Source organism: Lucilia sericata, unplaced genomic scaffold (assembly GCF_015586225.1).
Source record: "Lucilia sericata isolate MDLA Ls3-8-SP2 unplaced genomic scaffold, ASM1558622v1 Contig000332F_arrow, whole genome shotgun sequence".
Lineage (NCBI taxonomy): Eukaryota > Metazoa > Arthropoda > Insecta > Diptera > Calliphoridae > Lucilia > Lucilia sericata.
In genome coordinates this window covers 133,992-399,474 of record NW_023994353.1, presented here as the reverse complement: position 1 = coordinate 399,474, position 265,483 = coordinate 133,992, and the positions used below count along the sequence as shown (strand labels likewise).

The following is a 265,483-nucleotide window of genomic DNA, read 5'->3' as shown; positions in this document are numbered from 1 at the left end:
GGAAAAATATTGCAAAAGAAATCTTGTTTTTCTAAAAAATAAGAGGATTATAGCTTTAGTTTCGCAACCGACATTTTTTTATAACATAATTTAGAATAAAATATTACATTTATTAAGAAAACCAGACAATGTTTTTTTTAAATGATATTCTACACCGATCAGCTGATATAAAATGTGCGTAACTAAAACCCGATTAAAGCATACTGCAAAAAAAATGATTTCATTTAATTTGTAATCAAAATAAATAAATTCAAAATTGTTTTCAATAAAATTTCAAAATGCACATGTTCACATAAAGATCAGACATGTACAAACAAACCAATGATCAAGCAAGTAAATGTAAAATAAAACCAAACATATTTATTACACATGATACTTTAAACTGGATACATGCACGCTACAGCTGAACCTCGATAGACGCCTTTTCTACATAAAATCCATGAGGAGGCATCAAAAGAAAACCCCATTCGTCTAGAGTGTATTAGGACCTAGTTAAGAGTGAAATCTAATGTTTAGAGTCTAGTACCTATCTATAGTTTGGTCTATAGTCTAGTCTATAGTCTAGTCTATAGTCTAGTCTATAATCTAGTCTATAGTCTAGTCTATAGTCTAGTCTAGTCTAGTCTATAGTCTAGTCTATAGTCTAGTCTATAGTCTAGTCTATAGTCTAGTCTATAGTCTAGTCTATAGTCTAGTCTATAGTCTAGTCTATAGTCTAGTCTATAGTCTAGTCTATAGTCTAGTCTATAGTCTAGTCTATAGTCTAGTCTATATAGTCTATAGTCTAGTCTATAGTCTAGTCTATAGTCTAGTCTATAGTCTAGTCTATAGTCTAGTCTATAGTCTAGTCTATAGTCTAGTCTATAGTCTAGTCTATAGTCTAGTCTATAGTCTAGTCTATAGTCTAGTCTATAGTCTAGTCTATAGTCTAGTCTATAGTCTAGTCTATAGTCTAGTCTATAGTCTAGTCTATAGTCTAGTCTATAGTCTAGTCTATAGTCTAGTCTATAGTCTAGTCTATAGTCTAGTCTATAGTCTAGTCTATAGTCTAGTCTATAGTCTAGTCTATAGTCTAGTCTATAGTCTAGTCTATAGTCTAGTCTATAGTCTAGTCTATAGTCTAGTCTATAGTCTAGTCTATAGTCTAGTCTATAGTCTAGTCTATAGTCTAGTCTATAGTCTAGTCTATAGTCTAGTCTATAGTCTAGTCTATAGTCTAGTCTATAGTCTAGTCTATAGTCTAGTCTATAGTCTAGTCTATAGTCTAGTCTATAGTCTAGTCTATAGTCTAGTCTATAGTCTAGTCTATAGTCTAGTCTATAGTCTAGTCTATAGTCTAGTCTATAGTCTAGTCTATAGTCTAGTCTATAGTCTAGTCTATAGTCTAGTCTATAGTCTAGTCTATAGTCTAGTCTATAGTCTAGTCTATAGTCTAGTCTATAGTCTAGTCTATAGTCTAGTCTATAGTCTAGTCTATAGTCTAGTCTATAGTCTAGTCTATAGTCTAGTCTATAGTCTAGTCTATAGTCTAGTCTATAGTCTAGTCTATAGTCTAGTCTATAGTCTAGTCTATAGTCTAATCTATAGTCTAGTCTATAGTCTAGTCTATAGTCTAGTCTATAGTCTAATCTATAGTCTAGTCTATAGTCTAATCTATAGTCTAGTCTATAGTCTAGTCTATAGTCTAGTCTATAGTCTAGTCTATAGTCTAGTCTATAGTCTAGTCTATAGTCTAGTCTATAGTCTAGTCTATAGTCTAGTCTATAGTCTAGTCTATAGTCTAGTCTATAGTCTAGTCTATAGTCTAGTCTATAGTCTAGTCTATAGTCTAGTCTATAGTCTAGTCTATAGTAGTCTATAGTCTAGTCTATAGTCTAGTCTATAGTCTAGTCTATAGTCTAGTCTATAGTCTAGTCTATAGTCTAGTCTATAGTCTAGTCTATAGTCTAGTCTATAGTCTAGTCTATAGTCTAGTCTATAGTCTAGTCTATAGTCTAGTCTATAGTCTAGTCTATAGTCTAGTCTATAGTCTAGTCTATAGTCTAGTCTATAGTCTAGTCTATAGTCTAGTCTATAGTCTAGTCTATAGTCTAGTCTATAGTCTAGTCATAGTCTAGTCTATAGTCTATAGTCTAGTCTATAGTCTAGTCTATAGTCTAGTCTATAGTCTAGTCTATAGTCTAGTCTATAGTCTAGTCTATAGTCTAGTCTATAGTCTAGTCTATAGTCTAGTCTATAGTCTAGTCTATAGTCTAGTCTATAGTCTAGTCTATAGTCTAGTCTATAGTCTAGTCTAGTCTATAGTCTAGTCTAGTCTAGTCTATAGTCTAGTCTAGTCTATAGTCTAGTCTATAGTCTAGTCTAGTCTATAGTCTAGTCCAGTCTATAGTCTAGTCTATAGTCTAGTCTATAGTCTAGTCTATAGTCTAGTCTATAGTCTAGTCTATAGTGTAGTCTATAGTCTAGTCTATAGTCTAGTCTATAGTCTAGTCTATAGTCTAGTCTATAGCCTAGTCTATAGTCTAGTCTATAGTCTAGTCTATAGTCTAGTCTATAGTCTAGTCTATAGTCTAGTCTATAGTCTAGTCTATAGTGTAGTCTATAGTCTAGTCTATAGTCTAGTCTATAGTCTAGTCTATAGTCTAGTCTATAGTCTAGTCTATAGTCTAGTCTATAGTCTAGTCTAAAGTCTAGTCTATAGTCTAGTCTATAGTCTAGTCTATAGTCTAGTCTATAGTCTAGTCTAGTCTATAGTCTAGTCTATAGTCTAGTCTATAGTCTAGTCTATAGTCTAGTCTATAGTCTAGTCTATAGTCTAGTCTATAGTCTAGTCTATAGTCTAGTCTATAGTCTAGTCTATAGTCTAGTCTATAGTCTAGTCTATAGTCTAGTCTATAGTCTAGTCTATAGTCTAGTCTAGTCTATAGTCCAGTCTATAGTCTAGTCTAGTCTATAGTCTAGTCTATAGTCTAGTCTATAGTCTAGTCTATAGTCTAGTCTATAGTCTAGTCTATAGTCTAGTCTATAGTCTACTCTATAGTCTAGTCCATAGTCTATTCTATAGTCTAGTCAATAGTCTAGTCCATAGTCTAGTCTATAGTCTAGTCTATAGTCTAGTCTATAGTCTAGTCTATAGTCTAGTCTATAGTCTAGTCTATAGTCTAGTCTATAGTCTAGTCTATAGTCTAGTCTATAGTCTAGTCTATAGTCTAGTCTATAGTCTAGTCTATAGTCTAGTCTATAGTCTAGTCTATAGTCTAGTCTATAGTCTAGTCTATAGTCTAGTCTATAGTCTAGTCTATAGTCTAGTCTATAGTCTAGTCTATAGTCTAGTCTATAGTCTAGTCTATAGTCTAGTCTATAGTCTAGTCTATAGTCTAGTCTATAGTCTAGTCTATAGTCTAGTCTATAGTCTAGTCTATAGTCTAGACAATTGTCCTAAAACCCGTACAACTTTTCCTTAGTGTAAAAATTGGAAAAGTATAAATAATTTATAAATTTTTTTTGTCCATTTTGTAACAGACAATTGTTTACTGATACCCAGAGTGGTCTAGCGGTGAACTGTTGTACTACGTATGACGACTGTCAATACAACAACATATGGGCCGGCAAAATTATGTTACGCATTGCTAAGCGATTGATGACAGACAACTACTAACTACTACGAGTAAAAATATATAGGGAAATAAAAAAAAAGAAAAAAACAACAACAATCATAATAGAAATTGAAATAAAATAAAACTGAAAGTCGTTGAACTTTTTACAATTAAAAGAGACAACTTTAACATCAAATACGAGCAAAAGTCATGAAAACAGCAACAACATTGTTGTAAGTGGACAATAAACATGGCAAACTTTCAATATTTATGTTGTATTTTGTCTGATTTTTTACATCTATTGAATTTATGAAATTTTATTGAAAAAAAAAAAATAAACAATATTAAACATAAAAGTAATTAGGCGCCATGTTTTGATATCGTAAATAATTTAGCAAAAAAATAAAAAAGATAAAACAAACAAATGAAAAATTTAATCAAAACTATTTGAATATTAAATCCATATAATCGATTATTTATTATTCTGGGCATATTGTTTATATTTTTATTGATATTTTTTTGTTATTGTTCTAAAGAGAAAATGTGTATGCAAAATAATTTTGGCAAATGTGTATCAATTTTTTTCTTTTGAATTTATTATTACAAAAAATAAAGAATGAATAATATAAAAACGCCCCCAAAAAAGTGTTCAATATTTTAGTTTCTTATATATTTTATGTGTTGTTTTTTAGGTTATATAAATAAAATAATACATGTACAAGGTCTCCCAGCATATTTGGCATTATTTTGTACTTGTAGATGTCAAAATTTAAATTGTCACTTTTGGTCAAAGAGTTCGACTTATGATGGAGAAATAATAACAAATATGGACTAACCTATAGATTAGACTATAAACTACGTAACGTATAGACTAGACTATAGATTAGACTATAGACTAGACTATAGACTAGACTATAGACTAGACTATAGACTAGACTATAGACTAGACTATAGACTAGACTATAGACTAGACTATAGACTAGACTATAGACTAGACTATAGACTAGACTATAGACTAGACTATAGACTAGACTATAGACTAGACTATAGACTAGACTATAGACTAACTATAGACTAGACTATAGACTAGACTATACACTAGACTATAGACTAGACTATAGACTAGACTATAGACTAGACTATAGACTAGACTATAGACTAGACTATAGACTAGACTATAGACTAGATAGACTAGACTATAGACTAGACTATAGACTAGACTATAGACTAGACTATAGACTAGACTATAGACTAGACTATAGACTAGAATATAGACTAGACTATAGACTAGACTATAGACTAGACTATAGACTAGACTATAGACTAGACTATAGATTAGACTATAGACTAGACTATAGACTAGACTATAGACTAGACCACAGATTAGACCATAAACTAGGCTATAGACTATAGACTAGACTATAGACTAGACTATAGACTAGACTATAGACTAGACTATAGACTAGACTATAGACTAGACTATAGACTAGACTATAGACTAGACTATAGACTAGACTATAGACTAGACTATAGACTAGACTATAGACTAGACTATAGACTAGACTATAGACTAGACTATAGACTAGACTATAGACTAGACTATAGACTAGACTATAGACTAGACTATAGACTAGACTAGACTAGACTATAGACTAGACTATAGACTAGACTATAGACTAGACTATAGACTAGACTATAGACTAGACTATAGACTAGACTATAGACTAGACTATAGACTAGACTATAGACTAGACTATAGACTAGACTATAGACTAGACTATAGACTAGACTATAGACTAGACTATAGACTAGACTATAGACTAGACTATAGACTAGACTATAGACTAGACTATAGACTAGACTATAGACTAGACTATAGACTAGACTATAGACTAGACTATAGACTAGACTATAGACTAGACTATAGACTAGACTATAGACTAGACTATAGACTAGACTATAGACTAGACTATAGACTAGACTATAGACTAGACTATAGACTAGACTATAGACTAGACTATAGACTAGACTATAGACTAGACTATAGACTAGACTATAGACTAGACTATAGACTAGACTATAGACTAAACTATAGACTAGACTATAGACTAGACTATAGACTAGACTATAGACTAGACTATAGACTAGACTATAGACTAGACTATAGACTAGACTATAGACTAGACTATAGACTAGACTATAGACTAGACTATAGACTAGACTATAGACTAGACTATAGACTAGACTATAGACTAGACTATAGACTAGACTATAGACTAGACTATAGACTAGACTATAGACTAGACTATAGACTAGACTATAGACTAGACTATAGACTAGACTATAGACTAGACTATAGACTAGACTATAGACTAGACTATAGACTAGACTATAGACTAGACTATAGACTAGACTATAGACTAGACTATAGACTAGACTATAGACTAGACTATAGACTAGACTATAGACCAGACTATAGACTAGACTTTAGATTAGACTTTAGATTAGACTATAGATTAGACTATAGACTAGACTATAAACTAGACTATGGACTAGATTACAGACTAGATATAGACTAGACTACGGACTGGACCATCGATTAGATCACAAACTTGATTAGATACTACACTGAACTGTGGACAAGACAGGGCTATAGACTAGACTGGACTATATACTTATAGTATTAGATTATAAACTCGACTATAGACTATACTATATAATATAATATATATACTATTTTATCAGTTCAAAAACTTTAGAAAATTAATATATAGTTAGATAACTCAGGTTATTAATGGGTTCTCACATACAATTCCCTGATTTATCGATTAATTATTCATTATAATTTCAGCTTTAGAAAATAGTTAAAAAATACTCATAATAATGACTCACCAATATTTTCTCATACAAATATTATTTTGAAATTCTAATAAATTTTACGATAATTACCTGCAAATAGAGAGAGAGAACAACAAAAATTTAGTAAAATATAAATTAATTGTTTATTTATTATTTTTGTTAAATAATAGTTGAAGTGACATTGAAAATATTAATTAGAAAATTTTGAAAAATTTAAATTTTCCACCCCTTTTTACAATCGTAATTGTTACATAAAACTATTTAAATCTATGTTCTGATTTACAGACCCAAAGAATGAATTAAATATTAAATTGGAATAAGGTTTTATTAAATTTTTCTAATTTGTATGGCAAAACAAAAAAAAAAGAAAACAGAAAGTAGATGCAATAGTTATTTAGTTGATGATAATCATGATGGTTGTTGGTGATAATGATGTACTCGTACCGAGTTTTGAATTTTATTTAACACTTGATTGTAATAATTTACAAGTTTACAACGACATCATAACTAGAAACAATATGTTCATATACAAAATACATGTACTAAAATATTTAAATTATAGAGTTGGAAAAGAATGAAAAGAAGGTGTTGCATTTCATAGATTAGCTAATATTTTAAACATTAGAGTTGTTTGAGTTATTCCAGATCGAGGGCTACATAATAGGCTATATATATAGACACGATTATGGACTAGACTATAGACTAGACTATAGACTAGACTATAGACTAGACTATAGACTAGACTATAGACTAGACTATAGACTAGACTATAGACTAGACTATAGACTAGACTATAGACTAGACTATAGACTAGACTATAGACTAGACTATAGACTAGACTATAGACTAGACTATAGACTAGACTATAGACTAGACTATAGACTAGACTATAGACTAGACTATAGACTAGACTATAGACTAGACTATAGACTAGACTATAGACTAGACTATAGACTAGACTATAGACTAGACTATAGACTAGACTATAGACTAGACTATAGACTAGACTATAGACTAGACTATGACTAGACTATAGACTAGACTATAGACTAGACTATAGACTAGACTATAGACTAGACTATAGACTAGACTATAGACTAGACTAGACTAGACTATAGACTAGACTATAGACTAGACTATAGACTAGACTATAGACTAGACTATAGACTAGACTATAGACTAGACTATAGACTAGACTATAGACTAGACTATAGACTAGACTATAGACTAGACTATAGACTAGACTATAGACTAGACTATAGACTAGACTATAGACTAGACTATAGACTAGACTATAGACTAGACTATAGACTAGACTATAGACTAGACTATAGACTAGACTATAGACTAGACTATAGACTAGATTATATACTAGACTATAAACTAGACTATAAACTTGACTATAAACTTGACTATAGACTAGACTATAGACTAGGCTATAGACTAGGCTATAGACTAGACTATAAACTAGACTATAAACTAGACTATAAGCTAGACTATAAACTAGACTATAAACTAGACTATAATCTAGACTATAATCTAGACTATAAACTAGACTATAAACTAGACTGTAAACTAGACTATAAACTAGAGTATAAACTAGACTATAATCTAGACTATATACTAGACTATATACTAGACTATAAACTAGACTATAAACTAGACTATAAACAAGACTATATACTAGACTATAAACTAGACTATTAACAAGACTATAAACTAGACTATAGACTAGATTATAGACTAGATTATAGACTAGACTATAGACTATACTATAAACTACTCTATAGACTATACTATAGACTAGACTATAAACTACACTATAGTCTATACTATAGACTAGCTATAGAATAGACTATAGTTTAGTATAGTCTATAAACTAAACTATAAAAGACTATTTATTAGTTATTTTTAAACAGCAGAAGTTTACATACTTTCAAATCCCTACCTGTAACAATTTTCCACTTTTTTTCTCGTAACAGTTTTTACAAAAAAAAATATTCAAAAAATGAAACAAATATGAAAGAGATGAATCGAGGAGGTAACAATAAATACAGCAAAAAATCACATATTAAGCAATAAAACTGCATACGAATTTACAAGTACGAGTTTAGTTCAAACTAAAGAGGTTACAACGAGTATATCAAGTGGATTTGGATTTGCAAAAAAAAAAAAAAAAAAAAAAGAATATGTACTAGAAAAAAAATCAACCAGTGATTAGATGTTGAATGTTGAACTGAACGTTGTAAGTTGTGTAACACACATGATGTGGATGATGATCATGATGATGGGGGCAATTTTTACAAACAATTTCGGAAATTCACAGGGAAATTGAAAAAGCTTACTCACACACAGCTAAAAAGTAAATATGTACTTCTATTAACAAGACTATATGAGGCAATGATGGAGAATAAAACGATAAAACGTGATGGTGGTTTGTAGAGAAAAAGAGGAAAATATAAATAAATGTTTGTTTTGTTTAAAAGTAAAGGTCATACTTTTTAATAAAAAAAAAACAGAATAATTAAAAAAATATAAAAAATAGTATTATAAAGTGCCGCCAAGTTATTGATTATCATAACTTGGCCCAAAACATGGCAGAGAGAAATGACGTCCAAGCAATTGAGCAATAATATGTAAACAAAGTTTTCTATAGTTTAGGATGAAACAATACCCCAAACCGGAAATTGTTTTTATTTTAAACGAAATATCTAAATTCTTATGTATCTCCCTCTCTTTCTAAAAAAAAATTGCATATTAAAACATTATATTCAAAAAGTGTTAACTCTAAAAATTTTAGTTTTCAGGAATATTTTTATCCCAAATTTATACCAGACGTGGATAATGCAATAAGGAAACATTTACCCTCAAAACCTTACTTTAGCCCCAGATTGAGTTAGCTCTTTTGATTATACAGTGTCGTTATACATCTTTAAAATTTTAACAAATTTCCACAAGTTCATTTTCAATTTTATTGAACAATTCTTAAGCGTTTTCAAAAACAATATTAAATTCAATGAATGAATGAATATTTCTATGCCCAGACTACTATCACACTATAAACGTGCACAGTGGGTGTTACACAAACAACTTTTCAGTGATGAACAATAAAATATATTGAAAAACAAAATTATATTGTTTGTAAATAAATACATTTATTCAGTATGGATGTACTTTCGTTTTAAGAAAAGTGTTTTTTTTTCATTTTTCAGGTTTTCTAAATTATTTTGTTTTGCTTCTCTCTCAATTGATGAAAATTGCATGTGTTAATTGAAAATATGCAAATTAGGTTTTTTTTTTTTTTGTAGTAGTTTTTTCGTCTTCCATCATCATCATCTTATATTTAGTTAAAAACTATTTGCGTTGTTTTGTAGATACATTTTATTTTATATCTTTAGTTTAGCTGCCTGTGTATTGGATTTTTGTTAAACTATTTACGATGTAACCAAGCGTTAAATATATTTTCATTTCTCAATTACATTTTTTTTGTTACATGTATCTCTAACATATCTATCTTTGTGCGTAAAAGTATATTTAAGTATTTGCTTATATGTGTGCAATTTTACTCTTAAAATTATTTTTTTAATGCTATTTTTTTCTGTCTATGTTACTAACAAAATTAAGTTTTTTTTATTTCTGGGGAACATTTATGTTTTCTGAAGGCAAAAATTGGGTCGTTAAGAGTAAAATTTAATTTAAAATGTAAATCAAATTTGAAATAAGAAATTACGAAATTTCAAAATTATAATAAGGAAAGTTTAAAAAATGAAAAGCATATTTTAAACTTTGCAACAATAGTCGGGGCTATAGTGTAGTCTATAATCTAGACTATAGTCCTAGTCTATAGTTCAATCTACTGTCCTGACTACAGTCTGGTATATAATCAAAACTGTTGGCTGGTTTATAATATAATCTAGTCTATAGTCTAGTCTATAGTCTAGTCTATAGTCTAGTCTATAGTCTAGTCTATAGTCTAGTCTATAGTCTAGTCTATAGTCTAGTCTATAGTCTAGTCTATAGTCTAGTCTATAATAAGTCTACAGCCTAATCTATAGTCTAGTCTGTAATCGTCTAGTCTAGTCTATAATCTAGTCTATAGTCTAGTCTGTAATCGTCTAGTCTAGTCTATAATCTAGTCTATAGTCTTAGTCTATAGTCTAGTCTATAATCTAGTCTATAGTCTAGTCTATAGTCTAGTCTATAGTCTAGTCTATAGTCTAGTCTATAGTCTAGTTTATAGTCTAGTCTATAGGTCTAGTCTATAGTCTAGTCATAGTCTAGTCCTAGTCTATAGTCTAGTCTATAGTCTAGTCTATAGTCTAGTCTATAGTCTAGTCTATAGTATAGTCCTAGAGTCTAGTCATAGTCCTAGCATTAGTCTAGTCTATAGTCTAGTCTTACTAGTCCTATGTCAGTCTATAGTCTAGGTCTATAGTCTCGTCTAGAGCCTAGTCCATATAGTCTATCTTAGTCCTAGTCTTAGCCTAGTTCCTATAGGCTATCCTAGAGTCTAGTCTATAGTCCTAGTCTAGTCTAGTCTAGTCTAGGCTTATAGTCTAGTCTATAGTCCTAGTCTATAGTCTAGTCCTATGTCTAGGTCTATAGTCCTAGTCTATAGTCTAGTCATAGTCTAGTCATATCTAGGCTATAGTCTATCTAGTCTATAGTCGATCTATATCCCCTAGTCTAGTCTAGCTATAGTCTAGTCTATTAGTCTAGTCATAGTCTGTCTATATCCTAGTATATAGTCTAGTCTATGTCTGAGTCGATATCTAGTCTATAGCTCTAGCTCTATAGTCTAGTCTATCTAGTCTAGTCTATAGTCTAGTCTATAGTCTAGTCTATAGTCTAGTCTATAGTCTAGTCTATAGTCTAGTCTATAGTCTAGTCTATAGTCTAGTCTATAGTCTAGTCTATAGTCTAGTCTATAGTCTAGTCTATAGTCTAGTCTATAGTCTAGTCTATAGTCTAGTCTATAGTCTAGTCTATAGTCTAGTCTATAGTCTAGTCTATAGTCTAGTCTATAGTCTAGTCTATAGTCTAGTCTATAGTCTAGTCTATAGTCTAGTCTATAGTCTAGTCTATAGTCTAGTCTATAGTCTAGTCTATAGTCTAGTCTATAGTCTAGTCTATAGTCTAGTCTATAGTCTAGTCTATAGTCTAGTCTATAGTCTAGTCTATAGTCTAGTCTATAGTCTAGTCTATAGTCTAGTCTATAGTCTAGTCTATAGTCTAGTCTATAGTCTAGTCTATAGTCTAGTCTATAGTCTAGTCTATAGTCTAGTCTATAGTCTAGTCTATAGTCTAGTCTATAGTCTAGTCTATAGTCTAGTCTATAGTCTAGTCTATAGTCTAGTCTATAGTCTAGTCTACAGTCTAGTCTATAGTCTAGTCTATAGTCTAGTCTATAGTCTAGTCTATAGTCTAGTCTATAGTCTAGTCTATAGTCTAGTCTATAGTCTAGTCTATAGTCTAGTCTATAGTCTAGTCTATAGTCTAGTCTATAGTCTAGTCTATAGTCTAGTCTATAGTCTAGTCTATAGTCTAGTCTATAGTCTAGTCTATAGTCTAGTCTATAGTCTAGTCTATAGTCTAGTCTATAGTCTAGTCTATAGTCTAGTCTATAGTCTAGTCTATAGTCTAGTCTATAGTCTAGTCTATAGTCTAGTCTATAGTCTAGTCTATAGTCTAATCTATAGTCTAGTCTATAGTCTAGTCTATAGTCTAGTCTATAGTCTAGTCTATAGTCTAGTCTATAGTCTAGTCTATAGTCTAGTCTATAGTCTAGTCTATAGTCTAGTCTATAGTCTTGTCTATAGTCTAGTCTATAGTCTAGTCTATAGTCTAGTCTATAGTCTAGTCTATAGTCTAGTATATAGTCTAGTCTATAGTCTAGTCTATAGTATAGTCTATAGTCTAGTCTATAGTCTAGTCTATAGTCTAGTCTATAGTCTAGTCTATAGTCTAGTCTATAGTCTAGTCTATAGTCTAGTCTATAGTCTAGTCTATAGTCTAGTCTATAGTCTAGTCTATAGTCTAGTCTATAGTCTAGTCTATAGTCTAGTCTATAGTCTAGTCTATAGTCTAGTCTATAGTCTAGTCTATAGTCTAGTCTATAGTCTAGTCTATAGTCTAGTCTATAGTCTAGTCTATAGTCTAGTCTATAGTCTAGTCTATAGTCTAGTCTATAGTCTAGTCTATAGTCTAGTCTATAGTCTAGTCTATAGTCTTGTCTATAGTCTAGTCTATAGTCTGTTCTATATTCTGATGTAGCACTCTTTCAAGGATCAAGAATCTGAAGAAATTTTCAAAAATTTCTTTCTAATATAAATACGCAGTTATCTTTAATTTTAAAATAACACAGACATTTACATATTTACGCGACAATTATATATGTATGTACATTTCTAGTTTTAATCGTGCATTTGCAGGTAAATGACATCTGTAATAGTTTTTGTAACATTTTTACGATTTCTAACATTATTATACGAATAATAAAACACATCTGAACTCAACCAAGTTTGTTGCAGTTTTTTATTTTCTGTTTCTGAAAGATTTTTTTTTGCGATACCGTCATAGAGACGACATCATCAATCACTATTATTGGTGTCGTCGTCATCGCCAACAACATTTTTTAAATTTGTATCGAATATTTTTAACGCTTGATAAATCATACAATTGTTTTACAATAATTTGATTGTACTTTTGAATGTTTTTTCGAGTTTTTTTGTTTTATCTATTCGTAAAACAATTATTAGTAGAAGTAGTCGACAAGTAGTAGTGATTGAATGAATTTGAAAAAAAAACTTGGAACGGGTGCATGAAAAACGAAAAAAACCAACAATAAGTTAACGAACTTTTTCAATTGTTAAATAACAATGAGAAAAGAAGTGTTAGAGTATCATTCAAAAGTATAAAAAGAAATAACTAAATAAACGGCCGTTTAACATTAGGTCAAAGACTACTTAAAGTTCAAACGTATGGAGTTTTCAAAAAATAATATAGGCGACCTTGAGAGATGTTGCTTATTGCCCCTTCCTAGGATAGCGCAGGTCGTTTCATGTAACCTGACCCCAAAGACCCAGTCACGTAACTAGTTTGGTTAAAACGCTTAAAGGAGAATTGAATGGATTTCTAAGTTGAAATTTTTTTTAGTACCGTATAATGAGTTCTAGATGTAAACGAAAAAAAAAATAGACAATAAAAATTATTTCCTCAGAAGCAAAAAATTTGTAATGATTGCAAATGTGTCTGTCTGTCTGCCTCACCTACAATTTTTACAAGAATGAAACATTTTACACAAAACAACTTGTTCTGCTTTGTAAATTTTTAATAAAACAATTGTTTCTTGTTTTTCTTTGTTGTAAAGAAAAAGATGTGTTTAATCAAACGTTAAAGAAAAATTACTATTGATTTTCATTAGGAAAGTTAAATGATAAAACAATGATTCATAAAGATATAGTAAAACTGATAATATTGAAAAGTATTTACTTGCATCACATAATCATTACATTAACAGACAACTGATGACTGTAGTCTAATCTATAGTCTTGGCTATAGTCTAGTGTAGACTATAAACTAGACTATAGTTAAGACTATTAACTAGACTTTAGGCAAGGACTATGGAATAAACCATTGGTAAAACCATTGACTAGTCTGTAGGCGCAATCACAGACTAGACTAAAAGCAAGATTACAGGCTAGACTAAAGTCAAGACTTACGACTAGTCTATAGACTACAGTCACGACTACTGACTAACCAAACTAGATTATTGACTGTACTGTATTCAAGACTTTAGACTAAAGTACAGTAGAATAGACTATAGCTAGACTATAGTCAATACTAGCTATAGTCCGACTATAGACTAGACTATATTTAAGACTTTATACAAGAGTACAGTACACTAGACTATAGCTAGACTATACTATTGTCAATACTATAGTTAGTACTAGACAACACACTTGACTATAGTCAACATTAGACTTGTCTATACAAGACTAAAATCAAGACTAACTGTAGTCAATAGTATATTATAATCAATACTAGACTATAGACTTGACTGTTGTCAATACTAGGCTATTGACTTGATTATAGCCATTACTAGAGCGTACCATAGACAAGACAATAGTCAAGACTATAGACAAGGCTATAATCAAGACTATTGTCTATAGTATAGTATAGCCAATACTATACCTTAGTCAGTACTAGACTATAGACTTGAATGAAATCAATACAAGACCATATACTTGACTATAATCATGACTACGGACATAACTGTAATCAAAACTTTAGAATATATTCAAAACTATCGACTACAGTATAATTAAAACTATAGTCTAGACTATAGACTTGAGTTTAAGTTTAAGTCAAGACTATAGGCGAAGCTAGACTACATTATAGACTAGAATATAGTCAAGGACTATAGATATAATCGACCCGATTGTCATAGACTTGTCTATAGTCTAGTCTATAGACTTGTCTACAGTCTAGTCAATAGATTTGTCTATAGTTTTCTCTTTAGTCTAATTTATAGACCTGTCTATAGTCTAGTCAATAGACTTGTCTATAGTCTAGTCTATAGACTTGTCTATAGACTTGTCCATAGTCTAGCCTGTAGTCTAGTCCATAGACTTGTCTATAGTCTAGTAGATAGACGTGTCTATAGTTTAGTAAACAGACATGTAGTCTAGTCTATTCTATAGCCTAGTCTATAGTCTAGTCTGTCTACTAGGCTATAGACTTGTCTAGCCTAGTCTATAGTCTAGTCTATAGTCTAGTCTATAGTCTAGTCCAAAGTCTAGTCTATAGTCTATTCAATAGTCTAGTATATAGTCTAGTCTATAGTCTAGTCTAAAGTCTAGTCTATAGTCTAGTCCAAAGTCTAGTCTATAGTCTATTCAATAGCCTAGTCTATAGTCTAGTCTATAGTCTAGTCTATAGTCTAGTCTATAGTCTAGTCTATAGTCTAGTCTATAGTCTAGTCTATAGTCTAGTCTATAGTCTAGTCTATAGTCTAGTCTATAGTCTAGTCTATAGTCTAGTCTATAGTCTAGTCTATAGTCTAGTCTATAGTCTAGTCTATAGTCTAGTCTATAGTCTAGTCTATAGTCTAGTCTATAGTCTAGTCTATAGTCTAGTCTATAGTCTAGTCTATAGTCTAGTCTATAGTCTAGTCTATAGTCTAGTCTATAGTCTAGTCTATAGTCTAGTCTATAGTCTAGTCTATAGTCTAGTCTATAGTCTAGTCTATAGTCTAGTCTATAGTCTAGTCTATAGTCTAGTCTATAGTCTAGTCTATAGTCTAGTCTATAGTCTAGTCTATAGTCTAGTCTATAGTCTAGTCTATAGTCTAGTCTATAGTCTAGTCTAAGTCTAGTCTATAGTCTAGTCTATAGTCTAGTCTATAGTCTAGTCTATAGTCTAGTCTATAGTCTAGTCTATAGTCTAGTCTATAGTCTAGTCTATAGTCTAGTCTATAGTCTAGTCTATAGTCTAGTCTATAGTCTAGTCTATAGTCTAGTCTATAGTCTAGTCTATAGTCTAGTCTATAGTCTAGTCTATAGTCTAGTCTATAGTCTAGTCTATAGTCTAGTCTATAGTCTAGTCTATAGTCTAGTCTATAGTCTAGTCTATAGTCTAGTCTATAGTCTAGTCTATAGTCTAGTCTATAGTCTAGTCTATAGTCTAGTCTATAGTCTAGTCTATAGTCTAGTCTATAGTCTAGTCTATAGTCTAGTCTATAGTCTAGTCTATAGTCTAGTCTATAGTCTAGTCTATAGTCTAGTCTATAGTCTAGTCTATAGTCTAGTCTATAGTCTAGTCTATAGTCTAGTCTATAGTCTAGTCTATAGTCTAGTCTATAGTCTAGTCTATAGTCTAGTCTATAGTCTAGTCTATAGTCTAGTCTATAGTCTAGTCTATAGTCTAGTCTATAGTCTAGTCTATAGTCTAGTCTATAGTCTAGTCTATAGTCTAGTCTATAGTCTAGTCTATAGTCTAGTCTATAGTCTAGTCTATAGTCTAGTCTATAGTCTAGTCTATAGTCTAGTCTATAGTCTAGTCTATAGTCTATAGTCTAGTCTATAGTCTAGTCTATAGTCTAGTCTATAGTCTAGTCTATAGTCTAGTCTATAGTCTAGTCTATAGTCTAGTCTTAGTGTAGTCTAGTCTAGTCTATAGTCTAGTCTATAGTCTAGTCTATAGTCTAGTCTATAGTCTAGTCTATAGTCTAGTCTATAGTCTAGTCTATAGTCTAGTCTATAGTCTAGTCTATAGTGTAGTCTATAGTCTAGTCTATAGTCTAGTCTATAGTCTAGTCTATAGTCTAGTCTATAGTCTAGTCTATAGTCTAGTCTATAGTCTAGTCTATAGTCTAGTCTATAGTCTAGTCTATAGTCTAGTCTATAGTCTAGTCTATAGTCTAGTCTATAGTCTAGTCTATAGTCTAGTCTATAGTCTAGTCTATAGTCTAGTCTATAGTGTAGTCTATAGTCTAGTCTATAGTCTAGTCTATAGTCTAGTCTATAGTCTAGTCTATAGTCTAGTCTATAGTCTAGTCTATAGTCTAGTCTATAGTCTAGTCTATAGTCTAGTCTATAGTCTAGTCTATAGTCTAGTCTATAGTCTAGTCTATAGTCTAGTCTATAGTCTAGTCTATAGTCTAGTCTATAGTCTAGTCTATAGTCTAGTCTACAGTCTAGTTTATATTCTAGTCTATAGTCTAGTCTACAGTCTAGTTTATATTCTAGTCTATAGTCTAGTCCATAGTCTATAATCTAGTCTAGTCCAAAGTCTAGTGTATCATCAAATACACCTAAAGTTCTGACTTATAATCTAGTCCATAGTCCCTGATTGTAGACTTTAGTCCAATTTATAGTAATATTTAAGAAAAATTTCAATAATTTCATAATTTCGGAAAAGTTGAATGATTAATTATATAAAACAGATAAACTATTGACGTAATTTGTTAACATATTTATTATTTTATTATAAAAAGAAAATAAAAACATTTTTTTTTATTTATTGCATAAGAATAAATTTAAAAATTTTCACACAAATAGACAAGCAAGTCAGACAATCCAGACAGACGTTTTTGTGTTTGCTATCTTATTATTAATCAATTTATTTCTTTACACTTTATTATTTACTTTTTTTTTCTATAAAATTTATAGCAATAGTGCATAATTATCTTCAATAGTGGTTTTTTTTCTCTATTTAAGACGACGATAATGATAGTTTTTAATTCATATTTTAATTCTTACATAATAAGTAACAATTGTTCATTCATCTACAAGTTGCTCATAAATTTTAACGCAGACTTGCATTAAAAAAAAAAAAAAAACTATAATAATAGAACAAAAAAATATTTTATAACAACTGATATTTTGTGTAATAAAAATAAAACTGAAATGCACTTGAAAATTATAAAAAAACTAATATTCAGATGCTAAACAATTCATTGTAGCAAGTTATGGAAAAACACAAATCTAAATTGTTTAATGGTTTAAAGAAAATCTGTTATATTTCAATTAAGTTGTTGAAAAGAAGAAATTTTTAGAGAAAATAATCATCACATCTTCATATAGAAAAGAGACACATTTATTATTCATTGTATAAAGAAGTTCATTGACAATTAATAATTTCAAACTTTAATTGAATTATAAAAAAGCAATTATTTATTAGAGTGCGCGTGTGTGTGTGTGCATTGAGAAACCTAGGTCAATATTTTAATTCAATTAAATACAATTCTAAATGAATTAAATGTTGTCCATTTGATTTTTTCTTCTTATTGCAAATAAATCTTATTTATTTTATTTAAACAATTTGAATATTCATTTCTTTTTCAATAATTGTTTAATGAAAGCATAAATTAACACACACTTGAAATTGTACATATAACGGAACTGAATTATGTTCAAATTCTCAAATTCATTAGTCATCGGAGGAATTGATTTGTTTTAAATATATTTTAATGTTTTACAGAAAACATTTGATTAAAACAAATAGTATGAACATCAAAAAGTTTTTTTTTTATATAAAAGTGGGTGTGAAAAATGATTACAAGGTCAAATGTTTAATTAATTTTTGAAGTATTTTGGATTCTAAATAAATTTTCTTAAAGGGTTTTATTTTTAGTTTAAAGAAAATTGTGTAAATGTTTTTAAGAGAATAATGGAGGCAATAAAAGATTTTCAATGATAAATTTGAATGTATAACTTCTACTATACTAATCAAGACAATAGACTAGACTAAAGGCCTGACTATAGACTATACTATAAACTAGACTATAGACTAGACTCTAGACTAGACTATAGACTTGACTATAGACTAGACTATAGACTAGACTATAGACTAGACTATAGACTAGACTATAGACTAGACTATAGACTAGACTATAGACTAGACTATAGACTAGACTATAGACTAGACTATAGACTAGACTATAGACTAGACTATAGACTAGACTATAGACTAGACTATAGACTAGACTATAGACTAGACTATAGACTAGACTATAGACTAGACTATAGACTAGACTAGACTAGACTATAGACTAGACTATAGACTAGACTATAGACTAGACTATAGACTAGACTATAGACTAGACTATAGACTAGACTATAGACTAGACTATAGACTAGACTATAGACTAGACTATAGACTAGACTATAGACTAGACTATAGACTAGACTATAGACTAGACTATAGACTAGACTATAGACTAGACTATAGACTAGACTATAGACTAGACTATAGACTAGACTATAGACTAGACTATAGACTAGACTATAGACTAGACTATAGACTAGACTATAGACTAGACTATAGACTAGACTATAGACTAGACTATAGACTAGACTATAGACTAGACTATAGACTAGACTATAGACTAGACTATAGACTAGACTATAGACTAGACTATAGACTAGACTATAGACTAGACTATAGACTAGACTATAGACTAGACTATAGACTAGACTATAGACTAGACTATAGACTAGACTATAGACTAGACTATAGACTAGACTATAGACTAGACTATAGACTAGACTATAGACTAGACTATAGACTAGACTATAGACTAGACTATAGACTAGACTATAGACTAGACTATAGACTAGACTATAGACTAGACTATAGACTAGACTATAGACTAGACTATAGACTAGACTATAGACTAGACTATAGACTAGACTATAGACTAGACTATAGACTAGACTATAGACTAGACTATAGACTAGACTATAGACTAGACTATAGACTAGACTATAGACTAGACTATAGACTAGACTATAGACTAGACTATAGACTAGACTATAGACTAGACTATAGACTAGACTATAGACTAGACTATAGACTAGACTATAGACTAGACTATAGACTAGACTATAGACTAGACTATAGACTAGACTATAGACTAGACTATAGACTAGACTATAGACTAGACTATAGACTAGACTATAGACTAGACTATAGACTAGACTATAGACTAGACTATAGACTAGACTATAGACTAGACTATAGACTAGACTATAGACTAGACTATAGACTAGACTATAGACTAGAATAGACTAGACTATAGACTAGACTATAGACTAGACTATAGACTAGACTATAGACTAGACTATAGACTAGACTATAGACTAGACTATAGACTAGACTATAGACTAGACTATAGACTAGACTATAGACTAGACTATAGACTAGACTATAGACTAGACTAGACTATAGACTAGACTATAGACTAGACTATAGACTAGACTATAGACTAGACTATAGACTAGACTATAGACTAGACTAGACTATAGACCTAGACTATAGACTAGGACTATAGACTAGGACTATAGACTAGACTATAGACTAGGACTATAGACTAGACTTATAGAACAGGACTATAGACAGGACTATAGACTAGGACTATAGACTAGACTATAGACTAGACTATAGACTAGACTATAGACTAGACTCTAGACTAGACTATTAGACTAGACTATAGACTTAGACTATAGACTAGGACTATAGGACTAGACTATAGGACTAGACTTATAGACTAGACTATAGACTAGACTATAGACTAGACTATAGGACTAGACTATGAGACTAGACTATAGACTAGACTCTAGGACTCGGACTATAGACTAGGACTCTAGGACTAGACTATAGACTAGACTATAGACTAGACTATGATAGACTATAGACTAGGACTATTTAGACTAGACTATAGACTATTAGACTATAGACTATAGGACTAGGCCTATAGACTAGACTATAGACTAGGACTATAGACTAGGACTATAGACTAGGACTATAGACTAGACTATAGACTAGACTATCGACTAGACTAATGACTAGGACTATAGACTCGACTATAGACTAGACTATAGACTAGACTATAGACAGACTATAGACTAGACTATAGACTAGATAGACTAGACTATAGACGAGGACTATAGACTAGACTTAGACTAGAATATAGAATAGACTATAGACTAGACTAGACTATAGACTAGACTATAGACTAGACTATAGACTAGACTCGACTAGACTATAGACTAGACCTATAGACTAGACTATAGACTAGACTATAGACTAGACTATAGACTAGACTATAGACTAGACTATAGACTAGACTATAGACTAGACTATAGACTAGACTAATAGATAGACTAGACTAGACTATAGACTAGACTATAGACTAGATATAGACTAGACTATAGACTAGACTATAGACTAGACTATAGACTAGACTATAGACTAGACTATAGACAGACTATAGAACCTAGACTATAGACTAGACTATAGACTAGACTATAGACTAGACTAGAGACTAGACTATAGACTAGACCTATAGACTAGACTATAGACCTAGACTATAGACTAGACTATAGACTAGACTATAGACTAGACTATAGACTAAGACGATAGACTAAACTAGACTATAGACTAAACTAGACTATAGACTAAACTAGACTATAGACTAAACTATAGACTAAACTAGACTATAGACTAAACTAGACTATAGACTAGATTAGACTAGACTATATACTATAGACTACAGACTAGACTGTAGACTAGAATATAGACTAGAGATTAGACTATAGGCTATACTATAGACTAAACTACGTTCTAGTAAACAGTATAGTTTATAGTTAAGTCTAGCCTATAGTCTAGTTTATAGTCTAGCCTATAGTCTAGTCTATAGTCTATTCTATAGTATAGTCTTTAGTCTATTCTATAGTCTAGTCTATAGTCTATTTTATAGTCTAGTCTACAGTCTATTCTATAGTCTAGTCTACAGTCTATTCTATAGTCTAGTCTATAGCCTATTCTATAGTCTATTTTATAGTCTATTCTATAGTCTATTCTAAAGTCTATTCTATAGTATATTCTATAGTCTATTCTATAGTCTATTCTATAGTCTATTCTATAGTCTAGTCTATAGTCTATTCTATAGTCTAGTCTATAGTCTATTCTATAGTCTAGTCTATAGTCTTGTCTATAGTCTAGTCTAGTCTAGTCTATAGTCTAGTCTATAGTCTAGTCTATAGTCTAGTCTATAGTCTAGTCTATAGTCTAGTCTATAGTCTAGTCTATAGTCTAGTCTATAGTCTAGTCTAAAGTCTAGTCTATAGTCTAGTCTATAGTCTAGTCTATAGTCTAGTCTATAGTCTAGTCTATAGTATAGTCTATAGTCTAGTCTATAGTCTAGTCTATAGTCTAGTCTATAGTCTAGTCTATAGTCTAGTCTATAGTCTAGTCTATAGTCTAGTCTATAGTCTTGTCTATAGTCTAGTCTATAGTCTAGTCTATAGTCTAGTCTATAGTCTAGTCTATAGTCTAGTCTATAGTCTAGTCTATAGTTTAGTCTATAGTCTAGTCTATAGTCTTGTCTATAGTCTAGTCTATAGTTTAGTCTTTAGTCTAATCTATAGTCTAGTCTTTTTTGAACTCTTTGGTAATTTACAAAAATTCGTTGACCTGTATTTAATTGACATGATAATTTGTTTAGTTTTCTCTTTCAAGCAAATACAATTTACCGATTAATGTTCCGACATAAAAAAGAAAAATGCTATAATAAAAATAAAATTTTAAGTCACATGCATATTAGGCTGGTCCCTAGTGGCTATAAAATATATTTCAAGCAAAACATTTGAATATTATTGAAAATGTATTTTCTTTAGTTCCTTTCCCTCGATAAGGGTACTTATATATTTTTAACGGACCCTCCTTGTAAGTATCATGTTGACCTAATTATGTTTCTGTCTTAACGAAAAATCTTGTTGCCAACAACCTGACAACTAACATGGCTTGCTAAACAACAAAATAATATGACAGTTGCCGAACTAATTCTCAATTAATTAATTAATAAAGTGTTATTTAATTAAGCTTAAGTGTAACGAAAATATATGACGTGCTAATGTGTGGAATTAATTAGTTTTTTTTTTTTTTTGCTTTTGTTAACAGTACTTTAAACATTTAGTAAGTCTACCATAAATCATTTACTATGAAGACTAAAAAACAAAAAGTTAGAACTTTTTGTTTCTCATGCAAAATTTATTCGGTTCTACACCTGCAATTTTTTACTTGTTCCCTTATCGTTTTCTGTTTCTTATTGAAATATTTAATGTTTGAGAAAGTTTTTCTTTAGGTTTATTTTTTCTTTTTTGTGAGAATAATTCGTGTCTAAAGTTTTGCACTTTATTGAGAATTGTGTCACTTGCATTAATTTCAATTATTATTATGCATAAACATGCAAACTGTTATAAGTTTTTGTAAAAAAAAAATCTTAGATATCTTTTACATAATTCATAAGTTTAATAAAAGTTTCTATGACTTCTAAACTTTTGTGCAGAGAAAATTCTCAAAGTCTAAAAAATACTGGGTTTGTAAATGTTGTCACATATGTGGACGTATATATTCTATAACATAGGAAAAATAGTATGTCTAAGTATTTCCTTAGACATACTCCCCCATATTTGAATCCATAAAAACCCTAAAGCAATTTAATATACTTACTATAGAATTAGAAATAATACTTAACCTAGGAACCTGGATAAAGGAAACACAAAACGGAAACTTTAAAAACTATACACATGTTCAAACACGTCGCATTTGAAATGAAAATTAACAAAAATCGTTACAAAAAAAACGGAAAGAATTTTTGTTAAGATTTCAATGGGAAAAGTAAATACATGGAAATGAAAGTCATAAAATTAAGTTGTTGTAAATTAGTGATGAAAGAAAAGGGTTTTTTAGGGGGAATGAAGACGGCCTTAATTAGATTTTCTTTCGACAAAACAAAATATATGCAAAAAAAAAAAGTTTAAGATTTAAGATAAACACGCAATTTGTAATAGATATACATCAGATATTTTTAAAAACAGGGTCATGAATTTGATATATAATTCAAGATTAGTTTTTTAAAGAAAATTTTCTTTTTATAGCAAATAAAAGATCAATTTTCTTTTTATAGAAAATTTTGTTCTTATAGAAAATTCAAGATCAATTTTGTTCTTATAGAAAATTCAAGATCAATTTTGTTCTTATAGAAAATTCAAGATCAATTTTCTTTCTATAGAATATTGAAGATCAATTTTCTTTTTTTTTAGAAAATTGAAGATCAATTTTCTTTTTATAGCAAATTGAAGATCAATTCTCATTTTATAAAAATTTTTGAACAATTTTCTTTTTATAGAATATTGTCGATCAATTTTCTTTTTGTAGAAAATTGAAGATCAATTTTCTTTTCACAGAAAATTGTTGATCAATTTTCATTTTCTAGAAATTTGAAGATCAATTTTCTTTTTGTAGAAAATTAAAGATCAATTTTCTTTTTATAGAAAATTGTAGATCAATTTCATTTTGTAGACAATTGAAGATCAATTTTCTTTTTATAGAAAATTGTAGATCAATTTTCTTTTTGTAGACAATTGAAGATAAATTTTCTTTTTGTAGAAAATTAAAGATCAATTTTCTTTTTGTAGAAAATTAAAGATCAATTTTGTTTTTATGAAAAATTAACGATCAATTTTCTTTTTATAGGAAATTGAAGGTCAATTTTCTTTTTATAGAAAATTGAAGATCAATTTTCTTTTTATAGAAAATTTAAGATAAATTTTCTTTTTATAGAAAATTAACGATCAATTTTCTTTTTATAGAAAATTGTTGATCAATTTTCTTTTTATAGAAAATTGTTGATCAATTTTCTTTTTATAGAAAATTGTTGATCAATTTTCTTTTTATAGAAAATTGTTGGTCAATTTTCTTTTTATAGAAAATTGTTGGTCAATTTTCTTTTTATAGAAAATTGAAAATCAATTTTCTTTTTATAGAAAATTTTCGAAAAATTTTCTTTTTTTTTGAAAATCAATTTTTTTTTTTTGAAAATTGTCGATCAATTTTCTTTTTATAGAAAATTGTTGATCAATTTTGTTTTTATAGATTATTGAAGATCAATTTTGTTTTTATAGAAAATTTAAGATCAATTATCTTTTTATAGAAAAATGAAGATCAATTTTCTTTTTATAGAAAATTTCGATCAATTTTCTTTTTATAGAAAATTTTCGATCGATTTTCTTTTTGAAAAAAATTAAAGATCAATTTTCTTTTTATAAAAAATTAATGATCAAGTTTCTTTTTATAGAAAATTGAAGATCAAAATTGACGATTATTTTTTCGATCAATTTTCTTTTTATAGAAAATTTTCAATAATTTTTCTTTTTATAGGAAATTTAAGATCAATTTTCTTTTTAAAGAAAATTTAAGATCAATTTTCTTTTTATAGAAAATTGTTGATCATTGATCTTTTTATAAAAAATTGTTGAACCATTCTGTTTTTATAGAAAATTCGATAAAAAAAACTTTCGATCAATTTTCTTTTTATAAAAAATTGTCGATCAATTTTCTTTTTATAGAAGATTGTTGATTAATTCTCCTTTTGATCACTTGTCTTTATAAAGAATTTCCAACCTTAACTAACCTCAACTTTTTTTCAATTGTTTCCCTTTAATAAAAAACAAATCAAAATTTTCCCCTAAAGTTAACAAATCAATTTTACAGATTTTTATAAATTAAATTGCAATTTAACACCCAGTTTTTTTTTTATATCTAAATATATACTTATACTACAAGTATTTATATATGAAACAATATGCAAAAGTTTTTATTTCAATTGGAAGTAAAACTACGTTGCAGTAATTAGAAACTTGTTTTATGACGTTATTTTTTTTCATTATTTTATTAACAAAATTATAAATGAAATAAAAAAATACTTAATAAATACTTGTAGAATAAAATAAATTATAAGAAACTGGTGTAAAATGTCTGGAGAACAGAGTCTCTAATTGAAACTGAGTTGCTAACGGCAGAGTTGCCAAGTTACTTGTACGCAAAAAAAAAAAATTAATTCAAATACAGCAATAACATTACATATAAAAAAGTGTGATGCTGTTTAATTAAAAAATATAACTTTTTTGTTGATCTTTAACCCTTTATTTTTTTGCTTAAACATTTATATTAAAAGTGCTTGTGAGTGAGATGCTAATTAAGGAAATAAATATCTATTATATGGAGAACTAACTTAGATACTTGTGTATTTATAAGTACATGAGATACAAAATATAGTTAATTTGATAAAATTGTTGTAACTAACAGTTAAAGCTATTTTATATAAAAAAGTTGTAAAAATGCATTAGTAAAGTTTAAAAATTGTGTAACCTGTAGCAAGATTTTTTAAATATTGTTTATAATTAAATGACTCACCAAAATTTAATAAATATTTTATTCATCATTATTATTTTTTTTTTTTTTTTTTTTGTAATTTAATGTTTTTTTTTGGAATGTATTTACCTGTAAAGAAAAAAAATAAATTTTAATTATTATAATGTTAAGAATTTAAAATATGTACAATTTGTTAAATTTAATTTTTTGTTTTATTCTTTAACAGAGAAAATTTAAAATTTATTTTCGTTACATTTTCTATTAAAGAAAATTGTCGATTAATTTTCTTTTATAGAAAATTATCAAAAAATTTTTACTTTTATTTTTATTGAAAATTGTCGATAAATTTTTTTTATCAAAAATGTCTTTTAATTTTTAAAAATGTCGATCAATTTTCTCTTATAGGAATATGTCGATAATTTTTCTTTTGTATAGAAAATTTTCTCTAATTTTTTTTATAAAAATTGTTGATATAGTTGTTGATATACTCATATATAGTCTAGTCTATAGTCTAGTCTATAGTCTAGTCTATAGTCTAGTCTATAGTCTAGTCTATAGTCTAGTCTATAGTCTAGTCTATAGTCTAGTCTATAGTCTAGTCTATAGTCTAGTCTATAGTCTAGTCTATAGTCTAGTCTATAGTCTAGTCTATAGTCTAGTCTATAGTCTAGTCTATAGTCTAGTCTATAGTCTAGTCTATAGTCTAGTCTATAGTCTAGTCTATAGTCTAGTCTATAGTCTAGTCTAGTCTATAGTCTAGTCTATAGTCTAGTCTATAGTCTAGTCTAGTCTATAGTCTAGTCTATAGTCTAGTCTATAGTCTAGTCTATAGTCTAGTCTAGTCTATCTATAGTCTAGTCTATAGTCTAGTCTAGTCTATAGTCTAGTCTATAGTCTAGTCTAGTCTATAGTCTAGTCTAGTCTATAGTCTAGTCTAGTCTATAGTCTAGTCTAGTCTATAGTCTAGTCTATAGTCTAGTCTATAGTCTAGTCTATAGTCTAGTCTATAGTCTAGTCTATAGTCTAGTCTATAGTCTAGTCTATAGTCTAGTCTATAGTCTAGTCTATAGTCTAGTCTATAGTCTAGTCTATAGTCTAGTCTATAGTCTAGTCTATAGTCTAGTCTATAGTCTAGTCTATAGTCTAGTCTATAGTCTAGTCTATAGTCTAGTCTATAGTCTAGTCTATAGTCTAGTCTATAGTCTAGTCTATAGTCTAGTCTATAGTCTAGTAGTCTAGTCTATAGTCTAGTCTATAGTCTAGTCTATAGTCTAGTCTATAGTCTAGGTCTATAGTCTAGTCTATAGTCTAGTCTATAGTCTAGTCTATAGTCTAGTCTATAGTCTAGTCTATAGTCTAGTCTATAGTCTAGTCTATAGTCTAGTCTATAGTCTAGTCTATAGTCTAGTCTATAGTCTAGTCTATAGTCTAGTCTAGTCTAGTCTATAGTCTAGTCTATAGTCTAGGCTATAGTCTAGTCTATAGTCTAGTCTATAGTCTAGTCTATAGTCTAGTCTATAGTCTAGTCTATAGTCTAGTCTATAGTCTAGTCTAGTAGTCTAGTCTATAGTCTAGTCTATAGTCTAGTCTATAGTCTAGTCTATAGTCTAGTCTATAGTCTAGTCTATAGTCTAGTCTATAGTCTAGTCTATAGTCTAGTCTATAGTCTAGTCTATAGTCTAGTCTATAGTCTAGTCTATAGTCTAGTCTATAGTCTAGTCTATAGTCTAGTCTATAGTCTAGTCTATAGTCTAGTCTATAGTCTAGTCTATAGTCTAGTCTATAGTCTAGTCTATAGTCTAGTCTATTAGTCTATAGTCTAGTCTAGTCTAGTCTATAGTCTAGTCTATGATTTTCAAAGAAAGTTATGCAATTTTTTCTCTTTATTAACTGGAAAAACAAAATCATGGTTAATTTTACAACTCAAAAAACAAAAATCTAAACCCCTGGAGGTCATAACTAGAAAACCAGTTAATTACGTATTTAAAATTTTGTCAAAAGAACACTCAGCTAAATATAACCAGAAAAATAAATAAATTCCTTTTAGCCAAAAGACAAAAATACTTAAGCAAAAAAACATTTTTTTGGCATTTAAATTATAGAAGACAATAGATAGAAGTGCTTTTTTGTTGTTTTTTAATTTATTTTATTTGTTTTTTTTTTCTAAATAAAAGTTCAATAATCAACAGGCAAGTTGAGAGTGGTGGCATTACAAAACAACACATTGCCAATGAAATGTCAATCGAATAAAAATAATTTTTTTTTTTTTGGTTAAGATTAAAATTAAATAAAAAAAGAAATTAACAAAACATTTGGCAAATAAAGTTTACAAGATAATTACACGTTTCTTATTTTATTTAAACAAATGCGTTATAACAAATGTTTAATATTGTCTTTTGACAAAATATTTAAAAAAAAATCTTCATAAAAATACAAAGTTTTAAAAAATAAACTTTCTTTGAAAAATTTCAAATCAAAAGAGAATAAGAGAGAAAATTCATCTAATTTAGCTGGTAAATAAATATTTTATTTTTATAGGTTTAAAATGAGATAAAATTTTCTTTAAAACAAGAATGAAAAAAGAGTTTTTTTTCCTTGCACTCATCTCGTATGGAACCAATTAAAATGTAGAAGAAAATCATATAAAAAAAAATTGAAAATGGCAAAAATCTATTTTAAGATTGACTGTCGCCATCATCGTCATCACCATCATCATTATTTTCTTAAAGAAAAGAAATAGAAAAACCAAACGAATTTTTCATTCTTCTGTTTTCCTACATTTTAGAACAATTTTTCAAAATAAATACCAACAATTTAAACAAAAAGAACTTTTAAAACATTTTGTTGCGTTAACGTACACACTTTTTTAAATTCGAATTTTTGTTGTTTCTTTTGTAGTGACATTTATCATTTGTTTTATATATTTTTGATTCTATTATCTTTGGCTTTTTGTTGTCTCTTTGTGAAAAAATGGCGTTCGGGTTTGCAACAATTTTTAAGTGTTAATTTTTTTTACTAAATGTATAGAAAAATCGGAACAGATGTAATGATATGAGTGATACTCTCTTTTTCGACATTACATCATCATCTGCTACAGTTTGAAATACTACCAACTAGACGATACTATAGAATTGACTAGACTATAGACTAAGACTAGACTATAGACTAGACTATAGACTAGACTATAGACTAGACTATAGACTAGACTATAGACTAGACTATAGACTAGACTAAAGACAGGACTAAAGACTAGACTATAGACTAGACTATAGACTAGACTATAGACTATTGACTAGACTATTGACTAGACTATTGACTAGACTATAGACTAGACTATAGACTAGACTATAGACTAGACTATAGACTACACTAAAGACTAGACTATAGACTAGACTATAGACTAGACTATAGACTAGACTATAGACTAGACTATAGACTAGACTATAGACTAGACTATAGACTAGACTATAGACTAGACTATAGACTAGACTATAGACTAGACTATAGACTAGACTATAGACTAGACTATAGACTAGACTATAGACTAGACTATAGACTAGACTATAGACTAGACTATAGACTAGACTATAGACTAGACTATAGACTAGACTATAGACTAGACTATAGACTAGACTATAGACTAGACTATAGACTAGACTATAGACTAGACTATAGACTAGACTATAGACTAGACTATAGACTAGACTATAGACTAGACTATAGACTAGACTATAGACTAGACTATAGACTAGACTAAAGACTAGACTATAGACTAGACTATAGACTAGACTATAGACTAGACTATAGACTAGACTATAGACTAGACTATAGACTAGACTATAGACTAGACTATAGAGTAGACTATAGACTAGACTATAGACTAGACTATAGACTAGACTATAGACTAGACTATAGACTAGACTATAGACTAGACTATAGACTAGACTATAGACTAGACTATAGACTAGACTATAGACTAGACTATAGACTAGACTATAGACTAGACTATAGACTAGACTATAGACTAGACTATAGACTAGACTATAGACTAGACTATAGACTAGACTATAGACTAGACTATAGACTAGACTATAGACTAGACTATAGACTAGACTATAGACTAGACTATAGACTAGACTATAGACTAGACTATAGACTAGACTATAGACTAGACTATAGACTAGACTATAGACTAGACTATAGACTAGACTATAGACTAGACTATAGACTAGACTATAGACTAGACTATAGACTAGACTATAGCTAGACTAAGACTATAGACTAGACTATAGACTAGACTATAGACTAGACTATAGACTAGACTATAGACTAGACTATAGACTAGACTATAGACTAGACTATAGACTAGACTATAGACTAGACTATAGACTAGACTATAGACTATACTATAGACTAGACTATAGACTAGACTATAGACTAGACTATAGACTAGACTATAGACTAGACTATAGACTAGACTATAGACTAGACTATAGACTAGATTATAGACTAGACTATAGACTAGACTATAGACTAGACTATAGACTAGACTATAGACTAGACTATAGACTAGACTATAGACTAGACTATAGACTAGACTATAGACTAGACTATAGACTAGACTATAGACTAGACTATAGACTAGACTATAGACTAGACTATAGACTAGACTATAGACTAGACTATAGACTAGACTATAGACTAGACTATAGACTAGACTATAGACTAGACTATAGACTAGACTATAGACTGGACTATGGACTACACTATAGACTACACTATAGACTAGACTGTAGACTAGACTAGAATATAGACTAGATTGTAAGCTAGTATGGACTATAGTCTAGACTATAGTCTTGTCTATAGTCTAGACTATAGTCTTGTCTATAGTCTAGACTATAGTCTTGTCTATAGTCTGGACTATAGTCTTGTCTATAGTCTGGACTATAGTCTTGTCTATAGTCTGGACTATAGTCTTGTCTATATCCTGGACTACAGTCTTGCCTATAAGCTTGTCTATTGTGTGGACTATAACCTTATCTATAATCTGGACTATATTTCTTGTCTATAGTCTGGACTATAATCTTATCTATAGTTGAACAATAGTCTTGTCTATAGTCTGGACTATAGTCTGGTTTATAATCTGGACTATTATCTTGTCTATATTTTGGACTACAGTCTCGTCTATAGTCTAGACTATATTTTCGTCAATAGACTGAACTAAATATAGTCTGCACTATAGTCTCATCTATAATTTGCACTATAGTTTCGTGTATAGTCGTGACTATAGTTTTGTCTGTGGTGTCGATTGACTTTTCTAGGGACTACTTATCAAACTTTAGCGCAAGTAAGATTCTTTAGTTGAGCTATTTATGTAACGAACTCTTTCATCGTGAATACATTTTGTTGTATTTGGGCTTTACACAAATTTGCCAAAAACTACTTTATATCTCAAAAATCTTAAATGATAAAAAAATAACGAAATCATATGAACAAAGTTCAAGTCAATCAAAATGTGTAGACAATTTTAATGGCACTTTCTACTTACAAATCAATCATCAACAATTTTGTATGCATAAATTTAAAATTATATTTTCACACATTTTATTTAATAAGAGAAAATAAAAAAAAAAGAAATCGTTTTTAGAACAAATATCATCGCCCTTAAATGAAACCAGAAAAAAAAATTTGTATGTTTCTTCAAATTTTTCAAACAACATTTCATAATTTCCGCACAAAATCATCATTATAAGAGAATAAAAAGAAAATCGACAATAAAATGAACAGAAGAAAAAAATGAAACGAAACTTATTTTTATTCATGAGCTTCCTAAAAAATATATTCAAAAAATACATACCGAAAGCGAAAAAAAAAACACTCAAAATATATAAATATTGGTGTTACGACTTGACTATATACAAGAACAAGAATATATCTATGAATTTATTTATATTTTTATAAATCTTTCCCGATGATGTTTTCATGCCATGAGACACATTACTTTTTTTTTTTTTGAACAAAGAAAATGTAAAGAAAAATTGTTTTTAGAACACATTTTCGCAATTTTCTACAGATACAGATTTTGTATTTTAATTTACTTATAGAAATTTTCAATATTTTGAAACTCATTTTCTTGAATTTTTTTTTTTAGCCGGTCCAGTCTTTAGCATTTTAGAGAAAAAAAATCAAAAACTAAAATTGTGACATAAAAGTATAAAATATTAAAATATGAATTGCGAATATTTCATGAACTATAAGCAATTTCAAAAAAATTTTATTTGAGTTATAAATATAATATTTATTATATTTGTATGTATTTCTTAAAAGAAAATTTATGCGTCTGACCACAGAGAAATTTTTTTTTAGTCACCGGCTAAAATTTTGATCAAAAATAAAGTAAAAACCGTGCAAATGTTGTGTTAGAGGAAAGAGAAATTGATGAAAAAGTACATATGGTTCTCAAAACAAATACAAAATGGCCCAACATTTGTCGAATATACATCTAGTATATAGTATATATTTTAAGAATTCTTACATTTTATTTTATATTGTTTATACTTTAGTGGTTTTTTTATTATTTGTACAATTAAATAGAAATCTGTGTACTTAGTAACATTTTCTAAATTGTAAACCATAAATCATGGCGTCATTTATTGGGAATTTTTGATTTTGTATAAGAAATTTACTTAAATTCACGATACGTTTATAGATTGTAGAGTGCTCGAACTGAAATCGTTTTTTACATAAGTTTGGTCCCATTTTGGCAATAATCTCTTTCTAAATTTTTATGGTTTCTTCGATAGACTGAACTATAGTCGGGGTTAGTCTACAATTTGGAGTCTAGACTCAGATTTAGTCTGAACTATAGCCTAGTCAATAGTTTTAACTACAGTCTAGTCTATAGTTAGGCCTACAGTTTAGTCTGTAGCCTGGACTATAGTATCGTCTATAGTTTGGAATATAGTTTCGTCTATTTTCTAGACTATAGCCTTGCTTATAGTCTGGACTATAGCCTTGTTTATTGTCTGGACTATACCCTTGTGTATAGTCTGGACTATAGCCTTGTGTATAGTCTGGACTATAGCCTTGTGTATAGTCTGGACTATAGTATTGTCTATAGTCTAGAGTGTAGTCTTGTATATTATCTGAAGTATAGTCTTGTCTATAGTCTGCAGTATAGTCTGGAGTATAATCTTGACTATAGTCTGGACTATAGTCTTGTCTATAGTCTGGACTATAGTCTTGTCTATAGTCTGGACTATAGTCTTGTCTATAGTCCGGACTATAGTCTTGTCTGTAGTCTGGACTATAGTCTTGTCTATAGTCTGGACTATAGTCTTGTCTATAGTCTGGACTATAGTCTTGACTATAGTCTGGACTATAGTCTTGTCTATAGTCTGGACTATAGTCTTGTCTATAGTCTGGACTATAGTCTTGTCTATAGTCTGGACTATAGTCTTGTCTATAGTCTGGCCTATAGTCTTGTCTATAGTCTGGCCTATAGTCTTGTCTGTAGTCTGGCCTATAGTCTTGTCTATAATCTTGTCAATAGTCTGGACTATAGTCTTGTCTAAATCTGGACTATAGACTTGTTTTTAACCTTGTCAATAGTCTGTACTATAGTCTTGTCTATAATCTGGAGTATAGTCTTGTCTATAGTCTGGAGTATAGACTTGTCTATAGTCTAGAGTATAATGTGGACTATAGTCTAGAGTATAATCTGGACTATAGTCTAGAGTATAATCTTGACTATAGTCTTGTCTATAGTCTGGACTATAGTCTTATCTACAGTCTGGACTATAGTCTTGTCTATAGTCTTGACTATAGTCTTGTCTATAGTCTGGACTATAGTCTTGTCTATAGTCTGGACTATAGTCTTGTCTATAGTCTGGACTATAATCTTGTCTATAGCCATGTCTATAGTCTGGGCTAAGTATAGTCTGCACTATAGTCTCACCTAGAGCTTGGACTATAGTTTCGTCTGTAGTCTTGTCTATAGCATGGACCATAGTTTCGTGTATAGTAAGGACTTTTTAGACTATATTCTCGCCAATATCCTAGACTAAGAATAGTCTGCACTATAGTCTCATCTTCGTCTAAAGACTAGTTTGAACCATAGTTTCGACCACACTGAACTATAGCCTAGACTGTATTATGATCTTTAGTTTTATCCGGATATCCTAGCAGATTATAAAAACGAAAGTGGCACAAAAAACTCAATAACTCAAATTTACTAATTTAATTATCAAGCGATGAAATGTGCGAGAATTTTTAAAAAATTAATAGAAAAATATGTAAAACCTCTTGATGATGTTGACCCATCCCATGTTTTTTTTTTTATTTAACATCAAAATACATCAATTAGAAATATACAAGACAAAAACCATAAATATTAAACAACCACAAATTAAATATTTACAACTCCAAACACTTGTTAATAATTTCACTCAATTTCTTTTATTTTTTTTTAAATTTTCACTTAAAACTAATTTTTATAACTTATTAACAATAAAAAAATTGTTTAACTCAATAAATATTCATACAGTTCTCTAAAATAAAAGTTTTTAATCTTAAATGTCTCCTCTTTCTACTTCATCTTCTGCTACATTAAAGAGGGCCATCACTTGAGGCCAGTTAATATTTTAATCATTCTCCATGTTTCTAAGTCAAATTAACACCAAACAAACTTAAAAACTAAGCTGCTGACCAACATGTGGATGGATAGATATGTTGTGGCTGTTTTAAGTGAAAGTTTTTCTTTGGGCTTTGGTTTTTCAAGAGAGTGTCTGTGATTTGATGCGTTTGTTTGTGTTGTTATTGTTTTTGTTGTGATATACCAATATTCATTCAATACATTCATAAAAAATGAAAACAATAACAAGCAACTAAGAAATCTGGTCAAACCTGGTCCAAACAACAATAGCTGCAAGCATCGTTTTTTATTCAATACGTGCATAAAACTTTATTTAAGGTGTTTTTAGCTACTTGCATCAAAAACCACCATCATACGAACGACATACGTAATTTGACAACAACTGCTATACTATATATAAATGTATACTTTAGATAGTTTTTTTGTGTTGCAGCTTAAAACTAGTTTAAACTTTACATACCTTTTGAAAGATTAAATTTTAATAGGACTTAACTAAGAAATTCTAGTAAAAATTTAAATTAATTTTGAAGCAATAATGCAACATAGTCTATTCAATGATTTAGACCAGTCTATAGTCTAGTCTATAGTCTAGTCTATAGTCTAGTCTATAGTCTAGTCTATAGTCCAGTCTATAGTCTAGTCTATAGTCTAGTCTATAGTCTAGTCTATAGTCTAGTCTATAGTCTAGTCTATAGTCTCGTCTATAGTCTAGTCTATAGTCTAGTCTATAGTCTAGTCTTATAGTCTAGTCTATAGTCTAGTCTATAGTCTAGTCTAGTCTAGTCTATAGTCTAGTCTATAGTCTAGTCTATAGTCTAGTCTATAGTCTAGTCTATAGTCTAGTCTATAGTCTAGTCTATAGTCTAGTCTATAGTCTAGTCTATAGTCTAGTCTATAGTCTAGTCTATAGTCTAGTCTATAGTCTAGTCTATAGTCTAGTCTATAGTCTAGTCTATAGTCTAGTCTATAGTCTAGTCTATAGTCTAGTCTATAGTCTAGTCTATAGTCTAGTCTATAGTCTAGTCTATAGTCTAGTCTATAGTCTAGTCTATAGTCTAGTCTATAGTCTAGTCTATAGTCTAGTCTATAGTCTAGTCTATAGTCTAGTCTATAGTCTAGTCTATAGTCTAGTCTATAGTCTAGTCTATAGTCTAGTCTATAGTCTAGTCTATAGTCTAGTCTATAGTCTAGTCTATAGTCTAGTCTATAGTCTAGTCTATAGTCTAGTCTATAGTCTAGTCTATAGTCTAGTCTATAGTCTAGTCTATAGTCTAGTCTATAGTCTAGTCTATAGTCTAGTCTATAGTCTAGTCTATAGTCTAGTCTATAGTCTAGTCTATAGTCTAGTCTATAGTCTAGTCTATAGTCTAGTCTATAGTCTAGTCTATAGTCTAGTCTATAGTCTAGTCTATAGTCTAGTCTATAGTCTAGTCTATAGTCTAGTCTATAGTCTAGTCTATAGTCTAGTCTATAGTCCTGTCTATAGTCCTGTCTATAATCTATTCAATAGTCTAGTCTTTAGTCTAGTATTTAGTCTAGTATTTAGTCTAGTATTTAGTCTAGTATTTAGTCTAGTATTTAGTCTAGTATTTAGTCTAGTCTTTAGTCTAGTCTTTAGTCTAGTCTTTAGTGTAGTCTTTAGTCTATTCTTTAGTCTAGGCTTTAGTCTAGTATTTAGTCTTGTATTTAGTCTAGTCTTTAGTATAGTCTTTAGTCTAGTCTTTAGTCTAGTCTTTAGTCTAGTCTTTAGTCTAGTCTTAGTCTAGTCTTTAGTCTAGTCTTTAGTCTAGTCTTTAGTCTAGTCTTTAGTCTAGTCTTTAGTCTAGTCTTTATTCTAGTCTTTAGTCTAGCCTATGGTCTAATCTGTAGTCCACTCTATAGCCTAGTATATAGTCCAATCTATAGTCTAGTCTATAGTATAGTCTAGTCTAGAGTATAGTCTTTAGTCTGGTCTAAGCATTTCGAGTTAGCTGATATTTTTATTTACATATGTATGTCATGAGAACTAGGCTCATTATCATTCTCGAGAAAAATACTTTTTTCTCTCATCTTCAAGTAAATAATAAAATGTCAGTTAATTATAAAAAAAAATTATACCGAAATAAAAAATTATTTAGTTTGCTGCTGAATGGATTATGACAATGATGATATGGCAGTTAATGCGGCTTTTTTACATTTAACTTTTATTTTTGTTACCAACAACGGTTTGTTGGGTTTTCGTTTTTTTTTGTTTGTTTTGCTAAATAATACTTTCATTTCATACGCATAGCAACTCGTTAAATATTTCTTACTACTCATCTCTTTTTTTAAAGCCGCTTCTTTCTCTTTTTTTTAGATACCCTATAACACTTAAGTGGTGGAATTATGATTTTGTGTCTATATTTGAACAGCTTCTAATAAAGCAACCGGTTTTTATTCACCCGACTAGTTGTCGATATAATATTTATCCATAATTGCTACAATATATGTCTATAGTCAATAGTATAGTCTAAACTATAATCATACTATTGTCATAACTAATGTCCAGACTATAGTCGAACAATCAAAAAAACTATAGTCAAGGCAATAGTCATGACTATAGTCAAGACAACAATCTGTCCTATAGTTAAATCTAAAGTTCAGACAAAGCTATAGCCTTGCTTTAAAAACTGCTCTCCAAATTAAACTTTCCGCTTAGGTTATGATATGGTCGGTCATGCCTCGGTCTACAATGTGTTACTTGTTTGATTTTAGAGTAGTTGGGTTTTATTTTTGTTTGTTTGTCTTTTGTAAATAAGTTTTGGCGCCTACAATTTTGTTACTGGAACATGCGCTCAACATTTTCATTCAGTTTTACATTCTCAGTTCCATTTTCTACCTTTTTTACACTCAAACTTTTTCCCACCCATTTCTTCTTATCAGACATTAAGTCAGTCCGTCCGGCAGTCAGTCAGACTGTTGAAAAATCTTGTTGTTGTTGTTGATTTTGTGTTATTGCTTTTTTATTAAGATTTTTTTTTAATTCTTTTTTTAACATTCTTTTTAATATAAAATTAAAGCGAGAAAAAAATCAAATAAATAATAAAAATTGTATATAATGTGGGTCAAGTACATAAATACACTCACTATATACTTATATGTATATGTATGTATATAATATTGCATAATTATGCAGCAAATAAGATGAAGAAGTACATGGAAATGACTTATTATTTGCACTTTTTTATATGGCAGCATTTAAGTGGAATGTCTTAAACGATTTAAGGAGGTTCTATTCCCCATATTGCTACCAGCTTGCCGTTTTAATAGGTCCTTTATAGTGTAAAATATAGTTTTTTTTTTAATTTCTATGTTTTGTTTTTATAATTCAAACGATTTTTCTCTTAATTTTTAAAGTTCTTGCTTTTCTTAATGTCTTTGATCTTATTTCTTAAACTATTAATCTTCTTAAAAATTTTGCTTGATTTCCTGTAAATACTATTTAGAATTTGGTCGTTCAACTGTGATATTTTGTAAGTTTAAAATCTAAATTTATATTAGTACTCGTACTTTGTATTACAATTAACATTTACTATAGCAAATACGGAAATGAATTGGGTAATATTTAAAATAGATTATTTTATCGAGCCCACAGGCTACGTATGGCACACAAGGCAAATGTCAAATTGCAAATATCAGAATGTTTAAACACGAAATTTATGTCAATGTTCAGAAAACTAAAAAACTACTGCTGTAGACAGAACTACAATAGAACTATTGCCAGACTATAGTCAATCCTTTAGTGCAGACTATTGCGTCTGTAATCAAGACTATAGTTCAAACTGTAGACAACCCTATAGTCCAGATTATTGTCCAGTATATAATAATGAATGTAATCCAGGACTATAGTGAAGACTTGACTATAGTTACTTCTATAGTCCAGACTATAGACCAGACTAAAGTCAGGACTATATACCAGACTAAAGTACAGACTATGCTCAAGATCACTTGGAAAGTAAGACAATAATTTAAACTATAGTCACTGGACTATAATCTGTTGTCCAGATTATAATCCGGAATATAGTTTAGACCATAGTCCAGATTGGACTATAGTCAAGAGTATAGTCCAGACTATAGTCCAAGAATAAAGTCCCGCCAACTGTTCGGACTATAGTCCAAACAATAGTCCAAGGTGTAGCCCAGACTGTACTCCAAACTGTAGTTAAAACTATAGTCTAGGCTAGACTAAAGACGAGAGTATACTTCAGACTATAGTCAAGAGTATAATATACACTATAGTCCCGACAATAGTCCAAACTACAGCCCCTACTATAATCCAAACTGGAGTTAAGACTATAATACAAACTATATACTATAGTCAAGACTATGGTCTATAGTCAGGACTTTGGTGCAGACTACATTCTAGACTATGGACCACACTATATTCCAGCCCATAGTCAGGAATATAGTCTTAACTGTAGTCTTGACTCAAGACTATGGTCCAGACTATATGCAAGACATAAGTATTGTGCAGACTATGGACTAGACATAGTCCAGAGCACAGTCAATACTATGTACCAGACCATAGTCAAGATTATAGTCCAGAATATAGTCAAGACCAGATTATAATCCAGACCATAGTCCAGACCGTATAGTAAGTAGCATAGTACAGACTATAGCCCGGACTACAGCCTAGACAATAGTCCACACTATTGTCCAGGATATAGTCAAGACTATAGTCGAGATAATAGTCAAGGCTAAAGTCCAGACTTTAGTGAAGATTAGTGAAAACAGTAGTCAAGACTATAGTCCAGACTATAATCAATACTATAATCCATCAGGACTATAGTTAAAACTATAGTCCAGGCTATAAACAAGACTAAAGTCCAGACTATAGACTAGACTATAGTCAACACTAAGGTTCAGACCATAGTCAAGACTATAGTCCAGAATATAGTCAAGACTATAGGCCAGAATATACTCAAGACTATAGTCAAGACTATGGTCCAGACTATGATTCATACTATAGACCCGACTATAGTCCAAACTGTAGTCAAAACTATTTTGAAAATGTAAAACTATTAAAATATTCTTTAAATCAAAGCAAGACCAATAACTGCTACTTCACACATTGGAATATGCACAACTATCTACATACATACCTACAGATCTATGGGTAGGAATGTTAGTTGTCTCAAAAAGAAGCAACAACAACAACATTAAATATTATAAACATATTTAACCATATGGTCAATGAAGCTTAACAAAACTGTGTTTCATAGATAAAAACTATGATATGTATTTCTATGTTATTGGCAGTTTGTTTGGTCGTTTACAAAAAGGTAGAGAACAGAGACAGCCTAATAAACAGCAACTTAAATAAACACTATATAAAAGAATCAAGTTGAAAAACAGGTGCTGAGATGAACTTGCGTCAGCACTAAATAAAAATGCAAACTGAGAAAAACATCTAAAGAAAGCTGCATTCATATATGAATATCACAACAACAGCAACCGGATTCACAGTATCCAATGAAACCACAACAAAACCAAGAAAACCACCAAAACCAACCCACACACATATTTTTTTTTTGCTACACAGCAGCATGCTGTGGCAGCAGCTTTTGCTACGATTACACACAGTAAAATTAATATTAACAGGTATTTTTATACTCATTATTAAAGAGCAGAATAAACTAAAGGAGTAAAAGAGAGTTGTAATTTCAAAACAACAAATACAAATTGAAGTACATAGGACAAAAACAAAATAAGTTTTTGCATTTACGGCTAAAGGAATTCAAAAGAAAAGTGTAATGAAATGCAATAGAATGCCACAAATAAGAATAAGAGTTACATATACATAAATAGCTTTTAAAGCAGGGATGGCAATATGTTAATATTTGTAATTAAAGAGAACCGATTCTTTAGATTCCGATTAAATTTCTCTTTTAAAGAAAAATTAAGTTTTTAGCAAAAATTTTTATTAAAACTTTAAGAAAACACAATTGGATCAAAAGCCAATGTTTTAGACTGTAGTCCAGACTTTATCCAGATTTCAGTCAAGACTTTTGATCAAACTTCAGCTAATACTTTTATCTAGATTTCAAGCAAGACTTTTGTTCAAACTTCAGTCAAAACTATTGTCTAGACTGTAATCAAAACTTTAATCAAGAAAAGTCGAAACTACAACACTAAGACAAAGCTTCCAGCATTTTCTTTACAAGTGAAAGTCATATCTGTTCATTTATCGGACTAATAGTAGAGTGGTCCTAACTACCAGAAGATAATCTACATGGGAAAATATCCTTCAATCTTTCAGGCGGATATCTACGCTATCTTCATCTGTGCTAGGGAGTGCGTGAGGAAAATGATAATGGATCTGATAATTTACATAATGTCAGGCAGCAAAGCAGAGCTCAAGGCCTTACTTTGGTATGAAGTTAAGTCGGTTGTTATAATAGACTGTGTGACATCATTGAACGAACTGGGTAAACATAACAATTTAACACTTTTTTGCGGTTGTATTCTGTTCTCAGAATACTAACGGGACTACTCACTGGACACTGTGGTCTCAGATATCATCAATTCATCCTAGAAAACCTGTTATGGTGAACCCACGGGTTGCACAAAAAATCCAAACTGGGTCGCAGTGCTTAGGGCCCTGTTTAATCTAATCTAATTCTAGAACAATCGTAACATGACATCAGGATGTTTGGAATCTTAATTACTTTTCATAAACTGTCTTGAGAGCGTTTGGTTTAAAGGAAATTCTGCTAGTATATAGTTATAGAGTATTCTGCCAGAATATAAACGTTTCGAGTATTTAATGGTCCTCACCAGGGTTGTAAACAGTTGATTTTTAATGGTCTTCGCATTTGGTCTCCACTAGTCAAAATGAAAGCTCGAGTTTGATATAGACTTTGCATAACAGGACAGTTATATCATACAAGTACGAGCGAGAAGCTATTCCGACAAAAGTCAAATAACAGGCAAAAACCTTTTTAAAAAATAATGACGATGGCGAGAGAGTGTATTAAAGATTAGATAAATCGACTTTCAGACAATTGACATTGAAATTGACTATTTTGTCCTATCATTGTCGAAAAGTGGACTATTATAGAAAAAAGTAGAATAAACAATTTTGTCGTTAAAGAAAATGCTGATATGTGAAAAAAGCGGTGAAAAACTATATTAAAAAACAAAGTTATTTTTTGTTGCGGACGGACATCAAAAATAGAATTATGTCGAAAATGGTCAATAAATTTTGAAAAGTCGAATATTTCTAAATTGTACAATAAAAATTCTTTTCTGATTGTATTTCAGAAATTTACATTTGTATTTCAGAATATTCAATTCTTATTTCAGAATTTCCATTTGTATTTCAGAATTTTCGAATTGTATTGCAAAATCTTTCATTTGTTCTGAAATTTCCATTTGTAATAAGAATTTTAAATTGGTATTTCAGAATATTTCGTTATATTTCAGAAATTTTTAATAGAATTTTCATAACAAAATTTCTGAAATAGAAAATTCTGAAATAAATAATGACTAATCTATGGAGTAGAAAAGTCTATGGACTAGTATTTTGCCAATTCTATTGACTATTCTTTTGAATTGTCTAGGAGTAGTGTATTAATGTCTATGGACTTGTCTATGTCTAGTCTCTGCTCTAGTCTATGGTCTAACATCTGCACTATGCTACTGAAAAGTCTCTTCACTACTCTATTTTATAGTCTCTGCATTAGTTTACTGACTAATCTATAGTATTGACTAGTCTATTGATGAACTAGTCGATTGACAAATCTATTAACCCTATGATCTAACCTTTTGAATAGTCTAGGACTAGGCTGTTGGTTTAGTCCATTGACTAGTTTATTATAGACTACTCTATACTCTAGTCCATGGACTAGTCTATAAACTATTCTGTGGGCTACTTTATTGGCTAGTCTATTGACAAGTGTCGACACTAATCGATTGATAAGTTTATTGACTAATCTATTGAATGTTTTATTGACTAGTTTGTTGATTATCAGAAGGAATAGTCGATTGTCTAGTCTATTTAACAATCTATGAACTAAGTAGTCTTTTGAATAGTATAGGACTAGACTATTGGCAATTATATTGACTAGTCTGTGCTATAGGCCAGTCTATTGACAAGTCTCTGTACTAGTTTATTTACTAGTTTATGAACAAATCTATTGTTTTATTGATTACTCGAATATCATTCAAAAGTTAGTTAAGTTTTAACCAATACTGTAACTTAGAAGACTTTTTTTTGTAAATCGATTACAAATAACTTCAAAAGCCAAAATATGCAACAATTAACAAAACAACAATAGATAATAACTACTACCCAACCCTGTTATCTAACTGACAAACTGAAAAAAGAGCACAATAAACAAAACAGAGAGTAACTTAAACAACTAAAGAGACTTTAATATAAAAGAGGAGTAAAATAATAAAACTTAACAAACAGCAAGGAAAATGTGAGAAAAAAAATAAAACAAAAATAAAAAAACGCATTGCAATTGAAATTGCAAGGTGACACCCTTTTCAAAGTGGAAAACTTCAAAACAAACATTTTTTCTATCCCTGACAATTAATTAAACAATAATTAACTTGAAGTGAGAATAATAATAATAATAAAAAACTTACCTTTTCTTTGGCACGTCCAGCGTGTTTTTGTACAGATTTCGCCCAACATGATTCCTTTATTTTCAGCCATTAACAATTTGACACAATTTTCTTGTTTTTCTTTAATAAATTAAAAGGTTTTAGTTATTACGGTTTATTTTTAGCACTTTTCGTTTTATTACTTTTTAATTTTAAATACCTTTTTGTTAGAAAATTTTAATACAAAAAATTTTCTTTGTATTTTTTTTATAATTTATTTAGTTAAATGCACAATAATTCTTTAATTTTTTTATATTTTTGTAAATTTTTTAAAATTTTTGTAAATTTCGCACTTGTTTTTTTTTTTAAAATATATTTTCGTTAAAAAAAAAATTATAAACTTTTATTCTGGCACTTAAAATAGCAACAATAAAAACAAAATTTCGTCTAGTGAAGTGATACTTGAGACACTATTTGCTTGCTCGTACGCTTTGCTCGCTATAGGCCCCCAAAAAACACTGAAACTTGCTGCTGAAACTGAAATGAACTGAACTGGTCGGTCGTTGGGTTCGTTTGACTCTGTGTGTAGTACGAAAAGTTGTACGTTAAAGAAGAAATATTTATTGTTGAAATAACAAAAAAAAAAACAACAAAAACAACAACAAAAAAGCAATAACAAAATACTTTGACAAGAAAAGCAAGAGAATAAAATTAGCAGCAGCAGCGTTGTTGTGTACTGACTAACTAACTAACTGACTGACTGTATGACTGGCTAGATGGCTGGCTGAATGACAAACACGCGAACAGAACTTTACGATGCAATTGAATACAAAATAGCAGTACAATAGCGAACAACGAGATGTGTTACGTTTAACGGCTCCAACTCAACTCAGCATGCTACACTACGCGTTATAATCAAATAGCCCCCCACCAAAAACAATTTCAAAATGTACACACACTCACAAATACCATACCAAAGCTATACCAGTGTGAGAAAATAAAAGCTCTCTACTACTCTCTGTTATTTGTTTAATAAAAATCTCATTTTGAAAATTTGTCATACATCTCCTTACCGTTATACTAAATACCTGCTCTCTGCTTACAAACCGCTCACTAATTAAAAAATTAAAAGTTTATTTAAATAAAATTATATGTTTTTTACCTTTAACAAAAAAATCATCGATCACTTTTGCTCTTTCTTTTTTGTTAACTCTCTCTTTCTCAATTTTATCTCTATTCCTATCCCCCCTTTTCTAAAGCTTAGTAAAAAAGCTTTATTTTTATTATTTCCCCCAGAAATTCTCCACAATTTACTACCACTCTGCTTAGTGTAAACTTTCTTTACATTCGAAATTAAGTTCGAATTTAAATTCGATTTTTTGAACATAAATTAAAAAAAGTTTTGAAAATAGTTAACAATTTTCGAAATTTTTTAAGAAATTGACCTCAATGACAACAAAAATGTTCTTATTGATTCCCTTGATTAAGAGCTTTCAAAATGTTTCGATCATAACTTCGAATTTTCGAAAATATCATTAACTGATGAAAATATTGAAATTTAAAAAAAAGTTTCGAAATAAACTTAAAATTTTTGAACTTAACTTCAAATTTCCGAACTTGATATATTCTTAGTCTATAGTCTAGTCTATATTCTAGTCTATAGTCTAGTCTATAGTCTAGTCTATAGTCTAGTCTATAGTCTAGTCTATAGACTAGTCTATAGTCTAGTCTATAGTCTAGTCTATAGTCTAGTCTATAGTCTAGTCTATAGTCTAGTCTATAGTCTAGTCTATAGTCTAGTCTATAGTCTAGTCTATAGTCTAGTCTATAGTCTAGTCTATAGTCTAGTCTATAGTCTAGTCTATAGTCTAGTCTATAGTCTAGTCTATAGTCTAGTCTATAGTCTAGTCTATAGTCTAGTCTATAGTCTAGTCTATAGTCTAGTCTATAGTCTAGTCCAGCGGTTCCCACCATTTTTTACTTCGCGGACCCCTTGAGGAATTTATTTAATTTCACGGACCCCCATACATATTTTGATATCTTATTGTTATAAATAACACTGTGATACAAAAGTGAAGAAAAATAAAATGCAGGCGTTCTCATATACCAATTCTATTTCGTTATAGTCCATAGAGTACGAATATATTTTTAGTTTTCCCCTATCACTTCGTTAACTTACTTTTTAAGAGCAAAAGATGCGAAAAAGAGCCATTTTTGAAGTTTTAAATTTGAAAAATCATAAGTTTAGTAGTTTTCATCCGATTTTCAAATCCGATTTTTTTTTTAATGATACAAGTGTCTTTTAATCCAAAAAAAGAAATCCAAAATTTATGGTCAAATGTCTGAGTTACGGTCGTTTAAGTAAAAAAACTCACACTTTTTTAAAAAATTTTCATTTTCATCATGCTCTACTTTGACCATGAGGCAGTGAGTTCATCTTTTATTACTTTCCTGAAGAATCACATAAAGGAAGGTTTCTAAAACTTGTTATTTCATAAAAATCTATGAAAAACTGGATAATTTATGCCAATTTTTCTAATAGCATGTTTCTCGAATTTTTGGTTTTCTCCATACAAATTAATTTTTGTATAAAAATGTTTATAAACATTTTTTAAACTTGTTACAAAGAAAACCAGAAACATGAACGTTTTTGTATGGAAGAAATATGCTATATTTTTATAAAACTTAGCACAACTCATAACCTTTTTCATCGATTATCATAAATTGACCATCATTGGAAACCCAACTTAATGTGGCTTTTTCAAATGTAATAAAAGCTAAAGTTATTGCTTCATGGCCAACGTAGAGCAGTATGAAAATTAAAAATTGTGAAAAAAGTGTGAGTTTTTTTACTTAAATGGCCGTAACCAAGACATTAATCATAAATTTTGGATTTATTTTTTTGGGTTGAAAGACAACACTTGTATCTTTAAAACAAAATATCCAATTTGAAAATCGGTTGCAAACTACCAGACATATATTTTTTAAAGTTAAAACTTCAGAAATAGCTCTTTTTCACAACTTTTGCTCTTAAAAAGGAACTAAACGAAGTGATCGAGAAAAATTAAAAATAAATTCCTACTCTATGGACTATAACGAAATGGAATTGGTATATGAGAACCCCTGCATTTTTTTGCTGTATCACTGTGTAATTGTTCGAAAATTGTCTTAGTCCTGGTCCATAAACCCTATAAAATATTCCCGTACATTGAGAACATTTAGTATTTCGGAGATGTTTTCAATTTCATGGTTTTAAATATAGAATGACTTCTAACATGATGTTTAATTTTATGATCGTGAGAGCTTTCATGTTCATTTCTCGTCAAGGTAGAGAAAAGGTTTCTTTAACAAGTATTGTCGACATGTGCTTAAAGAGTCATGTTTCTAAATTTTTTTGCGATTGCATAGGAGTGAGCTGAGTATGTAAGCTAAATTTTCGGGAAAATATGTGAAAGTTAGACTTCTTCGATGTTGTTGCGGAATGCGTTACCCACATAAAATATGACTTGAACTCTTTGCGAATGTACTGTGAATTTGGATCTTAAATTTGAATTTTAAAATACCTACGAATTATTTTACTGCGTGGTTTTGACTATTTACGCAAAACGCTATGAATTTTCTGATGTTGATTTAATAATATTGGACAACAAAATGAAGTTAAAATCTGTGTATCACGTTGGAATGGAATATTTATATTTAAAATTAACTAGATTAACACTTTTGCTTACAATTTAAAAAAATATTATGAAATGTGACCTAACTTCATATTCCGGGATACTAGTATCAGTATTTAATTCTAAGGCAAATCATTATCCGTCTGCTATGAAAACATTATATTATAAAAATTACAAATCACGTACTTTACTTTATAAAAGTGAAACAATAAATTTGTAGCGCCTAGCTTCATCCTGATAAACGACCGAAACAATAAAAGTCAAAGAGTCACCAACAAATCTGGGGATTTGTGTATTTTAGTATTTATGAAAATTTGGAGATATTTTTAATATTTTGTAACATATAGAGAATATTTTTTATTCATGATTTTTTTCGTTCGTCTTCACGGACCCCCTAGGATTTTGCTACGGACCACTAGGGGTCCGCGGACCCCCTTTTGGGAACCGTTGGTCTAGTCTATAGTCTAGTCTATAGTCTAGTCTATAGTCTAGTCTATAGTCTAGTCTATAGTCTAGTCTATAGTCTAGTCTATAGTCTAGTCTATAGTCTAGTCTATAGTCTAGTCTATAGTCTAGTCTATAGTCTAGTCTATAGTCTAGTCTATAGTCTAGTCTATATAGTCTAGTCTATAGTCTAGTCTATAGTCTAGTCTATAGTCTAGTCTATAGTCTAGTCTATAGTCTAGTCTTAGTCTAGTCTATAGTCTAGTCTATAGTCTAGTCTATAGTCTAGTCTATAGTCTAGTCTATAGTCTAGTCTATAGTCTAGTCTATAGTCTAGTCTATAGTCTAGTCTATAGTCTAGTCTATAGTCTAGTCTATAGTCTAGTCTATAGTCTAGTCTATAGTCTAGTCTATAGTCTAGTCTATAGTCTAGTCTATAGTCTAGTCTATAGTCTAGTCTATAGTCTAGTCTATAGTCTAGTCTATAGTCTAGTCTATAGTCTAGTCTATAGTCTAGTCTATAGTCTAGTCTATAGTCTAGTCTATAGTCTAGTCTATAGTCTAGTCTATAGTCTAGTCTATAGTCTAGTCTATAGTCTAGTCTATAGTCTAGTCTATAGTCTAGTCTATAGTCTAGTCTATAGTCTAGTCTATAGTCTAGTCTATAGTCTAGTCTATAGTCTAGTCTATAGTCTAGTCTATAGTCTAGTCTATAGTCTAGTCTATAGTCTAGTCTATAGTCTAGTCTATAGTCTAGTCTATAGTCTAGTCTATAGTCTAGTCTATAGTCTAGTCTATAGTCTAGTCTATAGTCTAGTCTATAGTCTAGTCTATAGTCTAGTCTATAGTCTAGTCTATAGTCTAGTCTATAGTCTAGTCTATAGTCTAGTCTATAGTCTAGTCTATAGTCTAGTCTATAGTCTAGTCTATAGTCTAGTCTATAGTCTAGTCTATAGTCTAGTCTATAGTCTAGTCTATAGTCTAGTCTATAGTCTAGTCTATAGTCTAGTCTATAGTCTAGTCTATAGTCTAGTCTATAGTCTAGTCTATAGTCTAGTCTATAGTCTAGTCTATAGACTAGACTATAGACTATAGACTAGTCTATAGTCTAGTCTATAGTCTAGTCTATAGTCTAGTCTATAGTCTAGTCTATAGTCTAGTCTATAGTCTAGTCTATAGTCTAGTCTATAGTCTAGTCTATAGTCTAGTCTATAGTCTAGTCTATAGTCTAGTCTATAGTCTAGTCTATAGTCTAGTCTATAGTCTAGTCTATAGTCTAGTCTATAGTCTAGTCTATAGTCTAGTCTATAGTCTAGTCTATAGTCTAGTTTATAGTCTAGTCTATAGTCTAGTCTATAGTCTAGTCTATAGTCTAGTCTATAGTCTAGTCTATAGTCTAGTCTATAGTCTAGTCTATAGTCTAGTCTATAGTCTAGTTTATAGTCTAGTCTATAGTCTAGTCTATATTCTAGTCTATATTCTAGTCTATAGTCTAGTCTATAACCTAGTCTATAGTCTAGTCTATAGTCTAGTCTATAGTCTAGTCTATAGTCTAGTCTATAGTCTAGTCTATAGTCTAGTCTATAGTCTAGTCTATAGTCAAGTCTATAGTCTAGTCTATAGTCAAGTCTATAGTCTAGTCCTACACATTTCGAGCTATAGTCCAGTCTATTGTCAAGGCTGTTCGTATAGTTTATAATCTCGAGTACATGACCACTTGGGTATTTCCAAAACTACTCCCGTGCAAACATTATTGGAGTACATGATCAGTTTTGTAGTCCTATGTAATAAAGGCATGGATCATGTTTATTTTTTTGATAACAACATCGTAACCATCATTACTCTTGCGGATTACGTACAAGCATAATTTTAGCAGGGGAGTATTTTTGAAATTACAATGATGTTATGTTATCCACGCCTAGGACACCACAATGTTAAATGGAGTATGTATTTTCAATATTCAATTTGGATTAGTTTTGGACCAGTCCTAGTCATTTGAGGAGTACTCTTTACACGAGTGTGCGGAGATGTCTCAATTTTTGCAGCGTTATATCACTTTTATAATTAATAATTTTAATCAATTTTAAATACCTTTTAAGTTATAAATAATAATTTGTCAATAAAATTAATATGATTATTAATTAGATTCCAATAAGAATTTCGCACTCCCTAAATAAACCACCCAAAACTGGGGAAAAAAAAGAGTCTCAAACAACCGGCAACAATAATGCAGTTGGAAAATGATTTTTTTTACTTTAATAAATTACAATTGCACTTTTTTGTTTTTGCGACATAATTATTAAGTTATATAAACACTAAACTACATTTTGATTAAAATTTTGCACTTTTTATATATTTAATATTAATATTTTCTTTCTGTATAGGAATTTAATTTGCCGAAATTATTTTGTTTATTTTGTTGCACTTTCCGTTTGTTACTGAAAATATCTTCATAGCAGAGTAGTTAAAGCCGGAAGAAACAGTGTGAAATTGAAACATCATTAAGTGAGTTGTGTTAATTCAAAGTGGATGTACATTTAGGGTTTTTTTGGGAAATACAGTTACATTTAAATGCAGATTTTGTTAAAGGTAATTTCATTTCTCTTAGGTTTTTTATTAAAAATGGAATTTTGAAGAAAATCACATAAAGTATGGATGAGATTTTTCGATTCGATTTTCTAAGTATGAAAAGCTGTAGGCATCCGCACTTCCCCGCGAGATGATAGACCAGGGTTTCATCAGGTTAGAGAACAGCAAAACATCTTAACCAAAAAATTACTCTGAATCTAAGGAACTTTCTTACCTAAAAGTTGTTCTGAACCTGCAAAACTTTCTTACTCAAATTGGCTCCGAAACTGGTCAATGCTTTTAAAGGAAAGTTGCTCTTTCTTAAAAAAGTTGGTCTAAATCTTTTCAAATTTTTTTTTTTGCAAATTGCAGCCTCCATCCAGAACCCCCGATTAAAATTGTATAGTTTGAACTGTTACAACAACAACAAAAACATTTCCATTTAAACGAATTTTAAGAAAACTACAAACCCAAAATATACGCTTAGTCTGGACTATAAAATAAACTACGACTATAGACTAGACTGTAGACTAGACTATAGACTAAACTATAGACAAGACTAAATTATAGAATAGACTATAGACTAGATTGTAGACTTGACTATAGATTATACTTAAGACAAGACAAGACTATAGACTAGACTATAGAATAGATTATAAAATACACTATAGACTAGACTATAGACTAGACTATAGACTAGACTATAGACTAGACTGTAGACTAGACTGTAGACTAGACTATAGACTAGACTATAGACTAGATTATAGACTAGACTGTAGACTAGACTATAGACTAGACTATAGACTAGACTATAGACTAGACTATAGACTAGACTATAGACTAGACTATAGACTAGACTATAGACTAGACTATAGATTAGACTATAGACTAGACTATAGACTAGACTATAGACTAGACTATAGACTAGACTATAGACTAGATTATAGACTAGACTATAGACGAGACTATAGACTAGACTATAGACTAGACTATAGACTAGACTATAGACTAGACTATAGACTAGACTATAGACTAGACTATAGACTAGACTATAGACTAGACTATAGACTAGACTATAGACTAGACTATAGACTAGACTATAGACTAGACTGTAGACTAGACTATAGACTAGACTATAGACTAGACTATAGACTAGACTACAGACTAGACTATAGACTAGACTATAGACTAGATTATAGACTAGACTATAGGCTAGACTATAGACTAGACTATAGACTAGACTATAGACTAGACTATAGACTAGACTATAGACTAAACTATAGACTAGACTATAGACTAGACTATAGACTAGCCTATAGACTAGACTATAGACTAGACTATAGACTAGACTATAGACTAGACTATAGACTAGCCTATAGACTAGACTATAGACTAGACTATAGACTAGACTATAGACTATAGACTAGCCTATAGACTAGACTATAGACTAGACTATAGACTAGACTATAGACTAGACTATAGACTAGACTATAGACTAGACTATAGACTAGACTATAGACTAGAATATAGACTACACTATAGACTAGACTATAGACTAGACTATAGACTAGACTATAGACTAGAATATAGACTACACTATAGTCTAGACTATAGACTAGACTATAGACTAGACTATAGACTAGACTATAGACTAGACTATAGACTAGACTATAGACTAGACTATAGACTAGACTATAGACTAGACTATAGACTAGACTATAGACTAGACTATAGACTAGACTATAGACTAGACTATAGACTAGACTATAGACTAGACTATAGACTAGATTATAGACTTGACTATAGACTAGACTATAGACTAGACTATAGACTAGACTATAGACTAGACTATAGACTAGACTATAGACTAGACTATAGACTACACTATAGACTAGACTATAGACTAGACTATAGACTAGACTATAGACTAGACTATAGACTAGACTATAGACTAGACTATAGACTAGACTATAGACTAGACTATAGACTAGACTATAGACTAGACTATAGACTAGACTATAGACTAGACTATAGACTAGACTATAGACTAGACTATAGACTAGACTATAGACTAGACTATAGACTAGACTATAGACTAGACTATAGACTAGACTATAGACTAGACTATAGACTAGACTATATAGACTAGACTATAGACTAGACTATAGACTAGACTATAGACTAGACTATAGACTAGACTATAGACTAGACTATAGACTAGACTATAGACTAGACTATAGACTAGACTATAGACTAGACTATAGACTAGACTATAGACTAGACTATAGACTAGACAATAGACTAGACTATAGACTAGACTATAGACTAGACTATAGACTAGACTATAGACTAGACTATAGACTAGACTATAGACTAGACTATAGACTAGACTATAGACTAGACTATAGACTAGACTATAGACTAGACTATAGACTAGACTAGATTATAGACAAGATTACAGACTAAACTATAGACTATACTAGTTTAGAGACTATAGAGTAGACCATAGACTAGACTATAGAATATACTATAGACTAGACTTAACTATAGACTATACTTTAGACAAGACTATAGATTAGATTATAAACTAGAATATAGACTACACTATAGACGCGACTATTCACTATATTATAGACTGCACTATGGGCTAGACTATAGACTATACATAGACTAGACTATTGACTAGATTATAGACTACACTATAGACTAGATTATAGACTAGACAAAAGATTAAACTATAAGACTATAGAATAGATTAGACTTCAAACTTGACTAGACTATAGAGTAATGAATTACTAGAGTATAGACTACAATAAATTGCACAATTTTATGTTTTTTGTTGTTTTTATTATTTTTTTGTTTCTTCTTAAAACAGAAAGTTTTCATTAAAATAACGTTTTATTTTATTTTTTTTTTTGTAATTTTTTTTAGTATAATTTGGGTTTTTTATAAATTAAGAGGAAAAAAATCCTAAGAAATATATTTTTGGGGGGTAGAAATAAAATAAAGTTGTAAATTAGTTTTAAATAATAAAATAATCATTTATTTTAATTTATATAGAAGAATAAACTAAAAACTATATAAAGGGCTTGTTGTTGGTTTTTTTTAATTTGTTACAGTTTTCTAATTTTAATTTTGTATAATTAAGAAATTTTGTTTTATAATATTTTACAACAATAATATAGAGTTTATAATTTATTATATATATGTATTTTGTTAGTTTTATTTTAATTAGTTTAATGTATATCATAATTAAGTTTGTTTAAGAATTTAATAACTATACAATAAAATAATTAAATTTCAAAAATAAAATTACAATTTCCTTTTGAAAAGAAAAAAAATATTTAGGAAATGTTTTAATTTAAAATTAAATTAAATTAAATTAAATAAGATATATTAATAGCTAATAGGGAAAGGTTTTGTGGATTTTGGAAAGATAATGTTGGGGTTTTAAATAAAATTATTATTATTTATTCCTTTTTTTGGTATAAAAATGGAAAGATTGCTATTTGTTTAAATGGTTTTTTTTATTTAAATGTTTTAACAAAAAACATAACTATTAAATAAAGTTTATTTTTTTTACTTAAATCTTTTACATATATGTATACGTTTATCCTAAGCAAGTAATAACAATTTTCCTATATAAAAAAGTTTGACTTAATTTTTATGGATACAATTTTTGTTTTTTTTTTATTGTTTTTTTTTTTTGTTGTTTTTTCATAATTTTCTTTTCATATTTAAAATTAATTTAACAAAAAATAGCTAAAAACACCTTTGAACTTAATAGTAAAATTATTATAATTAAAAATAGCAATAAATTTATAAGCAAACTCTAAGAGTTCTAATTAAGTATATAATTAAGTATATAAAGTAGTTATAAGTAGGACCTGGTTTATAATAAACTTAAACTTAAAGTTCCAAAAACAAAAAGTTATATTTTTCTGCTGGATGGATTTTCTTTTTTATGTTTAGCTTTAGTTAGCTTTTCATATTATCCTTAAAGCAGTTTAAGTATTTGTTTATTGTTTTTTTTTTCTTAATAAGTACAAAATATTCCTTTCAAACTATATATACATACATACTTTAAATTGTAATTTACAAAATTATAAAAAAAAAAAAGATTAAATAAAAATTAAAATAAAAAAATTTAACTAACATGCACAAGTTTTTTTTTTTGTATTCTTCATTCCTAACGATTTTTTGTTTTCTTTCTAAGAGTGAAAGTAAGTAGGAGTGTTTAAATAAGTGTCTAGAGATAAGAGTGTTTTTATTTGAAAAAAGTTTGGAAAAAGTTTGGAAAAAATCATAACTTTTATATAAAAAAGTTCTAAAAGTTATATACAGAAAAGTTGCCGATAATATTAATCTACTTTTGACAGAGAAGATAGAGTCTAAGAAGGTCTAATACTTTCTTAAGCTTTTTCACTAAAAAGTTGCCCAGATTCTGATCAACTTCTTCGCTGAAAAGTTGCTCTAAGTCTGATAAACATTTTTACTAAAAATTGGCTCTGAATCTGGTCAATGTTTTTACAGGAGTGTTGCTCTTAATCTGATCAATGTTTTACAAGAATGTTGCTCTTAATCTGATCAATATTTTCACTGAAAAGTTGCTCTAAAACTAATCAAGTTTTTCTCTGAAAAGTTGTTCAGATTCTAATCAAAGTTGGACCAGATTATAATTAACTTTCCCCTAAATCTGATCAACTTTATATTACAGAGTTGCTCTGAATCTGACCAAAATTTTTAGTAAAAAGTTGTTCAGATTACGGCCAACTTTTCTTTATTAAAAAGTTGCTTTTACTCTGAATCTGATGAACTTGTTGCTAAAAAGTTGCTTTGAATTTGATCAACTTTTTTACCATAAAGTTGGTTTGAATTTGATCATTTTTTTCACTAAAAACTTGTTTTAAATTTGATCAACTTTTTTATTAAAAAGTATCTCCGATTCCGACCAACTTTTTTACTAAAAAGTTGCTCTGAGTATGAGCAATATGTTCACTTAGAACTTGCTCTAAGCTTTTTTGCCAAAAAGTTGCTCAGAATTTGATCTACTTTTTTACTAAAAAGTTGCTCTGAATCTGATCAACTTTTTTTTTACTAAAATCTTGCTTTGAATTTGATCACTTTTTTCTGAAAAGTTGCTCTGAATTTGATCAACCTTTTCACTGAAAAGTTTCTCTGAATCTGATCAAGTTTTTTACTGAAAAGTTGCTCTGAATCTGATCAAATTTTTTACTAAAAAATTGCTCTGAATCTGAGCAACCTCTTAGTAAATCTGACAACTTTTTCACTGAAAAGTTGCTCTGAATCTGATCAACTTTTTCACCAAAAAGTTTCTCTGAATTTGATCAACTTTTTCATCAAAAAGTTGCTTTGAATCTGACCATCTTTTTTACCAAAAAGTTGCTTCGAATTTCATCACTTTTTCACTGAAAAAGTTGCTCTGAATTTGATCAACTTTTTTTCCAAAAAGTTGCTTTGAATTTGATCAACTTTTTCACAGAAAAGTTGCTTTGAATTTGATAACTTTTTCACTGAAAAGTTGCTATAATTTTGAGCAACTTTTTTGCCAAAAAGTTGCTTTGAATCTGATGAACTTTTTGACCAAAAAGTTGCTCTGAATTTGATTAACTTTTTTACTAAAAAGTTGCTTAAAATTTGATCCACATGTTCACTGAAATGTTGCCTTAAATTCAACTTTTTCACAGAAAAGTTGCTTTGAATTTGATAACTTTTTCACTGAAAAGTGGCTATAATTTTGAGCAACTTTTTTGCCAAAAAGTTGCTTGAATCTGATCAACTTTTTCACCAAAAAGTTGCTTTGAATTTGATCAACTTTTCAGCAAAAAGTTGCTTTGAACTTGATCAACTTTTTCACCCAAAAGTTGCTTTGAATTTCATCACTTTTTCACTGAAAAATTTGCTCTGAAATTGATCAACTTTTTCACTGAAAAGTTGCTATAATTTTAAGCAACTTTTTTGCCAAAAAGTTGCTTTGAATCTGATGAACTTTTGACCAAAAAGTTGCTCTGAATTTGATTAACTTTTTTTACTAAAAAGTTGCTTAAAATCTGATCCACATGTTCACTGAAAAGTTGTCTTAAGTTTAATCGCTTTTTTACCACAAGGTTGCTGTGAATCTTATCAACTCTTTTAATGTAAATGTAATCAGTTTCCGATCATCTTATATACAAAAAGTTGTTCAGATTCTGATGAACTTTAAAAAAAAACTTGCTCTGAATCCAATCAACGTTTTCACAGAAAGATTGCTCTGAATATGTTCAATTCGTTAATAAAAAGTTATCTACATTTTAATCAGTGAAAAGTTGTTCAAATTCTGAACAACTCCTTTTTAATAAAAACATCGGATTTTCCAAAAATAAACAAAATATTTCGCAAAAATAAAGTTTAACAGTTTATACCTTAATAAAGGTACTACCTGCTTCTTTAAGCTGCTAAAGCTTAAAGAAAAAGTAAAACTTTAAGCCTAAATATAATCAAAAACACTCCTTAGCTCCTACCTAGAAAAAACTAACATCTTAAATAAAGACCCTAGATCATTTTAAAACGAACTATAACTTTCTTTTCATTAAACTAAAACTCTCAACAATCTATATTTTTATTAGTATACGCTAAGTTTAAAGATTGTGGTGGTGCAGGAGTAGGATGCTGTATGGCAGCTGCTGCTGTTGATCCCGCTAGAGTGGGTGTTGAAGTAGCTGGCGGTGTTTGTAGTTGTGGTGTGGGTGCATGTGATGGCAAATGAAAATGTTGATCTGGGGATGATGGTGTATTCGGCTCAAAATCAAAGAAATTATTTAGAGGATTATCATCGGAAGCGGGTGTATCGAAATTTTGTTCAGCACTTATTTCATAATAAGCCGGTTTAGCTTTAGCATGATCTATTTCCATGGTATGTAAAGGTTCTTCGGTGATTTGTGGCCAATTTTGATAGAATTTCAAATCGTATTCAATTTGCATGTATTTACGTTTAGAGGTGCGTAAATCACGATCACGTCTAGCTTGGAATTTCTTAAAGAGTAAATATTCCACAACCAAAGTTTCGACCACTACATGGGCAATGAAATTCAAAACACCATAAATCAACATCCAATAGCGGAAATTCATTTGGGGCGGTAAGATGAGTTGGAAAAATTCTGACAACCATTCGGGTGGTATTAAAATGAGGTAGATAACAATACAGAGATTAGCGATCAGCGTTAGACAGAAGGGTAAATTCGACCAGATGGGACGACGATAGGGTGCACCCTTGGAGAAGACAAACGCCAAGATGATGTATTGAAAACTAGATATGGCAAACATGGTGTAGTTTTCCCAACAGCCCAAATGATCTTCACTGCTGTGCACAAAGGGCTCAAACCATTCCTGTTGATGTAGATGATACCAGCCGGTTACCTGGAATGCTATAACCACCAGCAAATGCAAAACAATCGAGGCTAAAGGCGTTAGTGATATTAATGAAGACAAAGGCACCTGTTTCACTAGTGGCCCCTGGAACGATTCCGTTTTACCAAAGAAAATGCAAAAATCGATATTAAACCCAAATCTATGTATAAATATTGTTTATCAGTCAAATTCGAATCGATGGAATATAAAATCATGACAGAAATAAATTGCACCATGGAATAGGCAGCCATATACTTGAAAATACCAAATGAGGTGACAAGAGCAGCACGACCTTCCTTAATGACATTGGGTACGGCCGCTATGGTGGGATTACGTGAGGTAAACGGCGAGGCTATAGATGATTCAGTTTCACTTAAGGAAATACCTGTGTGCGCCACTTTTAAGGCACCACAATCGTTAGCACCATCACCACACATGGCCACACAGTAGTCTAGATTTTGTAATTCCACTATGAGTGCTTGTTTCTGTTCGGGTGACATGCGTGCATAAATAACGCCGCGAGTCAAAAAGTTTTGCAATAAATCGGGAAAATGATCTTTAACAATTTGCCAAGTTTTGCCTACCATGGCAAAACGATAATTGTCACGCCATTTTTTGTCCTGTAAAGATTGAGCATTATTGGCAGACATTAATGGCGGCGGTTCCCCATCCATGGGTGTGGAAATGCCTAATTCTATATCATTATGAGTCCAAGTATCCATAGTTTCAACACTGCCACAACTTTTACTATTGGGCATGGTTAAAGAAGCAGCACTGGATAGTGAGGCCACATCTCCATTGAGTCTGTGATAGTTATTGTCGCCAGCATATGAGAGTGTATCAGTGGTATTGGAATTGGTTAAAGTGCCATTAGTTTTACCATTTGTTATTGAGGTAGAGGCACACGAAGCACTTCCCAAATCTAAAGTATAATACAATTCATAATTATGATGTTCCTGATCATGGCCATGACCATGACCATGATGGTGATGATGATGTTCATGACCATGATGATGATGATGTCCATGACCATGAGCATGTGTGTGCTCATGACCTTCGTCATTAGCTTCTGGCTTTAGTCTTACATTAACCGTTACCACTGGCTGGGTGGAGCTAACAATACCACAATCTCTGGCCACACTTAAGGCTGTCAATATATTATCTCCTGTTACCATTATAGTTCTAATTTCAGCTTTAGTCAAGGCTCCTATTACTTCTGTCGTATCGGGTTTCAAACGATTCTCCAAGACCACAAAACCCAAAAATTCTAAATCACATTCTACATTTTCACGTGCCAAACGTTGTACTTTAGTGAAATTGATTTTAGGACTCAACTGCTTATAAGCCATGGCTATGACACGATAACCCTGTTTAGCATAAATGGCCAACTGTTGGGAGAAGTTATCGGGTAAACTTTTTGGCACACACAATTGTTGCAACATCTCCGGCGAACCCTTACAGTAGACATTAAAATTCTTCTCACACAAGCGCCTGGTTATCACCGACATTCTTTGTAGATTAGAGGTAAAGGGAAATTCTCTTACCACACCATGATCATTATTCGATTCACCATTGAGTAAACCCACATCAGAGAGTAAATCATCAACAGATGATTGTCTCTCCCTGATATGACTTAAATTCTTTTCACTATCACTATCATCTCCTGTTACTTCTTCGATTTTACGATTTTTCTTTGGTTGTCTTACCACCGTCGATTGCAATAGACCTTCTGGTTGATTTTGTGGATCTTCCAAAATCCATCCAGTAGATTCGAACATTTTCAAATCCAAAGGATCACCCATCATTTTACCATTCATAATGGTAATCGAATGACATGTTACCATACCAAAGAGGAAATTATCACAAGGTAAACGATCAATTTGTTTGATGGGTATTTGAAATTGATTGGTAGCCGATTTGGGTACCACACCCCACATATCTAAACCGTCTTCGGTTAAGGTGCCGGTCTAGAAAAAGAAAATATATAGAATTATTACATAAGGAGACATATTACTGTAAATCTACTTAATAGACTAGTCCATAGACAAGACCACAGACTGGAGAATAGACTAGACCATAGACTAATCAATAGACTAGAGCATAGACTTGTCACTAGGTTAGTCCATTGACTAGCTAATACACTAGTACATAGACTATTCCATAGAATAAACCATAGACTAGACCATAGACTAGACCATAGACTAGATCATAGACTACACCCTAGACTAGTCCATTGAATAGATCATAGACTAGTCAATAGGCAAGTCAATAGACTAGAACATGGACTAGTCCATAGACTAGATCTTAGACCAGTCTATAGACATGATCATAGATTAGGCCATATGCTAGTCAATAGACTAGACAATAGTCTAGTCAACAGACTAGATCATAGACTAGACTATAGATTATTCAATAGACTATTCAAAAGAGTAGACCATAGGGTAGTCAATAGTTTAGTCCGTAGACTAGTCAGTAGTCTAGTCCATAGACTAGCCAATAGTATAGTCCATAGACTTGATCATAGACTAGTCCAAAGACTAATCCATAATCTAGACCATAGAATAGTACGTAGACTAGACCAAAGGCTAGTCAATAGGCTAGGCCATAGACTAGACAATAGACTAGACCATAGATTAGATAATAGACTATTCCAAAGACTAGATCAAATACTAGTCCAAAGACTAGTTCATATACTAGATCGTAGACTAGTCCATAGACTAGTCAACAGACTAGACCATAGGCTAGTTAATAGACTAGTCAATAACCTTGTTAATATACTAGTCTATTGACACCATAGTCTACACAATAGACTAATCCATAGACTATACCAAAGACTAGTTCATACACTAGTCGATAGACTAGACCATAGGCTACTTAATAGACTAGTCAGTAACCTAGTCCATAGACGAGACAGTAGACTAAACTGTCCAAGGACTAGTCAAGATACTAGACTAGAGTAAAAGTTAGACCAACCTTATCGAAACAGCAACAGTCAATGCTGCCGGCCACATTAATGGAACGCGGTGATATACAATAGATGCTATTACGTTCCAAACGTTTTTGGGCATAAAAGCGACCCACAGTCATGGCAGCGGGCAAGGCAGGAGGCACCACAATGGTTATCAAATCCAAAGATTCAACGGCAATCTTAACAGGATCCACATGACGTAAAATCTAAAAGGATTTAAACAAAATTTTACTATCCATACAAAATTTCTCTACAATATTACAAATTCAATAACTTACCTTACTCACTAACGTATAGATGAAACCGATTAAGGCAATAAGACCCAAAAATTCAATAAATTTATAGGAATCTTGTTCAAATTTATAATCAACTGGTGGTGGATATAATATAGAACGTATTAAACCACCTTTGGCAGTTATGTTACCAGTATTAATGACTATAGCCAAAACCTTTTCCGAACCAATTAAACGTGTTTGTATCACTTTAGTGCCGCAGAAAAGTGTGTGGCGTGCATGTTCTTTCTTATCGAATATAACATCACGTTTCATGGGCAGGGGAGTTTTGGTAACAGGTACACTTTCACCTTAACAGAAGAGAGATTGAGAAACACAATATTTAAAGTCATGAAACAATTATAAATATGTTCACTAATTACCCGTCAACATAGATTCATCTAGAATACAATTGCCCGCCAATAAAACAGCATCACATTGCATAGTACAACCACTAGAGGGTATTTCTATTATATCGCCCGGTACCAGGCATTGGGTGGGTAATTCTTGTACATCTCCCTTTTCGCTAACAATCAAAGCTGTTCCCGTATTATGAACCGTTTCACGTAAAGCATCTTGATTCTATAAACATCATTACATTAATAAAAAACCTATTAAATATTTTGTTAAATTCTTTAAAATTACCTTTTTAGTTTGAACTATCGACATGGTTATGCCAAATACTGACATCAATACAATAACACAGGCATAGTAGTAATAGTCATAGGCAAACCATAATGCCACCGAAAATATTTGAAAAACATAAAATGGATTAAGTACTTCTAAGAACAATAGTGTCTTAACATCTTTATAAGGAACTGTTATTTCATTCGGTCCATAAACCAAGCGTCTAGCAATCTGTTCTTGTGCATTTAAACCTTTCTGTTGATGGAAATATGTATTCAAAACATCGACATCTAGACCCTGTAGTTTATCGAAGGTTTGCGTTTGTGAATTCCAGGCATAACGCAATTGTTTACAATTGAAAATACGGGCACTGGAACAATCTGTTAAAAAAAGAAAAAAGAAATTAAATTAAATTAAATTAAATTGTATTAATGACGTCAACTACATAATTTTTCTGAATTTGTGATAGCCACTTATTTTTTTCGTTATCGTTAATAATCTTGTTATAATTTAAGACGAAATAACGAAATCAATTGTTATATTTTTATATTGATAAAAACGTTTTAATTAGAACAGTGGCATTTTTAGGGCCATTTTAAAAACGTTTTATTGCGGACAAATTAATCACGGGATTTGAAAAAAAAATCAATTCGTTTAAATTGTATTCGATAAAGTGATAAGACGGCTCATGAATCAGAGTAAATGTTAGCAATAAGGTAACAGAATCTGACCAACTTTTTGGGAACAATTTTAATTGAATCTCAGCAACTTTCAAATTAACAAGTTGAACAGATTCCAAGCAACTTTTAAGTATTAAAGACTATAGTCTAGTCTATAGTCTAGTCTATAGTCTAGTCTAGTAGTCTATAGTCTAGTCTATAGTCTAGTCTATAGTCTAGTCTCTATAGTCTAGTCTAGTATAGTCTATAGTCTAGTCTATAGTCTAGTCTATAGTCTAGTCTATAGTCTAGTCTATAGTCTAGTCTATAGTCTAGTCTATAGTCTAGTCTATAGTCTAGTCTATAGTCTAGTCTATAGTCTAGTCTATAGTCTCTAGTCTAGTAGTCTAGTCTATAGTCTAGTCTATAGTCTAGTCTATAGTCTAGTCTATAGTCTAGTCTATAGTCTATATAGTCTAGTCTATAGTCTAGTCTATAGTCTAGTCTATAGTCTAGTCTATAGTCTAGTCTATAGTCTAGTCTAGTCTATAGTCTAGTCTATAGTCTAGTCTATAGTCTAGTCTATAGTCTAGTCTATAGTCTAGTCTATAGTCTAGTCTATAGTCTAGTCTATAGTCTAGTCTATAGTCTAGTCTATAGTCTAGTCTATAGTCTAGTCTATAGTCTAGTCTATAGTCTAGTCTATAGTCTAGTCTATAGTCTAGTCTATAGTCTAGTCTATAGTCTAGTCTATAGTCTAGTCTATAGTCTAGTCTATAGTCTAGTCTATAGTCTAGTCTATAGTCTAGTCTATAGTCTAGTCTATAGTCTAGTCTATAGTCTAGTCTATAGTCTAGTCTATAGTCTAGTCTATAGTCTAGTCTATAGTCTAGTCTATAGTCTAGTCTATAGTCTAGTCTATAGTCTAGTCTATAGTCTAGTCTATAGTCTAGTCTATAGTCTAGTCTATAGTCTAGTCTATAGTCTAGTCTATAGTCTAGTCTATAGAGTCTATAGTCTAGTCTATAGTCTAGTCTATAGTCTAGTCTATAGTCTAGTCTATAGTCTAGTCTATAGTCTAGTCTATAGTCTAGTCTATAGTCTAGTCTATAGTCTAGTCTATAGTCTAGTCTATAGTCTAGTCTATAGTCTAGTCTATAGTCTAGTCTATAGTCTAGTCTATAGTCTAGTCTATAGTCTAGTCTATAGTCTAGTCTATAGTCTAGTCTATAGTAGTCTATAGTCTAGTCTATAGTATAGTCTATAGTCTAGTCAATAGTCTAGTCTATAGTCTAGTCTATAGTCTAGTCTATAGTCTAGTCTATAGTCTAGTCTATAGTCTAGTCTATAGTCTAGTCTATAGTCTAGTCTATAGTCTAGTCTATAGTCTAGTCTATAGTCTAGTCTATAGTCTAGTCTATAGTCTAGTCTATAGTCTAGTCTATAGTCTAGTCTATAGTCTAGTCTATAGTCTAGTCTATAGTCTAGTCTATAGTCTAGTCTATAGTCTAGTCTATAGTCTAGTCTATAGTCTAGTCTATAGTCTAGTCTATAGTCTAGTCTATAGTCTAGTCTATAGTCTAGTCTATAGTCTAGTCTATAGTCTAGTCTATAGTCTAGTCTATAGTCTAGTCTATAGTCTAGTCTATAGTCTAGTCTATAGTCTAGTCTATAGTCTAGTCTATAGTCTAGTCTATAGTCTAGGTATAGTCTAGTCTATAGTCTAGTCTATAGTCTAGTCTATAGTCTAGTCTATAGTCTAGTCTATAGTCTAGTCTATAGTCTAGTCTATAGTCTAGTCTATAGTCTAGTCTATAGTCTAGTCTATAGTCTAGTCTATAGTCTAGTCTATAGTCTAGTCTATAGTCTAGTCTATAGTCTAGTCTATAGTCTAGTCTATAGTCTAGTCTATAGTCTAGTCTATAGTCTAGTCTATAGTCTAGTCTATAGTCTAGTCTATAGTCTAGTCTATAGTCTAGTCTATAGTCTAGTCTATAGTCTAGTCTATAGTCTAGTCTATAGTCTAGTCTATAGTCTAGTCTATAGTCTAGTCTATAGTCTAGTCTATAGTCTAGTCTATAGTCTAGTCTATAGTCTAGTCTATAGTCTAGTCTATAGTCTAGTCTATAGTCTAGTCTAGTCTAGTCTATAGTCTAGTCTATAGTCTAGTCTATAGTCTAGTCTATAGTCTAGTCTATAGTCTAGTCTATAAGTCTAGTCTATAGTCTAGTCTATAGTCTAGTCTATAGTCTAGTCTATAGTCTAGTCTATAGTCTAGTCTATAGTCTAGTCTATAGTCTAGTCTATAGTCTAGTCTATAGTCTAGTCTATAGTCTAGTCTATAGTCTAGTCTATAGTCTAGTCTATATAGTCTAGTCTATAGTAGTCTATAGTCTAGTCTAGTAGTCTATAGTCTAGTCTATAGTCTAGTCTATAGTCTAGTCTATAGTCTAGTCTATAGTCTAGTCTATAGTCTAGTCTATAGTCTAGTCTATAGTCTAGTCTATAGTCTAGTCTATAGTCTAGTCTATAGTCTAGTCTATAGTCTAGTCTATAGTCTAGTCTATAGTCTAGTCTATAGTCTAGTCTATAGTCTAGTCTATAGTCTAGTCTATAGTCTAGTCTATAGTCTAGTCTAGTCTAAGTCTAGTCTATAGTCTAGTCTATAGTCTAGTCTATAGTCTAGTCTATAGTCTAGTCTATAGTCTAGTCATAGTCTAGTCTATAGTCTAGTCTATAGTCTAGTCTAGTCTAGTCTAGTCTATAGTCTAGTCTATAGTCTAGTCTATAGTCTAGTCTATAGTCTAGTCTATAGTCTAGTCTATAGTCTAGTCTATAGTCTGTCTATAGTCTAGTCTATAGTCTAGTCTATAGTCTAGTCTATAGTCTAGTCTATAGTCTAGTTATAGTCTAGTCTATGTCTAGTCTATAGTCTAGTCTATAGTCTAGTCTATAGGTCTAGTCTATAGTCTAGTCTATGTCTAGTCTATAGTCTAGTCTATAGTCTAGTCTATAGTCTAGTCTATAGTCTAGTCTATAGTCTAGTCTATAGTCTAGTCTATAGTCTAGTCTATAGTCTAGTCTATAGTCTAGTCTATAGTCTAGTCTATAGTCTAGTCTATAGTCTAGTCTATAGTCTAGTCTATAGTCTAGTCTATAGTCTAGTCTATAGTCTAGTCTATAGTCTAGTCTATGTCTAGTCTATAGTCTAGTCTAGTCTAGTCTATAGGTCTAGTCTATAGTCTAGTCTATAGTCTAGTCTATAGTCTAGTCTATAGTCTAGTCTATAGTCTAGTCTATAGTCTAGTCTATAGTCTAGTCTATAGTCTAGTCTATAGTCTAGTCTATAGTCTAGTCTATAGTCTAGTCTATAGTCTAGTCTATAGTCTAGTCTATAGTCTAGTCTATAGTCTAGTCTATAGTCTAGTCTATAGTCTAGTCTATAGTCTATCTATAGTCTAGTCTAGTCTAGTCTATAGTCTAGTCTATAGTCTAGTCTAGTCTAGTCTAGTCTATAGTCTAGTCTAGTCTATAGTCTAGTCTATAGTCTAGTCTATAGTCTAGTCTAGTCTAGTCTAGTCTAGTCTATAGTCTAGTCTATAGTCTAGTCTAGTCTAGTCTAGTCTAGTCTAGTCTATAGTCTAGTCTAGTCTAGTCTAGTCTAGTCTAGTCTAGTCTATAGTCTAGTCTAGTCTAGTCTAGTCTAGTCTAGTCTAGTCTAGTCTAGTCTAGTCTAGTCTAGTCTAGTCTAGTCTAGTCTAGTCTAGTCTAGTCTAGTCTAGTCTAGTCTATAGTCTAGTCTAGTCTATAGTCTAGTCTAGTCTAGTCTATAGTCTAGTTTATAGTCTAGTCTATAGTCTAGTCTATAGTCTAGTTTATAGTCTAGTCTATAGTCTAGTCTATAGTCTAGTCTATAGTCTAGTCTATAGTCTAGTCTATAGTCTAGTCTATAGTCTAGTCTATAGTCTAGTCTATAGTCTAGTCTATAGTCTAGTCTATAGTCTAGTCTATAGTCTAGTCTATAGTCTAGTCTATAGTCTAGTCTATAGTCTAGTCTATAGTCTAGTCTATAGTCTAGTCTATAGTCTAGTCTATAGTCTAGTCTATAGTCTAGTCTATAGTCTAGTCTATAGTCTAGTCTATAGTCTAGTCTATAGTCTAGTCTATAGTCTAGTCTATAGTCTAGTCTATAGTCTAGTCTATAGTCTAGTCTATAGTCTAGTCTATAGTCTAGTCTATAGTCTAGTCTATAGTCTAGTCTATAGTCTAGTCTATAGTCTAGTCTATAGTCTAGTCTATAGTCTAGTCTATAGTCTAGTCTATAGTCTAGTCTATAGTCTAGTCTATAGTCTAGTCTATAGTCTAGTCTATAGTCTAGTCTATAGTCTAGTCTATAGTCTAGTCTATAGTCTAGTCTATAGTCTAGTCTATAGTCTAGTATAGTCTAGTCATAGTCTAGTCTATAGTCTAGTCTATAGTCTAGTCTGTAGTCTAGTCTGTAGGCTAGTCTATAGTCTAGTCTATAGTCTCGTCTATAGTCTAGTCTATAGTCTAGTCTATAGTCTAGTCTATAGTCTAGTCTATAGTCTAGTCTATTGTCTAGTCTATAGTCTAGTCTATAGTCTAGTCTATAGTTTACACTTGACGTTCAGAATATAAAATTTTTTTATCTTACTTACACTTAAATTGTCCCGTTTCAAAATGCATCGATAAATGAAATTCTTTTCATCAATATTAGCTACTGCATCTATACTATTACAACCATTTGCTAAATTTTCATTATTCGATGATTTTTTCTTTAATTGTTTCGCCCGTTTCAATTGGTCCTGTCTGGAATATAAAAAGAAAAAAATTATTATAAATTTCAATTAGAAACTGATTGTTAAACCTACCTTAAGGTATTAAAATCTAATGTTTGTATTTGTTTAACATAATAGATTTTATGTTTTCCCTTATAGTCTTCTTGGACTAAAACTTTTTCAGCTTCTTCCAGAGGACATATTTCATGGGTGGCCATTAAATACCAATGACGCCACCAATGTAATATTAAACGTAAAAGGCCACCAGTCAAACATATGCAAAGCCAACATAAAAATGTTCTTAGATTTGACCGGCGATAGCCGGTTATATTCATTTCATCATCTTCGTTGGGATTTAATAAACCAAAACATGGTTTTTTATCTGTAAAAGAGAAAGATAAATGGAAAATGTGTTTAAATATTTCTGTTTTATCATTGCGTTAATAAAGTTTATTATTTTTTGTTTCTTTTTTTATAATCTTAGTGCAATAAATCTATTATTTTAAATGTTAACTGCCTTCTAATATTGTAGCGTAGAAACCTTTGAGATTAGGGTTTTTATAATTGTTTAAATACGTTGAAATATTTGTGTAATTAAGTTAGTTAGAAATAATTTTAATTTTATTTTATTTTCATTTACGTACTTCCACGTCTATATATAGGCCAAAATAATTAAAATGCAAACAATGTTTTCAGTCTAAAACTTATTTCGTAATATGAAATTTATGATTTTTTTTATTCTCAAGACATAAAGCAGACAATAAAGTGGTCAGGGTGGAGGAAATACAATATTTAATATTTAAAACTCTTTATTGGCGAACATGAAATTTTAGTGGCCTGATCTGTATGGCTGTCAGTTTAGAGAGGTTGGATTCTATATGGGGAGCTTATCATAGAATTGAGTGTGTCTGCCTGCTGATTAGACAGCTACTCTATATAGAGCTAAATATTGAGATTAATATCAGATCAGTTGAAAAGATCATATTTTAATAAACATTTGTTAGATATAGATATGGTTTGATATTAATATATTATACTAGTCTATTTTATAGCGCAGTTCAGTCTGTATAGTCTAGTCTAACTTATAGTGTGCTATTTATTCTAGTCTACAGTCTAGTGTGTTGCTAAAATATATGTATTTGAGTCAAATTTGAAGTCTAATTTACTCTACAGTCTAGTCTATAGTCTAGTCTATACTCTAGTATATAGTCTAGTCTATAGTCTAGTCTATAGTCTAGTCTATAGTCTAGTCTATAGTCTAGTCTATAGTCTAGTCTATAGTCTAGTCTATAGTCTAGTCTATAGTCTAGTCTATAGTCTAGTCTATAGTCTAGTCTATAGTCTAGTCTATAGTCTAGTCTATAGTCTAGTCTATAGTCTAGTCTATAGTCTAGTCTATAGTCTAGTCTATAGTCTAGTCTATAGTCTAGTCTATAGTCTAGTCTATAGTCTAGTCTATAGTCTAGTCTATAGTCTAGTCTATAGTCTAGTCTATAGTCTAGTCTAAGTATAGTCTATAGTCTAGTCTAAGTATAGTCTATAATCTAGTCTACTATCTAGTCTATTATCTAGTTTACAATCTAGTCTATATCCTACTTTTCAGTATAGTCTGTAGAGAAGTATATAGCCTAGTCTATAGCTTGGTCTTTAGTTCAGTTTATAGTTTAGTCTAGCCTATAGTTTAGTTTTTAGTCTAGTCTTTAGTTAAGTCTTTAGTCCAGTCTGTAGTTAGTCTACAGTCAAGTCTATAATCTAGTCTGTAGTCTAGTCTATAGTCTAGTCTAGTCTATAGTCTAGTCTAGTCTATAGTCTAGTCTATAGTCTAGTCCATAGTCTAGTCTATAGTCTAGTCTATAGTCTAGTCCATAGTCTAGTCTATAGTCTAGTCTATAGTCTAGTCTATAGTCTAGTCTGTAGTCTAGTCTATAGTCTGGTCTATAGCCTAGTCTATAGTCTAGTCTATAGTCTAGTCTATAGTCTAGTCTACGGTCTAGTCTATAGTCTAGTCTATAGTCTAGTCTATAGTCTAGTCTATAGTCTAGTCCATAGTCTAGTCTATAGTCTAGTCTATAGTCTAGTCTATAGTCTAGTCTATAGTCTAGTCTAGTCTATAGTCTAGTCTATAGTCTAGTCTATAGTCTAGTCTATAGTCTAGTCTATAGTCTAGTCTATAGTCTAGTCTATAGTCTAGTCTATAGTCTAGTCTATAGTCTAGTCTATAGTCTAGTCTATAGTCTAGTCTATAGTCTAGTCTATAGTCTAGTCTATAGTCTAGTCTATAGTCTAGTCTATAGTCTAGTCTATAGTCTAGTCTATAGTCTAGTCTATAGTCTAGTCTATAGTCCTATAGTCTAGTCTATAGTCTAGTCTATAGTCTAGTCTATAGTCTAGTCTATAGTCTAGTCTATAGTCTAGTCTATAGTCTAGTCTATAGTCTAGTCTATAGTCTAGTCTATAGTCTAGTCTATAGTCTAGTCTATAGTCTAGTCTATAGTCTAGTCTATAGTCTAGTCTATAGTCTAGTCTATAGTCTAGTCTATAGTCTAGTCTATAGTAGTCTATAGTCTAGTCTAAGTCTAGTCTATAGTCTAGTCTATAGTCTAGTCTATAGTCTAGTCTATAGTCTAGTCTATAGTCTAGTCTATAGTCTAGTCTATAGTCTAGTCTATAGTCTAGTCTATAGTCTAGTCTATAGTCTAGTCTATAGTCTAGTCTATAGTCTAGTCTATAGTCTAGTCTATAGTCTAGTCTATAATCTAGTCTATAGTCTAGTCTATAGTCTAGTCTATAGTCTAGTTTTTGGCTAGTCTATAGTCTAGTCTATAGTCTAGTTTATAGTCTAGTCTATAGTCTAGTCTATAGTCTAGTCTATAGTCTAGTGTATAGTCTAGTCTATAGTCTAGTCTATAGTCTAGTCTATAGTCGAGTCTATAGTCTAGTCTATAGTCTAGTCTATAGTCTAGTCTAGTCTATAGTCTAGTCTATAGTCTAGTCTATAGTCTAGTCTATAGTCTAGTCTATAGTCTAGTCTATAGTCTAGTCTATAGTATAGTCTAGTCTATAGTCTAGTCTATCGTCTAGTCTATAGTCTAGTATTATAGTCTATAGTCTAGTCTATAGTCTAGTCTATAGTCTAGTCTATAGTCTAGTCTATAGTCTAGTCTATAGTCTAGTCTATAGTCTAGTCTATAGTCTAGTCTAGTCTATAGTCTAGTCTATAGTCTAGTCTATAGTCTAGTCTATAGTCTAGTCTATAGTCTAGTCTATAGTCTAGTCTATAGTCTAGTCTATAGTCTAGTCTATAGTCTAGTCTATAGTCTAGTCTATAGTCTAGTCTAGTCTAGTCTATAGTCTAGTCTATAGTCTAGTCTATAGTCTAGTCTATAGTCTAGTCTATAGTCTAGTCTATCTATAGTCTAGTCTAGTCTATAGACTAGTCTATAGTCTAATCTATAGTCTAGTCTATAGTCTAGTCTATAGTCTAGTCTATAGTCTAGTCTATAGTCTAGTCTATAGTCTAGTCTATAGTCTAGTCTATAGTCTAGTCTAGTCTAGTCTATAGTCTAGTCTATAGTCTAGTCTATAGTCTAGTCTATAGTCTAGTCTATAGTCTAGTCTATAGTCTAGTCTATAGTCTAGTGTATAGTCTAGTCTATAGTCTAGTCTAAAGTATATAAGCGTATATTGATATGATATACTTAGTCTTAATAAATACACACCTTTTGACGCGATTAAAAATGAGTCTGGCATGGAAGTTAATAACTTTAGGAATCTTTAAAACCTGAATGTGTAACTAACCGTTTCAAAATAATTATTAAATGTTCAAGAAAAAAACTTTGTGCTAAAATCAGTTTTATTATAAAATTATTAAATCAAATAATTATGTATAATTTAAAAAAAGTACAAAATAACAAAATAACAGACATTAATAAACAAATACAATAAAATACAAACAACTATTCCCCATAAAGATCATTCTGATACAAAAATTCATAATAAAACATTTTAAAAATGTTGAAAAATTTCAATTGTTGACACTTTAATTAACAGACAAGTGAAAAAAGATTTACTTCTATTATAATAAAACAAATACTAATAAATAATAACAACATTTAATTGTAACGTTTAAATGAATTTTCATAGAAAAGAAATTAAATATTTTTTTTATTAAATTGCCATGATTTGTTAAGTTTTTATGTCAATATTTAAGTTGTTGATTTCATTTTAGGAGTCACATCAATTTAATGCCCAATTTAACATTTCATGTCAAAAACTATTGTCGGGAATTTAAAATTATATGGTTTTTAGACATATTTTTGATTTAAAGTTTGTGTAATTTAACAAAATGCTAATCAATAGTTTTTTCCATTAAGATTTTTTGCTAGTCTAGTTAACGACAGGTTAGAAGATTTAATGTTGGCCTTAATATTCTAATTAGAGCTTTATTAATTTTATGTTTAAAAAAAGTACGATCGATGGCGCTTGTCTTGCAAATTAACAAAGTTATTAAATATAGAATAATAATTTTGAACTTAGTAAAGTTTTTAATTTACTTTTAAGTAATCATTCAGAGAACTCGTGAGTAAAAATAAAAGCAAATATATACAAACTTATCTAATTGAAATTTTCGAGAACTAACTTAAAACATGACTGAACATGAAATGCATGGTTTTATTTTAGCTAGAGGTGCGAAAAAGTTAATACAGTTGTAACTCGTAATCACCATATAACTTCGTCCCAAAAGTTAGAATATGTTCTAAAGATACAACAACAAATAAACAATTAAACGCATTTTCATTGAAAATAAAAAAAACAACCGAAATTGTATTGTTTTTTTTTTTTTGGTATTCAGATAAGCCGCATAAAAATTTTCCATTGCAAATTCAGAAAGAAACAATTGATAACGAAATCTTACATTTTAAAAGATCGGAAATTAATAATTAAAAAAAAGATGTCCACCTATCAATGCCCTAAAGTAAGAAATCAGGTAATGGAATAGCCTAGACCATAGACTAGACTAAACTATATACTAAACTGTAGTCTTGACTATAGACTAGACTAAAAACTACAGAACAGACTAGACTATAGATTATAGAGTAGACTACAGAAAAGATTAGACTATATAATAGATTATAGAGTAGACTACAGACTATATTATAGACTAGACCATAAAATACAGAACATACTAGACTATATAATAGACTATGTACTAGACAATAGACTAGATTATAGACTAGACTATAGACTAGACTAATAGACTAGACTATAGACTAGACTAATAGACTAGACTATAGACTAGACTATAGACTAGAGTATAGACTAGACTATAGACTAGACTGTAGACTATACTATAGACCAGACTATAGACTAGAATATAGACTAGACTATAGACTAGACTATAGACCAGACTATAGACTAGAGTATAGACTAGACTATAGACTAGACTATAGACTATACTATAGACCAGACTATAGACTAGAATATAGACGAGACTATAGACTAGACTATAGACCAGACTATAGACCAGACTATAGACTAGACTATAGACTAGACTACAGACTATACTATAGACTAGAATATAGACTAAACTATAGGCTAGACTAGACTATAGACTAGACTATAGCATAGACTATAGACTAGACTATTGACTAGACTATAGACTAGACTATAGACTAGACTATTGACTAGACTATAGACTAGACTATAGGTTAGACTTGACTATAGACTAGACTATAGACTAGACTATAGACTAGACTATAGACTAGACTAGAAACTAGACTAGAAACTAGACTATAGTCTAGACTATAGACTAGATTATAGACTAGACTATAGACTAGACTATAGATTAGATTATAGACGAGACTATAGACTAGACTATAGACTAGACTAGACTAGACTATAGACTAGACTATAGACTAGACTATAGACTAGACTATAGACTAGACTATAGACTAGACTATAGACTAGACTATAGACTAGACTATAGACTAGACTATAGACTAGACTATAGACTAGACTATAGACTAGACTATAGACTAGACTATAGACTAGACTATAGACTAGACTATAGACTAGACTATAGACTAGACTATAGACTAGACTAGACTATAGACTAGACTATAGACTAGACTATAGACTAGACTATAGACTAGACTATAGACTAGACTATAGACTAGACTATAGACTAGACTATAGACTAGACTAGACTATAGACTAGACTATAGACTAGACTATAGACTAGACTATAGACTAGACTATAGACTAGACTATAGACTAGACTATAGACTAGACTATAGACTAGACTATAGACTAGACTATAGACTAGACTATAGACTAGACTATAGACTAGACTATAGACTAGACTATAGACTAGACTATAGACTAGACTATAGACTAGACTATAGACTAGACTATAGACTAGACTATAGACTAGACTATAGACTAGACTATAGACTAGACTATAGACTAGACTATAGACTAGACTATAGACTAGACTATAGACAAGACTATAGACTAGACTATAGACTAGACTATAGACTAGACTATAAGCTAGACTATAGTCTAGTCTATAGTTTAGTTTAGTTTTCTGAATAATGACGTCTATCATTATTCAGAATTTTAAAATTTGTTTTCTGGCGCGTGTTAATTTTTACCGAATCACTCGATCACTATCTATTTCATTACAAAAACTAGACAAATTATAATCTGTAGTTTAGAAAAAATGTTGTTTTTCTTATTTATGTATGTATATGGTGAAATCAACAATCTAAAAATTGCGATTTCTAGCTTATCTTTAAAAACTTTAACAACATTTATAGATAATTTCGCAAAATTAAAAAAAAGAAACATTGATTAATTGTCTTAAAGAATGAGTTGATGAAAAAAATCTCCTCTAGCGAAAGAGAAGACTTAAATAAAACAAATGTTTTATATAAAAAAACTTTAATTTAATTTTATTAATTAAAAATAAAACCCAAGAAAAGAAGAAAAAGAACACATACCTGAAACTGGAGTCTGTTTATCGTTCATTGGTTTGGGGTAAGGCAACAGAATGTGCGGCAGATTTTTCAAATTTATTTAACAACATTAAACAATAAAACACTTGGGTTTCAGTTTCATTAAGACAGAATAATAATGTTTTTATTTCTTTGTTCAGAGAGGTAATTTTGGGGATTTCAAAGGGGATTTTTACTTGAAATCCAGAATATATGGGAATCACTTGTTTTTTATTAAATAAATATTATCATTTCATTCGTCTGATTAATACTTTTAATTGTTTTATTTGGTTTTGTTTTATATCATTTTTTTATAATTTTTTTACAATTGTTTAAAAAAAATTGTCTAGATAAGTTATGGCAGTAGATTATTTAAAATTATTCACACATAATTACAATTGATTGCTGTTGTCGTTTTTTTGTTTTTGTTTTACTCCTTTTTTTACACTAAAATAATTAATAAATTATTTATTACTTGTAAATTAAACATAAACTATTTTTATATTCATAAACAATACCATTTATAAATAAAAATAAAATCCACATTTATTCTGTTTATTAATTAATTTGTCGTTTAATTTTTGTTTTAATATTCTCACAACCTTCACTGTTCATTAATAAATAGCAAAAGAATTATTCTATCAAAAAGTATAAAGTAATAATTTACAATAAATAAACACCATGTGAATCATTTATATAATAATTATTATTTTATTTATTCTTTCTTCCAAGAGTTTCTTTAAACAATATCCTCTCTTATATGTTTCAAAGAGAGTCTTATTCATTTCATATTTTTGATTACAAATCGTAACTTATCAGTTGTTGGAAGAAAAAAAAAACTAGATTTTATAAATATTTATTTATAAAAACAAAACACATGTTTAAATGTTTTTATTTTAATGAACGTTATTTAATGTTGACTTTTTGCAAAAAAACTAAAAATAAAATTTACATAATTTTACAATTTGAATAATGTTATAAAAAGTGTGCAAAATTGTTTTAGTGAAGGGTTTCCATATTAGATTAGTCACGCTCAGCTATAGCAACAAAATGATCAAAATCAAAGCAGAAAAGCTCGTTCAAAATATAAAAACATTTTAGTAAAAAAATTGATCAGAAACTTAAAGCAAAAAAGTTGAAAAGAATCTAAGCAACTTTTTGTATAACAGTCAATCGGAAACTGAGCAACTTTATAGTAAAAAAGTTGATAACAATATCAGCAACTTTATAATGAAACTTGGAGACTTTCTAGTTATCCGACTTTTTGGTACAAAAAATATTCATAAATCTGAGCAACATTTTGGTAAAAAGATTGAACAGAATCTGAGCAATTTTTATAAAAAAAAAGTGAATCAGAATGTGAGCAACTTTATAGTTAAAGTTGATAAGAATCTCAGGAACTTTTTAATAAAAAAATATATCAGAATCCGAGCAAATTTAAAGTAAAAAGAGTTGATCGGAATTTGAGCAACTTTTCAGTAAAAAAAGTAGATCAGAATCTGAGCAACTTTCGAGTAATAACGTTCATCTAAAGCTGGGCAACTTCTTAGTAAGAAATTTGACTAGAAACTGAACAACCTTTTAGTCAGAAAGTTGATCAGAATCCGAGCAACTTTAAGTTAAAAGAGTTGATCGGAATCTGAACAGCCTTTGAGTAAAATAGTTGAGCAGAATCTGAGCAACTTTTAAGTAATAACTTTAATCAGAATCTGAGCAACTTTTTAGTAAAAAAGTAGATCAGAACCTAAGCAACTTCTTTGTACAAAATTTGACTAAAATCTGAGAAACTTTCAGGTAAAAACGAATATTAAAAACTGAGGAACTTCTTAGTTAAACAGTTGACTAGAATCTGAGCAACTTTATAGTGAAAAAGTTGATAAGAATCTGAGAATGTTTTATGTAATGAAGTTGTTTAAAATCTGAGCAACTTTTTGGTAAAAGGATTGAACAGAATCTGAGCATTTTTTATTAAAAAAGTGAATCAGATTCTAAGCAACTTTATAGTTAAAAAGTTGATAAGAATCTCAGAAACTTTTTAATAAAAAAGTTGATCAGAAGCCGAGCAACTTTAAGTTAAAAGAGTTGACCGGAATCTGAACAACTTTTGAGTAAAATAGTTGAGCAGAATCTGAGCAACTTTTGAGTAATAACTATAATCAGGAGCTGAGCAACTTCATAATAAAAATGTTGACTAGAATCTGAACAACTTTTTCGTATAAAAGTTGATCAGAAACTGAGCAACTTCTTTGTAAAATTTTTAATAAAACCTGAGCAACTTTCTGGTAAAAACGAATATTAAAAACTGAGCAACTTCTTAGTTAAACAGTTGACTAGAATCTGAGCAACTTTATAGTGAAAAAGTTGATAAGAATCTGAGAATGTTTTAAGTAATGAAGTTGTTTAAAATCTGAGCAACTTTTTGGTAAAAAGATTGAACAGATTCTGAGCAATTTTTATTATTATCTGAGCAAATTTATAGTTAAAAAGTTTATAAGAATGTCAGGAAATTTTAAATGAAAAAGTTGATCGGAATATGAACAAATTCTTAGTAAAAAAATTGACTAGAATCTGAGCAACCATTTTGTAAAAACGTTGATGTGATTCTAAGCAACTTTTAAGTAAAAAGAGTTGATCGGTATCTGAGCAACTTTTAAGTAAAAAGAGTTAATCGGAATCTGAGCAACTTCTTAGTAAGAAAGTTGACTAAAATCTGAGTAACTTTTTAGCAAAAATAGTTGATTGATTTAGTAAAAACTTTAATCAGAATCAGAGCAACGTTTTAATAAATAAGTTGTTCGGAAACTGACCAATTTTATATTAAAAATATTGTTCATAACCTGAGCTACAATTTATTAAAAAAAATTATCGGAATCTGGCCAACTTTTAAGTGAAAAAGTTAATCGGAATCTTTGCAACTTCTTATTAAAAGTGTTGATCGGAAAGTGAGCAACTCTTTAGAAAAATGTTGGCTAGAATCTAGGCAACTTTCTAGTAAAAAAATTAACTTGAAACATGTGTAACGTTTTAGTTAAACATTTGATCAGAATCTGAGCAACTTTTTGTAAAAAGAGTTGATCGGAATCTAAGCAATTTTTAGGTAAAAAAGTTTATCAGAATCTCAGCAACTTTTTATTAATAACATTGATCAGAAGCTCAGCAACTTCTTTTTACTAAAAAAAGTTGATCAGAATCTGCTCAATTTATATGTAAAAAAGTTGTTCTGAATCTGAGCAACTTTTTATTAAAAATGTGTATCGGAATCTGGGCAACTTTTAACTGATAAAGTTAAAGCAACTTCGTATTAAAAAAGTTGATTGGAATCCGAACAAATTTTAACCGAAAAAGTGAATAGGAACTTTTTAGTAAAAATGTTTATCGCAACCTGAGCAATAATGAAAATAAAGAAAATATTGAATCTAAGCAACTTTTGGATTCAATACTGAGCAACTTTTGAGTAAATAATTAAATTATATAAAATTACATAGAAAAATTTTGAAAAGTGTATTAATAAATTAGAAACTAACAATCATCAGATGAACATATACTGCTGTTAGAGCAAAGTTTAAAATTCTTTATCAAAACAATGACCAAAAAAAAATGCTGATAATTGTAAAATGTTTAGCTTGTCTATGAAAATAAAGCTTAGAATTGAAAATAAAATTTGAAATAATTTTTTTGTAATTTAAGACACATTTAACACACTAGAGAGACATTTAAATAAATTAAACAGTTTTAGCAGCACGATTTTAAAAGCAAAAGTTGTTTAAATATTTTTGTTAATTTTCATTGTTATTATTGCTTTTTGTTAAACTTAATTGTTCACTAATTTAACAACAAAATTATTTTAACAAAATTTGCCTCTGAAATTTAAACAAAAAAAAATTTATTAACCCATGAAATTTGATAAATACGTCATCTTTCTTTTTTTTTGCGAGAACATTCTAAATTAAGAATGTAAAAAATTTAGAAAAATTACTAAGAAACATGCAAGAGAGACACTTGAGAAAATTATTTCTTATCTTATCACCCAATTGAACCATAAACACTTCACTACAAATGGGATTCGTTCCTTGAATTGTAACAAATATTATAGTTTTTATAAATCCCCCTCAGACACCTTAACTGAATAATCAAAAGATTACACTTTGGAGTTTCGAAGCGTTATAATTGATTTAACATTTAAAGTGCAGAACGTATGAATAACAAACGATTTGACACTTGAGATGACATGAGTGTTTGACAACAATTTTGAATTTTTTTTTAAACAATTTAATAGATAAATGCTTTTATAATTATACTACACTTTTTAAACATTCTAAAAAATTACTTTGTGAGAAATAAAAATTTTGCATTAATTATTGCTAAGATCAATTGTTATATATAATTTAAAAAATTATATTCTTATTGCTTTCAATAAAAAACTTGTTTTATTTAGCTAAAATGCTTTTAAAAATTTAATTAAAAATTACTTAAGTAGTAAATTCGTTGTCTGGATTAAGTAATTAACATTGCAAATTATTAGGTTAAATGTAGTTTATTTTACAGAAATTATAAAACTGTTATATTTATGAATTTCGACTTATTGACTTCGTAAATTTTTTCCGCTTAAATCAATGAGCACTAAACTCAGCAACAAGGAACGAATGTTAATCGGCTTTCAACACAAACATAACACCTTTAACTATTAAACAACATAATGTTTGAGTCGCAAATCTGAGAACTTTTTGGTATAAAAATTATCAACTTTTTAGTACAGAAGTTGATCAGATTATGTGTAAATTTTTAGCATAAAAGTTCATCAGGTTCTGAGCAATTTTTTAGTATATAAGTTGTTGAAATTCGGAGCAACTTTTTAGTATAAAAGTTGATCCCATTATGAGCAACTTTTTAGTATAAAGTTGATCACATTCTGAGAAACTTTTTAGTATAAAAGTTGTTGAAATTCGGAACAACTTTTTAGTATAAAAATTAATCAGATTCTGCGCAACTTTTTAGTATATAAGTTGTTGAAATTTAGAGCAACTTTTTAGTATAAAAATTAATCAGGTTCTGAGGAATTTTTAAGTATAAAAGTTGATCAGATTCTGAGCAACTTTTTAGTATAATAGTTGATCTGATTATGAGCAACTTTTTAGTATACAAGTTGATCTCATTTTGAGCAACTTTTTAGTATAAAAGTTGATCTCATTATGAACAACTTTTTAGTATAAAAGTTGATCCCATTATGAGCAACTTTTTAGTATAAAAGTTGATCACATTCTGAGAAACTTTTTAGTATAAATGTTGATCAGATTCTGAACAACTTTTTAGTATAAAAGTGCTTGTCATTCTGAACAACTTTTTAGTATAAAAGTTGATCTGATTATATCAGATTCTGAGCAACTTTTCAGTATAAAAGTTGATCTGACTATGAGCAACATTTTAGTATAAAAGTTCATCAGATTCTGAGCAACTTTTTAGTATAAAAGTTGATCTGACTATGAGCAACTTTTTAGTATAAAAGTTGATCAGATTATAAGCAACTTTTTAGTATAAAAGTTGATCTGACTATGAGCAACATTTAAGTACAAAAGTTAATCAGATTCTGAGCAACTTTTTATTGTAAAAGATGATCAGAATATGGTCAACTTTTTAGTATAAAAGTTGATCAGAGTCTGAGCTACTTTTAAGTAAAAATGTAGATATAAATCTGAGAAACTTTTTTAGTAAAAAAAATGATATTAAACTAAGCTACTTTTTAGCAAAAAGGTTGATCCGAAACGGAGCAACATTTAGTAAAAAATTCTTCGGAATCTGAGCAAATTTTTATTAAAAAATTCATCAGAAACTTAGCAATATTTTAATTTAAAAGTTAAAATGAATCAGAGTGAAGTAAAAAAGTTGATCAGAATATGAGCAACTTTTAAGTAAAAAAGATGATCAGAATATGAGCAACTTTTAAGTAAAAAAGTTGATCAGAATATGAGCAACTTTTAAGTAAAAAAGTTGATCAGAATATGAGCAACTTTTAAGTAATATGAACATCAAAGCAACATTTTAGCAAAAAAAAAGTAGGTCAAAGTCAGAGCAACTTTTTGATAAAAGGGATGAACATAATCTGAGCAACTTTTCAGTAAAAAAAAATAATCAGTAACTGAGCAACATAATAGTTAAAAAGTTGATATGAATCAGAGCAACTTTGAAGTAAAAAATGTTGATCTTAATCTGAACAACTTTTCAGTAAACTAGTTGATAGAAAACTAAACAAATTTTAGTCAAAAAGATGATAAAAAACTGAGTTGTAAAAAAGAGTAATAAAAAAGTTCATTGGAATCTAAACAACTTTTTAGAATTAAAAAATATTGATCGGAATCTGAGCAACTTTTTAGAAATAAAAATATGAATAGGAATCTGAGCAACTTTCAAGTAAATATATTGATTGGATAAGAATCTGAGCAACTTTTATGTAAAAATATTGATCTGAATGTGAGCCACTTTTTAGCAAAAATGTAGATAGGAAACTGAGCAACTTTTTATTATGTTGATAAGAATCTGATCAAATTATGTGAAGTAAAGTTTTTTAAATAACTTTCTTTTGCACTTCACTGTAAGCTTTTTATTCAATTCATTATGTTTTTCAATTCCTTGTCTCAATTCCTAAAATCTATGTCTCTCATAAATAAAAAACAATGACTATCACTAACAAATATGTTACACGTTTGGCGGTATCACATTTACGTAATTCGGTACGAGTCTACCGCTGAACTGACTTATAAAAGTGTGAGCGAAAATAAAAATATTTGATGCCGCTTTGTAAACAATTGCTGACACAGCGATTACTTTATGTATTCTAAATAGAGACAAAAACTGCTTTGTTTTTTGTATATAAATATATAACCGAAGTCTGGAAGTACAATTTATAGCCGCTTAATATATCAGAGAATTTGTATACGAGTGCGAGTAGTATTTTTAAAAGTGGCAATGAATTAAAATAAAATTTTGATAAGAATTAACAAAATGATAACACCAGTGGTCGGTCAACAACCAATAAATACAAATTTAACATGACAATTCGTTTTATAATTTTGGGAACCTATTATTCCCAATAGCGGGGTATACAAATCAGAGTATTAGTTAAATCGTTTATGAGAAAATTAAATAAAAATATAATTTCTTAAATGAAATTTAGAGAATTTTTTTTTGGTTATAATCTTAAAAACTTAATTTTGGGTTAATTGTTGTATAAGGTTAATGACGCACAGTGGTATAGGAAAAAAAAAAGAGGGAAATAATTCGGTAACTTCTAAACGGTTAATCCGATTTTAATGAAATTTGGTGTGCACAAAGAGGAGGTGTTGTCGAGTTTAGGTTTTGAATTTGGACCTTATAGGCCAACCAGGGGCCCGGCGGGGGGTCCTCAAATTAGGACACCTCGGCTATGTTAAATTTTTAAAACGATCCTATTTCTTCATTTGAGTTCCGATTTAAAAAAAATTTCGTATATAGAATCTCCTCATCGAGCACTATAAAAAAAGGTTAACTCTTAAATTTGTTACATATATGGATGAAAATAATAGTGCTAGGTAAATTTTCTAAAAGATGTTGAGTTTTCCCTAATTAATTTGTCACTTAAAAAACATTAGGTAGGCATGTTATATATCAATGGAAAGATAATTTTGTCTATTTTTCAAAACTGTATATAATTTTTGAAAATTAAAAAATTCGCGGAATACTTTTTTTAAAAAAAATTAAAAAATGTTTTTTATTCAGTTTTTGCGAAGATACAAATTTTTCAAATTGCAATAAAAATTTTATTTATGAATATTTTTTGATGAAATTTTACAGTTAGGTAGATTTTTTTACTCAAAATCCAAAATTAAATAAAAATTTCGAATTTTCTTATTAGAAATCCCGGAATTCCCAAAAAAGTTTTAAAAAATCCCAAAAATGGGATTTTTTGGTTTTTTGCCTATTATATCCATACCAGGGGCGGGGTTATCGAAACCCGTTACAAAATGATTAAGAACTTATTGGGTCATATAAAACAGGTCACTATAATTTGATATCGACTATGCGATTTGAGAATTTTTGCTCAAAATTTAATTTTCCATAAAAAATAGGGTTTTTTTGGATGGACCTGGTCCCCTCGGTATCAAAAATTTTTAGGTTTTGTTTCATTTATCGTATTTTATGTAAAGTCAGCTTTCCAAAAAGTATAAATTCTATATACATCTTCTTAGAAACTTTTTAGATAACTTAAAAAGAAAAAGATACTTTTTTCCCAAAAAAATGTCAAAAAATCGCCTTTTTTTAATTTTTTAAATTTAAATGCCTATAACTTTGGACTCAGTCATGATTTTTACATAATTCTTTCACTGCTTGGTATATAAACTTGTTGTTAAGCAAATAAAAAAAAATGGCGAAAATCGGAAATATTTGGACCTGCTATTATCAAAAAAACTAAAGTAAGGACGGTAAAAATTTTAAAATTTTAATATTCAAATGCGAATATCTCCTAAACTATAAGAGATAATTTACTGCTACGACGACATTTTTTATAGTGCTCGATGAGGAGATTCTATATACGAAATTTTTTTTAAATCGGAACTCAAATGAAGAAATAGGATCGTTTTAAAAATTTAACATAGCCGAGGTGTCCTAATTTGAGGACCCCCCGCCGGGCCCCTGGTTGGCCTATAAGGTCCAAATTCAAAACCTAAACTCGACAACACCTCCTCTTTGTGCACACCAAATTTCATTAAAATCGGATTAACCGTTTAGAAGTTACCGAATTATTTCCCTCTTTTTTTTTTCCTATACCACTGTGTGACGTTTCAATGAAACCTTGACCAGCCAAAATTTATAGATTATACCTTAAAATTGGGAAACAGCAAATAAATAATGAAATTTTTTATAAATTTTAAAATTTATTTATAGCTTTAACGGCGGTAATAAATTTGTCCGTTAATTTAAAATTTCAATCTTTAATATAACTTTATGATTTATGAATAAAATCTTAGTTGTAAGATCATTAAGAGATCTTTAGTTTTTGTTGTAATTTTCTTTTCTAGTTTGTTTTGAGTGAAAGTGTTTCGTATGAATATTGTTTTCCTGGACCGCTTCAGAGTAAAAAACTGGTATTACTTAATATATAAGTATGAGGAAATTATTGTATAGAATTTTTTCATATACTTTCAATATCCCAGCAAACAAATTTTGTAAGAATGCAATTTCGGACAACGACGACCGTGAAATAGCCGTGATTGCGTACTTATTAATAGCTGAAATTGAAGATATAAATTTGGATAATCTCTCGATCCATCGATCTTTAGCGCTTTAAGTTCGACAATCGTGTTATCAGCTATATTGACCGTAGTAGCGATTAGACGAAGTTTTCTTGTCGAAAACTTTTTTTTGAAGATTGATGTTTTGTATATAATCCAGAAATTATTCATAATCTACAGACCGAGCCATTCGTGAAATCAATCAATAAAGTCTTAGATTAGACTCACAAGGTAAGCAATTGCGAGAGGTCACACGCATGAAATCGTGTTCCATACTCTTCGGACCATGTAATCTTGGGGAAGCGCCCTTACCTTGATGTTACTACAATCCTGGGGTAAAGATGTGTAGTCTAGTCTTCGGTCTGAGTACCTAACATATTTGGTATCACATAAATCGGAAAACCGCAAGTCAGAGTTTCGGAGTCGGAAAGAGAATGTTGGATTAAAGTCTGATGCAAGTGAAATCAATCTTTCGGTATAAGTTCGGTACCTGTTGCCATAAGGACAACAGAGACAACTCAGAGAAGTGACCGTCAATCGAATGAGATATGTGTCAGGATACATATGTTCAGTGTTTAATGCGTTCATACCAGAGGTACCACTGTGTGATCCAGCTGCCCATATGAATTGATCTTTTCTGATTATTGGTGGGGAGCCTTCGGATTTGTTGTTGGATTTGGTTGAAAAATAAATCACCGTGGAAAAATTTTAGTTAAAAGCCAGATGCATGGGCTATTTTTATACTTCGGGCTATATGTGTTGTTGCTTTACAGCAGATGTCATCTCTGGCTGCTGAAGGAATATAATAGCATCTTGGTTCCAAAACGTACAGGTCCCACCTTTGAGTGTTCTTCTCTGCAACAACCCCAATCATACTCGACCCAACATAGCAACAGCAGTATCAACCGAAAGTTTTCTTCCAGGAAAGAACTATCGGTAAACTTTTTGAACAACATCTGAAAGATCGACTTCGGTAAAGGGAGGATCTTGCAGTTGCTAAACAACAGATCTTACCTTTGGTTGTTCTACGACACTTGTCAACCTAGCGACAGTTGTATCAACCGAAAGGTTTTCCCATGAAAGAAATCTCAGCAGCAGTTACTGCGATCTCTGGCTGTTCGGCTTCGATAAAAGAACGTGCTTGCAAAGGAACGTGTTCCTACTAGCAACCAATTTTAAACATACTAGAAACTAGAAGCTGTTGCTAACTAAGACTCCAAAACGATTTCAGTCATTCACGGCGTAAGATTGTCAACCTAGCGACAACTGTATCAATCGAAAGTTTTCTTTCCCTAGGAAAGAACTTTCGGCAACCTTTTTGAACAACATCTGGAAGTTCGACTTCGGTTGGATATTCGCTCTGAAAGACCCGAAAAGAACTTTTTACAACAGTGTAACAGTTACAACAAACTCGGAGCAACATTTAGTAGTTGGATTTCAGTAAAGACCAGGAAAGAACTGTCGCTGCCTTTTTGAACAATATCTGGAAGTTCGACTTCGATAAAGGCCAGAAAACAACTATATCAAACTCTGAACAGCAGTATCGCTGTGGAACTGATAACTTAGGCTTCGGTAGAAGAACGTGCTTGCAAAGTTGTGGTTCCTACTTGTACCAAGTTTAACATAATAGAAACTTCGAAAGTTTTTGCCCCAGGAATGAACCTTTTTGAACAACATCTGGAAATTGGACTTCATTAAAAGCCAAGAAAGAACTGTCGCTGCCTATTTGAACAACGTCTGGAAGTTCGACTTCGGTAAAGGTCAGAATAGATTTGTATAATAGTTACAACAAACTTTGCCTGTTTCGCTACGGAATGTTCATGTGTAGGTCGTGTTTCTAGCAGTGTAATTGGCTGAACAGCAGTAGTTCGATCTTTCGAATGGGTTCTTTCGAAATTTTATTCATATCCTTGTTATTAATGGGTCGATTTTGCTGATTGTAAATGAGAAACTTCTCGAATGCATGTTTGATAGAATTGATTAAGAATTGGACCATGGAGTTATCTAAGGTCTTCAAAAAGGCGAAAGGTATAAAATTATAGCTTTTTTGGATACAATTTTGAAATAACGGCTTAATTAGTAAAATACAAATTACAAATAGGTATGTAACAGGCTTTCAAGTCTTTATGAATTTTAAATTGTAAATAATTTTACCAATTTTCATCAGCTGTTTAAATACTCTTAACGAACCAGTGGACAGCTACCGTTACAATACAAATTCTAACGGGTTTTATGCCTTTCATAAAAAAACTATAAACAAAGACACAAGAAAAACCGGTCAATTGCTAAACAATTTTCTGATAAATTGTGGTTAAATGAAAGAAAAACCAAAAAAAAAACACAATTTTGAAATAGTAGTTTTGAAAAGTAATTTGAATATTTTTTTTTAATGAACAGATAAATTAAAGAATTGTAAAAATACCAGTTAAAACAACAAATAACTATTTGACATATTTTTTTCAATATTTTTAAACAAATACAATTATTTACACTTGTTTTCTGCAAGATATTTCATAATAATCTTGTATAGGAGAGGCACAAAAAAAGGAAAAACTCGTGGTATGATTTTTAAATGATCTTGCTCTCTCTCTTTATTTTCTTTGCACTACAAATGAACATGGAATTTTTCTTTTCTTTTCTTTTTTGTTTTTGCTCACAACAAACTACACGTTGATTGAATTTTCTTAAGAATTTCTCTTTTTGTTTTATTTAATGATCTTTCATTTATTGATCTTTCATTTATTGATCTCTCATTTATTACTTTTAATTTACATTTAATTTGTTTTGATCACTTTGTTGTTTCTTTTTCGTTTTTTTTATTAATATTAAGTGTTTTTATTAAACGCGCTGCGCTGCTGGCAAAAATTAACGATCGATCGATCGATCAATAACCCAAAAATTTAAGAAATAACTACAAGAATATTTAAGAATAAAAAAACGACAAACGGCGACAACAGCAAACGATCAGATCACGACTTTAACTGATCGACGTTCGCAACAAGTATAAAGTAAAAAAATATAAAACATACACTCACACCACAAAAACAATTATAAAATATAAATGAGAAAATAAAAAAAAATAAAAAAACAAAAGACAAATATAAAAAAATATATATTAAATTAGTTAGTTATTTAAATTGTTGTTATTGCTTTAATAAAATTTAATTATACATAATAGCATAAAAATAAAATAATAAACTCTTTTAAGCAAATTTCCATTGCTCTTTCTTATATTTAATATTTTATAAGAGACAATAATAATTATTAAAGAAAGGAGTACAAAAATAACAAATAAAAAACAATAAAATCATAAAGAAAATATTGTAAACAGTGTTGCCAATTTAATGTTCATATTTATAAAAGAAAAACTCTCCTTTAATTTAAGGAGAGTAAAAAATATTAAGAAACAATAACGATCGTTCCTTAGAATTACATTATATCGTTCTATATATATTTTTCGAGAGAATACTAACTCAATTTTTCAGTTCATTTAAACCTTGAGATAAGATTATTATTATGCATTAGAATAATTTTGCTTTTTAGATTATAAACAATTGTCGATAAGCTTAGTATTCAACAAAAAAAAAAACATAGAACGATTGCACTATGACGACGTGATATGGTTGCAAATTTTCAAATATCTCTCTCCTATTAATCAAATATTTTTAACACATATTTTTAGGCTTATTTTAGAATATTAGCAGTTAAATACAGTTAAACCTAGTTATAAAGAACACTATAAGTTAATAAGAAACTAGTTGACATAAATAAATAGGACTAGTATAGCAGAAGATAGCAAAGGATGTTGGATCTATATTTTACCGGGACTGATCAATGTCGAAACTGACGCAATGACAAGTAATCACTGCTATTACATTGCTAGGATGATATCCCGAAACATAAAGGAGAGCAAAATTTCTGATTCCTTAATATTCCCAACACATGATCTTTCACATTATACAAATGATCTCAGTTGATCAATTAAGCATATATAGAGACGCCAGTTACCACTGCTATTACGTTGCTAGGCTGATATCCCGAAACATAAAGTAGAGAAGACTATCTGATCCTTAATATTCCGATCACATGTTCTTTCACATTATACAAATGGTCTCAGTTGATTAATTAAACATATTAGTCTCGCTGTATCGACAATATAGGGACACAATGGTCAGTATCCACTGCTATTACGTTGTTAGGCTGATATCCCGAAACATAAAGGAGAGAAGACTATCTGATTCCTTAATATTCCGATCACATGTTCTTTCACATTATACAAATGGTCTCAATTGATTAATTAAACATATTAGCCTCGCTGTATCGACAATATAGGGACACAATGGCCAGTAACCACTGCTATTACGTTGCTAGGATGATATCCCGAAACATAAAGGAGGGAAGACTATCTGATTCCTAATATTCTGATCACATGTTATTTCACATTATACAAGCGGTCTCAGTTGATCAATTAAAGATTGACTATATAGAGACTATAACGATAGTGCAAACTCCGATAAATTTTCCAACCGAAGTCGCATATTATCACTTCAGTAACAACTCATACAGAGACCTGAAGGGAACCCCACGACTACGTGAAAATTTTTTCAATGGTACCAACTAAAACCAATTGTGAATTATAAAACTTTGCCAGTTTTAGACTCTGATAGCTAAAATCGAACATTTTCCTAATGAAAATGGTTTTGCAACAGACTAAGATTCCGGAATATAAAAGTGATTGAAACTCATTTCTAGCAAAAAACTGTTATGAGTTACAAAACTCTGCCAGTTTTAGGCTTTGATAGCTAAATCGATCGTTTTCGTAATGAAAGCGTTATTGCAACAGACTGATATTCCGAAATCTAAAAGTGCATGAAACTTGTTTCCACCAATTAGAAACTGTCGTCAATCATGATTTACATAACTCTGCCAGTTTTAGGATCGTATTGCTAAATCGAATATTTCCCCAATGAAAGTGATTTTGCAACAGACTGAGCTTTCGTAACATAAAAGTGCATGAGACTTGTTTCCATGGTACCAGTTAGAAGTATTAAACTAAAAAGCTGAGATCCCAGAATATAAAAGAAGACATAACAACTAAGTGGGGAATATTTCCACCAAATGATCTTTGACATTAAACAAGGGACTTCAGTAGATCAAGTAACCACAGTAAAAACCTTAATTACCGAGTCCAGTCTCTGCAAATTCATTCGTTAATTGTACAATAATACATTACCGCAAAATAATTGGCCTATCAAATAATATTCTCTTCCAGTGATTTACTTTTAAAATACCGGATAAGTGCGTATAAATGTTTCCCGTGGCTTTAAATATCTGTAGCGCGACTGAATGCAGTATCTGAAAATAGGTGGAGTAGGATTGCCAACATAATGTGTCCAACTTTTGATGAAAAACGCATTATGCAACAACCCATAATAGCTGAGTACATTGGGTGCAGTTGGATGAATACTGTTGCATTTGCAATGACTGGAAAAAGGAAGAGAGGCTCTTCCAATTTATGCACTTTCAACTTTGATGACTTATCAGAGTCTAGACATAATGACCTACTGAGATATCTATATGTTAAATCTAATAATACGCATCTGACTGGAGGTTTGGTCTTATCAGACGGATTTCCTCTGACTCTACTTAACTGTTTGCTCGTAGTGAACTACTACGATAACCAATCAAATAGAAACTATGATCGGCCTAGAGTTGTAACTTTTATCAAGTTTAGGCACCATAAAACTTAAGACACTACTGAATCGACTATTTATCCTCAGAAAGCGGTATTCCAAAAAGCCAATTAGACTCTACTACTAGTAAAGATATGAAGTTCAAAATTCTTAATATTCGTGAATCAGAGTTCAACTGTGCAAACTAATGGAGTGGTTACGAGTATTAATTTAGTTATGAAAATATTATGATGAGCAAGCTTAGTAAAGGAACCAATTTTCCATGACTCGAGCAGGGAAATCGGACAAAATCTCAGGAATCTCGAATTAAAAGTTGGCAAAATTTTCAGAGTTTAAGTCGCTCTTTCGGTAGTCCGACTTGTTGGGCGGTTTCGTCTACCGAAAGTTGGAAGCAATTATCTTTCCAGATAGAAAAGCATAGACTGACGTTTCAAACTGTAAAAGAATTGATATGTCAACTTCTACACGTGAAATGTCAAAATATAGCGCTCGTAATAAAAAACCGGTATCAAGAGAGATCGTCACGGAGAGTTTTTTTGAAGAAGTCTATGTCATCTACAGAGAAGATTTCTCTTGGAGGGAAGCAAAAGGAGAAAGAGAAAGAGAAATATGCTTTTGATTTCTGAATCTGTTTCAGGTCCTCCATTAGATTTGTTGTTCCGATTGTTTAAGTGAAAAACTTCCCGCATGATCTATCGCAAATCAACGTATTGAATTCCGAAATTAAATTCCTACGAAAAGAGGATCAAAATATTGCCGATCATTACCAATAACCTTTTTCCAACATATAGAAACGTTAAAAAAGAACTGATTACATTTTAAAGTGAAGAAAGAATCAAGCCAATATTTGGACTCTAAGGAAGCAGAAACAAAAGTTCCCAACCATCTATTTAAAAAAAAAATCTTGCATTATATGGCCGAGCGTTATCATCATATTCTGAACGTCTTTCAGTCAGAGCTCGCTACAAACGAATCAATTATGATCGGTACAGGTCCCTTGTTACTGACGCGATTTAAGAAGTTCATAATGAATGGCGCCCTTTTGCTCTCACTTAATAACAAGCGAGAATGTTTTCTTTTTAAGAACTTTTATACATTTTCCCGACTTTTTTGCTCTTGCGACAGTTGTTACACAGTGTTATTATTAATTATTGATCATTTTTTTCTTTTTCTCTTTCTTAACCCGTATGCTGTGTTTATACTTCTTTTAATTATTATTAGAGAGACATTTCAATTAATAATAATACCACCATCAGACATACAAGTTAAGAAATATATAAAGTAATAAATTACTACAACAATAACATATAATTTTTTTGATTAAAATAAATAGCACAAAACGATTAAGGTTTTGTATGAGTCTTATCGTTTCATTTGACTTTTCTTGAATAAAATGTGTAGAGAGTACATGAGAGTGATCGTAACAGTACTATATGAATTGTTTGTAAAGAAGAAAAAAAATTCAACCGATTGCCTGGCTGATTGACTCGTTTGGAAACCAAATACAGAAAACGTGTACAATACAAAAACAAAACAAAAAATACAAATACAATAAAAGAGCGAAAATGATACAATCTTCATTAATGGTTAATGGTGGTAATTTCAGTTGTTAACTCTCGTTATTTTTTATTTTATTTTGAAATTGATAAGTGAGTGGTGATATATACCCAATAGGAAATTCTATTGATACGCATCATAAGCATTATGGTCAATATGAAGGTTTTCTGTACATGAAATATAATTCCATAAAAAAATCAATGACATTGATAGTTTTAATATATTTGATTACACAATGCAACAAGATTTAGAAAAGAATTGTGTGAGATAATGTTAGAAATGTTGTTATTTAGGCGATATCTTGTTTCGGACTAAAGATAATGGGCGTGGAAATAGATGTAAATGGCCAATAGTGGTGAAGTTGTTGTTGTAACATTTCGACTGTGGCCGATAGTTCTTTCCTTTCGGTTGATTCAGGGTTGACAATTTTTGGCCGAGTATGACTCGGGTCGTTCCGGAGCAAAGATCAAATTTTGGTGCAGTTTGTGAGCCACGCTTGCTGAAAGTGCTTGTTAGCACTATTTGATGAGCAAGCTTGCCTAAGTTTGTCAAGTTTGTCTAATAGACCCTTCAAATAGAGAGTTAAAATTTGCCGAGAATTGACGGTTGGGAACTAAAATTAGCTAAGAATGCTAAGTGCTTCAGTACATTTCATTGATGGTAATCTACATTCAGTTTTTACCCATTAATTGAAAGGCCAACCTTAACTTATGGTTACACTTTCTTGTGGGAAGTCGTGAGAACATTATAGCTTTATGTTCAAGATACCCAACGAAACTCACTCACGCCATTAGAAATACATCAGAAGCGAAAATGGTTATATTTCTATTTCCTACGACATTTGAATCTCTGCTCTTGGGTTTTAATCGACTAAAGATTGTCAACCCAGCAACAACTGTATCAACCGAATGTTTTTTCCCCTGGACAGAAAAGAACAGTCGAACTGTTACAACAACAACAATGAATGGAACTTCATACAAAAATCGTATATGAAGTAGGTCTAGTATATCTACTGGTGCTACACTCTCAATAGATTTGGCGAATCGGGATGAATGACTTTAATATAAAAGAAACTAACTACCAAAGATGAAATTTTACACTGAACCAATGTTTCTTTAATGGATGCGCTTTAGTAAAAGTTCTTCAGATGTCCAGATGCATGCAGAGTTTGTAATGTTTAGAAAGCTCCAGACATAACATCCCAAAAAGGTCAATAGATAATGTAGAGGCAGGGTTGCAATATAGTATAAGACAGTAAAAGATTTCTAGGGCAGTTGACAACACCAACCAATTCTGGAACATTAGATCGGATGGCAAGGTATCCAAGATTACATTAGTGCTTTAAACGTGACATAACCAACCAATACTGGATATATAGACCAGGTTTTCTTTTATTCAAGTTCATATGGCCAAAGTTTGAAGCAATTGGCTTGGAACTTGTATCGGAACTTGACCCACCGCTCAATTAACTGTTGAGCAACTAATATTGGATCATTAGATCGGATTACAAGTTCTTAATGTGTACATTAGAGATTTAAATGTGACGGAAGAAGAAGTTCGGATTGCAATTTATCAAGAGCTTGATGCCAAAGCAATCACATTACTAATTGGTTTAGACATTACAGGGTAAGGACAATAAGAGTGGGTACTGCTCTTTAAGAACGTTCTTCCCACATTAGTGTAGATCGTTTTACTGTTATTCACAAACTATCGATATTCAACAGCAATCCACAAGAACAACTCTGATGTGACCAATTGACTTCATGAAAAATGCTCAAAAGATCAAACGTTTAAAGAGATGTTTGCTGATATCTCGAAAAAGAGCTATTAAATATCAGGACACGATATCTTGAATCCCAAATGTGATGAAGAAATTCTAAGACCAGTTTCAAATTCAGCTCAATCCTTTAGAAAAATATACTTTGGTATCTAGGTTAAAAATTTGTCGGTTATATCTCCTATTTCAGTCCATAAAATGTGCGTAATCAGGACTTTGTAGCGTTCGTCCTTGACCAAAATAGTGTTTCCTGCAGTTTGGAACTTTCGTGCATGACAATGCCAACACATTCTAGAACGATATATCGGTATTTAAGGCTACATTTGAGCTTTAACTATGACAGCACCAACCAATCCAGAAGAAGTAATTCCGATTGCAATCTTTCGAAGTACATTTTACCAAAGCTTAATGCCAAAGCAATCAGATTACTAATCGGATTGTATAATATCACATCTTAGTTACTCTCAGTTAGAGCCACAATGTGTCAGCAGTAAGTAAAAACAAAGTCTTCGGTCTACCAAATCCTTCTCTAGGTGCTTTTGACGAGTCAACAGATACCATTCCATCAGTGTGATTGTGAAACTGTTGTCAAAGAATGCTTCAGATATGATATGAATATTGCTAGACAAGAAGCAATGGGACAGCGATGGTCAGAGATTAGATAGCTCAAGTTCTTGAGCAAAGTGCTTATACATGGACCGGTAAGAGCCATGTATAAAAGTTGTTCTTTTCGCAAGTCTCTCGGTGGTGATTCGTCTCTAGTTCACCATGTACTCATGTAAAGCAGTGAAAATGTGCACACTAGCATTATAGGAGGCGTGTCAACAGCCCATAAATGTTTATATCAATTTAGAAATTATATTGATATTTAAATATTAACGTTTTAATCTGATTTAAAGTGGTCAATATGAATGAAGTCCATTGTATTATAAATATGAACAAACTTTCAGTTGAAATGCTGAAATTAAGTTTTTTTATAATTTTTATTACAAATGAAATTGTTATTGTAATTTATATTAAACACAATTTTTACACTAATCAATTTGTATATTAAAAATTAAGAAATATTAATTTGTAAGTATTACAATTGGAGGTTATTTTGTTAATCACTTCGCTTTAAACATTATTTCACATAATTATCTTTTTAAAAAATTTGTATTGGAGTTTTTCAAAAAGTCTGATGAAAAGTTTTACTTTGTGTATTATTCACAAACACCTTTAGTTAGAAAAAAGTAACACCATTAATTACTTAAAGATTTATTTTAATTAATAAAAATCACATATGTTGCTGTTCGCACGTAATGCCGAGTACACTGTTCAAATAAATCAAAATCATTGAAGTTATTGAACTATACCTAATGCTATTTGTCGTTTAGATACGATATTAACATTAATTGATTTTACCATGAAATAAAAAATCGAACATAAAACATTTGTTAATAGACGAGACATGTAATTGTGAAATAAATGTAATAATTGTAATTTTTCTATACGATTTCAAAGAGTTATGTATAAAGAGTGACGATATGCAAATCACGTGTAAATATTGTTTTGTAATTAGGGTTTCGTTAGGGGGATTAAATGGGGACTTAATTCCCAGTTGTTGTGTTCACTTATTTTGATGGACATATTTTAACATTATGTCCATTATAGCATTGTCGATTAGAAACATACGAAAGTCTAGGTTTATCCAGAAGTGCAGTTGGACTTAACAAAGCTTAATTGTTCGCAAGTATCTCTCTTCCGATTTCTTGATATTTAAACGCTTTAGGGAACCTTTGATGCGCCGACGCTAGCTTGTCCATTAGATAACACAGACCGACAATATTTGAAAAAAAAGCAAAGTAATACTTTTTTTAAAGTTGAAGATTCCTCGAAGAAGGAAGAAGTTATGACAGATGTTACGCATTTATTTTAAGGCTGGCAGAATGGACTTCCAGATGGCTTACACCTTGGCGCTGTCATTAAATCTCAAAAACTTCAAAAATGGTGTTTTATCAAAATTCAAGACACGATATTTCGAATCCAAGATCTGATGGAGAAATTCTGAAGGCAGATTCGTATTTTGTAACTGGGTTTCATATCGTACCGGCCAACTGTAGCAACACTAACAACTATCGCACAATAGCAATTTGCTTTTCACTTTCCACAGTTATGAAAAGTATAGTAAACTTACATCTTAAGTATTTGGAGTCCCAAAATTCACTTAACGTCCGCTAGTATGGCTTCGTTGCGGCCGTTTTACGGAAACCTATTAGTCTTAATTTCTGAAAAATGGTACCGTTTTATTAACCATTTTGGCATAAGTAAAGTAGAAGCTCTGGATATTTACCAGACGTTTGATAGGGTGTGGCAAAACTAACTGCTTTTGGTGTCGATAATTAATTATCTCGATTTATATAGATCTTTCTTTGCGATCGCTCTATTCGAGTTATTACTTAAAGTATGAGATTGAAAGGAAGCCCCTCTCTACATAGCCTTTTTATGTATGCAAATGGCTCAAAAAGGAGGAGATCGATTACAGGGCATTATAATCCCTGAATTTTGGACCAATATAAAGTTCGGAATTCGCGATGATTGTAGTACTTATTCAACTGAAATATCGGCTATAAGAATAGCGGTAAACTGGCTATAATATCACAGAATATCAAATCGCTGGCAGATGTATACACCACATCAAGATTGATCCAGAAATGCCGGACATTCTTAAACAGTTATATTTTGGTTATGGAGACCATAGTCTAATTATAGATAATGTATTGCTAATGAACTGACAGCGGCCAAAACTATAAGAAGCTATGACCAAAATGGATGGATAACGAACCACATATCGTCTGAAATTAACTGGATCTCAATTAAGCAGTATAATTGCTAACATTACAGAATACATTAAGTTCGATATCAATGTTAGAAGACTTGGATTGCCGCATAATGAAAAAAATAAGAAGAGGATATTAGTCATTTCTGCTAAAAGAACCTTTTTCGCTATTTCAAACAAGAAGGAGTAATGAACTAACTATCTTTTACTATAACCACGAAGCTTTGGCCAAAATTGAATGGAGAACAGTCTTATTGCAAGTTTGGTATTCATTATAGAATCCAAGTATACCATAAAAACTTCTGACGAAGTTGTCATGATGAGGAAGATGAAAAATCATTTTAAACCACATCAACACCTCTGTACATCAGGCACTATTTGCTTAGGAAGTTGTAAGCCTTGATTGTACCGACATGAAGTCTCTATTAGGGACCCGCTATTATCAAAAAAACTAAAGTAAGGACGGTAAAAATTTTAAAATTTTAATTTTCAAATGCGAATATCTCCTAAACTATAAGAGATAATTTACTGCTACGACATTTTTTATAGTGCTCGATGAGGAGATTCTAAATACGAAATTTTTTTTAAATCGGAACTCAAATGAAGAAATAGGATCGTTTTAAAAATTTAACATAGCCGAGGTGTCCTAATTTGAGGACCCCCCGCCGGGCCCCTGGTTTTTATAGTGCTCGATGAGGAGATTCTATATACGAAATTTTTTTTAAATCGGAACTCAAATGAAGAAATAGGATCGTTTTAAAAATTTAACATAGCCGAGGTGTCCTAATTTGAGGACCCCCGCCGGGCCCCTGGTTGGCCTATAAGGTCCAAATTCAAAACCTAAACTCGACAACACCTCCTCTTTGTGCATACCAAATTTCATTAAAATCGGATTAACCGTTTAGAAGTTACCGAATTATTTCCCTCTTTTTTTTCCTATACCACTGTGAGGCGTCGTAAGAAGTTCAGCAAATAATGCTTTGAATATCTTCCTCTATTGATGCCTTTAGAACTTTATGTAGGGAGTGTAGCATGCCAGGAACCAACCAACATAGGCTCTTGGAGTCTACATTGGTAAAACCTTCACACGAAAATCAGGATAACATTGCCAAAAGTCTTTCAGATCATTTCAAATTTCTATAGAGCTTCCGAATAGGGAAGAATGGTTTGAGAGGTTTGAGATGGACACTGACACAGGTGCCGGTGTCTACATTGCTTACATGTATATAAAAAGATCTTTCAGATTCCATAACAAATGCAGTGTCTTCCAAGCATAGCGATTCTAGCGATGTGGAATGCGAAAAAACTGATACGTGAGCATACATTTTTGGGGTCTGCAGTTACAATTTATGTCGATAATCATGCTGCACTTAGAGCATTTGTATGTCATGCTCTTTGATATTGATATCTTGAGACTGTTTACAATAATGCTGTGTTGGGTCTGGTACTGTAATGTACAAGGTAATGAGGTAGCTTACGAACTAACAAATTTTGAACCTTGACCTAAATTGAAGTGACAGACCCATTTGTAACTATTAAAGGATGATAAGTTACGGAGTAGTTAACAGAGTACATTTTGTGTTGGATAGGGGTAGTCTAAGGACTCTGATAGGATATTTAGCTGGGTATTGTTCTGTTAGGTTCATTAATAGCAACTGGGACATGACTAAACCGGATTTCTGCAGTGAAGATATGGAGAAGCTAGAGACGATTAAGAATACATAATTTGTAAGCTATTGACCTAGTGTACAGGGTCTCGGGGAGAAAGGAAGTAGATTTCATGAAGAATTGTGTAACATAAATGGATGTAATCCATGCATTTTATTAGGGTTTATCTGGAGAATTATTAGGATTTATCTGGAGAATTAGTCGTTATTTCTTTTAGAGGCAACAGTGAAGTTTCAGATCTTTCAGATCTATCTTGTTATCGAAGGGATTTACAATGGACAATAAAAGTGGTGTTGAACCTTAGGGTGCATAAACCTTTCTTAACTAACCCAACGATCAATCACATGAAAGTTAATTAATGATTGTTAAATCTTTTTCATAAATAAGTAATAATAAATTAACTTACCATTTAATAATAATTGAGAGTCCTGTTTAGTTAGATCATGATCTTCTTCAATGCTGAATTGATTGGTTAATGGTAACTTATTCGATGATATACGATCATTACTAGTTGCGGCCAAATGATGCAGTTTATGTTGTGAACTGCTAGCACTTTTCGACAATGGTGAATTACCACCCTCACTAACACTATGATGATGATGATGCGCATTGTGATTGTGGTGATGATGATGATGATGATTGTGTTGTTGCTGCTGCTGATTAGCATTGTAAAGATCATCATGTAATTGATTATTTGGTAACACATTTGTAGAGAAAACATTATCGCTATAATCTTCTCTAACTTCCTGAGTTGGTGCCTGATTAAGAGCCTCATTTTCTTCGGGATTGAAAGATGCTGTTGTTTTATCTAAGGTGATACGTGTAGTGGGTGCATTCCACCACTGCAATTTGGCCATATTAGTTTTATTAGTATAATGTTTGGCAGCAGCTGTTGTAGCAGCTATTGCTGAGGCTTTATCTGTTGTATCCATGTCGGAGTCTAAAGTATTATCCGTTAAATAACCATTTGTTATAGTAGTTGATACGGGTGGGTCTAGGGGTGTCAAGGGTTCAGTGACACCTTCTTTAAGAGGGGTATATTTTTGCATTTTGAATTTTATTTTTTGTTTTTTTTTTTTATATTTCTTGTGCGTTTTTCACTAAGATAATCTCAAGAAAAAATTTGGTAGTTTTTTTATGGGTTTCTTTTGGATTTTGTTATTTAATTTAACTTTTGTAATGATTTTGTAATATAAAAGTTTTTTTTTTCTTGTTTTTGTTTTAATTAAGTTTTTTTAATGTTTTTTTTTAATATATAACGTTTTTTTCAAAAATTTAAATGTTCTTGATTTTTCGTTTTATTTTATTTAGTTTTTTTTTTTTTAATTTATTTATTTAGTTGATCCTATATAATGGCATCATCTTCATCGTATAGTAGTAGATAATGTCAGCTTCGCAGTTTCTTAGCTCCTGTAACATCCCGTACATGAGCAATGTGGCAAACTCGGCTCATATTGTATTCACAACTGTTATTACTTTCATATTCTATTTGCTTAATAGAAATTAACAATATTCTTGGTTGACTGAGTTCCATTTTGATTAAACAAATAAAAAAAAAGTAGATCACAACGACGTTTGAAATAAAAACCTAAACAATAAGCAAAACGTTTTATATGTATGTTGGTTTTCTAACTAAATATAAACCCCATCAATAGTAATAATAATACAATATTTGATTATATCTTAGCAGATATTTGATATAACTACTTCCGTCTAGAGCCAGGTTTTCTAATGTAACAATTACATATAGATTTTCAACACCTTAGGGTTAGTTGGTTGTTTTTGTGGGGGGGGGCGGGGCAGGGGGTGATGATGTATATTAACGTTTGCGAGTATGAGTTTTTAAACGTCTTCTTTTAAATTGAGGCTGCTGCTGTTGTTTTAAAGGAGCAATATACCATATCTTCTCCGCTGTTGGGAGACCACCTTGAGCGTAAGTTTTATAAATTTTATTATAATTGACTTTTTTCAGAGAATTTAATTTGCAATAATATTCCTGTCATTTAACACATATTAAGCTTGATTTTATCAATCATCCAAAACGTAGCAATGGTAAATGTTGATATTCAGCTATAGTCTTTGCCGTGCAGTGAATTTGTTTTGTAGTTTTCAAATGCCGATAAAGATCGGCATTCGCATCTGGATCTGGTCCTCCTCCGCCGCTACGTTTTTCAAAATAGAATTGTTCTATATATTCTTTTTGTAGCAATACCAATGATAGATTGGATACTACAATGCCGTGTACTATAGGAACTGTATATCGGTAGGCTTTTGCAACTTTATAACCACTAATGTGTGGCTTTGAAGCGTATGCTGATGATGATGAAGATGATGCTGTAGCGGCTGCTGCTGTGGTGTACGCTTTACAATAACGTTGACGTCTTCGTTGTCTTCTACTAAGCTTTGATTGTTTAGTAACACTTTGAACTGAATGCATTACGTTTAGCAACACGTTGATGACAATTTTTATTTAAAGGGCGTTTTATTTAGCGCTCTTTTAATTTAAGACAATTTATGTTTTTTTTTTTTTTTTTTAATTTAAAAGTTTTTAAAGCTTTTTAGGGTTTTCTTGTATTAAAAATGTTTTTTTTTTTCTTTCTTTAGGGAAATTTTCACTTGTTTTCTTTTAAGTTTTTAAGTTTTCGTTTTATTTTCCGTTCGCTTGTATTTGTTTTTTAAGTTTTTCTTTTGTTTTTATATATTTTGCTTTTTTTTTTTGGTTCTTAACAAAATTTTATTAAATTTTTACCATTACTTAAAGATAATTGTTCTATAATTTGTTGAATATAATATAAATTTTTTGTTGAATTTTTATTTAAACTATTAATTAATAAGGGCTTGTTACATTTACTAATAATATTGGCTGTTGTACAATTATTATGCATTAATATAGAATTAATTAATTTAATTTTTTGTTTCCCATGCACACTTTGAAAAATCTTCATATTCATTTCGCACAATTTTCTTTTTTATTTTTGCTTAACACATACAAATTTTCAATTTATTTATTCATTTGTCTTGGCCTAATCATTCACTATAACCAGCTGAAACTTTTAGCACTTTACTCTATTTCATAAGTTTCTTTAACGCATATTATACCAGAATTTATTTAAATTTTGTGAAATAATTTATTTTTCAAAAAGAAATTATAAAAAAAATCTGCTTGCACTTTTTTGATATCGACGTTTAGTTGAGGAGGAGACAATATGTGGAGCTCTTGTATATCGAATGGTTGTAGAAAATCTGTAAGCAAAAGAAATAAAATTTGAGAATTTAATAAGAACAAGCATTAGACATAAAACAATGTGATTGAGTTTGTAGAAAGAAGAAGAAGAAGAAGAAAGAAAGAAAAAAAAAATCAATAAAAACTATTTAATCAACGTTTGGATGAAACGACACAACGACGACGATGTTGATGGTGTACGCAATTTTATTAAACATACAATACAAATTTTCTGTGTAGAGTATGCGCAATACATCACATGATGCAAATTGACATTTGAACAGGGTGTATGTACAATTGACAAACATATTGAAACTCTAAATGATATCAAGGAAATTTTAATGAAAAGTTCAAAGTTCCATAAATATATAGAAATTTAAATTTAAGTTCTTATTTCCCCATATATCTTAGGATTTTTGTTTTCCATTTCTTAACTTTAATAAAATTCTTTTTTTTTTCTAATAAATTACTGTACTTTATTTCCTTATTTTTATTTAACTGATCTTGTAATAGTATATTTTCATTTATAAAACTTATAAAATTTTATTAAACGTATCAAACAATAATCTCAAATGTTTCTATAAATGTACGTATTTAGATTAGTTTTGTAATTTAGTTTATATTATCGTTTATAATGATTAATACGTATACCGTCTGAGTGTTTTTGCTGATAACAAAATTGTTTAGAATTTTCCTTCATATACCGGAAATAGTTCACATAATTTGTTGTGCAAATGAATCATATGATTTTTCGCTTCAAAATATTTATGAAAATTTTTTACATTATTGTAGAATTCTAAGTACCTTTAATGGTATGGTCTACATATATTAATTGTATTGAATTATTTATAAAAGAAAATAACCATTTTTTGACAGGGTAACAGAAAATATTTCATACAAGTAATTAAGACTATAATATAGTCCAGACTTCGTACTGCAATCCGGCCTACAGTCAAGTCTTTAATCTGGTAATCTATCGTCTGGACTATAGTGTCCCAGCAATAACTGGGTAATGGCTTTCAATTGTAATTACTTACCTTACAACATACTTTTAAATGACAACTTCATATGGTCTGGATTACGTAGAAGTAGTCTAATAAGGCCTTAATAATAATGTGTTATATAAATACTTTCTAATTCATTAGTCATCTTGCCAGTGAGGATACGAATACGTATTTATACGTTTTTTCATGTGATTTATAATGACTAGTTTTTCTAATCGTTTGCGGTAAGTACTTGCCTCCAATGACATAAATGTTTTGATAGACTAGTATATAGTCCAGTCTATAGTCTAGTCTATAGTCTAGTCTATAGTCTAGTCTATAGTCTAGTCTATAGTCTAGTCTATAGTCTAGTCTATAGTCTAGTCTATAGTCTAGTCTATAGTCTAGTCTATAGTCTAGTCTATAGTCTAGTCTATAGTCTAGTCTATAGTCTAGTCTATAGTCTAGTCTATAGTCTAGTCTATAGTCTAGTCTATAGTCTAGTCTATAGTCTAGTCTATAGTCTAGTCTATAGTCTAGTCTATAGTCTAGTCTATAGTCTAGTCTACAGTCTAGTCTAGTCTAGTCTATAGTCTAGTCTATAGTCCAGTCTATAGTCTAGTCTATAGTCTAGTCTATAGTCTAGTCTATAGTCTAGTCTATAGTTAGTCTATAGTCTAGTCTATAGTCTAGTCTAGTCTATAGTCTAGTCTATAGTCTAGTCTATAGTCTAGTCTATAGTCTAGTCTATAGTCTAGTCTATAGTCTAGTCTATAGTCTAGTCTATAGTCTAGTCTATAGTCTAGTCTATAGTCTAGTCTATAGTCTAGTCTATAGTCGAGTCTATAGTCGAGTCTATAGTCTAGTCTATAGTCTAGTCTATAGTCTAGTCTATAGTCTAGTCTATAGTCTAGTCTATAGTCTAGTCTATAGTCTAGTCTATAGTCAAGTCTATAGTCTAGTCTATAGTCTAGTCTATAGTCTAGTCTATAGTCTACTCTATAGTCTAGTCTATAGTCTAGTCTATAGTCTAGTCTATAGTCTAGTCTATAGTCTAGTCTATAGTCTAGTCTATAGTCTAGTCTATAGTCTAGTCTATATTCTAGTCTATATTCTAGTCTATAGTCTAGTCTATAGTCTAGTCTATAGTCCAGTCTATAGTCTAGTCTATAGTCTAGTCTATAGTCTAGTCTATAGTCTAGTCTATTGTCTAGTCTATAGTCTAGTCTATTGTCTAGTCTATAGTCTAGTCTATAGTCTAGTCTATAGTCTAGTCTATAGTCTAGTCTATAGTCTAGTCTATAGTCTAGTCTATAGTCTAGTCTATAGTCTAGTCTATAGTCTAGTCTATAGTCTAGTCTATAGTCTAGTCTATAGTCTAGTCTATAGTCTAGTCTATAGTCTAGTCTATAGTCTAGTCTATAGTCTAGTCTATACTCTAGTCTATAGTCTAGTCTATACTCTAGTCTATAGTCTAGTCTATAGTCTAGTCTATAGTCTAGTCTGTAGTCTAGTCTATAGTCTAGTCTATAGTCTAGTCGATAGTCTACTCTATAGTCTAGTCTATAGTCTAGTCTATAGTCTACTCTATAGTCTAGTCTATAGTCTAGTCTATAGTCTAGTCTATAGTCTAATAGTCTAGTCTAGTCAATAGTCTAGTCTAGTCAATAGTCTAGTCAATAGTCTAGTCTAGTCAATAGTCTAGTCAATAGTCTAGTCAATAGTCTAGTCTATAGTCTAGTCAATAGTCTAGTCAATAGTCTAGTCAATAGTCTAGTCTAGTCAATAGTCTAGTCTATAGTCTAGTCTATAGTCTAGTCTATAGTCTAGTCTATAGTCTAGTCTATAGTCTAGTCTATAGTCTAGTCTATAGTCTAATCTATAGTCTAGTCTATAGTCTAGTCTATAGTCTAGTCTATAGTCTAGTCTATAGTCTAGTCTATAGTCTAGTCTATAGTCTAGTCTATAGTCTAGTCTATAGTCTAGTCTATAGTCTAGTCTATAGTCTAGTCTATAGTCTAGTCTATAGTCTAGTCTATAGTCTAGTCTATAGTCTAGTCTATAGTCTAGTCTATAGTCTAGTCATAGTCTAGTCCTATAGTCTAGTCTATAGTCTAGTCTATAGTCTAGTCTATAGTCTAGTCTATAGTCTAGTCTATAGTCTAGTCTATAGTCTAGTCTATAGTCTAGTCTATAGTCTAGTCTATAGTCTAGTCTATAGTCTAGTCTATAGTCTAGTCTATAGTCTAGTCTATAGTCTAGTCTATAGTCTAGTCTATAGTCTAGTCTATAGTCTAGTCTATAGTCTAGTCTATAGTCTAGTCTATAGTCTAGTCTATAGTCTAGTCTATAGTCTAGTCTATAGTCTAGTCTATAGTCTAGTCTATAGTCTAGTCTATAGTCTAGTCTATAGTCTAGTCTATAGTCTAGTCTATAGTCTAGTCTATAGTCTAGTCTATAGTCTAGTCTATAGTCTAGTCTATAGTCTAGTCTATAGTCTAGTCTATAGTCTAGTCTAGTCAATAGTCTAGTCTATAGTTTAGTCTATAGTCTAGTCTATAGTCTAGTCTATAGTCTAGTCTATAGTCTAGTCTATAGCCCAGTCTATAGTCTAGTCTATAGTCTAGTCTATAGTCTAGTCTATAGTCTAGTCTATAGTCTAGTCTATAGTCTAGTCTATAGTCTAGTCTATAGTCTAGTCTATAGTCTAGTCTATAGTCTAGTCTATAGTCTAGTCTATAGTCTAGTCTATAGTCTAGTCTATAGTCTAGTCTATAGTCTAGTCTATAGTCTAGTCTATAGTCTAGTCTATAGTCTAGTCTATAGTCTAGTCTATAGTCTAGTCTAGTCTAGTCTAGTCAATAGTCTATAGTCTAGTCTATAGTCTAGTCTATAGTCTAGTCTATAGTCTAGTCTATAGTCTAGTCTATAGTCCAGTCTATAGTCTAGTCTATAGTCTAGTCTATAGTCTAGTCTATAGTCTAGTCTATAGTCTAGTCTATAGTCTAGTCTATAGTTTAGTCTATAATCTAGTCTATAGTGTAATCTATAGTGTAGTCTGTAGTGCATTTCAGTCAAATATTTAAACTACAGTCTAGTCCATATTTTTCTAAAATTTAAAAATATTTGTAGTTCGTATTTTTAGTTCCTTGTTAGGTCTATATTATTTTTTTCTATCATCTAGACTACAGTTTTATCTACACCCAAAGTATACTTATATTTACCTATCTCGCACTATAATATTTTACGATTTCATGGCTAAAATAAACATGTCAACACACTCAGATTTCCGAGACGTATGCCATATTAAATAAAAAATACTATATACATACAGTACTTTTCTTAATACAATTCAAACAACATACATACGTAATTGAAATGAACACCAATCTCTACACCGTCATACCCGTTTCCTAAGTATTTTTATCATTTCATATTTTTTTGTGATTAACCGCCTAGCTACAGAAATAATGACTTGACGTATAATTCGTACTGTTTTTAGTCTTCATCATCAGTCAGTGTTGAAGGTATTTTAATGTTTGCCATTCATTTGCAATTGATGATTTCGGGTCAATTATAAACTGATCATCAAGAAATATGATAGAGAGAATGATATATATATATATCATTCTCTATCATATCATATTATAGTCTAGTCTATAGTCTAGTCTATAGTCTAGTCTATAGTTTAGTCTATAGTCTAGTCTATAGTCTAGTCTATAGTCTAGTCTATAGTCTAGTCTATAGTCTAGTCTATAGTCTAGTCTATAGTCTAGTCTATAGTCTATTCTATAGTCTAGTCTATAGTCTATGCTACAGTCTATAGTCTAGTCTATAGTATAGCCTATAGTCCAGTCTATAGTATAGCCTATAGTCTAGTCTATAAGTCTATAGTCTAGTCTGTAGTTTAGTCTATAGTCTAGTCTTTAGTTTAGTCTATAGTCTAGTCTATAGTTTAGTCTATAGTCTTGTATGTAGTATAGTCTATAGTCTATAGTGTAGTCTATAGTCTAGTCTATAGTCTATGGTCTAGTCTATAGTCTAGTCTATAGTTTAGTCTATAGTCTAGTCTATAGTCTATTCTATAGTCTAGTCTATAGTCTAGTCTATAGTCAAGTCTATAGTCTAGTCTGCAGTCTATTCTATAGTCTAGTCTATAGTCTAGTCTATAGTCTAGTCTATAGTCTAGTCTATAGTCTAGTCTATAGTCTAGTCTATAGACTAGTCTATAGACTAGTCTATAGTCTAGTCTATAGTCTAGTCTATAGTCTAGTCTATAGTCTAGTCTATAGTCTAGTCTATAGTCTAGTCTATAGTCTAGTCTATAGTCTAGTCTATAGTCTAGTCTATAGTCTAGTCTATAGTCTAGTCTATAGTCTAGTCTATAGTCTAGTCTATAGTCTAGTCTATAGTCTAGTCTATAGTCTAGTCTATAGTCTAGTCTATAGTCTAGTCTATAGTCTAGTCTATAGTCTAGTCTATAGTCTAGTCTATAGTCTAGTCTATAGTCTAGTCTATAGTCTAGTCTATAGTCTAGTCTATAGTCTAGTCTATAGTCTAGTCTATAGTCTAGTCTATAGTCTAGTCTATAGTCTAGTCTATAGTCTAGTCTATAGTCTAGTCTATAGTCTAGTCTATAGTCTAGTCTATAGTCTAGTCTATAGTCTAGTCTATAGTCTAGTCTATAGTCTAGTCTATAGTCTAGTCTAAGTCTAGTCTAGTCTATAGTCTAGTCTATAGTCTAGTCTATAGTCTAGTCTATAGTCTAGTCTATAGTCTAGTCTATAGTCTAGTCTATAGTCTAGTCTATAGTATAGTCTATAGTCTAGTCTATAGTCTAGTCTATAGTCTAGTCTATAGTCTAGTCTATAGTCTAGTCTATAGTCTAGTCTATAGTCTAGTCTATAGTCTAGTCTATAGTCTAGTCTATAGTCTAGTCTATAGTCTAGTCTATAGTCTAGTCTATAGTCTAGTCTATAGTCTAGTCTATAGTGTAGTCTATAGTGTAGTCTATAGTGTAGTCTATAGTGTAGTCTATAGTCTAGTCTATAGTCTAGTCTATAGTCTAGTCTATAGTCTAGTCTATAGTCTAGTCTATAGTCTAGTCTATAGTCTAGTCTATAGTCTAGTCTATAGTCTAGTCTATAGTCTAGTGTCTATAGTCTAGTCTATAGTCTAGTCTATAGTCTAGTCTATAGTCTAGTCTATAGTCTAGTCTATAGTCTAGTCTATAGTCTAGTCTAGTCTAGTCTATAGTCTAGTCTATAGTCTAGTCTATAGTTCCTAGTCTATAGTCTAGACTATATTAAAGTACTTTTCCTTGCTTTTTGCTAAAAAATTGTTAAAATTTGCAAAGAAATTGAGAAAACGAACGCCACGCCAGTTGTCACGTCAAATGTTATAAACATGAGTAGACTAGACTATAGACTAGACTATAGATTAGACCAAAGATTGGCTATAGTCTAGTCTATAGTCTAGTCTATAGTCTAGTCTATAGTCTAGTCTATAGTCTAGTCTATAGTCTAGTCTATAGTCTAGTCTATAGTCTAGTCTATAGTCTAGTCTATAGTCTAGTCTATAGTATAGTCTATAGTATAGTCTATAGTCTAGTCTATATTCTAGTCTATATTCTAGTCTATAGTCTAGTCTATAGTCTAGTCTATAGTCTAGTCTATAGTCTAGTCTATAGCCAATCTTTGGTCTAATCTATAGTCTAGTCTATAGTCTAGTCTACTCATGTTTATAACATAGTCTATAGCCATAGACTAACCTATAATATAGAAGATCAAAATGTTTTGTTAAAAGCTAAGTTAGTTTTAACGCCGCCGAGTATAGAGCTCATAATTGATTTATTAACTACTTATATATGGCAAAGAAAACCTATCGTATATAGACGATGAAGGAGCTTATGATGCCATAGAACTGACGGTAAATAGGTGAAAATTTAGTTGTAATGTAAAATGTACATTTTAATTTTAATATTAAAACAATGTTAATCTGATTTTAGAATTTTTAGAAGCGTAAATAAGAACAAAAACTTATGATTTATAATCCATATTTTGCCTAATAATACATTATTAGCCACTGGAGACTTTTTACTTTATTTCTTTAAACTGCACAGAAAAAAATCAATTTTTAACAAAATTCTTTCTATATTATGCAAAATAAATGATCATTAACATTTGTGTTTTGGGTTTATTCCTATACAAATACATATATTTATACACTTTTCATGAACATAAAAATGTTTGAAAAAACATTGAATGATTATTTGCTTTAGCTTATATACTTTTTGGAGTGTGTGGGCATATCAAAAAATCTATTTTTAACTTTTGCTTGACGCCAAACTAAAAATTATTAGTATATAAAACTTACGTAGAACAATTTGAAAATACCTTATGCAATTGCAATTATGTTTTAGGTAGATTATAAAAAGTGGCAGTAAAATTCCATATACCAACTAAATTTAAAGGACTTCTACTTGATAGTAGATAGAATCTATAATAAACTATTTTTCAATGACTTTTAGAAAGTTGGCACTTAATAAAACGAAAGTAAAGTGGTTTTGTTTGGAAGAAAAACCTTAATAGGGTGGGGATTTTTTTAAATATTACTTTAAATGAGATAAGACTTAATTCCTAGAAAATCTTTACTAAATATCTAACAACTTTTTTTTGAATTATGTTAAATACTTGAAGTGCTAATTTGTAGTGTTTTTTACTTATAAATGGTTATTAAAAAGATTCACGTGGCAGATTTATAATCGTCTGAATAAGCAATTCATATTTTTATTGGCAAAATTGTTTTAATTATTTTGAAAAGTTGAAATAATTTTGGAATTTTTATAAGTGCAAATTCCACTTAAAAAACTTAATCTAATATTTTCCGTCACCGAAAAGTACTTTTAGACTGATTTGATCTCAGAATTGTTTTTAACATAAACTTTTTAAGTTTCTCTATACAAATGACACAATCTTGATTTTATATTTTTACTCAAAAAATTAATGTTTGATTTGGAAAATACATAAATGGACTTTCATGATTGCAAAGATTTTTACGGTTTTTGCTCTATTTCTTCTAGTCCAGATATAGTTCAGTTCTAGTTCAGTTCTAGTTCAGTTCTAGTTCAGTTCTAGTTCAGTTCTGGTTCAGTTCTGGTTCAGTTCTAGTTCAGTTCTAGTTCAGTTCTAGTTCAGTTCTAGTTCAGTTCTAGTTCAGTTCTAGTTCAGTTCTAGTTCAGTTCTAGTTCAGTTCTAGTTCAGTTCTAGTTCAGTTCTAGTTCAGTTCTAGTTCAGTTCTAGTTCAGTTCTAGTTCAGTTCTAGTTCAGTTCTAGTTCAGTTCTAGTTCAGTTCTAGTTCAGTTCTAGTTCAGTTCTAGTTCAGTTCTAGTTCAGTTCTAGTTCAGTTCTAGTTCAGTTCTAGTTCAGTTCTAGTTCAGTTCTAGTTCAGTTCTAGTTCAGTTCTAGTTCAGTTCTAGTTCAGTTCTAGTTCAGTTCTAGTTCAGTTCTAGTTCAGTTCTAGTTCAGTTCTAGTTCAGTTCTAGTTCAGTTCTAGTTCAGTTCTAGTTCAGTTCTAGTTCAGTTCTAGTTCAGTTCTAGTTCAGTTCTAGTTCAGTTCAGTTCAGTTCAGTTCTAGTTCAGTTCTAGTTCAGTTCTAGTTCAGTTCTAGTTCAGTTCTAGTTCAGTTCTAGTTCAGTTCTAGTTCAGTTCTAGTTCAGTTCTAGTTCAGTTCTAGTTCAGTTCTAGTTCAGTTCTAGTTCAGTTCTAGTTCAGTTCTAGTTCAGTTCTAGTTCAGTTCTAGTTCAGTTCTAGTTCAGTTCTAGTTCAGTTCTAGTTCAGTTCTAGTTCAGTTCTAGTTCAGTTCCAGTTCAGATCTAGTTCAGTTCTAGTTCAGTTCTAGTTCAGTTCTAGTTCAGTTCTAGTTCAGTTCTAGTTCAGTTCTAGTTCAGTTCTAGTTCAGTTCTAGTTCAGTTCTAGTTCAGTTCTAGTTCAGTTCTAGTTCAGTTCTAGTTCAGTTCTAGTTCAGTTCTAGTTCAGTTCTAGTTCAGTTCTAGTTCAGTTCTAGTTCAGTTCTAGTTCAGTTCTAGTTCAGTTCTAGTTCAGTTCTATTTCAGTTCTAGTTCACTTCTAGTTCAGTTCTAGTTCAGTTCTAGTTCAGTTCTACTTCAGTTCTACTTCAGTTCTACTTCAGTTCTAGTTCAGTTCTAGAGACAACCAAAAGATTTTATACGCAAACTTCGAACCCTGATATTGAGTATAACAAAAATACCCGGAAAATTCTCACATGATCTTGCCACCAAATACAAAAAGACTCATTAAAAGAAAACGAAAATAAAGAATAGAATAAAACAAGTGAATTTTGAAAAAATAAATTGCATATTTGTTAATAAATGTCATGAAAATCAAATAAATTTTAGAAAAGAAACAAAAGAGGCCATTGTTAAATATGTATCTTTCTATAGCTCATCTCTCACACTCCGCACACAGCGCAACAACTGGGAAACAAACAAAAACGATGACTACAAAAACAACAAGGCAAAATAACTAATAATGATGGGAATAACTCTGCTGGCCTTTAAACGTATTGAACTTGATGTATTTGTTGTGTCTTTTTTTAATTTTTGTAAATTTTTGTTTTCGTTGGCAATTACACCATGATTTGCAAACAACCCATTAAACGGTATTGCGGGCGGCGAGCACAGACACATTAACTGGAACTGGGAATGATTCATGGTGTCTAATATTAAAAAAATATTATACAAAGTAGAACAACAATATGCTTGGCATGCATATACTAACAACAACAACATACTAAATAAGCAATGAATGAGTATGTCGCTTTCAAACAATGTATCCATGCGGATAAAGATATTATTTATGGTCTAGCCAGCCGTTTGCTCAAATATCTCAAAAATAAAATTTCTTTATCTTTCACAATCACTTAAAAATTTATTTCATACTTTTTTGTGTGTAACTTTTTTTTTAGATGTGTATGCGGTTTTACCTTATTTCTTGGTTTTCTGCAAAATCAGCATATTTTGTGAGCGAAGAATGTAAAAAACGTACTTTTTTAATATATTTCAAACTTATGATTACGTATTTTTATCATCATTTTTTGTCGACTTTTCTTTGAAAACTCTTTCAGTGGAAGCACATGAATACCAACACCAACAACAACAAGCACATCAGTCAAAAAAAATTATTTTTGCTATACTTATAAAATTTTGTATCTTTTCATTGGCTTTTTCTAGCCGATTTTTTTAATAATCAATGATTTTTTTCGTTTTAGAACACACTTGATTAGTTGCACTTTTTATTTGTTAAACAATTAAATGGATTTATTCATTAAATTCATTTATTATTTTAAATTTTACAGATAATTCTTAACCTTAGCGACAAAGTTTTGCTAATAAATTTTTTGTAAAGTGAAAAAATTCTCTTTTCGAAAATGTGAGTTTGCAGAAAACTCACACATACACACACATGGATAGAGACAACTGTGGCGAGGAAAAATTGACAACGGCGTCAGCTGACAATTTTAGAAATGTTTGCGACTGTTTTTATATACTTATAGCCAGCTAAATAAATAAAAATTACAAATCTGGACCCAGCATTCATACAACTATGTTTTGAAGATTGTTTAAACGTATATATTTTTTTTTTTTTTTTTTTTTTTTTTTTTTTTTATTGAATTCATTAGTAATCAAAAAAAAGCCTTGTTTGGCCTATAAATTACATAGATGTCTTATAGAGTAGGTGTAAATAAATTTTATAAATATATATTATTTTTTTTTTATTTAAACTTATAACTAATTCTAATTGCACGAATATGTATATAAAGATTTAAAATAATAATATGTAAAGTCCATAGTAGCCAAATTTATGATGTTTATTATACATGATTCTTAAATAGTTCTTGAAAGTTGTGTAAGTTTTGTGAAAAATTGCGAGCATCATAAGGAATAATATTATTCCATAGCCTACATATTCTGGCAGAAAATGACCGGTGCATATAAAGAGTATTGATTCTGGGACATATTATTGCAGATGTTCGTGTTGAATGAGAAAAAGAAACAAGATCTTGTAGATATTGAGGACTTCCATTTTTTTTTATTTTGTAAAACAGAGTAATTAATCTAAAATCTATAAAGTCCCTAAAATCTAACCCAAGAAAGTCTCTAGTTTCAGCTGACACATGTGCTCTAAAATCTAACTTATAGACAAATCGTATAACTCTGTTAAATTTTAAATTTTCATAAAAAATAGCTGTTTTACAAAAAACTTTTCAACGGCGAAAGCAGTTAAAATTTAACACGGCGGATTCTGGTTCAACGGCATAGAAATATGAATTGTCACAATAAAGAGGAAAAACAGAGTTGTTAAAAAAATAACCGCCTGGGTAATTAATATAAAGCATTTGTTTCTTTAAATTTAATAAATTTATCGTTTAATACATAATTAAATAAAATGTCTGTTCAAGAACAAAAAATTGTTACAAATTATCACAAATTGTTTGGAATTATTAAATACTTTTATGAAAGTTAGTAACAAAGTTAGTTATTGAACAGACCTAAAATAATTAAAAGTTTTTGCAAAGTAAACAACCATGCCAGATGATTTTCAAAAATAAAACGTTACTTTTGATGACTGTTGGAACCCAAATAACAAAAGGCTTAACTAGTGAAACCTTCTAACGACAATTGGATCTCCGCTCCGGAACGACCCGATTCCTAAGGGAAGAACATCAAGTTACAGCAGACTTCCTTTTGTGTTCTAATATTAAAGACACATTCTATATATTGTTGCAGCATTCTAAAATCTAGATAATAGAAATCCATTTATATTATTGTATGTTGGTGAAAATGTATTTAATCAAAATATATTTAAATAAAAAGTAACTACAGAGAAAAGAATACAAAAATTAAAGTTAGAAAAAAAAATAAAACTTAAATAACTTGCAATAATAGTTTTGCATAAATTATTCGAAAAAAAAAACAATTTCCATAAATAATTGTAAAGTATGTATTAAACTATTTTTTTCTGTCGTCTTCTAGTAACACTTGCTGTAGTTGTGCATTCTGCAGGTTCTGGTTCTGGTTTTTCAGTTTTATCTAAAACAAGTCTACGTTGTCTACGGGGACGACTTTCAGCGACTGTAATTACATCGACAGTATCTTCATTGCTAGAAGTTTTATCTCTGGAGGTGGCTCGATTCCTAGTTGTAGATTTAGTTTTTTCTTTGGTAGCTTCCTTAGGGGCTGGTTTTAATGTACAAGGAGAATCTTCTAAAACGATAATAACCGGTGCCACAGCTTCCTTGACTAGATTAGGTTTACGCCCACGACTTCTAGTGGTTTTCGTTTGTGTTTCATTTTCCGTAGGAGCTTTTGTCCTTTTAGTGCTTTTAATTTCTAGATTTTGCATTTGTGCTATTAGATCATTTGTATTGAGATTTTCTTTGGTATCTAAAGATTCGAATGATGAAGCAGAAGAGGAAGATATTTGTGGCGAAGTTTTGGGTGTATCGGTTGAATCAATATCAATATGATATTGTGGCGGCACAAGTTCTGGTTTTTTGATTTTCGCCTCTCTTTTGCTAGCCGTAGTAGTTTTTGTTGTTTTCGTAGTAGTTTTTGTAACTTTGGGGGTCTTATGTAGCTGTTCTGGTTCATCTGGGGTTTTAGTTCGTTTTATAGTTTTAGCTGCTTCTTCGCTAACAATTACATCGGCTATAGTGTCCGTGACTTCCACAATTTCAATGGAATCTTCACAAATTTCAAATTTAGGTTTTGGTTTAAGTTTTGTTGTTTTGCTATCTAAACTAGTAGTGCTACCGGAACTACTACTGCTGCTGCTGGCGCCTGTTTGAGTTTTGGGTTTCTTTGAGGAGGAGCAACCACTGCCCATTATAATGCTGGGTAAAGGTCTCATTATTGCTGTTGGCTTTTTTCCTGAAGCCATTACATTTTGTAACAGTTTCTCTTTTAGTTCTTTTTTAGCTTGTTCTTTAAGTTGTACATTTTCCGGAGATATATTGAATTGTAAAGCTCTTCTTATTTTACTATATGTGGGCAGTGGGACTTTTACATTACTGCAGTCACCCATTTGCTTTTGCGTGGCCACGAGTTGCAATTGAAAATTAACATAGTAAACAGCATCTATATAGAATTTCATGTTTTCACACAATTCCATTCCATACTGCAGACATTGCACGGCTTTATCGTACTTTTTTCGGGCTCTAAGAAAATTCGCATAATGTTGCATGGCCATAAGTTGTATGTTTTTATAGTATTTCTTATTGAAACTATTATTGCGCATTTGCAGCCACTTGCTGCCTCTTTCGTAGAATATCTCCAATTGATCATAGTCCTCTACTAGAAAATAGAGTCTAGCATTTAAGCATCCCACCATGAATAATGTCCATTCGATTTGTTCGTTTTGTGGCATAAGTTTGGCATCAACATTACATTTAAAATAACGTTTCAAATCGGTATTACGATGTGAGGGGCTCAACTGTAATTTGCCCTAAACATAAAAATAAAACATTAATATTTAATAGAATTTAATTTGGAAGCAATTTAAACTAACCGTTTTAATAGGCGATAATTGTACTTGTGCCAGACGGCGTATTGCCTCCATGCCAGGATTATACTGGATTTGTGTAAATAACTCTGCACATTGTGTGGGTAATAATGTACTAGACTGTATGTCACTTATGGTTTTTGTACTCTTTTCCATTATCTCATTAAGACTTTTAATGCCCATAACATATTCAATTATTTTTAATTTTGTCTGAAAGAAAAATATTTAATTTAAATTCTGTATCATTTCCCAACATATTTCTGAAATTTCCACTGAACTAGAACAGATCCACAACTGAAATAGAACTGAACTAGAACTGAACTAGAACTGAACTAGAACTGAACTAGAACTGAACTAGAACTGAACTAGAACTGAACTAGAACTGAACTGGAACTGAACTAGAACTGAACTAGAACTGAACTAGAACTGAACTAGAACTGAACTAGAAGTGAACTAGAACTGAACTAGAACTGAACTAGAACTGAACTAGAACTGAACTAGAACTGAACTAGAACTGAACTAGAACTGAACTAGAACTGAACTAGACTGAACTGAACTGAACTAGAACAGAACTAGAACAGAACTAGAACAGAACTAGAACAGAACTAGAACTGAACTAGAACTGAACTAGAACTGAACTAGAACTGAACTAGAACTGAACTAGAACTGAACTAGAACTGAACTAGAACTGAACTAGAACTGAACTAGAACTGAACTAGAACTGAACTAGAACTGAACTAGAACTGAACTAGAACTGAACTAGAACTGAACTAGAACTGAACTAGAACTGAACTAGAACTGAACTAGAACTGAACTAGAACTGAACTAGAACTGAACTAGAACTGAACTAGAACTGAACTAGAACTGAACTAGAACTGAACTAGAACTGAACTAGAACTGAACTAGAATTGAACTAGAACTGAACTAGAACTGAACTAGAACTGAACTAGAACTGAACTAGAACTGAACTAGAACAGAACTAGAACAGAACTAGAACAGAACTAGAACTGAACTAGAACTGAACTGGAACTGAACTAGAACTGAACTAGAACTGAACTAGAACTGAACTAGAACTGACTAGAATTGAACTAGAACTGAACTAGAACTGAACTAGAACTGAACTAGAACTGAACTAGAACTGAACTAGAACTGAACTAGAACAGAACTAGAACAGAACTAGAACTGAACTAGAACTGAACTAGAACTGAACTAGAACTGAACTAGAACTGAACTAGAACTGAACTGGAACTGAACTAGAACTGAACTAGAACTAAACTAGAACTGAACTAGAACTGAACTAGAACTGAACTAGAACTGAACTAGAACTGAACTAGAACTGAACTAGAACTGAAACTAGAACTGAACTAGAACTGAACTAGAACTGAACTAGAACTGACTAGAACTGAACTAGAACTGAACTAGAACTGAACTAGAACTGAACTAGAACTGAACTAGAACTGAACTAGAACTGAACTAGAACTGAACTAGAACTGAACTAGAACTGAACTAGAACTGAACTAGAACTGAACTAGAACTAAACTAGAACTGAACTAGAACTGAACTAGAACTGAACTAGAACTGAACTAGAACTGAACTAGAACTGAACTAGAACTGAACTAGAACTGAACTAGAACTGAACTAGAACTGAACTAGAACTGAACTAGAACTGAACTAGAACTGAACTAGAACTGAACTAGAACAGAACTAGAACTGAACTAGAACTGAACTAGAACTGAACTAGAACTGAACTAGAACTGAACTAGAACTGAACTAGAACTGAACTAGAACTGAACTAGAACTGAACTAGAACTGAACTAGAACTGAACTACAACTGAACTAGAACTAGAACTGAACTAGAACTGAACTAGAACTGAACTAGAACTGAACTAGAACTGAACTAGAACTGAACTAGAACTGAACTAGAACTGAACTAGAACTGAACTAGAACTGAACTAGAACTAGAACTGAACTAGAACTGAACTAGAACTGAACTAGAACTGAACTAGAACTGAACTAGAACTGAACTAGAACTGAACTAGAACTGAACTAGAACTGAACTAGAACGAACTAGAACTGAACTAGAACTGAACTAGAACTGAACTAGAACTGAACTAGAACTGAACTAGAACTGAACTAGAACTGAACTAGAACTGAACTAGAACTGACTGAACTAGAACTGAACTAGAACTGAACTAGAACTGAACTAGAACTGAACTAGAACTGAACTAGAACTGAACTAGAACTGAACTAGAACTGAACTAGAACTGAACTAGAACTGAACTAGAACTAGAACTGAACTAGAACTGAACTAGAACTGAACTAGAACTGAACTAGAACTGAACTAGAACTGAACTAGAACTGAACTAGAACTGAACTAGAACTGAACTAGAACTGAACTAGAACTGAACTAGAACTGAACTAAAACTGAACTACAACTGTACTAGACCTAAAAGAAAACTGAACCAGATCTGAACGATAACTGATATAGAAATTTCTAGAAAAAATGGTGTACTCGTATTGTATCTTACCTGTGCCTTATCAACATATTCCATTTGCAAATTAACCCACATCCACATGCCCATCACTTGCACGAAACGTAAGGCCAGACCCATTAGCAATGTACACTTAGTGGTAGCTATAAAAAGTGCATTTATAAAATTATCACATAAACGATTGACTGTACATTCCGCCAGCTCTTGGACTAAACCAATAATCATAATCGAATACAATAGACCATCACATGAACTAATGTACGAGAAATCATAGAGACGATCCAAAGTCTCTTGCACCTCATGCAAGAGACAGCGATGTAAGAGCAAATTTTCAGCGCTGGTACGTGCAGCCTTTTCTTCTGCAGTTGATTTTGTATCATCAAAATGTTTCCACATCAAACGAAATTTAATGACATCCATGGTAGCAAGAATAATATCATAACGTCCCTGACGTTCGACCAACTCAACATGTTTTTCTTCAACATACTGTATCAACATTTGAGCAAATGTTAGTCGCGATGTTCGAGCATAATAGTAAGCTATTTGTAGTACAGCTAATAAAATGTAATTTTGATATGTCTGTCTTTGAAGATTCGTTAAATTTTCAAGTCCTTGCATTATGCTGGGGAAATGATATTGAATTTCATCCTCCAGTTCAAAGGGTTTGTTACTATTATTTTTTCCATAATGTTCGGAATATTCACAGAAAAAGGTTAAACCACGTAGGGCAGAAAAGTCATCTTGTATTAGGCGTGAACATTTATAGTGTAGTAACCAAATTTGTGAACAGTGTTCCATGTAACCGGACAATTGTAAACAAAGTGCCAAACTGGCTAGATCATCTAAAATTGATTCCCAATCGATGATGGCATCATTCATAGATATTGGTTCGCTGTCAAACTATAATTGAAAGGAGAATTAGAACTACTACAGATCAATAATAAAACTAGAACTATAACTGAACTAGAACTGAACTAGAACTGAACTAGAACTGAACTAGAACTGACTGAACTAGAACTGAACTAGAACTGAACTAGAACTGACTAGAACTGAACTAGAACTGAACTAGACTGACTAGAACTGAACTAGAACTGAACTAGAACTGAACTGAACTAGAACTGAACTAGAACTGAACTTGAACTAGAACTGAACTAGAACTGAACTAGAACTGAACTAGAACTGACTAGAACTGAACTAGAACTGAACTAGAACTGAACTAGAACTGAACTAGAACTGAACTTGAACTAGAACTGAACTAGAACTGAACTAGAACTGAACTAGAACTGACTAGAACTGAACTAGAACTGAACTAGAACTGAACTAAACTGACTAGAACTGAACTAGAACTGAACTAGAACTGAACTAGAACTGAACTAGAATGGTACTAAGAACTGAATTAGAACTGAAGTAGAACTGAAGTAGAACTGAACTAAACTGAACTAGGACTGAACTAGAACTGAACTAGAATTGAACTAGAAATGAACTGAACTAGAACTGAACTAGAACTGAACTAGAACTGAACTAGAACTGAACTAGAACTGAACTAGAACTGAACTAGAACTGACTAGAACTGAACTAGAACTGAACTAGAACTGAACTAGAACTGAACTAGAACTGAACTAGAACTGAACTAGAACTGAACTAGAACTGACTAGAACTGAACTAGACTGAACTAGAACTGAACTAGAACTGAACTAGAACTGAACTAGAACTGAACTAGAACTGAACTAGAACTGAACTAGAACTGAACTAGAACTGAACTAGAACTGAACTAGAACTGAACTAGAACTGAACTAGAACTGAACTAGAACTGAACTAGAACTGAACTAGAACTGAACTAGAACTGAACTAGAACTGAACTAGAACTGAACTAGAACTAAACTAAGAACTGAACTAGAACTGAACTAGAATGAAAAGAACTAAACTAGACTGAACTAGAACTGAACTAGAACTGAACTAGAACTGAAGTAGAACTGAACTAGAACTGAACTAGAACTGAACTAGAACTGAACTAGAACTGAACTAGAACTGAACTAGAACTGAACTAGAACTGAACTAGAACTGAACTAGAACTGAACTAGAACTGAACTAGAACTGAACTAGAACTGAACTAGAACTGAACTAGAACTAAACTAGAACTGAACTAGAACTGAACTAGAACTGAACTAGAACTGAACTAGAACTGAACTAGAACTGAACTAGAACTGAACTAGAACTGAACTAGAACTGAACTAGAACTGAACTAGAACTAGAACTAGAACTAGAACTGAACTAGAACTGAACTAGAACTGAACTAGAACTGAACTAGAACTGAACTAGAACTGAACTAGAACTGAACTAGAACTAGAACTGAACTAGAACTGAACTAGAACTGAACTAGAACTGAACTAGAACTGAACTAGAACTGAACTAGAACTGAACTAGAACTGAACTAGAACTGAACTAGAACTGAACTAGAACTGAACTAGAACTGAACTAGAACTGAACTAGAACTGAACTAGACTAGAACTGAACTAGAACTGAACTAGAACTGAACTAGAACTGAACTAGAACTGAACTAGAACTGAACTAGGACTGAACTAGAACTGAACTAGAACTGAACTAGAACTGAACTAGAACTGAACTAGAACTGAACTAGAACTGAACTAGAACTGAACTAGAACTGAACTAGGACTGAACTAGAACTGAACTAGAACTGAACTGAACTAAACTAGAACTGAACAAAAACTAAACAAGAACTGAACTAGAACTAAACTAGAATTGAAATAGAACTGAACTAGAACTGAACTAGAACTGAACTAGAACTGAACTAGAACTGAACTAGAACTGAACTAGAACTGAACTAGAACTGAACTGAAACTCAACAAGAATTTAACAAGAACTATACTTACTTACCTTTTCATAAAAATGTTCGAATGCCTTAAACGCCTCCCAAGCTAATTTGAAGCGTTTCAAATCGTTGTTTAACGTAAACGTTGACATTTCTTCGCGCCTTAACAAACTTTCCAATTGTTCCTCATTTAAATCCTTTGAGTCTACCTGAAATTTTTGATTTGAATTCATATCGTTTAGTAACATGACACAGACATGACCGAATGTCAAGTGCTCCACTCGGCTAAGCTCAACCAACTCTTTCGCTTTTGATTTAAAAGATTTATATAATGAAGAGATTTTTGCCATGGCATAGGTTTGTAGTTTACCCAATTTTGTTATTACAACAAAATCATAATGGGTTTGAGAAGATTTTAGAATGGAATGTAAGAGAGCAGTATTTGCTTTATAGTATTTTAAAACGTGTTGACTCTCCAACCAATGTAATAACTTTTTACGTGACTGTTCCAAATGCGGCCTAAGCAGACTTGTGGTATTTTGATACAAATTCGTTAAACAATTTTCATGTGCTAATGATTCATTTGAGTCGGCAGCATAAAATATATTTATTTGTGTACGTATTTGACCAATATCTATTTCGCTTATCGTCTCATGTAACAAAGAAGCTATATAGCACATTTGTATATCACGTCCTATGTGTGGAGCCTCGTTTATATTCTGTGATACGGTTTTATAGAGCCGCCTTAACAGCAGCGGCCATTCTTTCCCTGGTATTTTTGTTTTGATCTTTAAAAATAATTCACATATCGATACGCAGGTACCAGCTTGTTTGTAGGATTTACAACTCAGTGTTGCCTGCTTAAAACGTGTCAATATTATTTCTATTTCTTGTGATTTGTCTGTAATACAATCCATTTTGTCAATAATTTTAAAGGCATGATTTATTATCAGTATTAGATTATTTTGTATTGTCTCTTTGTAGTAATCTGTGAGCTGTAAATAAATGAAATAAAGACAATAGTTTAGAAAAACAAACAAATAAATTAGCAGTGAAAAATAAATAGCAACAAGTTGTTTTTAGATGTTTTTATGTTATTTGCTAAATGATAAAATATTATATCTGCAAAATATTCATCAACAAAAAATTCCATAGTAATGAAATCGTGGAAAAAATTATTTGGGGAAATTTTTTAGTTTTCGACGTTTAAGTTTGTTTATAAAACTGAACTAGAACTAAACTAGAACTAAACTAGAACTAAACTAGAACTAAACTAGAACTAAACTAGAAATGAACTAGAACTGAACTAGAACTGAACTAGAACTGAACTAGAACTGAACTAGAACTGAACTAGAACTGAACTAGAACTGAACTAGAACTGAACTAGAACTGAACTAGAACTGAACTAGAACTGAACTAGAACTGAACTAGAACTGAACTAGAACTGAACTAGAACTGAACTAGAACTGAACTAGAACTGAACTAGAACTGAACTAGAACTGAACTAGAACTGAACTAGAACTGAACTAGAACTGAACTAGAACTGAACTAGAACTGAACTAGAACTGAACTAGAACTGAACTAGAACTGAACTAGAACTGAACTAGAACTGAACTAGAACTGAACTAGAACTGAACTAGAACTGAACTGAACTATAACTGAACTAGAACTGAACTAGAACTGAACTAGAACTGAACTAGAACTGAACTAGAACTGAACTAGAACTGAACTCGAACTAAACTAGAACTGTACTAGAACTGAACTAGAACTAAACTAGAACTAAACTAGAACTGAACTAGAACTGAACTAGAACTGAACTAGAACTGAACTAGAACTGAACTAGAACTGAACTAGAACTGAACTAGAACTGAACTAGAACTGAACTAGAACTGAACTAGAACTGAACTAGAACTGAACTAGAACTGAACTAGAACTGAACTAGAACTGAACTAGAACTGAACTAGAACTGAACTAGAACTGAACTAGAACTGAACTAGAACTGAACTAGAACTGAACTAGAACTGAACTAGAACTGAACTAGAACTGAACTAGAACTGAACTAGAACTGAACTAGAACTGAACTAGAACTGAACTAGAACTGAACTAGAACTGAACTAGAACTGAACTAGAACTGAACTAGAACTGAACTAGAACTGAACTAGAACTAGAACTGAACTAGAACTGAACTAGAACTGAACTAGAACTGTTATTGAACTAGAACTGAAAATTTACCTTTTGGTCAGTTTACCAAAAGGTAAATTTTGACAATTTTCAATTAATAGAACAAAATTATTTCATTAACCGCACCACGGTTAATCGATTGAAAGCCCTAGTTTTAGGTCTATGTACTTACATTACTATCACGATTTGCCAATTCCTCTTGTTTTTTATCATCTTCACTAACATTCTGGCAATAGAATACAAAAGCGGCCAAAGCAATTTGAGCAAATGATAGAATAACATGTTTCCTGGTACTGCTGCAGCAATTTGTTGTAAATAATTTTGTTTCCGCCGATATGCATGGAGCCAATTTCATCAATTCCATAAAAAGCTTAAATATAGAAGTATAACAATACGGTTTAGACATTTGCTTCCAAAATGTAGCAAATATAGTGATATTTTGTAGTTGTGAATGTAAATAGAATAACAAGACGAGGAAATCACCAAACCAAGGTTGATGTATAACATTTTTGGAATATTTATCGAATAGTTCCTTAAAACGTTCACAACGTATGCTGTAGATTTGTTGAAAATCTAAAATAGACTTTTGACTGCACAATAACTTTAAGTAATCGTAAAGTAAAAGAAAGGAATCAGCTATAGGTTTATAAGATTGTAAGCGTGGTTCTGTACGACATTGGCCCATAAGTTGTACGGCTAATTGTAGTTGCATTTTATCCATTATATCCAGCTGTAGTAAAGAGTAAATTGTTTCAATTATAAATTTAGCTTGTTCTTGAATTTCGTTTTCTTCAAAGGATTTGTCAAATGTTTGACGCCCATATAGCGAGAATAAGGCACAAAACATTTCCTTAACTTTATTTTGTGGTAAATATTTTATAAATTGATAAAATGCACCAATTTTATTTTGTAAAAACAACCATGATATGGCTTTCTTTAATAGATCGGGATATTGGAAATTATGCGTTTTATTAGTTTCTAAAACATCGTTAAATAATTTTGTTAGATTTTCAAGAACGTTGGTTGCTTCGCTCATAGCTAAATCTTGGTTTTGTAAACGTAGTGAATTTTGCAGGAACAATTGATAGCAATTGATGTGGATGTAGGTTAAACTATTTTCGCTGCTTTGTAATTTATTGTCATAGGCTGAGATGTGTCGATATATAAGAGAGGCTTTTTCGAAATCTTTCTGTGAGGATTAGAATAAATATGAAATATTAAGAGAACTCTTTCTTTTGATAAACGTTTTATAACATTTTTTGGAATTTAAGAAGAGTCATCTTACATACCTTGTCCGCCAGTAAATAATGAAAATATCGTATGCAATTAACATACAAAGTCCAATACTTCACACTAGCCTGCGGACACAAATGATCCGCAAACGTCTCTATAATAATGTTGCAATACAAATCCATATGTTTATTCTCACATTTAGCAATTGTACACATAATTTTACTGGCAAACATTAGTTGATGTTTTCTCGCTTCCTGGTGGCCAGAATCACCATAGCGTTTGAAATATTTTTCGATTTTTTGTTTGGCCGCGGAGGCTTCAGCCGGAGTACCCTTTAAATCAGACTCAAAATCATTTTCCATTTTGGATAGGCAGCAAACATGCGGTTTTATTGATAATTTAAAGAATTATTTATTTATATTTTTAGCAGTATTCCAGCTTATTATTGCTTATTTTTTGCTTTTAAGCGCGCTTAACAAAAAAAATTCAATTTGAAAACAAAATTAAAAAAGCATTTGTTGGAGGGCAAACAGAGCCCTGCGCCGACAAATATTAACGGCGGCGGCGACTGACACTAAATATGTCGGCGGCGGCTTAAAATCGACTGTAAGCCGGCTAAGTTTTCAACTACGTTTAGTTTTTAATTTTTCAACGATTTTAAATAAAAACGGAATACGAGAGATCAGAAAGTAGGATTTTAGAAGCAAATATATTGTTTATAACAGTGTTGCCCATACACACACTGTTACACATTCATTTGTATTGGTAAAGCAGCAGAGAACAAAATGTAACCCAAAATAAAACTGTACTAATAAAATGACTGCTTACTAAAAAGTATATTCTAACTGTCAAATTGATATTATGGATTTTGACAGACAGCGTACATTAAAGTTCATATATAAAAAACTATCAGCTGTGCTCTCTCATTCACCTACATAAATTCGGCTTTCTCAAAATTTTGTTGTTGTATTTCTGTGTGGATTTTAAAAAAGTTGCGTAGAGATCTTACTTCGACAAATGCTGATCAGCAACTGAGTTGATTTTGTTTTGAAAGTTGAGAGATAATCAACTAGCACATGCTCAAATAAGAAAATACACAAGTAAGATTATAGTGTAGGTGAGTCAACGCAACGTCAGCAGAATATTCTTGCCCTATCTCGCGTGATAGGGAATAGTGATTTTGGGCACCATTGGTTTATAACAGTGGTGCTCAAACACATACTACCATAGTTTTATTTGTGTTGGTAAAGCAGCAGAGAACAGAATTTAATTCAAAATAAAAGTATACTAATAAAATGACTACAAACTATAAAGTATATGCTAACTGTCAAATATTTATTATGGATTTTGACAGCCAGCGTATAGCAACGTCTATATATAAAAAACTATCAACTGTTCTCCCATGTTCTCCTACATTAATTCGGCTTTCTCAAAATTTTGTTGTTGTATTTCTGTGCGTATTTTAAAAACGTCGCGCACAGACCTTGCTTTGGCAAGTGCTGATCAGCAACTGATTTGATTTTGTTTTTCAAGTTGAGAGCAAACCAACTGATATTGCTCATTATAAAAAGAAGAAGAATTAAACCTATAGTGTATGTGTATCAACTTAGCGTCAGCAGAATTTTCTTACCCTATCACGCGTGCTATGACACGGCCATATTGAGCTTCTCTGGTTTATAACAACAAAACAGAGCAAACTCAAAAGTTGTATGAGAAATTATGCAGGGATAAATAAAAAATTCTTAAAAATTAAAAACAAATCCTTTCTCCAAGTTTTACTAGGATCTGCAGAAAATCAGTTTCTAAAAAATTTTGCATTAAGAAAATGATAACTTAAATAACAAAGATATTTTATTTGTTTATTTACTAGCTATACCCAGTGTGCTGTGCTACCCTAAAAGCAATATAAATAAGAAACCTACTTAACAATTTTGATGATTCTAACTACAATGGTTTTCCAGATATACAATTTGTTACATATGGGAGATTCCACGCAAATTATTGCAATTTCGCCAATTATTCCGAACGTTAATTATACCCTACACCACTTTAGTGGGGAGGGTATATTGGGTTTGTGCTGATGTTTGTAACGCACAATAATATTGGTCCTATACCCACCTTAAAGTATACCAATCGGCTTAGAATCATTTTCCGAGTCGATTTAGCTATGTCCGTCCGTCTGTCCGTCCATGTAAACCTTGTAATCAAACTACAGGTCGCAATTTTGAAGATAATTCAATGAAATTTGGTACATGATCTTCTATTGTTCCAGGGACGAAGCCTATTGAAAATGGTTAAGATCGGTCCATTATTTCACCTAGCCCCCATACAACTGAACCCCTGAATAGGGCTTGTAAACCTTGTAATCAAACTACAGGTCGCAATTTTGATGATAATTCAATGAAATTTGGCACATGATCTTCTATGGCACCGGAGACAAAGCCTATTGAAAATGGATAACATCGGTCCATTATTTCACCTAGCCACCATACAACTGAACACCTGAATAGGGCTTGTAAACCTTGTAATCAAACTACAGGTTGCAATTTTGAAGATAATTCAATTAAATTTGGCACATGATCTTCTATGGTACCGGAGACAAAGCCTATTAGAAATGGTTAATATCGGTCCATTATTTCACCTAGCCCCCATACAACTGAACACTTGAATAGGGCTTGTAAACCTTGTAATCAAACTACAGGTCGCAATTTTGAAGATAATTTCACCTAGCCCCCAACCCGACGAATAGGGCTTTTAAATTCATAATTATGTTTAATATACTCGTATCTCAACAAAAAGCTGCAAAACCAAGTGCTATACTAGCCTTGATGACTCTCATGAATTTTATAATTATAGGGTCTCATTTGACCATAGCACCTATACAAAGCCCCCTTCAAAAATTTGACTTAAATGTCCACAATTTTATTCAATAATAAATGGCTTAAGTATATCTGAGGCAAGGTACAATTCAACTACAATGCTTTATTATGAAAACAAAATAACATTTCATTTTTGTAACAGGTATTATATGGTCGGCCTGGCCCGACTATAATTTCTTACTTGTTATGATTTTAATTTAATCTATGAAAAATTTGAATAATCTAATAGTTTCCAGATATACAAAATTTTGTATTTAATTCATATGGGAAGTGCCAAGCCCCCCATTGAAAGTCCGCCCGTTATTCTCTAAATGTTCTTCAGTAAAATTTGAAGATTCTAGCTGTAATAGTTTCTCAGATATACGAATTTTTCTATTTAATTCATATGGGAGCATATGTCGTAAAAAAGCAAATTTCGGAAGTGGTCCGATCATTAGATTAATAAAAACGTCACCTTGATTTTCGGATTAGGGACTTAAATGTAGAATTAGATCAATAATATATATAATTTAAAGTATTTTTTGTTAATTCTACCATAATTCTATCATAATGATAATTAGCTATAAACTGATTTTCTGTAAGAGGGTTATATTGGCGGACCGATCCTCATAATTTTATTTTTCATAAATGTAGGTTTCGGTTCCTAAAAATGTTTATTTCGTCGACATCGACATTTGAAAGTCATTTATGTGCGTTTAAGTCATTTTCTGAAGAAGATTTCATTACATATTTTCGTTCCAACAAAAATTGTTTTATTATGGTATTATTAAGTACGTAGAAAACGTTAAAATCAATTATTGAAGGGGGCAGGGTCAACTATGGCCTATAGAGATTTCGATTGATATCGAGCCCTTTTTGCAAAATGGACGTGTAAGCGAGATAAATTTTCGTTCAATTAGGATACTGCGTGTTTAATTTTATGTTTATATATTCAATATTTTAGAAAATTCAAAAAGTACCAGTTAAAGAACGAAAAATTACCAGAAATACTCCAGTTTAAATTTTCATTCACTCAAGTCCCTGATTGCTTAGTTTTATGTTTTTAGGTTCATTATAAAAAAAAAATCCAAATAGTACAAGTTGAAGAACGAAAAAGTACCAAAAAGTCCCGTTTTATATGTTCTCACTTACTCCATGTTCAATATTATAGAAAAATCAAAAAATACCTTTTGAAGAACGAAAAAGTACCAAAAAGTTCCCTTTTATATGTTATTACTTAATCCGGGCTGTACATTCCTAAATTCATGTTTCTAAGTTCAATATTATAAAAAATTCAAAAAGTACCAGTCGAAGAACGAAAAATGGAAAACTCAAAAAGTACCTTTTGAAGAACGAAAAAGTACCAAAAAGTCCACTTTTATAGATTCTCAAGTGCTTAATTACATGTTTCTAAGTTCTAAGTCAAAAAAGTACCAGTTGCAACATCGTATTGGGAGCCCGTTATTATGTATTCATATGTATAAGTTAATAAACCAAAAACAATGTTTTATAAAAAAAGTACCAAAAATAGGTACAATTTTCACCCCTTAAACGTCCGAATATCCAAAAAGTACTAAATTCATATTTTTATTTGTTCGTCAAGTTATGAAGGATTCAAAAATATTTTTTGAATGTTCTCTGGTTTAAAAGATACATGGGGTGCAAAAGAAGTACCAAATTACAGTTTCTACCCGTTAATTCCCCAAAGCGGCCGAATTTGAAAAAAGTACCAGACACCTGTCCGCTTATTTTTTAAATGAACGACGATAAGCTTTAAACTGTTTTTGTATCTATAGTTTAGGAGATATGAGGTTACCGAATTTACACGTTTTTACCATTTTTAACCCCCCAAACATTCGAATTTCCAAAAATCCCGTCTTAGTGGATCTATTTGGTGGGAGACCAACCTCTTGTCCAAATTTAGCTCTCTAGCTATGATTATTAATTTCAATTTTTAGTTAAAAATTTTTTTTTTATTTAAAGAATATCATTTCTGTCATTATAGATTTTCGCACACACCACACAACAACAGATTTTTTGTGGCAAATAAAAAATGCAGAAAACAGTTTGGCGCGAAAAATTCTAGCAGAATTTCTTTTCGCAGTCGGCAGAATTGACATCAACTGCACTTCCCATTTGAAATACACATGTTCGATACCCTAGCCCTTTACGGTATGACATACCAGCAATGTAAAAAGGTGTAGCTCCGTTGACGTCAACGAAGCTGGTTTGAAGTCAAAGCAGCGACTCGAATTAGGCGCGAAAACACGAAAATATCTGAGGCGAAGCATATACATCGAACGTTGAGCAAAGTTCTACACCGGCCAAATTTCAATGAGCGGCTTATTATTAGATAAAAAAAAACTTGCTTAAATGAAAACAAATTAATTTTATATTGTAAAATTCCACAAATTTAGCGAAAGTATTCTGTAAATTGTACAAAATATGGCGAAATTTTCAAGCCGTATTAAGCTGAAAAATTTTCGGCGGCGGCGGCTTTGACATTTAGTTCGGCGGCTAGGCTTAGTCGGCTAAGCCGAATCGGCGTAAGTCTCTGAGGGCAAAATACAACAAATATAATGGAATGTAAAAAACAGGGCGATTCATAAAAATTATGGAGTATTATAATTGTGTTGCCAGATTTGATTATTCGGTTTATATGAACTATTGACGCTTTCAGCTCACAACAAAAATAAAATTGATTAAAATCCTTAGGGCACTGGCACGCGTTCAATATATATTGATCAATATGAATCACGACCCATTTTAATAGTCTGACGAATACCTCGGTATGCTACACGTGCAGTATTTATCGCGTCAGTATTTTCATTATTTCCTGCTACACGGGTCGTTCGATGATAACAAGAATGCCACGAAAACTCCAAATTCATACAAATTTAGAAAAAATATATTATCTTTTATATATTTTATTAACATTTAAAAAATATTTGACTTTGTTTTTTTTATTTTTCCGAATTTTACAAATGTATCGTGATTGATATCACGAAACATGCTACACGTTATAAATATTGATACAAATTTTGGATTTCAGAAAATTGGGGTTTTCTGTGATATGGAACACGATCCGACAATATTACTTGTAATATAACTCTATAATTCTATACCGATATCATTATTTATTTATGAGGAATAAGACTTTATATGGGAGATATGACCAATTATGAAACAATTATATTCGGGTAAATTTGTGTCCCGACATTATTATTAATTTATGAATTATTTACGTTTAAATGATTTTCATGGACTTAATATTGGGGCTATGTTCAATTATGAACCGATCCGGAAAAAATTGCAGAATGATTTATATATACATATACACAACATATTTTGTATGTATTGAGTTATTAAGTAATAAGCGTTTTTAAGATGTGCGCTTCATATGAAAGTTATAACCAATTATGGGCCGATCCAATTATGGTCTGGATGTTATTTGTTTAATGATTTTCGGAATTAGAATTTTCAACCATGTTAATTCCTGGACGTAAAAAATGGCTTGTAAGGGGCAATTTGCTTATATCTGCGTTATTTATGGACGGATTTTTCTAATTTTAAATAGCGATATTCTCTATAGAAGATGACACGTACGGACAGAAGAAATCTTAATATATATATATACCTTCGAAAATTTATATTGTAGTCATTAGGCAAACTTATTTTTATACCCTTTGCCTCAACTATAATAAGTCGAATACTACTCTGAATCATAACAAAAAAATGAATTTTTAATTCTATAAATTTTGCGATTTTTCACCCAAATAATCAGGCAACATTAAATAACACCCTGTATTAAGCATTTAATGTGGCATCTCTTCATTACAGTAGACTTTTGTTTCTCTCCAAAAAGATTTCCAATAGAAAAACAACAACAACAATTTAACGAAACCAATTAATTCGCTTCGAAATTTTTCTCATAAATTCGATGATTATTGAGTGAAATTTTGTCAGTTTCCTAGTGAGCATTGAGGCAAACACAAATATCTGAGAAAAAAGACTCTTATAAAACTTGAAAAAGTTAAAAAAAGTTCTATTAACAAAAAATAACAATTTTAAAAACCTTTTTTAGTTAAACGTTCATTTATTTCTGATTCTTTGTGTTTTTAAATTGCAACCATTAAGTATAAAAATGCCATCAAATATGAATAATAAACTGTAAGTAAAAAAGTGCATAAGAAAAGAAAAAAAAATACAAAGTGAAAAAATCGATTTTGCAGTGGTGTTAATATTGATGATGAAAAAAGAAGAAATAGTAAAACGGGAAATCTAGAAAACCCGTTTTATAAAAAAAGATGGCAAATTTTTTTTGTTGTAATGGTTGAAAAAAAGTAGTTTTTGTTGTAATATGGTTTGTAAAAAAATGACTGGTGGTGAAAATGTATAAAAAAAATTCATGGAAAATTAAAAAATCTTTTAACTAATAAAATGGTGGTGGTAACTATAATTAGCTGTAAAAAACAAACTAATCATTAAAAAATATTAGTAACTATAAATAAATTTATAAACCCAAACCTTGTTCATGCAACATTGAGTTTACTTTTTTGCATTGTAATTCTTAAACGCAATAAATAACCTCATTAATACCACAAAACGTACGAATATTCGGTGTACCCCACACCGTGTTGTTGTAGCTCGGTTTCGGGTACCCAAAGATCGTAAGTGAAACAAAAAAAATTAAATTTTCAAGAAATTTATAAAAAAAAATTGATTTTGCTTTTGATAAAATTTATTTTGAAATTTAATTTTTTTTTCTTGCTTAATGTTTCTTTGTTATATTCTTATCATTAATTGCCTATTTATTTTTTTTATTTATAAATATTTTTAATTTTCAGCCATTTTATGGTTTTACCGAGTTGTGTTTTTTTTTAATTTCGTCATTAACGAAGGTTTCGTTCAGTTGGAAAGTTGTTCTCTTTAGCTTTGAGTCATTTTCCTATGCTCTCTCTTTGTTTTTATTTATTTTTTTTCTTATCATTTGCTATTACTTCATAAATATTGTATATTTTTTGCTATTTTTTTTAAATAATTTTTATAGTTTTTATAAATATTTTTTAATATATATTAAATTAAACTTTAAAGTGTTTATTTGTGTATATTTTATCGAATTGTTTTTATTTTTATTATGCAGTTCTAATAAGATTTTTTCAACAAATAATAACAGTCTTGTCAATTAATATCTGAAAGAAAAATCGCTTGTATATAAGAATTGATTCTAAATTTTGGATGTAATGGAAAATTTAAATTTTGAAATAGACTAGACTATAGATTAGACTATATACTACACTATATACTACACTATAGACTACTATAACTAGACTATAGACTAGACTATAGACTAGACTATAGACTAGACTATAGACTAGACTATAGACTAGACTATAGACTAGACTATAGACTAGACTATAGACTAGACTATAGACTAGACTATAGACTAGACTATAGACTAGACTATAGACTAGACTATAGACTAGACTATAGACTAGACTATAGACTAGACTATAGACTAGACTATAGACTAGACTATAGACTAGACTATAGACTAGACTATAGACTAGACTATAGACTAGACTATAGACTAGACTATAGACTAGACTATAGACTAGACTATAGACTAGACTATAGACTAGACTATAGACTAGACTATAGACTAGACTATAGACTAGACTATAGACTAGACTATAGACTAGACTATAGACTAGACTATAGACTAGACTATAGACTAGACTATAGACTAGACTATAGACTAGACTATAGACTAGACTATAGACTAGACTATAGACTAGACTATAGACTAGACTATAGACTAGACTATAGACTAGACTATAGACTAGACTATAGACTAGACTATAGACTAGACTATAGACTAGACTATAGACTAGACTATAGACTAGACTATAGACTAGACTATAGACTAGACTATAGACTAGACTATAGACTAGACTATAGACTAGACTATAGACTAGACTATAGACTAGACTATAGACTAGACTATAGACTAGACTATAGACTAGACTATAGACTAGACTATAGACTAGACTATAGACTAGACTATAGACTAGACTATAGACTAGACTATAGACTAGACTATAGACTAGACAATAGACTAGACTATAGACTAGACTATAGACTAGACTATAGACTAGACTATAGACTAGACTATAGACTAGACTATAGACAAGACTATAGACTAGACTATAGACTAGACTATAGACTAGACTATAGACTAGACTATAGACTAGACTATAGACTAGACTATAGACTAGACTATAGACTAGACAATAGACTAGACTATAGACTAGACTATAGACTATACTATAGACTAGACTATAGACTAGACTATAGACTAGACTATAGACTAGACTATAGACTAGACTATAGACTAGACTATATACTATAGACTAGACTATATTCTAGACTATAGGCGAGACTACAGATTAGACTAGACTGTAGACTACACTATAGTCTAGAATAGGGACTAATCTATTGACTACTTATCAAATGTTTAAGTTACAAAAGGTACTGAAAATTATCCATTATAGAAAATTTTTCAACTCTACAAAGATTTTGGTCCTATAGCCTTTAGTCCTTCCTACTATTTCTAATCCTAAAAAAAAAGTTGGCCACTATATAACTCGGAGAACTCCGCTAATAGTGTAGTCCTAAAGATTAATTGTCTATAAGAGACGGTTAATCGGCCGAAGTCTAAAAAATCTTCAATCAATTGTCTTGTGACCAGTTTGGTGTTGGAACTTTTTATGTTTTTGGGAAATACCTATATAAACTAAAATTTTAATGGAATCACTACTTTCTTTGATGATTTTGCACTAAATGAAAGACACTCACTATAATTATGTATGAAAATACAAATCTTGTTTTTTTAAACCATAAAAAATAACATCATAAACTAAGTATGTACAGTGTCTCTCATAAGTATTCGAATTTAGGTAAACTATGAAAAGAAACCAAATTTAATAATATATTTTGTGTGGAAAATAAATAAATTAATTTGTTATATTGTCTAGATAGTCCTTAGTTTTGATATCACGCCCCTTAAAACTTGAAAACTTTACATTAACTTAAATTAGTTGTGCTTTTTTTAAAAAAAGTCCATGAAACTACTACACAAAAGTATGCGAATTTTTCCCGTATTTCATATTTGATCATATTATACGATACACAAATTTTAGAATCGCATGGTTTTATGCTTAATATTGTTTTAAGGGGTTACTATCAACCGCATGGATATATTTTTGACCCATTTGGTCCACAATTTTGGGGAATTTGTACCCCCTTTTCATGTAATATCATTAAAATGGCGATTTTTGGCTATATTTGTATGTTTTCACCCTTTTTCCAGAGATAAAACCAAAATTTAATATTGGAATTTAATAGAACCCATAGGGTATCTAAAAATAATATTTTTTGTTATAAGGATCTGTACTTAAACGTTCCAAGATGTATTTTTTGGTATCGTTTTTCAGTTTCTAATTGAATTATCTGGATCATAAGTCCCTTTTCGTACCTCTAGGGACGATATTTTCCGACAAAGTTGTCTAGTGTATATTCATGTACATATTGGCACTAATGTATTTTAAATTTTCAATATATTATAGCGGTATACAACCCCAAAACATGCCTTAACAAAACGTCATCCTATATAGTAGATTTCAGTTTTTACTACTCGTAACTTTCACGCTTATGTAGCCCGTTACAATAATACTGTAAGTCCTAAATTTTGGTTTTAATTTGATCATAGTAAATAATATTTAAACACATATCAACATTTTTGATGTGATCATAATGATATCGTGCCATGCAGCATGGAGGCCATTGGTATATAAAAATAATGATTTTACTATTTTGAATGGTGCTTCTTCGAGGCATGTTTTGGAGTTTTACACTTCCACAACACATTGAAAACTTAAAATGTATAAAAGCTGATATCTAAAAGAATATATACCAGAAAACTTTCCCCGAAAATAGTTGATCGTAGTATTATAAAAATGGACTTAAGTTCCAATATATTGAATTAGCGACAGAAGAATGATCCGAATAATTTATCTTGGAACGTTTAAATACAGATTCTTGTAACAAAAAATATTATTTTTAGATACCCCAAGGGGTCTTTTAAGTCCCAATATAAAATTTTTGTTTTATATCTGGAAAAAAGGAGAAAAATTTGCAATTATGGCCAAAAATCGCCATTTTAATGATATTACATGAAAAGAGGGTACAAATTCCCCAAAATTGTGGACCAAATGGGCCAAAAATATATCCTTTCCGTGGATAGTAACCCCTTAAAACAATATTACGCATAAAAACCATTCGATTCTAAAATTTGTGTTGCGTATAATATGATCAAATATGAAATACAGGAAAAATTCGTATACTTTTGTGAGGCAATTTCAAGGACTTTTTTTAAAAAAGCACAATTAATTTAAGTCAATGCAAATTTTTCAAGTTTTAAAAAGCGTGATATCAAACATAAGGACTATCTAGACAATATAACAAATTAATTTATTTATTTTGCACACAAAATATATTATTAAATTTGGTTTCTTTTTATAGTTTACCCAAATTCGAATAATTATGAGAGACACTGTATGTATACATAGTATCTATTTGTATAAATTACAACTAACAATCTAGTTATTCAAGTAATTACACCACGTCCCAATAGTGCCGTTTTCTCGGTGGGTCTAAAATTAATAAAAAAAATAACTTAAAAGCGGTTATGAGCTATATAAGCCCAATAAATTTTGAAAACATGCAGGCACTATGATATGCATAACTTTTCGAAATTCAAATCTGAAAGCAAAATTTATTCATCATTTAGTTTTTCGAGGTATCTTTGGAGATTAAAACTCTATTCTAATTATTGACTTTAAGTCCATCCGACGAAATAAGAAATTTTATAAACAAGCTTTATATATTAAAGCAATATTTCTATATGAGGCCTCAGTGTAAACACCTACTACCACACTAAAATGTAGTGAACGTGACTCGATGAATGTATGTTTGTTTGTTTTTATTTCGCTCTCTTTCCATTTTATTTTTATTGTTATACACAATATATGGCGTATTTCCTTTTAAGACTTGAAGTTGTTGTTTTGGTTTTAGTTGTTTATGAACGTATAACGGTTTTTATATTATTATCTCTTTTGCTTACACTGCAAATATCATAATGCAGTCGTAATTGTTTAACTTGTTTTTTTTTTTTTATTTTTTAAACGATAAGAAGATAACATGGAAAAATATTAGTTGTTTAACTCCCAACTTCTGGAAAAATGTAGTAGGTACTTAGTTACAAAACAGTCTAAATAAAAGTAGGTAATGTTAAAAGTATTAACGATTTGATTTGGTCACTTGTTTCTAATTAGATTTCAGATTTTTGTTTTAGGAAATTATGTATTAACTTTAGTCTAATAAATTGTTTTAGTTTGGAGATGAGATACTTGTTATGCCCTAAATCACTATAGTAGGGAGGGTATTATGCATTTGCGCTGATTTTTATAACACCCAAATACTTAGAATCACTTTGTAATTCGATTAAGGTATGTCCGTCCGTGTTTCCATGTTTCAGGTCGCAATTCGTCACATACACTTGACCGAGGGCCATGCCTTTTGGTTGAAATCGATCCATTATTGAAATCGACCCTTTATTTCTTATTAGGTATTATTTTTTTATTTTTTTGAAAAATGTTTAAATAGTTTCCAAGAAGTTCTTTAAGCGGTTGGTATAGAATCAATCTATTACTGATGGTTGTCATCAAGTTACTAGATATTTCTTTAGAATGCCAAAAAATGTTAAAACTAGTGTCAATGACCTTGTTACTAGAAGATTCTTTCTAAATATTTTCGAATAATAATAATGTTTCAAAGAAATTGTTCTTAAACAAATGGTTACAACACCCGTTCTATGAATACTATTCTAGATCCTTTAGCATTCGTTTTAGAATGCGGTAGTTTAGAAGAAAATCTCGAATTTTTCCTAGAGCTGTTTAAGCACCCGTATATAATTAAAGTTTAAACGGCGGTTCTCATTATGTTACTCGAAATCTCTTAGGAAGTCACAATATTATTCCAATAATGTCTGAATTTCTAGTTCTATAATTGATATTCAACAATTTCATTTCGTTTTGTTTACACTCGTTCAAATTGCTTTAAAATTACAAAAATATACCAAACAAATAGTTTTAGAAGTAATTGGGTGACCTTACTGATTCAATTAACATTCATTCTAGAACTACTTATGTACATATTGTCTTACAAATTCTTAAATTTTTTCTAAGATTTTTCATTTGACATTGTTTTTAATTGTTTGTCATTTTAAATCGGCTATTTCGTCATTTTAATGATAACGCAAAACTTGCATATATTTTTTCTTCTTCTTTTTTCTTTTTCTTTTTTGAAATGTGTGTACAGATTTACAATAAATGTCTGAATTACTGAATCACATGATAAAAATTTGTATATATACATATATATAAACAAATACATACAGAGATATATACAAATATTTATTGATGCTGCCTGTGCTGCCCCTATTATCAAAGTGTATCTTTATGTGTATTTGTTTTTTTTTTTTTGTTTCTTCTATTTTTCGTTAATAAAAAAGTTGTGGAAATTTCCATTAAAACAATAACTGCATTTTAAGCATTACATTACATACAAAAATTTTAAGTTATATTGAAAATGGAATAGTACAATTACATACATACATTCATACATACATATAACATACGTATAATATAAACATTTATTATTGTTTGAAAAGTTTGTTTAGTTAAGAACTTAGTAATGTTATAAAAGGGTGATTTAATAGGGTAGTAATTTTAGTTATATTTTATAATTGTTGCAATATAATACAAAATTTGATAATAAAATACCAGCATTTGTGTTAACACCTTGTAGAACAGATACACAATTTATTCATATCTTATCTGCCTGTATCTGTATAAACTGTACTTGCGATAATTTTATTTGTTTTCACTGATTAACATCTTTTTAAACTGCTATTTTTATTAAAGAATATACTAAGTTATAATCTTAAAAATGTTTATCAGATTGTTGAAAACTTTACCACTATTTGCGTTTTAAATTTGTTTAAACTTTAGAAGAAAACAAATTTGAAATTTGTCAAACAAAAATTCAAAATAAAGACGTAGAACAAGACTTTTTTTTAAAGATTTAAACAAATTTCAAAAATTCGAATTTAAATTTGAAAAATGCATACTCTAAGTTCATAATAGAAAAATGTTCTTATATTGTTCTCACTTACGAAAATAATATGTTTATTATACCCTCCACCACCATCAGTGGTGATAGAGGGTATATACAGTGTCTCTCATAAGTATTCGAATTTAGGTGAACTACGAAAAGAAACCAAATTTAATAATATATTTTGTGTGCAAAAAAATAAATTAATTTGTTATATTGTCAAGACATTCCTTAGGTTCGATATCACGCTTTTTAAAACTTGAAAAATTTACATTTACATAAATTAAATTAGCTTTTTTTTTAAAAAAGTCCATAAAATTGCCTCACAAAAGTATACGAATTTTTCCTGTATTTCATATTTGATCATATTATACGAAACACAAATTTTAGAATCGAATGGTTTTTATGCTTTAAATTGTTTTAAAGGGTTACTATCAACCGAAATGATATATTTTTGGCCCATTTGGTCCAAAATTTTTGGGGATTTGTATCCTCTTTTTATGTAATATCATTAAAATGGCGATTTTTTTGCAATATTTGTAGTATTTTCTCTTTTTTCCAGAGATAAAACCAAAATTTGATATTGGGATTTAATAGAACCCTTGGAGTATCTAAAAATAGTATTTTTTGTTACAATAATCTGTATTTGAACGATCCAAGATATATTATTGATATCATTATTCTGTCGCTAATTCAATATATTGGAACTTAAGTCCATTTTCATAATACTAGGGTCAAAAATTTTCGGGAAAGTTTTCTTGTATATATTCTTTTAGATATCAGCATTTATATATTTTAAGTTTTCAATGTATTGTGGAAGTGTACAACTCCAAAACATGCCTCGAAGAAACACCATTCAATATGGTAGTACCATTATTTTTATGCACCAATGACCTCCAGGCTGCATGCCACTATATAATTATGGTCTAACTCAAAAATATCGATACCTGTTTAAATATTGATTACTATGATTAAAATAAACCCAAAATTTTGGACTTACAGTGTTATTGTAATGGGCAACATAAGCGTGAAAGTTACGAATAGTAAAAACTGAAATCTACTGTATAGGATGACGTTTTGTAAAGGCATGTTTTGGAATTGTATACCGATATAATGTATTGAAAATTTTAAATATATTAGTGCTAATATGTACATGAATGTATACTAGCCAACTTTGTCGGAAAATATCGACTCTAGTGGTACGAAAAGGGACTTAAGATCCATACAATTCAATTAGAAACAGAAGAACGATACCAAAAATACATCTTGGAACTTTTAAGTACAGATCCTTATAACAAAAATTATTATTTTTAGATACCTCAAGGGGTCTATTAAATTCCAATATTAAAGTTTGGTTTTATTTCTGCAAAAAAAAGAAAAAAAAATTGCAAATATGGTTAAAAATCGCCATTTTAATGATATTACATGAAAAGATGGTACAAATGCTCCAAAATTGTGGAACAAATGGACCCAAAATATATAATTTCGGTTGATAGTAACCCCTTAATACAATTTTAAGCAAGAAACCACTCGATTATAATTTTTGTGTTTCGTATAATATGGTCACATATGAAATACAGGAAAAATTCGAATACTTTTGTGAGGCAATTTTATGGACTTTTTTTAAAAAAGTTAAATCAATTGAGGTAAATGTAATTTTTCCAAATTTTAAAGAGTGTGATATTATACCTTAGGACTCTCTAGACAATATAACAAATTTAATTATTCATTTCACACACAAAAAATATTATTAAATTATGTTTCTTTTCAAAGTACAACCAAATTCGAATACTTATGTGAGACACTGTATGTATAAGTTTGTCGTTCCGTGTGTAACACCAAGAAATATTCATCTAAGACCCAACAAAGTATATATATTCTGGGTCCTTATCAAATTCTGAGTCGATTTAGCTATGTCCGTCTGTCCGTCTGTCTGTCTGTCTGTCTGTGTAAAACACGCTCACGTTAAAACTAAGCAAAGGAAATAAACCAAATTCACCCAAAATATTTATTATTATCCTAAGCAGTTTGGTGGTATCAACACGAAATTTTGTACATGTAAATATAATATGAACAGAAATCATACTGTCAACGTAGATCTCAGTCGGTCCACAATTGGTCATAGCTCCCATATAAGGTCCACTTCCGAAAATCACTTAAACGCGTATATTTCATTGAATTATAAAGCTATCGGGATAAAATTCGACACAAATCTGTTTTGTATACATACAAATCATTCTACCAATTTTTTTACGGATCGGACCATTATTGGTCATAGCTCCCATATAAAGCCCACTTCCGAAAATCATTTAAAAACACATATTTCATTGTCAACTAAAGCTATTTTGATGAAATTCGACACAAATAGGTTTAGTCGAAATATAAATCACTCTACGAAATTTTTTCCGGATAGGTCCATAATTGGTCATAGCTCCCATATAAGGTCCACTTCCGAAAATCACTTAAACGCATATATTTCATTGAATTATAAAGCTATCGGAATAAAATTCGACACAAATCAGTTTTGTATATATACAAATCATTCTACAAAATTTTTTACGGATCGGTCCATAATTGGTCATTGATCCCATATAAGGCCCACTTCCGAAAATCATTTAAAAACACATATTTCAATGCCAAGTAAAGCTATATTGATAAAATTCCACACAAATATGTTTTACCTAAACATGAATCATTCTACGAATTTTTTTCCGGATAGGCCCATAATTGGTCATAGCTCCCATATAAGGTCCACTTCCGAAAATCACTTAAACGCATATATTTCATTGAATTCTAAAGCTATCGGGATAAAATTCGAAAGAAATATGTTTTGTGTGCATTCAAATCATTTCACTATTTTTTTTACGGATCGGTTCCTTATTGGTCATAGCTCCTATATAAGGCCCTCTTCCGAAAATCACTTAAAAGCACATATTTTAATGTCAAGTAAAGCTATCTTGACAAAATTCGACACAAATATGTTTTGCCTAAACATGAATAACTCTACGAAATTTTTTCCGGATAGGCCTATAATTGGTCATGGACCTAATCAAAATTAGTTCGACAAAAATTTTGGCAAGTTATCTAAAAATTAGATAGTTAGATGGGTTTCAATAAAAAGCAGTTTGCTGGTGGAGGGTATTTAAGATTCGGCATAGCCGAATATAGCACTCTAACTTGTTAATTACCAAGATTTGAGAGCTTTAAATGTTTTTCGAACATAAGTTCGAATCAACGAAAATGTATTAAAATGGCTATATACTCAAAACTACATTGAAAATACTTTAAATTACATGAAAATTTTGAAATTATTCTCAAAATTTTGTTAAGTTCGAAATTAAAAAAGTTAAGAAACTGATGTCATATTTAACTGAAATTTTATTTTTGTGTTATCACATTAATAATAATTTAAAGATTATTTTAGTAGTTTTTTCGAACATAAGTTCGAATTTTCGAAGTCAATTTCGAAAATAACTTAAAATGCTTATATTATGAAACTACATTGAAAATACTTTAAATTAAATGAAAATTTCGAAGTTATTTTCAAAATTTTGTAAGTTCGAAACTGAATATTTAAGAAATTTAAGCACAAATTTAACTAAAATTATATTTTTATGAATTTTGATGATTTAGAGATTTATTTTAGGGGGTTTGAAAATTTTTCGAACATAAGTTCGAATTTTCGAAAATGCCTTAAAACGCTTATATTCTGAAACTACATTGAAAATATATGAAAATATTGAAATTATTTTCAAAATTTAAAAGTTCGAAATTGAAAAATTTAAGAAAATAAGCTGAAATTTCGCTAAAAATTATATTCGAAACTAAAAATTTAAGAAATTTAAGCACAAATTTAACTAAAATTATATTTTTATGAATTTTGATGATTTAGAGATTTATTTTAGGGGGTTTGAAAATTTTTCGAACATAAGTTCGAATTTTCGAAATTAATTTCGAATTTTCGAAAATGCCTTAAAACGCTTATATACTGAAATTACATTAAAAATACATCATAATATTGAAATTATTTTCAAAATTTAAAAGTTCGAAATTGAAAAATTTAAGAAATTAAGCTGAAATTTCGCTAAAAATTATATTCGAAACTAAAAATTTAAGAAATTGAGCACAAATTTAACTAAAATTATATTTTTATGAATTTTAATGATTTAGAGATTTATTTTAGGGGTTTGAACATTTTTCGAAAATAAGTTCGAATTTTCGAAATTAATTTCGAATTTTCGAAAATGCCTTAAAACGCTTATATTCTGAAACTACATTGAAAATATATGAAAATATTAAAATTATTTTCAAAATTTAAAAGTTCGAAATTGAAAAATTTAAGAAATTAAGCTGAAATTACGCTAAAAATTATATTCGAAATTAAAAATTTAAGAAATTGAGCACAAATTTAACTAAAATTATATTTTTATGAATTTTGATGATTTAGAGATTTATTTTAGGGGGTTTGAACATTTTTCGAACATAAGTTCAAATTTTCGAAATTAATTTCAAATTTTCGAAAATGCCTTAAAACGCTTATATACTGAAACTACATTAAAAATACATCATAATATTGAAATTATTTTCAAAATTTAAAACATCGAAATTGAAAAATTTAGAAAATTAAGCTGAAATTTCGCTAAAAATTATATTTTTATGAATTCTTACGATTCACAGCTTTACAAATTTTTCGAAAATATTCTGAAACATTTATATTCTGAAACTAAATCGAAAACATAACACATTTTTTTCAAAAACATCAACATTTTAAAATTATTTTCAAATTTTTTAAGTTCGAAATTAAAAAAATTAATTTTAAATTTCATTTTGAGTCTTCGAAAATATCTTATAATGATTATATTCTGAAACTACGTTAAAAATACTTTAAAATACATGAAAATTTTGAAATTATTTTCAAAATTTAAAAGATCGAAATTGGAAAATTTTTTAAATTTAGCTAAGATTTAAATAAAATTACTTACACTTTTTCGAATGCTAATGTTTAAGACACTATTTGAGTATTTTTTGAATGTTAATTCGAATTCTCGTGATCTAAAGAATTTTTTAATTACAAATTCCTTTTAAAATACAAAACGCTAGAATTCAAATATAACTACTAATTGCAATATTTATACAATTTGTGAAATAAAAAAGCTACAGTCATCATAAATTGAAATGTAAATTGTGTAATTTTTTTCAATTAAAAATTACTAAATTATTTATAACAGCATTCATTCATTTAAACATGTGTATGTAGATTGAAAAAGTAAACAAATGATAATTTTATAGTTGAATTGAATACAAATCAATTTAAAAATAAACAATATTTGCTGACTTAAGTTCGTGCTTTTATTTATTCATACATACATACATATTTATTTATACTGATAAACTATTTATTATTAATGTTAATTGATTTTTATTAACTTTTTATAAGTTTTCTCCTAAATGGTTATTGATTAAGTGCTGGTTCACGAAAAAAAGAATACATTTTTAACATTTTAGCAAATGAACCATAAAAAAATCACGTGATGATGATTAACTTACTAATTTTTTAATGTTTTTAAACATGAAATTGTTTATGTCTAATGATCATTGGAGTTAGAAGGAATAAAATTATATGAATCCAAAGCGTTTAAAGTTGTTAAACTATTACTTAACTAAATTTTTTTAAGTTATACATTTTATTAAAAGATTTTTCAACAGATAAGACGGTCTGAAATTATTTTATTTTATATATTTTTCAAAATTTTGAATTAAGAAATCTCTTATCTTTATTTACTCTTAACATTTTTATTTCTTTTAAACCTAAAACAAATGCTAAGTAATTAAATTCCTTATAAAGCATTATAATAATTTTGGAACATTTGTATGTATCACCTTGGAAGTGTTAATGATTCATTTATTAGTTTAAATTTTCTATTTATACATATTTTTTTTCTTATTTATTTTAACAACACGTGAGTAGTAACAAAATATATAAATTTTTTTCCATTTAAAATTCTGTGCGTCATATTTCATAAGCAGTTTTTTTTTGCTTGTGTTTTAGCATTAAAAAGAATTCTACTAAAATTGATTTGTTTATCAGTCTGAGAGAGAGTATATTTCTATAAATATATTAGACAATAACAACATTTATACACTTTCAAGCACCTATTGAAAAGGAATTTGGGTCTCTGTAAAAAAATTTAGATTTAAATTAAAAATCAAAAACAATTACAGACAAATTCTTAAGCAATACTATAGTTTGTTTAAAATCTACCTCTCTTTGATAAAGATCGTTTCACATACACCAAATTTATAAATAGTAAAGACCTTTTCAGTTTTGTTTACGATATGACTAAACTTTGCAATTCTCTAAATTTTGCTAATGTGTTTCTCTTTCCTTTTGTTTTAAAGCAAAATTGTTTTATATACTTTTGCATATACACAAATATATAAAAGCTCTAACAGTTTGTTTTTGTTTATTATTATTATTTTTTTTTTTGTTGTCAGACCACTAATTTATAAATCGATAAACAACATTTTTTTTTTTGTTTTTTTATGTATATATTGCGTTTTAGACAACTTTTTGAGATACATACATAACTAAAAAATATACCACTTTTTTATTTTTGTTATTCATTAATGTTTGATACTAAAATTTAAGAATAAATAATAAATTATTAAACATTTTTGACACACGTGTCTGTATTATATAGGGCATTTGATAGAGCGATAAGAGATACCTACATATGTTCTAATTTTTAAGAAAATTTACTAAAATTTTAAATTCATAAAAAAACTTAAGAATGTGACTACTTTTAGCTACGTGCATTATAAAAATGCAAATTTTATAGTGTTTTTATACCCTTCACCTTCGTGAGAAGGGTATATATAAGTTTGTCATTCCGTTTGTAATTTCTATAATATAATTTTCCGACCCTATAAAGTATATATATTCTGGATCCTTATAGATAGCGGAGTCGATTAAGCCATGTCCGTCTGTCTGTCTGTCTGTTGAAATCAGTTTTAAGAGGACCCCAGATATCGGCGAGATCCGAATCTTCAATAATTCTGTTAGACATGCTTTCGAGAAGATCGCTATTTAAAATCAGCAAAATCGGTCCATAAATGACGGAGATATAAGCAAAAATCCGAGACAACCTCTGAAAATTTCATAAAAACAGACAATTTTTTTCATGCTTTAATTAATAAGCAACAACAACAACACTGCTTATTCATTGAGTATTTCGTTTCACATGTTTGGATGGCTGTGTGTTTCATTGGCATGTGTATATTGTTTTTATTTCTTGGTGTATTCAGTTTCGTATGTTTGGATGTCTGTTGGTTTGATTGCGTTGTGTATTTTGTTTTTGTTTTTTTTTTCGAGTATTTCGTTTCGTATGTTTGGATGGCTGTGTGTTTCATTGCCTTGTGTATATTGTTTTTGTTTCTTGTTGTATTCAGTTTTGTATGTTTGGATGGCTGTGTGTTTCATTGCCTTGTGTATATTGTTTTTGTTTTTTGTGTATTTCGTTTCGTATGTTTGGATGTCTGTTGGTTTTACTGCCTTGTGTATTTTGTTTTTTGAGTGTTTATTTCGTTTAGTGTTGTTGTTCATTTTGTTTTGCTATTGCTATAATAATGATATAATCGGGAAAATTAAATAGGTACATAAATTTAAATTTTATAAAATATATATTTTTAAATACACTATGGTGAAGGGTATATAAGATTCGGCACAGCCGAATATAGCACTCTTACTTGTTTTTTCACAAATATTTTTATATTTTCAAATGCATTCGTTTTTTAAAATATTTGATAATTGAATAAATGCGCATTTTATATTATTTTTATGTTAATAACAATAGAACAATATATAAATACTTACATACTACTACTACTACTACCCCCTTTACACGAGAACACAAATACATATGATCTGTAAACATTTTGTGTAGAATAGTACGGATGGGATCGTTTAAATGCAATATGTAATGAAACCATCATTCGAATGCAAAATTTGACAAGTCGCATTCCAACAGTTCAAAAAAGAGTCTATGCATCCGAAAAATACAGTGATTTTCAACCTCCCTGGTTGGCTCTAATTCGTCTTTCGTCACGGATGTACTCTTTGTAAACGAGGGTAAAAATAATCAACACTTTAGTGCTCCCTTTGTAAGCGAGAGAGTGGACAATTATGCTTGTTCAGCTTTTTGTCTGTACCTTCGTAATCTATGGGGTGACGATTGACTTCCTCGTAGCTAGTCACCTGCACAGTCGATGGCTAGAGATGTATTTTTATGTAAACACATACAAGAAAGTGAAACAGCTGTTTCCATCTTACTTTGTTATTGTTTTATAGCATTCTTGTAAACACAAAAAATATAAGTCATGCTAATTTTATTCTATTTTTGTAATACGAATGAAATTTCATTTTTTTTCATTAGACTTTATGTATGTAATGTGTGATCGTGTAAAAGAGCTCTTAAATCGACATTAGAGTGACTCAAGAAATAGGCATTTTCGGAAATCTGTTATAGAAATATCTAGGTACCTCTTAAACGTAAAGTATTTTCAATGTACATTTTTTCCAAGAATAATGTAGGTAATTTTTAAAAATTAGAAAAATGCGAAGTCCGAAAAATCTTTAAATTATAAGAAATTTTTAAAAATTTAAAACTAAACTCTAAATTATAGGTTAGGTGAACAGTGTTTCCATGCGTTTATATTACAGGGGTCCATCATATTGACCCCTTTTTCACATCAGAAAGGAGAAAGTGTTTATCGGACAAATAAAGAAGTTTGTTATCGATGGCTGTCGAACTTGTTAAATCTATGTTTCAAGGCGTGAAATCATTTCATTGTTGCTTGTATTTGCAACAATTTCATCAGCTATTTCTACAGCTTCATATTGTTATGTTCTGTTAGGGCCGGTCAGTGACGTAAAAATTGAATAGCAACATCTTCTTCCTCGTCATAACAGCATCTGCAGAAATCGTTTCATGGAAGCTTCATTCTTCTAACATGAAGCCAATGGCGATTAAACACTATAATTGTGTTACGTAGTTAAGCTTTCGAAAGATTTAACAAGACTGAATTGTGCATGCTCAAAAAGTCTGTCCCAAACGGAATGTTTCGTCATCTCCTTACGTAATGTCCGCCATACTAGGAATAAGTTTGATGTAGTATAGCTTCTAGGAGTTTTTCGAACTTAAACATAAATGTGTAAAACCACCAAGACCAAAGTATATCTGGTATATAAAGGATTTAGCTGTTCTAAATACTAAACAGACCTCAGAATTATCCATCACATAAGGATATTGGCCATTTTTGGAACATGTTTTGAGGCTTTATAACAGCGCAAAACCACTGTTTATTTATAAAATTTGTTAAGTCATTTGAAGTCAAATCAGGTCGCTTTTAAATAAAGATGTGGCCTCTTTGCTACCTTCTTCTTTTTTCGATATATTCTTAACCTTAAGATTTGAAAGTCTATAGTCTAGTCTATCGTCTAGTATATAGTCTATGTCATAGTCTAGTCTATAGTCTAGTCTATAGTCTAGTATATAGGCTAGTCTATAGTCTAGTCTATAGTTAGTCTATAGTCTAGTCTATAGTCTAGTCTATAGTCTAGTCTATAGCTAGTCTATAGTCTAGTCTATAGTCTAGTCTATAGTCTAGTCTATAGTCTAGTCTATAGTCTAGTCTATAGTCTAGTCTAGTCTAGTCTATAGTCTAGTCTATAGTCTAGTCTATAGTCTAGTCTATAGTCTAGTCTATAGTCTAGTCTATAGTCTAGTCTATAGTCTAGTCCTATACTCTAGTCTATAGTCTAGTCTATAGTCTAGTCTATAGTCTAGTCTATACTCTAGTCTATAGTCTAGTCTATAGTCTAGTCCTATAGTCTAGTCTATAGTCTAGTCTATAGTCTAGTCTATAGTCTAGTCTATAGTCTAGTCTATAGTCTAGTCTATAGTCTAGTCTATAGTCTAGTCTATAGTCTAGTCTATAGTCTAGTCTATAGTCTAGTCAATAGTCTAGTCTATAGTCTAGTCTATAGTCTAGTCTATAGTCTAGTCTAGTCTATAGTCTAGTCTAAAGTCTACTCTATAGTCTAGTCTAAAGTCTACTCTATAGTCTAGTCTATAGTCTAGTTTTAGTCTAGTCTAGTTTAAGTCTAGTCTAGTTTTAGTCTAGTCTATAGTCTAGTTTTAGTCTAGTTTTAGTCTAGTCTATAGTCTAGTCTATAGTCTAGTTTATAGTCTAGTCTATAATCTAGTCTATAGTCTAGTCTATAGTTTATTCTATAGTCTAGTCTATAGTCTAGTCTATAGTCTAGTCTATAGTCTAGTCTACAGTCTAGTCTATAGTCTAGTCTATAGTCTAGTCTATAGTCTAGTCTATAGTCTAGTCTATAGTCTAGTCTATAGTCTTGTCTATAGTCTAGTCTATAGTCTAGTCTATAGTCTAGTCTATAGTTTAGTCTATAGTCTAGTCTAATCTATAGTCTAGTTTATTGTCCAGTCTATAGTCTAGTCTATAGTCTAGTCTATAGTCTAGTCTATAGTCTAGTCTATAGTCTAGTCTATAGTCTAGTCTATAGTCTAGTCTATAGTCTAGTCTATAGTCTAGTCTATAGTCTAGTCTATAGTCTAGTCTATAGTCTAGTCTATAGTCTAGTCTATAGTCTAGTCTATAGTCTAGTCTATAGTCTAGTCTATAGTCTAGTCTATAGTCTAGTATATAGTCTAGTCTATAGTCTAGTCTATAGTCTAGTCTATAGTCTAGTCTATAGTCTAGATAGTCTAGTCTATAGTCTAGTCTATAGTCTAGTCTATAGTCTAGTCTATAGTCTAGTCTATAGTCTAGTCTATAGTCTAGTCTATAGTCTAGTCTATAGTCTAGTCTATAGTCTAGTCTATAGTCTAGTCTATAGTCTAGTCTATAGTCTAGTCTATAGTCTAGTCTATAGTCTAGTCTATAGTCTAGTCTATAGTCTAGTCTGTAGTCTAGTCTATAGTCTAGTCTATAGTCTAGTCTATAGTCTAGTCTATAGTCTAGTCTATAGTCTAGTCTATAGTCTAGTCTATAATCTAGTCTATAGTCTAGTCTATAGTCTAGTCTATAGTCTAGTCTATAGTCTAGTCTATAGTCTAGTCTATAGTCTAGTCTATAGTCTAGTCTATAGTCTAGTCTATAGTCTAGTCTATAGTCTAGTCTATAGTCTAGTCTATAGTCTAGTCTATAGTCTAGTCTATAGTCTAGTCTATAGTCTAGTCTATAGTTTAGTCTATAGTCTAGTCTATAGTCTAGTCTATAGTCTAGTCTATAGTCTAGTCTATAGTCTAGTCTATAGTCTAGTCTATAGTCTAGTCTATAGTCTAGTCTATAGTCTAGTCTATAGTCTAGTCTATAGTGTGGTCTATAATCCAATCTATGGTCTAGCCTATAGTCGAGTCCATAGTTTAGTTCATAGTCTAATCTGTAGTCTTGTCTAAAGTTTAGTCTATAGTCGAATCTATTCTATAGTGTGGTCCAAAGTCTAATATTTCCTACCTTTTGAAGTACACCATTTAAGAAACACTATTCTTCTTTAAGAATGTAAAACTTAAAAAACTTGTTAACAATTATCGGTCTGTCGGTCACAGTACTATAAAACAACTAGTATTTTTTATGATACCCGTAATATTGTATGTTGAGGTATATAATCACTTTTGTTTTTACTTAATTCGAAACGTTAGTTTTTCTAGATTTTTTATTTCTATTTTATAAGCCGTTTGTTTGCCACCACCACCACGACCATAATTACAGGAATAATGATGCAACATGCAAATACATGAGGCATATACAACACAATGAAAATAATGTACTTTAATGGATTGATATGGTGGCCAAGATCAAAATTTAATAATTGAATTAAACTTGAGTTTAAACTATCTGTCATATTCAGATTATTCGCTCGATGATCCTTTAGAAAAGTATATTTTGGTATTTGAGTTAAAAATATGTTGGACTGTGTTATCTATAATACTTTTTGAACTAACTGAACTTTCGAACCGAATGAAATTTTTGTTTTTTCCCCTCCATGTAATGCACTTTAATTAACACCTCGAATTAAAAAACTCTTTCAAAATTGAATTATAACAAAATGTTTTGTTTGTAATTATTCAAATATATAATAATGACATTTTTTTATTCAACATTTCTTGTATTAGTTTGCCAACTGCGTTGTTTTATTTTCTCGCTTTAGAATATTCTATTAGCCACGGATATGTAATAAGTTTAATTTATTTGTATTTTACTATAATACCAAAAGTATAATGCACTTTGTTTAAAAATAAAATAAGCCTATTTCTTTGTGGTAAATATGTATAACATAAATAAAATGACTAACTAGCTTTTATACAGTATTTATAGTTTCAAATTATTATAGGTCTAGAAACCAACAGTTGGTCGGTCGATGGCGGTAGGCTATTTTAGTGTTTATTGCATTAAACTCATGAATATTGATTATTTAATATTGACAATCCTTTTTTTTCTTTCTTTACTTGCTTTAATTGTACTATAATTAGTTTAAGTTATTAGGTATTTATTACATTAGGAAAGGGGTTTTTAAAGTGAGATAATTGTTTTTCTTATTTAACTAATACTTGTTGAAGAAGATAAAAAAAAAGTGTAAAAGAAAATTACACAATAATGCAATGTATGTAGATGTGGGTATTTTTCCTTTTTGTAGTTTATTTTTCACTTTATTGCTATATCTAAAGCCTAAATTTTTCTATTGTCATCATCAACATCATCATCATCATTATCATCTTAAACAAAACACGAACAAGTTCGTTGTTATCCACCAACCAGCTAGCCAACCAGCCACCTTTACCCACTTGTCTGTCTATCACCTCATTAGTATTGTTGTTCTCTTATAAAAATCATTGTCTACAACATTTTCAGTTTAGTCTTTAATCGGACGCAGTTCTTTTAACGTCTTCTTTATCTTTTGTTTTTTTTATTAAAACAAATAATAATAATAAAAAAAAACTAAAGTTCAAAAAAAAATAAGAATTTAACATTCTTGTTTTGTTAAATAAACTCAATGTCTAAGATTTCAATAAACATCTTTAAATTTAATTTAAAATTGAAATAAATGTGAAATTGTGTTTAAACATTCTTTGAAAATTTATTTAAATTAAAAGCAACGAAACTGTGATATTTTTTTTTATTCTTAAAAATTAGTTTTGTTATTTTGTAAATAAGTAACGTGATTTTGTGTTTAAAATTTAAAAAGTTTACACGTGTAACATTCGTCTGTATTTCTTCACTTTTAACAATGGCTTCTGCTGTAACTGATAACTGTGATAATAGAAATAGGTATATAGATAATATAAACAAAATTTATGGAAATGTTTAAGGAGAAATTTTCAAATTTGTTCTTAAAAGACTAATTCTAGAATGAGTGCAAAGCGAAGCTCAAATGATTTTAGAACTCGTTTTCTGTTTCAATATTTGTTGTGTTTCTAAAAGTACTCGTTCTGTAAAACATTGATGTAATTCTAAAGAACTTCTAAGGAGTTTTTAAGGAATCAGTTTATTATCACACAGATGCTACACTAGTTTAATGGTGCTTTTACTACTTCCGAAACAACTTCACTTGAAAAAGTTTCAAAAAATTTGAACAAATGCAAATCCCTGGAAAATCTCTGAAATATGTTCTAGAAAACACTAGTTCTAGAATGAATACAAAGAAAATCACTGTCTTTGCTTTCACTTTTATACAAAGAAAATCACTGTCTTTCCTTTCACTTTTAGATCTCATTCTCTGGAATATGTTGTAATTCTAAAGCACTTCTAAAGAGTTTAAAATGAAGCAGTTATTTGGTACTTGTTATACAATTTGAGAAAGTCTAAAAGATAACTTTTTGTTTCACCTCTAAAACCCTAATCGTAAATGAGATTATAATTGAGATAATTGACATTCATCATTCTAAAAAGTGGACCAAAACTTAACAATTTCAAAACAAAAATCCCGGAGAAAAGAATAGTTCCCAGAGTGATAAATTCAAACAAAATTCATTGATGAATAAACTAGTTCCCTAACTAGCTGTTCATTTAACGAGTATCTACTCCATAACGCTTCCACAGAACCAGTTCCGAAACAATTTTCGAATAATTTTTATACAAATTTTTCTGTTTCTCCTTTCTTTTTGGCATATCTTCTACCGGTTTATTATAATTCAAAATAAATCATTCTTTTTGCATAATAAATCTATTCAATTATCAATATATTTCACTCACTACCTTAAATTTTGATACATAACATACACACACACACACGCAAAAATTTCTATTACACAAAATTTTTTAAGAATTTTTTTTTCTACTTTGTTTTTATTTTAAACATCAAAAAAATGTGTAAAACTAAAAATATTGAAATTGAAATGCAAAATAAAAAAAAAAAATACCAAATCAAAAAATTGTGCCAAGTGCGCAAAAATTTTCAATGATTTAATTTCTGTTCGTATTTTTTTTTTTCTTAAATTTTTTTGCTATAATAAACATAAAAATAAATTAAGATCATTCAAAATAAATGACGATATTTATTATTGTTTTTATTCAGACGTCACACAATGATATTAAATACTACACATTAATTGTAAACATGTTAAAAACAATTTAATTGAAGAACATGAATTCTAATATTTGTAGTTATTTAATAATTTAAAAAAAAAGTCTATTTATTGTTTTTAATTGTTTTCTTTATTAAGTAATTTGTTATATTTATTATTTCATTGAACCCCTTTAATGATAGTTTCAATTAAGCGAATATATAAATAAAGAGAGCTGTCCGTCGACAGTCCAGATAAAACAATTTAATACTGTCATGGAATTGCTCTCTTTGTATGATATTCGATAAGCCTCAATTGTACTAACTTTTTAAGACACTTTTTCTTGTTTCTCCCTTGTATTTTTAAGGGGTTTATTAACTAATATATTTTGTTTTTGTCTTTAATTGTTAACTGTCCTTGTCCTTTTGTTGGCTTTTTCTTTAAAAACTTGCTTTAATTTCAATATTTTTTTTTTATCGAATAACGAAATAAAGAGAGCTATCTGTCGACAGTCTAGTTATTAAATGACAACAAAACATTTTATTACTGTCATGGAATTGCTCTCTTTGTATAGTATTCGAATATCGACAAACTAACATTTAATGTTATTTTTAATTAAATGTAATTATTGTATGTACTTTGTCCATTTAAATATATATTTTTTCCAGGCCTTTTGTAATTTTAAACCTTTGTTAAGAAATTTTAATGCTTTTAGGACTTTTAACCACCCACTAAATGTTTATCACCAGATCATAGATATGTTCCGATCCTCCAAAAATCCTATATAATTTTATCTCAATAACTTTATATGTGAGTTATGACCAATTGAAATGAAATTAGGTATCAAGTAGAATCGACTAGGGAATAGGTTCTACGATAACTAGGAATAGGGTTCCCATAATTAGCCTCAACATATTCAACTGCCCAGACGATCCTACTTCAATTTGTCTAGTGTCTAACTTTTGGAAGTACACACTTCAAGTATCATAATTTTTAGCTCTGGACATCGACCTAGAACCCATTGATTGATTATTGTATTGTTTTAACTCTTATAACAACTACACGATGACCTGGGAAATTTTTTGTCGTGCTTAATCTGAGCTCTCCTCTTTTGCTTCGATATTTAAAGCTTTTTGTGATATAGAATTGGATTTTGTTCTTCAAATCAACCTTTTAAATCATCCTTTATCTTTTTTTTATTCTTTGTACTACAATATACTTTCCATAAAGGGAATCATAATAGATCCTAGGTGTCCCAAGTGGAATTGTACTCTGTGACACATAATCGTTTTAAACTAGAAACCATAGAATCTGTGTTTTTATAGAAAATTTTTCTTATAACAGTTTTGCTTCTACTAACAAAAAGGAGCTTTTATAACATTTTTCTATAGAAAGTTAGACTTTTTTTATTTAAAAAACAATTTTAGCAAAATTTTATACGACTTATTTTTGAAAAACTGTTATAAACGCAATTTTCAAACACTTTCTATAAAATAAATCAATTATCCTTAAAAAGAAACTTGCCACAGTTAAGTTTTAGCCGTGATTTTATCCGCCGCCGCCACTTCTTTCTATGAATGCGCCGCCGTCGATTATTTTCAGACGGCTTGGTTATCTGTTAGGTGCATTTTTTCCTTAAAAAGATCTGCAACAGTCGATTAAATGTTCATTTTATAAAAATTTTGCACTTTAAATGCCTATATGAAATCCATTGAAGACGAACATTCCTGTGTAAGTGTTCTTCGGGACAATGCCTTATAAGGAAGCCAGTTATAGGTACCTACTACATACATATGTACATACTTGTAAAAGTTACTTTTTCCAGAGATTTAAGTGAGTTAGTGATTTCCCGAATATGTATAGGTTTTTAATATAATTATATGGAAATTATGACCAAAAATGTCTTACTGTTAAGTTACGGGAAGATTATTATAGAAGGGGGGGATTTATTGAAAATAAAAAATGTCTTAATTTCAAAATTCTAGAGGATTTTTATAATGGGATTTTTTGAAAATAATTGTCCAATTTCCTTCAGTTTTCTTGGAATTCTTTCATAGAGCAATATAAGATGGTATCCCAAAATTTATTTATTTTCACATAGACTGACATCAAGTTTAAGTTATAAATAAAACATCTCTAAAGGTCACGTAACAAACACTTGTTTTTAAAAGTTAATGAATAGGTAAAATACGACGGTTTGTCCAAAAATCACGTACTGATCTCCATATTATTGGTTGTTGCCGCAGGCTGGTAACGTAATCCATAATTTGACAGTCTTTAAATATTTTCCACCATATCTGATAAATTTTTCCAAAATAATGATAAAAACTTATATTTTATACAATTCAGTAGGTTCACTTCATCATGGTTTTATTTATTGCTACTACTAATAGTAACATTATGGTACATAACTTATAATATAGAGAAAAAAAAAACTTCAAAATCTTTGAGGGACTTACAAAAATTAAATTACTTAAAAGAAAAATATTTTGTTTAAATACGTTTCCAAGAAAGTACTATATATTCGCTTGGAAACCCAGTAGAGGTCTAATATTTATAAACCACCACGACCACGACCGCCTGTAGGACCTCCTTGCCAAGCACCACGACCACCACCGGGAGCACCTGGTGGACCACCGCGGCCACCACCAGGAGGACCACCTCTGCCACGACCTCGAGCTAAAAAATTAAAAACAAAATTGAATATTCAACTTGAAATATATAATTTTATAACTAAAATACCTTGCGCTCGTAATATAGCAGCTTTGCCTCTACCCGAGGTACCACCCAGTCCCTTGCCCGTTTGTTTCTTAAACATGGGTGCATTTTTCAACATGTCCGGCAATATAAGAAAACGTATTTTCGATCCCCGTATATAAACATGTTCCAAATTTGCCGTGCGTCCATCACGATAAGTTACAGATATTTGTGTCATTTGGCAATTCATGTTGTCCTCAGCTTCGATTAATTTTCCACGATAAACTTCACCGGTTATGGTTTCACATGTTATAATATGACCTTCTGCCTCGTGCAGCACTTTAATGGGTACACCAATAGACATTTTTTATTTAATATTTCTATAATTTGATATTTATTTTAATTCTTTTTATATTTTTTTGCAAATTGTTCTATTTTTAATGTGCTTTTGCTTGGAGAAAACGATTACAGACGTACGGCTTTTTTTTCTTCTTCTACAATTGACAGTTGTGCGGCGCCATGTTTTTGCTGAATAAATGCTTGACGTTGGTGTGTGATTGTCAAGCATGAGCTAAAAACATGTACAGTGTTGTATTTTGTAGAAAACTTGTGATTGAATAACGTTTTTGTGGGGGCTGAACAAAGAAGCATGTTTTAAAATAATTTTAAATGTATTTTGTTTATTTTTGAAATCTTATCTTGATAATTTACTTATATTTTTATTAGATAACTATTTAGGAAATAACTATGTCATACTTTTTTATTTGATTATTGTTAAAACAAATATTATGTTGTTTGTTTAAGATGTTTTGTCTTGAGATAATTCTGTTATAATTTAATACGATAAAATATTTTTTTTAATAAAATATCACAATTTTATAAAGCTAATAAAATACTACTTGTTTAAACAACAGTCAAGATAATTCTATAGATGAAAAAGTAGACTTTTGAAATTTTTAGATTTTCTTCCGAATTTGTCTGTCCTCTATAATCAACTTTTTCTTCAACTGTTACTTTTTGAATTTTCTGCAAAATTGAGAATGATATAATGATTGAAAATCTATAATGTACAATATTATTTACAATTTAAAATGAAAATTTACAATATTAGTTTATTGTTTTTACAAATTACTATAATTTTGTAAACAAAATTGCATCTTTACATATTACAAACATAATTTACCACCACTTACAACAAACCGTTAAACAAACCCCTCAAATTACACAAACTGCAAAATGGTTCTATCAACTTTTTCACATTTCTTTTACTTTTCATAGAATTTTTTTTTTAATAAGTATTTTCTTTCGAAATATATTTTTTTATAGCGACCCAATGTTTAGTAGTAGTAGTAGAAGAGAGTTTACGGAGTCCGTTCTCGGTGCTACTTGTGCTGAGAATAAGTTACGTACTATTTCTACCTCTTCTTGCGCTACCAACATGTCGACTGAGTCCTACTGTATCTCTCTCGGCGTAGGGCCTCTGTGGTGGTCCTGATGTCCCTACCCACCACAGAACAGATCACGATAGGGCGTCACTCTTAACAGGTAATATAATATAATAACACTAGTTAAATAAAAAAATATAAATATTAAAACAATATATTTTTTACTTACAGGTTACACTCGTAAATCTTCGGTTGATTCAGCTGGTGGCAGCAGCTGCTTATTCGACAGAAGCAATAGTGCTAGCAGCAGCAGCGGCTCTAGCAGTCCTGGCTCTTCGGCTTCGTCTGAATGTTCCGACTCGGATGTACAATCCTTATATTCGGACGATGACTGTCAAGAGGTAGTCAGGCAGATCTTGCAACACGATCATCCCATTCGTATTGTTGTCAAGTTACATGTAACTGAGAATAAATTCACCAAATGGGAATCGGTCTTGAATCCAACCAATAACATCTTGTACGTAGCCATGCCCGAAAAATTGGCATCGGAAAATTCGAAGGACACTTTGATTTCCTTGTTGGAATTTGCTGAAGATAAACTGGAAGTGGATGCTGTCGTTATGTGCGTACGTAAAAATCGTACTGATCGTGTCCGTCTTTTGGAGAGTTTCTTGCTTATGGGCTTTGAACCGTTGTCTAGAAAAGCTCCGGAAGCACCACCAGCCGCTGAGAAAGATGTCGAGAATTTCTTCCTTATCTATCGTATTGAGGAATAAGTTGACATAACTAAAACTTAAAACCTAAACGTTAATATTTTATGCAATAACCAACTAATAATAACCAACATCTTAAACATTGTTTTTTAATATAAACAGAAGCAACCGTTTAAAATAGTTTGGAGGCCAGTAATTTCTATATTATTATTTACTTACATACTTATATAAATAACAACTCACTCCTAAATTAACTAAAGTGTTCAAAATTGCATAATCATATTATAAATTTCCTTATGTCAACTTTCAACTCAATAATGATGATAACAATTTTTATCTACCGAAGAAATATCGTAATCACTGTTAAGAGCAAATATCGTAAAAAATGTCGTATTTAATCAGAAATAAAAATGAATAAAAATATAAAAAAAAAAAAATTAAAAACTTTAAAAAACGTAAAAAAAATTTAAAAATAAAAAAAAAACAACAAAAAAAATGTATTAGTTTTTAGTAATCAATATTATATCTTTGTAACAAACACATATACACTTGCTTTCTTATAATTTGCAAATCATATTATAAATTCCAAATTTAAATTCTTTTTTGTTAAATGTCTATTTTTTTTTTTGTTTTATTTAATTATTTGTCAAACAATAAATTTTGTTTAATGATGTCAAATTTAAATACCGCATTAATTATTCATTGCTAACAATTAAAAAAAATTCAGTTTCAGATTTTGTTTAAATAAATTTTATTTGCAAACAATTTATATTTATAATTTTTAAGCATCATATTAAAATATTCATATATTCTTATATATACTTTAACAGCATTTTATATTTCAAAAAAATCCGTTAAGCATTAAATTTTTCTTTTTTTCAAATTTTCTCACTTTTAATATAATCAATAAAATAGTTCCGGCTTACCGTAGAAAAACCAAAATATTATGTTTATTATTATTTTATTACGTTTTGTCAGAATCTTATTTTAGTTTAGCCTGGTTTTGGACTTAACACACAGAAATATTTAAAGCACTTTCTTCTTTCTAATTGAAATATAAATAAATATTTACTCACCAATAATCTATTAGTGGTTTTATTTACAGTTTTTTATGTAAAATATAGAAAAATTCAAAAGATGCTCAAAACTTTTCAATGGGACATAAATTCAAAACGAAAGTCAATGTATAAAGCATGCAATTTCGAATGAATCATAAGTTTGTTAACTGTTTAGTTTTGTTTATATTTTTGGATTTTAATTTTTCATTATGATAAACAAAATTGTTTCTCAGTGTATTGATTTTAAGTTAAAGAACCGTTATTATTAATATTTTAACCGATCTGGCAGCTTCATAGAAAATATCAAGCATTTGCTTGACCGCAGTATTCAGCATAGTGTAAAAACGTCTTAAATTCAATTGACGACGTTTCTTTATTTTACCCGTCATTAATGTGCTTAAAGACAAACGCCGTTATAAAATTTGTGCTGCACAGATCTCTACCATAAACGTAAACATTAGAATTCATTATTATTGTGTGATAAAATCTAAATATTTAAAAAATGGTAATTTGTTAACTAAACTAAATATAAAAATATTTACTTCAATAAACTTTTACATTTCTTAAACGAATTTACACAACAGTATTCTAATTAAAGTGCTTACACATGTGGCTCTATTTCATAAATTTGGTTTTCACAACTCATTTGTTTCTTTTTTTAGTCGGTAACTTTACACACGGATGTGGGTGACATTAAAATTGAACTTTTCTGCGAAGATTGTCCCAAGGCATGTGAGAATTTTTTAGCCCTGTGCGCCAGTGATTATTATAATGGTTGTGCTTTTATACGCAACATTAAGGGATTCATTGTGCAGACCGGCGATCCCACAAATACAGGAAAAAATGGTCATTCCATATGGGGTCGCAAATTCGAAGATGAATTTAAAGAAAATCTAAAAGTTTGTATAATGTTTTATTGAAAAATTGATATATAATTGATTCATTTTATGTTAATCATTTTAGCACACTGATCGCGGCATGTTATCTATGGCAAATAATGGACCCAATGCCAATGCTAGCCAGTTTTTCATTACCTATGCTGCTCAACCAAATTTAGATTTGAAATATACACTATTCGGTCGTGTTATAGATGGTTTCGATGCCTTAGATGAATTAGAAAAACTACCGGTTAATCCGAAAACCTATCGTCCTCATGTGGAGAAGAAAATTAATGGTGTTACAATACATGCAAATCCTATAGCGGGATGATTATTAATTAATAAGCTTTAAAGTTTAGTAGAATATTTATATTATTTTTTTTACAAAAATAAATGTTAAAAAAAAACAATGCGAAATATCTGCTTTAGATAAATCGAATATAGACTGTTATAGTTACTGCTATATAATAGTCTATAGTTCTGACTTTAGTTTCGACTATATAGTAGACTAGAATATAGAATTGTCTATAGTCTAAATTATAGAACACTGTATGGTCTCGACTATAGAATAGTTAATGGTCTCAATAATAAACTCTAACAATAGTCTAAACGTTCAAATCTATTAAATACCTACATCAACTAACTGCCTTTTCAAATAAAACTATTTTTTTTTAATAATATGAGTTTGTTTTTTGTTTTATTTAAAAATTCTTAAATTACTAAATTTTTAACTAACTAAAAACATTATTGTAGTTTTGATATGAGAAATATTTAATGAAACGAACAAAACAAAAGAAAAGTAACTAAAATATATTAAAATAAAACTAAATATTGAAAATTTAGTTGTTTTTAAATTACGTTTTACAAATAAAATTGCATTGCATTTAACGAATATAATTTCATAGTTTCATAATTTCATGTTAAACTTTAAATTACAAATGTATAAACTTTAATTTGAAGTTAGAAATTAAAAAAAAGACTACACTTCACACTCACAATTGAAATGAAAAAAATATTAAACAAATTTGTCTTTTTGTACAAAAAAAAAAACTTAAATAATAACGATGATATGAAATCTATTTGTTGGTTGTTTTAATTAACAATTAAACTTAACCTAATATTGCTAACAATAATAAAAAAAGAAAAAAAGATCGATTTAATAAACATAAAAAATTACATGAAATATATCAAAATAAAAAAATATGAAAACAAATGCTCAAAACTCTAATTTGATTTTGCAGGTAATTTTAGCGCTAATATACAATAATAATATTAACACTAAAAACACAACATATTCTATCTACGTAATTGGAAAAAACTAAAGAAAATAGAAAATAAAAAAACAACTTTAAAATAAAGTTAACTAATTGTATAATCATCATTTAGCTGCTGAGGTGGAGGTGCCATTAGCAATGGATTTCTTAGGTGGATGGTCTTTCATATGCTGCTCAAACATAGAACGAATGTCAGCTAAAGCTTTACAGATGTTATCAGCAAAACGATGAACATCCTAGAATACGAATAAAGGAAACAAATTAATAAAAACAAAACATAAGTCGAAGATCCTGATTATACTTACAGTTGTATCACAAGATTTCTTAGCTGATATATGGAAGAATATCAAATTCTCTCCGGCAATGATGTACGAGACACCATAACCATCATCAGCTACTGGACCAAAACCACCACCCGAACTGATACAGTTGGGATGTTTTTTCAAATCCATTTTTGGCGTTTGACCATGAGGTGTTTGACTAGTTGATAAACGCCATGGTTCACTTAGTACTTCATTTAGGAAGGGTGAATCTACTTCCAAATATTTGGAAACTACATATAAACAGAATAGATGACGATCAATACCACGACCACACATGGCATCTTGATAGCCCAATTGATGGCGATCACAGGCCTTTTTCAATAACTCAACACGTTCATCAATCTGTTAAAAATAAAAATTGTAATTAAAAAAATCGCATTATTATTTTAGGTTTTTTGCAATACCGTTGTGTTTTTATCCTCCATAGCCTTAACCCAGGCCGAAGATTCAATAGTGCAGGGTCGGACAGTTTCGGTACGACCTTCACGGAAAAGACGTGTCATTGAAGCCTCATAAGTCAAAGAGAAACGTCCAGCGTCACGATAGTAGGCCAATTGCAATGCCATTTGTATAAAAGCATCGGGTGATAGACGGCATTTCTTCATGAATCCTTTGCCATATTGATTGTGTACCAAAATTCTGAGATCAATGTCCTAGAGAAAAAGGAACGAGTATTTGTTATAACATAACTTGATGAAAAGAATCTTTAAATTACGCTTACATTTATAAGTTTATTAGCATCCATTACGGCTTCTTCTATTTGTGATATACATGGTTCCAATTGCCAATTAAGACGTGTTGGTGAGGGTGGTTGGAATTCTGGTGTTCCCTTAGTATTGCCATTTTCATCATATCTGTATGGAGGCAGGGATGGAAGAGTAAAGGTTTTCGTTATTGATATGATAATTTTGGAAAAGAAATTAATACCTACACCGTTATTTACTAACTAAAGCGACTGATGATAAGCATGTAATACTTATGAAAAAATGGATAAGAGAGTTCTTCCTCTTGTTATCTATCTATCTATCTATCTATCTATCTATCTATCTATCTATCTATCTATCTATCTATCTATCTATCTATCTATCTATCTATCTATCTATCTATCTATCTATCTATCTATCTATCTATCTATCTATCTATCTATCTATCTATCTATCTATCTATCTATCTATCTATCTATCTATCTATCTATCTATCTATCTATCTATCTATCTATCTATCTATCTATCTATCTATCTATCTATCTATCTATCTATCTATCTATCTATCTATCTATCTATCTATCTATCTATCTATCTATCTATCTATCTATCTATCTATCTATCTATCTATCTATCTATCTATCTATCTATCTATCTATCTATCTATATACTATAGTCACTATCTATATATAGACTATAGTCACGACTATAGAATAGACTATAGTCACGACTAATAATAGACTATAGTCACGACTATAAATAAACTATAGTCAGGACTATAGAATAGACTATAGTCAGGACTATAGAATAGACTATAGTCAGGACTATAGAATAGACTATAGTCAGGACTATAGAATAGACTATAGTCAGGACTATAGAAATAGACTATAGTCAGGACTATAGAATAGACTATAGTCAGGACTATAGAGTAGACTATAGTCAGGACTATAGAATAGACTATAGTCAGGACTATAGAATAGACTATAGTCAGGACTATAGAATAGACTATAGTCAGGACTATAGAATAGACTATAGTCAGGACTATAGAATAGACTATAGTCAGGACTATAGATTAGACTATAGTCAGGACTATAGAATAGACTATAGTCAGGACTATAGAATAGACTATAGTCAGCACTATAGAATAGACTATAGTCAGCACTATAGAATAGACTATAGTCAGGACTATAGAATAGACTATAGTTAGGACTATAGAATAGACTATAGTCAGGACTATAGAATAGACTATAGTCAGGGCTATAGAATAGACTATAGTCAGGACTATAGAATAGACTATAGTCAGGACTATAGAATAGACTATAGTCAGGACTATAGAATAGACTATAGTCAGGACTATAGAATAGACTATAGTCAGGACTATAGAATAGACTACAGTCAGGACTATAGAATAGACTATAGTCAGGACTATAGAATAGACTATAGTCAGGACTATAGAATAGACTTTAGCCAGGAGTAGATTTTAGTCAGGACTATAGATTAGACTATAGTCAAGACTATAGAAAAGACTATAGTCGGGACTATAGTGAGGATTATAGAAAGAACTATAGTGAGCATTATAGAAAAGACTATAGTCAGGACTATAGAAAAGACTACAGTCAGCACTATAGAATAGACTATAGTCAGGACTATTGAATAGACTATAGTTAGGACTATAGAATAGACTATAGTCAGGACTATAGAATATACTATAGTCAGGACTATAGAATAGACTTTAGCCAGGAGTAGATTTTAGTCAGGACTACAGAATAGACTATAGTCATGACTATAGAATAGACTATAGTCAGGACTATAGAATAGACTATAGTCAGGACTATAGAATAGACTATAGTCAGGACTATAGAATAGACTATAGTCAGGACTATAGAATAGACTATAGTCAGGACTATAGAATAGACTATAGTCAGCACTATAGAATAGACTATAGTCAGGACTATAGATTGAATAGACTATAGTTAGGACTATAGAATAGACTATAGTTAGGACTATAGAATAGACTATAGTCAGGACTATTGAATAGACTATAGTTAGGACTATAGAATAGACTATAGTCAGGACTATAGAATAGACTATAGTCAGGACTATAGAATAGACTTTAGCCAGGAGTAGATTTTAGTCAGGACTATAGATTAGACTATAGTCAAGACTATAGAAAAGACTATAGTCGGGACTATAGTGAGGATTATAGAAAGAACTATAGTGAGCATTATAGAAAAGACTATAGTCAGGACTATAGAAAAGACTACAGTCAGCACTATAGAATAGACTATAGTCAGGACTATTGAATAGACTATAGTTAGGACTATAGAATAGACTATAGTCAGGACTATAGAATATACTATAGTCAGGATTATAGAATAGACTTTAGCCAGGAGTAGATTTTAGTCAGGACTACAGAATAGACTATAGTCATGACTATAGAATAGACTATAGTCAGGACTATAGAATAGACTATAGTCAGGACTATAGAATAGACTATAGTCAGGACTATAGAATAGACTATAGTCAGGACTATTGAATAGACTATAGTTAGGACTATAGAATAGACTATAGTCAGGACTATAGAATAGACTATAGTCAGGACTATAGAATAGACTTTAGCCAGGAGTAGATTTTAGTCAGGACTATAGATTAGACTATAGTCAAGACTATAGAAAAGACTATAGTCGGGACTATAGTGAGGATTATAGAAAGAACTATAGTGAGCATTATAGAAAAGACTATAGTCAGGACTATAGAAAAGACTACAGTCAGCACTATAGAATAGACTATAGTCAGGACTATTGAATAGACTATAGTTAGGACTATAGAATAGACTATAGTCAGGACTATAGAATATACTATAGTCAGGATTATAGAATAGACTTTAGCCAGGAGTAGATTTTAGTCAGGACTACAGAATAGACTATAGTCATGACTATAGAATAGACTATAGTCAGGACTATAGAATAGACTATAGTCAGGACTATAGAATAGACTATAGTCAGGACTATAGAATAGACTATAGTCAGGACTATAGAATAGACTATAGTCAGCACTATAGAATAGACTATAGTCAGGACTATAGAATAGACTATAGTCAGGACTATTGAATAGACTATAGTTAGGACTATAGAATAGACTATAGTTAGGACTATAGAATAGACTATAGTCAGGACTATTGAATAGACTATAGTTAGGACTATAGAATAGACTATAGTCAGGACTATAGAATAGACTATAGTCAGGACTATAGAATAGACTTTAGCCAGGAGTAGATTTTAGTCAGGACTCTAGATTAGACTATAGTCAAGACTATAGAAAAGACTATAGTCAGGACTATAGTGAGGATTATAGAAAGAACTATAGTGAGCATTATAGAAAAGACTATAGTCAGGACTATAGAAAAGACTATAGACACGACTATAGAATAGACTATAGGGTAGACTATATTCAGGACTATAATTAAAATATTAATGAAAAATAATTTGCAATAAAATATTGTAAATGATTAGTTTGCTTTTGATATTTGTTATAGATATTAGTAGAATATAATGAAAATGATTAATAAATACTTGTAAATAACGGTGTAAAATAAAGGAATACATTTAAATTAATAAGTGTTAGTGATTGTATAATGGTTAGGTTCAAATAATTTAAGGGTAAAATAGGAAAATTGATGATTTACCCATAAATATCATCACCAAATATATATTCCCATGTATGACCCATAACCGGTGCGTCAGCCCTAAAAATTAATGTAGATAATATATAAAACTAAGTAAGAAAGTTTATAAAGAAATAAATAACTTATTTACAGGTATATTATATATATACATAAGAAAGTAAAATAAATATAAAAAAAAACAAATTTCAATATTTATAGTAGTATATTGAAATTTACATTTTGATTTGTTGATATGATGAAAAAATAACCACAACCAAGATATGTAATTGGACCAAAACCTCTTTCTTTTGCCGATAAAATAATTCAAACAGAAATAAACATTACCCATCGGTGTCTAAATCATCCACAATAAGATTTTCCCACATATGAGAAGCAACAGCAGCATCGGCCCTTTTTTATTTATTTATTATCAAAAAAGTATTCATTATTATCATTTTTAAATAATAATCATTTTGCAGGATTTACAAAATAGTTTAAAAATTATTTTCTCAGTATTTTACTTTTCTTTGCGAAAAGAAAATTAAAACAATATTTAGTTTATAGAATAAAGTTATTGCACATTTTTTAAAGAAAATTTTCCAACTTACCAAGTATGTTCAGCATTGAAACCTACACGTCCATTAGTACCCACACACACGGTAAAACTCTTATCGAACCAACGATTATAGCCATTGCCATGTAGCAAAGTTTTACCAAAGTTATCCAATAATTCGGGGCGTGTCAAATCAAATTCATATGGAACTTCATCTAATGATACTACGAATGCGGCTGATTCAACGGTATTCAATGAAACACGATTAACACCACGTGAAAAATAAGTATTACGAGCCTCAGCCCATTTTGAACGATTCCAAGCGGTTAAAGCGGCCAAATGTTCTTCTCCTGGCAAGGGTGTAGCTTTGGAATTGAGGATTTCTTCCATTTGTCTGGAAATTAGAAAAATATTTAAAATTTTTATCGAAAAAATCTTATTTTTAGAAAATATTTTTTCTGAAATAGGGATTTTTAGTGAAAAATATGAAAAATCGGATTTTCAATAAAAATTTTTATATTTTTATGAAAAATCGATTTTTATTGAAAATGCGGATTTGTAGTAATATATTGGATTTTAGTAAGAAATTGGAATTTTTAATAAAAATTGGAATTTTTAATAAAAATTTGGATTTTTAGTGAAAAATTGAATTTTTGGAGAAAAATGTTTTTTTTATATTTTTATGAAAAATCGATTTTTATTGAAAATGCGGATTTGTAGTAATATATTGGATTTTAGTAAAAAATTGGAATTTTTAATAAAAATTTGGATTTTTAGTGAAAAATTTAATTTTTGGAGAAAAATGTTTTTTTTTTGTGAAAAATTTTTAGTGAAAAAATGTGATTTTAGCAATAAGTTTAGTGGCAAAATCGGAAATGTTGTATGAAAAATCGGAGGTTCCAAAATAAAAATGATATAAATTTGTTTAAACTTACATTTGAATTTCACAAGGTCTTAATTGACGTCCTTTATAGTAGATTAATACTTTGTAATAGCAACCTTTATGTAGAACCACAATATGATTTGAGTCTTTATAGTGTACAATACGATCGGTTTCCAGACCAGGAGCTCTAACAGTGTTGAAAGTACGTTCATATTGCCAGGAGCACAAAGGAATCATACCTTGGACCATGATCTATAAAAAACATGATTTTAAAATAGTTTTAAAGATTCATTGAGATGTATCTATCTATCTATCTATCTATCTATCTATCTATCTATCTATCTATCTATCTATCTATCTATCTATCTATCTATCTATCTATCTATCTATCTATCTATCTATCTATCTATCTATCTATCTATCTATCTATCTATCTATCTATCTATCTATCTATCTATCTATCTATCTATCTATCTATCTATCTATCTATCTATCTATCTATCTATCTATCTATCTATCTATCTATCTATCTATCTATCTATCTATCTATCTATCTATCTATCTATCTATCTATCTATCTATCTATCTATCTATCTATCTATCTATCTATCTATCTATCTATCTATCTATCTATCTATCTATCTATCTATCTATCTATCTATCTATCTATCTATCTATCTATCTATCTATCTATCTATCTATCTATCTATCTATCTATCTATCTATCTATCTATCTATCTATCTATCTATCTATCTATCTATCTATCTATCTATCTATCTATCTATCTATCTATCTATCTATCTATCTATCTATCTATCTATCTATCTACCTATCTATCTATCTATCTATCTATCTATCTATCTATCTATCTATCTATCTATCTATCTATCTATCTATCTATCTATCTATCTATCTATCTATCTATCTATCTATCTATCTATCTATCTATCTATCTATCTATCTATCTATCTATCTATCTATCTATCTATCTATCTATCTATCTATCTATCTATCTATCTATCTATCTATCTATCTATCTATCTATCTATCTATCTATCTATCTATCTATCTATCTATCTATCTATCTATCTATCTATCTATCTATCTATCTATCTATCTATCTATCTATCTATCTATCTATCTATCTATCTATCTATCTATCTATCTATCTATCTATCTATCTATCTATCTATCTATCTATCTATCTATCTATCTATCTATCTATCTATCTATCTATCTATCTATCTATCTATCTATCTATCTATCTATCTATCTATCTATCTATCTATCTATCTATCTATCTATCTATCTATCTATCTATCTATCTATCTATCTATCTATCTATCTATCTATCTATCTATCTATATATATATCTATAAACTTACCGGTTTCAATTCTTGTCTTTCTATAGCACGTCTAAATGCCAACAACAAGTACACAACATTAGCAGCACGAGCCGCTTGATTTTTAGTCAATTCCATGAAGATTGCATCGGTACCATAGAAATTACTGTTAATCATCAAAGGAGAACGACCACGTAGATAAACATATTCCTCCCACCAATCGGAAACATAATTGGTAGACCACCAACTTTTCAATACCAAATACCATTGTAATTTCTTGCCAATAGTATTTTCAAATTCATTAGCCAAACGTTCCATGCGTGTGTAATTTTCATCATCCAAAAGAGGACGTGCCGATCTCAAATAACGTTGCATAGTTTCATGCACCGTAGGCAAAGGCAGTCTAGGTAGAGAACCTTGAAAACTATATAATCCAGGTTTATTCCAACTAGAAAATACCTTGACGGCACCAGCCCAAAGTTTAGTGCGCAAAGATATTTTACTACCCGGCGCTCGAGATTCATACATCCAACCCTTATACATAAGCAGTAATTTTAAAGTGTAACGCATTGTCATACAAATACTAAGCCAAACTATCAATGAGGCCAGAAAACAGGCGGCTATTTGCCAATTTATTGTATTCGCTGGTAAATGCACTAGAACACGATTAATTATATTAAACGGCGCATTCATGCCGGCAAAATGTAATCCCAGCGCTATGGCCGTTATAAGCCAAAGACTGTGTATGTGTGCGGGATAAACACCATTGCGTATGCCATTCTAAAAGAAATACGAAATGGAATTTTAAATTAAAATAAAAATTATAGTTGAGTGTTATAATGTGTAAAAAACTTACCCTGGCTCTGGCTAAACGTTTCTTCCATGATCTAATACCAGAGTTCCATACTAAATTAAGAACCTCTTGATCATAGTTGATATCGAACCCTTCATGGGTAATGGCAAATGAAAAGGCTACGGCTTGATGGGCTTCAGCCATGATTAGGGCCCACAATTAAGCGCGTATACAGGAAATTAATTCAATATTTGAATAACTTTTATATGCAAAAAATCTATAAAAAAAGAAAATACAATTTATTATATATTTTTTATAGAAAATATCTTTTTTACTTTAATTCTAAATATAAATAGATCTTAATCTTAATTAGGGCGCCATTCACATTTCAAAATTTTATCAACTTTAATTTAAAGTCCTTGGTCTGGTATTTAGGTTCATTATCAAATACCATAATTTAGTCGCTAAGAAATTATTGTCATAAGACCTAGAAAATTATCTAGACAACCAAAGTTTATGATAGATAAAATATTTAGGTTGTTTTTTTTTCAGACGTAAACAAAAAAAATGTCTGCTAAAATTTGATTGATAATGGCAATCTAGAGTAGTATCCCAAAATGTCTGGTATATTGTTAATATGAAATCAGTTAGTTTGAGTTTTAATCGTTATTTCTATATTTGGTCCTTTATATATTACATATTCCCAAAGTGGTGTGGAGATAAAAGTTTCGTGTCCTCAATCTTTCGACTAGATTGACAAAATGACAATTCGAACGAATAATTGCCCTCAATTTCAAATAGGGACGTGTTCAGCCTATAATCATACCTTCAAGTTTATAGACTAGTCCAAAGATTAATTGTTAGACTAGTCCGTAGGCTACTTAATAGTCAATAGACTAGTTTAGTCTTTAAAAGTTGATAGAGTAGTCTATGTACTATTCTATCAATAGTAGAATAGTTCTGTGGATTCAAAGATCCACAGAGTAGTAGTAGATTAGTCAAAAGATTAGACCATAGACATGTTGATAGACTAGTCCGTACACTAGTTAATAGTCAATAGACTAGTTCAAAGACTAGTCCATAGGTTAGTCGACACACTTGTCAAAAGACTTGTCCAAAGACAAGTCCGTTGCCTATGGACTATTATATCAACAGTAGAATAGTTCTGTGGATTCAAAGATCCACAGAGTAGTAGTAGAAAGATTAGACCATAGACATGTTGATAGACTAGTCCGTACACTAGTTAATAGTCAATAGACTAGTCCATAGGTTAGTCGACACACTTGTCCAAAGACAAGTCCGTTGCCTATGGACTATTATATCAACAGTAGAATAGTTCTGTGGATTCAAAGATCCACAGAGTAGTAGTAGATTAGTCAAAAGACTAGACCATAGACATGTTGATAGACTAGTCCGTATACTAGTTAATAGTCAATAGACTAGTTCAAAGAATTAAATTTTCCATGCCTGCTGTTTACCTTTAAATCCCTACCAAATCTTATTCATTAGATTTTTAGTTAAAAATCAATTTCGTAATAATAAAAATTCAACCAATTATCAATTTTATTAGAATTTTGTAAATAATTTTAGAGAATAGTTTAGTTTAAATCAAAAAAAAAAAAAAAAAAAAAAAAAATATAATAAATTGATAACAAATTAGGTATTTGAAAAAAAAATAATTGTTAAATAACCATAATAAACTGAACTTTGTTCGAAATACTTAAAATTCAATTGAATTGAATGAAATAAAAAATTGTATGAAAAAATGCAAGTGTATACAATAAAAAATTTACAAATGTTTATTAGTGTTATTATATTACATAAATAATAACAAATAATACAAAACAAAATAATAATTGTAAATAATATTCTAGATACTAAAATATGTAGGCAAAAATACGTTGTGGTTGCAGAAGTTAAAAAAATTTGTTTATTTGTTTACTATTTTACACAAAATTGCCTTGATAAAATTAAATAGTTTTTTTTACGAGTTTCTTTTGTTTATTTTTGTTTTGAATGAACAAATAATATAAAAAGCAAATACAAATTTAAACCAACTACTACGGCTGCTAAATAATTATAGAAAAGAAAAACATTGAAAACAGTACTGTGAAAAAAGAGGCATTCATTAATTGTTTAAAACATAAAAGAAACCTCTACGAAAAAAAGACAACAATTAAATAAATAATGAAATATTGTAAACAAATGACGTTGTCGATTATGCTACGTAATAATTTGCAAATTTTATTAGAACATTTAAATTAAATATAGATGTACAGTAATACCTCGATTTGTTTAAAATAGTTTAGTCTATAGTCTAGTCTACAGTCTAGCCTATATTTTAGTCTATAGTCTAGTCTACAGTCTAGTCTATAGTCTAGTCTAAAGTCTAGTCTATAATCTAGTCTATAGTCTAGTCTATAGTCTAGTCTATAGTGTAGTCTATAATCTAGTCTATAGTCTAGTCTATAGTCTAGTCTATAATCTAGTCTATAGTCTAGTCTATAGTCTAGTCTATAGTCTAATCTATAGTCTAGTCTATAGTCTAGTCTATAGTCTAGTCTATAGTCTAGTCTATAGTCTAGTCTATAGTCTAATCTATAGTCTAGTCTATAGTCTAGTCTATAGTCTAGTCTATAGTCTAGTCTATAGTCTAGTCTATAGTCTAGTCTATAGTCTAGTCTATAGTCTAGTCTATAGTCTAGTCTATAGTCTAGTCTATAGTCTAGTCTATAGTCTAGTCTATAGTCTAGTCTATAGCTAGTCTATAGTCTAGTCTATAGTCTAGTCTATAGTCTAGTCTAGTCTAGTAGTCTAGTCTATAGTCTAGTCTATAGTCTAGTCTATAGTCTAGTCTATAGTCTAGTCTATAGTCTAGTCTATAGTCTAGTCTATAGTCTAGTCTATAGTCTAGTCTATAGTCTAGTCTATAGTCTAGTCTAGTCTAGTCTATAGTCTAGTCTATAGTCTAGTCTATAGTCTAGTCTATAGTCTAGTCTATAGTCTAGTCTATAGTCTAGTCTATAGTCTAGTCTATAGTCTAGTCTATAGTCTAGTCTATAGTCTAGTCTATAGTCTAGTCTATAGTCTAGTCTATAGTCTAGTCTATAGTCTAGTCTATAGTCTAGTCTATAGTCTAGTCTATAGTCTAGTCTATAGTCTAGTCTAGTCTAGTCTATAGTATAGTCTATAGTCTAGTCTATAGTCTAGTCTATAGTCTAGTCTATAGTCTAGTCTATAGTCTAGTCTATAGTCGTCTATAGTCTAGTCTATAGTCTAGTCTATAGTCTAGTCTATAGTCTAGTCTATAGTCTAGTCTATAGTCTAGTCTATAGTCTAGTCTATAGTCTAGTCTATAGTCTAGTCCTATAGTCTAGTCTATAGTCTAGTCTATAGTCTAGTCTTATAGTCTAGTCTATAGTCTAGTCTAGTCTAGTCTATAGTCTATCTATAGTCTAGTCTATAGTCTAGGCTATAGTCTATCTATAGTCTAGTCTATAGTCTAGTCCTATAGTCTAGTCTATTAAGTCTAGTCTATAGTCTAGTCCTATAGTCTAGTCTATAGTCTAGTCTATAGTCTAGTCTATAGTCGAGTCTAATAGTCTAGTCTATAGGGCTAGTGCTATAGTCTAAGTCTATAGTCTAGTCTATAGTCTAGTCTATAGTCTAGTCATATAGAGTCTAGTCTATAGTCTAGTCTATAGTCTAGTCTATAGATCTAGTCTATAGTCTAGTCCTATAGTCTATGTCTAATAGGTCTAGTCTATAGTCTAGTCTATAGTCCTAGTCGATATATCCTATCTAATAGTCTAGTCTATAGTCTAGTCTATAGTCTAGATCTATAGTCCTAGTCTATAGTCTAGGCGATAGTCTAGTCCTATAGTCTAGTCATAAAGTCTAGTCTATAGTCTAGTCTATAGTCTAGTCTATAGTCTAGTCTATAGTCTAGTCTATAGTCTAGTCTAGTCTATAGTCTAGTCTATAGTCTAGTCTATAGTCTAGTCTATAGTCTAGTCTATAGTCTAGTCTATAGTCTAGTCTATAGTCTAGTCTATAGTCTAGTCTATAGTCTAGTCTATAGTCTAGTCTATAGTCTAGTCTATAGTCTAGTCTATAGTCTAGTCTATAGTCTAGTCTATAGTCTAGTCTATAGTCTAGTCTATAGTCAGTCTATAGTCTAGTCTATAGTCTAGTCTATAGTCTAGTCTATAGTCTAGTCTATAGTCTAGTCTATAGTCTAGTCTATAGTCTAGTCTATAGTCTAGTCTATAGTCTGGTCTATAGTCTAGTCTATAGTCTAGTCTATAGTCTAGTCTATAGTCTAGTCTATAGTCTAGTCTATAGTCTAGTCTATAGTCTAGTCTATAGTCTAGTCTATAGTCTAGTCTATAGTCTAGTCTATAGTCTAGTCTATAGTCTAGTCTATAGTCTAGTCTATAGTCTAGTCTATAGTCTAGTCTATAGTCTAGTCTATAGTCTAGTCTATAGTCTAGTCTATAGTCTAGTCTATAGTCTAGTCTATAGTCTAGTCTATAGTCTAGTCTATAGTCTAGTCTATAGTCTAGTCTATAGTCTAGTCTATAGTCTAGTCTATAGTCTAGTCTATAGTCTAGTCTATAGTCTAGTCTATAGTCTAGTCTATAGTCTAGTCTATAGTCTAGTCTATAGTCTAGTCTATAGTCTAGTCTATAGTCTAGTCTATAGTCTAGTCTATAGTCTAGTCTATAGTCTAGTCTATAGTCTAGTCTATAGTCTAGTCTATAGTCTAGTCTATAGTCTAGTCTATAGTCTAGTCTAGTCTAGTCTACAGTCTAGTCTATAGTCTAGTCTATAGTCTAGTCTATAGTCTAGTCTATAGTCTAGTCTGTAGTCTGTTCTATAGTATAGTATATAGTGTAGTCTATAGTCTAGTCTGTAGTCTATTCTATAGTATAATCTATAGTCTAGTCTATAGTTTATTCTAAAGTCTCATGTTTCTCATAGTGTGCTCTTAATGGTTGCACAGTGGGATGTGTGCTTCCTGGCTTGTCACCACTCTAACTTTAAGCATTACTTTCCATTTTCCGTAAACAATTTGCGCACAAATCGTGGTATTACTGTAGTCAATTGATGACAACAATTTGTAAACAATTAATATGACAATTGTTTAAACAAAGCAAATTCAGAATACATAAACACATACATATCATTCATTTACTACAAGACTGGCTTAACTCAAAATTAGAGATTTTTGAACTTATTATTAAAAATATGTGCCGTTCGAAATCTTTTTTCGTTATCGATTTTCAAAAATTTCTATTATTTTCGGTGTGAAAAAATAAGCTTCAAGATTGAACCTATCGTCCGATGATTCAGAAATCCAGTCTTCTGGTCTTCTTCAGTTTCCAAGAAGTATTTTTTAATCATAGGCACTTTCATTCAATATAACATCGTTCCCAAAGTGTTTGCATCTAATTTCGACCAAGGTAGTATTTTACTATCCTAACCAAATGCCCTTTCTGCTCGTATAGGTTAGTGTGGTTTTGCTCGAAGTCTTCTATGTCCTGTTATCTTGTTATCAAACTAACCTTAGTTAAAGGGAAAAAATCGCACTTTGAGGTATACCCTTTTTAAATTGAAAAAATGTGATAATATATTTAAAGCTGGTTTTATTTGCAACGTTCTTTTTTGGAGTTATACCACTATTGTACTAAATGAGCTATATTATTATTTTCAATTGTATAATATCAACTTGATTTGTATAAATTTGTTTAATTAAATTTAAATCATTAAATTGAATTGTTTAATTAAATATTTTTAATTATAAATCCAGTTTTTTTTTCAAACAAAAGGTGATTTAGATTATGATTATTTATTAATTTAAAATTAATTTTTTAACAGGAAAATAATATTAAAAATTGTTTAGTATAAAAGTCAAACATAATTATATTATAAAAATAATAAAATTTTTTCTAGTACATATAAAAACATACGCGGAAAGAGTTTATTGACTCGTTGTTTCTAATTTTGATAGATTTCGGGTAAAGTCTTATAAATTTTGAAAACATAGTTTCGAGTAAAGTTGACATTTTATATGTATGTGTTGTAGCATATATTTAAAATTCTAATAGTATTCTATGTTAGCCACACTTATTGCGTCTAATATTTGTGCAAACATTTTTCAGCATTGTTTTTGTTGCAAATTAATTTATGTGATAAAATGTTTGGACTTTGCACGTTTAAGATTTTTTAAGAATTTTTTTTTTTTTTGAAAAAAGAACCGTTTTAAAATGTATTTATATTTTTATCCCACATTATTAACGATGGAGAAAATTCAGAATGTTATGATATTTACTTAAAACATATTTAAACTGCTGGCAATACAGACCATACGGATATGCTAGTAACACTGATCAGAGATGAACAAACTTGTTGCACACCTAGAACATCCCTTTACAGATATTTCAGTTTCGTGATTTGAAATTATAATACCATTTTGTATACATAGAAGATTTTTAAAGAGAAATAGAGCCAGTCGGGTTCGCTTTTATACCCTGAACTTCGGAAAATATGTCTAACAGTAAGCCGAAAAACTAGTATTTTTAGATTATAAGTATATAGGCTATAAAAGAGCGGCAATTTGGCACAGGTAAGTGTTAAAACTAAATCGATTATGATAAAGAAATCTCTGAAATTTCTTTACTATAACAATAGAGAAGTCGTACCACAGCAGTTCGGTCGAACAGTTCACAACTACCTATTTAAACTACCACTTAGGGTTATTTTAGCATGTGCTTGTCCTACGAGGAGATTACCCTCGATTTAGACCCAACCAGGTGATTAGACGTTAATGGAAATCACTGTCTTTTTCGGATGCATTGACTCTTTTCCGAACTGCTGGGTCTTTTATGGATACTTGGACATAGCGAATTCTCTGTATTGGCATTCTTGAAGCCCATTATTGTATGTTGCCTGCCACTGTCGACTTGTGAACAGTGTCCACCTTATAGTTCATACATGAACATGCTCAGACAAGGTAAATGAATAGAAAGGTTTTCTCATATTGACTAATCCATAGACATAGACTAGTACATCCGTGACGAAAGACGATTTAGACCCAACCAGGTGGTTAGACGTTAATGGAAATCACTGTCTTTTTCGGATGCATTGACTCTTTTCCGAACTGCTGGGTCTTTTATGGATACTTGGACATAGCGAATTCTCTGTATTGGTATTCTTGAAGCCCATTATTGTATGTTGCCTGCCACTGTCGACTTGTGAACAGTGTCCACCTTATAGTTCATACATGAACCTGCTCAGACAAGGTAAATGAATAGAAAAGTTTTCTCATATTGACTAATGCATAGACTAGTCAATAGATTATTGAATAGACTAGTTCATAGACTTGTCCATAGAAATGCAATTGAGTAATCCAGAGACTCACAATTAGACTTGTTAGAAGATTAGTTAATAGAATAATCTATAAACCAGTTAATATACTAGTCAAAAACCTATTTCAGAGACTAGTTCACAAACTAGTTTCTGGACAAGTTCATAAAACAGTTCATAGATTAATTTATACACTAGTTCAAAAACTTGTCGAAGGGCTAGTCCAATCTAAAGACTTCTTGACTAACCCATAGTCAATAGATTATTGAATAGACTAGTTCATAGACTTGTCCATAGAAATGCAATAGAGTAATCCAGAGACTAACAATTAGACTAGTCAGAAGATTAGTTAGTAGAATAATCCATAAACCATTTAATATACTAGTCAAAAACCTATTTCAGAGACTAGTTCACAAACTAGTTTCTGGACAAGTTCATAAAACAGTTCATAGATTAGTTCATACACTAGTTCAAAAACTTGTCGAAGGGCTAGTCTAATATAAAGACTTGTTGACTAACCCATAGTCAATAGATTAGTGAATAGACTAGTTCATAGACTTGTCCATAGAAATGCAATAGAGTAATCCAGAGACTAACAATTAGACTAGTCAGAAGATTAGTTAATAGAATAATCTATAAACCAGTTGATATACTAGTTAAAAACCTATTTTAGAGACTAGTTCACAAACTAGTTTCTGGACAAGTTCTTAAAACAGTTCATAGATTAGTGCATACACTAGTTCAAAAACTTGTCGAAGGGCTAGTCCAATCCAAAGACTTGTCCAAAAGCAAATCAATAGGATCCAAAGACTAGCTAATAGACTAGTTTCTGGACTAGTTTATATACAGGTTCAAAACGTTTAAAGGTCAGTCCATAGACCAGTATAAAGACTAGTCCATGGACTATTCCATAAAACAGTCAATAGAAACTAGCTAGACTAATCAGAACACTAGTTAGTAGGCCAAATACTAGTCAGTAGACTTGTCCACAGAATAATCCATAGACTAGTGGGACCATAGAACGAAAAAATCAAAAACTAATTTAGTACTTTTCAACCTATTTGAAATATTGCACCAAAAATGCACCCCACTTCCGTCCGTTTAGAAATCAAAGATTTTACTAACTTTTTATGGAAATTTTCTATCAATATTTTATTTATATTTTGAAAATTTTCCCAATCTTTGTTAAAAAACAAACCCATTAATTTAAATTTAATAGATGCAGGTCTAACCTGACAAACATATTGACCTACATTTTTCGTCAGTTATTGTTATTTAACCGGTTTTTTTTTTGTTATTGTTGGTACTATTATTAGTAGTAGTTATTTTTTAAGATTAGTAATACATATGTTTGTTGCTAGTATATACAGCTATTTTTGTAAACATGTTGCACAACATTTAAACAAATATGCAGTTAAAAATGAAGAAAAGTATTCAAAAGATAAATATTTTTTTTTTAAAGAAACCACAACAAACATCTCATAAAATACAAAATATTGTAGGTGCTACTCTCTGAGAATAATATTGATATCTGAAATACAAATCAGAAGAGAATGTATAGTTTTATCAGATTTTATAATGAACATTATTGTATTTGTTATTTGTGGTGGTTAGAAAGAAACAATATAAGAGGTTTTTAATAATTTATTGTTATTGTTTTTTATTTAACACATTCAAGTATTTATGTTGTTGGTTTTTTTTACGCGACGTTAGAGGTCCAAAGTCTAATTTTAATTAATTTTTTTTTGCAAATAAAATTTGTTTTGTTGATAAAAATAGCAAGAAATTATGTTTGTTTTTATAATGCTTATAAATATTTTTATTTTAAATAAAAAATATGGGTCAAGTTTTTTTTAATAAAAAATAATTATGTTTTTAAAGTTTTATAGTTAATAAAACCTCAAAAAAACTAACCTTAAGAGTAATAAATATAATTTTATAATTTATTTACTAAGTTATGCTATTTTTTTAAGTTTTTACTCTTCTAAGTTATAATTAATTATTAAACTCCCAAAAAAAAAACTAACCTCAATTGTAATAAATATATATTTTTTAATATTTGTTTTAATATTTATGTACAAAGTAGTTTTTCTTAATTATTTTCATACACTTTTTATTTTTTTATTTTCTTTTTTGTCTGTTTTCTATTTCTTAATTTTACGACGAAATTATTTTTTTTGTTTAAAATATTTTTTTATACACAGTATTCGTTTTTATTTAACACAGTTTTCTTGCCGCTAAAAATCTTGCTGATCGTTAGCAAGTCAACGTCTAACTGACTTGAATGTCTGTGGTGGAGGTCTAATTAAGCCCCCCATAATATTCGTTTGCCTTTAACTGTATTATTTGTACTCATTCATTCGTTGTTTGTATTTATTATATTGAGATGATTGCCACCAGTCGGTCGCACTAGACGGTTTTATTTGTATTTCTTTATTTTTATTCTATAATATAAAATAAAAACAAAACAAGTAAGAGCGTTATATCCGGCTAGGTCGAATCATATATACCCACCTTAAAAAACCTTGTAATATATGAGTATTAATGTGAATATCAAGATTGACTTTCGGAATAGGAACTTCGATCAATAATTGTTTGAACTTTTCAGAATTGGAGAGAGTGAAAAATTTCAAATAATATATAATTTTATATAATACCTCAATATTTGACGATTTATTAAAATGAATATTGTAATGACTCAGAATATATACACTTTCGTGGGTTCACGAAAAATATTTGGATGTGTTACAAAAGGAATGACAAAATAAGTATGAATCCCATATTTTTTGCTGGTGGGTATAGCAAGTATGAGTGTTTTATCTGGCCAGGCCGAATCTTATATACCCACCGATAATAATTGCGTCTTAAATTTAAAAGTAATTTCGGAAAAGTCAAGTTTTTTTTCTACAAAGAGACATTATATTGGTATGTACGTGAAGTGTGTGCCTAAGGTAGGTTAATTGGCAGTGTTCCAATCTCCTAAACCGGACGACGTTGGTTACATTCCCAACAGAGACTCTGGTAAAAGGAGCAAACAACAGTCCCAATAGGGGCTTAGGTGTAGGCGGATCAGATGAACGGAGAGCCGCGAGAGAACGAACAGGAGGAACGAAACGAACGAACGAAACGAACGAACGAACGAACGAACGAAGAACGAACGAACGAACAAACGAACGAAGAACGAACGAAGAACGAACGAACGAACGAACGAGAAGAACGAACGAACGAACGAACGAACCGAACGAACGAACGAAGAACGAACAACGAACGAACAACAACGAACAACGAACGAACAAAACGAACCAAAACGAAACGAAAAACGAACGAACGAAAGAACGAAACGAACTAACTAACTAACTAACGAACTAACTAACTAATAACTAACTAACTAACTAACTAACAACTAACTAAACTAACTACTAAAAACTAACTAACTAACTAACTAACTAACTAAAACTAAAACTAACTAACTAAAACTACTAACTAACTAACTAACTAACTAACTAACTAACTACTAACTAACTAACTAACTAACTAACTAACTAACTAACTAACTAACTAACTAACTAACTAACTAACTAACTAACTAACTAACTACTAACTAACTAACTAACTAACTAACTAACTAAAACTAACTAACTAAACTAACTAACTAACTAACTAACTAACTAACTAACTAACTAACTAACTAACAAACTAAAAACTAACAAACTAACTAAAACTAACAAACTAACAATAACTAACAATAAACTAACTAACTAAAAACTAAACTAACTAACTAAACTAACTAACAACTACAATAACTAACTAACTAACTAACTAACTAACTACTAAACTAACGAACGAACAACTAACTAACTAACTAACTAACTAACTAACTAAAAAACTAACTAACTAACTAACTAACTAAAACTAACTAACTAACTAACTAACTAAACTAACTAACTAACTAACTAACTAACTAAACTAACTAAAACTAACTAACTAACTAACTAACTAACTAACTAACTAACTAACTAACTAACTAACTAACTAACTAACTAACTACTAACTAACTAACTAACTAACTAACTAACTAACTAACTAACTAACTAACTAACTAACTAACGCATGAGGCCTATAATACATTGTGAGGACATTTTCGGACATTATGAAATTTGTTTATTTCATTCCGGACGAACCGATTTCGCCTATTTTTAATTCTACACATTTGGATTTATAAAGAATATTTTTTTAATTTTAAACCACAGGTGGCCATACTCATATACATAGTGAAGCAGACCTGAGTTTCTGGTGGGAATCGAACCCACAACCCCCAGGCTGATAATTTAGAAATATTTTTTCTGCATGCAAAACCTTTTGTAAAAATATCAATTAATAATATTAATTTTGAGTATTCAAAACTATTTTGCAATAAATAAATAAATAAATAAACAAACAAATATATCGATGTGTTACAAACTGTATGATCAAATGATATAAACCCACATTTTTGATGGTGGGTTCATAACAAAATTATCTTGGGAGAGATAATATGTAAATGTAAAATTACCAAGAGTAGAGTAATGAGATGAAAAGCAAGTGATTAACGGTTACAGACGTAAATACAGACCCTCTTTGAGAGGGCACAAACCACCAACAAGTTTTGTATTTGTCATTTTGTAATTTCTTGTTCACATTTTTTTCTTATCGCCTCAATGCGTTCACAATGGGTCATTAAAAGAGTGACATCGTTAAGAGGGGTTTCTTGCCTCTTTTCTGTTAAATTTGGGACCCAATCTTTTTAATTAAATAATATAATTTACAGGTCTTAAATCTACCTTGAACTTGATAATTTTGTAAAATTTTGATTTTAGGTTAGAAATTATATAATTTTTTTTTTAATATCATGCAAAAATGCAATACTTTAAATCACTGTTAACAAAGTGATGAAGGGGTTTTTACAACTGAGATTTTCATTATATATTTTCACAAGAGAATTGTGGTATGCATATCTACCGCTTTTTAACTCACATGACTTTGTCAACGTCTTGAAATAAAAACTAAACTCTGAAAATGTATACTGGGGGTTTTACAAACAATCCGTAATTGTTTAAGTATGTAACAAATGCGACAAAAATAAACTGCATTTTAAAACAAAAAAAAAACCTGTTGATAAAATGTTGTTGTTTACACACCCATCGGTATTGTCCTCCAAAAGTAAAAAACAACTATTTATCTGTTATTCTTTGTTAATTTTTCGTCTATCAATCAATAGTTGAAAAAATACTAGGGATAATCACAGTTTTTGCGAGAATTTTTTGTTTATAGTAACTAGACGATATTTGGTTGCTAAGAGAAATTTGAATATAAGATATAGCAGTTTATATCTCGTTTATGGTGGCCGATAAGATCATTTCTACTGCCTTCTTTAATAAGCTATAACGTCCTAACTTACGCCTTGTATGATAGAAAATATAGAAAAATGCATAGTTAAAATCGGGAATGGAAAATAAAAATTTTGAAATATTACCAACTTTTTCAAAATCTATGGTATTTTCTATTGACTAGTCTATGGACTTGCTTGTTGACTAGACTATGGACTAGTCTATTGCGTAGACTATGGTCTAGTCTATTGCGTAGACTATGGACTAGTCTATTACGTAGACTATGGACTAGTCTATTGACTGGACTATGGACTAGTCTAATGATTAGACTATGGCCTGGTCTATTAATTAGGCTATGGATTAGTCTATTGACTAGACTATAGGCTAGTCCATGAACTAGTCTACTGATTATAATAGTCCATGAACTAGTCTATTGACTAGAATAGTCCATGAACTAGTCTATTAATTAGACTATGGACTAGTCCCTGAACTAGTCTATTGACTAGACTATGGACTAGTTTATGAACTAGACTATGGACTAGTTTATGAACTAGTCTATTGACTAGACTATGGACTAGTCTATTGACTGGACTATGGACTAGTCTATTGACTGGACTATGGACTAGTCCATGAACAAGTCTATTAACTAGACTATGGACTAGTCCATCAACTAGTCTATTAACTAGTCTATTGACTTGACTATAGACTAGTCCATGAACTAGTCTATTGACTAGACTATGAACTATTCTATGGACTAGTTTAGCAACAATAGTATTGCCTATTTTATGAACTAGTCTATTAAGTAGTTTATGGACTAGTCTATGGATTGTTCTATGGACTAGCATATTGACTGATCTATGAAGTAGAACTAGTGCATGACGTAGCATATATACTAGTCTACGAAATTGTCTATTGAATAGCCTATGAACTAGACTGTAGACTAGTATAGGGTCTAGCAAATAGACTATTTAATGAACATGTCTGTTAAGTAAGTTTTATTGTTATTATATCCATGGATCAGTATATTGTCCAGCCTAGGAACAAGACTATGGACTATTCTATGTTGTAACGGAACCTAACCTATGGATATGAATAATCTAGAGACTAGTCTATGCACAAGTCTAGTCTATGGACTGATCTATGAATCAGACCATTGAGTAGTCTATGTATATATGTATCTATGTATATGAACTAGTCCATTGACTAGTATAAGAACTAGACTTAACTAGTCTATCCACTAGTCTCTTAAGTAGTATATGAACAAGTCTTTTGACTAGTCTGTGGACTTGTCCATTAATGAAACTATTTACATGTGAATGGACTAGCCTCTGATTATCCCTAATATATATTGTCTAAAACCAATATTTCAGAACTTTGAACTGTTATGTTCGTTGATTTAGTTAATTAAATAGTTACGTTTGTTTAGATAATAAAAAAGAAAACACTTCAATAACTAGATACAGTGTGAAAAGAAATATGGTATACAGAACATTTTAAATAAAAAAACATAAAAATAAACTAATTTATTATGACAGGATAAACTAATTTATTGATAGTCGTTTCCCATTGATCCAAATTTTTTAAGACCATTTGCTTTTGAATGATTCTATGTTTTTAATCGTTAATAGTGCGTGAAGAAAGGAATTTTGTCCAAATACTTAATACACAGAGTTTTTGTTATCGTAACGGGATTTAACAGATATTTATCTTGTCAACCTGTAGAAACATATGTTGTGAATATGATCAATCACTGTATAGTTTTACAACATGTCTATCATTTTGTCAAACACTTTAATTAAGACCAATAAAATTTGATTTGTACTTTTACATAATTACTTATGTATATAATATGTACATATATATAGGTAAATCAAACGTCGGAAATAAATATCAGGTCAGTTATTTACATGTGTATAAAAGATATTACTACAAATCAGATAAGAAAAAAATGCCAAATAGTTTAAAGATCTCTCAAACTTTTAATACAACTATTCTGGAACGCAATAGAAAGTAATTCAAAAGTTTAGCTTTCAAATATAAAATTAGATTATTTTGCTACATTTCAACTTTCTTAACACATGTATTATTATTTCTTTATATTGATTATTTATGTGTCGTACATAAATGTATATTATCAGCCAGACTAGGCAAAAAAATAACAATGTTTTTTATTCTTGCACTCTAGTTTAAAAAAAAATAGATATTTTGTTTAACGTCATTATAGCAAAAACAATTCGCCAAAAAAAAAATGTCCCACACACAATTATTCCTTATCATTCTGATAGTGAGGTATACATACATAAGAAAGAATTAACCACACATGGCCATTTTTAATCAATACATTTTATTATTGTTTTTTTTTTTTTTAGCACACTAATTATATGCGTCTAACAATTCACTTTACCAGTTATCGCATTTAATTGGCTTTCGATTTAACTGTATATAATAAACACATACTTAGTAGATTCGTAGTGGAACATTGTTTTTAATCTTTGACTTTTGTAATTGTTCAATTTTATTTGCATTTCCTTTACGAATCCATTCACATACTATGCGTTCTACTTGGCCCCCCTATAAAGGGTTCCAGTAAAAATAATTATATTAATCGAAGTGATTAAATTCTATTTAATTAAAGTGATTAAATTTTATTTTTTGCAAAAAATTTATTGCAAAGTTTTTGTATTACGTATGACGCAAAATTTTTCGCTTGAATCTTGATAACGTAGTCTAGAATCTTTTTATATAATCGTGAGGCATTTATATTGAACTAGATTTCAATTAAAAATTTAAAATATTGGTGGCAGAAATTTAAAGAGTGGGATTGTGTTTGGAAAATTTCATAAAAATGTCTTGCAAATTGTGAATTGTAAAAATCCAGCATTATGAGTTGGAACACTGTCTATAACGAGTTCATTTCTGTATAAGTAAATATGTTTGGAGTATTTCTCTATAATTTTTGGTCGTGGGCAATCGGAAAATGGGTGTACTTCTTACGGCGACAACAAACGTGCCCGTTCGTTTAAAGGAAATCAGCAGAAATTGTAGAGAACTGTGAGACATTGGCGCCATATAGCATTAGAACAAACCCTTGCTGGAATCTCTTGATGTTCACATGCCTCTAAACTGGGAGACAAACGTTTTTAAGGTATCTATATTGAAAATGCGGAACTAGCTTCCATGCTGAAGTCCTTGCTATCGGGAAATGTGTATAAAGGATTGGCTTTAATATATTGCCAACAGAGATGAAAAGTAGGATGATAAAGTTAACTTTAAGGCCGAGCTGGTCTGTAGGGGAGTTATAACCCAAAACCCTTTCAGTGGCAAGCTCTTTTTCGTATGGGTACCAGGTCACTCGGGTATATTCGGCAATAAAAGAGCGAATGTACTTGCTTTAACTTCCTTGTGGAAGTTAAGCTGACAAATGCAAAATCAGGCTGAATCGAAAAAATGGTCGAGAGAATCCCATACAACAAATTGGTAAGTCCACTGAAATCCTATGGAGTGACCCCAACAAGAACTTGCATTTGTTTCATAGTGGTTGCGAACGGATTAAGTTGAATAAAGAATAAGAGGACAATATTTCAGGCGATGGTTTAGGCAATAATATGTCGGCCACGGATTCTTGAGGATTTAACTCTAGCGTCATCCTTATGATAATATCAGGATTCTCATCCACCTCCATATCCCAGGTCTTATTTGTATAAGTATAGATTTCTTATTGGTAAGGTTTCAGAGATCCCTTTTACTGATGTTGCTGTTGACAGAATATCAAGCTAATTAATCGGAGATACTTGTTAATCAATAGCTGGAGCATTTGCGTGATGGTGTTCATTACCTATCGAGTTTCACTTCTGTACAACAGAGTTGGTTAGAGTAGGCAACTATCTTTCTCATAATACATAACTTCGAGTTGAAGTCTTCTCTCTTAAAATAATTTACCCATGATCAAATCCAAAGAAATACACATAGTGATCTATCAGTCCTGTTGTGCGCGTCTTTACCAGTGTCTCTGGTGGGAATGGAACATCGAACCATTCTGACAGACTAGTATACTATATACAAAACTACAGGAAGAAGTCGGTAAATCGGAAATAAAACAGGAAAGAGTTAATAATAAACATTTTAATGGAACACCCAAATGTGGCAGACAGTAACACGTAAGAGCAAATAGGGAAAATTAGAGTTCGTTGCCACATTACCTAAACCAATAACTAGTTCTCTCATTAATAAAATATCAAAGAATCTACTCCCTTCTGAGAAGAGGACTATAAAATATTCGTACATACACAGAATTGTACTTGTTAAACCGATGCGCTTATCAAGATCTAAGGTCTCAGGGGTCTTCTTCTTTCATATTAAACAGTTTGAAATCTTATTAAGAAAAGTTATAATAAATAATTTGAAGATATCTTAAACCTTTTAAATATTATATAATATGTTTTTAAACGAGTTTTTAATTTGTGTTTCTTTTTTTGTTAAGATTTCTAGACAATTTAACAATTGAAGAAATACTTAAATATAGCTTAGTACACATATATAATCCAGACACAACTAGTTCAAAGACTTTCACACTAAATTGAAGTCAAAATAACTAAAAATAGTATAAAAGTATCCACGGAAGAAGAAAAAATAATAATAATAAAAAAAAACACAACAAACTATTAAAACACATTCCCAACTTGATCATTAAACAACTAAAAAGTCCAAAGTCCAACTTTATTGAATAAATTTAAAAAAAGATGTATATAAAAATACAACTGAATGCAAGACAATCATTTCAAATCAAGAGGTTTGTAAACAAGTTGAATATAAAAAAAAAATTATATTGTATCTTGTATTTGTGAGATACAATCATTAATAAGTTTAAGAAATAAAGAGTTATACTTATTCGTGAGAACGAGAGAAAGTATACAAAAGTTTTTTTTTTTTAATGATGTGGGAGAGTAAGATTTTTGATCTGGATGCCGAAATAAACATAGTATATAGAGGTTTGTATAGTGATTTTTTTAAGGAGTATATCTTAATTGAGCAAAATCTGCTCTCAGTTAATAATTGTATGTTTTCCGCTTGTCCTTGTAAGCGATTTACTGAAATTCTTGATTTTGCTTTTAAGCTACATATTCTCCTGTTTAACCCTACAGAGAGTTTCTTATATGAAATTGGAATCCAAACGCAACGGATTTGAATTTGTTTTGAAAAAAATCAATATAGTAAAATGATCTTAAAGCAATATTCAATTGTTCTATTAAAATTATATCTTTCATGGATTAGAAACGTTGAAAAAAGCTAATAATCGCACAAAACTCATACTTCTAGTTCCTTTAATTTAAGCACTTCTTACCCAATCTATAGCAACTTTATAAAAACTTTTATAATAAACTTAATGAAAGGTAGTTTAAAATCGACACGGCCAAGTCTTTTACCATTTTAAATCTTAAACGACCTTAAGCCAATTTCTGTTTGTCTGTAGACGTCGTACACTTGACGAAAATCTAGTTACCCAAATAGATTGTATAAAAGTTCGGCTGTTTGACTTTTTATATGTACATGTGTGAGTTTAGTTTTTTTTGTTATTGTCCCCCTATACAACTAAAGTAGTGTACTGCGATTTGTTTACATTTTATTTCCTCTTGTCTACCTATAAAGTTTTTTTTTTTTTTTTTTTTTTTTTGATGAGATCCAAAGTCCAAAGTCTACTTGATATTATAATGTATATAAACGAGAAATGTTTGTTATTCACGAGAAGTACGTTAAGAAAGAGCGCATTTAGGTTGAAGTTGTTTATGAATAAACTTTAGTTCTTGTTTATAATACTGTTTAGATACTGCTTATATTTAACTTTTAGTATATAAAAATATTGGTAGTTTTGAAATTATAATTTTAACATACATTTTGATTTTCGTAGAAGTGGGTGTTAATTGAATAAAGAAACAAAGATATCAAAACTATATTAATATTTCGTTAAAATAATAATTGTGTATTCCTATTAGACTAATTCCAAGACGATTTAACAGAAAACTTGTTTTATTTAAGGTTCTTGAGGCAAATAAACGAAATGCGCAATTGAAAATCTCAAGGAGTATTGTTAAATTTCACAATATTTAAATCATCATTTCTGCAGAAAAATTACTTTAAGTACTTGTTGATATAATATGGACTGTAAAAGAGAATAGGCAATACATACATCCGTACAATAGGTACCAATAGGTGAATTGTGACACCCTCGAGAAAAAATAAGAATATAGAATGAAGAAATATATACAGTGTGAAGAATGAAAGTATGTAACAGAGAAAGTAACAGGATAAGATAAGAGGATATAGTTTTCGGAGTCTATTTGAAAGGTTTCTTGAGGCATCTTCGATACAGTATGAGAACGAGTTTATAGAAGGACAATATCTATAAACAAAAACAATATGAAGATGACATGTATCTAACAGGGAAAAGAAAATGAGGGATGACGTTGATATGATACCTCACAATTTAAGTTGAACCGTTAAAGACTCAAATAAGACTGATCGGCAAAATGCTGAAAGAACGATTGAACTCATGTTGGACATGAAGGTCATGGGCATATAAGATAAGTTACAGTTTCACACTCTCCCTTTTTGATACTAGAAGAGCTTTAAGCTAAAATCAGCAGATTTGTGTACTTAAGTCATGGAAAATTGGATCCAACTTCTTAATAAAATAAATTATTTCTCATCAATGCCTTAGGAACACAGTTTCTGATTAAGCTTCGTGACATTTCATCCACAAATGTTTTTTGTTGAATGATTTGTAATTCGATGGATCTCTTTCAGATTTGTGGAGTTGTAGTTTCCTGTCGTAGTGGTATCTATCCTAAATTCATAGAGAAATTTGGATCCAACTTCTTAATGAAATACCTTTTATCTCATGAATGCCTCAGGAACATAGTTTGGATCCCACTTCTTAATGAAATACCTTTTATCTCATAAATGCCTCAGGAACATAGTTTCTAATTATGCTCCGTGATCTTTCACCAACAAATTTTTTATTGTTTAAAGTTTTGTAATTCGATGGAGATGGGGCTTCCGATCGCTTTCAGATTTGTGGAGTTGTAGTTCCCTGTCGTAGTGGTATCTATTTTAAATTCGTAGGGTTATGAAAGCGAAAACCTATACTCAAGTGAAGCTAATGGTAATTTCTGCGAGTTCATTCAGAATTGGCAAGAAAAGAAGTTGATGTTTGAGTTAATTCTTTGAGCAACCAAAGTAACATACGCTTCAGAACTATTTCTATAAATACAAAAATATTTCCCAGTTGTAAAGGGAAAATGGAGAATTGATCCAACTTCTTAATGAAATACCCCTTATCTCATCAAAGCCCCAGCATCACGGTTTTTGATTATGCTCCGTGACCTCTCACCCACAAATGTTTTATTGTTAAAAGTTTTGTAATTCGATAGAGATGGGCTCTCGATCTCTTTCAGATTTGTGAAGTTATAATTCCCTGTCGCAGTGATATTTATTCTTAATTCGTAGAGATGTTATGGCGAAAACATTAACTCAAGATTAGCTTATGGTAATTCCTGCGATCTCATTCAGAATTAGCGAGAAAGCAGTTGATACTTGAGTTGACTCCTCGAGCAATCATAGTATTTGATCTTGTGGAACCCCTTACATATTTCAATTTTTGTTGGTTCTTATAAAACGCAAATCGCCAAAAAGTATGTATACTAATCTTATGCCTATGAAATGTTATCTTACGTCTGGTTTTAATTAGATGCTTTCGAACTTAGAATAACTACTCTGACTAAATCAAGATATCACCGTGAGAACTTTTTCGTTTTAAGGACCCGATTTGTAGACATACATACATAAAATATCACTTTAATTACTTGTGAAGCTACTGGAACTTAGACATGAGTTTCAAAATAACCTTGTAGTTTTTAAGTCTCCGTGGTTTTGACCATTTCCCCTAAATTCTACGGCTGTCTAGCCGCCACTAGGATGATTCCGATTTGGAGACAGTTTTCATATATTGTATAATATTTATAAGTGCTGGTATGTTGTTATGTATCTCCATTTGGGAAGAGTTGTTATTAGAAGAATCTTTTATCTTGCACAATAGACACATGGGAGATAGCGAAGTTGTATATTATACTTTGTTTTTGTAGGAATCTTACACGAAGGTACTACGGTACCAGAAACCTTTCCTAAAAGTAACCCACAGTTATTTTTTTAATGAGAACTTCGGGAGCATAAATAACATTTCAGACTTTGGAGGAGATACATCACCGGCAACTTGGATTTGCTAATTACGGTTGTTATTGGTTCTTGAAGCTTGTTGATGGCCTTCACCTGGTTAATTTCTAAATCTAGATCACTTAAAGCACGAAATCTCGAATAAATAACAACAATTTAAATGAAAATTATTATGAAACAGTCATGTTTTTATAAGGGTTATAATTCTAATGAGAAAAAGTCCAACCAACCGACCTTTCCTACTGACACGTAGTAGGCAAAAAACCAAGAATACGTAAAAAACATGTTTACAAATGTAAAAATAACCATGTAATCCAAAAAAAGAATTTAAAATGTTCAATTTTTTACCCCTTAATAAACGCTACTAAATGCACAACAGGGTCATTGAATTTTTTTACAAAAACAACAAATAATAATATTGAGAGGAAAAGACAAAAAATAAATTACACAACCAACAACAAGTTGAGATAATAGAAAGAAGAAAAACAACAAAAAAAACTTAAAGAAGATTATCAAGGAAAATGCCACATGCTAAGTAAAACATGCAGCAAAAGAGAAAGCAAAATGGAGGGAATTGTAAGAAATGACAAAAATGTAAAGATATTTTTAAAATACATTGTAATAAATATGATTAATATGTATAAAACTTACCTTTTAGAAAATAAATGTTGAAATAATTGATTGAATAACACTTTTTTACTAGAATTGTGTTAGAAATAGATTTCTAATAACAAGTTTAAACACTATTACAAGATCAATTATTTTGATTTTATAGGTAACAAAATATTATGTTGTTTTTTATTACTTTTTATTAGAATCTAGGTAACTATTGCTTTTAACAAAAACAACAAATTATATTTAATGCACCACCTCTCTCCCTTCTTATTTAGTTAATTACATTCACTTTTTATTTTTGTTATTAAAATGTTGTTAGTTCTTTTCCTTAGTGTGAGTTTAATTACAACAAAAACACTTTGACGAATTAAAAAAATATGAAAACAACCGTAAAAAACAAAAACACAACCGCACTTCACAAAAGTAAACAAACGAATGAATAAATGGAAACAAAAGAAAATATCACAACGAGATTTTTGTAAATAAAAAACAAAACAAACAAAAACTGTTTTATCGGCTTCTGTGCTCTTAAATTGATCTGATGTAAAATGTATAAGAGAAAGAGGAAAAAGAAATTTAAAATTTACAAAGTTTTAATTTGTAAAATATTGAAAATGTTTTACAAATTTAAAAAAATTATGCAAAATTTAAGAAAAATAATTTAATTCTTCATAAATATTGAACTACTTTAAAATATTAGAAAAATAAAAGGTTAAAAATAAAAAAATTAAGAGAAAATGCAATGGAAAATTTAAATTTTGACTAGACTAGATTATAGACTAGACTGTATACCATATAGACTAGACTGTAGACTATTCTATACACTAGTCTATAGACTGGACTATAGACTAGACGATACTTTATTTTACAAACTAATGAAATCGAACATACATATATTGAAAATTTAAATTTTCATATTTATAAAACTTAACGAAACTTTTTTTTAAATTTTATTATCTAAATTAAGCAAATTCTTGTAATTTTTTCGGAATTTAAAAAACTTAACGAAATTTTATTTTGGAAACTAATAGCAAATTAACAAATATTTGTATTTTTTCAAAAATTTTATGCAAAAAAAACTATTGGAAACGAGTAAATTTTTGGATATTTTGGAATTTTAAAAACCTAATATGAAAATATTCAAATTCGAATGCTATTAAAGATAATTAAATAATCAATAAAACATATTTTTTTTTAAATATTTCATTTTTATTAATTAAAATTTTACTTTTATGTTCTTTAGGTGTTTTCTTATAGAAAATAAACACAAATAATAGAATAATAAAAAAGGGAAACTCAAAACTTTAATTCAATACTTTACTTATTGTACATACTGTACACATGTGTACTGTTTTTTTTTTTACAAACTATTTGATCTCGACATTACTAGCCTCTGCCTCAACTGCGGCAACAGCTTCCGGATTACTACCGCTTCGTAGACCTCTTATACTTATATCATATACCACTTCTTCGATCTTTTTTACATCATATTTGAGAGCATCGAAACGTTTTCGTAGACCATCATTCTTTAAGTTCAATAAACGATATCCGGAATTTAAATCGGCCATAAAGCGCGATATATTCAATGGACGATCATAGTCACCCATTGTTACGGAATTGGTAGCAAATCGTGATAGTTCAGATGCCATTTGCAGTATACCCATGAGATAATCTTCAATGTCTAAATGGAACCCGTCAGCATGATTGGTTTTTACTGAAAAATATAAATGGAAATAAATGACTCAACTTAAATCCAAGATATCATTACTTACAACCCAACATTTCAGCCACAGTTTCTCGAGTTACCAAAAAGCCGGCTTCCAAGTAAACAACCATGGCACTGAGAAATACCAAACGCTGAGTAATAAAAGTCCAGTGATCCGAATAACTAAAATAATAAAAAAAAGTATTAAAAAAACACCTACACTCCATTTATAGTAACCGGCTCACGGACAACTGACTCACCGATAATACTGTCCCACGGGTATAATTTCCGCCAAATTCTTGTAGCTATCGGCACACAAAGAAATTTGTTTGCGAGCCTGCAGACAGGCATGATCAACTGGTTTTTAAGAAAAAATTATAGATTTTTGTAATACAATATCAATTAATATAAAATTAACTTACTTTTAGTTAAATCACTGTGTATGATTTGCAATTGTATGGTGGCTTCTTTGGCCAAATGTTCAATTTCTCGTACGACCACGCGTATTTTCTGAGGAGAAATTTTAATGTTTCACTTTTCACATTCTTTTTGTTATATACTTACTTCACGTATTTCCTGTTCATTATCAATATATTTTTGATAATTTTCAAAGATGTTTAAATTAATAAAATTACTCATTTTTGCGAAATGTTTTCTTTAGGTTTTGCAAAACTGTTGTTTTCGTCTGAATATTTTATACCGATTTTGTTGTTTTTTCTTAGTTTGTTTTGATTTTACACAGCAAAGCTTTTCAAACTGTAAATAAAATAATGAATAACAGTTATTGTGAATTATCAATGATTAATCATTCACAATATTAACAGGTATGGAAATATTTTTAAAATATAGTTTCTTTTTATTATGTTATATTGTTAAAATAAGTGCACTGATGTGAGTTTTTTATTTATTATAACATTGTGATTGATATTAAAATATATTTAAATAAAATTAAAATTATATACTGCGGCCATTACAATACTACTTGAAAGAACTAGACTGACACGTTTTCCATCTCTGATCACCACCCAACTAAAAAAAAAAGAGTTTGACAACAATAAAAATTCATTCCACTTGTTAAAGAAATATCAGTCACACAATTTCAATTAAAGAAGAAACAAAATAAACGAAATAATTAAAGCGTATCTTAATACTAAACAATAAAATAAACAAATCTCTAACAGATAAAACATTAAATAAATATAATCATGTCTTACGGCGTAAGTTTTCAGTTAAAAAATAATTGCATAAATTTTCTCAACGTACATAAATACAGGAAATGAATTAATTAGTTTAATATCTAAATTCTTTTTATCTTGCCCAACAACAGGGCGGCTACAATCCCTACGAACAAAGTGGCTATGGACAAGGTTATTCCGCTCCACCCGGTGCTTATCCACCACAAAATGCTCAAATTGCTCCAGAAGTCCAACAATGGTTTAATATGGTAGATCAAGATCGTTCTGGAAAAATTAATGCCACCGAATTAAAGGCAGCATTGACAAATGGTCGTGGACAGAATTTTTCCGATACGGCTTGCAAATTGATGATTAGTAAGTATCTATAAAAAATTCTGTTAATATTTATGTTTGTTTGGCAAAACAATGTATTATTTGTTGTTGTCTCTCTGACGTCATTAAATAAAAAAAATGACGTGTAAGAGAGTGTAAAATAGAGAGCAAATGATTCATTTCCCTGCAAACATTTTAGATCTACGCAAATACCTATTTTAAGAATAGACTATAGAATAGAATACTGCCTCGTGTACCGACTATTCTAGACTGTAGACTGTACTATAGAATACACTAAAGACTTGACTATAAACTAGACTATAGACTACTCTAAAGAATAGACTAGACTATAGACTACACTATAAACTAGACTATAGACTAGACTAGAGACTAAACTATGCTATAGGCTAGACTAGACTATATACTAGTTTATAGACTTCAGACTAGTTATAGACTAGACTTCACACTAGTCTATAGACTAGTCTATAGACTAGACTTCAGACTAGTCTATAGACTAGACATCAGACTAGTCCATAGACTAGGCATCAGACTAGTCCATAGACTAGACATCAGACTAGTCCATAAACTAGACATCAGACTAGTCCATAGACTACACTAAATACTAGACAATAGGCTAGACTAGACTATTCTATAGCCTAGATTATTGACTAGTTTATAGGCTAGATTATTGACTAGACAAGACAACACTTGACTTTAGAATAGAATATAGACTATATACTAGACTATAGATTAGTCTATATCCTATATTATAAACTATAGACCAGACTATATACTAGACTATCGACTAAATTATAGACTGGACTATAGACTACATTATAGACGGGTCTATAGACCAGACTATACAGGGGATTATAGAGTTTGAGAGTAGAGTCCAGCTTATAGAGGTGAAGTCCCGACTATAGAACCAATATGCGACATTTAAAAATTCTCTTTTTGATCTGTATAAAATGTTTTGTTTATCAAATTAAATTTCTTCCTCCCTTCCAGGCATGTTCGATAATGACGCTAGCGGAACGATTGATATTTATGAATTCGAAAAATTATTCCAATACATCAACCAATGGCTGCAGGTCTTTAAGAACTACGATCGTGATGGTTCCGGACATATAGATGAAAACGAATTGACACAAGGTATTAACATTTATAAATCACATTTAATACAGACAAAACAAATCTAACTCTTAATTTTCGTATTCTTTTTCCAGCCCTCACTCAAATGGGTTTTCGTTTCTCACCGGAATTCATACAGTTTTTGGTGAAAAAGAATGATCCACAAAATCAAAGAGAAATTTCCGTTGATCAATTTATCGTTTTATGTGTACAAATACAACGTTTTACTGAGGCCTTCAGGCAACGGGATACCCAACAGAATGGTGTCATTACAATTGGTTTTGAAGATTTTCTAACCGTTGCTTTAGGCTGTTCCGTATGAAAGTAATTTGTTTTTTAAATCATTTTTTTTTGTTAATACATATTTATATTGAAAAAAATAGTCATTTAGTTTTGAATCTAACCGTGATGATGACACGTTGGTGTTTTGGTAAAATATTCATTTGCTTAGCTTAATGGTAATCTGCATAAAATTTGTAACTACATGAAACTCACTTAAATAGCACTTGATGTAAATCTCTTAAATTATGAACAATATATAGAATAATATAAAGAATGTGTTTTTGAAATATTTTTATAACTTCTACATTTCACATTTTATTTTTTTTTAAATAAACTTTTACAATTGTTTCTAGTACAAACACATTAATAAAATGCTGTATTTTATTAAATTTTAAATGATGTTTTTTTAATGTTTAAGAGCAAACGTGATTTTGTAAGTATAGCATATCTTACAAACTAGAAAATAGTGCAGACTATGGAATATACTATAGTCCAGGTTGTAGAACATAGACAATAGAATAGAAAATAGTTCAAACTATATACAAGGCTATAGTCCAGACTATAGACTATATAATAGTTCAGACCATAGACTAGATAACAGTCCAGACTATAGGTTAAAAATAGCCCAAACTGTAGATTAGATAACAGTAAAACCATAGATTATTCCATAGTCCAGACTATACACTATTCTATAGTCCATACAATAGACTATTCTATAGTCCATACAATAGACTATTCTATAGTCCAGACTATAGACTATTCTATAGTCCAGACTATAGACTATTCTATAGTCCAGACTATAGACTATTCTATAGTCCAGACTATAGACTATTCTATAGTCCAGACTATAGACTATTCTATAGTCCAAACTATAGACTATTCTATAGTCCAGACTATAGACTATTCTATAGTCCAGACTATAGACTATTCTATAGTCCAGACTATGGACTATTCTATAGTCCAGACTATAGACTATTCTATAGTCCAGACTATAGACTATTCTATAGTCCTGACTATAGACTATTCTATAGTCCTGACTATAGACTATTCTATAGTCCTGACTATAGACTATTCTATAGTCCTGAATATAGACTATTCTAAAGTCCTGAATATAGACTATTCTAAAGTCCCGACTGTAGACTATTCTAAAGTTCTGACTGTAGACTATTCTAAAGTTCTGACTGTAGACTATTCTATAGTCATGACTGTAGACTATTCTATAGTTCTGACTGTAGACTATTCTATAGTCCTGACAATAGACTATTCTATAGTTCTGACTATAGACTATTCTATAGTCCTGACTATAGACTATTCTTTAGTCCTGACTATAGACTATTCTATAGTCCTGACTATAGACTATTCTATAGTCCTGACTATAGACTATTCTATAGTCCTGACTATAGACTATTCTATAGTCCTGACTATAGACTATTCTATAGTTCTGACTATAGACTATTCTATAGTCCTGACTATAGACTATTCTATAGAACAGACTGTAGACTATTCTATAGTCCTGACTATAGACTATTCTATAGTCCAGACTATTGACTATTCTACAGTCCAGACTATAGACTATTCTATAGTCCTGAGTATAGACTATTCTATAGACCAGACTATAGACTATTCTATAGACCAGACTATAGACTATTCTATAGTCCAGACTATAGACTATTCTATAGTCCAGACTATAGACTATTCTATAGTCCAGACTATAGACTATTCTATAGTCCAGACTATAGACTATTCAAAAAAAAATAGACTATTCTATAGTCCAGACTATAGACTATTCTATAGTCCAGACTATAGACTATTCTATAGTCCAAACTAATGACTATTCTATAGTCCAAACTATAGACTATTCTATAGTCCAAACTATAGACTTTCTATAGTCCAAACTATAGACTATTCTATAGTCCAGACTATAGACTATTCTATAGTCCAAACTAATGACTATTCTATAGTCCAAACTATAGACTATTCTATAGTCCAAACTATAGACTATTCTATAGTCCAAACTATAGACTATTCTATAGTCCAAACTATAGACTATTCTATAGTCCAAACTATAGACTATTCTATAGTCCAGACTATAGACTATTCTATAGCCCAAACTATAGACTATTCTATAGTCCAGACTATAGACTATTCTATAGCCCAAACTATAGACTATTCTATAGTCCAAACTATAGACTATTCTATAGTCCTGACTATAGACTATTCTATAGTCCTGACTATAGACGATTCTATAGTCCTGACTATAGACTATTCTATAATCCTGACTATAGACTATTCTATAGTCTTGACTATAGACTACTCTATAGTCCTGACTATAGACTACTCTATAGTCCTGACTATAGACTATTCTATAGTCCTGACTATAGACTATTCTATAGTCCAGACTATAGGCTATTCTATAGTCCAGACTATAGACTATTCTATAGTCCTTACTATAGACTATTCTATAGTCCAGACTATAGACTATTCTATAGTCCAGACTATAGACTATTCTATAGTGCAGACTATAGACTATTCTATAGTGCAGACTATAGACTATTCTATAGTCCATACTATAGACTATTCTATAGTCCAGACTATAAACTATTCTATAGTCCAGACTATAGACTATTCTATAGTACAGACTATAAACTATTCTATAGTACAGACTATAAACTATTCTATAGTCCAGATTAATTTAGTAATGAAAATATCATAATTAATATTTAATGGTATATCTTTTAACTTACCCCTTATTTGTTTAAATAAAACCACCAATTTATCCAAAAAGAATATTATTTTTATAAATTATCAAACAAAAAAAAAAAAAAAAATTATTAAAAAAATATATATAAAAAAATTGCATGCAAAGTAATGTGTTAAAAAAATATATAATAATATTTCATTTTTTAAGATAATAGAGTTAAATAGCATAAAGCTGCTCAAACTTTAGGATGTTCAAAAATTTGATTGAGATATTTTAAAATTGTTTAAAATTTCGTTTAAACGAGCTTTTTTTAATTTATTATTTTAGGAGTTGCAAAAATTATAACCAATTATTAAATTAGTTTTTCTTAAATTTTTAACTAAATTAGTAATGAAAATTAAAAACAAATAGTGTCTATATCTCTCTAACCATTTAGTAAATGTGTTATATAACAGATTTCTTAATTATATTATATGTCTACGTAGTAATATGTAATTTAGTAGGTTTTTTTTTTATAACTTTATAAGTTTGTTTTTGTTATCGCAATTTAATAGTTAATTAAATACAATCTTTAATTGTTTAAACATCCAATGATTTTGTTTTAGTAGTGAAATGTTATTAATTTTTCTTTTTCTAGGAATAAACAAGAAGTTTTTCGTGTAATTTTGTTTTAATACTAATGAAAGCTTAATAATATTAATTAATTGTTAAAGTAGTATGTTATTGTTTTTAATAATTTCTATTTGAATTTTATTTTACATATTTTTTTCTCTTAATAACAATAATGTTGTTTTTGTAAATATATTGTAATTTGGTTAATAACATTTGGAACTTAAAATGACTTGATTAATTTATATATTTTTTTGATCGATATGACTTAAGTGGGAGATAACTGCTCTTGCCACGTTTTTGTTTACAACAAAACAAATTTATTCATAAGTTTGGTAAAAAAAATTCTAACAAAAATTATGTTTTAATATAAAAGTCTGTATGTAGAAGTGTAGTTAAAAATACTTTTTAAAATTCAGTCTTTAAAAAAATAAAGATCATAATTATAATTTTTTATAATATTTATTATAAAATATTTTAATATCGATAGCATTATCGAAATTATCGATGGCGAAAAATTGTTTTCCAAAACAGAGTTTTTAAAAGGCTACAGAATAACCTTGAATTTGAACGATTTCATTACATAGGCCAGCAATAGTTTAAAAAATATAATTCTAGGAATGAAGAATATATAACAGAGGTTTAACATTTATTTCAAAGTCTGTGGATGGGACCTTCAGATGATATAACAGATTTTATAAATAAAGGAGTCTTCGCGCTATTTTAACTTCTCAAATATAGCAAACAAACTGTCTTTTTTAGGACACGACTATATAATAGTCCAGACTAGGCTACGGTCCGGTCTATAGACAATAATACAGACGAGGAACTATAATCCAGGGATTCTAACTGGACACAGTTCAGTCGGAACCGGACTATTGCAGGTTATGGGAAGATGAGGAGGAAGTAGAGACCATAGAGCATATTATTTGCCAATGTCCTAAGATACAGAATATCAGGCTGAAATGACAAGGGAATAGGTTCCACGACGAACTGGGGGAAATTGCGAGACTTAACCCTCGTAGTCTACTAGGTATTGTCAAGGGAATTAGTCACTTCTTTGACTGATATAAATATATAATATACAGAGCCAATTGTCCATTTGTAATCAAAGTGATATGTGATTAATGTCTCTAAAGAGTGAAATAACTTCCTCCTATGACATGGCCAGGTTAAAATAACCCGTGATCTAGCTGATCGCGAGTGGTAACAAGAAGATACCGATTAATGAAGTGGAAACAACACGTAAAGAATAGGATCAACAATACGCATCGGTGCAGGACTCTATGTTTTGAATAAATATGACAATAATAGCGAATTAAGATTGTGATTGGACTGGTAGAGAAACTCTTCCAAATGTAAACTATGTATCATATGGCTACCAGGCTACTTGGGAATAATCAACAACGAAAGAGCGAATGTTTTTGCTATAAACGGAATTGAACTGGTGAAAGTTAACCTGATGAATGCAAAACCGTTGGACACAACGAGGTCAGAATTAAAAACACGATCAGTTAGAATAAAGAAACGCATCAGACGTATATATAAAGCAAGTGGAGAGGATTGTAAGATGCTGGAACACTATCTCTGTCGACGTTAAATTCAAATATTTTGAGTGCAGCAAGTCTGGGAAACAATGGTATGAGGCACACCTAAATCTAAATCTACTGCCCCCATTCTTCAGCTAACCAACCCATTATATAAACCCGGACACGTACTTTGATAAGGTTTTCATAGTAAGAGTTCCTTTCTGGAATAAGTGATGCATGGGTAAACTATCCAATTAATCTACCACCAGGATATATACAGATGGTTCTAAAATGAACTGCGGTGTTGGTGCTGGTGTCTTTTGTGAAAAAGCTAGGATAAGTTTCTATCACCGTCTTCCAAACAGGATCCGTAGTGCTTTGTAGGCTCAAATATTTGCGAATGATTTGTATATTCGGGACAATAGGATAGTCAAGCGGCACTTCTTTCATTAAACTCCTATGCCATCACCCCCACATTAGTCGAACAATGTATGAATGATTTTTCAAGTCCGAGTTAAACAGGCATATGTGCTAGCCAGATGGGTCTGCTTTGGATATCTCCAACAACTCAGGTTCTATCAAAAGTAGTATCCTCAGCTTCTTCAAATTCAGAAAATAGATGGAATAATCTTGACACATGTGAGGGGGTCAAGTTAATGTGACCTTCTTTCAATGATAAACGACAAATTATAACCCGGAATATGCGAAATATATCGAGGCAATTACTTCATAACCAACTTTGGTGAGTTATGTGGGCTAAAATCAATGAGTTTCTTAGATTTCTCACTGCTAAAGGTTGGATCAAATACTATATAAAACTATAACTGACGGGTAGAGTGGTCCTCTCATAACGCAGTACTTTCGACTCTACTTGATTGTTTTCGCGCAGTGAACTACCACGTTAACTAACCAAGCATCCTGGGAGCGAGGTTATTTTAAATAGTTTTTTCCTAAGGAACACTGATGGGAAAATTTTAAAGAACTACATGCTGAAAACTAAGTTTCTGAACATTGGATAATAATTCTTTTCATAGATCGCTATATAGCAAACTTTTCCCATGAAAAGAAGCCCTTAACCGGTTCATTACCGATGTAGTAGCATTTCTACGGATTATTTTTTCACCCTAACCTAATAAAACTCTGTTGTATTGAAAAATATAACTTAAAAATAATAATATCCTTAATAAAATATTTTAATAGGTAATGCATATGCATTTTTTATATAAAATCTAAAGGGATTTATACAAAAAATTGCACTTATTGAAAATTGTTTAAACAAATTTTAAGAATTTTTTGGTTTAATTTTTTTTGTTGGTTTTAATATTTAAAGAATTTGGTTGCAAGCACTTTACACGCCAATCTAAGTAAAGCTAAAACATTTTTGTGTTTTTTTATTTAAAACTTAAATTTTTATAACTAAAATATAATATCTTTTGATTAGAAAAAATAGTTTTTTTTTTGTTTGTTTAATAATATATGTATGTTTAAAGTTAGTGTATATGTTTTTTTAAAAAAATATATAAAAAAGATCATTTGAAAAAAAAAATAAAAGCTTAAAAACTAATTTTGATTTGAAGTTTAAAGGAATAGGAAGGAGTATTTTTAAAAATCAAATTAAAAATATTTTAAATTAAAAAAAATATATATAACTTACAATTAAATAGTCATATTAAACAAATAATAAAATTAAAACATATTTGGGTTGACAGTTGGGAAGTTAAGTTTCACTTTCACACATTTACAGAAACTTTTGAATAATACTTTTAAAAATGTTCATAATTGTTGAAGAATTTTTAGATTTTTTTTTTTTTGCAAAGATTTTAATTAAAATAAATCTTTTGGTATAATACTAAGGTTTTTGGGGCTAGCAGGAGGGACGTTTATTATAATAAGAAACTCTTAAGGTTTCTGGTTTGACTAAGTTTTTAAAATTTGTTTAATACTAAAAAAAAGGAATTATAAATTTTTGATTTCTAGGAATAAATGGCAAGGAATTGTTTTTTTGATTTGTTTAAAGAATTAAGCTGGCACATTATAAGCTAACTTTAAGAGTTAGTAGAATTTTTCTTTAATAGAAAATAATACAAAATAAACTTTGGTTAAGGGGTTATTAAACAGAAGAACATTGTTGATAAAGGAGTTTTTTTGAAAATTTAAGGATTTGATATTCGACATTATTAAAAATGTCTTTGTAAAGAAATTTAACAAAGTCAGTTATAATAAGGACAAATATTGTAAACAAAAAGAGAGGGAGGAAGAGAGCGTTAACATATGACCAACCAGGAATGGAAAATTCATTACCTTAGTACATTTTAATATCGAAGACTGCGATATGTAGTCAATAGGCCAAGTTTAGTCTAGTATAGTCAAATCTATAGTCTAGTCTTTAGTCCAGTTTAGTTTTTATTCTAGTCTTAAGTCTAGTCTATGGTTTAGTTTATAGTCTAGTCTACAGTGTAGTCTGTAGTCTAGTCTATAGTCTAGTCTATAGTCTAGTCTATAGTCTAGTCTATAGTCTAGTCTATAGTCTAGTCTATAGTCTAGTCTATAGTCTAGTCTATAGTCTAGTCTATAGTTTAGTCTATAGTCTAGTCTATAGTCTAGTCTATAGTCTAGTCTATAGTCTAGTCTATAGTCTAGTCTATAGTCTAGTCTATAGTCTAGTCTATAGTCTAGTCTATAGTCTAGTCTATAGTCTAGTCTATAGTCTAGTCTATAGTCTAGTCTATAGTCTAGTCTAGAGTCTAGTCTATAGTCTAGTCTATAGTCTAGTCTATAGTCTAGTCTATAGTCTAGTCTAGTCTATAGTCTAGTCTATAGTCTAGTCTATAGTCTAGTCTATAGTCTAGTCTATAGTCTAGTCTATAGTCTAGTCTATAGTCTAGTCTATAGTCTAGTCTATAGTCTAGTCTATAGTCTAGTCTATAGTCTAGTCTATAGTCTAGTCTATAGTCTAGTCTATAGTCTAGTAGTCTAGTCTATAGTCTAGTCTATAGTCTAGTCTATAGTCTAGTCTATAGTCTAGTCTATAGTCTAGTCTATAGTCTAGTCTATAGTCTAGTCTATAGTCTAGTCTATAGTCTAGTCTATAGTCTAGTCTATAGTCTAGTCTATAGTCTAGTCTATAGTCTAGTCTATAGTCTAGTCTATTGTCTAGTCTATAGTCTAGTCTATAGTCTAGTCTATAGTTTAGTCTACAGTCAAGTCTATTTTAAAATTTCAATTTTCCATGCCTGAGATCAACCGTAATTTACAAATGTTTTTAAAGAATTGAGATCAATTTTACACGATCACGAATGCCGAAATTTTTCCCCGGATCTTAAACTACTATTTATAATAGAAGTAATCACAAGCTGAAGTATTTCGTCTAGAAGTTTTTTATACTATTAAAAAAGTTTAATAATATTGATTATTTAAAATACTCAAGGTCGTGAAGACCTCCATTCAGCTAAAACATTTCAAAAGTACAAAATCTGTAGGACACAAGTATGCAATCACAAAATCCTTGATTTAACAGTTTCAGTTTCTTTATAAACATCTCCAAATCATTTTTCATTGTCTCTCTCCAACTCAACTCTCTCATCTCCCTCGTTATCCTGTAACATTTTCAACAATTGTTATCTATCTTTCTCCCAAGACTGAGCCATCAAATAGGCCCACACTCATTTGGAACAATCTATAATCAGTTTACTATTCGAGTCATCGGAGACATTAGCACTGCTGGGATTTGATTCGAATTTAATGGAATACTTTGAACGACGTTTACTAGCCAATTGAGGCAAATTAGAATGATGTTTACGTACATGTACGCCCAAATTACCGCGTTGCTTAGATTTATAGGGACAATAAGGACATTGGTGAGAAGGTTCTTTGCCGCCGCATTCGACATTTTCATGACGTCTTAGGGTGGACTTCCAACGATATTTCTTGCCGCAATGACGACATTCGTAGACTGGCTCACCATCCGGTCCGATGCCGGTGGGACCCATGTTGGCGCTATCGTTCGGACTAGTGTTGCCAAAATCGCCTAGGGAATATTCGAGATTACGGTAGGCTTGAGCCTGGGCCTGAGCTGCTAGATTCATATACTTTTGTGACTCATCGGAGAAATAGTCCCCAGGAGCTGGTGTACCCGGCGAGGAATTATTGGCCATAACATTATGCAATAAATGAGGAAATTGTGCCTTCGAACCTTCCATTAAATGTATATCCTCGAAACCATTGTAACGTGAATCATCCTCATCATCACCATCATTATAATCAGACCCGGTCTCATTATCACATTCAGAATTTCTTTGTTGTCTTAGGAAATTTTCCAATATCTTGGTCGTTGACGAATCCTCCACCTTAACGTTCTTATTAATTTTACCCGTATGGAATTTAATCAATTCCTGAGCACGCATTTGCTGCTGGAAACTATGATAACCATCGCGTATCAAAGCGGCCGCTATGGCAGCTGCCTGAGGATTTGTCGTCGTATTAGTTATGGGTACGGGTTTGATAACACTAGGATTGGGTGTCATCACCAAACCTGTTGCAGGATTGATTATGGGCTTAATATCTAAAGGTTCGGCATTAATAGCTAAATTTGTAGGCGGCACCACAACCGATGTGGGTATAGCTGTCAAAGATGGCATATTGCACTCGTTGGCTGTTTCTGCTGATGGCACTTTAGTGTTGGTATTGTTGTACATAATGCGTGGATGAAATGAAGCCGCCAACTTATTACTCATCATTTCATCACTCTGCAAGTTTTTTGAAGCCGTTTCAGAGGCAGCACCATTTGTGGCAATGGCCGCTATACTGGACGGTTCATTTGTTTCCGCCGACGTGGGTGAGGTTTGTCCAACATATTTAGCCGCTCCCGCTGTAGCGCCCGAACCCATAACAACCTGTGGCTGTTGGGGTCCTAGACCCTTGGGTGCTTTGGCCGCTGCATTGGCTCTATAGAATTCATACAACATATCGGATACATCCGACATGGACATGCGTTTATTCTTGACATTTGCCATAGTTGGGCCATTTGCTGCCTCACCGATAAGCAAGGAATTGCGACTATTCGAACGTTTCGTATTGGTATTTAAAATGCTGCGTGTATTTGTTTTCTTGATCTTTTGTACCTGATTAGGGGCGGTATTTTCTTTGTGTATTTGTGCTAATTTTTGGGTTAGATCTGTAAAATTAAGAAATTTTATAAAATTAATAATTTTTGTGTTAATTTTGGAGATTTTTTTTTTTTGGTTTTATGAAATTCATGAAAAAGCAAATGAAGGTTTTAATTTTGTTGGATATTAGAATGCAAATTACAAGCATTTTGTAATATTGATTTTTGACCTGCGGGTTAAAAGTTTGGATTAGTATTAAGATTTCTTTAGGTTAGAAATTATAATTTTACTTAACATAAGAATCCATTCTCCACTATAGAGTGTCTATAGTCTAGACTATAGAGTGTCTATAATCTCGACTATAGAATGTTTATAATCTCGACTATAGAGTGTCTATAGTCTCGACTATAGATTGTCTATAGTGTCGACTGTAGTTTGTCTATAGTCTGGACTATAGATTGTCTATAGTCTGGACTATAGATTGTCTATAGTCTGGACTATAGATTGTCTATAGTCTGGACTATAGATTGTCTATAGTCTGGACTATAGATTGTTTATAGTTTCGACTTAGATTGTCTATAGTCTCCACTATAGATTGACTATAATCTTGACTATTGTCTTAACTATAGATTGTTTATAGTCTTGACTATAGATTGTCTATAGTCTTGACTATAATTTGTCTATAGTCTTGACTATAATTTGTCTATAGTCTTGACTATTGATTGTTTATGGTTTTGACTATGGATTGTCTATAGATTGTCTATAGTCTTGACTATAGATTGTCTACAGTTTTGACTATAGATTGTCTATAGTCTTGACTATAGATTGTCTACAGTTTTGACTATAGATTGTCTATAGTCTTGACTATAGATTGTCTACAATTTTGACTATAGATTGTCTATAGTCTTGACTATAGATTGTCTATAGTTTTGACTAAAGATTGTCTATAGTCTTGACTATAGATTGTCTATAGTCTTGACTTTAGATTGCCCACAGTCTTGACTATAGATTGTCTATAGTCTTGACTTTAGATTGTCTATAGTCTTGATTATAGATTGTCTATAGTCATGACTATAGATTGTCTATAGTCTTGACTAAAGATTGTCTATAGTCTTGACTTTAGATTGTCTATAGTCTTGACTTTAGATTGTCTATAGTCTTGATTATAGAGTGTCTATAGTCTTGACTATAGATTGTCTATAGTCTTAACTATAGATTGTCTATAGTCTTGACTATAGACATGACTCGACTATAGATTGTCTATAGTCAGACTATAGTTTTTCTATAGTCTTGACTATAGATTGTCTAGTCATGACTATATATTGTCTATAGTCTTGACTATAGATTGTCTATAGTCTTGACTATAGATTGTCTATAGTCTTGACTATAGATTGTCTATAGTCTTGACTATAGATTGTCTATAGTATTGACTATAGATTGTCTATAGTATTGACTATAGATTGTCTATAGCCTTGACTATAGATTGACTATAGTCTTGACTATAGATTGTGTTTAGTCTTGATTATAGATTGCCTATAGTCTTGACTATAGATTGTGTTTAGTCTTGACTATAGATTGTCTTTAGTCTTGACTATAGATTGTCTTTAGTCTTGACTATAGATTGTCTATAGTCTTGACTATAGATTGTCTATAGTCTTGACTATAGATTGTCTATAGTCTTGACTATAGATTGTCTATAGTCTTGACTATAGATTGTCTATAGTTTTGACTATAGATTGTCTATAGTCTTGACTATAGATTGTCTATAGTCTTGACTATAGATTGTCTATAGTCTTGACTATAGATTGTCTATAGTCTTGACTATAGATTGTCTATAGTCTTGACTATAGATTGTCTATAGTCTTGACTATAGATTGTCTATAGTCTTGACTATAGATTAGTCTATAGTCTTGACTATAGATCTGCCGATAGTGTTGGCTATAGATCAGTCTATAGTCTTGACTATAGATTGTCTATAGTCTTGACTATAGATTGAATATAGTCTTGACTATAGATTGTTTGTAGTCTTGACTATAGATTGTCTACAGTTTCGATTATAGATTGTAGATATAGTCTCGACTTTAGATTAAAATATAAAAATAGATATAGAATGGATCATTCATATATATACATAAATAAATTTCTAACTACATATTTCTAATATTTTAATGGGCATGCAGAAAATATTTATGAAAATATGGTAATAACTTTTAAATAAAGCTTTTTTAAAATTATTTTTTTTAATTATTCATATCTGTTTGAATTTTTTATTATTTAATTAATTCCGAACGAACATTTATATCAAAATTAACGTAAATTTTCCTGCTTAAAAATAAATACTAATTTTTTTCCAAATAAAACTAGAATAAACTTAAAATAAATTTTGTATTTTAAAATAATCTTCCAAATAATTCGTTATATGATAAAAATCAAACAATTTTCATCATAGAACAGATTAATTAAGGAATTGAAATCATTATTATTGGTGATATTTTTAAGAATATGAGCTCTCTACTACCATAGTTATAAGAAACTTGTTTTAATACTTCAAGAATTTCAAATATTTTAGTGATTTTCGCCAAAACTATGTCAAATATAAAATGGTCTTAATGTTAGTTTTAGACTGCTTGCGATTATCCCTTTAGCTGCAAATATTTAGTTCAAAAGCGTAGAATATATTGAAATTTTAAATAATTCTTAATTACTAATTTTAAATTAATGATCAAGCTCCCTTAAACCATTGCGCAAATGTATGTAATTAATTTCAGATGAATATTGTTGATATAGAGGGGGTTACAATGATGATGGTGGTGTGATGAAGTTGTTAAATCCATTTTGTGGTGATTTTTTTTATATTTTTTTTGGGAATATTTATTACCTTTTCATAACATAGCAACAAAATCCGTAAAATATGACCTAAAGAAAAAGGAAAAATAGATTAGTATGATTTTGAAATATAGCTTAATATTGGATTAATGTTTAGGTTTCAGAGTTGTCTAGTTTTTGCAACTAAAATCCTTTCGGTTTAACCTGTAAAGAAAGAAATAAACAGGATATTAGTGGAAATTAAAAAAGCCGATTTTGTTGGCAGCACAGAAAGGTTTTTTAGTGAGCAGTTTTTAATTCGTTAAACTTTTATTAAGCGTAAAGTGAATTGTAGTGAAAGAGTGAATTAAGTTGAGATTTGTTGAGCTTAATTAAAATATATTTTCAAAATTTTTAGAACGCATTATATAAATCCTTAAATAAATATATATCAATTGATAATTCCCCAATAGAGAGCTTAATAATCTAAATTCTGACCTCAAAAGAAAGCTTTTATGAAAACTTATACGTTTTAGGTGCCCGCGACACTATAGTTGACACTTTTCAAGTCTGTCAGTCCGCAGGTCATGGGTTCGATTCCCACTAGAGTAAATGTTTAGGGCGAACATTGAATAAACCTTAATTTTAGGAGAAAGCTTTGGAAAATTCATACAATTTTAGTTTATTTTCATTAACTGTAGGGAACACATTAAAATATAGCTTTTTCCGAAGAGTATGTCCGAAGTAAAATTAGCAAGCTTTTGAAAGCTTAAGTTTTGTTTTATTAATTGTGGTTAAAATACTGGCAGTGAAAGTAATAATTGTGGGTTTTACTTAAATTCCTCAAAAAAGCTTTTTAAAGCTTATTAAGTTTGGCTTTATTTGTTAACGAAATGTGGAAACCACTTGTATAGACATACACTTATTCTCATGTATGTTTATCCGATTGGGATTTTTAATAGATTTTGCCAAAATAAAGCTTTTGAAAGCTCATTATGTTTTGCTTTATTTTCATTAGTGAAATGTGGAAACTATTTGTACGAAAAACTGTACAACATAGCGTTCACTGAAAAGTATGTCCGATAAAGAAAGAGGCTGATGAAGTCGCAGAAGCAGAAAATGTAGTTGACAATAGAAAGCTTCAAAAGCTCATAGACAATAAATGTATGGAAAACATTCTAATGATCTTGCAAAACCAGTAATTTTTTTTGATTATAAAAAGCTTTTGAACTTTCGAAAACGAAGAAGACAGCTTTCAATTTGCAACAGGTTAATAATCTTGCCAATTAAGCAATTTTCCCGAATATTTTCTTATCCCGATGTTCGAAAAAACCGAAAAAGTAGTAGACAATAGGAAGCTTTCAAAAGCTTATATAAAATTAAGCTACTTGCACTGAATCTACTAAATGTATAAGGAGCAGGAAAAAGCTATTTTCCTTGTTGGGATAAAACTTTTGAACGTTCATTCATAACTTGAACTTTATTTTTAAGCGAAACATTTTAGATTTCACAAATTTCACTGAAACTTCTAAGATTTGGTCTTGAAGAGATTTTAAAAGAAAAAATGGGGACATCTTTTAGCAGGTAACACTTTTCATGAAATAATGAATGTAATTATTTATATCATATCGTCATCTGATGAAGTTCCAGTTCCGAACAAATAATTTGAAGTTTTGCAATCGGAAATTTAAACACAATTTAACGATTTAACTGAGAAATTTTCATAATTAAGAACAAATTACTATTTAAGTTAAATCCAACAAAAGTTTTTGAAGAAGAAAAAGTTTTAAATTACTGGGAACTAAAAACTTGTCGGAAACATTTTTATCAGAAATTGATCCATGGTTACATAAATCTATTGACTTTATCCAGTTATTTATATTCGAGACACGCTTAAAATAAAACCACAATATTTTTGGCATTTTTTCAATACTTTTTTTAATATTTCAAGTTTTTAAAACTTTTAGATAAAAACTTGTATAAAAAAGCTTTAGAAACGTTCACTATTTCGTTAAAATTTGTTACATAAATTTTTCAAAATTATTAAAACTTTTCTTTCTATAACTTTAAAGCTCATTTCTAAACTTAAAAGCTTTAAACTTTGTTTCTATTTAAATTTCAAAAGCTCAACTTTATTTCACTCTTTTCACGCGTTTAAACAAATTCACTTTTCTTTAAAACTCTTTCAAATAAAAGTTTAACAACGGCTTAATTAGGAGAAAAAGCGTCTTAACTGCACTACAAACGTTTCTGCACTAGCTGTAACGCTCGTTGAAAGCAATTTTAGCTTAAACATCTTTACAAATTTTCAAACAAAAACACAGATACACAAGAGAATTTTCCCAAAAAAACAACAACAACACTACAAGCCACCAGTATAAATTAGAAAAAAATAAAAGCGAAAAAAAGTCGAATTTTCCACACTCTCTCACACAAACATACATTTATACAATCTGTGTAGTTGAAAAACAAAAGACAATAGAGCAGTTTACGCCTGCGCACAGCTGTCATAAGGAATCGAAGAAAAAGGAAAACTTGTTACCTACTCTGTGTGATTAGAAGCCTTAGAGCGAGAGAGAGAGAGGTATAAAAATAGAAAGAGTAATATGGAAAATTTTAAAGTTTTTCCAAACTAATACGTTTGCATACATTCAAAATACAAACACATTTATAGCGATATACAGTAATAGACAGGATTGCAAGTGTCTGAGGCTTTGTTTGGGTAAAGCCAGGATTAAAACAGCAACAACAACAACATGGCAATCCAAAAACAGACATTGTTTACAAAGCATCCTTTTAAATATCTATACTCAATATTAACATGTATTGAAATTGTTGTTGTTGTTGTTTTGAGGTTCTAGGTACCTAAACCTTTTTAGTTTAGCACTTTTACTTATAAATAGAGATTTTATAGATATACATTAGGGTAGCCCAAAATGCAAATTGCTAATGTTATCAACAAAGATGTAAATCTGTTTTTTTTTCTAAGATACCATTTCTCAAATGTTTGATCCTGACGTCAATATTTGGTGATCCAGCTCATCAAGAATAAAAAGGTAATTTTATAAGGTTTTCATTATTTTTTCATATTTCTTAGACCATGGACTGGACTATAGTCCAGACTAATGTTTGTACTGTAGACTAGACTATTGACTTAACTATAGACTTAATAAGAGTTTAAACTATGGTCTACAGACTGACCTATTGTTCAAACTAAACTTTAGTTTGAACAATAGGTCAGTCTGTAGATAGTTTAGTATATAGTCTGGACTTAGTTTGGACTATAGCTCAAACTATGAGCTATTGATTGGACTATAGTTCAAAGAAAAGTTTAGTCTTTAGTCTGCACTGTAGTTTAGTATATAGTCTAGACTATAGTTTAGTCTATAATCTAGTCTATAGTTAAGTCTATATTCTGAACTACAGTTTAGTCTATATTCTAAACTATAGTTTAGCCTATAGTCTGGACTATAGTTTAGTTGATAGTCTGAAATATAGTTTAGTCCATAATCTAGACTATAGTTTAGTCTATTATCTGAACTATAATTTAGTCTATTGTCTGGACTATAGTTTAGTCTATAGTCTGGACTTAAGTTTAGTATATAGTGTGGACTTAGTTTGGTCTATAGCACGAACTATAGGCTATTGATTGGAATATAGTTCAAAGAAAAATTAAGTCTATATTCTGAACTGTAGTTAAGTCTATAGTCTGGACTATAGTGTAGTCTATAATCTAGTCTATAGTTATGTCTATATTGTGAACTACAGCTTAGTCTGATTCTAAACTATAGTTTAGTCTATAGTCTGAACTATAGTTTAGTTGATAGTCTGAACTATAGTTTTGTTGATAGTCTAAACTATAGTTCTGTTGATAGTCTGAACTATAGCTTAGTCTATAGTCTGGACTATTGTTTAGTCTATTGTCTGGACTATATTTTAGTCTATAGTTTAGACTATAGTTTAGTCTATAGTCTGGACTATAGTTTAGTCTATAGTCTGAAATATAGTTTAGTATATACATACATATGTAGTCTGGACTTAGTAGGCTATTGATTGAACTATAGTTCAAAGAAATGTTTAGTCTATAGTCTGCACTGTAGTTTAGTCTATAGTCTGCACTGTAGTTTAGTCTATAGTCTGGACTATAGTTTAGTCTATAGTCTGGACTATAGTTTAGTCTATAGTCTGGACTATAGTTTAGTCTATAGTCTGGACTATAGTTTAGTCTATAATCTAGTCTATAGTTAAGTCTATATTCTGAACTACAGTTTAGTCTATAGTCTGTACTATAGTGTAGTTGATAGTCTGGACTATAGTTTATTCTATAGTCTAGACTATAGTATAGTCTAGACTATAGTATAGTCTATAGTCTGAACTATAGTTAGGTCTATAATCGCGACTATAGTTAAGTCTCTATTCTGGACTATATTAAATAGTCTGGAAGGACTTTTTATATCCATTGACCCAGCTCACCAAATATTGATCATAGGATTAACATTTTGAAAAATGGTTTCCTATAATGAACCAAGCTTTAATTTTCAGTGGAAATATTAGAACCTTAATTTTTCTCCAAAGAAATGTATCCACCTTAATGTACATACAAACATAATTATGCTATGCATACATACATACCTATGTACGTATGTATATGTTTAATTTTCTTTTGAGTGTGGGTTAAATATTTTAAAAACATAACCTCAAATTTCATAGGAATTTCAAATGAAATCGAAATATAAAATCTGTGCTGTGAAATTGTTGTTCTTTTTTAGACTCAGCACCCTAACGATGCATATCGATTTTCACAAATTCGTATACTGATTAATATTAACCCTGAGATTTTTTCTTTAAATTATTTTCAAGGTTATTTGTTAAATGTCTGTACATACATACATACACATGTACATACATATTATGTACATACATATGTACATATATTTATGTATTTTGTTTTTTGCTGATCTTTAACAGGATATGATATTCGTGATATTGTTTGTTTTTGCTTTTAGTGTCGTGTTTTTCCTACCCAAATTATTTTTAGGGGAACATTGGTGTTTGTATTTTTAATGAATTTGTATAAATTTGCAACCTGTTTCTTTGGTTTTGAAATTTGGCAAATATCTTGTTAACTATTATGGTATAACTATGAACATTTTTGAGGTAGATTTTGATGGGTAGATGGGTGTTATTTCTTTAATTGGGTATTATGGAAATAATAACTTAATTTGAGGAGGTTTTATAAAATACTATGTTTTAAATGAGTTTTTTTTTTGGGGAAAACTCTTTCATTTTAAATTTTTATAAATTCATAATTACACTTTGCAAAAGTTTTACTTTCAGTTTTATAACATCGGTAGGCAAAATTTGATTTCAGAACTCTATAATTTTAAAACGTCTGAAATTCGAAAATGACGGAAATATATTTAGTTTTCCTTAAAAATTTTCTGGACCCAATAGGCTAAAATTTACAAGCTAACTATTCTCTGACCACTATAATCCCGTTGTGGATTCTGCCGCAATCTTCAACCTTCTTTGGCAACAAATTCACTGTTGTACGATCTCACCGAAGTACGATCTCCTTCAATCTTTATGTATGGGGAAATACTGCGGTTGATTAGGTATGAACAGATTCAACACGATCTAAATGCGATCATCCATGATGGATATGATGTACATATGTATGTAGGTGGTAGCTTCTACATATCACATACGGGAACGGAAGTTTCCTTCACACTCCAAGTCTAATGCAGCGTTATTCAGGCTGAATAATAGGCCTTAAAATGGGCTGCAAACTGGCTTAGATTTGACCGAATATACGGTGCTAATTTTCGAATATATGTAAACCGACAGCCAGGCAAACCTGAGGGCTTTAAGCGGTGTTGATATAACATCAATCTTTGTCCTAGAATGCCGGTATGGCGGAACATTCCACAATGGACTGTATTGGATTTCGAGTCATCATCAGATACCTGGATATACCATTGTGGTCTCTTTTGTCAAAGTCCTAGAATGCCGGGCATACCTAAATGAGATGGCGGAACATTCCACAATATGACTGTATATGATTTCGGGTCATCATCAGATAACTGGAAATAACATCGAACCCTCCTTTGCCAAAGTGGCTTCTTTACTAACAAAAGAGCATGCTGACCCTTTCGTCAGTACACCGAGCTCAACCTGGAAACGCTCGATTCGAGTTTGCACAATGCAGATGGTCGACTGAGGCCACCTTCAGACACGAGAGGATCATGAGGCCGCTGTTTTAACCACACAGATAGCAAACCCTAGTTCACATTCCGTGAGGAAATCTACGGAAATTGAATGCAGTAATGACTAGCCTCTGACCTTTCATTCACACTGCAGGAGTTGTCAAGACGAGGAGGCAGGAGAGTATCACTCACAACATCAGACTATTGTTTAACATTAGAGTATACTTTTTAATGGTTTGAGCAAAAATGTCAGGATTATAAAGAAAATCGGTTTTATACAAAGAGGGAATATCATAAATAGAGGTTAAACCTATATTTTGAAAACAATTTATAAAAATTGTAGACGATGTAATAAATTAAAAGGTATAATGTCCTGTGTAACGCAAAGATATTTCGATAACATAAACAGTTACAATCAGGAAGCGTAATAACACCCTTTGAAATATCTATAACCATCAATCTACCCCTAATTCTAAAAAAGTCCATATTCAACATATTTATAACTTTGGTAACAATATTCCGGGAGGACATTTCTTCGCGGATATCATGGACCGAATAATCAAGTCTATAGACTAGTATAGAATATACAAAGAGGGAATATCATAAACAGAGGTTAAACCTATATTTTGAAAACAATTTATAAAAATTGTAGACGATGTAATAAATTAAAAGGTATAATGTCCTGTGTAACTCTAAGATATTTCGATAACATAAACAGTTAGAATCAGGAAGCGTAATAACACCCTTTGAAATATCTATAACCATCAATCTATCTCTAATTCTAAAAAAGTCAATAATCAACATATTTATAGCTTTGGTAACAATATTCCGGGAGGACATTTCTTCGCGGATATCGTGGACCGAATAATCAAGTCTATAGACTAGTATAGAATATTTTTATTGGGATAAAAAAGTCGTGGACTTATTATCAAATATTCAAACATTTGAAATGACTAAAAACATCACACCAAACAAATATCAACAATAAAACTCCGAAAACGTTTCTAATATCCTTGAACATAACCCACCATATGTGCTTAATAGCAATTGTGAAAACCTTGAAAATGTTTTTAAACAAGAAAAACAAACTTATTTTTAGACTAACCAAGTAAAACACAAACAAAAGAAGAAGAAGAAATGTTTGATGCGAGTAAAGAAAATGGAACAAAAAGGAAGAAAGGAAACCCATAAAAGTACAGTAACACTTTTACAAGTTTAACGTAAAGAAACATATAATACTATCCTACAACTATTATGCTTTACACTTACCTTTTGTCTAGACATGTCCTTTTTTAAAATCGTGCTCAAAGAGATTGAGTCCTTTTTCTGCTTTGCTTTTTTCTATGATATTTAAACAATTGATGTTTAAAACCTGTTGATCAGGATTAAGATAAAAACGAAGAAATGTTAATATCTTCTATGTAAAAAGTTCAGGAGAAATGAGTTAAATACGTTTTCTGGAAAAAGCGAGAGATAAATAGTTTTAATTAACATTATATTAATGTTTAAGGTAAATTTTAATGCATTACTCACCTTGTGTCGAATAGAGAAAATATTACATTTGCAAGTTTTTTGTTGAGGATTCAGCATTTCTATATGTTCTCTGCAGTTGATGATATACGGTATATCATAACTTTGAAGTGAATTTCGGAAGGTCTTTATTGATCGATCCTTTTGGAACCTTTTAATACAACTTATTTATTTAGAAGACTTATCAGGGTGATTTTCATTAGATGGTGCTCAACTTTAATTTTGGACCGAGCGGAAAGAAAATATATTGGATAAAGGGTCACTAATAAAATGTTTTGTAAAGGATTTTGTTTATGTCGAGTTGAATTTATATATTGTTACCTTTAAACTAGTTACGGAAGTAAAAATTATTTTCAGAAGGGGACATTCTATGAGAGCTAGGGCCAAATATTGCCCCTTCTTCAATTTCAGTTGTAGAAAATTTAATTATGATTGCTCCATAATCAACATATTTATAGCTTTAGTAACAATATTCCGGTAGAACATTCCTTCGGGGATATCGTGGATCGAATAATCAAGTCTATAAACTAGTATATAATATTTCTATGGTGATTAACAAAGTGTATAGTCTAGTCTATAGTCTAGTCTATAGTCTAGTCGATAGTCTAGTCTATAGTCTAGTCTATAGTCTAGTCTATAGTCTAGTCTATAGTCTAGTCTATAGTCCAGTCTATAGTCTAGTCTATAGTCTAGTCTATAGTCTAGTCTATAGTCTAGTCTATAGTCTAGTCTATAGTCTAGTCTATAGTCTAGTCTATAGTCTAGTCTATAGTCTAGTCTATAGTCTAGTCTATAGTCTAGTCTATAGTCTAGTCTAGTCTATAGTCTAGTCTATAGTCTAGTCTATAGTCTAGTCTATAGTTAGTCTATAGTCTAGTCTATAGTCTAGTCTATAGTCTAGTCTATAGTCTAGTCTATAGTCTAGTCTATAGTCTAGTCTATAGTCTAGTCTATAGTCTAGTCTATAGTCTAGTCTATAGTCTAGTCTATAGTCTAGTCTATAGTCTAGTCTATAGTCTAGTCTATAGTCTAGTCTATAGTCCTAGTCTATAGTCTAGTCTATAGTCTAGTCTATAGTCTAGTCTATAGTCTAGTCTATAGTCTAGTCTATAGTCTAGTCTATAGTCTAGTCTAGTCTATAGTCTAGTCTATAGTCTAGTCTATAGTCTAGTCTATAGTCTAGTCTATAGTCTAGTCTATAGTCTAGTCTATAGTCTAGTCTATAGTCTAGTCTATAGTCTAGTCTATAGTCTAGTCTACTATAGTCTAGTCTATAGTCTAGTCTATAGTCTAGTCTATAGTCTAGTCTATAGTCTAGTCTATAGTCTAGTCTATAGTCTAGTCTATAGTCTAGTCTATAGTCTAGTCTATAGTCTAGTCTATAGTCTAGTCTATAGTCTAGTCTATAGTCTAGTCTATAGTCTAGTCTATAGTCTAGTCTATAGTCTAGTCTATAGTCTAGTCTATAGTCTAGTCTATAGTCTAGTCTATAGTCTAGTCTATAGTCTAGTCTATAGTCTAGTCTATAGTCTAGTATATAGTCTAGTCTATAGGTTAATCTATAGTTTAGTCTATAGTCTAGTCTATAGTCTTGTTTGTAGTCTAGTCTATAGTCTTGTCTGTAATGTAGTATATAGTTTGTATATAGTCTGGTGTATAGTCTACTCTATAGTCTAGTCTATAGTCTATTCTATAGTCCATTCTGTAGTCTAGCCTAAACGCTATTCTATAGTGTAGACTATAGTCTTATTTAAGAATAGAAAAGTGGAATTTCTGAGTACTTTTAGCTATAAAAAATATGCTGGAATAGTTAAGTTATAAATCAGTTTCCAACTTTTTAAAATTTACTTCTACCGTAATTGTCTTTTACTCAAGCTTTTAGTGGATTTAATAATCATCTATTTTTTCTATTTTAATATAAAAATTTCACATTTTATTTAAATACTTCTAAAACTATCAGATAATAACTTATATAGAATAGAATTAATTTAAATTTTACTTACTCTAAACATAAGGATAAATTCATTCCATATTTTTTCGTCTTTTACAAAAATTTTGAAAAAAAAAAAAAAAATATTTCAGAAAACAATACCGATTTTGAATGTGCTCTATACTTGCAAAAATTTGTACTTTAACCTGTTGTACTCTTTATAAGTAATACATTAGACTGCTAACTATACGATTAGAAATCCAGAAAATATGCCTGATCATCAAAGTGTGGTTCCGAAGAAGTGTGACGACGATGATGATGATGCGATTGTGGAATAGGAGGAGGTGGATGATTAGATGTTTGAAGATGAGGCGGTTGTGCTGCAGCATTTGTATTACCATAATAACTGATCGATAATGGCATATCATCTAAAGTATAATTATTCTTGGACTGTAGAGTCCTACGCAAATCAATTTTATGAACCATTAACATATGTCGCTTAAGATCCTCCTTACGTTTATAACGTGATGAACAATATTCACAAGCAAATTTCGGTGGCACACCAATGCATTCATTCGTAACGTGACGTTTTAGATGAGCTTTACGTAAATAACTTTTACCACAAATATTACAGGGATAACGTTGTTGATATGGAGTCATATGTAACGAAACATCGGGATGATGATAAACTGAAGGAAAAAGAGAATTTATTTAACAAAAATCTATCTAAGGAATTAAAAAAATCATATTACCGAAGTTGAAGAGAATTTTTACAAAAAAAAAAAGATAATGCCAACAACAAAAATTCAAATAACTACAAAAATATAGTAAAATATAGGGAACTACGGAACGAAATTAAATACATACATTTAGAAGGTTTTTGTTTATAATTAAACTGTTCAGTTAAACTGATTAAAAATAAGGGTTTTTAATTTAAATATATTTATTCATTTCAGAGTCGGGTTCGATTTAGCGATGTCCATATGTTTGTTGTTAATTTTCTGAAGGACCTATATGTCTTAGTGGTCCAAACCATGGATTATTCTACAAAACTAGTAAAATTTTTTCATAGATGTGGCAGATATTATCGAGATTCCGAAAAACTCAAGATTTTCCTATATTTTTGGATGTATCTTGTGCGATATGTTCGGTAGATAGTTGATATGTATATCAAAAGAAAGATAATGCGAAGACCTTTCATTTGATTCACATATTGTTTTGGGGCTACATGCAAAACTTAGCACCCTATTTCAAAACAAAGTCATTTTACAATACTGGGGCGAATTTCCGTATAGGTGATCGAAAAATATTTCATATGGAAAACACATTTCCAATTGATATCAACTTGAAAAATTACAATCAATTTAACTCGATCATGAACACGGTTATTTTGGCCTTAAACTTTTTTAACACAAAGTGCTCATATTAGAAGAACTAGTTCTTCAAGTTAGTGTTCGACTAGCTGGATCTGAGAAGTCAATTTCTAAACTATAAAATTTGCGCAAGAAGATCACCTAAAAAGAATTCCCGGATCAGATCGTCTTCTGATCTAATTTACATAGTTAAAATTCCAATATTCGATCTATTGATCAACTAAAAAGAAGCAGATTGGTTGCTGATCGGTTACTGTTGAAATTGAAGATCAGAACTCAGACCAAACAATTTTAAACCCAGAGTTCAAAGTTTACTTTACTAAACAATTGTGCAGAATGAATATGAATAAAGGTTATAGCTTTTTAAAGTCAATAGAATGGACTTTCAGATGATATAACAAACTTTAAATATAAAGGACTCTTCGCGTTGTTATAATAATCTTTGAGAGACGATATCTCGAAAACATAATGTGATGCAGAAATACTGATACACAGATTCAGATTCAGCGAAGCTCAATGTTATAGAAACCTTTGTATACTTTGGTATCTGGGTCTAAATTGCTCTACTGATCACGTAAAAATATCTATTTGCAGATCGTATTTTTTTGATTCTTAGAGAGATCGCAATATTTGGCCGTTTGCAAAACGGGTTTCGATCAAATTTTAATGGCGTAAATTTGATTGCATTATCTCTTTAAAAGGAAATCGGTCGAAGTTGAAGGATTTGCCTTAAATATTGATCTAGACGGTACAGTTAAGATTTTAATATGTTGATTGAATGACAGAACATGCTTCAAAACATGCAGATTGCCTACCACCGTTAAGATCTCAATATTTGATTTAATGATCGCCCGAAAACTGTATCTGAACAGATTGTTTTTTGTTGACAGTTCCAGAATTGATATCACATTATGGTTTATGCTGAAACTTCTTCTACAGCTACAATTACAATCTTTAGCCTGATCGGGGGAAAAAGTGGTATGTCTTCCGCAGATCGACTTCTGTTGAAAGATGCCTAGTTAAGTTCTCAATACTGACGCCTAAAATAGTGCAGATCGGCAACCACAGTATCCGCAAGTACTCAATATATTTGGCCTCCTTTAGTTGATTATTTTTTATTGAAACTTTTACAGTTAAGATCTTAATATTTGGCCTGATCGTTTCAGGCATAGTCTCTCTGTTCAATATTTGATATACTGATTGTTTAAAGCATCCACAGGCAAGTGATCAATATATTTGATTTCCTGCTGATCACCTATAAAAAGACTCTGTGCAAGTCGTTTTCAGTTGATATTTCTAGAATTAAAATCACAGCATTCTTGGGTTATTAAAATTCTAATCATACTCTAATATAAATCAATAGGATCATAACAATTTCTAGTATAGACGACGAGTTTCAGTCAATGTTTAATCAGGTCATCTTCTATTGAAACTTTCATTTGGCGTGATCGGTTAAAACAAGTTAAGATCTCAATATTTGGACTACTGATCGTCTCTGTACAATGCAATTCAAATTTCCACGTCTTTTGGGTTTCAGACCAAAATTTTTAAGAAAAATGTCCTCTTAAATTTGTTAATTAATATAATTTAATAAAATTTTGTTTTGTTTTTGCCTAAGTAAAACATTATTTTGTGTTGAAAATTTTTTTATTGATTTTATTCTTTTTAACTTAAACTTATTTCTTATATATTTTTTATGCTAAATAATAGTAGAATTTAAGAAAAATTTTAGTTCTTTGTTTGTTTGATTATAGGCTTAACATAAATGTTATTTGCTCCTCAAAAATTAATATATGTTTTTAATTTTTGCTTAAATTTTAATCAAAACTTATTTTTTTATTAAAAAAATTTTTAAGTACCTCCTTTTTAATAATTTATTTATAATGAAATTTATTAAAAAAGAGTTTTCAATTAAAGCTATTTTGAAATTATTCAAGTTTTGTTTTTAAACCTGAAATTTAATGCTTAAAATAAAACTTAAATATCTTTTATTAAAAATAATAGTTATGGTAAATTACTATGTAATGTAAGTGGTGAAGTTAGGGCGTATTTTTTTAAGATTTTCTTAAATATGTATGTTGAAATCGTTTGTTTTGTTATAGGATATGATGTTTTATGTTTATTCTATATTTTATAGAAATTTTGTAATATTTTGATTTTTATTTTTATTAATTTTTATTGTAACTACTTATTTGTTTAATTTTTTTTTTAATTGGTGCAAAAATTTTTTATGTGTAGAGTTGTTAATAAGAAAAATTTGACTTTTTTTAAATGGTCCTTCGGTTTAAATTTTAAAGCTTAAATTTGTTTAGTTAATTTTAATAAATTTTCATAGTAATTTTTTTTTTAATTTAAGTTAGTTTATAGGGGTAAATTTTTTTTGATTCTTTCTATTATGTTTAAATTGAATTGTAGGCTTAAAATACACTTAAAAGTTATGGTCCTTCAGACTGTAAGTTATCTAACAGAAGAACAGATTGTTTTTCATATAGAATGTGCGAATTAGAAACATTCTCTATCACCTCGAGTCACAGAAGTAAAGAAATACAATTTTAAATGTATTATTTTAAATCTGCACAAAATCGATAGCCGTGAGCTGATCGGCATCTGTTGAAAAGGTCACAATATTTGATCAATCGAGATATCGATGAAATGGAGAAGAAAATTCATTTGACACGACTATATTTGGTCTACTGATCGATCAATATCTTGATAGAATGTGAAAAGTTTGAATGGAGATAACGATCACCGTGTTTGAATGCTGTAATTTGTAATATAGTCTAGTCTATAGTCTAGTCTATAGTCTAGTCTATAGTCTAGTTTATAGTCTAGTCTATAGTCTAGTCTATAGTCTAGTCTATAGTCTAGTCTATAGTCTAGTCTATAGTCTAGTCTATAGTCTAGTCTATAGTCTAGTCTATAGTCTAGTCTATAGTCTAGTCTCTAGTCTAGTCTCTAGTCAAGTCTCTAGTCTAGTCTATAGTCTAGTCTATAGTCTAGTCTATAGTCTAGTCTATAGTCTAGTCTATAGTCTAGTCTAGTCTAGTCTATAGTCTAGTCTATAGTCTAGTCTATAGTCTAGTCTATAGTCTAGTCTATAGTCTAGTCTATAGTCTAGTCTATAGTCTAGTCTATAGTCTAGTCTATAGTCTAGTCTATAGTCTAGTCTATAGTCTAGTCTATAGTCTAGTCTATAGTCTAGTCTATAGTCTAGTCTATAGTCTAGTCTATAGTCTAGTCTATAGTCTAGTCTATAGTCTAGTCTATAGTCTAGTCTATAGTCTAGTCTATAGTCTAGTCTATAGTCTAGTCTATAGTCTAGTCTATAGTCTAGTCTATAGTCTAGTCTATAGTCTAGTCTATAGTCTAGTCTATAGTCTAGTCTATAGTCTAGTCTATAGTCTAGTCTATAGTCTAGTCTATAGTCTAGTCTATAGTCTAGTCTATAGTCTAGTCTATAGTCTAGTCTATAGTCTAGTCTATAGTCTAGTCTATAGTCTAGTCTATAGTCTATAGTCTAGTCTATAGTCTAGTCTATAGTCTAGTCTATAGTCTAGTCTATAGTCTAGTCTATAGTCTAGTCTATAGTCTAGTCTATAGTCTAGTCTATAGTCTAGTCTATAGTCTAGTCTATAGTCTAGTCTATAGTCTAGTCTATAGTCTAGTCTATAGTCTAGTCTATAGTCTAGTCTAGTCTAGTCTATAGTCTAGTCTATAGTCTAGTCTATAGTCTAGTCTATAGTCTAGTCTATAGTCTAGTCTATAGTCTAGTCTATGGTCTAGCCTATAGTCTAGTCTATGGTCTAGCCTATAGTTTACTCTATAATCTAGCCTATAGATTATTCTATAATCTAGTCTATAGTCCTGATAGGGTCCACATATATGGAGGATATATGTATGTATGTACATCAGATCCGTAACATCTGACCGCAATAGAGTCCTATTGCGCACTTATTTTCTTGGAAAATATTGGTTAAAACCTCTTATTATGCGATTTTGTTTCCAATGGATGAACCATATTTTTATAATTTGCTTCTCTTGGTCCAAATTCAAATTTCCTAATGGTTTTTTAGCACTTTCTTCCGTTTATTTAAATAATCCGCATTACAATAACTGTTTTGATTTTTCAGTATATGGACCATAATCTTTTAAGAATTCATTTGGTATCTAAATTTTGATGATTTTATTTTTCAAGATGTTTACAAATCTATTTTAGATTTTATTTCAATTATTTTCTAATTCTAATAAGAATTTTTGCATAGATTTATGCCTAAACTACAAATATATATAAAAAACTATATAAAGGGCTCAATTCTTAAAAGCTAATCTTGCCTGTGTATCTTTGCATTCAATTCCATTTTGTTTCAAAAGATTTATATCAATATTGAATGTTCCTTGCGCATATGCTCGTTTAGAAATGCCTGTGAACGATAGACCCGCGAACAGAGCGGACAACGATTTGTCTCATATTGCGACATACGTTTTGTACTTTGACGTGGTAATTTCTTGCGACCACCATACAATAATGTTTCATTTTGGGCCAATAGATCTTTGGGTAAACTGGGCACTAAACGTTCCATACACTGAGCCGATGATATGGAGGCCAGCTGTTGTAGGGCAATTAAGGCAGTAGGATTTGATGTTATTAAACCGCTTGACGAGGTGGAAGGTTCTTGGGCGGTTGTATTATTTGGTTCACTTTGCAGTGAAGTATCCGAGGAATATGAACCAAACATTTCTAAATCTATAGATGATTTATCTGATTCTAATTTTATTTGTATTTCCATTTCAATATCGGATTGTGGTTGATGCTGACTGCTAGAGGATGGTGTTTCCAGGGTAATAGATTGGGAAGAGTGTTGTCTTCTCAGATTGTATTTTACAGGAACTGAAATGATAAAAGTTTTAAAGAAATTATTATAAATGTTAAAATTTTTATAAAAAACTAATAATAAATATATTTTTATAACAAAATTATTAATAATACAAACAATTAATTTTAGTTAACACTTCAAGATTTTATTAAAAATTATAAAAAATCTAGTAACTAAAACCTTGTTTATAAAGAAAAATTCAGTTTTTAAATATTTGATAATAATCAAGAGTGTGAAATTATAAAACAAAAATATTTAATTTCTTTTTGTTTCTTTTTTATTAAAAATACATTAAAGGAATAAAAATAAAAAAGAATTCATTAACAAATTGTAGGTTTATACATACATAGTTAGCAACATGTTGCTTAAAATCATGAAAAAAATCGTTAATACCTAATTATAAATAAAACTTGTACTTTGTTGATAAATTGCTAATTGTTAATTAGATTGTTATGTTTAATATTAAATAATTTTATTTTAATTATATAAAAAAAAAGTTTTCAACTTTTTATAATATTTGTGTTTCAAATACGTTAACGCAACATTTGTTGTCCTTTATCTTTTTTAAGGTAGAATATAGACAAGACTGTAGATTAAACTATATACTAGACTCGATCATAGAATAGAACATAGACTAGACTAGAGTATAGACTGGACTTTTGATTAGACTGTAGACTAGACTATAGACTAGACTAAAGACGAGACTATAGACTAGACTATACTATAGACTATACTATAGACTAGACTATAGACTAGACTATAGACTAGCCTATAGACTAGACTATAGACTAGCCTATAGACTAGACTAGACTAAAGACGACACTATAGACTAGACTATAGACTAGACTAGACTAAAGACGACACTATAGACTAGACTATAGACTAGTCTATAGACTAGATTAGACTATAGACTAGTCTATCGACTAGACTAGACTATAGACTAGACTATAGACTAGACTATAGATTAGACAATAGACTAGACTATAGACTAGACTATAGACTAGACTACAGACTAGACTATAGACTAGACTATAGACTAGACTATAGACTAGACTATAGACTAGACTATAGACTAGACTTTAGACTAGTTATACTAAATATACTAGAGTAGACTATAGACTAGACTATAGACAAGACTATAGACTAGACTATAGACTAGACTATAGACTAGACTATAGACTAGACTATAGACTAGACTATAGACTAGCCTATAGACTAGCCTACAGACTAGACAATAGACTAGACTAAAGACGAGACTATATACTAGACTATACTATAGACTAGCTTATCGACTAGACTAGACTATAGACTAGCTTATCGACTAGACTATAGACTAGACTATAGACTAGACTATAGACTAGACTACAGACTAGACTATAGACTAGACTATAGACTAGACTATAGACTACACTATAGACTAGACTATAGACTAGACTATAGACTAGACTATAGACTAGACTATAGACTAGACTATAGACTAGTCTATAGACTATACTATAGACTAGACTATATAATAGACTATATAATAGACTATAGTCTATAGACTAGACTATAGACTAGACTATAGACTAGACTATAGACTAGACTATGGACTAGACTATAGACTAGACTATAGACTAGACTATATACTAGAATATAGACTAGACTATAGACTAGACTATAGATTAGAATATAGACTAGACTATAGACTAGACTATAGACTAGACTAGACTAGACTATATACTAGACTATAGACTAGTATATAGTCTAGACTATAGACTAGACTATAAACTAGACTTTAGACTAGACTTTAGACTAGACTATAGACTAGACTGTAGACTAGACTATAGACTAGACTATAGACTAGACTTTAGACTAGACTATATACTAGACTATAGACTAGAATATAGACTAGAATATTGACTATATACTAGACTATAGACTGGACCACAGACTAGGCTACTTTAGACAAACTTTATCTTAAGATATCTCAAAGAAGGATCAAGTTATAACGATGTTTATAAAGCTGACTTTGAGCTGTTATAGCATCGGAAATATAGATGAAACCGATGGAAAAGTATACTTTATATATACTGATCGGCCTATATCAGACAATACTGGAAATACTAACAACGTATTGTTCATTTATCGAAACGTAATTTTAAAAATTATCCACCGTCTGTTTTCAGGTTAAGTGAGAGAGCTTTCTCTTTCTTGACGTTATAAATATGTACGGTCCCCGACTTTCTCGTCATTTGCACAATATGTTAAAATAAATTAAAGGAATGTACGCTAAATTGTTGCCAACATGTTGCCAGCAACATTATTATCAAATTTAAAGTCAAAATGATTATAAATTTGAGAAAACTTAAGAAAAAGTGAAATAAACAGAATAGTGAAAAATAGTACACATTTTGTTTGTATCATAAATGAAAATATTTCAAGAAGTAATTGTAAACATGTGGCCAATAACGTGATTATTAAGTTTAAATTGACAACAAAGAGACCTAAAATTAAAAAACAAAACTTAAACAAAATTAGAAAAAAGAATTCATATTTAGTTTATATTAAAAAATAAAAATGTACCAAATGTTATAGAAAACATGTTGCCAGCATCATGTTTATTAAGCTTAAAATAAAGGTAAACATATTTAATTTAAAATTAAAAAAATACTTAATGAAAGCTGAATAAAAGAAGAAAAATAATTCACATGTTGTTTATATTTATAAATAAAAATGTACCAAAAGTTATTGTAAACATGTGGCCAGCAACATGTTTAACGAGTTTAAATGGTAGGCATTAATATTTCAAAGTGAAAAATATTTCACATTTTGTTAAATTCATATTGTTGCTAAAAGGATTCATATATGTAATTTTATAAATAAAAATAATGTTCATAAACATTTAATAAGTTTCATAAACATGTTAACAACTTTTTTTAATATAGTATTTCAATTCATATAAAAGTTCCATTTTTCTATATTAAACATAAACTCTACTAAATAAATTCCATTTCATTCATTTCCTTAATTTCAGCATTTTCATCTAAAAATTCATCGATAACAAAAAAATCCTGAGTTATTGCATTATTTCCAGATGCCAAACAGCAATTTTGATTTGGAATAATACTATTAACTTGATTAGCTTTAACAACAGATTCATTAGCGTTATTTACAGATGTCTCTAGCAAATTTGTATTATCATTATTATTAATTTCTTTGCGTATGAATTGCAATAGATTTGGTTGCAGCATTTGATCATACAATTTGGCAATTTCTTGACCATTTAGGCCATGAATTTGTTTATAATGACGTGTTAAACTACCCTTATGCTGAAGATATCTTAAACAAACTTTACACTGATGTTGACTTTCATTTTGACAGCCCGTAGAAGTGTTAAGTTTTCGGGAATTTTTCGATTTTACTTTACTAATTGTGATAGATGAGGTTGATGGTGGAGGTGGTGTAGTTACTAGATGTGATGATGATGGTATTAAGGTTGGAAGTGCTAGAGTTTGTTCGGAAAATGATGATGTTATTGTGCAGGGGTTTTGCGTTAAATCATCTAAGGGAAAATAAAGAAAATAAAAATTTAAATAAAAGATATTTTTTCCCATATTAATAACTTTCTATAGAAAAGGGGTGAAAAGTTAGTCTGTTAGAGAATAGTTTATAAATTTGAGTTCTATTTTACATAACATTTACAGACAACAAAAGACAGACAGTAACAAATTTACTAAAAATCAACATGTTGCTAGAAACATTTAACAAATCTAATTTATTTCAATTTGATACAAATCTAAACATTTTAATTTTTACTATAAATTAGACAAAGAAACTGTTTAAACTATCTGTTTTATTTGATCAATAAGTTTAAATTATTTGAAGGCAATGTTGCTGACAACAAGGTTTATATTATTTATCGTTCAGGAACAAGCAGTTGCTTAAGTGCTTTGTTTCACTTTAAAATCAGATTTTGTTATCGAATTTAAGGTTAGAATTTGGACGTTATTCAACCCCTCATCCAAATTTCCGAATCGAAAATTGAGTTTGAACTGAAATAAACTAGAACTGAACTAGAAATGAACTAGAACTGAACTAGAAATGAACTAGAACTGAACTAGAACTGAACTAGAACTGAACTGGAACTGAACTAGAACTGAACTAGAACTGAACTAGAACTGAACTAGAACTGAACTAGAACTGAACTAGAACTGAACTAGAACTGAACTAGAACTGAAGTAGAACTGAACTAGAACTGAACTAGAACTGAACTAGAACTGAACTAGAACTTAACTAGAACTGAACTAGAACTGAACTAGAACTCAACTAGAACTGAACTAGAACTGAACTAGAACTGAACTAGAACTGAACTAGAGTTGAACTAGAACTGAACTAGAACTAAACTAGAACTGAACTAGAACTGAACTGAACTAGAACTGAACTAGAACTTAACTAGAACTGAACTAGAACTGAACTAGAACTGAACTAGAACAGAACTAGAACAGAACTAGAACTGAACTAGAACTGAACTAGAACTGAACTAGAACTGAACTGGAACTGAACTAGAACTGAACTAGAACTGAACTAGAACTGAACTAGAACTGAACTAGAACTGAACTAGAACTGAACTAGAACTGAACTAGAGTTGAACTAGAACTGAACTAGAACTGAACTAGAACTGAACTAGAACTTAACTAGAACTGAACTAGAACTGAACTAGAACTGAACTAGAACAGAACTAGAACAGAACTAGAACTGAACTAGAACTGAACTAGAACTGAACTAGAACTGAACTAGAACTGAACTAGAACTGAACTAGAACTGAACTAGAACTGAACTAGAACTGAACTAGAACTGAACTAGAGTTGAACTAGAACTGAACTAGAACTGAACTAGAACTGAACTAGAACTGAACTAGAACTGAACTAGAACTGAACTAGAACTGAACTAGAACTTAACTAGAACTGAACTAGAACTGAACTAGAAATGAACTAGAACTGAACTAGAACTGAACTAGAACTGAACTGGAACTGAACTAGAACTGAACTAGAACTGAACTAGAACTGAACTAGAACTGAACTAGAACTGAACTAGAACTGAACTAGAACTGAACTAGAGTTGAACTAGAACTGAACTAGAACTGAACTAGAACTGAACTAGAACTTAACTAGAACTGAACTAGAACTGAACTAGAACTGAACTAGAACAGAACTAGAACAGAACTAGAACTGAACTAGAACTGAACTAGAACTGAACTAGAACTGAACTAGAACTGAACTAGAACTGAACTAGAACTGAACTAGAACTGAACTAGAACTGAACTAGAACTGAACTAGAACTGAACTAGAACTGAACTAGAACTGAACTAGAACTGAACTAGAACTGAACTAGAACTGAACTAGAACTGAACTAGAACTGAACTAGAACTGAACTAGAACTGAACTAGAACTGAACTAGAACTGAACTAGAACTGAACTAGAACAGAACTAGAATAGAACTAGAACTGAACTAGAACTGAACTAGAACTGAACTAGAACAGAACTAGAACAGAACTAGAACTGAACTAGAACTGAACTAGAACTGAACTAGAACTGAACTAGAACTGAACTAGAATTGAACTAGAATTGAACTAGAACTGAACTAGAACTGAACTAGAACTGAACTAGAACAGAACTAGAACAGAACTAGAACTGAACTAGAACTGAACTAGAACTGAACTAGAACTGAACTAGAACTGAACTAGAACTGAACTAGAACTGAACTAGAACTGAACTAGAACTGAACTAGAACTGAACTAGAACTGAACTAGAACTGAACTAGAACTGAACTAGAACTGAACTAGAACTGAACTAGAGTTGAACTAGAACTGAACTAGAACTGAACTAGAACTTAACTAGAACTGAACTAGAACTGAACTAGAACTGAACTAGAACAGAACTAGAACAGAACTAGAACTGAACTAGAACTGAACTAGAACTGAACTAGAACTGAACTAGAACTGAACTAGAACTGAACTAGAACTGAACTAGAACTGAACTAGAACTGAACTAGAACTGAACTAGAACTGAACTAGAACTGAACTAGAACTGAACTAGAACTGAACTAGAACTGAACTAGAACTGAACTAGAACTGAACTAGAACTGAACTAGAACTGAACTAGAACTGAACTAGAACTGAACTAGAACTGAACTAGAACAGAACTAGAATAGAACTAGAACTGAACTAGAACTGAACTAGAACTGAACTAGAACAGAACTAGAACAGAACTAGAACTGAACTAGAACTGAACTAGAACTGAACTAGAACTGAACTAGAATTGAACTAGAATTGAACTAGAACTGAACTAGAACTGAACTAGAACTGAACTAGAACTGAACTAGAACTGAACTAGAACTGAACTAGAACTAGAACTGAACTAGAACAGAACTAAAACAGAACTAAAACATAACTAGAACAGAACTAGAACTGAACTAGAACTGAACTAGAACTGAACTAGAACTGAACTAGAACTGAACTAGAACTGAACTAGAACCGAACTAGAACTAGAACTGAACTAGAAATAATTTGTACTGAAGTAGAACTGAACTAGGACTGAACTAAAAAAGTTTAGTTTAGATTTATTTTATATTCGAAATTCTGCCAAAGTGGATCGTATTACAATCTTACAATAACCCAGAATATATAGTATTTGTGGGCTAAGAATAATATTTATTTGTGTTAGATACAATTTCGTAACCATTGATATGTAATTAATATATTTTAAAGATTTACGAGCAGTTTTAAAAAGGTTAATTTTTCTCGTTCAATAGTATTTAAAATATTGAATTGACATGCAAGAGATGAATACATCAAAGTAAAAGCTTTTAAAATTGAAAGTTTTCAGATAGTAAAGGGTAAAGTAGTTGAAATTAATTTTAACTAAAAATTTTATAAAAATGGTGGAAAGCATTAAAATATACATCATTTAAAATAATGTTTACAAAACAGTGTTTATAAACGCAATCCACAATTTTAAAGCATAACAATATCCATCACATGCCAGGATATTTTGTTTGGTGGAATATTTTTCAAAACGATTTCAGATGCTCATAACTGTTTATATAACGATTAAGCTATTTCCACACTATCTGTGTTTATTCATCAGATTTACTGTATTTCTTAAATTAGACCCTGGTATTTGTTATTAAATTCTTATATAGAACTCATATAAGTAGTGTAAAATTAGCTTTTAGTGTAATTATATCTACATAAATTAAACTTATCAGTGTCACAGCAATATAGAAATAATTTTCTTTTTATTTAACTTAATACTAATAAAATTCTTCTTTATCATCATCAATGTTAAATAATATAACTCAATATTAAAAAATGTTTATATTTACATTTCAATTTGTATTTTCAGTTTATTCAGTTTTTCAAAATCCTTTTTTAGCTTTGTGACGAACGCATGGCTCAAATGAAAATGAGAGAGAATGCTGCTTAATACATCTCATAAAACATCTTTATAGAACTGCTCAAACTATTATTTGAACATGTTTTTTTTGGAGGGGAATAAAAGTAAAAAATCATGCACAACCATTTTGTTTTAACCACAATTTCAAAACCTAGAAAGAAACCAATATTAGTAACAAAATCTTTTTCTTTTTTTTTTATTAAAAATCAAACACACATGGGACAACACAAAGGGGAATATTTTCAAAAGAAAAGCTCTGTTCAATTTTAAAAAAATGTTAAAGAAAGTTTAATTTTTAAAGAGAATTTTCATTACTTTAACAGAGCTTTTAACTTGGTTTTGTTTTCAAATAAAACACACAAAATTATATTGATTACAATTGTTCCATTTTAGCATATTTAAACTGGATTTTTTTATTATAATTATTTTAAGATCTTAAATATTTGTTGAACCTACATATTATATTATTAATTATTAATAAATTGTTAATATTACATAAGACTACTTAAATGTTTAAATTTTTAATAAATATATGTTTAAGGACTAAATATGTGTAGTTATTTATATACAAATAGTTTGTTTTATATTATTAATAGTTATTTAATAATAATATTTAAAAATGGTGTTTTTATAACGTCTTTTATAATTTAAGAAAAATTAAAAATTTTGGTAACATACTGAGCTAATGTTTAGTGTTTAAGTTTTTTTAATTATTATTTCTATTTTAATTGTAATATTGTATGGGATTTAAATTAAATATTAATTTTTTTTTTTTTCAAAACATGGAATTAACGCAATTCTTTGATGTTTTTATATTATTGGTATTAACACTTTCTATCTGTTTTAAAAGTTTGATTATAATTGCTTGGTTTAACTACTTATTCGATTAAAAATTTTATCTCTTAAGCGAATGATTCCGATCGATTTTCCACAGATTTTCTCAACTTTCTCACTTTTCAAACTAACATAGGGTTTTTGTTTCATAATTAGAACAGAACAGAACTAGAACAGAACTAGAACAACTAGAACTGAACTAGAACAGAACTAGAACAAAACTAGAATAAACTAAAACTGAACAGAACTAGAACCAGACTAGAACAGAACTAAAACAGAACTTGAATAGAACTAGAACAAAACTAGAACAGAACTAGAACAGAACTAGAACAGAATTAGAACAGAACTAGAACAGAACTAGAACAGAACTAGAATAGAACTAGAACAGAACTAGAACAGAACTAGAACAGAACTAGAACTGAACTAGAACAGAACTAGAACAGAACTAGAACAGAACTAGAACAGAACTAGAACATAACTAGAACATAACTAGAACAGAACTAAAACAGAACTAGAACAAAACTAGAACAGAACTAGAACAGAACTAGAACAGAACTAGAACAGAACTAGAACAGAACTAGAACAGAACTAGAACAGAACTAGAACAGAACTAGAACAGAACTAGAACAGAATTAGAACAGAACAGAACTAGAACAGAACTAAAACAGAACTAGAACAGAACTAGAACAGAACTAGAACAGAACTAGAACAGAACTAGAACAGAACTAGAACAGAACTAGAACAGAACTAGAACAGAACTAGAACAGAACTAGAACAGAACTAGAACAGAACTAGAACAGAACTAGAAAAGAACTAGAACAGTACTAGAACAAAACTAGAACAGAACTAGAACAGAACTAGAAAAGAACTAGAACTGTACTAGAACAAAACTAGAACTGAACTAGAACTGAACTAGAATAAACTAAAACTGAACTAGAACTGAACTGGAACTGAACTAGAACTGAACTAGGACTGAACTAGAACTGAATTAGAACTGAACTAGAACTGAACTAGAACTGAACTAGAACTGAACTAGAACTAAACTAGAACTGAACTAGAACTGAAGTAGAACTGAACTAGAACTAGAACTGAACTAGAACTGAACTAGAACTGAACTAGAACTGAACTAGAACTGAACTAGAACTGAACTAGAACTGAACTAAAACAGAACTAGAACAGAACTAGAACAGAACTAGAACAGAACTAGAACAGAACTAGAACAGAACTAGAACAGAACGAGAACAGAACTAGAACAGAACTAGAACAGAACTAGAACAGAACTAGAACAGAACGAGAACAGAACTAGAACAGAACTAGAACAGAACTAGAACAGAACTAGAACAGAACTAGAACAGAACTAGAACAGAACTAGAACAGAATTAGAACAGAACTATAACAGAACTATAACAGAACTAGAACAGAACTAGAACAGAACTAGAACAGAACTAGAACAGAACTAGAACAGAACTAGAACAGAACTAGAACAGAACTAAAACAGAACTAAAACAGAACTAGAACAGAACGAGAACAGAACGAGAACAGAACTAGAACAGAACTAAAACAGAACTTGAATAGAACTTGAACAGAACTTGAACAGAACTAGAACAAAACTAGAACAGAACTTGAACAGAACTTGAACAGAACTAGAACAGAACTAGAACAGAACTAGAACAGAACTAGAACAGAACTAGAACAGAACTAGAACAGAACTAGAACAGAACTAGAACAGAACTAGAACAGAACTAGAACAGAACTAGAACAGAACTAGAACAGAACTAGAACAGAACTAGAACAGAACTAGAACAGAACTAGAACAGAACTAGAACAGAACTAGAACAGAACTAGAGCAGAACTAGAACAGAACTAGAACAAAACTAAAACAGAACTAGAACTGAACTAGAACTGAACTAGACTGAATTAGAACTGAACTAGAACTAGCCAGAATCATATTGTGAAAATTATAGTACTATAAGTCATTTAAAAAAGGTCAAATGAAGTTCTGAAGGCGAACCAATGGGGCCAATAGATAAATATAATCCGAATTCCACTAAACTTTAGAATATGGTTTATGGGTACATAATACTGATCTACGCTTCTATTTATTTTATATAGCTATGGGCATTTTAAAGGGAATTGAATGGAAATTTCAAAGAATTATCTTCCAAATTTGAATCTAATATTTGATTACAAGATCTACTTGGAGAAACGGAAGGACGAACATGCCTTACTTTTGGAATGAGTGTAGGACCATTTAAATGGAATTTACATTTTTATGAATTATCTTCGAAATTTGAATCTATAGTATGATTACAAGATCTACTTGCAGAGGCAGGGTAACAAGTTATGTAAAAATTTGATATCCGTAACTGATCTTCTCTGTAGCAATAGACAGAAGGACATATTTACACCGTTTGAGATGTTTATGAATACAAAAACTTTGGTACACCCAAATAAAGAAATCATATGGTGGATATAAAAATAAATGTAAATATGTAAAAAACTAGATAAATACAATTTTGAATTTGATCGTTGTTTTGAGTTTCTAAGAAAATTTTTAAAAAGTTCTAAATGTAGTAGGGACGTTAAGCTTTTGTGGACCTAAAAGCTTTTACAGCTATTGTAATTTACTATTTCCTAAAACGAAAATGCATGCAGATTTGAAATAAACTTAATTATAAAATTTGTACATTACATAAAATATCAAGCTTTCCTCTCCAAGCATCTGGGAAATTATGGCATTTTCCGAATTTCAAAATTCCAAGATTTCCAATTACTTTACATAGTTATATTATTACTGGTGGTCGTTATACTGAGCGCATGTTTTTGCGATATATGTTTACGCAAATCCGATTTATATTTACATTTATGCGGACAATAGGGACACGACAGACCTGGAGCTACACCACATTCATAGCTTTTGTGCCGTTTGAGAGAGCCCTTGATTTTATATGATTTACCACAGACATTGCAGACATATTGTAGACCAGCTGCTGCAATTTCTGAGGGTTTAAGAATACCTGTCTTAATACGTTTGGGTGGTGTTAGGAATTTTTCATTATCACTTTCGGAGGTGTCATGATGAGAAGAGGGTGGTGCTACCAGAAGATTCGAGTTATTGTTGGACGCCACGGTAACAGTGTGATTTGTTGATAAAGGTTTTAATTCGGTTAAATCTTCTAAATCATCAGCTTCGGAGGCGGAGGTGGTTACCGATTCTGCTAATAATTGTTCGTGCTGTTGATGTTGTTCCTGTTGTTGCTGAACATGTACCATCTGCTCCTGTTGTTGTTGTTGTTGATGATGATGCTGATGTTGTAGATGTTCCTTGGCCACAGTTTCATTTACTATTATGGTGGCCTGTGTTGCAGCTGTTGTTGTTGTGGGTGTTGTACTTATGGAGACCGTTTGATGCTGTTGCTGATGCTGCTGCTGTTGTTGTTCATATTGTACAACATTTCTAAGCAACATTTTATCCTCAAATCGTGATGTATCAATTTTTATATATTCCTGTTGAATTTGGGTGTTATTGTGGGTTTGACCACCCGTTACTGTTGCTGTTGTGGTTTGTTGTATATGCTGAGTGGGTGCATGATGATGTTGTTGCAATACATTCGAATTGGTGGCATCTAAACACTCCTGCAGTGTTATATGTTGTACCTGTTGATGCTGAACCTGCGTTGGTGCTTGAACATCGGGTATAATTGTTTCGGGAGTGTTAATACGTGTCGTATTAGAGGAGTGCTTAACAATTTGTATTGTTGTGGGAGGATTTGCAAGTTTAGTATAGGCGGCTGTTAGAGCTGTTGATGTTTGAACATTTCTCAAGATTTGCTGATGATCCGTTGCAGTTCCCTTGGGCAAAGTGTAGTGTATGGTACTGCCGGGCATGCCCACTGTATCGGATGGAATTTCTACTACAACTGTGGCCGAAGCTATAAGGCTTGAGGGATCTGTGGTGGTGGCAACATGTTGTTGATGTTGCTGCTGCTGTTGATGAGGATGTTGATGATGATGTTGTTGCTGCTGCTGTTGGGCCGGTTGTTGATGTTGCTGCTGTTGGTGATGATGATGTATATTGGTATTATTATGCTGCTGCACTTGATGATGTTGCTGATGACTATGAGCACTAATAACATTAGTGACCGCTGCTGTGCCACCACCATTTGTTTGACTATTCGCCAAAGTATAGGGTACAGTTTCTACTATAGTCCAATAACTTTCAGTGGAGGAGGAACCTAAAAAGATGTTAAAAAAATAAAAGTATAGTTTTATTTAATAATATAACATTATTCGCACACAATGCAACTCCTTAATGTTTATTAAAAAATTTTCCAATTTTGTTAAAGCTTACTTTTGTTTTTGTTTACGAGGTTTTTGAAATTTGCTTTTATGGTTAAGCAACAGCCAACAACAATTCAATATTAAATAGTAATAAAAACTAAAAGCAAATCGCATCTAAGAAGTATAATTTGTACAAATTAAAATTTTGTTTTTAACTTATAAACGTTTTTTCTTTAGTTTTATAAAAATCTATTATTGTTTTTAAAGTCTTTATTTAGAATAATTAAAATATACAAGAATTTTACATAAAAAAAATTTTCATTTAAAACTATTTTTATTACATTTTTTATTTATTATTATGTATTTAAAACTGTAGGTTTTTTTCATAGAGAGAAGAAAGTACATTTTATTATAGAAATATTAAATAATATTTTAAATATTAAAAAAAGTTAATAATATGTAAATGTTTTTATGTTAAAGTTTTATAAAAGATTTGTTTAAAGCTAAAAATTTGAAATTTAAGTTTGAAAATAATATTTGTTTAAAAAGTAATTATTATAAAATATTTATCAACAAAGATATTACTAATTATTTTTTGTTATTTATATCAAAAAAATTTTTTTTCCAAGAATTCCATTGATTTTGTACTTTAAAGTCGATTTAGAACTAAAAATTAAGTTTCGTTCTAAAAATCTGATTTTCTATCATAAATCTGTGTTTGTTTTAAAAATCTGATTTTGTACTAAACAACACGTTTTGTACTAAAATCAGATTTTTGTACTAAAAGGAAATTTTGTATAAAAAATCGAATTTGTACTAAAAATCGCATTTTATAACAAAAATCCCATTTAGCACAAAAATTCGCTTGTACGGTTTTGTACTAAAAATCTGATTTTGTGCTATAAATCTGATTTTGTTCTAAAAATCTGAATTTGAGCTAAAAATCTGATTTTATAATAAAAATCTGATTTTTTGTTCGAAATACGATTTTTGTACTAAAATGTAATTTTGTACTTAAAATCCGATTTTTGTACTTAAAATTTAATTAGAACTGAACTGGAACTAGAACTCAACTAGAACTAGAACAGAACTAGAACAGAACTAGAACAGAACTAGAACAGAACTAAAACAGAACTAGAACAGAACTAGAACAGAACTAGAACAGAACTAGAACCGAACTAGAACAGAACTAGAACAGAATTAGAACAGAACTAGAACAGAACTAAAACAGAACTAGAACAGAACTAGAACAGAACTAGAACCGAACTAGAACAGAACTAGAACAGAATTAGAACAGAACAGAACTAGAACAGAATTAGAACAGAACAGAATTAGAACTAGAACTAAAACTAAAACAGAACTAGAACAGAACTGAAACAGAACTGGAACAGAACTAGAACAGAACAGACTAGAACAGAACTAGAACAGAAGTGGAACAGAACTGGAACAGAACTAGAACAGAACTAGAACAAAACTAGAACAGAACTAGAACAGAACTAGAACAGAACTAGTACAGAACTAGAACAGAACTAGAACAGAACTAGAACAAGAACAGAACTAGAACAGAACTAGAACTGAACTAGAACTGAACTAGAACTGAACTAGAACTGAACTAGAACTGAACTAGAACTGAACTAGAACTGAACTAGAACTGAACTAGAACTGAACTAGAACTGAACTAGAACTGAACTAGAACTGAACTAGAACTGAACTAGAACTGAACTAGAACTGAACTAGAACTGAACTAGAACTGAACTAGAACTGAACTAGAACTGAAAGTGAACTGAGAACTGAACTAACTGCTAGAACAGAACTAGAACTGAACTAGAACTGAACTAGAACTAGAACCGAACTAGAACTGAACTAGAACTGAACTAGAACTAGAACTGAACTAGAACTGAACTAGAACTTAACTAGAACTGAACTAGAACTGAACTAGAACTGAACTGGAACTGAACTAGAACTGAACTAGAACTGAACTAGAACTGAACTAGAACTGAACTAGAACTGAACTAGAACTGAACTGAACTAGAACTGAACTAGAACTGAACTAGAACTGAACTAGAACTGAACTAGAACTGAACTAGAACTGAACTAGAACTGAACTAGAACAGAACTAGAACTGAACTAGAACTGAACTAGAACTGAACTAGAACTGAACTAGAACTGAACTAGAACTGAACTAGAACTGAACTAGAACTGAACTAGAACTGAACTAGAACTGAACTAGAACTGAACTAGAACTGAACTAGAACTGAACTAGAACTGAACTAGAACTGAACTAGAACTGAACTAGAAACTGAACTAGAAACTGAACTAGAACTGAACTAGAACTGAACTAGAACTGAACTAGAACTGAACTAGAACTGAACTAGAACTGAACTAGAACTGAACTAGAACTGAACTAGAACTGAACTAGAACAGAACTAGAACAGAACTAGAACTGAACTAGAACTGAACTAGAACTGAACTAGAACTGAACTAGAACTTGAACTAGAACTGAACTAGAACTGAACTAGAACTGAACTAGAACTGAACTAGAACTGAACTAGAACTGAACTAGAACTGAACTAGAACTGAACTAGAACTGAACTAGAACTGAACTAGAACTGAACTAGAACTGAACTAGAACTGAACTAGAACTGAACTAGAAGCTGAACTAGAACTGAACTAGAACTGAACTAGAACTGAACTAGAACTGAACTAGAACTGAACTAGAACTGAACTAGAACTGAACTAGAACTGAACTAGAACTGAACTAGAACTGAACTAGAACTGAACTAGAACTGAACTAGAACTGAACTAGAACTGAACTAGAACTGAACTAGAACTGAACTAGAACTGAACTAGAACTGAACTAGAACTGAACTAGAACTGAACTAGAACTGAACTAGAACTGAACTAGAACTGAACTAGAACTGAACTAGAATTGAACTAGAACTGAACTAGAACTGAACTAGAACTGAACTAGAACTGAACTAGAACTGAACTAGAACTAAACTAGAACTGAACTAGACCAGAATTTCAAAAATTCTATTATTATAAACATGCTGTAAAATAATTACATAAAAAAGTAATTAAATATGTAAAAAATTAATCTTTTCCGAAAAATTTATACTTTTAACTGTTAAAAACATTTACATATTATTTAATTAATATTTTAAATAAACAATTACACTAAATTTAAAATTTAATAAAAATAATAATTGAAAAAAAAAACACTTTTTAAAAGTTACGGGAAAGAATCGAAAGTTGGCATAGAAATGGCAGAAATAAAACATAACTTTTTACTACAAAAAATACAAATAGTAAAAATTCTTTAATTTTGTTTTTAAAAAAGAAAAATTTTCAAAATTTTATCATGTTCTTTAAAAATAAAATTAATTTAAAATTAAAACTAATAAAAAATTCCTTATATTATAATTCATTAAGTTAGATTTAGTTTTAATAATTATTATTAAATATTATAAAAAAAAAATTATTGTGTGATTTTATATATTGAGGTATTTTAATAAAAATTAATTTTTGTTTTAATTTTAAACAATTTTTTGTTTGTTGAACCCAGCCATAGTTTTTTTTTAATAATTTTAATTTAATTTGAAAAATGGCAAGATTTATTTCAAGTTTATTTTGTTTCTTGTTGTTTTTTTTTTGCTATAAAAGTTTTGCTTTTATATTTGTTAATAAGGGTTTGTTTTAAATTAACTAATTTTATATAAATTTAATTATAGTAGGAATGTTTTGTGTGTTTTTTTAATTTTAAGATCATGTTTTTTTATAAATATTACTTTTAAGAATAATATGTTTGTTTTCTTTAAGAATTTTTTAGTAATATTTAGATTCTTTTTTTTGTGCATTCTAGAGTCTTGTAAAGGAGGGATAAGTTAAGAGTTTTTAAAAACAAAGTTAATTTTGAAAGATTTACAATTTTTTTTAATTAAAACTTATTTGTTGAATGTAGATTTTGTAAAATTCCAGAAAATGATTCAAAAATTTTAAAATTTCTGCTGACAAAGTACTAAAACATATAGAGCCGGGTTTTAACCCGAGAAAATGTCTTTAGTTGCTATCAAAACAATGAATGTTTTATAAAAAAGAAGAAGACGGCATGCGGTCTCTGAATTAAAAAGTTGTTGATCTGTGTGATCAGTAATGTTGAATTTGAAAATAACACAGGCCGACAAAATTTCAAACTTTTGAATTGTTTTATATCATCCGTTGAAGTTGACGGACGGCAGACATCATTAAATCGAATCAGAAAGTAATATTGGAATCGAATCAGAAAGTAATTTGAAGCGTTAAGGTAAAAAGCTTACACAAGGCAAAGTATTTCATAAACAATTTGAAATATTTTTTGTTTTCTAAACAAGAGACAGTTTAAGTCCCCAGATCCTTGCAGATTTTCAGTTAATTTTCTTATGTTTTACAATCAAATTGTTGTTTAACCGGGAATAATTATAATATTGTAGATATCAATTGTGTATAATGTATAGGAAATGGATTATTGGATCTAAAAACTGTTGTTTTTTAATTCAAAACTTGGAAACACAATGTCAATTTGCGAAATAATTGGTAAAACATTAAAAAAAAAACAATAAATTACCATAAAAATTCTATTAAATTAATAAACTAAAACCATTTGATAAACAGAAAATAGAAAAATGTAAAAATGATCTTACTCTCTAGCCAAATATTTGGTCTTGGTTTTCAATTTAAATTAATTACTACATATTTACTCTCATACACTCTTATACGCTCCTTTTTAAGGTTCTAGTGTTATATGCTTTTTTTTCATCAGATTCTTACTCTCCATCCTCATCATAGTCATCATCATCTTCTTCACTTTCTTGTAGAACAGGAACTGCGGTTATAATCAAATCACGACTACCAAACTTAAAGCCCATCGATTGCATAGTAGAGGCAGCCGCAGACGGAATACCAACACTACTACTATGACCTTCAAAACCCATACTACCACCACTACTGCCTATACCCATCGAAACAGCCGGTATTAAATAGTCTTCATTTGGCCCCTCATAATCAACATCGGCCTCATAACTTCCCTCCTCTTCGGTGCGTATAACAAAAAGATTTTCTTCATCATCACGATATTGTTCATATAGATCGCTATGTTTACGTCTAGCATGTCTCAGTACATGATCTTTGCGCCGGGAACGATATTCACATGAAACACATTTGTATTTCTTTTCTTTGAGACAATATTTGCGTACATGTTCTTGGAGTTTTTGCACCGATTTATAGAAACGTTTACAATGTTTACATTGCATATAATCACCACGTTCCAATATGGAGGGACCTCCTGCTAAAGCATTTATTAGTATAGATTGTGTTGTTTGAGCACTTGTTGTCCCGGTATGCGGATTCAACGTGGCTTGATTATTGCCGCTGCTGTTATTGTTGTTATTATTAGCATTTGTGGCAGTATTGGTATTGGTGGTGGTTAGTATGGTGTTGTTATTGTTTAAATAACCATACGATTGCATGAGATCATTATTGGTATTATTTTGTGATGTTTCATTACTGTTATTCGTGTCGACACCCAAAAGACTACCCAATATGGGATAAATATCTGCCAATTTGTTGTTTTGTATTTGATTTTTAGCCAATTTTTATTATAATTTAATGGGCATTAAGTGGTTTTGTTTGGTGCATTATTATGTGGGAAAAAAAGAAATAAAGAATAAAAAGAAACAAAAATTAAAAATAAAATAATAATGTTTACTTAAAAAATAATGTTTAACTAAAGTGTTTTTAAAGAATAACTAAAAAATATAGTAAAACTAAATCTAGCTTTCAAATTTTGTTTAAATATTTAAAAAGCTGAATATGTGAGAAAGTATTTACTAATCGTTTTCAACTTAAAGCCAGTATTCAGGTTTAGTATATAGTCTAGTCAATATTATAGTTTTTAGTCTAGTCTATAGTCTAGTGTATAGTCTAGTCTATAGTCTAGTCTATAGTCTAGTGTATAGTCTAGTCTATAGTCTAGTCTATAGTCTAGTCTATAGTCTAGTCTATAGTCTAGTTTATAGTCTAGTCTATAGTCTAGTCTATAGTCTAGTCTAGAGTCTAGTCTATAGTCTTGTCTATAGTCTAGTCTAGAGTCTAGTCTATAGTCTAGTCTATAGTCTAGTCTATAGTCTAGTTTATAGTCTAGTCTATAGTCTAGTCTATAGTCTAGTCTATAGTCTAGTCTATAGTCTAGTCTATAGTCTGGTCTATAGTCTAGTCTATAGTCTAGTCTATAGTCTGGTCTATAGTCTAGTCTATAGTCTAGTCTATAGTCTAGTCTATAGTCTAGTCTATAGTCTAGTCTATAGTCTAGTCTATAGTCTAGTCTATAGTCTAGTCTATAGTCTAGTCTATAGTCTAGTCTATAGTCTAGTCTATAGTCTAGTCTATAGTCTAGTCTATAGTCTAGTCTATAGTCTAGTCTATAGTCTAGTCTATAGTCTAGTCTATAGTCTAGTCTATAGTCTAGTCTATAGTCTAGTCTATAGTCTAGTCTATAGTCTAGTCTATAGTCTAGTCTATAGTCTAGTCTATAGTCTAGTCTATAGTCTAGTCTATAGTCTAGTCTATAGTCTAGTCTATAGTCTAGTCTATAGTCTAGTCTATAGTCTAGTCTATAGTCTAGTCTATAGTCTAGTCTATAGTCTAGTCTATAGTCTAGTCTATAGTCTAGTCTATAGTCTAGTCTATAGTCTAGTCTATAGTCTAGTCTATAGTCTAGTCTATAGTCTAGTCCAGTATTCAGGTTAAGGTATAGTCTAGTCTATAGTCTAGTCTATAGTCTAGTCTATAGTCTAGTCTATAGTCTAGTCTATAGTCTAGTCTATAGTCTAGTCTATAGTCTAGTCTATAGTCTAGTCTATAGTCTAGTCTATAGTCTAGTCTATAGTCTAGTCTATAGTCTAGTCTATAGTCTAGTCTATAGTCTAGTCCAGTATTCAGGTTTAGTCTATAGTCTAGTCTATAGTCTAGTCTATAGTCTAGTCTATAGTCTAGTCTATTGTCTAGTCTATAGTCTAGTCTATAGTCTAGTCTATAGTCTAGTCTATAGTCTAGTCTATAGTCTAGTCTATAGTCTAGTCTATAGTCTAGCCTATAGTCTAGTCTATAGTCTAGTCTATTGTCTAGTCTTTCTAGTCTAGTCTAGTCTATAGTCTAGTCTATAGTCTAGTCTATAGTCTAGTCTATAGTCTAGTCTATAGTCTAGTCTATAGTCTAGTCTATAGTCTAGTCTATAGTCTAGTCTATAGTCTAGTCTATAGTCTAGTCTATAGTCTAGTCTTAGTCTAGTCTAAGTCTAGTCTATAGTCTAGTCTATAGTCTAGTCTATAGTCTAGTCTATAGTCTAGTCTATAGTCTAGTCTAGTCTAGTCTATAGTCTAGTCTATAGTCTAGTCTATAGTCTAGTCTATAGTCTAGTCTATAGTCTAGTCTATAGTCTAGCTATAGTCTAGTCTATAGTCTAGTCTAGTCTATAGTCTAGTCTAGTCTATAGTCTAGTCTAGTCTATAGTCTAGTCTATAGTCTAGTCTAGTCTATAGTCTAGTCTATAGTCTAGTCTATAGTCTAGTCTATAGTCTAGTCAGTCTATAGTCTAGTCTATAGTCTAGTCTATAGTCTAGTCTATAGTCTAGTCTATAGTCCAGTCTATAGTCTAGTCTATAGTCTAGTCTATAGTCTAGTCTATAGTCTAATCTATAGTCTAGTCTACAATCTAGTCTATAGTCTAGTCTATAGTCTAGTCTATAGTCTAGTCTATAGTCTAGTCTATAGTCTAGTCTACTAGTCTAGTCAGTCTAGTCTATAGTCTAGTCTATAGTCTAGTCTAATAGTCTAGTCTAGTCTTAGTCTTAGTCTAGTCTTAGTCTAGTCTATAGTCTAGTCTATAGTCTAGTCTATAGTCTAGTCTATAGTCTAGTCTATAGTTAGTCTATAGGTTAGTCTATAGTCTAGTCTATAGTCGTAGTCTAGTCTATAGTTGTCTAGTCTAGTCTATAGTCTAGTCTGTCTAGTCTATAGTCTAGTCTATAGTCTAGTCTATAGTCTAGTCTATAGTCTAGTCTATAGTCTAGTCTATATCCGTCTATAGTCTAGTCTATAGTCTAGTCTATAGTCTAATCTATAGTCTAGTCTATAGTCTAGTCTATAGTCTAGTCTATAGTCTAGTCTATAGTCTAGTCTATAGTCTAGTCTATAGTCTAGTCTATAGTCTAGTCTATAGGTCTAGTCTATAGTCTAGTCTATAGTCTAGTCTATAGTCTAGTCTATAGCTAGTCTATAGTCTAGTCTATAGTGTGGTCTATAGTATAATTTATAGTCTAGTCTATAGTCTTGTCCATAGTCATGAATATAGTGTTGTCTACAGTTTTATCTTTAGTCTATTCTACAGTCCAGCCCATTGTCTAGTATATAGTCTATCCATAGTCTTGTCTATAGTCTAGTGTAGACTATATCCTAGTTTATAGTCTTGTCCATAATCTTGAATATAGTATTGTATATAGTTTTGCCTATAGTGTTGTCTATAGTATATTCTATAGTCCAGTCTATTGTCTAGTTCTCAATATAGTCATTAATCTAGTCTGTTGTCTAGCCTATAGTCTAATCTATCTAGACTGGTTTATAGTCTAGTCTATTGTCTAATCTAGTCTATAGTTTAGTCTATGATCTAATCCATAGTCTAGTCTATGGTGTAGTCTACAGTCTAGTCTGTAGTCTAGCTATAGCCTTGTCTAGACACTAGTCTATATTTTACTCTATAGTATTATCTAGTCTATAGTCTAAAGGTGATTTCGTATTGTGGGAAAAAGCTATGTGAGATATGTATGTAACTTTCTAACATAATCAGCATTTTTGTAGCTAAACTAAAACTAAAATTATAATAAAACTTAAAATAACTAACAAAAACATATAGGAAACAGTTAATAATATACATATGTATGTAAATAACATAAATTGTATATATACATAAACATACATACATATAAATACATAATTAAAAAAAAAGACAATAACAAATAAGAAAAAAACTAAAGGATAATACCCACATTTATATGAAAATTATATTTGGATGATGTATAGAATTTTGATGAGAAATTTACAAATGTATGTTTGTTTTTGTTTTTGTTTGTAAGTATGATTCCATTAAGTCCCACAGTGTGTGCAGTGATCATGTTTTTTTTATACGTTTATTTTTGATGATGAAATGTTGTGAGGAGGATGGTCGAATGGTTGGATGGATGGATGATTAGATTAAATTTCTTTACATGTTCTAATAAAATTTAAGAAATTATAAAAAAATATTTGCAAATGAAATGTAATTTCCTCTAAATATATTTTAAAATGTTCAATATTCAAAATCTTTTATACAAATAGCTTATTATTTTGATGATTTATTCTATTTTTGGTTTTCTTTTACTCAAATAAATATTTTAATAAAAATCTTTCAATTTCGTTTATTCTATACAATAGAATAAATAACATGTCCTTTTGATTTTTTGTTATAAAAAATAATAATTATTAATTTCATATCCTCTATTTTTCATGTTATTATTGTAAAATTTCTTTTCCATTATGTGAACTGTCTGGTTTCACTCAATTTGTATGGTTTACCTAGAAGAAAAGAAACCCATATTAGTAAGGAAATAGTATTTTTAGATTTTAAATATAAATTTTTTATTTTTAAGGAATTTGATGAGACAAACAAAGTTTGTGATAGACTATACTTTAGACTAGACTATAGACTAGAATATGGACTAAACAGTAAACTAGATTTTAGCCTAGATGATAGATTAGACCATAGTCTAGACATTACACTAGACTATAGACTAAACTATAGAATATAGACTGGACCATAGACTATAATATAGACTAGTCTTTAGAATAGACCACAACATACATATACTATAGACTAGACTAATATGGACTAGACTATAGACTCTAATATAGAATAGACTTAAGACTATACTATAGACTATACATTAGACTAGACTATGGATTAGACTGTTGACTTGACTTCAAACTACACTATAGGCTATACTTTAGGCTAAAATATAGACTAGAATATAGTCTAGACTTTAGACTAAACTATAAAACATTCTAGAGACTAGACACTACTATATACTGGACTATAGACTAGAATTAAGGCTAGTCTATAGAATAGACTACAAACTACAAAGTTGACTAGACACTAATCATAGACTTGACTATAGACTACAAAATAGACTAGAGTATAAACTAGACTATAGAATAGCCAGATTATAGACTATTCATGTATACAGTCCAGGTAGGTCTTTTGTCTAGTATATAGCCTAGACTTTATATTAGATCAACTAGTCTAGTATATAGTCTACACTAGCTAATATTCTAATCTACAGTTTAGTCGACAGTTTATGGTCTTTAGTCTAGTTGAATGCCAAACTTTCTCCAAATGTTAAACAATTGATGTTAATGTGGACCAATATCAGCTCTTATTTCATTATATTAGTATATAGAACAAAATAGTTTTTTTTATGCCATTCTAAACGAATTTTCAATATCTCAATATCTTACTCATCCTTTTCATAGAATACACAATTTCAGGTTGTAGTTATCATTAATCATCATAAGATTTGTCATACAAAGCTGTAATAGAAAAAGAAACAAAGTATGTGGTTAAAGTTTTATTTTCAAAATATATAAAATATAGAATTGAACAATTTACCTTTTCTGCTCGAAATAATTACGCACATCTTTTCCTCAATCCAGTAATAACAGCAAACCTATAGCAATCCTTTAAAAAATTTGGGAGGAAAAACATTTTCATAATATATATATTTTTAAACAGAAAGCTGAACTTTAGAAAATTTTAGTTAAAAAAATCGACTTGACTATAGACTGTTCAAAAGTTCGATTACATAATGTTCTATAAGCTCAACTGGGGACTGGTCTTTAGTGTCAGATGTAGAATGTTCTATAGACTTGACTATAGACATAGTCTTGATTATAGACTGAATTATAGTCTTGATTATAGACTATACTATAGTCTTGATTATAGACTATACTATAGTCTTGATTATAGACTATACTATAGTCTTGACTATTGCCTCGTTTCAAAACTGTTCTATAGTTTCGACTACAGACTTGAATACAGACTATAGACTCGACTATAGGCGCTTTCATAGTCTCGACTATATGCGGTTTCATAGTCTCGACTATAGGCGGTTCCATAGTCTCGACTATAGACTGCCCTATAGTCTTGAGTTTTGTCTCTACTAAATACATAGTTACGTCTCGACTAGTTCAGTTCTAGTCCAGTTCAGTTCTAGTTCTAGTTCAGTTTTAGTTCGGTTCTACTTCTAGTTCAGTTCTATTTCAGTTCTAGTTCAGTTCTAGTTCAGTTCTAGTTCAGTTCTAGTTCAGTTCTAGTTCAGTTCTAGTTCAGTTCTAGTTCAGTTCTAGTTCAGTTCTAGTTCAGTTCTAGTTCAGTTCTAGTTCAGTTCTAGTTCAGTTCTAGTTCAGTTCTAGTTCAGTTCTAGTTCAGTTCTAGTTCAGTTCTAGTTCAGTTCTAGTTCAGTTCTAGTTCAGTTCTAGTTCAGTTCTAGTTCAGTTCTAGTTCAGTTCTAGTTCAGTTCTAGTTCAGTTCTAGTTCAGTTTTAGTTCAGTTCTAGTACAGTTCTAGTACAGTTTTAGTTCATTTCTAGTTCAGTTCTAGTTCAGTTCTAGTTCAGTTCTAGTTCAGTTCTAGTTCAGTTTTAGTTCAGTTCTAGTTTAATTCTAGTTCAGTTCTAGTTCAGTTCTAGTTTAATTCTAGTTCAGTTCTAGTTCATTTCTAGTTCAGTTCTAGTTCAGTTCTAGTTCAGTTTTAGTTCAGTTCTAGTTCAGTTCTAGTTCAGTTTTAGTTCAGTTCTAGTTCAGTTCTAGTTTTAGTTCAGTTCTAGTTCAGTTCTAGTTCAGTTCTAGTTCAGTTCTAGTTTAGTTTTAGTTCAGTTCTAGTTCAGTTCTAGTTCAGTTCTAGTTCAGTTCTAGTTCAGTTCTAGTTTTAGTTCAGTTCTAGTTCAGTTCTAGTTCAGTTCTAGTTCAGTTCTAGTTCAGTTCTAGTTCAGTTCTAGTTCAGTTCTAGTTCAGTTCTAGTTCAGTTCAGTTCTAGTTCAGTTCTAGTTCAGTTCTAGTTCAGTTCTAGTTCAGTTCTAGTTCAGTTCTAGTTCAGTTCTAGTTCAGTTCTAGTTCAGTTCTAGTTCAGTTCTAGTTCAGTTCTAGTTCAGTTCTAGTTCAGTTCTAGTTCAGTTCTAGTTCAGTTCAGTTCTAGTTCAGTTCTAGTTCAGTTCTAGTTCAGTTCTAGTTCAGTTCTAGTTCAGTTCTAGTTCAGTTCTAGTTCAGTTCTAGTTCAGTTTCTAGTTCAGTTCTAGTTCAGTTCTAGTTCAGTTCTAGTTCAGTTCTAGTTCAGTTCTAGTTCAGTTCTAGTTCAGTTCTAGTTCAGTTCTAGTTCAGTTCTAGTTCAGTTCTAGTTCAGTCCTAGTTCAGTTCTAGTTCAGTTCTAGTTCAGTTCTAGTTCAGTTCTACTTCAGTTCTAGTTCAGTTCTAGTTCAGTTCTAGTTCAGTTCTAGTTCAGTTCTAGTTCAGTTCTAGTTCAGTTCTAGTTCAGTTCTACTTCAGTTCTAGTTTAGTTCTACTTCAGTCTCGTTCAGTTCTACTTCATTCCTACTTCAGTTCCAATTTAGTTTTAGTTCAGTTTTGTTTATAATTATTTTTACAATAATTTAACTTTAATTTCAATTGAAAATCTCTATAAATATTTAAAATATGTATATTTATAATTTTATAAAATTTTGTACAATTTTTTTCTAAAATTAACTATATTATGAAAATGTTTTTCTTTCTTTTTTATAATTATTTCTGCTACTTCTTTTAAAATAAAAACAATTTTCTTATTTTTTTTTTTAGTTTTTTTTTAAGTATATATTTTTTGCTTTAGTTTTTCTTATAACAATTAAATAAGAGTTTTTTTTTTCTTAAATTTTTTTTCGTAGTTTTCTTTCACATATTTCTTTCGGTTTATTTTTTAATGTTTATTTTAAATCGTTACATTACAATATTATTTAATATTTATTTTAATATATAATTAATATATATTTTTTTACACAATTCATTAGGTTTTTTCCTTATATAATTACTATTAATTAGGGGGCGTTTTTTTTATTTATATATATAAAATATATGGTTTTTTTATTATTATTTTCTTTTGTTTGTGTTTTTTTCTTAAGGCGTTCATTTTTGTTTTAAGAATTATAAAAAGAAAATATGGTGAAAATTATTTTTAAAAAAAGAAAAGAAAATAATAATAATTACATTTAATATAATAACAATATTTTGCGCATTTTTTTTTTTTAAATAAGTTTTACATAAATATATATTTTTTTATAATTCATTTACTAATGTTGTGGGTTTTTTTAGGGTTTATATAACAATTTGTTGTGTTGTTTATTTATTTTTTTATAGATAAAACTTAACATTATAAATATATATTTTTATAATTATTTTTTTGTTTTTATAAATGTAACAATGCAAGCAAGTTTTAGTGAGTTTTGTTTTCTATTCAATTTTCATGTTTAACAAGTGTGTTTTGTTTAAATTATGTTTTAACAATAAGTGTTAAGTTAAAGGATTTTATTTTATTTTTATTTTTTTTTTTTGGAAAAAAAAAATATTTATTTTATTTTAATTAATTTTAAACATTTTTTATGCCTTTTTTTAACACTTATTGTTGTTGTTATGTAAATATATTTTTAAAAGCTGTTTTTTTAAAACTATTTTATTTTTTTTTTATAATTTTAAAGTTTTTACCCTTGTTGCTGTTGTTGTTTTTGTTGTATTATTATGTATATTTAAAAAAAATGACTAAAATTTACAAAATATGTTTTTATTTTGTTTTTTTATTATTTTTATAAATTTAAGTGTTTTACAAAAATATATTTTAATTTTATTTCTGTTTTTTTTTATTTAAAATTAAAATAGTTTTTTTTTTAATTATTTTATATATTAATGTTTAATGTGCTGTTTTAAAGGCATTTTTTTGTTGTTGGTTTTATTAATTATTAATGAAACTTTATTTTGTTTTATTTAAAATTTATTTTTTTTATTTAATGTTGTGCTTTTTTTTTAATGAAAAGTGTTGTTGTTATGTTAAATTTTATTATTTATTTTCTTTTTTTATTAAAAATATATTTAAACTTATATTATTTAGTGTTTTAACCAAAATTTAAAAAAAAAAGAAAATATTTAAAATATATTATTAATTTGTGTTTTGCATAATTTTGTTTTATCTAACAATCACAAAAAATAATCACATCAATATATGTTTTTATTACTTTTATAATTTGTTTTTGTTTTTTTATATATATATTTAGTTTTTATTTTTATTTATTTCACAGCTCTTTTGTTTAAAACAAAATCATTTCATTTAATAATATTTTATTATAATTATTATTATTTTGTGTGTATGTGTGTGTTTTTTTTTTTTTTTAAGGGAGAGTGTGGGTTTGGTGTAAAGTGTGAAATTTGATTTTTTATTATTATTATTTTTTAATTATTTGAATTATTATTTTTACATTTTAATATTTGAAAGTAAGAAAAAAAAAATTAAAATAATAAAAAATCCCTGCTAAAAATTCTAATAAAAAAATAAAGCGAAACAAAGTTTTTAAAAAAATATAAACAAACAATTTTTTAAATTATTAAATAATTAAGTTATTTATTTATATTTTTAAGGAACAAAATTTAACAGTTTTTTAAAAGGTTTTAGAAAGTAAACGAAAAAAAATTTCTATAAAAATTTGGCAAAATTTTTTACGCAAATGGGATTCGAACTCGTGACTGAAGTTTTTCAGAAACTTCCAGTAGCTTTTCTAATAAAAATACTTCAGAAAGTGGGACAAATTTATATCCAAATGGGATTCGAACTCATTTCTATATTAATATTAAGAGAAAAAAGTTAAATGTAGAAAAGTTTTCAGAATGTTCCTGATGGAAATGCTTAAAGTTGAAAAGTTTTTCACAATGTTCCAGTAAGTTTTCCGATAAGAATTCTTCATGAAGTAAAGATTGAAAGAAAAAAGCTAAAAGTAGAAAAGTTTTCCGCAAAGTTCCAGAAGGTTTTCTAATCAAAACAACTTCAAGAAGTTAAGATTGGAAAATATCATTACAATTTAGCCCCAATTCGGATTCGAACTCGAGTCTGAAGAATATTCTACTAAAAATAGAAGAAAAAAGTTAAAAATACAAAAGTTTTCCACAAAGTTCCAGTAGGTTTTCTAATCAAAACAACTTCAAGAAGTAAAAATGGAAAATATCATTACAATTTAGCCCCAATTGGGATTCGAACTCGAGTCTGAAGAATATTCTATTAATAATAGAAGAAAAACGTTAAAAATACAAAAGTTTTCCACAAAGTTCCAGTAGGTTTTCTAATCAAAACAACTTCAAGAAGTAAAAATTGGAAAATATCATTACAATTTATCCCCAATTGGGATTCGAACTCGAGTCTGAAGAATATTCTACTAAAAATAGAAGAAAAAAAGTTAAAAATACAAAAGTTTTCCACAAAGTTCCAGTAGGTTTTCTAATCAAAACAACTTCAAGAAGTTAAGATTGGAAAATATCAATACAATTTATCCCCAAGTGGGATTCGAACTCGAGCCTGAAGCATACTCTATTAATAATAGAAGATAAAAGTTAAAAGTAGAAACATTTTTCCGCAAGTTCCTGCATTTTTTCTAATCAAAAAAACTTCTAGAAGTTAAATTTGAAAGATATCATTACAAAATGGGATTCGAACTCGAGCCTGAAGCATACTCTATTAATAATAGAAGATACAAGTTAAAAGTGGAAAAGTTTTTCAGAAAGTTTCAGTTTTGTAATAAAAATACTTCAAGAAGTAAAGATTGGAAAGTATCTATAACAATTTGGAAAAAAAAAACTTCATCAACTCGAGCCTAAAGAATATTCAATTAAGACTAAAAGAAAAAAGTTAAAAGTAGAAAAGATTTTCAAAAAGTTCCAGTAAAAATATTTCAAGAAGTGAAAATTTTCAATAAATGGTTTCAAAAAGTAATACACGCACCGTTTGCAATGCGCCAAGAAAAGAGAGTTTTACAAATTTCTATAAAAAAACCCTTCATTTACAAAAATTCTTTAAAAATCGGAAACTTTTTCTAAAGCTCTTGTCAATTATACATAAAAAACTGAACCTTTTTCATTAAGATCGATGGATTTTGGGATTTGACATTTCTCGAATAGCAGTGAAGTTAGCTGCACAATATTAGCAAAATTTGAAGCATAACTTTATGTCATTTAATAATAACTTCTCGGTCGACACTAATTTGGCTTAGGGGTAACATTTGAACTAGTAAACAGTTGTACACGAACTTTATCCGACTGCAGCTTTAATATGGATCTCATTTTAACTCTTTGTGGAGAAATTGGTACATCAACAAGCTATATCAATGACAATCGCTCACATTCTCATGAAATCGTAGTATTTTTGTGGACCCATTTCTACACTATCATACCTATTCTGAGTAATAAACTCCTCTCGGGAAATAATTGTTCATAATTGGTCTGTATGAATATGGGTGTTCCAACGGAAGTGCATCGCGTATCAACTATAACGTCAATTACCTCTGCAGGGTTATGATATTGGAACATATATGAGACCAGCCATTTGGGATGTTATGTAGTGCCAACAGAAGGGAGCAGCATGTCATATATTTAACAATAGATAAAACTGAAGTGTAATAGAATAAGTGCGCCTTTTTCGTGCTGTTGCAGACTTTTAGACTTCTTTCTATGGATTTAGAAGAAGCAAACATCACTGGAAGATCTGTTGTCTAAAAACGAACTCGCAAAATTCCTGATATTTTGTCGATTAGTGTGTTCAAGTTTTGGAAAATTGGATCTAACGTTTTCCTTAGTGAAAATGCTTCAATGACGTGTCTTCGTAGAACCAGTACCTCTAGCCTAACTGAACTATAAACTGGTGGTGTCATATGTATCCTCGACCTTTTACCTTTGGAATGAGGTCCAGTTAACCAGAGAATCATATTAACTGGCAGCACGGTTCGTACTTTGCCTTTTTGCAGTTATTGGAAAGGTCCTTTAGGAGCGCAGGTGGTGACTGTGTATTCAACCCAAACTTACGGGAAGAAAATATTGGTTAAAAGACTAATACACAGTGAAATCTATATTTGGGGAAAAGTTCAGTACGGTTGCCGAAGAAGACAACAGATACCCCGCAGAGGAGTGACTGGTATCGAAATGAGTTGATATCAAGTGTATAGGATAGGGAATCGATGAAGGGGTATGCGGGCCGAATGTTTTTCTCAAAGAATGTACATGGATACATGAGAAGTGTGTTGGCCGAATCAACAGATACCATCACATCTGCGTGGTTGTAAACGGTAGGAATGTTTTGACATCTCCAAAGTTACGCTACAGGGTAAAACCATGAAATAAGGCCGCCATGGTAGTTGTTCATATAAAGCACGTCGACTTAGGTTCCAAGTTATTATTAACCATGTGTTTTTGTTTAACCTTAAAGTGAGGTTATGTTTAGTGAAGATCTTAAAATACTCAAATTTATACCCTGATAAAGACCATTAAAACTCTGACTTTATAATGTTTGGCGATCAGTTAAACTTGTCACTGTTGGAGTGCCATGAAAAACTCAACACATTAAAATATAGGTCGATATAGGAGGATTATCTTTGAACCTATTGTGGAATACCTGGAAGTTTCATTTCATGCCGTATATTGCCCTAAACTATTCATTCACAAGAGTGCATTTATTTAGCCTTTAGGTGAGGTTATGTTTAGTTTGTTTGGACACCATAAAATACTCAAACTGTAGCCTAGTGTAGACCATTAAAACTCTAACTTGATATTGATTGGCGACCAGTTAAACTTGTCACTATTGGAGTGCCATGGAAAACTCAACATATGAAGATATAGATCGTTAAAAGAGGATTATCTTAGAACCAATTGTGGAATACCTTGGAATAACTGGAAGTTGACAAACAAATGAATGGAATAGTGAATATATTTTTTTATGACGTATATTGCCCTGAACCATTCATTCACAATAGTGCATTTGTTTAGCCTTTAGGTGAGGTTATGTTTAGTTTGTTTGGATACCATAAAATACTCAAGCTGTAGCCTGGAGGAGACCATTAAAACTCTAACTTTATATTGTTTTGCGACCAGGAAGGTGACGGGAAGTTGACAAACGAATGAATGGAAAAGCTGTATATTGTTCAGAAACATTCATTCACAATAGTGCATTTGTTTATTCTTAAAGTGAGGTTATAGTTTGTTTAATGGAGACCACAAAACTCTAACTTTATACTATTGGGCGACCAGTTAAACTCCTAAACTTTTTACTGATGGAGTACCACTGAAAACTTAACTCAACATATGAAGATATAGTTCGATTTAAAAGGATTATCTGTGAACAAATTTCATGTGAAATTTTGTTTTGTGAAAAGGGATTTTTGAGCAAATTGAAGGAATTAGATCGGATGTTTCAATTTCTATTAACATTTTCTTAAGGATAGATTTTTATTTCGGCAATCACCATTCTTCTTTTCCCCCTCTCTCCTACAAACTTAAAAGTTGAAGTGTGTGAAAGTTAAAGTAGGTGAACCGCATTTTACAAAGTTCAATGAAGAGAAAGGGGAACTTGTTTCAGTGAAAATTTTGTTTTCAAATTCTTAAGAAGTTGAAAGAAAATCTATTGGAGGGATCACTGATCTTTAGTTTAACTAAACCTTAACAAAAACTGTTAAATAAACATTCCTTTTAACTTTTTTTAAAAGAAATATAAAATAGATATTAATAAAAAAATAGTTTTTTTTTAAGAAATAATAGATTTAAATAAAAAAAATGTTAATTAAATATAAACCACAACCTTAAAGTGAAAAAATTATATAACTTAAATCCTGTTTCTTTTAAAAGAAAATATGTATTATACGATAAGCTTAAGCTTTTTTTTAAAGAAAACTCACTAACGGAAAACTTATTATTAAAAAAAATAAACTTAAATTTAGTAAAAAATTTAAAAATTTTACTTAAATATTTACAAATAATTATATGTAAAACATAAAACAATATGCAATTTATTTGTGTATGACTAGCGAAGAAATTGCACAGAAATAAAAATTATAAAAAATTATAAAAAAAAAAGTTTTTTGTATAAAATAATTTATAACCAATTTTAAAAAAATTTATAATTATAAACAAAAAAAAAATATTCCAATTATTTTTTTATAAACAAATTAAAATTAATTATTAAATACCAAAGTTAAAAAAAATTAACAAAAAATTTTAAAAATTAATTAATAATAAAACTAAGAATTTTAAAAAATTTTTATAAAAAAAAATTTTTTTCTTGTTGTTGTTAAAATAAATTTTATATCTTTTTTTTAGCGAATACTGACCGAAATTTTGTTGTATTTTTTGTTTAAAAAAAAATAAATTTTGTCTATATACTTAGTTAATTAGAAAAAAAAAATTTGCCAATTATAATTAATAAATTAAATAAAATTATTAGAAATAGGGTTTTCTTTTAAAGATTAAATCACAACAAAGCCGTTCTTGAAAATATTTTTTAAAAGGGGAATTAGGTACAATTTTTGTTTTTCTTGTCAATTTTATATTAAAAAAAAAAAATTTAAATTTAAAAGAAAAAATTAAAAAGTACTTTCATATCTTTCATTAGTTATTATTAAATTTATGTTTTTTTTTTTTTTTTACTCAATTTTGCGCCATTTTGTTTGTTTTGTTTATAACAAAAATATTTTTTATTTAGTTTTTTGTTGGTTTTTTTGTTTTAATACATTTTGTTAAACAAAATGTTTAAGAGAATAGTTTTTTTATCACAATTTTTATTTTTCACAGCACAAAATTGTCGGATTCTTGTTTTTGTTTTTATTTTTTTTTTAATATTATTATATGTTTTTATATGTTTATGTTTATAAATTGTTATTATAAATTAGTAAATTGTTTAGAAATGTATATTTTTTAAAATTAAACTAAAAAAACAATAATTATTAATATTAAAAAAAATAATAAAAATAAAAATAATAATAAACAAAAGCAAGCTCTTTAAGAAATAATATTTTATAAACTATTTAAAACATTTTAGTAACACTTTATATTTATATACTTTTTTTATTATAAAGAAGAGGGTTTTGGTTATTTTGTTTTTAAATATTATTTTCTTTAGAAATGTTTTATTTGTTTTTTTAATATATATAATTTTTTATTTAATAAGTTTTTTATTGAGGATTTTTTGTTAGTTTTTTATAGGTTTATCACATTCTTTTATAACATTTTTATAAATTTTTAACAAAATTTTCGTATTTTTTTCCTTTTAAATAAAATTTTTGTTGTAAAATGTTAAAGAGATAAAAAGTTTTCAAAAGCCCAAATAATACCTATAGAAATTGCTTAATTGTACACCTGGAGTTTACACAAGAATCTTGACTATAGACTGTTATATAGTCTCGACTGTAGACTGTTCTATAGTTTCGACTATAGACTATTCTATAATCTGGACTATAGACTAATCTATAGTCTCGACTATAGACCAAACTATAGTCTCGACTATAGACCAATACTGTAGACTGTTCTATAGTATCGACTATAGACTATTCTATAATCTGGACTATAGACTAATCTATAGTCTCGACTATAGACTAATCTATAGTCTCGACTATAGACTGATCTATAGTCTCGACTATAGACCAAACTATAGTCTCGAGTATAGACCAATATATAGTCTCGACTATAGACCAATCTATAGTCTCGACTATAGACCAATCAATAGTCTCGACTATAGACTAATTCATAGTCTCGCATATAGACTGTTCTACAGTCTTGACTATAGACTAAAGTCGAGACTAATCTATAGTCTCGACTATGGACTATTCTTTAGTCTTGATAATAGACTATTCTATAGCCTTGACTATAGACTATTCTATAGCCTTGACTATAGACTATTCTATAGCCTTGACTATAGACTATTCTATAGCCTTGACTATAGACTATTCTATAGTCTTGACTATAGAATATTCTATAGTCTTGACTATAGACTATTCTATAGTCTTGACTATATACTATTCTATAGTCTTGGCTATAGACTATTCTATAATCTTGACTATAGACTATTCTATAGTCTTGACTAAAGACTATTCTATAGTCTTGACTATAGACTATTCTATAGCCTTGGCTATAGACTATTCTATAGTCTTGACTATATACTATTCTATAATCTTGACTATAGACTATTCTACGGACTTGAATATAGATTATTCTACGGAATTGAATATAGACTATTCTATAGCCTTGGCTATAGACTATTCTATAGTATTGACTATACTACTCTATAGTCTTGACTGTAGTCTATTCTATAGCCTTGACTAGACTACTCTATAGTATCGACTATAGACTGTTCAATAGTCTTGACTATAGACCATTCTATCGTCTTGATTATAAACTGTTCTAGTCTTGACCATAGACCATCCTATAGTCTAGATCATAGACTATTCCGTAGTCTTGATTATAGACTGTTCCATAGTCTTGACTATAGTCTGGACTATAGACTATTATGTAGTCCTGACTATAGACTATTCTATAGACTTGACTATAGACTATTCTATAGTCTTGTCTATAGACTATTATATAGTCTTGCCTATAGACTATTCTATAGTCTTGACTATAGAGTATTCTATAGTCTTGACTATAGACTATTTTATAGTCTTGTCTATATACATTCTATAGTCTTGACTATAGACTATTCTATAGATTTGACTATAGACTATTCTATAGATTTGACTATAGACTATTCTATAGTCTTGACTACAGACTATTCTATAGTCTGGACTATAGACTATTCTATAGTCTTGACTACAGACTATTCTATAGTCTGGACTATAGACTATTCTATAGTCTTGACTTTTATTATTTTTTTCAATTCTGTCAACAAAAATATATTTTTCTAAATTTATTTTATATTTTTTTAATTTTTAATTTTTGTTATTTACAAGTGCTTTATATGTAACATCACTTCTTTGCTTTAACTCTATAGTCTTGACTATAGACTATTCTATAGTCTGTACTATAGACTCTTCTATAGGTGAATAAATAGTCTCGACTATAGACTCACCTACAGTCTCGACTATAGTCTCTATAGTCTCTATTCGAGACTATAGAACAGACTATTCTATAGTCTTGACTATGGACTATGTGTGTCAATGGTGTCATCTTGAAAGCGATTTGATAACACTGTTTCCAAATATTGTCAGCAATTAAAATTGAAAAAAAAAACTTTTCTAGAAGCGGTCGTTGCAAGAAAGAACTATAGACAACTGAAACTACCACTGCAGAATAAAGGGGACTGATCTGAAACTAATATCGAGAGTTAAATTCCGATTCTTGTGTTAGCAAATTGTGTGTCTACTGCGTCATCCTAAAAACGACTCGGTAACACTATTTCGAATAATTGTCAACAGTTCAAATTAAGTTTACCGCAAGCGGCCGAAAGAGCTATTGAAGGTGTTAAAAGAAACTAACTATAGATTAGGCATCGGCATAAGGTGACAAATGAATATAGCTCTCTTTTGCCTTTATCTACTATAGAGCACGTATCGACAAAAAGCGCTAACATGAGCTTTCCTTGCTCTCTTTGCTTAATTAATAAATAATAAGCTTTAATGGAAGTTAGTTCTAGAAACGGTTTCTCTATTAGAGAATTTTAGGTGAAGAGTGAAGCTACAGTGGTAGGAAATATGTTTAGAGTAATTAAGACTTTTGGAATTTCCAAAAAAATTTTGTATAAATTAAAAATATTTCTTTAACATTTTACAACAATTTTGAAAATAAAATTTACAATAAATTTTTTTTTGCTTTTAACGAATATTTTACAAATTTAGTGTTTTATAACCAACAAAAAATCCTTTTTAAAAAACCCTTTTTTTTAGTGGAATGAAGTAAAAAAAATTATATATAATTATTAAAAATATTTTTCCTTATTTAAAAAAGAAAATTAAAAGAAATTAAAAAAAGTGTTTTTTTTTTAAACAAATACAAACTAGAAAAGCTATTTAAATGAAAAATATGTATGTATAATGTAGTTATTATATATTGTTTTAATAATTATAACGAATATAATGTTTAAAAGAGATCGCAAGTGTAAAAAAATAATATTTAAAAAAAATTGCTAATTGAAAGAATTGTTATTTTTTTAAAAATTTCAATATTTTTTTTTTTGAAAATTTACAATAAACAAGCTTTGCAAAGACACACATTAAGTTAAAGAAGTTTTAATGATTCTTTTTATAAATTTTTTATATTTTCGTTTATTTTTATTTAGTAAGCGAATGGTATGGTAGCTTTTTTTTTAAAAAAAAGAGGACGGCTTTTTATATTTAAAGAAAATTTTATAAAGATTTTTTTTGTTAAATTTATAATTTTCTTTTTTTTGGCTAAAAGTTTACTTTGTAAGCGTTAGAGTGTTTTTTTTTTAAAGGGGAAATTGTTTAAATTTTAAAATTTTTTTTGAATTTTGAAAATATTTTTTTTTAAATTTTTAACAAATTAAACTTCTTTTTTTTAAGGTGCATTTTTTATATTATTTTCTTAAATTTTTTTAATTTAATTAATTTTTTTTTTAAATTTATTTGCAAAGCTAAATGCAGTTATTTTTAAAGTGTAAATATTATTATTATTATTATTTTTTCTAACAAGTTTTGGTCTGTGTGTGTGTAAAATTTTTATTTTTATTTTATTCAATTCTGTCAACAAAAATATATTTTTCTAAATTTATTTTATATATTTTTTAAAAATTTTAATTTTTGTTATTTACAAGTGCTTTATATGTAACATCACTTCTTTGCTTTAACTCTTGTTTTTTTGTTTCTTTCTCTTTATTATAACTTCTTTTTAAAAGTGTTTTTTTTTCTCTTTGTCATTTTTTTATTTATTTTTTATTTTTTTTGACTAGTTAAACTATATTAATTTATTATTTAGTGTTATACACAAAAATCACAAAAAAATTAAAAACAAAGCCTACAAAAAAAACCCCCCTTAGCCATTTTATTTTTCTTCTCACTTGCTCTTACTAAACTTTCTCACATTGCTATCACATGGTGTTTCACTCAAAAAATAAAAAAATAATAATAATTTTCTTTTAACAGAGAGTAGTTTTTTGTTTTGTAATAATTTTATTACTCTTAACAAATAGTTGCAGATTTTTCTCTTCTTTTCACAACTTTTACTTTTTTGTTATAAAATCATGAGATCACTTTTTTAAATGCTCTTTTTTATTATTGTAAATTTTACAACAATTTGCCAAGAGTATGCTGGTTTCTTTAATTAGCTAAAGAATCTTTTACTTACTCTCTCATAAAAAAGATCTAAAACCTTAATATTTCTCTCAACTTACTTAAGTGTTGTTATTATGACTATAGATCAGTTATAGGCGGAAAGTGGCAAATGAGCTCTCTTAACTGTTAAATATATGAGAAAGATCATAAGACTGCTCTTTGCCTAACTCTACTATAGATCGAGCTTGTCTCTAAACAAAAAGCTCTTTCTTATACATAATATTCTTATGAAAGTCTAAAGTTTATAGAAGGAAATTTTGTCATCGAGACTTTGTTTTCAAAAATAGCGAAGCTTTTAAAAGACACTGATCTAAAACTATAGATCAGGCATTGGCAGAAAGTGACAAATGAGCTTACTTACTGGTTTTTGATCATGCGAAAGCTCTTAGCCTATCATGATGACACAAAGATCTTTCCTCATATAAATACGATTTATACGAAATTGAAATAAAGAAACTATTAAGAGATATTGACCAGGCATCAAATGCAGAAAGCTCTTTTGCTTAAAGTGCTTTCATAAGCTTTACTTTCTCTCTTTACTATTAATCAGGCTTCAGCTTAAAGTGACAACTGCAGAAAGCTCTATGACTATCTTTGCTATAAAGCTGGTATCGAAAAAAAGTGCTTTCATATGCTTTACTTTCTCTTTTTACTATTAATCAGGCCTCAGCTTAAAGTGACAACTGCGGAAAGCTCTTGGCCTATCTTTGCTATAAAGCTGGTATCGAAAAAAGTGTTTTCATAAGCTTTACTTTCTCTCTTTACTATTAATCAGGCTTCAGCTTAAAGTGACAACTGCAGAAAGCTCTATGACTATCTTTGCTATAAAGCTGGTATCGAAAAAAAGTGCTTTCATATGCTTTACTTTCTCTTTTTACTATTAATCAGGCCTCAGCTTAAAGTGACAACTGCGGAAAGCTCTTGGCCTATCTTTGCTATAAAGCTGGTATCGAAAAAAGTGTTTTCATAAGCTTTACTTTCATTCTTTACTATTAATCAGGCTTCAGCTTAAAGTGACAAATGCAGAAAGTTCTATGACTATCTTTGCTTTAAAGCTGGTATGGAAAAAATTGCTTTCATAAGCTTTACTTTCTTTCTTTACTATCAGTCAGGCCTCGGCTTAAAGTGACAAACGCAGAAAGCTCTTTGCCTATCTTTGCTATAAAGCTGGTGTCGAAAAATAGTGTTCTCATGAGCTTTACTTTCAATCTTACTTTCACACTTAACTAAGCTCTAACTTGTTAATAAAAAAAAACAAATAAAAGCAGTTAGAAAGCTTTTGAGATCTTTAAAGAGAGCAGGAATAAAGTATGGATCAGTTTATTCTCTTTGTTTGATTTCTAAGTAAAAAGCTTTAAAATTTGGCAGAAAATATTCATAATATGATAATGGTTAGATCCTGCAGATCAAGGCCTATAAAGATCGAAGGGTTTTAAGACTTTATGTAGAGATTTTCGTAAATTTTGCTATTTTCGATATTTTATAATCAAAACGCTTTATTTTGAGTAAAGATTTTGTATTAATTAAAAACTCAATTTGTCACAGCTTCAACAATAATGTTAAAATTTCAAATTAAAGAGTCTAGTTATGGAAATACTTTTAAAACCGAGGTGTTTATTCTCTGTCACTTTTTATCACAGTTATTGTGTTTTGATTCGATCTTTCTTCACATTAAGATCTAATCTAATTCACTTTTTATTTTAAGAATGACTTTGGTATTGCTATAGCTCGTTGTTCGGAGATTGATCATAAAATCTAGAAACAAAAGTTTGAAAATCGTAGAATTGTTATTTAAAGATTCGCTTTTCAACACGACACTGTTGTCTTTAGGTCCGATCGTTCAGATCAAGATCTAGCAAGATAAGTTTTATAAAACATTTTCCTACGATTCTTCTATTTAATTTAAAATGTTTTATTTAAAGTTTAGGTATCGATTCAGATCAATCTGTTGGAGAAACAAAAGTTTCAAAACAAAAGCTTTTAATTTTATAGAAGTGTTTTGGTCCGATCGATCTGTCCAATCATGGTCTAGTAAGATCAATTTTTTGGAGATATTTTCTACAGATTCTTTTTTTACTTTAACAAACGAATTACAAGAAACAAATGATTAGAATCAGTAGCTCTCAGTCTCTTTATGTGTCCAATTCAATATTCCACTTGATTATTCAATATATTCCTTTGACTACGAGGAGACAGTATGGTGGCTACCTAGACCAAAGTTAAAGTGTAGCAATGACCAATCTGATACTACAAATCTCAACTACAAAGAGGGACTGTTTAAGTTACTGTTAAGTAGTGATCGATAAATTTTAAGGTTAGCTTTTTGAATGGTGTTGTTACGATGTGAAAGTATGAAAGCTTATAAGAATTTTTTACTACTTTTTAGAAAAGAAAAGTGCTAAAGAAGTGTAGCCAATGTTTCGAAGAAGTAAAGAGATATAACAGAGGTTAAACCTTTATTTTAAAGTCAATACATTGGACTTTTAGATGTCACTACAAATTTTATAAATAACGTTTCAAAAATGACCAAAAATTGGTGTTCTTCGATTTTAAGGACATGATATCTCGAAAATGTGATGGGATGGAGAAATTCTGTTACCAGATTCAACGTAGCTCTATCCTTTAGAAAAGTATACTTTAGTTTCTGGTTTAAAAATTTGTTGATCTGTTAAAGAGAGAATTCTGCTTTGAACTTTATTCCTTCTTTTGATTCCTCTGTCATCATCTCTTTGGTTTCTTTAAATCTTTTTTAGGGGGGAGAATATCGTGAAAACATTAAAGCAGAAGTTGGCAGAAAGTACAAAATTTGCTCTTTGACAGGTTTTCATTGATTTTAATACATGTGTGAGCATACATATGTGTGAAATTAGGAGAGCTAAAAAGCTCTTAACTTAGCTTTTTTATGTAATCTTATGAACAATTCAATTCTTTAGAAAAGTATACTTTGATCTCTAGTTTAAACATATGTTGGCTTGTATTATGAAGACCTAAAGAAAGGAATACTTTGAACTTTACTCCTTTAATAGAAACATCCAGCCTTCTTTTGATTTCTTTCTCTTTATTTCTTTGGTTTCTCTAAAGCATTAAAGCAGAAGTCGGCAGAAAGTAAAACAATTGCTCTCTAATTGATTTTCAGTGTTTTTACATATATATGTATGTGTGAGCATACATATGTATGAAATTAAGAGAGCTTTATGTACAACTTATGAGCAGTTCAATTCTTTAGAGTAGGGAGAGAATATCGTGAAAGCAGAGAGTAAAACAAAATTGATCTCTTATTGGTTTTCAGTATGTGAAACTAAGAGTGAAAGAAAGCTTTTAACTTAGCTTTTTGTGCAACTTATGAGCAGTTTAATTCTTTAGAAAAGTATACTTTGGTCTCTGGACCTAAAGGTGAGAATACTTTGAACTCCTTTTATAAAAACATTCTGTCTTCTGCCCTGATTCCTCTCTCTTTAACTCTTTCGTCTCTCTAAATCTTTTATAGGGGAACAATATTGTGAAAGCTTTAAGGCAGAAGTCGGCAGAGAGTAAAAAATGCTCTCTAATTGGTTTTCAGTGTTTTTTACATACATATATACATATGTATATGTGAAATTAAGAGTGAAAGAAAGCTTTAAACTTAGCTGTTTTTGTATCTTATGAACAGTTCAATTCTTGAGAAAAGTATACATTGGTCTCTAGACCTAGTGAAAGATTTAAAACAGATGTCGTCAGAGAGTAAAAAAATGCTCTCTAATTGGTTTACAGTGTTTTTTACATACATACATATGTATATGTGAAATTAAGAGTGAAAGAAAGCTTTAAACTTAGCTGTTTGTGTATCTTATGAACAGTTCAATTCTTGAGAAAAGTATACATTGGTCTCTAGACCTAGTGAAAGATTTAAAACAGATGTCGGCAGAGAATAAAAAATTTGCTCTCTGACTAGTTTTCACTGTTTTGCAAGAAAGCTCTTAACTTAGCTTTCTGTGTATATGAGAGAACTGCTTGCTTATCACTGTTTTTTGTGGTGAGAATAGTTTGAACTTTACTCCTTTCAAAAAACCTCCTGCCTTCTTTCGATTCCTCTCTCTCTCTCTCTCTAACTCTTTTGTTGATCTAAATCTTTCATAGAGGGAAAATATTGTGAAAGCTTTAAAGCAAAAGTCGGCAGAGAGTAAAACATTTTTTCTTCCGAAGGTTTGCATTGTTTTGCAAGAAAGCCCTGAACTTAGAGAACTATTTGCGTATCACTGCTCTAATATAATGATCTCTAAATAACAACCATTTTTCTTTCAGTTAAGAGAAATATTTCGATACCCTATATTCAAAAAGTGCTAAATCAATAAAGTCTAGTTTTCAGGAAAGCAAAAAAACTATTTAATTCGTGAAATATTGCACCAAAAGAAAATATTTCTTCCATAATACGTTTTTAACATCCTTACTAATTCTTACCTATGAAAAAATTTTAATATTTTGCACATTTTAGCGACTTATTTAAGATAGCACTTTTTGGTCGACAAAAAAACAAATATTTGTTCTAAGTTAGCATGTTTTGTTCAAAGAATAGAACAAAAATTTCTTCTAATAATATGCGTTATTTTATAATTTTATGAAATGTTTTTTTTTTTTAAGGGATATAAGTCAAACCAGTAAGTCCAATAAGATGCATTTACACCATTTAAGTAGAAAAACTCATGGCATATCTGCTTGTTTACTATTCCTTATTCTCAGTACAAATATTTTAAATTATGAAAAGTTTTTGAATATAAAAAGTACCAATATTTTTTGAATAATACTCCATAATTTGCACATTTAAAGACTTTTTTATAATCAGAATTCTAAATTGGAACCATAGAATATTATAGATCTTAGTGTTATAAACGATTTCTGAAATAACTTTACAATTTTCGGAAAAACATTATTTAAAGTATAAAACTGGCTTTATATACAATTATATAAATGATCATATCTTAAAAACTATACATTCAATTTATTAATCTTCACCTGTTTTGTGTTCAGCATGTTCATCTTGTTAATATACAAAATAAATTTTAAATAAATTTGAAGTTTTAAAAAATGTTGTAAAATTTGTATGGAAGTTAGCACTTATTTTCTTCAATAAAAATTTAACTTTGAGATAGCATATTAACAAAAATTGTTGTTAAAAGTGCAAAAATTACTTTTTTGGTTTCAAATTTATACCAGACGTGGATCATGCATTGAGGAATCCTTTTGCATCAAAAACTCACTTTGCCCAAAATTGAGTTCGCACTTTTTGAATATAGGGTCACGATTTGTTAATATTTCTACATTTTTTCCTAAGGATTCTTTCTTTGATTTGATTTGGACTAGTTTCATTTGACATTATTTGAGTTGTTAGGATAATCATTTAGTATGCTTTAGACCTTTTTATTTTTTGACTAATTAAACTCTCTTATAACTTGACTCTCTGTCTGCTAACATGTCTCTTAAATATTTGTTGTAGAACTTTGTTTTATTTTTAAATGTGTATATAAGAAAGCTTTTATAATTAATTAATGTTTGTTTTTGTTTTAAATTAGGATTGATTAGTTTCAGATTTTGTGTTGCTTTTACAAAGATTTTTTGTTATTATTATTATTTTTTGTTGTTTTGTTTTTTTAGTGTTATGGGTTTTTGTTTTTGTTGTTTTTTTCTTTAAATTTATATTTATGTATTGTATATAAAATTGGTGCTAATTATAATTATTGATTTATTGCACATTTAGCTCACAATTAGTTTCATATTTAGTTTGCCTATATATTTTTTTTTTCTCTTTTTTTTTAACTTTTTTTCAATTGTTTGCTTATTTTTTATATAGAATTAAATTATTTTTAACGTTTATTTGCTAACGTTTTTTTATATTTAACTAATGCTGACTTGTTTTATTAAATATAAAATATAAAAAATTTAAAAAAAAAGAATGCGTGTTAAAACCAAGTTTGCTGTTTTTTTAGGTTTTTTGTTTGTTATCTTAAAAAAGAAAAGCTTTTTTTTCTAACTTTTTTTTTGTATTATTATTATTAGATATTTAAGAATGTTTAGTTGTTATTATAATTGATTTTTTATAAATTTTTTTTTCGTTATAATAATTTGAAAAAAATGCATAGTTTTATTATGGTTGAGATCATTCAGTGTTTTGAAATTTATAAAAAATTAAAAAAAAAATAAAAATTATTAATAATAATATAAAAAAAATTTGCATTTTTTTGTTAAAGTTATAATAAAGGTTTTGGTTTAAAAAAAAAGCTTTTCTTTTTATTTATGTTTACGTTTACGTTTAACAACAACAAAGAAATTTTATGGTTTTTTTTTTAAATATATGTCACAAGAAAATCTACGCAGTTTTTTTTATATATATAGATTTTTTAAAAAGTTATAAAAAGTTTGACTTAAAGTATTATTAAAAAAAAAAACGACTAAGAAATTCAAGATCATTTGGAAACAAATTTTAAATAATTATTAAAAAAAAATCACATTCGTGCTGGTGTTTTTTTTTTTTTTTTTAAAAACATTAAAAACAAAACTTAAAGAATTCTTTCACTTTGTAGAGAAATTTGTTT

At 30.1% G+C, this 265,483-nt stretch overlaps 12 protein-coding genes and 1 long non-coding RNA gene across 15 annotated transcripts in view; 3 read left to right on the top strand and 10 right to left on the bottom strand.

Annotated features, from left to right (window-relative positions):
* Positions 1–26,261: 26,261 nt before the first annotated feature.
* On the bottom strand, positions 26,262–44,286 carry LOC119603742. Its single transcript, XR_005231424.1, has 3 exons — positions 44,083–44,286; positions 43,441–43,977; positions 26,262–26,303 (listed from the first exon to the last, which is right to left on the bottom strand). It is a non-coding gene; the product is annotated as an uncharacterized LOC119603742 (long non-coding RNA).
* A 9,507-nt stretch (positions 44,287–53,793) lies between these two features.
* On the bottom strand, positions 53,794–97,827 carry LOC119603734 (probable cation-transporting ATPase 13A3). The gene is given in 10 exon segments (XM_037955892.1): positions 53,794–57,625; positions 57,628–59,458; positions 60,465–60,665; positions 60,738–61,042; positions 61,115–61,313; positions 61,377–61,738; positions 66,697–66,738; positions 66,741–66,847; positions 66,910–67,198; positions 96,994–97,827. Coding segments are annotated over 10 exon segments (4,917 nt in total). The 5' UTR covers positions 97,637–97,827; the 3' UTR covers positions 53,794–56,687.
* A 45-nt stretch (positions 97,828–97,872) lies between these two features.
* On the bottom strand, positions 97,873–110,261 carry LOC119603735. Its single transcript, XM_037955894.1, has 2 exons — positions 109,797–110,261; positions 97,873–99,830 (listed from the first exon to the last, which is right to left on the bottom strand). The coding sequence occupies exon 2, from the start codon at positions 99,022–99,024 to the stop codon at positions 98,620–98,622; it is 405 nt and encodes a 134-aa protein (XP_037811822.1). The 5' UTR covers positions 99,025–99,830; positions 109,797–110,261; the 3' UTR covers positions 97,873–98,619.
* A 1,333-nt stretch (positions 110,262–111,594) lies between these two features.
* On the bottom strand, positions 111,595–122,637 carry LOC119603733 (protein three rows). Its single transcript, XM_037955891.1, has 6 exons — positions 122,167–122,637; positions 121,050–122,066; positions 118,762–119,691; positions 115,903–116,766; positions 113,381–113,584; positions 111,595–113,317 (listed from the first exon to the last, which is right to left on the bottom strand). The coding sequence occupies exons 1-6, from the start codon at positions 122,470–122,472 to the stop codon at positions 111,818–111,820; spliced, it is 4,821 nt and encodes a 1,606-aa protein (XP_037811819.1). The 5' UTR covers positions 122,473–122,637; the 3' UTR covers positions 111,595–111,817.
* Positions 122,638–153,130: 30,493 nt separating this feature from the next.
* On the bottom strand, positions 153,131–154,081 carry LOC119603741 (small nuclear ribonucleoprotein Sm D3). The gene is made up of 2 exons (XM_037955901.1): positions 153,534–154,081; positions 153,131–153,470 (listed from the first exon to the last, which is right to left on the bottom strand). The coding sequence occupies exons 1-2, from the start codon at positions 153,850–153,852 to the stop codon at positions 153,346–153,348; spliced, it is 444 nt and encodes a 147-aa protein (XP_037811829.1). The 5' UTR covers positions 153,853–154,081; the 3' UTR covers positions 153,131–153,345.
* Positions 154,082–154,814: 733 nt separating this feature from the next.
* Positions 154,815–156,668, top strand: LOC119603739 (ornithine decarboxylase antizyme). The gene is given in 3 exon segments (XM_037955899.1): positions 154,815–154,980; positions 154,982–155,033; positions 155,105–156,668. Coding segments are annotated over 3 exon segments (756 nt in total). The 5' UTR covers positions 154,815–154,821; the 3' UTR covers positions 155,650–156,668.
* Positions 156,669–156,830: 162 nt separating this feature from the next.
* Positions 156,831–157,929, top strand: LOC119603740 (peptidyl-prolyl cis-trans isomerase-like 3). The gene is made up of 3 exons (XM_037955900.1): positions 156,831–157,149; positions 157,307–157,543; positions 157,608–157,929. Exons 1-3 carry the CDS (start codon positions 157,147–157,149, stop codon positions 157,851–157,853), a joined length of 486 nt encoding a protein of 161 aa, XP_037811828.1. The 5' UTR covers positions 156,831–157,146; the 3' UTR covers positions 157,854–157,929.
* A 269-nt stretch (positions 157,930–158,198) lies between these two features.
* Positions 158,199–189,072, bottom strand: LOC119603738 (carnitine O-palmitoyltransferase 1, liver isoform). 3 transcript variants are annotated; one of them, XM_037955897.1, is made up of 10 exons: positions 188,672–189,072; positions 167,124–167,337; positions 166,310–167,047; positions 164,976–165,175; positions 164,096–164,434; positions 163,833–163,898; positions 159,841–159,973; positions 159,524–159,772; positions 159,102–159,461; positions 158,199–159,032 (listed from the first exon to the last, which is right to left on the bottom strand). In XM_037955897.1, exons 2-10 carry the CDS (start codon positions 167,262–167,264, stop codon positions 158,901–158,903), a joined length of 2,358 nt encoding a protein of 785 aa, XP_037811825.1. In that variant the 5' UTR covers positions 167,265–167,337; positions 188,672–189,072; the 3' UTR covers positions 158,199–158,900. The 3 variants fall into 3 exon arrangements, with proteins under 3 accessions (XP_037811825.1, XP_037811824.1, XP_037811826.1); XM_037955896.1 differs by lacking the exon at positions 188,672–189,072 and adding an exon at positions 176,456–176,778 and having other exon boundaries at positions 158,202–159,032; XM_037955898.1 differs by lacking the exons at positions 163,833–163,898; positions 188,672–189,072 and adding exons at positions 163,509–163,568; positions 176,456–176,735 and having other exon boundaries at positions 158,204–159,032.
* Positions 189,073–189,905: 833 nt separating this feature from the next.
* On the bottom strand, positions 189,906–191,077 carry LOC119603744 (translin). Its single transcript, XM_037955904.1, has 5 exons — positions 190,905–191,077; positions 190,763–190,850; positions 190,601–190,697; positions 190,408–190,523; positions 189,906–190,349 (listed from the first exon to the last, which is right to left on the bottom strand). Exons 1-5 carry the CDS (start codon positions 190,977–190,979, stop codon positions 190,003–190,005), a joined length of 723 nt encoding a protein of 240 aa, XP_037811832.1. The 5' UTR covers positions 190,980–191,077; the 3' UTR covers positions 189,906–190,002.
* Positions 191,078–191,343: 266 nt separating this feature from the next.
* Positions 191,344–193,633, top strand: LOC119603743 (peflin). The gene is made up of 4 exons (XM_037955903.1): positions 191,344–191,557; positions 191,668–191,890; positions 192,857–193,000; positions 193,075–193,633. The coding sequence occupies exons 1-4, from the start codon at positions 191,546–191,548 to the stop codon at positions 193,299–193,301; spliced, it is 606 nt and encodes a 201-aa protein (XP_037811831.1). The 5' UTR covers positions 191,344–191,545; the 3' UTR covers positions 193,302–193,633.
* Positions 193,634–201,274: 7,641 nt separating this feature from the next.
* LOC119603726 (longitudinals lacking protein, isoforms F/I/K/T) overlaps positions 201,275–265,483 on the bottom strand; it is a 193,232-nt gene continuing 129,023 nt past the window's right edge. The window contains exon 6 of the mRNA XM_037955882.1: positions 201,275–203,273. Coding sequence (XP_037811810.1) covers positions 201,763–203,273 — 1,511 coding nt within the window. The 3' untranslated portion in view covers positions 201,275–201,762. The remainder of the gene's footprint in view (positions 203,274–265,483) is intronic.
* On the bottom strand, positions 215,646–221,695 carry LOC119603731 (early growth response protein 1-like). The gene is made up of 2 exons (XM_037955890.1): positions 221,382–221,695; positions 215,646–216,365 (listed from the first exon to the last, which is right to left on the bottom strand). Exons 1-2 carry the CDS (start codon positions 221,395–221,397, stop codon positions 215,929–215,931), a joined length of 453 nt encoding a protein of 150 aa, XP_037811818.1. The 5' UTR covers positions 221,398–221,695; the 3' UTR covers positions 215,646–215,928.
* Positions 234,260–244,108, bottom strand: LOC119603728 (kinesin-related protein 6-like). Its single transcript, XM_037955887.1, has 3 exons — positions 243,552–244,108; positions 239,281–240,064; positions 234,260–234,428 (listed from the first exon to the last, which is right to left on the bottom strand). The coding sequence occupies exons 2-3, from the start codon at positions 239,976–239,978 to the stop codon at positions 234,413–234,415; spliced, it is 714 nt and encodes a 237-aa protein (XP_037811815.1). The 5' UTR covers positions 239,979–240,064; positions 243,552–244,108; the 3' UTR covers positions 234,260–234,412.

What these genes read in the sequence shown, in the direction of transcription:
- LOC119603743 (XM_037955903.1), top strand. An exon ending in GGCTTGCAAATTGATGATTA is followed by an intron (nt 191,891 to 192,856) that starts GTAAGTATCTAT and finishes CCTCCCTTCCAG; the next exon opens with GCATGTTCGATAATGACGCT. An exon ending in TGAAAACGAATTGACACAAG is followed by an intron (nt 193,001 to 193,074) that starts GTATTAACATTT and finishes TTCTTTTTCCAG; the next exon opens with CCCTCACTCAAATGGGTTTT.
- LOC119603740 (XM_037955900.1), top strand. An exon ending in AATTTAAAGAAAATCTAAAA is followed by an intron (nt 157,544 to 157,607) that starts GTTTGTATAATG and finishes TAATCATTTTAG; the next exon opens with CACACTGATCGCGGCATGTT.
- LOC119603735 (XM_037955894.1), bottom strand. Translation starts at nt 99,024, where the DNA reads ATGCATTCAGTTCAAAGTGTTACTAAACAATCAAAGCTTAGTAGAAGA.
- LOC119603744 (XM_037955904.1), bottom strand. Translation starts at nt 190,979, where the DNA reads ATGAGTAATTTTATTAATTTAAACATCTTTGAAAATTATCAAAAATAT. An exon ending in ACACAGTGATTTAACTAAAA is followed by an intron (nt 190,698 to 190,762) that starts GTAAGTTAATTT and finishes CTTAAAAACCAG; the next exon opens with TTGATCATGCCTGTCTGCAG. An exon ending in CCCGTGGGACAGTATTATCG is followed by an intron (nt 190,524 to 190,600) that starts GTGAGTCAGTTG and finishes TTATTATTTTAG; the next exon opens with TTATTCGGATCACTGGACTT.
- LOC119603738 (XM_037955897.1), bottom strand. Translation starts at nt 167,264, where the DNA reads ATGGCTGAAGCCCATCAAGCCGTAGCCTTTTCATTTGCCATTACCCAT. An exon ending in AACGTTTAGCCAGAGCCAGG is followed by an intron (nt 167,048 to 167,123) that starts GTAAGTTTTTTA and finishes TATTTCTTTTAG; the next exon opens with AATGGCATACGCAATGGTGT. An exon ending in AGAAATCTTGTGATACAACT is followed by an intron (nt 159,033 to 159,101) that starts GTAAGTATAATC and finishes TTCGTATTCTAG; the next exon opens with GATGTTCATCGTTTTGCTGA.
- LOC119603733 (XM_037955891.1), bottom strand. Translation starts at nt 122,472, where the DNA reads ATGGAAAATGATTTTGAGTCTGATTTAAAGGGTACTCCGGCTGAAGCC. An exon ending in ATTATTTACTGGCGGACAAG is followed by an intron (nt 122,067 to 122,166) that starts GTATGTAAGATG and finishes TAATCCTCACAG; the next exon opens with AAAGATTTCGAAAAAGCCTC. An exon ending in TGGCAAATCGTGATAGTAAT is followed by an intron (nt 119,692 to 121,049) that starts GTAAGTACATAG and finishes ATTTATTTACAG; the next exon opens with CTCACAGATTACTACAAAGA.
- LOC119603741 (XM_037955901.1), bottom strand. Translation starts at nt 153,852, where the DNA reads ATGTCTATTGGTGTACCCATTAAAGTGCTGCACGAGGCAGAAGGTCAT. An exon ending in TGCTATATTACGAGCGCAAG is followed by an intron (nt 153,471 to 153,533) that starts GTATTTTAGTTA and finishes TTAATTTTTTAG; the next exon opens with CTCGAGGTCGTGGCAGAGGT.
- LOC119603728 (XM_037955887.1), bottom strand. Translation starts at nt 239,978, where the DNA reads ATGCAATCGTATGGTTATTTAAACAATAACAACACCATACTAACCACC.